The 208929-nt window shown below is 40.6% G+C and overlaps 3 protein-coding genes across 7 annotated transcripts; 2 read left to right on the forward strand and 1 right to left on the reverse strand.

The window, feature by feature from the left end:
• Nucleotides 1-9811: 9811 nt before the first annotated feature.
• Nucleotides 9812-116107, forward strand: LRRFIP2 (LRR binding FLII interacting protein 2). 3 transcript variants are annotated; one of them, XM_080807396.1, is made up of 29 exons: nt 10508-11000; nt 30598-30741; nt 49390-49476; nt 50688-50738; nt 56278-56334; nt 56433-56477; nt 59879-59947; nt 61691-61732; nt 63198-63263; nt 65022-65096; nt 66391-66438; nt 66520-66564; nt 67403-67450; nt 67915-67971; nt 70422-70490; nt 72739-72828; nt 79479-79523; nt 80853-80969; nt 83735-83806; nt 89768-89938; nt 97651-97743; nt 100192-100284; nt 105195-105296; nt 105575-105707; nt 107261-107310; nt 112193-112313; nt 114635-114714; nt 115298-115402; nt 115828-116107. In XM_080807396.1, exons 2-29 carry the CDS (start codon nt 30652-30654, stop codon nt 115936-115938), a joined length of 2232 nt encoding a protein of 743 aa, XP_080663522.1. In that variant the 5' UTR covers nt 10508-11000; nt 30598-30651; the 3' UTR covers nt 115939-116107. The 3 variants fall into 3 exon arrangements, with proteins under 3 accessions (XP_080663524.1, XP_080663523.1, XP_080663522.1); XM_080807397.1 differs by lacking the exons at nt 10508-11000; nt 50688-50738; nt 56278-56334; ... (10 more) ...; nt 100192-100284; nt 105195-105296 and adding an exon at nt 9839-10115; XM_080807398.1 differs by lacking the exons at nt 10508-11000; nt 50688-50738; nt 56278-56334; ... (11 more) ...; nt 100192-100284; nt 105195-105296 and adding an exon at nt 9812-10115.
• Nucleotides 116108-118135: 2028 nt separating this feature from the next.
• MLH1 (mutL homolog 1) lies at nt 118136-167643 on the reverse strand. Of its 3 annotated transcripts, none has more exons than XM_080807364.1 (19): nt 167391-167643; nt 165471-165561; nt 163102-163200; nt 159489-159562; nt 157572-157644; nt 156334-156425; nt 154895-154937; nt 154668-154756; nt 152598-152710; nt 150076-150169; nt 149023-149176; nt 141513-141889; nt 139773-139921; nt 126518-126626; nt 124636-124699; nt 120279-120443; nt 119621-119713; nt 119220-119333; nt 118136-118457 (listed from the first exon to the last, which is right to left on the reverse strand). In XM_080807364.1, exons 1-19 carry the CDS (start codon nt 167504-167506, stop codon nt 118290-118292), a joined length of 2277 nt encoding a protein of 758 aa, XP_080663490.1. In that variant the 5' UTR covers nt 167507-167643; the 3' UTR covers nt 118136-118289. The 3 variants fall into 3 exon arrangements, with proteins under 3 accessions (XP_080663490.1, XP_080663491.1, XP_080663492.1); XM_080807365.1 differs by having other exon boundaries at nt 167547-167572; XM_080807366.1 differs by lacking the exon at nt 167391-167643 and adding an exon at nt 166742-166850.
• A 353-nt stretch (nt 167644-167996) lies between these two features.
• Nucleotides 167997-169817, forward strand: EPM2AIP1 (EPM2A interacting protein 1; the record flags this gene model as incomplete). Its single annotated transcript, XM_080809885.1, has 1 exon — nt 167997-169817. The coding sequence occupies one exon, from the start codon at nt 167997-167999 to the stop codon at nt 169815-169817; it is 1821 nt and encodes a 606-aa protein (XP_080666011.1).
• Nucleotides 169818-208929: the final 39112 nt, after the last annotated feature.

The following is a 208929-nucleotide window of genomic DNA, read 5'->3' on the forward strand; positions in this document are numbered from 1 at the left end:
GCGATTCCATGGCCCATACAGCTCCAGGCTGTGAGGTTAACTCCAACAACTACTCATTTAGTTTGGTTTGACTTTCTGCCAGTCTTATGACCAACTTGAAGCAGGTCCTAGAACAGAGAATGTTATGTTTGGTGTCCAGGGAAGCAGCAAACTAGAGAAACCATCCCAAATTCCAGAATAATAGAGAGAGCCAACATTCTCTTTATACCTATTTATCCATTTTCCGCAGCAAAATTTGAACTAAAAGGATAAAAATGCCATAGAGGTTAGGTTAAACATCTCGTGGGGAAAGTAACCTATTAGTGTAGAAAGGAATGGAAGTGGTAAAACCAAAAAGAAGCCGAAAACAAGCCGGTTGATACATTTTTCTTTCAAGATTCTGCACCATAAATGTCCTTCAAGAAGATAAACTTAAGCTGATTCATTGTCACTTGCTTCTGTAGTGGTTTCTTGGGTCTCTTAGCTAGCAGCCACCCTGCCCGCAGGGTACTGAGGGCTAGTAAATATTTTTCAGGCAGACTGACAATAGGAAAGAATTGTAGGACAAGAAACTACCTGCAGTACTTAGGTAGGAGTATCCTGGAAAGTGACGTGCTGAAAAACTGACCCTTCCAGCTGGTTTACTTTTATACTCATGCATTTATTTATTTTTTGTGACATTCACTCATCAATGACAATTGAATTTATGACAGCCTAATGATACAGGGGAAATAATGCAGTATTGTGTAGAGAATTGGGAGGATGTAAAATGAATGCCATGGTATTTTTTCTTTATTTTTTATTTATTTATTTATTTTTTAAGTAATCTCTACACCCAAGGTGGATTTGAACTTGTGCCACTGAGATCAAGTCATGTGCTGTTCTGATTGAGCCAACCAGGCGCCGCCATGGGGTTGTCTGTTAGTTAAACACCTGTTGTCAGTTAGTTAAACACCTGTATTCAGCTGAGGTCATGATTCCAACTAAGATCCAGTACCAAGTCAGGCTCCCTGCCCCTCCCCCTGCTCCTCCTTTCTCAAAAAACAAATAAATAAATTAATTAATAAATTAATAAAAAAGCTTAAGGAAGAATGCTCTAGGTCTTTGTTATTTGGTATAGTATGTATGATTTTCTGACCATCAGTATCGTTTCCTTATTTTGGTGACAGCACCCCATTTCTTCTTCTGGGGAACCATTCTTCTCCTACAGTCCATGTTCTCTGGATGAAACACCAGTGAAACAGTGACTCTCATTTGGACAATCACAGCATAAAATTTTCTTACTTGAAGTAATTTGTTAAGGGACAGGCAGATAATCTGTGTTGACTTAATTAGTGAATCCAGGAACTTCTGGGAAGGCTCTTTTTCTTGCTGGACTTGGACCAGGATAGATGTAGACTTGAAATTGTTGGGAACCATCTTGCTACCACATAAAGCCTGATTATAAAGGCAATAAGGAGGAGAGCTGAGACTTTCTTATTGTTGCTTTTTGTTTTTCAGAAGGCTCTTTCTGATCTGATTTGAAATGGGCATGAGTGGCAGTAGGTTGAAAGTTCTAACTCTACCCTTATTTTCACAAGACAGGTAGAAGGGTCTAAATTATTTTTAAGAAAGTTGATGCTTTATGACAACAAAAGAAATGAAAAACTCTCTATTGGCATAGTTTATTATATAAGCATCATAGTTCTAAGGATATGGCATTGTGGAGTGTATAAAATAAAATATGTCTTTTCTCAGGAACTGTATAAACTGCTTAGAAAGATATGAACATTAAAAATGAAACCCTTTAGAACACAAATGAATTGCAAACAGTATGCATATAAATATTCTGCATGGCAATAGAAAGTGATAGCTAGAAACAAAACCAGCCTACAACAAAAGCATAGGTAAAAGGGTTTAGGCTAAACTCTGAGTATTTCCATTTAATTCTCAAGGCACTGGTCTTCATATCCCTAATCTTTAGGTAGATTCATACATTTGAATTTCCTTTTCTTTTTTTTTTTAATTTTAAAATTTTTTATTTCTTTTCAGCGTAACAGTATTCATTGTTTTTTCACCACACCCAGTGCTCCATGCAATCCGTGCCCTCCTTAATACCCACCACCTGGTTCCCCCAACCTCCCACCCCCCGCCCCTTTAAAACCCTTAGGTTGTTTTTCAGAGTCCATAGTCTCTCATGGTTCACCTCCCCTTCCAATTTCCCTCAACTCCCTTCTCCTCTCCATTTACCCTTGTCCTCCATATTATTTTGTTATGCTCCACAAATAAGTGAAACCATATGATACTTGACTCTCTCTGCTTGACTTATTTCACTCAGCATAATCTCTTCCAGTCCCGTCCATGTTGCTACAAAAGTTGGGTATTCGTCCTTTCTGATGGAGGCATAATACTCCAATCTATACTTTTAATGCCATTCCGATCAAAATTCCACCAGTATTTTTCAAAGAGCTGAAGCAAATAATCCTAAAATTTGTATGGAATCAGAAGAGACCCGAATTGCTAAGGAAGTGTTGAAAAACAAAAATAAAACTGGCGGCATCACGTTACCTGATTTCAAGCTTTACTACAAAGCTGTGATCACCAAGACAGCGTGGTACTGGCATAAGAACAGAGTAGAGAGCCCAGACATGGACCCTCAACTCTATGGTCAAATAATCTTTGACAAAACAGGAAAAAATATCCAGTGGAAAAAAGACAGTCTCTTCAAGAAATGGTGCTGGGAAAACTGGACAGCTGTATGTAGAAGAATGAAACTCGACCATACATTTGAACTTCCTATCTGAAGGTTTCCTCTGAATTACTTACTTGCATATTTAATTGCCTGTTTGATATCTCCACTTCGATGTCCAATAGGCATCTCAAACTTACCTTGTCCAAAAAAAGTCTTCTTCCAAACTTGGTGGAAGCTTGATCTAGATGGTTTTCTAAATTTCTTTTTTAAGATTATTTATTTATTTATTTATTTATTTATTTTATTTGACAGGGAGAGAGAGAGTGAGATTGTGAGAGAGGGAACACAAGCAGGGGGCGTGGGAGAGGGAGAAGCATGCTTCCCGCTGAGCAGGGAGCCCAATGCGGGGCTCGATTTCCAGGACCCTGGGATCATGACCTGAGGCAAAGGCAGATGCTTAAAGACTGAGCCACCCAGGCACCCTGTTTTCCAAATCTCAGATGGTAAGCCCAACCTGACAGTTGTTCAGGTCTAAAAGCTTATGGGTTGTCTTTAACTTTTCTCTCTTTCTAGAGATCTTATTTATTTTTTTGAGACAGAGAAAGAGAGAGGACACATGAGCTGGGGGAGGGGCAGATGGAGAGGGAGAAGCAGAGTCCCTGTTGAGCTCGGAGCCCATGTGGGGATGATCCCAGGATCCTGAGATCATGACCTGAGCTGGACACTTGACTGGGCCACCCAGGGGCCCCTACTTTTCTCTTTTTCTTGCATCTCGAATCCATTCCATCAGCAAATCTTAGTGTCTCTATCTTCAAAAGGTATTCAGAATCTAACCACTTCTTAATATCGCTATTGCTGCCTGAATTACTGCAATAGCCTAACTGGTCTTCTCGATCTCATCATTGTCCCCCTAAAGTCTTTCCTAATATAGCAGCCAAAACAGTCTCATAATGTTTATTAGGTAAATTTTCAAACATACAGCAAAGGTGAAAACATTTTACATTGCTCCATCTGTATATACTCTACCTAGATTCTACAATTAGCAGAACAGTCCTGCTTAAGGTGACAGATTGTGTAGCTCCTCTGTCCAAAACTCTCTGATAGCTTACATCATTCAAAAAGGAAAAGGCAATTTCTTACCATAGTCTTCGAGACTTCGCTTGATCTGGTCCCTAATTCCATTTTTCCATATTGTCTATTATACTTCAGCCACACTGGTCTTATTGCTACTCAAACGGGGCAAGCACATTCTTTCCTTAAGGTCTTCGCATTTGCTGTTCCTTTGCTTGGGATGCCCTTCTCCTAGGTATTTGAATGACTTGCCTCTTTCTTTGCATGACTTCGTCAGAGGTCTTCTCTGACTCTTCCAAGTAAATACTAGGTTGAACAATTTAATGTCATTCAACCATGTTGAATCACATGAACCTAATATTGTTATGAATTTAAAAAGAATGTAAGAAAGACCAGGAATTTCATACGGTTCAAGCTAATAAAACAGCACCACCACCCTATCCTTTTATTCTCGCCTGGCTTCCAATATTCTTTATAAGAGCTTCTCACCATCTTAGGTACTATCATTGTGTATTGTCTAGAAGATCCTCAAAGATAGGGGATCTTTCTGTTTTGTTCAGTGCTGTGTACTCAGTGTGCAGAATGGAACTTGGCCTATAGTTGGCACCCAGGACATACTTAAAGAATGAATTCTTCACATTGAAACCAGAGTGATCTTTTGGAAACACAAATCTGACGTCACTCCCACTAAAAATTCTTAAATTGGTTTGTATCACTTTTGAAACAAAGACAAGAATCTTTACCAGACCTATTAAGATCCTGCCTGATCCTTGATCTTTAATCCTGATCCTGATCCTTAATTCTCTAGACTCATCTCACATTGTCTCCCTCATTTATTTTCAGGCCCTGGGACTATGCTGGTTCCATTATGAAGTCTTTATGTTTTCCCTTTATGATACTTCTGTATCAAGTTCACTCTGAGCCATTTTTAAAAAAAAAGATATTTTATGTATTTATTTTAGAGAGAGAGTGTACAAGCCGGGGTGGGTGGGGGGGAGGTGAAGAGGGAGAGAGGGAGAGAGAATCGCAAGCTGACTCAAAGCTGAGCACAGAGCCTGATGTTAGGCTCGATCCTATGACCCTGAGATCATGATCTGAAGAGAAACCAAGAGTCAAGACACTCAACCAACTGAGCTACCCAGGTGCCCCACCCTGAGGCAGTTTTCAATCTTGGCTCAAAGCATCTCTTGCTTGAAGCCATTTTGGACACCCCAGAGTAGGTTGAGTTCCACTTCAATGCCCTCATGCACCACCCCCCTACCCTTAGTAATACTTATCTGGATTATAAAGTTCCTTTTGTGTGATAAATTGTCTCCCTATTCAGACAGTAATTTTCGTAAGAAAACACAGCTTTCTTTTTTCTTCCCTTTCGATCCCTATAATCTGTGAGGTATCTGGCACATAGTAATAGCTTAATAAAATCGATCCTGTTGTGTCCCTGTTACTAGTGTCTAACTGGGTACCTGGTACACAATAGGTGAATACCTCTGCTAAATGACCACAGTATGAAAGATGTTTGACTACTCATTTACAATAAATATATAATGCAGAAGAACCATCACTTGATTATCTGTGATCAGGCACTCATATATAATTGATACCTAGACCAAATTCCAAATTCTCTCCTCTTATCAACTTTTCCTCACCAATAAGACTGAAGAAAGTAAGTTATACTTCTTTTCTTTCCTTTGTTTACTCTCTAGTGGAGTAAAGGGTGAGCTGTCTGACCAGGAAAATCCAGAGTCAGAATTAGCCATAAGTGAGAACTGAACCAAAAGACCATGGCATTCTCACTTTTAAATATTTATTTATTTATTTTTTAAAAAAGATTTTGAGAGAGAGAAAGAGAGAGACAGAACACAAGCAGGTGGAGGGGCAGAAGGAGAGTGAGATGAAGACTTCCCACTGAGTAGCGAGCCAGACACAGAACTCAATCCCAGGACTCCAGGATCATGATCTGAGCCAAAGGCAGACACTTAACCAACTGAGCCACCCAGGTGCCCTGAAACTTTGTAAAAGATTTTATTTATTATTTAGAGAGATGGAGTGGGATAAAAGGCAGAGGCAGAGGTAGAGGGAGAAGCAAACTCCCCGCTGAGCAGAGAGCCTGACACGAGGCTCGGGGCTCAATCCCATGACCCTGGGATCATGACCTGAGCCAAAGGCAGATGCTTAACTGACTGAGCCACCCAGGTGCCCCTAGAAACATTTTTTTTCCCCAAATGAAAAAGCTTTGCATTATTTTTTATTTTTTTTAAGACTTTCTTTTATTTATTTATTTTTAAAAGATTTTATTTATTCATCTGACAGAGAGAGACACAGTGAGGGAGGGAACACAAATAGGGGGAGTGGGAGAGGGAGAATCAGGCTTCCCACCAAGCAGCGAGCCCGATGTGGGGCTCAAACCCAGGACCTACAGATCATGACCTGAACCAAAGGCAGACGCTTAATGACTGAGCCACCCAGGTGCCCCAAGACTTTATTTATTTAGAGACCCTGAGAGGGTGGGGGCAGGGCAGAGGGAGAGAGAGAATTCTAAGCAGACTCTGCTGAGCCTGATGTGAGGCTTCATCCCATGACCCTGCCATCATTACCAGAGCTGTAATCGAGTCAAGACACCCAAACAACTGAGCCACCCAGACGCCCCTATTTTTCTTTTAATTTTAACAGCAATCTCTTTGAAAACATTTCAGTGATCAGAGGATATATTAAAACACACATACACAGGTTATATACATTTACAGGTTTATTAGGGAAGAATGACATGGAACAGTAAAGCAGAAAAAAAGCAAAAATCTTACAAATGATTTCAAGTGCACTGAAACAGAAGTTTTTAGTAAACCTGTAATTCCAGATGAGCCCGTTGGTAAGCTTATTGACTTTGTCATTTGTTAATTTAGGAAAGGGAAAAGAGCCCAATCAAGTACAATAAAAATGAATTTACAAAATGGTAATTTTTGGATATCATGAAATGTAAAAAGAAGCTAAAAACCTAAAGACGTTGATTTTAGTAAGATGTTAATTTTCTAGTTTTAATAATGTATTACGGGTATGCAAGATGCTACCAGTAGGGGAACCTGGGTAAAGGCTACACAGAACCTCTCTGTATTATTTTTGCAATTTCTTGTGAGTCTATAATTATTTCCAAATAAAAAGTGAAATAAATAAGTTAAAAAATAAAAAAAAGAAGACCTCAGGAAAAATAGTAAAGGGAAAAAGGAATTTTTAGAAAGAGAATTTAAATATACATAGTTGAATACTTGTTTGCCAGATTTCCATAGGTTTGTAAGGAGTTAACCAAAATTTTTAAAAGTGTTTCCCAGACAGACAGACAGGCACACATATTACTAATAAAAATATTAGGCTCTGAAAAGTGGCATCCTAATTTTAGTGTGTGAACTAATGATATTTTCCAGAGCCACAGAGAGAGTGAAACAGTACTGTTTGCAAAAAAAACAACTTAATTTTGCAAAAACCGCAAAAATGAGTGTTTGCTCTTGAGAAAGGAAAACCTGTATTTCTTGACATCATTAAAGAAAAACGTGAAAGATCTGATATGAAAGGAAAAAAATGTACAAATCCTACCACTTCATTCCTCAAAACTGTATAAACATTTGCAAGATTTTCCTTCATCCATTAAATGTCCCTAGAGCAGCCAGCCTACACAGACCTGGGGGCATTCACATGTCACAATATTCCATAAAAATCTGGGAACACATATTTTTGGCAGAAAGAAATCACTTAATGTGCAAGGAAAGACTGCTTGCAAAAGAATTCAGAGTGACATTAAGGCAGGACTCCCTTGCAATGACAAAATGTCAGTGTCATAATTGATCACATTCTTGGGTGCATTCTAAAGACACACGGCATTATGAACTTTTATGAGTAGCTTTTTTGATGCCAGATAGATGGCAAATATCCTATAGCGGGAGAAGTAAAAACACAGAGAAGCTCTAAAATTGCTTCATCTCACTGTCCCTTAATGCTTATTAAAGCAACATAGAAATCTGCTTGGCTGGACACTTCACTTATATTCCCTTCTTAAATACTAGAGTTTAGCAACACAGTGCATAGTAGAAGGGGAATTAGGGCTAGAAAGACCCGAGTTAAAATTCTGACTCTTTCAGCAACTAGTTTTGTCACCTTAGGCTAGTCGGAGTCTCTGAATCTCAATGTATTTGTTACTAAAATGAGTATAATAATCCCCATATCTCAAGGTTGGTCCTAGAGCTGCAAGGAATGCTATATTTAAGTGCCTAGCACAATGCTGTGCAGACAGTAGGTAGCAGTAAGTGTGAGGCCCTTCCCAGTTTTCCCAGAAGCTCTAACAAAATATTTCTTTCTCTGCTAGTTTGGTGTCAAAACAAATGGCTAAGGGGTAAATAAACAGGACAAGAGAATCTAACCCTACTATTATCCAGACAATTGTTCTATTAATTATGCAGTTATATAAACTAATATTTAACAAATATTATTGGAGTTATTGGTATTATTTAGGTAATACATTAACACATGAATAGGTCTTCTCTTTTTCAAGTTGGCTTTTTATTTTTATTTTAACTGGTTTAGCAAAATAGGCCATTAATTATAACAGTATGATCTTTTGGGAAGATTAAGCTCCTCTTTTTTTTTAATTTTTAAAGATTTTATTTATTTGAGAGAAGGAGAGAGAACGACAAAGAGAGCACAAGTGGGCTGGAAGGGTAGAGGGAGAGAGAGGAGGAGATTCCTGGTTGAGCAGGGAGCCTTGGCGGGGTGGGGAGTGGAGACTGATCCCAGTACCCCAGGATCATGACCTGACTCTACGGCAAATACCGAACTGACTGAGCCACCCAGGTGCCCAAAACTCCTCTTGATCCCAGGTAAAAATCATATTTTTAGTGTTTACTCATGGGTCTGAGAAAAAGTGACATGGAAGAAAAAATGGTAAAAGGTTAAGGAATTTGTCTTTCAAGGCTGATAGTGTAATTCTCCCTATGATGAAGTGCCTGTTGATGTATGTCTGGGGACTAACGTTCCCTAACTCATGCCTTGAACCTCCGCTAAGAGTGCTGTATTCCCAGGCTCCATCTACTCGAAAGGGTGAGCAAGCCTTGTGAATTGCAAGAGTGGACAACCGAGACAGGCCTTAGAAGGCTTTCGACACAGGTTCTTCACATGGAATCCGGGGGCGTACTCAGCAAGTTTCGGAACCTGCATTCCCTGTCTGTAAAATTGTGTCTAAGCGTATTTCGTGCCTTTTCCCCAGGAAGATGCTCAACTGTCGCGTCCCTCTTGAGGATGGTTCTCTAGCCATCCTATCCTGAAAAAGGGGTCTCGCCCACACAATCTCTCACATCATCCTTATGTATTTCCTGCACAGCCTTACCACAATCTGTCATTACCTTGTTTGTCTGATTAAATCGCTCTAACCCCCCCCCACCCCCCCCCCCCCGCTCAGAAGGTAGGCTTCCCAAAGGGCTGGGCCCTGGCCTTTCTCCAGCGCCTTGAACCTGCTGAGTCTCGAGAGACACTTATGGAATGAATGACACGTCCGTGTCTAGCAGATATTTAAAGGCCTCTACATCCCTCCATCCGCCGCCTCTCCCCGCCCCCAGCCCCGCCGCATTCTTCTCCGGAAACCATCTTAAAATCACGCGTTTTCATTTTGGAAATAAGGCTTTTTGCGTTGCCATCACACCCACTCACTCTCGCACACTCGTTCCCTACAGTCGGAATTGCTGCCCAGGCCCACTTACCCAAGCCCACTAGGCCGGACTGTTTACGGGCGACCGGGGCAGGTGCAGCCTCGAGCGGGAGCCCGCCTCGATTCACCTTCCCGGCCTCCGGTCCTCCGCGGGATCCGAGGGGCCACCTCTAGGCCGCCCGGGCCTCCGCCCACCGGAGTCGCACCCCGCCACCCTCCCTCAAGCGCGGCGCCTGCAGCTCGCTGTGGCGGCGCACGGCAGTAGAAGCACCGCTACCGGGGCTGCGCGCAGCGGGCCGCAAAAGAGCCGACAGTCAGCCGCCACTCCAGGATCCTGCCCGTCCCGCAGCGCGCGCCGCCGGGGTCGCAACTGCTTCCGGGTAAGCGGGTCACCGACCCTGTGGCCCCGCCCCTCCTTCGCCTCCTTCGCCAGCCGCTCGGGCTGCGGCTCTTCCTTGGGGCGGGTTCCCGCTGTCTCTGTCTTAGCCGCCGCGCCACGGGGCCACTGGCGTGACTGACCCACGGGCCGCGGGCGCCGGGAGCCGCCGCGTCTAGCCCGGCCCGCCTGGCCGGGAGCCTGGGACCCAATTCGCCGTCCGCGCCCCTCGCCCTCCGCTCCTCGCTTTTCGCCCGGCTGGCTCCCGGCGGCCGACCCGCGCCCCGGCCCTTCCCGGGCGGCGCCGTAGCCACAGCCCGCGCCCAGGACAGGTAAGGTCCGTCCCTCCCTCCGTGCCGGGGGCCCCTTCCCGGCTTCTACAGCCCGTGAGACCCGCGCCGCCGCTGACCCCTGCTGGGGGCCCGGCTTCCCTGCGGGCTCTCGGGTCGGGGTCGCCCCCCGCCTACCGCGTTCGCCGGCAGCACGCCTAATTTCTAACGCGCGCCCTCGGTCTGTGCCAGGGGATGGGGTTACTCCCATTGTGGGAGAAATTGCATCGGGCCTCTGCCCCTTTGCCTCGGGTGCTCGAAGCTCCTTTTCCTCTTCCCTGGCGCGGCACTCCCTCGCTTCTGTCCCCGGACCGGCACCCCTGCGAACGGTGTCAGGCCGGTGGAGGGCGTAGCATTTTTATGGGATTTTTTTTTTTTTTTTCTTCTTCCTCCTTGACCCGAACTGGAGCGCGGGCATACCAGGCGCTTGCTAGGAGTGCCGGGGTTAATGCTTGACTAATACGGGGTGTTATTCACACCCAGATTGTTGAGTTACACAGCTGCGGTCGGGCCTGCTTCTCTTGTCTGTGGATATCCAGCAGGAAGCAGGCGGACCTAAGGAAACGCGCCTCTTTTTCTTTCTTAGAGGGGAAAAAAGTTCAAGTGTTTGCTCTACTTTTCCACTGTGGGAGATACAAATATTAGGCTGCGGAGACACGACTAGGGAAATGCTGTATCCTAAACTTTAAGCGTTTGTAGCTCATTTTCTATGAGTTTCCATTTAATGACTCAGCATTTCTGCCGTAAACAGAAAAACTGCAGACTAGGTTAGTTGACTAAAAGATGCTATGTAGGAATAACTGAGTAGCCATAACATAATTTTTTTATGTTATCACAATGGGAAGAGAACGTGGATGCAGTAAATGGAACCAGAGAGATGGTGAGCAGGTATGGGTGGGCGAGTTCATAGTATTTAAAATAACGTTTTTTTTTCAAGATAGCATTTTATATAGGGATGAATCTATACATAAAGGTTCAATTGTTGGAGAATGCAGTATTGCAGATAAGAGTTAGTTGGCAGAAACTTGAGGTTGGCTGTGGTTTGGAAGTCTTGCAGAATTAACCCTGTTTAACCAACATCATGCTCTGTTTAACAAATATAGAGATGATGACCTAGTGTAATATTCATGTTAGAGTAAGAATTTCAGAAAGTGTGATTCGTTTAGAAAGTTAGGTCACTCACTTTGTGAGTCATTGATATGGATCTTAAAATTGGAATAGAGGGAAGCAAGAAGTTTGTTATTGCCTCTTTAGATGCCTTCAGTCATTGTATATGGAGTGTTGTATTATGCTTTATTAGATTTGTTGCTGGATACTTATTGTCATGAAGTATGGTAAGGAAATAAAAATGGAACTTTTGCAGAATATCTGGCTATAGAATAGTTAGTTTCTAAGTGGATTGTTGTAATTAAACCCTTCCCCCACTTTTTTTTTTTTTTTTTGCCAGATGTGGGAAGATAAATGAAGGGGCCTAGGGACAAAGTAAATGTCAGTGAAAGGTATAAAAAAGTTTTCTGAAGAATCTGCAGTATACAAAATAGTCCTTTCAGTGAAAGGCCTCACCTATTTTGTGAATCCTTAAAAATGTGGAATGAGACTATATTGAGTTCTTATGTAAGTTCTGTTATAGAGGAAAGTCTGTATGGAAGTTGTGATTTATTATTGGAATGAATTCATTGTAAACTAGAAATAACTTTTTATTGCTGAAATGTAACTTGATCATTTTGGCTTTAAAAATATTGTTAAGCAAAATAACCTTGAATCACAGGGTGGGTACTTCATATTCTTAGCCTTGTTTTCTTTTGCTTTTTTGGAATTCATCTTATTTTACCTTGATTTTCAATTTTAGGGAACTTTATAGTTAGTTACCAACTATAAAGTAATGGTAAATTGGTCTTGCTTACCAGGTTCCTTTAATTATTTGACTAAATTTTGGCATCTTCTTTTCTTGGATATTCATTCTTATATAGAGAGTGTTCCTTAATGTTGCTTTTGATTTTTGTCCAGTACATAATGACTTAATTAAGAGTTTCAGTTCCCAGTAAACAGAGATTCCCTTTTGGAAAATCCCTTGTGGAAACCACCATAACTAACAGTCTTGATAAGGTAGATATGTAAGAGAAGCCTTCTTATGTCATGATTTAAGCATCTCCATAATGAAGGAAAAAAAGTGATAGGAGGGTATATTTGTCAAGTAGATTCTTTTTCTTTCAAAACAAAACCAAAAACATATTTTTACTAGAAATGAGAGCTATGTCTTGCTAAGCTCTTTGTGAATTGTTTTACTGTGCTCCTAGTATGAAAAGGAACAGAATTGAAGATGTATAGCTGCTGGGAATGTTGATGAGGATCATTTAAGAGGAAATACAGTTCTTCTGTCTTCACCATAGGTGCACCTACAAAATAGAGGCCATTTCATAGCCTTTTCCTTTTAAGTAGTTACTTCTTTCTGGAGACTCTGGGAGAGATGGACCTTTAACCAGGAAAATGTACCACTTTTTCCAGTTTGCAAACAATAGACTTTATGATGGTTGTTCAAAACTCAGCTTTTAAAACTTCAGAGGGAAGGGATTGAGCAGAATTTGCCCTGTGATTAAAATGACTTTACCTTTTTCTCCATTTCTCCTTTTAAGATACTAGCTAGACTATACCTTTGGAAATGATTTTGTGTGTGTGGTGAGAGTTGCATATTGCACTTTATTTTTCAAACTTTTTTGCCCTACAAGGAATCGAACATTGGACTAAAAACTGGGTTTGGATTAAGTTAAACTTTTTCATTTATTCTATTATTTCTTTCTTCTGGTGGGGGGAGGGAGAAAGGATTCTATTTCTTGGGGAAACTCTGAGATTTGCTGAAAGGGTCTGCTTTTGTTTTGGTCTAGTGGTACGGAGAGCAGTATATAAGAGTAAAAATTGTTGAGAAGACATGGCATACATACAGGGAAAGAATGCCCACTTCATGGGTACAGTAGATGTTTGTAGGACTTCTAAAAATTGATAAAATGTTTTAAAAAATGTTATATGGTGCAAAGGAAGCCTCCTCTCCACAACAGACTTCTAACCTTCTCTCACTCCCCCACTCCCTAATCCAAGCAACCACTTCGAATGGTTTCCTGTATGTTCTCTAAATTTTCTATTGCATATGTAATCTCCTGTGTTTAGGAGAACTTTCTTCTTTCATTCTTATCCTTGATATATCTTAGAGATTTTTCTGTTTTAGCACATGTGTCCATCTGATTTTTAGAAAAGACCGGATGTCTTGCCTAGTTTAGATGAACCATAATTTATTCATTTTCCATGATTTATTTTTCCATTCCCTATTAAGAGACATTTAGGTTGTTTTTAGTTTTCTACAAATGTTGCTATAGTGAACAATTAGTATATAAATCTTTGCACTAGTCCATAAATATGTATATAGAATAGATTTCTGAAAGAGTGATTGCAAAGTTGGACCTTAAGTTGTGAAGATTTATAAATTTGTTTCAACCTTACACTGGATTTTATTTTATAATGGAAGTTAACTTCTTTCTTAACCTTGTAGGAGAAAGGAGCTCTTACTTTGTATTCTATCTTCTCCACTTAAAAAAAAAGATTAAAATGTAGTTTATAAGGCGATCTTAAACATTTTAGAGTGACGGATGGTTAATTTTGTTTATACTGGTAAGGGTGAAAATACTGTAGCTTGAAGACTAGTGTTATAGACAAACCACTTCACTTATATTGGGTAATAGTTAAATGAATACTTTTGTAGTCAGTTGATTGTTTTAGGATTTTATGACCAATATCAATTAAAAATATTGTATGTAGTTTAACTTCTTGCCCTGGTGAAGTCTGCTACTATATTATTAGTCACAGAAAATAGTCCACCTTCTGTCTTCCTTTACCTTCCACATCCTAGTCTATTCATAATAAAAGAAACCTCTGTAGAGTTTGAGATTCAAAACACCTTTTGCAACCCAGAGTGCTATGGATGGATTAATTTCCCAAGACAGGGGGTAGGTACTGCTTCAGTTTTTATTCTGCAAAGTGTTTGTGAGCAAATTAAGAGTTTAAAAGTTCAATTTCTGTATTATACAACTCTCTCATGACCAGGAGGAGGGGGTGTTCAGGAACATTTTACCTTTGAAAATGAGAGATTCTAGAGAAAAATAAAAAGTACTGAGGGGCTAATGTATGATGATGAAGTTGGAACTTGTGAGTGGCAGTGTCTCTGGCTGGTGCCCAGGGTCTATTTTGAGGCCTTGTCAGAGCTCGTCCAACAGAACCTACCACATAACTGTAATCTGCCCTGGCCCTGCTGCCAGTCAGGAAGGCCTGTGGTTTTGGAAAAGTGGCAACCACAGAAGAGTGAGCTTATAAAGGACATTTGCCTCCAGAAGATTAAGGCTAAGTTTTGGGGTGAAAATCTGCTTAGTGTGCATATCCTAGGGTCATTTTTTTTTCTTTTCGTCTTTCTTTTTTAAGAAAAGAGCATGATTAAGGAAAACTAATGAGAAAAGTATTTCAGAAAAATGTGCTGAAGGAGGAGTACAGGATTGTACCAGTATTGATGTTATGTTCTGGGTCTAAGAGTGATTAGTCAAATGTTTTACAACAAGGGAAAACGATTACTGATACTGGCATAGGGAGGCCATGGCCCTAGTTGAACTTGTCTGGTTCAGAGACTTGTGCATGTCTTTGGATCAAAAGGACACTGGGAATGATGGGCTGTTTTATAGGATTATTTTGAGTTTGTACAGAGAACTTAGTTTCTTCCCAAATTCTCACTCTCTCCTTCCCACAGGACTGCTACAGTCTCCTGTACATTATCATGAAGTTATCTCTTTAAAAATAACTCTAGGCTGTTACCAGATGCTATCTCCCAGGGCAGCTGCCTCTGTGTATCATGTGCTTTCTCATGAAAACCTTGGTGTTTTTTATATACTTAGTGAATGAGGCACTTGAGTTTAAAAGTTCTTTAACTGATTTCACTAGTTAGGCTAGAAAACTGTTCAAAGGGCTTTAGTACTCCACCCATTTATTCAAGGTTCCTGTCACCATATTAAACTGCAGCCTTGTATTACAGTCAAGGTTGTTTGAAGAATTCTGCACTCAGTGCAAACTTAATTTACAGATGCAAAGCCTGCAGATAGTTTCCTTTCTCTTGCTTTAGATAGGTTGTAACTTCAAGAAATTTAATTTTTCCTTGTCCTCAGATATTTGGATTCTTTGCATTTGATAATAACGATGTATTTAGTACTGTATTGAGTATGAGGAGAAAATGTAAACTGGAGTATTTTTATTTTCCCCTCCCCCTCCATTCCTATTATCTGGTTTATTCCTAATTTCACCTCCCTGCTTCAGGTCTCAGCCTTCCTCTACCAAGAAAAGAAAAGGTGAAGATAGTACAGAGCAGAGAGTGGAAAAGAGGTTGGGAAAAGTGTTGAGGTACAAATGTGTATTGGGTCGTATTTCCTCAGAAACGTGAACTATTAAAACTCTTCTTAAAAAATTATAGTTCATCTTTTTCATTGTTTTCATTTTGAACCTTGTATGTCTTAGTTGGTTTTTCATTATGAGCACCAAAATCTTTTTTTTTTTTTTTTTTTTTAAGATTTTATGTATTTATTCATGAGAGACAGAGAGAGAGAGAGAGAGAGAGGCAGAGGCAGAGGGAGAAGCGGGCTCCCTCTGGCACTCGATCCCAGCACCCTGGGATCATGACCTGAGCCCAAGGCAGATGCTCAGTGGACTGAGCCACCCAGGCTCCCTGAACACCAAAATCTTAGCTAGTGTTTTTTTTTGTTTTTTTTTTTAAGCTAATTTTGATATAACGTAGCTTTATTGTTTTAGGAAACTAATTTTAAAGTTACTTGTTTTGATCACTTTGTTATTCTTTCTATATCCCCCACTTTCCTAAATTGAAACATTTTAACAGCCAGGAGCACTCTTTTGGCTGGCTGTTTTCTAAGTAAAATAGCATATACTATATGCAGAAGACTCAGATGTTAAAATATTTATTTCCCTGTTAAATGGTTTAAGTAATTTATAACAATAAACAATACAATTAGTAAACATACATGTTGCTATTAAAAAAAAAAGAAAAAAAAAAGGATTTCAGTAAAGTGACCCAAGGATTATAGGATTAAAGATAGAAAAAAAAAATTCAGTTTTAGATAAGGTATCTTTTTCCCTGCCATGGATATTGCCATATCTAAGTGGTTAGTCAAAGAAATGAGAGAATCATTGCCTGTCTTACCCAATTCACCCTTTGTTACCCATCCAAGTGGGGTTTTTAAAAAAATTGTGTTAAAATATACATAATATGAAGTTTACCATTTTAATTATCTTTAAGTGTACAATTCACTTTTTAAAAAAAAGATTTTATTTATTCATGTGACAGAGACACAGTGAGAGTGGGAACACAGGCAGGGGGAATGGGAGAGGGAGAAGCAGGCTTCCTGCTGAGCAGGGGTCCCCAACATGGGCTTGATCCCAGGACCCTGGAATCATGACCTGAACCGAAGGCAGATGCTTAATGACTGAGCCACCCAGGCACCCCTACAATTCAGTGGTGTTAAATACATTCACACTGTTGCACAACCTTCACCATCATCCATCTCCAGAACTTTCTCATCATCTCAAACTGAAACTCTGCGCCCATTGAAAAAAATAACTCCTAGTTCCCCACAGTGCCTGGCAACCACCACTCTACTTTCTGTCTCAGTGAATTTGATTTCTCTAAGTACTTCATATAAGTAGAATCATATATTTCTGTTTTGGGCCTGGCTTATTTCACTGAACACAATGTCCTCAAGGCTTATTCAAGTTGTAGCATGCATGAGAATATATATTTAAAGATTTATATTTATTTATGAGGGAGAGTGAGAACACAAGCGGGGACGAGGGGCAGGGGGAGAGGAAGAAGCAGAATCCCTGCTGAGCAGGGAGCCGGATGCGGACCCTTCCCAGGATGCCAGGATCAACACCAGAGCTGAAGGTAGACAGCTAACTGACTGAGCCACCCAGGTGCCCACATGCATGAGAATTTAAGTTCTTTTTAAGGCTGAATAATATTCCATTGTATGTATATTCCATGTTCTGTTTATCCCTTTGTCTGTTGATGGACACTGGATTAGCTTTTACCAAATTGTGAATAATGCTGTTGTGAATAATGCTGCTACCTGTGAACACAAGTGTATAAATATCTGTTTTGAGTCCCTGCTTTCGTTTCTTTTGGGCATATACCCTTAAGTAGAATTGTTAGATTATATAGTAATTCTGTGTTTAATTTTTTGAGGAATTGCCATACGCATTTTCCATAGTGGCTGATTATTTTACAGTCTTACTGGCAGTGTACAGGGGTTCCAGTTTCTCTGCATCTTTGACACACTTGTTATTATTTTTAACATAGGCATTCTAATGAGTGTGGGTTGGTGTCTCATTGTGGTTTTGATGTGTATTTCCCTCATAACTAGTGACGTGGAGCATCTTTTCATGTGCTCATTGGCCATTTATATGTCTTTGGAGAAATACTGTTCAAGTCCTTTGTCTGTATTTGAACTGGGTTGTTTTTTATTGTTGTTATTGAGTTTTTAGGGGTGCTCTATCTATTCCAGAGTTTAACCCCTTATTAGATGTATAATTTGTAAATATTTTCTCCCATCCTGTGGGTCACTTTTTTTCCCTCTTGATATGGTCCTTTGATGCACAAAGTTTTTAATTTGGTGAAGTCCAATTTATCTACTTTTTTTGTTGTTATTGTTGCCTGGGCTTTTGGCATTATATTCAAGAAATCCAAAGTCATAAAGCTTTTTGTGTGTGTTTTTTTCAAAAAGTTTTGTAGTTTTAGCTTACACTTACTTCTTTGATCTACCCTGAGAGTTATTTTTGTTTGTGGTGTATGCCAGTAAGGCACTGTTTTGGTTATGGTAACCAGCTTTCTGGTTCAGTTTTGAAATCAGGAAGTGTGATACCTCCAACTTGTTCTTTTTCAAGATTGTTTTGGCTGTTCATGATCCCTTGAGATTCCGTATGGATTTTATTTTAGGGAGGGGGTTTTTCTATTTCTACAAATAGAATAGGTTTACAAATAGGTTTTTCTATTTCTACAAAAAAATGTCATTAGGATTTGATAGAGAGTGTATTGAATCTGTAAATGGCTTTGGGTAGTATTGACATTTCAACAGTGTTAAGTCTTCCAATCCTTGAACAGGGGGTGGCTCTCCATTTATTTATATCTCCTTTAATTCCTTCAGCAATGTTTTGTAGTTTCCTTGGTTAAGTTTTTTCCTAAGTATTTTATTTTTGATCCTTATACATGGAATTGTTTTCTTAATTTCCTTTTTGGGTTATTCATAGTTAGTATATAGAAATGCAGCTGGTGTGTGTGTGTGTGTGTGTGTGTGTGTGTGTGTGTGTTGATTTTTTTTATCCCTGTACCTTTGCTGAATTTATTCATCCAAAAGTTTTTTTCATACAAAGTTTTAAAAGCTGTTGCATTTGTCTTCTGTGTTGTGTAACAAGTTACACAAATTTGGAGTTTAAAATAACACATTTATTATCCTGCAATTTCTGTGGGACAGGAGTCTTAGTATGGCTGAGCTGGGTCCTCTGCATAGGGTCTCATGAGGCTGTAATCAAGGTGTGTGTAGCTGGGTGGAATTCTCTTCTGGAGACTTATATGATAAAAATCCATCTCTGTGCTCACTGAGGTTTTTGGCAACATTAGTTTATTTGTGGTTTTAGGACTGAAGCTTCTTGCTCACTGAATGTAGCTTTAGGATAACTGAAGGTTATGTAGAGGCTGTCTTCAAACTCCTAAAGGCTGCTCTCAGCTCTTGGAGGCAACCTGAATTTCTTGGCCTTGTGGTATTTCCTGATATGGCCCTTTGGTCAAATCATTAAGGAGAGCCTAGAGCAAGTCTGCTGGCTGGCTAGTCTTATATAACGTAACATAATCATGGGAATGACATCTCATAACCTTTGTCATATTCTGTTGGTTAGAAGCAAGTCACAAGTCCTGGCCACAGTCTTTGGGAGGTGTTTACACAAAGGTAGGAACAGACAGGGGGAGCGGATAATGATACCTTAGAGTCTGTCTGCCATAGCTGATTACAAAATAGCACACACTTTATAAACCTATTTTTTCTTTAAAGAACATATATGTGCAGTTAAAAGAAGTATCTTACAAAATAGCACGTACTTTATAAACCTGTTTCTCTTTGAAAAACATGTATGTATAGTTAACTATGTATTACTCGTGGTTTTTATTGTTAATTTTCTGTTTCTTCATTATTCCCCCTTCTCCTCTCTGCAACATTCCAGTTTTGCAATTTTAAATCAATAGTTGGTGTTTTCATTATAACTAAATAAATATTATTTACTGCTCAGCCAAGTATTGTACCATGATTTTTTTTTTCTTGTTTAACTCAGTTTTTCCAGGGGGGCTGCCAGGGGGTTTCCTTTCTTTGCTTAGTTTTCTCTTCACCTTATTTTTTGAAACCAAATGCTCCAACATTTTTTTCAAGTCCTTCGTCCTATCTGTCTAATTTATTTAGTTTATTTGTGAAACGTATAAAACAAAAATACAGTTTGAGGAAGAACAATAAAATGAGCATCTATGTCTCACTACCTAGGTCAAGAAATGAACACTACAATTATCCTAGAAGTTCCTACACATACTCTATAATGCACCTCTTCCTCTCCAGGCAATCAATCCCATTTTACATGTTAATCACTCTTTTGGGACCATTCCTTGCCCAACTGTGCTGTCTCTCTCTCCGTACATGTATTTCTAATCAATATGTGGTTCAATTTTGAAAAGGGGAATAGTTCTTCCACCTTTTTGCATTTATTAGTTAGGATAGACTAACCTACTTTAACAAACAAACAACCCCCAAGTTTCAGTGGTTTAACACAGTTCAGGTATATGTCTCACATCTCTGTCGGTTGTGAGTTGGGAAGCAGTGGTAAAGGAGTAGTCACCAGATGAAAGGAGCCTGAGTCCCTGGATGCAACAAACTACTCCTTTAATTTTCTCTTTTATTTCGTGAAGCATATCCTCTAGTAGCTTATTGACAAAGGGCATAAAAGAGGTAAATTTTTGAGGCCTCAAATGTCTAAAAATGTCTTTAATCATCAAGTATGAGAAATAGAATGGTTTGACTGGGCATAGGCTGTTTATAGGTTGTCTGTAGTTTTCCTTTAAAAGTTTGAAGGCATCTATACAGTGATTGTCCAGAATTACCTTTTTTTTTTTTTAAATAAAGATTTTATTTATTTATTTGACAGAGATCCCAAGTAGGCAGAGAGGCAGGCAGAGAGAGGAGGGGGGAAGCAGGCTCCCCGCTTAGCAGAGAGCCCAATGCGGGGCTCGATCCCAGGTCCCTGAGATCATGACCTGAGCCGAAGGCAGAGGCCTTAACCCACTGAGCCACCCAGGCGCCCCTCCAGAATTACCTTTTTAAAAAAAGATTTTATTTGTTTGAGAGAGAAAGAACAGGATGGGAGGAGGGGCATAGGGAGAGAGAGACAGAAAGAGAGAGAGAGACAGAGAATGAATCTCAAGCAGACTCTGTGCTGAACGGGGAGCCCTATGTGGGACTCCAGCCCACTACCCCGAGATCATGACCTTAAGCCAAACTCAAGAGTTGGTCACTCAGCTGACTGAGCCACCCAGGTGCCTCATTATGATAATTACTTTTAAAAGTTTAAAACCATTCTATTTGTTAATTCTTTCTGTGTAACCCTATCTTCTCACCTATGGAAGTGTGTAAAGTCATCTTTGTCTTCAGTGTTTGAAATTCACTGTGGTAATTCACTATGAAATACTTTGGTGAGGACTCAGGACTTATGTTGAGCATTCTGTGGGCCCTTTGAGTCTGGAGAAACTTATGTCTTTAACTTCTGGAAAGTAATTAATAATACTGTTCTGTGTGTGTGTGTGTGTATGCGTGCACACGTGTGCGTGCAGTAGGCTGTGGTGGATGAGCAGGTTTGGGAGGAGGGATGGTCAGTTTGTCTTTATTTGTACAAAAAGGAGCCACCCAAATGTTGATGTTAGGTCTTTTATGAGCAGAAGTCATGTGTCTAAAGTGGAGCTCATTGCATGTGGCTTTAGATTGGATGGCACTTGGATTAGCTACTTTCAGAGCTGTGTTGTTAGTTTGTCTCTCCTCTCGAATTATTCCCTTGTGAACATTGTACTTGCATTGCATTATATCTTGTTGACTTCCTTTTGTGGGCCTTACTGGTATCTTGCTTACCATTTCAGATTATTACTTTGCCCTTTCTAAGACAGGTTTAAGCTGTCTTACCTGGCTAACGTGGCTCAAGAGAGGGGAAATGTTGGCCTCTCCCTTTATGCTATAAAAGTATCTCATGGCACTATTTTATTTTCCAGTGAGTGGAAGGATTCATAGAATAGAGGTCTTCAAGGAAAGCTGGTAATTTGAAAGGATTTCGCTTTGATTATAAAAAGCTGTAGACTCGGGCACCTGGGTGGCTCAGTGGGTTAAAGCCTCTGCCTTTAGCTCAGGTCATGATCCCAGGGTCCTGGGATCGAGTCCCACATCGGGCTCTCTGCTCAGCAGGGAGCCTGTTTCCCCTCTCTCTCTGCCTGCCTCTCTGCCTACTTGTGATCTCCGTCTGTCAAATAAAGAAATAAATAAATAAATCTTTAAAAATAAAAAAATAAAAAAATAAAAAGCTGTAGACTTAAAAATTGTTGTTTCCCCCCAGGAATTTAGAGGACATTAATGCTTGCTTCTTTGTTTTAATTTTGACCTGTTGACTCAAGTTAGATTTTTAATTTTAAAATTTAATCCAGGGGTGCTCATTCTATTTAAAATTAGTGATGTGTTTTTCACTTACTTCAAATGTCATTATGCCTGTAAAAGTGATGGTCACTATGAAATCTGTTAGGAAATTACAGCTTTACCAGAGATGGCCAACATAAATTTTTATAGTCCTACTTTGCAATTGCCCTGACAGACTAAATGAATCTTTCCCCTTTATCAGTTCATTAATAGTGTTTCAAAGTTGGTTTTTCTTGTTAAGTTTGTATTTTCATACTATGAAGTAACCTATAATTATAGATTTTAGTTTAAATAATTTTTTGGATAAAGTGATTATCAACAGTATATAAAGCTTAAGAAAAAGGACAATTCTTTTTATACAGATTGTCTTTGTTCTTTATTTGTATCTATGAAGTTTTACATATTTGCAATCATACTTTACATGGCATTTTGTTATCTTTTTGTACCTTATAGGCATATCAAATGTGTCCTTGTCTTTGTTTCCTTCCTATGAGTTTTTTCCTGTCACAATTTATTCTGTCATGTTGACTGGTCTTGACTTAAAGCTGTTGTTGTCAGTTTGGGTCATTTAAAGTTTTATCTTTGGTTTTACTATAGACTAACAAAAAATTAAAGTGATCATATTTATTAATATAATTTTTCCTCTTGTTGTATTGTATTTTGTTTTATTTTTGTTATTAGAATATAGTTAATATAAATATTGCCAGTAGAGTTCATTTTAATCAGAAGGAGAGCCTAAGGTTTAAGGCTAATTTAAGTTATTTTTTCCTTTGGGACTTAATTCTGGTTCCATCTATTTTATTATTAGTAACAGAGGTTAGTTACTTGCTTCTATCATGTTTTGATTTTCATTTCTTTCAGTGGAAGAAGTGTTTCAGTAATAATTCTGTATACCCCAGATAGAAAACACACCCTTGTATAATTCAGTAAAAGGGCTTCCAGTTCCTTTTATTGTTGCTATATACCTAATAAATTGGAAATAGTGAAAAATGCCTTCCCACTAAGTATATAGGTGTGGTGTTGGATTATATTTGTGTTTGAAAATATACAATTCCCATGCCCACCCATGGCTCAACTAAGATTAACCTTTACCATGGGATTTGCTTCTGAATTTTACTTTACTGCCTTCTCTTTTGCTTATTGTGATTTTAGATGTTTTGTTTTTTGGTGTTGGTGATAACAGTACATTTCCATAGCATTTTACACTTTATGGAAACTTTTTTTTTAAAAGATTTTATTTATTTATTTGTTAGAGAGAGAGCGCAAGTGTGCAAAAGCAGGGGGTAGTGGCAGGCGGTGGGAGAAGAGAGACTCAATTCCAGGACCCTGGGATCATGACCTGAGCAGAAGGCAGATGCTTAACCGAGTGAGCCACCCAGGCTTCCCTATAGAAACTTTTATATCCACTTGACCCAGGAATCAATTTACTAAAAGAAGTGTAAGAATTCATTGAAAGCCACAAAACACAGTGGAATGAAATTAAAGATCTGAATAAATGGAAAGACATCCTATGTTAATGGATTGGAATCAATATTGTTAAGATGGCTATATTTCCCAAAATTATGTATAGATTCAGTGTAATCTTAATCAAAATTCCTGCTACCTCTTTTTTTTTTAGTTGACATGCCAATCCTAAAATTTATATGGAAGTATAAGGGACTTAGAATAGCCAGTAAAATCTTAAAAAGAACAAAGTTGAAAGACACACTCTTCCCAATTTTAAAAAACTTGCTGCAAAGCTAGAGTAGTGATCAAGACAGTGTGATACTGACAGAAGGATTTCTGTATCTATTTATAGATTTATATAGATTTATGTAGATAGATCAATGGAATAGAATTGAGGGTCCACACATAAACCCTTATTTTTATGGTTGATTGGTTTTTGATTAGGCTGCCAAGGTCATTTAGTTGTAGAAAGAATAGTCTTTTCAACAAATGGTACTGGAGCAAGTGGATATCCACTGACAAAAGAATGATGTTGGTACCCTGCCTCACACCATATATAAAAATTAACTCAAAATGGATTATAGACTTGAAAGTAAGAGCTAAAATTGTAAAATTCTAAGAAGAAAGCATAATAAATTCTTGAGGTTTTGGGGTAGGCAGTGCTTTCTTAGAAATTACATCAAATGGGAGTGCCTGGGTGGCATAGTTGGTTGTATTGGACTCTTGGTTTCCACTTAGTTCTGATCTCAGGGTTGTGGGATTGAGCCCTGTGTTGGGCTCTGTGCTCAGCGTGGAATCTGCTTGGAATTCATTCTACGTCTCCTTCTGTCCCTCCCGCTTCTGTGCTCTTTCTCTTTTTCTTTTTAAAGAATAAGCAAATAAATCTTTAAAAAAAAAAAAGACATCAAATGAATCAACAAAAGAAAAAATAGGTAAATTGACTCCCTCACAATAAAAGCTTTCGTGCTTCAGAGAACACCATTAAGAAAGCACATGTAGAAATAGTGTAAGTACTTTTCTCTTTTTCTTTGCCATTTTAGTTTTCCCATTTACTCTTTTGTCCACTGATAAGGCAATGATTATTATGTACATAGTGCTTTGCAAATTCAAAGTACATATTTGTTGGAAAGAGAAAATTTAAAAATATGAATTTTATTTTATTTTATTTTATTTTTTTTTTTTTAAGATTTTATTTATTTATTTGCCAGAGAGAGAGAGAGAGAGCGAGCACAGGCAGAGAGAGTGGCAGAGGGAGAAGCAGGCTCCCTGCGGAGCAAGGAGCACCGATGTGGGACTCGATCCCAGGACGCTGGGATCATGACCCGAGCCGAAGGCAGCCGCTTAACCAACTGAGCCACCCAGGTGCCCCATGAATTTTATTTTATAACAGTTTTCTAATTTTAGAACCTTCTTCATAGTAATTACAGTAAAAAAAATCACAACTTTATTGGATGCTTCCTTATTTCTCCCTTGTCTTTGGCTTTATCTTTGTCCTTTGCTGCCTGAGCTTCTGTTTTTCTCCTTGGTACTTCTGTTCTTTTCCTGTTTTTTTGCTCTATTGCACACTTTTAAGTCTGACCTGTCCTTAGCATATGTAATTTTCTCTCTCCCTTCCTTTCATCCTCTGAATGTATGTCCATACACTCATTTTTGAGGTTCTTTTGTTCTTTCTCTCTTTGATTTTGAGTAGACACTGAGATACTTTTTAAAAAGCGTAGGGAAAAGAGGGAATTTGAATGGTACTAGAAAATGGTTTACTTCTCAGGGCATACTGAGAATGAAGTTATTGGGTAAGAGCACATCTTCCTAATTTGGGTTCTGCACCGTTGAGGAAAATAGTATTGTAAATCATGTCGAGCACACGCCCATTAGAGTTCATTTATTTAAACATGGTTAGCAAGGAAGTAAGTGCAACCACTGGCATGTCATCTTATGAAAGGAGGAAATGGAAAAATTATCAATTGTTTTGGGTGTATGAGAATAATATGCATTCAAAATATGAGACTTTAAAAGAAACTTCTTGTGAATTCTTAGGACGTATACCGAATGTGGAATTTGGAGAAGGGATTATACAGTTTCTCACTGACCCTTTATAGGCATTTTATTTTGTAAAATATGAGTTTAATTTAACCATTAAAATATGAGTTTAATTTATTTTGTAAAATATGAATTTAATATGAGGTTCTCATATTCTCCTGAGATATAATTTGCGTTTAGTATCTACCTTTCACCAGGTCTTCCAGTTTTGCCTCATATACACATATTTTCATTTTATACTTTGCCTTAATTTCTAGATGTACCTTTTATTCTTTCTGTAGGTTCTATTAATGATTTATTCATTTTGCATAATGTCCTCATTTAGCTATTTGCAGGAATTGATGTCTTTAAGTGTTCAGTCCTTTCTCCTGCAGGCCTGCCCTCTCTCCTTCCCTCTGCTACCACTTTGCTCTTGCCCCTGTCCTTCCCCCTTCATTTTTTTCTCTTCTAGTCAGCATTTGAAGCATTCTCTCCTTTGCCCATAGTCTTTCTAATGTATACATAACTATTGTTATTCTTCCATACTGTGATTACCTCTACCTTCCTTTCTGGTTTCAAATCAAGATTTTTTTAATTGAAATTACCAGTTCCCATGCCTTTCGTTCACTTACTCATCTGCCTTTCTCAACTAGTTATTTTTTCCCAACACTTTATTATACACATTTTGCAACTTAACAGAGAAGTTGAAAAGAGTTCTACTATAAACATTCATGTACTTAATACTTGGAGTCCACTGTTAATATTTTACTGCATTTGGGGGTGCCTGGGTGGCTCAGTTGGTTAAGTGTCTGCCTTCAGCTCAGGTCATGATCCCAGGATTCTGGCATCTAATCCTACATCAGGCTCCTTGCCCATTGGGGAATCTGCTTCTCCTCAGCTTGCCGCTCCCTCTGCTTGCTTGTGCTATCTGTCTGTCGAGGAAAAAAAAAAAAGAATCAATAATAAAAAGATATGCACAGATCTTAAGTGTACCGTTTAGTGATTTCTCTCTTCTAAGTCAGTTGTGTTCTCATGAGAGAACTAACTCCCATTATAAGGCCACACTTCTAAAACTTGTGTGTTCATTTGGAATTTCAAAAATAGACTTTGAATGCCAGAAGTACGTACCTTAAAAATTTCTTTTTAATTTTTTATTATGTAAATGTGCTACATAGTGTGATGATTATAGTTAAAGGTAATTTTTATCTTTTTCTAGATTTTTCCATGCTTCTGCAAATATTCTTAGCATTGCTAATGATATCACATAATGCATGCTGCAGGAAGTAACTTGAGGATGTTTTTGTTTAGTTAAAAGTGCAAGAATTTAAAGAAAGGCCAGGATTGTCCTTTTGTCTACTTCATAAACAATATGTAAAAGAGGTAGTTAATTCAAGACACTTCAAACATTTATGGAGTGCTTTCTAAGTACCTGAACTCACTTGAGCTCCGATTAACCATGTTGGACAGTTGTGTCTGCTCTGTAAGTGAAGAAACCAAGCCTCAGGTAGGGGAAATGGCAGTGCAGCAGTTGAACTCAGATCCTCTCACTTTAACTTTGGTCCAGTGGGAACAGCTGCAGTCCCATGGGGTCTTCAGTTCAAGTGCCATTCCAGATAGTGCGATTTGCTGATGAATAAAGACCAAACGTTTTATTGCATAGACTAATGTTAATTGTAGTGATGACTGATGCAGAGGCTTATACCAATATTTTGAGTTCCCCATGATGAAATACTCAGATATAGAGAACAGCAACTATTGGGATCCAGACAGAACTCTGTAAGTGTGCTGTATTTCGAATGTGACTTACTGATGCTACTTACCCATTCTATTCTCACAAAAGTGAACAATATCATGATTGAAGGGCCACTTAGTGTGGCAAAATGCCTATTTTTCAGAAATATATTAAGTGAGAAACTAATTGGAGAAAAGAAAGCCTTGTTGGTATATCTATTGTGGAAGGTTTCTATTTCACAACGTCCTTCAAGCTACTTCCCTTCTTTCCCTTAGGTAGATGGATCCTTATTGACAAAATCTTCTGGAGAAAATCAGCTTGCCATTGTCTGGGTAATGGGCCTGACAAAATGTGGGCAGTTTTGTTTTTGTCAGTGGATGTAAAGGTTTATTAGCTCTTAGTTTGGCCAATACCACCAAGGAAAAGCTCCAAGAGATGAATGCAGCTCCTGAATAAAAGTATTCATGAGGAATCCTCCTTGTGATACCAACTTACTGAAAGTCCTTTAGGATCAGAAACTGGAAATAATCTGTTTCAGATCAACTTGTGAGTCTATAGCCTTATTTTTGTCATTTTGAAGATAGATTGCATAGAAGCCGAAAACCTTATACTTTTTCTAATATTAGTAAGGATGTCTGCCTACAGAGTACAAATCATGTAATTCTTTCAAAAACATTAGATTGTTTTTTGACATAGGTAATCGTTGATTTGGCTCGTGTGCTCCTGAGAAAGGTGATGGGACCTGGCCAGTGACTCATGTAAACCTCTAGATATTCTCTGTAGATAGGACAAGAAGGACAAGGAAGACAGAAGTTTTTCCCATTTCCTGCTTATCCTGTGCCTCTATCTCTTTTCCTGTCATCTTTCTCTCAGGACTGGCTAGCCTGGAGCCTGTTGAAACAGTTTTACTTGTTTGTTTTTGAGAGGGAGAGAGAGAGTGAGAGAACAAGCAGGGAGGAGGGTCAGAGAGAGAAGGAGAAGCAGATTCTCTGCTGAGCAGGGAGCCCCATGGGGGGCTCCATCCTGGGACACTGAGATCACAACCCAAGCTGAAGGCAGACGCTTAACTGACTAAGCCACCCAGGAGCCCCAAAACAGTTTTGTTTTGAGGCGTTTTTAAGAAAAGATAATTCTTTGTAAGTCTGTGTACTAGAAGTATCCTGGCAGATCTGAGGTTTAAGGCAGTGTTCCTTGAGGAAGAAGGAAATGGATTATGGAAAAAGAGGAGACAGAAATCCATTAGAAAGAGTGCCACCAGCAGTGGCTTCAGATAGTGTGTCTCAGCCGCCTAATTTGGGTGTGATCCATTTTGGGGTCACTTTATTCTTTGAGCCTTGGATCTGATTGATTGGTTTATGCATCTCTCTTTCCCCGGTGTTATTGGAATGTTAGAAAATCAAAAAGAAGAAGAAAAAGTGCAGCCATAATCCTTTCCTCCTAACGAAACCACTGTTAAACTTTTGATACAATCTTTACTTCTTCTTCTATAATTATTCTTATGTTCCTGGCATTAGAAAACCCCTTTTTTTGTTTCCTGTTTCTGTGGAATGTCTTTGAATGTGTCCTTGGGAGGCTGGCTGAAGGACGAATATTGGGTAACATTACTGTGCATCAGTTAAATTGTCACTTTGAAAGAGGTACTTTGAAAAGTACTGCATGCTGCTTTTTTCTCAGTAGGTGACTAATACTTGTACATCGTTACTATTAAGTGTATGATCTTTAAAATGGTGCTGAGGGTGAGGATGAGGGAAGACTTCTGAAAAAAACAACACTGAGCTTTTCAGAAATTGTCCTGATTTGTGGCTGGGACTTCTCAGCTGCTGCTTTCAGACATAACATTCCTTCTCTTCATTTCCATTTGAAGGAGTCCTTTCTTATCATATCCAGATAGATTTTCTATGGCAGAGTGAGAAACTATCATCAGTCTTCATTCTGATTGACAAACAGCATGCCAGCTATGTGGGAATAAGAAGTGGTGTCAGATAAGAGGGGAATGGCCTGAATTTTCATTGAAGACTTTTTTTGGAAGAGTGAATTGATGAAGTGCTTCTGTTTTATTTTGCCTGGAACAAGTAAATTCCAACACATTAAAGTCACTTGGACTTTTGATACAGTTCATTCTACGGGGACGAACTTACTAGAGGATTCCTTTGTGATTCGCGTTTATTTTGTTAAAGCTGGGAAAAAAAGTTTTAAGTTAATGGGTATTTTGCTAAATGAGCTGTACTTCTCAGGAATGTATATCGGCAAGAGGAAGGTCATGCAAATTGGGATGGATTTTCTTATGGGAATCTTTAAGTTCAAATACCATGTGTTTGGGAGGCCAGAGCATCTTTACTACCCTATTATTTAATCCTGGCAGATGAATTCCGCCCCCTTTTTTGGTAAAAATGGGTCTATTTCATAATAACAGCAACAATAATAGATCCATAGATATATTCTTAATCATTGGCCTACATCAGTTTTGTTTGTCATCGTATCTTTGGCACTTTCCACAGTACCTGGTAGTAGCAGGCACGCAGTTGTTGTTGTATGGACAGTGTTGGTAATTGTTAATCGCAGAATAATTAATCATTTGTTATTTTATGTGGTAATAGTTTAATTGGAATTGTTTTTTAAATTACACTAAAAAGCCAATTTATCTTTGTAAGTTTAAGGTTCTGTATTAAAATTTCTTGACTATGTTGTTTCAAACTTTAGAATGAATGACTTTGCTGAAATGTTTTTTGCTCTGTGATGGCAATAAGTTTTAGAAATAGCTGTAGTAATTTTAAACTGTTAAGTAGAATTATTGCTGACTGCAGTTTTTCTGAGGCTAATGTTACAACACATTCTTTTTTTTTTTAGACTTATTTATTTATTAGAGAGAGAGTGTGTCGGTGTGAGCATGGGAGCAGGGGTGGGGAGGGTAAGCAGAGGGAAGGAATCTCCAGCAGACTCCTCCCCAAGCCTGTAGCCTGAGGCCAGGCTCAATCTCACAACCCTGAGCTGAAATCAAGATTCTGTGCTCAACTGACTGAACCCCAAGGCGCCCCTACAACATATTCTTACGGGTTGCTGTCTGTGGGTATAGCATGATAAGAAAGAATTGGGAGGTTTAATAATTAGTATAAATTTAAATATTCTAAAATTTGTTGGAATAATTTGATAGGAAAAAGTATTTGGTGACTAATTTATATGTAAGTACACAAATATAATTTTTCTAAAAGTGAATATATAAAGGAACTTTAAAATGGTACAAAGAGGGGCGCGTGGGTGGCTCAGTGGGTTAAGCCTCTGCCTTTGGCTCATGTCATGATCTCAGGGTCCTGGGATCGAGCCCCACATCGGGCGCTCTGCTGAGCAGGGAGCCTGTTTCCCTTTCTTCCTCTGCCTGCCACTCTGCCTACTTGTGATCTCTGTCGAAGAGATAAATAAAATCTTTTAAAAAATAAATAAATAAAATGGTACAAAGAGAAACATCCTAAGTAAATTCTGTTTCTGTTTATTTCAGGGCCAAACACGGTGAAATCACATTTCACAGTTAAAACACTATTAAGAAGACAATATGGGGACTCCTGGTTCTGGAAGGAAAAGGACGCCTGTAAAAGACCGATTTTCTGCAGAAGATGAAGCTTTGAGTAACATTGCCAGAGAGGTGTGTCTGGAAAACCCCCTCTCAGCATTGAGTTGCACAGTTGGGAATGTAAAAGTGCTGGGGGGAGGTATATATAGACTTTCATTTACTGAGCAGATTTTGGAATGCTTACTTGTGAATAAGATGTTGAATCTGACCTCTAAATACTGTATTAGAATAGAATATAGTTACCAGCTCTTTATTTGGATATCTGTTCCTCTTATCGAAAAATTAACTTTTCATTTTATTTTTTGTGGATCACTTTGAGGTACCTTTAATGTTTTGAAATTTATAATGAATCTTTAGTGTTAAAACTTACAGTAATTAGAATGTAGAAAATATGATAACTATATTATAGAAACACTCATGGGCTATACGGTTAGCATATTCCAGGAGGCACTGTATAAATGTTGATAGAAACAGGCCTTATTTGGTGTCTGCCCAGATTCAGTTATTTTAGCTGTTTTTTGAAATACTGCAGTGGAATTTTTATGTTTAACTTTCAGCTAGTACCAGAGCTTCTGGAGCATTTTTGTTTTGGTTTGTTGACAACTCAGAAGAAGGAAGAAAATGGAAAGGGTTGTCACCTATTGAATCATTGGCAACATTTCCTGTTGCATATTGGAAATTTAAGATAACTCCCAGCTGTGATTTCTTAGTGAGGTGCCAACTTTGTTTCAGACTCTGACTCTATCTGCAGCTGCAGACCTGACCATAAATTAATCTGGTACAAGAATTGGTTAGAGCATTATTAAATTATATTCTTTTTGTGAAGATTAGTCCCTCACCACTTCCTCTTTGTTATTCTTAGTAAATAGCTCATTTAGGACTGGTGCTATTTCCTTTTGACATATTATACAGTCTCTTTTTGATCCAGCTCATTGTTATATTTTTCCTCTGGTAAGCTACTCAGTTAGCTTTTGAATTAGAAGTCAAATTCTGTAGAGGGATGTTTGAAGCAAAGAAAAGTTGTCTAACAATTATTGACAAGCTTATGATACTTTAACAAAATCACTTTTAAAAAATCAAGTGAGATATTTTCAGATAAGAGGGTAAAAGATACTTTAAAATGAAGTGAAAATGAGATACAAGGATCTCATAAATATTTGCACAAATGAAGCATTTTGGAAGCCTATGTTTGGAAACATAGTTTTGTTTGAAAAGTGAAACTACTCAAAGTGTTCACTTCCCAAATTAGAGGGATTTACCCAGATTTCTATAAAGACAGAAAATGTTGGCACCTTCTCAGCTTTTTTGTACTAAGTATTTGAACTCTTTTTTGGATTTATGATGCTTTGTTTGCAAAAGTGGGTGCATTCTAAACATTTAACGCTTGAGTGCTTTCTGTGTGACAAACGCTTCTATGCATTTAAGCTGCATTAATTCATTTAATCTTCACAAAATTCCGAGATTGGTTTTATTATCTCCATTTTTACAAAGAAACCATTGCACGGAAAAGTTAAGCATCTTTCCTAAGGTCACACAGCCAGAAAATAGCAGAGCTTGGGTTTGATCACGTGAAGTCTAGCTCCAAGGTCTTAGCATTTAACTGCGTGCTGTGCTGTTTCTCAGTATTCTCCAACTCCCCCATTAATAGTTTGTTTTTTGGTAACTATTCATGACTTTGAAAGTACTTGCCCATCTTGATTCTCACAATAACCTTGTGAGTTAGGAAGGATAGGTATTACTATTAGCCTTATTTACAGGTAAGGAAACAGACAAAGCTGAGAGATAAAAGTCTAAAAGATACCACAGCTGGGGCTCTAATTCAGCTACTTAAAACCATTGTTTATTCTACTGTACCATACTGTTTCCAGAAGAGGCTGGCTTTGGAGAGTTGTAAGTATGGCTTTGAATCCTGCCTCAACTAGTTTCTTGTTGAGTAATTTTGTTAAGTAACTCTTACGGACTCCAGTTTCCTCATTTGTAAAATGGGAATAATATTGTCTTTATGTACTATAGGGCTGTTGTGATGATTAAAGGACACAAAGCGTGTAAACCTTTATCCTAGTGTTAGGCTTGCTGTGGGCTGTTTTGTTGCCTAGTAATAAGTTGGAATTGAAAGTGATACTAGAAATTTAAAACGATATTTATTAAGATAGGTGTTCTAAAACGTAGTTGATCACCAGACTCCCTCAGGGAGCTTTTTCAGTGTGCAGAGTCCCAGGCGTTACTTGTACTTGCTAAATCGGAATCTGTGGGAGTTGAGCTCAGAAACCTGTATTTAAGTGCATGTGTGCTTGTGCATGCACAATGACACACAGACACACAAGCAGTTTTCTTCCTGGGGGATCTTGATGGCCAGTCAGATTTGGGAACCATGAAACAAATGCAGAGAAGAAAAAACAACAACACAACAACAACAACAAAAACAAAACAGAAACAAAATACAGAAGAGATCTTATCTTGGATGGTCAGTTTTTTATACCTACAGGTTGTTTTCCTTCCTGTACATTATTATTTTGCTATGAAATAACTTAGTTTAATACAGTTATTAAATCACAAGTTACAGTATAATAATAAAAGTTATTATAAAAGGATTTAAAAGGAGAGTATTTTTAGTTTTTATTTCTATTTTCAGAGCTCTGAACATGAATATGCCAACTCTTCATAACCTGGTCAAAAGGCTCAGCTTAACCCTCAGTATGAAAGGGCCAATTTTTATTAAGATTCAAGTTATTTATTTGTGTGATGTAGTAGTTTCAAAACTAAAGTTTGAAGACTTTAGAGGAAATAGGTTTAGCAGTTTTAAAATAATTCCTTCATATATTTCTTGTGATTCTTTTTTTTTCTTTAAAGTTTTCATAACAATTCTCAATTGTTCATTCATACACTACATGGTTGACATTTGCACATCACCCCTAGATTTATTTTCTCCTATATGATCATCCCTTTCACAAAAAAACATGCCTGAAGAGGAAGAAACCAAACAGAACAGAACCCCCATAGTGATTAAAGAGGACAAATAGCTTAATCCCCCCTTTTAATTGTTAGATCTCAACAGTTTAGTTTGTCTTTTCTCACTTCACATTGTTTTTTTGAGGTAGACAGGGAATGCCATAAATAAAAATAACCTCTTTTTCCTCCTGCTTACTATTTGCTCAGGTTTCTTTGCTCCTCAGTTGGCCCCAAGTCAGGGAACTAGAGGGAATGAGAAGGAAAAGAAACAAAAGTCATAGGTATATTCTGCAAACTGGATAATTTACATGCTAAAATACGGAACTGAGTACATTATGGTAAAACATACATAACATAAAACTTACCCATGTTTATAAGTGTGGGCTTCTGTGGTCTTAAGTGCATTCATATTGTTGTGCAACCATTATCACCACCCATCTACAGAAGTCTTCATTTTTGATGACCTGTGTACAGTTTTAAAAGATGTTTGGGTGTTTGAAGACTGCTCTGTGAAGTCAGGAATGTGGATGGATTTAGAAGCCCTGTCCTATCTGTAATAGGCATGTTGCTGCTCTGTTGGGGGAGCATGGGCTATCACAGCTCGTGGAAGAGTTCAGAGGAGCTGTGTCAGAAGGGGTCACCAGCAAGTCCTCTTGGGTGTCAGAGGACCAATCTGCATGCTTTTTTTTTTTTTTTTTTTCCTTGCTTGTTTGGCTTTGATTGTTCCACAGGTTTGAGGGAAATGCAATTAGAGAGTTGACTTTAAGTGAAACTTACCTGAAAGCACAGAGTGTATCAAATTGGGAACCTTTAGGCAGCTAGCTTTCCAAAGGACAAAGATAAGGGTAGCATGGAAGCTGCTTATGCCGCCTTACTGCAGGTAGTTTGACAAATATCATGGTGAATGTTACCAGGAAAAGAAATTAAGCCCTTTGAAGGGATAGCGAACAGTCTTTTTAAGGCATCACACAAGCCTGGAATATTAATGATTTCCTTGTTTTAGATCTGTATATGTGAATGTACATCTCTCCAAATGGAAGTTATCAGAATGTTGCTTATTTTTGGACCTTATGGTCTGAAAATCCTTGTAGCTCTAAAATTTGGTGAGTTCCCTTGAGATCCAGGACCCAAAGAGATTCATGTTCATAATGTACAGTTCTCTCAAATCTAAAGGATCAATGACAAGCATAGAAATTGATCATCTTTTATAGGAATTGGAGTTTAGCAAATGGAGTGTTCAGAGACTTTTGTTGTTGAGCAGAATGTTCATATAGACATAGACATAGTAGGTGCATATACCTACTAGTAATAAAGAAGAAAGGAAGCTTTTGTGGCTTTTTGACATTTGTGGCTGCTAGGGCTTTCAGATTTCATTTAAAAATATTTATTTATTTATTGAGAAAGAGAGAGAGAGAGTGTGCATGAGATGGGGAGAGGGCAGAGTGGAGGGAGAGAAGGAGAATCCTCAAGTAGACTGGTATCATGGAGCCGGAGATCATGACCTGAGCCAAAATCAGGAGTCACTTAACTGACTGAGCCACCCAGGCACCCCCAGATTTCATTTTTCAAAATAGCTTTATTGAGATAAATTTTATCCATTTGAAATGTACAATTCAATGGTTTTTGGTATTTTACAATATTAATTTTTTAAAAGTTGTAATATGTATAATAAGATTTGCCATTTAAACTATGTTTTCAGACTACAGTTCAATGGCATTCATTGCATTTACAATGTTGTGCAACCATCACCACTGTCTATTTCTAAATAGTGATGAAAATCTGTTCTTTTCATCACCCCAGACAGAAACTCTGTAAACATTAAGTAATAACTCCCATTCCCCCCTCTTCCAGATCCTGGTGACTTTTAATCTGCTTTATGTCTCTGTGAATTTGTCTAATTCTGAATATTCCATATAAGCAGAATTACACAGTATTTTTCCTTTTGTATCTGGCATTTTTCTCTTAGTGTAATCACTTCAAGATTCATATATGTTGTAGCATGTATTAGAACTTGATTCCTTCCCCCCCACCTTAACTTCATTCCTTTTTTAAGGCTGAATAATTTCCCACTGTATGACTATATTACATTTTGTTTATCCATTTATCTGTTGATGGACACTTTGTTGGATTTCATTTTGCTGTCTGGAAGTAACAGCCATCCCAGGCATCTAGCAGTGAAAACCAGAAGTTTTTGCAGGCTTTGATTATGTATTAGCAGCCTGAGCAGAAGGATACAAAGACAAGAATTGGGCTTAGTTTAAAAGATACTGTCCAGGGCGCCTGGGTGGCTCAGTGGGTTAAGCCTCTGCCTTCGGCTCGGGTTATGATCTCAGGGTCCTGGGATCGAGTCCCGCATTGGGCTCTCTCCTCAGCGGGGAGCCTGCTTCCTCCTCTCGCTCTCCCTCTGCGCTCTCCCTCTGCGTGCCTCTCTGCCTACTTGTGATCTCTCTCTGTCAAATAAATAAATAAAATCTTTAAAAAAAATAAAATAAAAGATACTGTCCAGTGTTACTGTTCTGTGGGACGATAACAATGATAGTTTGGTAGAACTAATGATTTCATAGTTATCTCACTATTTTACTTGGTTATTTATTCATTTTTAGGGTATGGCAAATTAAGGATAAAAAACTTGGTACAGATAGCAGCTTTTGAAATGCAAAGAATTACCATAATCACAATATATATATGGGTGTTAATACCATCTTTCATTTAAGAATAGAGGTTAAATTTGCAACGATGTGGATGGAACTAGAGGGTATTATGCTTAGTGAAATAAGTCAATCAGAGAAAGACAACTATCATATGATCTCCCTGATATAAGGCAGTAGAGATGCAATGTGGGGAGTTTGGGGGGTAGGAAAAGAATAAATGAAACAAGATGGGAACGGGAGGGAGACAAACTATAAGAGACTCTTAATCTCACAAAACAAACTGAGGGTGCGGGGGGAAGGGAGAGGGTGATGGGGTTATGGACATTGGGGAGTGTATGTGCTATGGTGAGTGCTGTGAAGTGTGTAAACCTGGCGATTCACAGACCTGTACCCCTGGGGCTAATAATACATTATATATTTATTTAAAAAAAAAAAAAGAATAGAGGTTAAAAGGGTGCCTGGATTGCTCAGTTGGTTAAGCATTCAATCTTGGTCTCAGCTAAGGTCTTAATCTCAGGGTCATGAGTTTAAGTCCTGCACTGGGCTCATGCTGGGTGTGGAGCCCTAAAGAAAGAAAGAAAGAAAGAAAAAAGGAATAGAATTTTAAAAAACTGCACAAATTTTGAATGTCATTCATTCAGTAGATGCTTTTTGAGCATCTGTTCTTTGCAGATGTGAGCATCTGTTCTTTGCATCTGTTCTGTGTCAGATGTGAGGGATAGGTGGTGGACAGGTCTATCATAGTCCTTGCCCTCATGGAGCTTAGATTCTATAGGGAGAAATAGACATTAAATAAAGAAATGCAGAATAGGCTAGCTGTTCAGTTTTCAGTTCCCTTTTTTCTTCAAAATTAATGGCTACATTTAACACATTAATTTCTGTCTTGAAAGCTATGATTGTCAGTGTACGTCACAGTGGCATTCTTAGAATTGAGGAAGTATAGTAATCTATTTATTTACAACTGTGTTAAGTGCTTTGAATGGACAGTACATGATCTTATCAAAAAGTGTGTGATGGGGGACTTGACATGCTTGGGGTCTTTGGGAACTGAGTTCTGAAGGGTGAATGGAATTATTGAGGGGAAAGAGTTGTCAGATGTGGGAAAGAGCTTTCCAGTCAGAGGGAAGAATGTGTGACAAGCTTTTGAGCCTGAACGAGTATGGAGAATTTGAGGAATAATAACAACAGCTAACATGTACTGATTACTGAGCTCATATTAGGTACCAATTACTGTCCTAAGTTCTTTATTTTATTGATTATGAATGCCAGGCATGGAGGAGTGGAGTAATTTGCCCAAGGTCACATAGCTAGAAGGGTAAGGCTGAAATTTGCGTTTAGGCTCCTCTGCTTATAAACTGCTATGCCTCCTGTGAGATCACTGTTAACACTAACATGCACAGCAAGGAGGAGAGAAACCAGAGAGGTAGGCGGGAGGCAGATCATATAAGCCAGTGGTTCTCAACCCAGGGTGATTTTTGTCCCCCGCAGGCCATTTGGCAATGTGTGGAGATATTTTTGTCTGTCATAACAGGAGGAGAGGTGTGCTACTGGTGTTTGTGAGTAGAGACCAGAGATGCTCATACATATCTTACATTGCACAGGACAGCCCCCCACAACAAAGAATTATCTGGCCCAAATAGTCAATAGTTGAGAAGCCTGTTACAGGTTTTTATAGACTGTATTTAGGATTTGGGTCTGTGTCCTAATAACAATGGAAAAACATTGAAGGGTTTTATGTAGGGGTATGACATGATCAGATCTGTGCCTTAAAAGGATGACTTTAGTACAGATTAGAGATTATAACAGAAAGGACGTTAGTGGATGCAGGGAGATGAGTTGTAAGACTTGTGGAGGCAGTGGGGGTGTGGCCCAGAGGGATGGCAGTGGGGAAGGTGAGAGATAGTTGGGATGGAGAAGTAGTCAATGCTCAGTGAGTGGCTGTGTTTGGGTTGTACAGAGGGGAAAGTTTGGATTGTGCCTCTGGGTGGTGATAGGGAACATTTGAATGGGCAGAAGTCTTGGAGAGGGAGGACCATGGATTTATGTTGTATGTGTTGTATTTAAGGTGCCTATGAAGCATCTAAGTGGAGACTGAAGAGACAGTTTGTGGATATGGATCAAGAACTCTAAGAAGTCTGGACTGTAAATAAACATTGAGACCCGTGAGCCTGTAGAAGAAGGTGATTAAAATCATTAGTGTGGATGAAATTTATCTAGGGGGGAAGTGTAGAGTTGAAAATAGTCACTCCTCAGGCTGAGTCCTACAGCACTCCAGGATTTCAGGGTCGAGTCTTAAGTCCTTCTTAATTCTGACACTTTTTTGGTCCTCCTTTTGTGCTTGGTTCAGATTGTTCTATGCAAATCGGACTTGTCTGGAAAGCTAACTCCACAGGAGGCATAATTACTCTTATTTAAAATGCCTTTGAGTGTTCTCAGTGGTGATACACAAAAATTTATAAAAAATTATGAAATGTAAATCAATTTCTTAGAGTTATGAAGAGTTTTTATTTCTCCCCAGTTAAAATTCAAAGTACAAATTAGAGTCTTTGAAAGAGTAAATATGTTGTTGTTTTAGTCATTTAGAATTCCTTCCAGTGGCATTAGGTCATGAATTCAGCCAATTCCCATGTGTGCAGACCTTTCTCCATTTTTTTTCCCTATTCACTCCTAGAACTAAGTCAGAGCTCTGACTCTTTGCTGGCCAGCATCACTCTGAATATCCTGCTTTTCCTTGATTTGTCCTCTAACCAGAATTAACAAGACTGAGTTTTGTGTCAGTGTGATTGAAGAACACTGGGTATAGCATTTAGTTCTTATAATCTTTACCATTCCTGTGACTTAGAGGAATTTAGAGAAAAACATTCAAATAGCACATCAGTAACCTAAATGTGAAGACATTTTTGGCAACACCCTTTTTGTTCCCCCAAGTATTTCTGTGAGAACTATGATTCATATTTTCCCTTTTGGTTAGATATGTCACTGCAGATCTAGAATTTCAATTCTCCTGAGTTGTGTATTTATTAGGTTGTGTTCAAGTCTATAATCTTAAATTTCCTCTCTCATTCCAAAAGACTATTTTGCTATCAAAAGGTCTCTGAGTAAAAGGAAGATTTAGTTGTTTGACATCAAAAGAAAATGGCTTAGGGGGGGCGTGGGTGGCTCAGTGGGTTGGGCCTCTGCCTTAGGCTCTGGTCATGGTCTCCGGGTCCTGGGATCGAGCCCCGAAGATGGGCTCTCTGCTCGGCAGAGAGCCTGCTTCCCCCTCTCTCTCTGCCTGCCTCTCTGCCTCCTTGTGACCTCTCTTTCTCTCTGTCAAATGAATAAATAAAATCTTAAAAAAAAAAAGAAAATGGCTTAAAATACCTAGATTTTTATCTAATTCATATAGGTGTTTGTACTAAAAAAAATTTACATAGTTGGCTTTTGACTACCAGAAGCTTTTTAAAAAGTAGTTAACCATAATTATAATGTAAGATCTAATTAAGAAAAATGGTACCTGAGATTTTCTACTAAAGGGAAGTTGCTAAGAAATTGAGTAATTACTTTGTTAGTCTGGAAACCATAGCAACACAATAAATATTATGTCTCTTAATTTGTGTTTCAGGGTTCTTTTGGCATGAGTGTCATGGAAAAATAAACAAAATTAAACACAGTAAACTCTTGAGTCTTAGCTACCTGAATTAGTCATTTTCCTTGAATGTTTCACTTTCTAGAATTTTGTATTATACATTTCTTGAAATTAAAGCATAGTCTGTAAAGATACAGATTATTTTTTGTATTTCTTACTTACACCAGTTGCATGGGTTTTATATTATGGGTATACATGCAAGCTGGCAGCTCTGTACTTGGCTTGATTAAGTGTGTTTCTGTCAAATTATGAAATTAAAAAAATTTTTTAAACATTTATTTATTTATTTTAGAGAGAGGGAGAGTGAGCACGCATATGGAGGGGCAGAGGGAGAGGGAGAGAAATCCTCAAGCAGACTTCCCACTGGGCATGGAGCTGACACTGGGCTAGATCCCAGGACCCTGAGATCATGACCTGAGCCTAAATCAAGAGTTGGCAGCTTAACCTACTGAGCCACCCAGGAGCCCCTCAAATTATGACATTTTAATTTGCCTCTCTTGAAAAGTGTTAAAAGATCACAGTAGGACAGAATTTTAAAGCTAGAGGTTTCCATTCTTTTAAAGGGATTTGAGTGTGTGTTTTCATGTACTTCTCATTGAAAATATTAAAGGCAGGAATGTTTTGATAATAGTTTAACTACCCAAGAGTCTCCCACTCAACATTAACTGATACCAGTGTTTTGTGATAATAGCTTCAGGTTAAAAAAGATAAGAAAGGGAGAAAGACAACATTATAAACAAAGTTTAGGACTCCTTTTTTTATTCCTAGGCCTCGCTTTCCACCCCCCTTTACCCAACAGTGAACCACTATAATAAAATCATAAGATTTCCTTCCTGTCTGTGTTATAAAAGTTCGACTGCGTATCTCCATAAACAGTGTTGTTTTATGCGTTTTTGTGTATTGTTTTCTAAGTGCTCAATAGGCATGTGGGTGTGAAACAAGTAGAACCATGTGAGAAGCGGCCAGAATAAGCTTAATATGGCTGGAGAGAGGTTGGGGAATGGGAGGAGATGATGCTGGAGAGATGGTTGTAGGGCCAGTCATGAAGGAGTTTGTGTGCTGAGGAGTTTAAATCTGATCTTGAAAGCTGTGGAGGAGCTATTGAAGAGTAAAAGATTTTTCAGATTTGATTTGTAGCACAGTTGCTTTAGCCACCATATGAAGAATGACTGGTAGGAGGCAGAGAACTAGCTAGGAAGCTGCTGTGGTCATCTTGGCAAGAGGTGCTGAGAGCCTGAATTAAGGCAGTAATAGTGAGAAGGGAGAGGAAAGTTTGGGTGGCAAGAATAGTAAAGAGAATCTTGAAGAGAGCTATGTAGTTGAGGTTTGGTGAGTAAATGTTGGGGGAGGGTAAAAAAGAAGGAGGAGACTTATCATGATTCTTCATCTCAGTTTTTGGGTAACTGGACAGTTACCAAGGAATATAAAGAGGAAGAGGAAGTTGAAGGGAAAGATTATAAATCCAATTTGTGATACATTGAGTCTTAGGTTCCAGTGGGACCTCAAATAGCCAGTTGGATCAGGACTGTGGGAGAGAAGTCTGAGTTGGACATAAAGATTTGCAGATAATCAGTATCAAGGCAGAGGGTGGGTGGGGGGAGGTGGAGCATGGAGTGAAAAGCGAGATCAAGCCAGAAACTTTGGAGCTTTGGACCTCATGATAAATTCAGAGGAAGAGAGGTTGGAGAGTCAGGGGTAAGAGTGGGCGATTAGTATTGCAGATAGTCAAGAAATGAAAATTTTAAAAAGGAATTGAGTGGTTAGGGATTTTGTAAGTCCAGGAAAGACAAGTGAGGTGTAAGAATAGAAAAGTCCTATTGGGTTTGGTAGTTAGAGGTCATTAGTGACTTGCAGGAGCAATTTCAGTAAAATGATTTGGGCAGAAGCCAGAATGCAGTCACGTGGAGAAAGTGGGAAGCAAGGAAGAGGTGCAAGAAAATTTGACTATGAAGAGAAGACAAGGCAGAATAGAACCAGGATGGGATTGTTTGTTTTTATTTGTTTTTGAAAGGTGAGAGGGAGTTTTAACCTATATAATGAGAAGAACAAGCCAATAGAGGTGAGAGTGAAGATGGAGAACAGAAATCACATAGTTGAGGCAAGATGCTTGGGGAAGATGGATTTCACATCATTGCATGGAATGTGTGTATGTGTGTGTGTATGTGGGGGTCTCAGGAGGGATATGTTTATATATGTTTTATATTTATGTTAAGTTGCATGGCTTATAATTCTCTTGCCTTTAAATCTTAAGATGAGGGATTCAAAATACTTTTTTTTTTTTTAAAAGATTTTATTTATTTATTGGACAGAGAGAGAGAGATCACAAGTAGGCAGAAAGGCAGGCAGAGAGACAGGAGGAAGTAGGCTCCCAGCTGAGCAGAGAGCCCCATGTGGGGCTCCATCCCAGGACCCTGAGATCATGACCTGAGCTGAAGGCAGCGGCTTAACCCACTGAGCCACCCAGGCGCCCCTCAAAATACTTTTTTTAAAAAAAGATTTTATTTATTTATTTATTTGTCAGAGAGAGAGAGAGAGAGAGCGCGCGTGTGCGCGTGTGAGCGCACAAGCAGGCAGAGTGGCAGGCAGAGGTGGAGAGAGAAGCATGCTCCTTGCCGAGCAAGGAGTCTGATACGGGACTTGATCCCAGGACCCTGGAATTATGACCTGAGCTGAAGACAGCGGCTTAACCGACTGAGCCACCTAGGCGCTCCTCTTTTTTTCTTTTTTTGCAACCCAGCGTGGGACTTGAATTTATAATCCTGAGCTGAGATTGAGTTGGATGCTTAACTGACTGGCCGCCTTGGCACCCATGTTTGTTTGTTTGTTTGTTTTAATTTATTTGAAAGAGAGAGAGCATAAGCTGGGGGGGCGGGGCAGAGGGAGAGGGAGAAGTAGACTCCCCACTGAGTGGGGTGCCCAATGTAGGGCTTGATCCCAGGACCCTGGAATGATGACCTTAGCCAAAGGCAGACACTCAATGGACTGAGCCACCCAGGCACCCAACAGGATTGGTTTCAGTTGAGTTTCTTATTTAGAATGCCACTGGGAGCCACAGTGAGTTTTTTTTTTTTTAGCTTGTTCTCCTAGGTTTATTTTACCAAAAGAGTAACAGAATCCAAATTTGTGTAAGGATACTTTTGGGCATTGGACACCACAAAATACATTATGGCTAATTGTATTTTATTTTGGGATGTTTTACTTGTTCCTTGGCGTTTCAGGCAGAGTAATTCAACAGTATGTAGTATGGAATAGCAAGGGTAGGGGGAGAGTGGGAATGGAGAAAGTGAAGTTAGAATTAGGAAATGAAGTATTCTAGCTGGAAGTGGTAAGAACCTGAGAGGGGGTGTCTCTCGAAATGGAAATCAAAGGTGGTTGGAAATGGAAAATTAATAGATACTGTAAAGGAAGATTTGGTTAGGAAATATGAGTCCCTGAGACCTTGGATCTTGAACAAGTGTGACAAGAGTTCCATTTCTGGAGATTGAAAAATAGGGAAGAAGAGGTCTGTGCAATCTATGTTTGATTTTTTTTAAAAAAGATTTTATTTATTTACTTGACAGACAGAGATCACAAGTAGGCAGAGAGGCAGGCAGAGAGAGAGGGGGAAACAGGCTCCCTGCTGAGCAGAGAGCCCCGATGTGGGGCTCGATCCCAGGACCCTGGGATCATGACCTGAGCTGAAGGCAGAGGCTTTAACCCACTGAGCCACCCAGGTGCCCCTATGTTTGATGTTTTAAAGAACTGCTAAACTGTTGAGAATAGTGGCTGTACCATTTTACCTTTCCAGTGGATAGGGTTCTGATTTCTCCACATCTTTGCCAACACTAGTTATTTTCTGTTTAAATTTTTTAAAAAAATTTCAGCCATCCTAATGGGTGTGAAGTATCTCACTGTGGTTTTGATTTGCCTTTCCCTAATGGCTAATGATGTTGAGTATCTTTTTATGTGCTTGTTGGCCATTTGTACATCGTCTTTACAGATGTCTATTCAGATCCTATGTCCATTTTAAAATGGAGTGATTTTTATTTTTTATTGCATCTCATCCTTTTTTCTTTTCTTTTTTATCTCCCTAAGTATGTATGTATGTATGTATGTATGTATTTATTTATTTTCAAGACCTGATCCATCACCCACCTGTATCGGAGTCATCAGCAGGGCTTTTTTTTTTTTTTTTTTAAAGATTTTATTTGTTTATTGAATAGAGAGAGAGAGAGAGAGATCACAAGTAGGCAGAGCAACAGGCAGAGAGAGAGGGGGAAGCAAGTTCCCTGCAGAACAGAGAGCCCGATGTGGGGCTCCATCCCAGGACCCTGAGATCATGACCTGAGCCGAAGGCAGAGGCTTAACCCACTGAGCCGCCCAGGCGCCCCCTCCCCCCAAGTTTTTATTTAAATTACAGCTTCCTTGATGTGGCTTCTTCTTTCCCTCTAGTTGTGCAGTTTGTTCTGTCAGTTCTCAGGTCCATTTTATGGGTATTCAGAATGATTTGATAGTTACCCAGTTGTGTTCTAGGGATAGGCAAGCCTGGGGTCCATATACTGCCATCTTAGCTTGCAAATCCACTTTGTTTTCTTAAATTCCAGAAGAGCATAACACAAAATCCTGACATAAAGGAAAAGCCCTTAAGGTACAAGTACTCAAACCATAGTATGTGGTTAGTTCTTAGCTTTCCTAGAAGTTCTTCCTAGAGAATTTTTTTTATTTTTTTATTTGAGAGAGCGATAGAGAGTGCAAGCATGAGGAGGGGAGGTGCAGAGGGAGAGGAAGAGGAAATCTAAAGCAGAAAAAAAAAAAAAAAAAAGTCTAAAGCAGGCTCCAAGCTCAGTGTGAAGCTGGTTGCGGGGCTCGATCTCATGACCCTGAGATTGTGACCTTAGCCAAAAATCTAGAGTTGTATGCTTAACCAACTGAGCCATCCTGCCCTCCTTTTGAAGTTCTTTTTCTTTTCTTTTCTATTTTTATTTTAATATTTATTTATTTGAGAGTGAGAGGAAGAGAGAGAGTATGTGTGCACAGGTGAACATGCAAGTGGAGGGAGGGATAGAGGGACAGAATCTTCAAGCAGACTACACTGTGAGTGGGGAGCCCAGTGTGGGGGCTTAATCCTGGGACCCTGAGATCATGACCTGAGCTGAAACTAAGAATCCAATGCCCAACCGACTGGCCACCCAGGTGCCCTTAGAAGTTGTTTCTTACTGATGATTGTACGATTGCTAATTATTAGTTATAAAGCAAACAGCCTACAAATTTAGGTTTCTGAATTAACACAACCTAAAGCAATTTGTTCCAGGGGTGATCAAGTCCCATGATTTTTGCTATTATTTTATTTTTCCATTTGCCCCAAGGATTTAATGGAAAATGGATTTAAGTCTATCCAAATATATCTTTACTTTGGTGTTATCATTTTCACTGTTTTAAGAAGAATACATTTCTCTACTTATATGATTGCATATTTCCTTTAATCAGTCTTAATATGCCTAATATTTGAAAGCATAATGATGAGAAAAAATTTTTAGAAACAGTCCATTGACCTACTTGATTTCACAGGTAACTTCTGAACCTGAATTTCCAGTTCCTAAATTTTCCTATTAACTTTATTTCAAAAGTTTGAGTTATATCAGCTTAAAGACTCTACAAGTACTTAAATGAATTAGGCTCCTCAATAATTCTGATTTCATGCCTTATACAAACTTTAACTTTTTTTGTATGGGAAAATACATAACATAATTTACCATTTTAGGGGCGCCTGAGTAGCTCAGTGGGTTAAGCCTCTGCCATCGGCTCAGGTCATGATCTCATGATCTCTTGGTTTTGAGCCCCACATCAGGCTCTCTGCTCGGGCGGGGAGCCTGCTTCCCGCCACCCCCCCCCCCCCCGCCTGCTTCTCTGCCTGCTTGTGATCTCTGTCTGTCAAATAAATAAATAAAATCTTAAAAACATAATTTACCATTTTAATCATCTTTAAGCATACAATTCAGTGGCATTGATTATATTTACATTGTTGTGCCACCGGCACTGTTCTCCATCCTCAGAACTTTATCATCATCCTATCTGAAACTGTATACCCATTAGATGAAAATTCCCCATTTCTCCCTTCCCTCCAGCCCCTTGGAACCACTGTTCAACTTTCTGTGCCCATGCCATTTGATTATTCTAGGTGCTTCAAATACGTAGAATTTGAATTATATGTAATATTTGTACTTTCACATTTGACTTGTTTCACATAACATAATGTCTTCAATATTCATCCATGTTTTAACATGTGTCAGAATTTCCTTCCCTCCTGGAATTATATTCCACTGTATAGATATAACACATTTTGTTTATCTATTCATCCATTGATGGACATTGGATTGTTTGTACTTTTTGGCCATTATGGATAAGGCTGCTTTGAACATTGGCATACAGATACCTGTTTGAGTCTCTACTTTCAGTTCTTTTGTGTATGTACCCAGAAATGGACTTATCAGATAAAATGGTGATTCTATGTTTAACTTTTTTTTTTGCCAACTTTGTTTTAAACTTAATTTTTTGCGATCCTTTATTCTTATGTACCATTTATTTTTTATCTGTGAGTGTGTGTAAAATGAATGTGTAGAAATCACGCAGTTGTATCTGGGGAAAATGCTAGTATTACTACCTAGAAGTATACTTTGTGTATCTATTATTTATTTTAAAATGCATTGGTAGGGGTGCCTGGGTGGTTCAGTCGTTAAACGTCTGCCTTTGGCTCAGGTCATGATCCCAGGGTTCTGGGATCGAGCCCCACACTGAGCTCCCTGCTGGGTAGGGAAGCCTGCTTCTTCCTCTCCCACTCTCCCTGCTTGTGTTCCCTCTCTCGCTGTGTCTCTCTCTGTCAAAGAAATGAAAATCTTTAAAAAAATGCATTGGTACAAGTATAGAGTACATGTTTTGTCTGCTGGATTGGAATCACTTTTTGCTTTTTGCTGTCCTACTCTCAGTACTGCTTCAGATATCTGGCAATATGTAGAAAAATACTAAGATAAAGTACTTTTAAATCCTGTTTACCTTTTTAAAGCTTGTTTAGTGGCCTTCTTCAGTACCATCTCCAAGGAAGGCATATCTGAGTTTGGATAAAGTTGGCTAAGGAACAAAGGGAAGGGTATTTTTGTGGCTCTGAAGCCCATGTTCTTTCTGTTACACAGCAGCCAGGTTCCCTTTCCTTTTGTTGTGAAAGAAATCTTATCAGAGAGTAGATTTCAATTATCATCATTTAGGTTAGGTGAGAGAAAACTGGTGAGCTGTTTTAGCATGGAATGTCCGGAATTGGTCATCTATCTTGGAAGGATGAAATGGGCATTCTCGGTACATTTTAAAAGAAGGCTACAAGTACAAAGCTAGTAACATGGAAATGACAGCCCTACACATTGCTATGGCTTTACTGAAATTACAAAAGAGTTTAAAGTTTTTCCCCAGAAAAATGATACTTTGTAATTTAAAAATGTGTTTGCTGTCTGCTGAATTTAGCCTTGAAGTATTTTTCTGTAAAATGAGAACTCTAGTAAGAAAGTTTTGTCTACCTGTAGTCAGAGGGGTAAAGAAGGTAGGAACAGCTTTTTAAGATAGAAGCCCGTGAAAAATTCATGTGAGAAGATTCATTGCTCTGGTCATGTTATTGTTTAGAGTTTGAAGTTGGCAGATATGTGTTTAGGGCTTTTGCTATGAAAAGGCCAGCTAGGCAGACTGGGAAAGTGCCAAAATTGGGGTGGTTGAATAAGTGTTAACCCTTAAGCTGTCTCCTCTTCTTAGAAACCTGCTGGGACCTTGTCAGGGAAATCAGATTGCTCTCTCCCGCATGCTCCTTCCCTTAGTGTTGTGGGTCCGTATCTCTCAACTAGATTGAGGACTTCTCTGGGGCAGAGATGTCATCTTACCCTGTATTTTCAGCACTGAACATAACTGCTTCTGCACAGTAGACCCTTTCAAACATTGGCTGAGTCTCTTAACATGAGACTTGGGCACAAATATAACACCATGGGAGAAGCAGCTATTGTAGTTATCAGGGGGAGATCTGAATCAGAGTTAGGATGTGGCTGAGAACAGAGGAAACCACTGTAAGAAATCACTGAGATTTTTAAATTTCATGTGGTACATCAGGCTGTTTCCTTGTTTCATTTCCTCGATGCTTTAGTCCATGGCCTGAAATTCGTTTGTTTATTTAGCAGACATCGATTGAGACTTGGACGTTGTGGAGGTGACAGAAGCATGTAATTTTGTTTTGTATTTTTAATTTTTTTTTTTTTTTTTTTGAGAGAGAGAGTGAGCACTTGAGTGGGCACAGGGAGGGGCAGAGCGAGAGGGAAAGAGAGAATCTTAAGCAGACTCTGCTGAGTGTGGACCCCGATGCCGGGCTCCATCTCATGACCCTGAGATCATTACCTGAATTGAAGAGAGGCTTAACGGAGCACAGTGAAGTCCTGGATGGAGGTAGGTGGTCTGCAGCTGTTTATGTGGACCAAGTCCTGGGAAATTAGGGGGAGATCTGACTGGGAGGAACCTTATTTCTGTTTGAGCTTTTCTTCTCTCTTCTCTTTGTGCTAGTCTGTGGAATTTTGCTTTAACTGCAAGTAATGGGGAGCCAGTGGAGGGTTTTACACTGTTTAATGGTAAAAATCAGAAACATGTTTTGAAAGGCAGAATGGCAATCCTGTAACATGTAGAAGGGAATTATAGGGCAGCTTCTGGAGGCAGGTAGGTGGATTTGAAGGCAGTTTAAGTAGTGTTCAATCAAGCAAGAGATGAAGAGCTCCTATTGTATAATTTCACTGATAAGAAATTTCCAGAATGGGCAAATTCGTAGAGACAGAAAGTAGGATTAGTGGTTTCCACGAGGTGTGAGGAAGGGGAATGAGGAGTGCCTATTAATGGGCATGGGCTTTCTTTTTGGGGGGAGGAACATATCCTGGAATTAGGTGGTAGTGGTAGTTGTGCAACCTTGTGACCATAGTGCTGAAAACCACCAAACTATCTAGTTATAAGTGGTGAATTTGGTAGTATGTGATTTGCATACAAGTTTAGAAGGAGAAAGATATGAAGAGTTCCTGGAACAGAAACAGCATAACAGCCATGGGGGTGAGAGAAACCCAGCGGTAGAGAATTGGCAGTACTCTGAGACTGGATATTGGCAATGTCCAAAATGAAATAGAGGCTGGTTCTGAAGTTTCTAATTTGTGTGATTGAATTGATAGAGAAAGAAATTTTGGAAGAAGCGAGTTTGCAGAGACATAATGAATTATGTGAAATGTTTTGCATGTGGAATCAAGGCAAGCAGTTAGAAATAAAGGCCCAGATTTTAGGAGAGACTCTGGGCTAGAACAAAGAAAGGAGTATACAAGAGCTGACTGAGCAAGAGGGTATCTTGTCCTCCCACCTGCTATGGACAGTTATGTCCCATCTGCTCCTTACCCTCACAGCTGGTGTGCAGGTTGTTGTTGTTCGTAAATAAAGCTGAATCTTTACATTACATTTCAGGCAGAGGCGAGACTGGCAGCAAAACGAGCTGCCCGGGCAGAAGCGAGAGATATACGCATGAGAGAACTGGAGCGACAACAAAAAGAGGTAATCAGGGGGTATGGGGGTGGGGGTATGATCCTAATTTTGTGTTAGTCTCAAATAAATTAATACTTGGCTAGTTTCCTTCTGAAATAAATCTGGTTCCCCTTGAAAAACTGGGAATAGTATAACCTGATGTGTATTTTTTAATAAGCCATTCTATGTCAGCAAATTAAGCACAATAGTGCAAACACATAAACAGCTCTTACTATACATGGTAGCAAGTTGTTATGGTGTGATAAGTGCTTTACTTATATTAGCTAAAGTCAGCTTAGAGATGACACATTTATTTACTATAGTCCTAACTGTCTTAGAGTTTAGGTTAATTATATTATGATATCTACATAGTAAAACACTGTGAAGTCATTTAGCCTTATAGTTTTTAAGTATATTTAATAATGGAAGAAGACATTTATGCAAGAAAATTAAAAAAAAACCTCAACAATTTTAAGACTGGTAGGACTCCCACTGTATGTTACGAAAACTAGCATCATATATAGGGTCAAAAACTACTTAGAAAGAAATGATTACTGTCAATGTTTTGGTTTGTCAGTGGTGGAATTAATTAGTTTTGTTTCTTTCTTAATGCTTTTCTGTAGTTCGTAAATTTCAGTACATTTTTATCATAAGAAGAGTAAAAAATAAAATAGGTGTATAGAAATTGGGCTGCTTTAAAATGAAACAAATAATCTTTTTAACTCTTTCCTTCTGACATCAACCTGACTCCGAAAATTCACAGAAAAAAAATATTTCTGATGCCATATTGGCATGAAGGGGGGAGAGCCTGCAGGATATTATTAATAGTATTAAACACTATTTTCATGTTGGTGGTGGACTTCTGCTAATGGGTTAAAGAGAAGTGTATATAGATTTTATTCACAGCTCAAAAACTAAACCAAAAAACAGTTTATACCTATGTTGCTATTTTTGTTTTTGACATCATATATGGTTTCAAATACTGAATGCAGTTCTTACACTCCTAAAATTATAAGGAGATTGTTGCTAAGTAAAAGTTCCATTTCCTCTAAACTGCAGAGAGCCATATATTTCTTCATTGTTGAACATATTTAGCTTAGTAATTTTCTGTCTCTTGAGTGTGCAACTTACATTAAGCTAAAGATCACTGGTCTTCAGGGCAAATTTATAGGATTCATTTAAGGCTTTTCAGACATGCAGTATGTTGGAAACTTCAGCTGATGAAACTTTTGCATTTGTAGCACTCTCATTATTCCTTTGATCGGAAATGGGGACAGATTCAGAAGTGGCTGGTAGGCCAGGATTGCCTGCCCTGCATGTTGTGATCAGTTGCTGCAATAATGCAATCATGAAGTAAAACATTGACTAATAGTTTGCCAAGTAGGAGTGTTTGGCATGTTTGAACCTAAAGGTCAGAGAGTGTCTCTTCTGTCTGTAGTGGACCAAATGTGTACTTGGAGTCCATCCATTTTCTGCTGTAGTCTACAGCCTCACGCTTCTGTCATGAATGCTCTTGACCACGAAAGATTGTGTAAATGGATGTGTTTTCTTTCTTTGAGTTTGTTCTTGACTCCCTCAAATTTGTCCCCCTCTCCTTTCCTTCTCCCCTTCCCTCCCTCTTCCCCTCTTCCCTCTCCCCTCTTCCTTTCTCTCCTTTAAAAAAAAAAAAAAAATCTAGGCAGAAATGCCCTCATTGAAAGGTGACCCAAGTCATTCTTTAATTTCGTATGAAAATTACTCTTATGTTTTCACTTCTCCCAGTTCCTTTTCGAATCTTCTACCACCACTACCAGATTTTTAGCTACAAGAGCAAATCGTGAACCAGTAAAATACTAGTTATTGGGAATCCTTCCTAAATTCGAACTTTTTTCTACGTTGGTAATTTCCCCAGTTGTCTCCTATTACAGAGGTTCTTCATCCATGTGAATAGGCTTGGGAGGTGGAGCAGGAAGCCCCATAAAATCTCACGCAGACTTTTGAATATATGTATATTTTTAAGTGAACACTAGATTCTTAAGGGAGTCTGTGATCCCTAAAGGGCTAGGAACCACTAATGGCTGTTAAACAAATTTTTATAACCAAATTCTTTCTACAGCAGCATTTTGAAGGACAACCAGAATTAAAATATTTATGACTATAAAAAAAATATTTATGACCGTATTGACCTACAGATTTAAAACTTTATCATACTTCTCATTGTGATATTTTAGAAAGGAGAGAAAGACAATGTTTGGTTACTTACAATTAAGTGATTCCTCATGAATGTGTTTGTTACTTTAGAGTAGAGTCTGTCCTTTCTTGTTACTAAAGCTAGCCTAATTGGTTTTATTTCAAGTGTCTTCTGCATGAAACTGGTTTATCTTACTGTTGATTCATTAAGAACATTTTTTGTGAATAAAAGAAATCACTTTTGCTTGTCAAGTTTCCATGGAAATATTAGTTTAATTTTTAAAAATTATGTATCATAGTTCTAAAATTAAATTGCCTGAGATTTTATTATCTTAGGACACACCAAAACACTAAGAAGAAAAGCCTATATTGAAAGTCTCATGTTTGATTCTTCTATTCCAAGGCCATGAAGATAAAAACATAGTTTTTATCTCTGTGAAATATGTGCAGTTCAAGAAGTGAATGCACTAGATTTTCATGAAGGGGGAGCATTTTCGGTTTGGAGGCTTAGAATGCAGATGGTACTAACTCAAGTCCTGAGTGATAACTTGGACTCACAGAGAATATGGACGGGGTTTAGTTTCAGATGGCAATAATTATCACTTAACCCCTTCTGACACTTGCTTTTACTCTTTTCAAACTAATTTTTCCTTTCACTTCTCAGCTTATCTGTCTCTCTGGCTGCATTCTATGAGCCTTAGTAGAAGTTGGCATGTTATAATCACAATATAAGATACAAAGAACAGTAAATTTATAATAAAATAACTCATATACAAATAATAGGATTGTCAGTTAGTAGAAGGAAAAATATACCTGTGTTAAAAATTTCTCCTAATTTTCGCACTTTCTGGGTGTAGAGGTGGGATGTTGGGGGGTGTGAAGAGGAAAAGCCATGGCATGAGACTCAGGAATGAAGTAACAATGAGGGTCTGTATGCCAGCACTGTGCCAGGGCTTTTTACATATGTCTCCATTTTATAAGATAGGGACCACCATCTCCGTTTTACAGATAAGGTGATAAAGGATGGGTGGAGTCAACAACTTGCTCAGTCATTGGCAGAGCCAGAATTCAAAGGTCAGAGAGCACGCCATACCTGCTAGTGGGTTGGAAGGTGAGAGGACCAAGATGAAAGGGCCCAAGTCTTTGTAGGCCTCCAAATAGTCCCAGTGAGGCCAGTGTTTCTGTTTTTAAACTGAGCGTCTCCGCTAGCAGCGTGTTGGTGACCTGGAGGAGAATGTGCTATTTCTGAGGTTTCTGAATTTGAAACTGAGGGAATGGCTCCAGCCTTGACTTAAATCTTACTTGTTGACAGAGAACAGGGCCAGTTGCCTTCAGTGGGCTGTGGTCTTCTTTCTTTCAATAAAATCGATTCATCTCCGCATGGAGTGAATTTTTAAAAGCAGATTACGTTTCATTGCCATGAATTTAAAAGTATCAAAACAATTTTCCAGAAAACCTTGAACAAATATACATCCATTTTTTAAAATGATTTTATTTATTTATTTGGCAGACAAAAGAGAACATAAGCAGAAGAAGTGGGAGAAGGAGAAGCAGGCTCCCCACTGAGCTGGGAGCCCCATGTGGGGCTTGATCCCAGGACCCTGGGATCATGACCTGAGTCGAAGGCAGATGCTTAACCGACTGAGCCACCCAGGCGCCCCTATACATCCATTTTTTAAGGCATTATCCTTTTTTTTTTTTTTTCCTGCTTTGGATCCTTTATACTACTGCTGACTTCCAGGACAATGAAAATGGATTGTTTCCCAGACTGTGGAAGAGAAGGATAGTCAGCCTTGTATTTGGTACCTGGAAACACAGTTGCCGAATTTTTTCCTTTTCTTGGCCCCTGGTGCTGTTAATTCAGGAAAAGCCAATTGGCAATTTAAAATACTATTCTAGAATACCTGGGAAATGAAGTTGCTTGTTCTTCCAGCGAAGGAGGAATCTTTGAGTAAAACCCAGACTACCTGGCCGTTGTCTTCATGCTCTTGTTATGTCACAGTGTGGATTTAGCCAGTGTAGGATAGTCTCTTTATGGTTTGGTAGCCTAGTGAGTCAGAGGATTTGAATGCTGGTCCCAGCTTTTATGTCTTTGTGGATTCCTACTTAATCTTTTTGTGCTGCAATTTTCTTTACTTTAAAATGAAGGGATCAGACTGTATAATCTCTAGGGACCTTTCTAGCTCTTAAAAATAATTCTAGGGTCTTTTTCCTTCTCTTTCTCTCATGTTTGTCACTGTGAAGAAGTAGTCAAGGTAGGGGCAGTAATTCACAAGTACCTAAATGCCTGCCTTTTTATATAAGAGTGGTACAACATGGCAGCCTCTTAGTAAAATATGTGCTTTGTGGTTTTTTGGTATAATGTGGTTTTTTGGTATAATGAAAATTTGCTTTGAGCTCACCTTACTGTTTGTATAGTAGCCACCAGGGGCGCCTGGGTGGCTCAGTGGTTAAAGCCGCTGCCTTCGGCTCAGGTCATGATCCCAGCGTCCTGGGATTGAGCCCTGCATCGGGCTCTCTGCTCAGTGGGGAGCCTGCTTCCTCCCTTTTCTCTCTGCCTGCCTCTCTGCCTACTTGTGACCTCTGCCTGTCACAAATAAATAAACAAATAAACAAATAAAATAAATAAATAAACAAATAAAATAAACAAACAAATAAACAAATAAATAAAATCTTTAAAAAAATAAAAAAAAATTAAAAAAATGTATAGTAGCCACCAGCCATATGTGGATAATTACATTTAGATTTAAATAGATTAAAATTAAAAATTTAAGTCCTCATTTGCACTTCTAGCTTTTCAGGTGGTCAATAGCCACATGGGACCATTGGTTACCGTATTAGACAGCACAAACAGAACATTTCTACTTTGTCACAGAAAGTTGTGGACAGTGCTGGTTTAAGGTGTAGTTTATAACCGGAATAAACTGTATTCTTGCAGTTCACGTTAAGTGGCCTCTATGGAGTTTTCTAAGGTCTTTTTTGGCCAGTTTTTCCAAATGGGGCGAAAAAAATAAGTTATTTAAGCTATTTTTATTAAGAATTATTTTTATGAGTAACATAATTGAAAATAAATATGAATTCATCTGTCTTTGCTGCATCTTTAATGGACTTTGGTTTTTAGAGGTCGATTTTTAAAAAGTGCCCTTGCGTGGTAGGTGGAATGAAAAAAAAAGGGTAAAGGGAAGATTGAACATTAAACAATCTATGTTGCCCTACTACCCCAAATAAGACTGGGAAGGGGCGTGTAGAATTAGGCTGTGTGAATAGCACAGGGCTCTGTAAAGCTAATTAGCCTAGAACTGGTTATGACTCAGTAAACTGAACATACTCGGCTGGGTTTATGCACACGTTCCCAAAACTTTTGTGGTATATAACCTGATGGGGAAAGGAAGAAATTTGCTTGGCTTCTTGTAGATTACCTGTGTTTGTTATATAACAAAATTGTAAATCACTGATGAGCTCCTAAAGTTCAGAACACTCTGTTGGATATTGTATCACTGAATCATATTGGTGCTTATAAACAGACTTCTGAACAGATTTGATCACGTGCATCAGTGCACACAGCAGATGACAACCAGGAGTGTTTTTGAAGGATGCCGAAAGATCATGACCAAAATAAGGCATTAGGTTATAGTGTTTCTGTGGAATTACTCTTTCTGTAATTTAAATGGATGATTGGACATGACCACATCTGTTTCCTCCACCTGTGTAGTGATCATGCTGTAGTGCCACGTGGTGTTTAGGTATTGATTCCTTTTGGAAAAGACAGCATTGATTAGCTAGGAACCCAGCTGGACAGTTGGGTGTAGATTCTTAGTCAGTGCAAATTACTTTAACACTTTGGACTTTGAAATTCTGAAAGATCAGAAGTTCCTTACTGTTGCAGTTGATTAGACTCTAGGAACTAGTCATTTGATCCCACAGACAGAACTTAATGCTCCATTGCTAATAGCTGACTGTGGAAAAGTTTACAGTTGCATTTAATTTGGTCAGCTGTTAGGCTGTGATCATCAATGGTTTTTGTTTTTGTCCCCCCCCCCCCTTTTTTTTACCTTCTTCATAAGGCATAGCTCTTGAAATAACTTTACCAACTCTAAATTATTTACATAGTTTCTTCTATTTATAAGTAGTTTTTCATATTAACAACACAGGGCGGGTATTTTATTTAGTTATTCTTTTATTTTCCAGGTAGAGGGGTGCAAGAAAACAAAAAAATTCTTTTGCAGTGAGCACAAAGTTATGACCCAAATTTTTTTAAGTCCTGAAACTATCTTTGTAATAAATGTTTCTTCTTGCCTTGCATAAATGCACATTCACAGTGGAAAAAAAAAAAAGATAAAGCTTTACTTTTAATGCTGAACTCAATTTCTGTTTGTTAAGTATACTTGCTTATTTTTATCTTGGTATATTGAGCTTTCCTGGTCGTTTATAGATTACAATTTAGAAGTGGTCAGGCACACATACACAAGATTATAATTATTACTACTTTCTTTCCACCTGAAGCATGTGGCTGCCCCAGACCCAGCTTTAGAAGCTGAGTTGTCCATACCTGCTTGCTATAAGGAAGGTGCTGCTGTGCTCCTAACCGATTGCTGTTTGCACAGTTGTTCTGATAGCCCTGTGTTCAGTGATTAACTCTCCATGTATTTTCTCCTTTCCCAGGAAGATTCAGAAAGGGCCAGGTATTCCCACCGGTCCAGTCATCATCGACCTTATCTGGTTTGTAATAACCAATGAACTTGCCCCTATACTTGCCCCTCATTAACTTAATGCAGTTACCTGCAAACTTATGCCATGTTTGTTTTTGTTCTTATCAGGGAGTTGAGGATGCATTGTCCATTCGAAGTCTTGGCAGTCACAGGGTTGGTATTTTAAGTTGTTTGCACCATGATAGCAAAGCTTATATGTGTGAGCTTTCTGCAGCATTATTGCCTGAGCAATCTGACAGTGTTCATATTCCTTTGCCTTTAAAAAAAAATAGAGGAAATATTGGCAAAGTCCTTTCATTGGAAAGTGATCTTTCTCTTAAATCATTGCTATAATCAATATAAATCAATTCTAAAATCGTGAATATTTTAAAATATTAACATATGTATTTCTATTTTTGTGGAAAAGGACCTTTGATTTTGGAAAATTATCGCAAAATAGTAAGATTGATTCCTATGGAATGACATCTGTGTAGTTCGACTTTCAGATTTTCCCACTTCCATATTTTTAAAAATAACTTTATTAAATGGGTAATAGCTTTGGCGCTTGGTTGACTAATTATAGTTTTATTACATGGAAAACTTGAGCTACTGATTTGAAAAATTCCCTGCTTATCATATTTACAGTAATTACCATACTTCAACATTTTGATTAACATTTTGTAGTATGTCTTACCTTTTTAGCATTCATTGCTATAAATCAAGGTAAATGAGAGTTCGTTCATTGAAGTCTTGTATATTGTGCCAAGACACTGATCTCCTTTTAAAGAATTGTGTTTGAAACCTTAAAGCAATGATTTTAATTTGTGCATTGACAATATTGATATGCATATATCTAGATTTTTCATCAGTAAAATGATCTTTCATGTTGAGGTCTCTATTGGTTAACTTTCCATAAGTTTAGTTTTCTTCCTAGCTTGCGGTAATATATAAAAGTACTCTAAAATAAACCAAGTGTGGTCTGGTATATCAGTTACAGATGTGTTTATAGTCTTAAATAGTCCTTTGCTCTAGTCATATTTCTTATTGGTGAATGTAATCTACTTTCTCTTTTTACAATAAGTTAGCACACTTGCATTTGAATCATAAATATTTTAGTTAATTGCAAAAGTTTAGATTTATAAGAATATTAACAAGTCTCAGTAACCTAATCAGCAACTTGAATGATTTTACAGGAGAAACATTTCTTGAGATAATAAATTCATGCTTCTTCTACCTGGAGATTTTTTTTTCTCTTTAAACACTTTGAAAAGAATCTTACAGGGAGTTAGTCAATAAAAGCTTTAAAGTTGAGCGTTGAGAGTTTGAAAACAATCTCTCCCCATTTAAAAAAAAAATTATGGCTTTTTCCTTTGCTTTCCATTATAATGTTCATAGTGTGAGGTTTTACACAGTTATCATCAAGCTGGTTATTTATAATTTTCTATGTGGTGTCAGGGAAACTTGATTATATATTGGTTCTATTAGTTTAACTGAACAGTAAAACCATCTAAGTTTGACCTAATTTAAGAATCTTTATTTTTTTAATCATTTAAAAAATATTTATTTGAGAGAGAGAGGGCGTGCACGCACGAGAGAGAGAGAGAGAGAGAGAGAGAGAGAGGCGCACAAGCAGCGGTGAGGAGGGGAGCAGAGGAAGAAGGAGAAGCAGACTCCCCACTGAGCAGGCAGCCCAACACAGAGCTCAATCCTGGTATTCTGGCCAGGATCATGACCTGAAACAAAGGCAGATGCTTAATCAACTGAGCTACCCAGGCGCCCCTAATTTAGGAGGCTTTAAAACAAATCTGTAAACAAGCACAAGAGAAATTAAACCTGCAATTAAGCTAATGAAGAATTGGTTACCATGAGTGTCTATAAAGTAATGATGATGATTTTCTTTTTATGGAAATTATATCATTAAATTTCAGATAAAAGTAGAACTCTCACAGCATTTTATTTCACTGTGGTAGAGTGAAAATTTGCTGCTATGGTAAAGAGTAAAGCTCCCAGTATTTTAAAAAAATCTGAGCGTGAACATGAATATTAATAAAAATTTTACACTCTAGAGGAGACTCCAGTACGTTGTTGTGTGTGAGTATATATCCAGCACATTTTAAATAGTTAGATTTCCTGGAAATAAGTCTGAAAGCTCACTAATAACATTGTTTAAAAGAAATATAATTGAGGGGGGCACCTGGGTGGCTCAGTTGGTTAAGGGTCTGCCTTTGGCTCAGGTTATGATCCCCGGGTCTTGTGATAGAGATCGGCATTGGGCTCCCTGCTCAGCGGGGAGTCTGCTTCTTCTGTCTCTCCGCCATCCCCCTCCCGCTCCTCGTTTCCCCCCTCTCTCTCACATAAGTAAATAAAATCTTTAAAAATAAAGTATAATTGAGGTAAGTTTTTTTTTGTTTGTTTTAAGTAGATAATATTGGGAGTTGTAATTTTCACCCGATTATGTCCTTTTTCTTTTTAAAATTTTAAGTAATCTCTACACCCAGCATGGGTTTTGGGCTTACAAGAGTTGCACGCTCTACTGACTGAGCCAGCTAGGAACCCCCAGATTATTTACTTTTTAAAAAAATAACTGCCACAGATGCCTGGATGGCTCAATTGGTTAAGTGTCTGCCTTCAGCTCAGGTCATGATTCTTGAGTCCTGGGATTGAGTCCCGCATCAGGCTCCCTGCTTAGTGGAGAGCCTGCTTCTCCTCAGCCTCCTGCTCCCCCTGCTTGTGCTCTCTCTGTCTCTCTCTCACTGACAAATAAAATCTTTAAATAAGAGCTTAAAAGAACAAAAAATAAAAAAATAACTACCACATACATTAAGCTATATTATGTAGACAGCTTTTGTTCTCTTTTAAAAATAAATGTGATGGCCTAAAACCCTGACCTACACTCTGTTGGGATTTGCTCTGTAATTTGGGAGTTTTGGTATTTCTTTGCCAGTTATCTTTTAAAATGTATGAACTATATATCAAAAAAGTCTAACACTTTTGGACCTTGTATTGGATGTATGGTCATAGTAGTACCTGGATGTGAGGCAGATGTATTTAAGGTTTTCTACCATATTCATAGGACTTCAATCTTTTTTTTATCCAATTAACTTCAGTTAATACTTTCTTGAAAGATGCCCTTCAGAAGGTTGGGCTGGAAATGGTGTCCACGGTATAAACATTCTATAAAAAATAAAAAGAGCAAAGATAGTTCAAGACTGTGAATGAAAGGTTTGGGGGCAGGAGGATGAAATCAAAGCCCTGAGCTTAGAATTTAAACAGTTTGTTTCTTCAAAAAACAGTCTGCCTGTAAAAAGCATCTTACAAATGCTTTGTCACTGCTTTTTATATTGAAATATGAGAGGACTGTAAGGTAGAGGTCCAAAATTAGGAAATTGAGGCCATCTTGAACCAGAGCAGTAGGAATACATTATAGTTTCTTACTGGTGCAGATTTTTACTGTTGTATATATTAGCTCCCCTTAAGTTATTAATACCCTTAGTGTAATTTTAATGAATTTAATTTTAATATGCTTGTAATTTGTGTTTTGTCATTTACTACTACACTGTTTAATTCCATGGAAGAACCCGTCGAAGGCCATAACTGGGACACACTGGAGCAGAGCCAGTACACCCAAAAGGAAAGACATCATGGTGTGTAGTTCAGAAAAATGTGCAGTGTTAATATTATGCACTTTGACTGTCAGAGTTCTGCGGGCTTGAGTAATAGGTATATTCTAACGGAAATTGACACTTGCTGAACTTTGTTTCTACAAACAAAAAGTTGCTCCATTTCTTTTAATTTTATTTCAAATGAAGACTTTCAGGTAACTTTCTGTGAGAGTTAAATTCTTTTTGATAGACTGTCATAGAAGATTTGGAAATGTTTTAGCAAGAGCCCTTAATATTTTCAGTTCTCCCTTATTTGATGAATTATTTGTTTTTAAACAACATAGATACCAATTGGTGTGTACTGGAGGGATTCTTTATATTTACCCAGTTGTTCTAGCAGCAGTTGGGATGTCCAAGTTATAGATTTCTTATCAGATTCAGCAGTTTTTTAAAAACCAGCTGAACTCTGCATTATGTTTTCGGAAGAGAAAATTGAAATAGGTCAATTTCAATTCCCTTGTTAAATTCTGTGCCTTTGAAAAATGCCGTTGGAGCTACAGAGAGGATCAGAAAACATAAGACATGGCTGTTTTCTTCAATGAACTTGTCTGGTTGGGAGGGCAGAATAGTTTAGTTGCAAGAACGTGTGTGGCTTGAGTAATACATATTTTAGTGATTATATATATATATATATTTTTTTTTAACAAAAAATGTAATTTGTTAATGGAGAAGAGACCTAAGTGAAATTTCTATACAGAAGGAACTTTACTTTCAGGGAAATGTCACTCACTGTACAGTGACATTTTACCATTGCACATAATTTACTAAATGCATAACTTTAGGCATTTTAAAAAATTTTAGATAAATAAGATTTTTGTTACACATGTAATAATACTATTGTTTGCCTCTTCTGGGTAAGATTGCTTAAAAGGTGTAAGCTAGAATGCTTCAGAAACAAAATTAGGAAATCACAAATCTAAGTAGTTACTAATTTAATTCAGTTTCTTTGATTTAAAATGTGGTATTATGCTTATTTTCTTAAAGACCCTATATGAAATAGGTTTTTCTGATCTTATCATAAATTTTATGTGTTTTTCTTTGATTGATATTTAATGCCACACTTGAATGTATACGGTGCATATTCCACACTTTGCCTAGACTAAGTTTCCAGTTTTGTTCAGTATTTTTAATAGGGAAAGTTTTTGATAAGGGGAGTTTTTCAGCTGTGTGTCCACTGGCAGATTCAAGGGAACTTCCACATTTTGGTGCTGCAATTATTTTTTTATAAGCCTGATTATATTAGTTATGTGCTCTCGCTTCATTGTCTATGCCTTGCTTTGGCCATGTTTCACACAATGGGAGATGATGGTAACAGTCACAATAATAAAAAGTAAAACGTCTTTTTTGATTTCAGAATGCTTTATTCCTGCATGTAAAGGCTCCCTGCGGGTGTTTTGTGCTACAGCATACTGAGGTTCAATCATCTCGCCATTATTGACTAGGAATTCTGTGTTTGAAAGAGAACATGCAGCTTTACATGTACATAGAGTTTAGCAATCACTTATACTAGGAAAGTGTGGTTGTGGGGAAGAAGATTCTTTTAATCAAATGTAACATCCTTTGTATATAATAATTTTTGACTTTTAAAGTAGTGCTGGATTTTTAAAAAATTGTTCTTAAATTCTGGTTAGTTTGGAGTTTTAGTAACTTCAAATGTTGCTTTTTTCCTCTTTATATTTCTGATTTTGGGGATACAATCAACTCTCAACTTTTTCTGAAATCCAGTATGATGCTCTCAAGGATAGATCATCAAGACTTTCATCATTAGTATGTAGTGCATGACTTTGTGTTAAATGTAGAGTTTTACTTTATAAATACCTAATCATGATAATCATAGATTATGACTAGCTTTCACAGTTTTGTTATTATGTTTTGGGGAAAGCATGTGGCCAATAATGCAAAAACTGTTGTTTTGCAATTGTGGTATAATCGAACATTTGAATAATTTTTTCCTTTAGAATTTCAGTATCAGATAAACATGATTTGCTTCCTTATTCAGGATTAAGATTGGTAGTAATATCTTTTCTTAAAGTGATGAGCTCCTTAAATGACACATGTGCATTGCCTGGAAGACATGTTTCTGGCAGTGTTTGATACCCAGTGAACTATAGGCCCTGCTCTGTTCCTTGTTATGTGTCACAAGCCAGCAGGTGTGAAGTTGCTAAACAGGAAACAGCCAGCAGTGACAGGTGTTACCTGAAACATCAGTTATGTCTGCTCATTTTTGCTTGATTTGGTTGTTTTTTTATGTATGTCATTTTAGCCAAGGAAGTTTAGTTATAGCATGTTTTCCTTGGGTTAATATTATGTTGGTAGATTGCCTGAGTTTCTAGACAATATAGTCATCTCTTAAAATGTTCAGGGTAATTTATAAAAGGAAGGATATGCATATTTAAAAAAGAACAGTGAGTGGATGGATTTAGGATCTAGCTGCACATTTGTCAAATGATTTGCCTAGAGCAAATGCTGATAAGTAGGACATTTCTAGCTATACCTCCTCATTTCAGGTGAGCAGCACATAGCTAGATTGGGTTTCTTATCTACCTAAAGACCTATATAGTAGTATTTCTGTCCTTTATTCCCTCATCTATACCTGGCTTTGTGGTGCTGGGAGAAGTTATGTACTGAGACAGTGCTTTCTTCAGAGGACCTATGTGTAAGTTCCTTTGTCTGATAATGCTATTGCTACAAGGAGCAGTCCATACCATCTGGGCTGTTTTCCTCCTGAGCAGCATGTGCTTTTCTTGGGCAAAGCAATGCCATATTCTTTCTCTCTCAGTCTTGTTTTGGTTGATCCCAAAGGATTGCCTTTTGGCCTTTTGCTCTTTTGCTAAGAAAGGCCTAGAAGGAGATGGAACCTATTGTCCTGCATACCTTTATAAAGAAGGTAGAAGGTAGAAAGGACTCAAATAAGATGTGTGGTGAACATCCTCACAAACGCCCTGCCTGGCTCTAAGTCCTAATCACATCTTTTTTAGCTGTCTGTACGTGGAGTTTGGTGGCATGGGGGCAGAGTCAGGGGGACTGCAGATGTGTAGAGGTGCTATGTATCTTCGGTAGTCAGCCAAGTGCCGTGATTCGTTTACTAACAGTTGGGAAATAGATTCCATGGGGATTACTCAGTATCTCGTATGCATCTTTCTGTGTATAATTTTAAGATGAAGTTTGTTAAGTTATTTTTTTAAACTTCACTCTGTGATTGTGAAAGTTAACTTCAGATGTTTACTTCCAGAATCATTCTTACAGTCACTCTTATGGAATGAAGAAGAGGTCTTCTGGTTCTCATAAAGACCCACTGGTTAGTTGTGTTCTGTCTCATGTCCTCCTGTCTTGTGCTGCTATAAAATTCACTGATTACTTTTAGGGTACTTAAGAATTATGATTGCTTTCATGTATGCCTTAGGTGTTATTGAAATTTGATAACATACTGAAACATGATTTATCAGAATCTATTTAAAATTAATTTTATTTTCACTTACAGGATTTAATAGCAAGTTAATACAAGAAGTTCATTAATCATGTATTTTCAGTTATGAACTGTACTTTGGAATATACTTCAAGAATAGGTTTAGTGAGATTCTTTTTTTAAAGATTGATTTATTTATTTTTTTGAGAAAGAGAGAGAGAGAGAGCACTAGCAGGGGGAGGGGCAGAGGGAGAAGCAGACTCCCCACTGAGCAGGGAGCCTGATGCAGGACTTGTGACCCGAGCTAAAGGCAGACAGTTAACTGACTGAGCCACCCAGGCACCCAGGTTTAGTGAGATCTGTATCCTTATTTTAGAAATTTGATTTAGTTGTGGTAATATAGGTAGTGCCAAACTCACAGACAGGTTTCATTCTGAGTTTGTTTGTAGGTCAAATTTTGGGAATGTTGAATGAATTTTCTGGTAGAAAGAATGAGGTATGTGTTAGCAGAATTCCATGTTGTCTTGCAGAAAACTCTTTAACCTAGAATGCCATTAAACTGCAGAACTAATAGTACCCTATTCTAGCCACCTTGCTAAACATTTCTGTGGGGGAAAAATGTGGCCAGAATGCCCATTTGGGGTATTAGGAACACCTCTTCCTGTCAGGCTGCCACAGTTCCAAGCTTCCTGTTAACTGGTTCTGGTGGGAGTTAACAGTTCTGTGGGAGAATCAGTTCCAAGCTTCCTGTTAACTGGTTCCTCTGGAGGGGGCTCTGACTTTTGGTGGGGTGAGGGAGGATCAACAAACTTCGGCAGGTAGGAGGGAAAATAATGGAGAGGACATTAGTGAGAAGCTGTGGAGGGTGAAGCCTTGGAAGCTCTGGGGAGAGGTTAGTCCTGATGCCTTGTTGAGTGCGTGGTGTGCGGAGGCCAGGCTGGGAGTGGCAGGGGTCAGTGGTAGTGATCCCCCCCACCCCTATTACAGTGTCAGCAGTACAGGAGGAGTCTGTCAGTCAGGGATTGCTTACATTTCCTTAACTCTGAGTGAAGAAAGTGGTTAGAAAGGCAATTTTATAGATGATGTTCTCTTTGCCAGGTAACCATAATCTTTATAATGGCTTGTTTTTTATGGTGTATTGAAAATGAACCTGCCATAGATGTTTTAGGCCAAACCTCTTTAGGACACACTTGTACTGTGTCTTTGGTAACTTAATCCAATCAGTTTATTTCGTCAAATGATGGGACTAGGAGAAATTTGAAGAAAAAGACTTTGCTCTTTTCTGTGGTATTGCCAAGTGGATTATAAAAGTGGTAATTACTCAGTTGTCTTGGCTTTTCCAAGGATGTTACTAAGTATGACATGAGAATAAATCACTTACTATTTCCATTCCATTTTGACGGAGGTTTATGCTCATGTTTTTAAAGTAAAAAAATTAGTAATGACTTGGTTTGAATACAGTTAACCTTTAATACTAGTCTTTTTTTTGGAGATTTGAGATAATTATTATTTTGACTTTTACTTAATGCGAGTCAATGCTTTAAAGTCATTGTTTTGGAGGAAAGAGGGTAGGTAGTATCTGAATTTGCCTTCGTGTATTGTCACCAATGTTTAACCTAAGAAAAATGTGTTTAATTTTACTTTTTGCAGAGCGGCCTCTACTTTGACCAGAGAAGCTATAGCAGTCTTAGGCATAGCAAACCCACCTCTGCCTACTACACTCGGGTTTGTCTCAAGCTTTTTGGCTTTGTGTGTTTTATCCAACTTTAACACACTTCTAACCCCCGGTTTTGCATTTTGACTAGTTAGAACTAATCTGTGAATGGCTGTGTGTGCACTAGTTTGTGGTAACTGAATTCATAGAGTCTGTATATCTTTACATGATGTGAATTATTGAACCACCACATTTGTAAATGAGTACCAGTTTCCCCAGTTTTTTTAAATGAAAAATACTTAACATACAAAAATGTTAAAAGAATGATATATTAACCACCCACGTGCCTACTACTTAGATTCTACAATTAATATTTTATTATATTTCCTTTATTATATTATTGTCTTTCCATCTATCCATCCATTGATTCATCTTTTTTGGAGGGATGCATTTCAGAATAAGTCGTAGGCATCACTGCACATCGGTGGATGGCCTTTTAATAAAAGCTTATATGTAAAAATTTAAAGTGTAATTGGGATGAGAAGAATATAATTATTTGTTTAATGTTAGAATCCTTGTTTTTTCAAGATGTTTGACACATCATACATTTGAAACAGAAATATGTGTGGCATGTAGTACATAGAAAAGAATTCAGTTGTCAAAACCTGCACATACAACCTAGATATTCTTATTTGCCCTGTCTGATGGGCTTGGAAAAAAGAGTTGAAAATTATTTTCAAATGACAGCAGAAAAAGAAAGGTTTAAGTCCATTTTTAAAAATGCTGTGCCTTGTTAGTGCCTTGGATTCATTGTGACAAGTATATTTTTTCTGGTTAAACTAAGACACTTTGTCTACGGCCTGTTTTGAAATAGAGGGTTTCTAATCTATTTGGAAAAGAGTACTTGTAGTGATAACTTGGAGGTCATTTACCTGCTTCCTCAGCAACCAGGCCAAGCTCATTAGGAGTATGCCGTGAGGTCTCAAACGTGTCCCAGGAGCTGCTGGTGACCCGGGTGTGGCCGCTGACCTCCGTACTCCCCGTGCCACGGCCTCTTTTCTTGAGTATTTTCTTAGGTTGCCACCTTATCTCCTAGCATTATTATTGAAAACCCAGTAGGACTTAAAACACATTTATAGAAAACTTTTCCAGATGTTTCTTTCATCCCTTAAAATGGGTATTCAAAAAGATTTCTAATGGCTAAGTTTTTCTCACCTTTCATGTTACTTAACTACATTTAGCACTCAGGAAATGCTAATGAATTATGATGGAGTATAGAATAAATAGCTTCTGCTCTCATGATGGAGAGACCAAGTCTCCTTTTGCTGAATTATCTGGTTCTGTTTTGTTTTTGTTTCTTAACAGTCTTCCTCTCTGTGTAGTGACCCTCTGGCGACATCAAAGAGTACCAGGGTTAGTACTTTCTGAGAAGCATGTTGCCGTCAGAGCTACCGGTTGCTTTTCTTTGGGTTAAATCATGCGCTTTTTTCATAGGCCTCTTCTACTGCAAATTCTGGTCTGCTGAGAAGTACCAGTCTGGTTTGTATTTTTCTCTTCCAACGTGTGTACTCCTGGTGGAGCCACTGTCATGGTGCTGACCCTGGCTTGACAGCTTTCCTACAAAATAGTCAAGGACACATGGCTTTAATGCTGTGTACACTGCAGAATGTGCTGCCAGTGCTTAAAATGCGAACCTTTAGGGTAGTAAGAAAAAAAAAACAGCCTTATTTTCCAGATACTGCTGGCCGTTGGTAGGCCCTTGCTTACAGTTGGTTTCCTATAGAGAAGACAAACTTGCATGGGCCCCACTACGCTTTATACTTTGTGAAATGGTTGCCCGTGCACAGATGTCATATTTTTCTTTGGGACAACTGTGGTTTGGCCATGTTAATACTAGGCTCTGTCTAATAAAGCAAGCTGACTAGAAAGCAAAAGCCGTTATCTCTGTGTAATGTGCGAGTTGTGAGCTGGTTGCTTTCAGGCTGTTGCTTTGTTGTGCTGTGGCCTGTTCTAGTAGACTGGCAATATGAGGCTTTATAGTTTCATTTTATTGTGCCAGTGGCAAAATGCTTTGTGTCCCTCACTTTCCATTTTTGTTCATTTCGCTCTTTTGAGAGAATAAATTTGTAAATGTTCCTTCTCCTAGTTTCATAACATGATGATGAAAAGAAATACTGTAATGGTGCTTTTTAAATGAAGTATGAGTTTGAAGTTTTGGGACTGATGTAGGACTTTATGCAATCAGTGAGTGTCCTCACCTGACACACCATTCTACAATGCTTTTTTGGAACTGAGTACTGTGAAGAAGTTGTGACATTTTCCAAAACAACTTTGATGCCTGAATAAATAGATGAGTGGTATTTCCTCTGTTCTTTAGGTGTCATTGTATGATGGTGGATTATATAACCCTTATGGGTCTCGAACTGTAAGTCCAAACAGGGGGAGGTGATGGGAGTTGCGTGTGTAGGTGGGCACAGTTTACTTACAAAGAAAAAGTCATTTAATCTGACCTGCAATTGCTCTATAAGCTGTGACCCATGAGCTAACCAGTTGTGACTCTCACCTAGTTGTGAGGAACTGCCTGCTGGAAATCATGGCTCACAGTATGAAGGGAATATAGGTGGAAAACCTCTTTTTGGGTTCATTAGTCCCTGAGGAAGAGGATGGGAGCAGTGCTCCTCAGGGCGTCCCCTTCCCCTCCTCACCCTCCAGCCGAGGGCCGCTGGATCTGGAGGGTTGGGACTGAGGTAGAGTTCCAGACCTGGGAGTAACAGTCAGCTTCTCCCCGGGAGCCAGTGGCCACTTAGATCCAGGGTCACAAATGTATTCCCCCAGCAGGAAAAGGAGCTGGCCATTATTGTAAAACCTTTCTTCTTGGAAACTTTATAGCCATCTGAATACAGTTATTACTCATCAAGAACAAGTTCGGCCCAAAGCAGTCCCGTGGTGAGCTGTCTGGTCTCTTTGCATGCTTTTTAGATACTTCGGGTTGTTTCCTTAATCTGTGTTCACAATTTGGAATATTAAGAATGTGTGTTCACTCTCTTGGCATGGATTATCATTTTCCTCAAGTATACTAATTTTTCCTAAATGGTGTTTACTGTGTGAATGTGACTTAGCACATAATTTCTGAAATGAAATTTCAGTGCCTTTAGAAGTTTTAAAAAATGTGTATTGTTTTTTATGTGAACTTCTTATCTTTTCAGTGGTGATAACTCACTATACGGGTTGATTGTCCTATGTTTCTCCTTTCCGTCTTGGCTTCCTGCATTGAGCCATTTCACTTGCCAGCACTTCAGTCAATGGAGTGAAAGGAGAAGTAATAAAACAAGCCAGCTTTAAAAAACTATTTACGTAAAAGACAAAACTGGGACAATTCTAATCACCTAATCTTTCTGGAACGTTAAAACATTTTTTTAAGTTATAAAAGTAATATTAGCTTAAGAAAAGTCCAAAGTAAAAGTCTCCTGACCCTTTCCATATGTCTCCTTTTCTACTGAATGCGTTTTGGAGATAGTTTTGTGTCAGCACATTCTTTTTAGTGGCAGTATATTATCCCACTAGTATATGGGATGTACATTTCTTTTTCAGGATTTCTCAGATATATTAATTTTTTGGTAGGTATTATTTTGATTTTTTGTTTTTATTTTTATTTTTTTTTAAAGATTTTATTTATTTATTTGACAGACAGATCACAAGTAGGCAGAGAGGCAGGCAGAGAGAGAAGGGAGAAAGCAGGCTCCCCACTGAGCAGAGAGCCCGATGCGGGGCTCGATCCCAGGACGCTGGGATCATAACCTGAGCCGAAGGCAGCGGCTTTAACCCACTGAGCCACCCAGGCGCCCCTTGATTTTTTGTTTTTAAATTGAAGTATAGTTGACACACAAGGTGGTTACATTAGTTTCAGGTGTACAACATAGTGATTTGACAACTCTGTATTATGCTGTGCTCCCCACAAGCGTAGCTTCCATCTGTCGCCATACAATGTGATTACAGTGCCATTGACTAGATTCTCTATGCTGTAGCTTTTGTCCTCGTCACTTGATCATTATATAACTGGAAGCTTGTATTTTCCACTCCCTGTTGATGGATATTTAGGTTGCTAGATTTTTGCTACAGCAAACACTTGCATAGTGGACTTTCATATATAAGTATATTTTTGTGTACTTATGAGTAGATCTTATATAAAGTAAATTGCTAATCATTAAATGATGGGGGTCAAAAAATAAATAAATGATGTATATATGTTTAAATTATGATGGCATATTGCCATATTGCCCACCAAGAAGACTGTACTAATTTACATTTCCAATGGCAAATGTTGACTTTAGGAACTACTTTGTTATTCTTGACAGTGTCAAAATAGGAGAAATTATTAAAGCATATTCTTAGTGGTCAATACAGATTGCTTTGTGGAGTGGAATAGGTGAGCCAAAATGGGTTTTCTTTTATATACATATTGGGCTCAGTTCTTCTGCCATTTCCAAGAGGCACTTCTCAAGAATTCCACTCCTATTCTTAACGAAAATGTACACAGGAATGTTTAGGAGATAAAGGCTTTTTGATATAAGTAGGAAGTTTACTTTTACCTCACTCTGTAATAAAATTCCACTTGGCGATCCTTGGACCCGGTAGCATTTTTAATAGACCAATGTTATGGCCCCTTGCCAATAAAATCGTGGTAATACATTTTCAGTCAAGTGTAGAACCTTGTCCTTGTGTGCTGGCTACATGTTATTTCATTTGCAAGTTGGGTTAAAAGTTATATCTTGGTGATGCCAGAATGGTTCCTCAGTGATGTCAGAATGGAGGTAACCTATACACATGGAAGATGAGCCTCCTGCTGCTCATGAAATAGGAAGAAAACTCTAGGGTGATGTTAGAAATATCTCCACCCGTTGCATAGGAATGAATAAAGGAAAATAAGAATCATCATTTCAGTCCTTGCTGGTAGGAAATTCTGTGTTTGACGTACTTCACTTGAAGATATTCTTATATTTTTCTCTCCCAAACTTAAGCACTAAGTATACTTGTTGACCCCCTGATGGGCTTCCCAGAGGGCCTAGTGGTTAAAAAGCATGAAATCCCTAGCTGTTTTTTGTTGGTCTATTTATGCCCTAGCCCTCCAGTCCTGTCCTCTTTTTTCTGTGACTTAAATAAAAGATAAAGTAGTATTTTATTCTGTGTGCTTTTTGGAAATACCATATGGTTTTCAATGATGGTTTATTACACTTCGAAGCCACTTTTCTGTCTGACGGTGCACAATAGCTGGTGCCAGCGATAGGCTCATGGAGAGTAATTGCATGCTTCCCCAAACCTTGCCTAATGTGCTTACAGCCAGGTAAGACCTGTAGTGACATCACATGTTTTTCATTATCTGCTTTTAATATCTGTAGTTTCCCGACGATGACACTGCAAGCATTGCGTCTTCTGGTCGCGCCAGTCGTGGGCGAAGGGACAGTGTGGTGAGCGTGGTTTGTATGCAAACTCATACACTTATAAGTTTTTAAATTGCCCCCCTATATGTGATCCCATGAACTCTACTGGAAAGTGAAATTTGCATTTGACAAAAATGAGCAGTTTCCTCAAATTTAGCTTATATGAATAATTTGCCTTCAAAAATGTGTCCCTGTGAATATGTATTCTCTGTGGGCTATGGAAGCTTTCATCAGTAACTTGCCTCTTTACACCTCTTAGGTGCTGGTCTTTGTGTATTTGAAAGATTTTTCACTTTTTATTCTTTGTTGCCGTTTTATGTGCATGCACTTATGTGCACAGTTCACCAGAAACAAAATCGTTTCTCCAGCAAAATGAATGCTCTGCTTTGCATAAAACTTGTAACTATGGATTACAGATCATGTTACCATCAGTTGCTTTCTTCACTGTGAATTTGAGATGTATTATTTATAGTTTATACATCTTTTAGGACCTGAGAACTTTTTAAGCGTCATTGATGGCAAAATTTAGAAATCCTGGTAAAAAATTCTGGTTAAAAATGCAACTATCATCATAATTGTAGAAGCAATAAATAGCTACATCAAAATACAAATTATGTAATTTCAGATTATTCTTTTGATGATGTTGGAAGTTTTTCAAAGAGCTGATGACGTTTTTGCTATATTTGAGAATTGCCTTGAAAATTACATTGATAAGGATGATATGTCAGCTTAGAGCTAGAAAAGAGCCATGTTTTGTGAACGACTGTAAACCTGAAGATTTCCTAGGAAAGGGGAACACCAAGTGTTTGTGAGATTTGTTGCCAAAAATGCAGTGATCTAATTAAGGCAGTTGTGGTCCATTGGTGAGCCAGTTAATGCTCATCCTCAGAGCTGAAGGAGAAAAAACAAGCCAGAACACCTGAAAGCCCTTTGGAGAGTGATGGAGTGGAAAGGGCAGGCAGGGACTTTAAAGAAATGATGCCTGGGTTTGAGCCACTTCTATAACCTGTTAGTTGCATTAGTGGCAGTTTATTTGTAATGGGGATCTTAATAATTGTCCTTGTAGGTAAACTTAATATATATGCATTAAATGAATTACTATATGGAGAATAACTACAAAATTCTTGAGACAGTAGGAACCAGTAAAATGGTAGGTTATCTAAATCTAAGTTGTATTATAATTACTATAAATAAAAATACTGTTGCTTGACTGCACTAGCCCTTAGCAAAACTTCACACTTGTAAGCCTTCTTTGTCTCTGGATGGACTTCCAGATTCCCTTCCTGGAAGGGAAAAGTTTTTAAATAAGGTAATCAGACAGAGCTGAGGTAAGGAAGTCTGATGAGTGAGGTAAAAAATACTCCTTATTAATTTGACAAATGTTTATGGAGTACCTGTTACATGTGAGGCACTGTATTAAGTGCTGGGAATAATATGGTAGGCTAGACATACTGGATTTCTGACTTCATGGAGCTTATATCCTAGTGAAAGAAATAGAAAATAAACAAGTAAACAAAGGAAGAAAAGTGAAGTAACCCCAGGGAGTGTGAAGAGAAAAACAGGTGATAGGATGGGGCACATTGAGGGATGCATGTGCAGGTGTGCCTCCCTTTGGATGGGATGGCCAGAGAAGGCTTCCCCAAGGGAAGTGACCTTTGAGCTGGACTTGAAATGGGAGGAGCCAGCTGCTTGAAGAGCCAGAGAAGAGCTTTCTAGGCCAGTGACAAAGTCTCAGGTGGGAAAAGACTGATTAGGGGAACTAGAAAGGGGCTAGTGTAGTTCTTCCATTATTTTGCCCCACAGATCCTGGTCTTGAGGAATATGAAAAAGAGGGAAGTGTAGAAATTGGGCAAAAGGTGCTGTAAATAACCTGCGAAGAACGCTGTGTTGAGCATATATATGCTTAACAGAGTTGAGAGCTATGGTGCACTGTACGTTTTTGAAATATGGTAGAGGCTTTAGGTCAGTACTGTCTTAGTGAGGATGATGCAAGTGCTCAACATGGGAGCCTTGGCTGGCCCTCAGCCATTACATGATCTCTGTGAGCTACAGCTTGAGTTAAGTGCACAAAGGCTTGTTTTAGGGAGCTGTGATTTCCTTTAGGACCCCCTTTACATTTCTTTTCTACTTTTTTGAGTAGGTTCATTGCAGCGGTTTCCTCATCGCGTGATTCAAGCACCAAAACAGTATTTTTTCCCCTTGCATGCCATTGTTCTTATCCTTTTCCTCTCTCGTTTCTTAACCTTTAAAGCATGTCATTTTTTCTGATTGAAAGGTTTCTACCGCCGATTATTTTAGTCGCTCCAATCGTAGGGGGAGTGTAGTCTCTGAGGTGGATGACGTCAGTATCCCCGATTTGACCAATGTGAGTGTCTTGCATGGGAGTGGTTGTGGTGTCTCTGCCTTGTGACTAATGGCTAATACATTAGCTATTTGAAAGTTAGGATCTTAATTTGCTGCTTTAATTTTTATTGGAATACAGTAACCTAAAATATAGTTATTTGTTTTGTTTTGGAATGTATATACTGATATGCTCCGATTTAAAAAAAAAACACAAAACTTTTCTGTGAAAATTTTCCCCTGTAGAACCCATCAGCAGCTCCAACAACTGCCAGTGTTCTGCCAGTTTTGCTTCATCTCTTTCTTTTCCTCTTTCTTTTCTTTTGAATTATTTTAAAGCAGATCCATGGTATTTCCCAGTAGTTCAGTATACATCTCTAATTGAGAATTTCTTTTTCATGTTCACTCTACCATTATCATACCTAATAAAAATAAAAATGATTCCTTAAAACCTAATACCTAGCCCATATATAGATATTCCTGATCTGCCTTAAAATTTTTCTTCCCTTTTTATTTCGGTGAGTATATAAAGTACTAGGCAGATTTTGAAGGTTGAACAATAGAAGATACTATTTAGTAAAGTATCACTAATTTACGGTAACTGGGAAGAATCTGAATAGATTTTAAACATTTGGGCTATGACATTATCTTGAAGAAATGCCTGTCCATTGCTTTCACATTTATTGGGAACTAAATTTAGGAAAGATTGTCCAGTAGAGATGCCTCGAGGCATTTCTCTTAATGAAGGAACTCCAACCAGCAGATACCCCTCTGCCTGATCTAATAGCCTCTTTTTCTCTTTGACACCTCCTATCCTTTGCTGGGATTAGTTCTGTTTTGCCCATAGACCAGTGCTGTCTGATTTTCAAGCACTTTGAAGCAGGTGAGAGACAATGTTTCCTAGCCAAAAAGTTAGTTTTTGAATGAAGAGATATTATTTATATTTAGCACATTGCTGGTTATATTTAAATAGCTAGTTTTGAATGACTTTGATCTGGAAAATAATTTTAATTGTGGTCCTTAAGTATTCCAGATTGTTGGGTCCCAAACCTGGCTGTATAGCAGCCCTGTCTTGCCCTCTGTCAGATCAGGGAATCTGCATACTGAGTTGGAAGATTGGCTCCTAAGTCTTTCCCCTGAAATATTGCTCATTTTAATGATTTGCTTAGCAACCTTTTTTTGGGTAGATATAAACAATTTAATTTATTTTATATACCTCATTTTTCTTAAAAACTTTGAATTCTGTTACCCTTTAATTTGTGATGGTGGTTCTGTCCTCCTTACATGTATTTCTTGGCAATTTATTTTAGTAACTACACAGCAGTGAGAAGCTTGATAGTTTAAAAAAAAGTCTCCCTGCTTCTGCTAATTTAATATAACTCTTTTCTTTACCCAGATAGTTATTTTGGTTTATTTACATATCTTTAAATAAAAAGTATACATATTTAAGGTGTATAACTTGACGATTTGATATATATGCATCATTATATCAAAGCATCACGCTGTACACCTTATAACCTAAAAGACTCTCTAGAGCAGTGGTTGGCAAATCTGGCCAGCACCCTCTTATTTTATAGCCTGTGAGCTAATGGTTTATATATATATATTTTTCATGATTATCTAAGTACCTATATGATATCCTTAATTTTGTCCTATGGCAAAGCCTAAATATTTGCTGTTCCCCTCTCTAGAGCAAGAATTTTTTCTAATATTTCTTTTAAAGGGTAACCATGCAGCTCATTGTAGATAAATGGAAAGTGGACTTGATGTTGGTAAGATCACCCCCACACCACTTTTTGATATGATAAGCTAGGGAATTTGCATTTTTATGTGAAATATCCTGATTTTAAAATGCTGACAATGAATTCAAAATTTTAAAAGACACTTTTAGGCTTCCCCATTGTGGATCAGACGTATGTATACATTCTGCTGCATTTATAACTTCTGAACTAGGAGTGCTGTAAAAGGGTGCCCGGCCCAGATTTGGCAAAACTCATTATACAGTTTTTATGATTGCTCTAGCCTCTGGTCTTTTCTTGTGCACTGTTCCTTTGTCCCATCCATCAGGCTGGGGAAAAGGATGTAAATGTGCTTTCATTTTACTGATTGTTAATAGACCATTTCTGAATGGAATCCTCAGCCATTTTTGCTTTAGGAGATTATTAAAATTAATTGCTCCCTTCCCTTCTGTGGTTAGAGAATCAGTCTTCACTTTTCTGGTTGTTTTTCTTTTTTAACCATCAGATAGAATTTTTGATCATATTATCACATCCATATGTAACATTAGAAGTTAGAGGATTAGACTCCAATAACTATATTAAATGAAACTATAAATACATTAAGTTAATTCAAATGCCTTAATATGAATACCTTTATCTTCTGATCATATATATTACATTAGATTTACTGTTACAGTTGGCAGAATGGGTGCTGCATGCTGAAAGTTATATACATCAGATATGCATAGCTCAATTATATCAGGTCTCTGATATTCTTTTTTAATTTTTTAAAGATTTTATTTATTTGAGAGAGCGAGAGATAGTGAGAGAGAGACACACACACACACACACACCACGAACAAGGGGGAGGGGTAGAGGGAGAGGGAGAAGCAGACTCCCTGCTGAGCAGGAAGCCAGATGTGGAACTCAATCCCAGGACTCTGGGATGATGACTTGAGCAGAAGGCAGATGCTTAACCGACTGAGCCACCCAGGGGCCCTCAAATCTCTGATATCCTTTTAAGAAAAAAAAGTATAATGAGAACAAGATACAAGTCTTTATTTCTAAACAACTCTTTTTAAAAAGGGGAGGGGAGAGGGGTAAAGAGAATTTTAAGCCAGCTCCATACTCTTCCACTGTAGAGCCTGACCTGAGGCTTGATCTCATGATCCCGAGATCATGACCTGAGCCAAAATCAAGAGGCAGATGCTTACTCAGCTGAGCCACTGAGGCACCCCTCTAAACAACTCTTTTAAATCACATATTCAAAATGTATTTACAACTAGAATTTTCTATTTCAATATAAAAGGTTCAATTGTGTTTTACCATTTTAGTAACGTAAAGTTATCTGTCAAACTAAGTAGCCGTATGCTGAAATGAAGTTCAAAGGGCCTTTTAACCAGAGAATAAATAAACATCTTTCTTTTAAGAAGAAACAAGGAGTTTCAAGGATTTGACAAGTTATGTATTCTAAGAAATACTTCTCACATGTACTAATTTCAACAAATATTTAAGGAGTTTAGATTTAAAGAGAAACAATTCATAATCTCTAATGTCAAGAGCAAAGCATTTTCAGATGTCCCAGACATAAATAAGGCAAAAGCATTTATCACTGAAATGTGGGAAAGATTATATTTAAGGTTTTGTTTACTAGTATTATAATTTGAAATCCTTTAGGAAAATACTACTTTTGAACTCTTAAGCATTCAAATTGGAATATAAAGTCTGCTACCATGTGCTCTTCTTTTCTTTTAATTTGTTTATTAGAGAGACAGTGTGCATACAGGAGTGTGTGCCAGCAGGGGGGACAGGGAGGGAGGGGGAGGAAGAAGGAGATAGCATCTCCAGCAGACTCCCTACTAAGCAGGAAGCTGGATATGGGGCTCTGTCTCAAGACCCTGAGATCATGACATGAGCCGGAATTAAGAGTCCAGCATTTAACCAGCTGAGCCACCCAGATTCCCTTGCTCTTCTTTTCACATTAATACTGATATGAAATACTGCAAGCTTGTTAGCTGACTTCCAAGTTCCAGCTATCAAAGAAGCCCTTTTCTTGATTGGAAAATTACCTATTTAATTATTTAAGGATACAATGACATGATATTTACTTGAAACTTTTTGAGGATAGTAAGCTATAGTTAACATTAATGACTAAGTCCCGAGGGCCATATTTGCGGGGGACAGAGGAGGGGAAGCTTTGCTTAGTATTTTTTTGTTTTGAGGGTTTTTTTTTTTTTACTTTTTTTTTTTTTTTTAGCAACTTGATTTACTTTTAGTATTGTTTCTATCTCAGTTTAATTTGCATGTTTTACAGAATTGTGACCATATCGTAAATGCAGCCTTTGTTTTCTGATTTCTCACTTACTAATCTTAGAAATGTTTTATATATTAGTACATAATCATATTTTCCACTGTTATTTATACAGTTTTTTATTTATCAGCTGTAGTCACCGTGTTTTGCATTAGATCCTCTTGCTCATCCTATAGCTGAAAACCAACCTTTCCCTATTTTATACCTTAATATATTAAGCATGATTAAATGTTATTCCATTGAAAAGCCTTTTCAGGATCTGGCAGACTTTGGGTCATCATTATGAACACTAGTGTGTCATTGCAGAGCCGTTGTGCAGAGCTCCTGGCTGCTAGAGAGAGCACTGGGGCTTTTAGAACAGCAGGTTTCAAGTAGCTTTTTGTCTAAATGGAAGACAGCACATAGTATAACACAATCTAAGAAGTGAGAACTGGAGTCTCTGGCCAAGTCACTGCAGCCCAAATGACTGGACTGCGGCATGGCTGCTCTTGGCATTTTTTGCTGCCTTAACAATCCCTGAGGTTTGGCGCATGATCAGTTTGGGTTGCGACAGTTGGGATCTGTCTGTCAGAAGACAGTGAAAGCAATAGAGTCAACATTGCGATGGACTAGTTCAGTGATGCAGCTTCTGAAATGTAAGATCATTCCAAGTTGACTGTTAAGAAAAATAGGTGGATTTGGGGGGTCGTTTTCTGAGCCAGGATTTCAGATAGACCTAGAAGAGTGTTTCTGAATGTTTCTTTTCTCTTTAACTCATTAGTAGAAGAGGGGTGGGATATACTCTGAGGAATACATGGCTGTTTTATTCAGATACAGTATTTCTTTGATTCTGAAGAATAACACTCCTAAGTATCAGGCATTGTGTTTACTAGTACAAATGTGATGGAAGGTTATTCCTTTTTGCGACAATAATTGCCAGTATTAAAAACTACTGTAATGGTTGTTCTCAAAAACATTTTATATGTGATTTTTTAAAAAATCAAAGTTAACTAAAATCAATTCCTTTTTAAAATTATTACAATAAAAAGTAGCAAAAAGATCGAAGTCTAAGATAGTATTTATATTACTGAATAAAGTAAATACCTTTTATATAAACACTGAGAGGAAAAAAATGAACATGATAAATGTGGGCAATGAAAAAGAACAGAAAAACTTTCAAATATGAGGAAGTTAGAATGAAGTGATCTGAATAGAGCCAGAAATAATGACATCTTGTGTTTTAATAATTAACTGAGGAAAGTTTTTAAATCTTTTTTCTAGATTGGGCTGGGAGGGTTGATCTAGGAGTTGGAGTCTTGGTATATTTTCATTTAATTAAATCTCTCTGTGACTTTTTCCCCCTAATGGTAATTGGGGCAGTATATACAGGTAAATTATATGAACACAGGGTTAAAGATTCACAAACCCGAGATCTGGACTCAGCCCTGACATTTAGAAGTCGTTCAATTTTGAGGAAAATCTTTCACCTCTTGAATTTCTCTTTCCTCAGCTGTAAGGTCAGGGTTTGGAATTAGACCTCTAAGTTACCTCTCTTTATGAAAGAAACACTAATCCTATCTGCAGAAGATAGGATAACTCCTTTATGGTGTGCCCAGACGTGTCCAGACGATAGGACACTATGCTGTTGTTAAAGTAAATGAAGTAAGTCTGTAAATACGGATGGGGTATGATTCATTTACTCATTTGCCCAGCAAATTGTGAGTCCTTCTGTATGCTAGGTGCTATTTTTGATGTTAGGAATGCAGAAATGATCATAGAGACATAGAGCATACGATAAAGAGAAAGAGATCAAATGATAAATAAGTGAATAAATATCATGGGATTAGGGAGTAATAAATGCCAAGAAGAAAAATGAGGTAGTTTCTTTAATCTCTGAAACTTGGTAAGGAGAAAAAGAAGATATAGAATATATTTGGGACATAACTTTAGCGTTTGTTAAAGACATGGGGGCTGGTTGCCCTTGGATGAAGAATTGGAAGGTTTGGGTGTGGTATATTAGGGAGAGAGGTTTATACTTCACATACCCTTTTGTGCTGTTTTTTTGTTTGTTTGTTTTTTTATTTTTGACACATGTGCATGTATTGCTTAAAAAAGTAAAAAAAAACCCAAAAAAACAAAAAAAGCCAAAGAACTGAATCCTTAAGAGCTGTGGGGGAAATCTTTTTTGATGATATATTTAACTTGCTTTAATCAAATTTGAACTTTTTTGGCCAAGTGTACTCGTCTTAATCTATGTGTTCTGTGCCCTAATAATGTTTAGATAATAAAGCTTTTGGCTTTTGATTTTATCAGTCTTTTCCTTTTGATGTGTACGAGGGTTTTTTTTGGTGTTAATATTTGTATTGCCAAAGCTCAAGTTTACATGTTTTTCTTTAACATGTTTCAAATACCATGAAAAGAAAATCTGCAAATTCTAAACTGCATAAGGACAGCTTGCTTATCGCATGTCATCCTTAGGATAAGAATTAAAATTCTTGACATTTTGTCTTATGTGTCTCAACTTTTATTTCAGTTTCAATATGTTTACTTTTAGGTCCCAAACATCAGTTGAGCTTGGAGAACTCAAATGAGGTCACTTCTTTTTTTCCTCAAAACCCCCCAGCATGCTAAGTATTTTTACTGATTTTTATTTCTGTTCTTTTCTAGTTGGATGAAAAATCTGACAAACAGTATGCTGAAAATTACACAAGGGTGAGTACATAAATTCCTAAGGGAATTAGATTCTCAAGGTCAATTAAACTTAATTTCTATTGCTATTTCATTATTTTACTACATTTGAACTGGTGGAGCTACTCTTCCTTTCTTCATCTATTTCCTGTCCTTGACCCCCCAAATTCCTCTGAGGTTGAATCATGTGAAGCACTGGGAAGAGAAAAGACACTGCATTTTATTTCCTTGAATGTCACTTCTTAAGCTTTTGGCTGCTCTTTCGATTTTCATTCCTTAGAATTTGATCCTGAGAAGAAGCCATTAAACACTGAAAATGAAGGGTCTTTAGGAATGGTGGTGACAAACTCTGAAGGTCCCCCCCCCACTTAATTTTTTTTTGAGGTAAAATAACCCTTTTCTAAGAGTTGTTTTGTGTTAAAGTCTCTAACTTCTAGAATATTTTTAGAAAGTCATCTTTGGGAAATTATCAGGATTAATTTCATGCTATACCCAAAAAAGATACACCAGCTCTGTCTGATAGAGATATAGTGCAAGCCACAAATGTACCCCACATATATGTTGAGTTTAAATTTTCTAGTAGCCTTATTAAAACAGTTAAATAGGTAAAATTTATTTAAATAGTATATTTTATTTAACCCAAATATGTCAGTGTAATCTATGTGAAAAAGTATTAATGAGATATTTTACATTCTTTTTTTCCATGCAAAGCCTTTGAAATCTGGTTATGTATTTTACAATTAAAAATAAAATCTCAGTTTGCACTAGCCGTATGTCAGATGCTAAGTAGCCTCACATGGCTAATGGCTGCTGTATTGGACAGCATAGGTCCATGTCATTTATTAATCCAGTAGCATAATCTCACATTTAAACTAACTGTGGGACTAGCAGTCTAAATTCATAGTGATGCACAGTTTGCTCGAGCTGCCAATTTTGTTTCCAGCTCTATCCAAGTATTAGAAAAAGAAAAGATTCTAAAGGAGCAGCTTCAGGAACTCAGTAGGACTGCTAATCAGCATACCAGTTATAAGTCCTGAACTGTTTTAAATTAATCTGATGTGCTCACCCCCCCCCCCCGTGTTGTTTATGATATAGCAAAGATAAACTTAGAAAACAACTTGCACACAAACTATTTCCTTTGTTATTATGAATTCCAGATTCCAGTAAAGTGTTGAAGTGAACAAAATTATGCGTAGTATGCCTGGGCCCTTCTCTGGATACCTTCTTCCCACAGCAGTCTACACTGTCTGCACATTCTCATCCACATCGCACCCCAAGCCCATTTTTAGTTTTCACGGCAAACGTATTTGGACAGAAAGAAGACTTAGATGTGTCCTCTTCCTCTTTCTCCAGCCTTCATCTCGGAATTCTGCTTCAGCAACAACCCCTCTAAGTGGAAACTCATCCAGACGAGGGAGTGGAGACACCAGCAGCTTAGTAGATCCAGACACCTCATTAAGTGAATTGCGGGTAAACTGCAGTCTTCGGTTTGCTTTTTCAAAACTGTTTTTTGGCTTCTTTGTGGTATAGTATACTGGAACTATTTAACATTTAATGTGACTTAGTAAAAAGAAAAGGACTATGAGTTCTTTAAAAAAAATCATTAAAGACAGTTCAGGACTGTGACTCAGGTCTGAAAGGAAGGAGATTAGTTAATTCATTTTTCTGTTCTCTTTCCTGAACATTTGATGATATTGGAATGAGTTCTGCTAATTTACAGATGCCAAAAAACTTGTTAACGTATGTAAAGTAATTCTCTCAGAAATAATTGGCCATATTTTAAATGGAAAATATATGGATATGCAAGGAATCAGACTCTAGAAATTGTTAGTCTTTTGAGCCATTATGGTATTATTTGGCTGCTTGAATATAGTTATCTCTCAATTTTCCATGATCAGTGTAGTGATATTTGGGATAAGAGAAATACCGGAGTTGAGTCCCTTGGGTTGAGTCCCCGTCTTATTAACCTTTTTATTTAAAAAGTGAGGACTTTCAAAATGTATTTGAATGTCTATTTGCTGAACCTGCTATTTTTGAGCAATGGGGGAAGTGTAGTAATAAAAACTGCATTCATTCATTCGTTCATTCACTCAACATTTATTGAGCCCTTGGCCCCAGAGATTCAGGCTGTAAAACACACTGTGAACTTCAGGAGTTCACTGTTTCATAGGGAAGACAAACTGATAGAAACCAGGAAAACCAAGTTGTGTGATACTAGGTCATAGCCAGAATAGGGCTATTAAGGCAATTCAGAAATGGGTCAGCTATGTTGGACTAGGAAAAGAGATAGCAAAAGGCTTTTCAGAGGAGACACACTCTGAGCTAAGGTATGAAGGAAGAATACAAATGAACCAGGCATAGTTGAAGGGCAAAGCCTTTCTCAGAACTTCAGAGAACCAGAAGGTTCTCTGTACAGTACAGTTGCCCAAGGGTAGGATGAGAAGTGAGGAGGAGAGGTGGGTGAGGGGGCAGACCGGGAAGTAGTCATGGCCCAGTCCACAGAGCCTCAGGTATGGGAGCCTAGAATGCATTTGGTTTTCCCCTGGCAACTGTGGGATATTAAAAAGGGGAGTTGAGAGTATCTGATTTGCATTCGTAAAGAGTGATCCCAGATTGGAGGAAGCACTGGAGGTGAGGGGAGCAGTACCCTGTGGCTGAATAGTGAAGTCAAAACTGTGATGGAAGAAGGTGCAGGAAACTTGCTCTGAAGAGAATACTGGAATTGATTGGTCAATGGAGATAGGCTAAGAGGTTGTGTTTTCTTTCAAAGGTGGGCTTGAATATTATTTTCATTGCTTGACTCGAGCCAGTAGAGAACAGGAAGGCAAAGGAAGGGGAGGGTGACTGAGGAGCAGAGTGCCTGAGTGGGCGAGAGGAATGCCTAGGGTGCAGATGGAGGAGGGCCGAATGTGGAGGTTCCGTGGTGCTGACACAGTGAGGAGGAGATGGGGACTGGGGTACTGAGTCAGATAGTCGGTGGGTTGGAGCAGGAGTCCGGCTTATGAGGTGGGCAGCCTATAAAAGCAGGCCAGTGGTTAGAGGGTGGCGAGGTTTGTAGCAGTGGCAGTCAGGAGGAAGGAGAGCTGCGCCTGGCCGATATGGCATGACTTTGCAAATATCAGTATTTACCAAGCTCTTACTAAGTACCAGGCATAGGTGCTGGGGGTGCAGAGTTGAGTAAGATAAACTCTTGCCTTCAGTGGGATAGAACACAGGAGGACAAGGCTCTCCAGCCTCACAGCTTAGCTTGTGCTTGCTGTTTCCTTTTATTGCTTCTTTAAGAGAATGACTTGACTTCTTTAAAGAAAGTGAGAGTTTTGTATCCTCACACTCAGCTCCTTGTAGCCCTTTGATGTGTGTCTGTTGAATGAATCCATGAGCAGAAGACAGACAAACCTACTAAGGAGGGAATGAAGAGGGTCAGGGGAAGTGTATGTCACTGTCCTTGGAGAATTGGTCCTATCTCTATTGCAGAATGGTACTTAGGGAAAATAACCACAGCAGTTATTTTCTCCTTAAATCAAGTATCTGAGTAGATTGTATGTAGCAGGGTCAGGTATAAGGAAAACTGTATTTTCCATTTAAAATTTGACCTGTTTTACTTTTAAGGATTATGGTAACATTTGGAGCAGGTGCTCTTTTCTCATCATTTAAATGGCATCCTCAGCACAGACTCTCATTTGACATAATGTTTAAAATGTTGGTGTTGAACTTCCTTCCCTTTACTTTCTCCCAAATTAATTGTGGTTGGTAAGCATGTCATTAAAAGACAACTTTGGTCGTATCCATTTATTACAGTTTTAAAAACTTTTGCATGAGTCATTAAAATTTCCTGCTTATAATTAATTTACTGCATTTTACTAGTTCTAGGTGAAGCATTATGTTAAAAATGATTTGAATGATTTATAAAATTTTTAATATTACATGTTAAAATATTATAATTTATACATTTTTTTCCATATACACCCCCCTTTGCTAAAGCTGTTTCAACACATGTTAATGCCAAGAAAATATTGAACACTTTAGCTGATTACTCCCGACCTTCTCCAGCCCCACAGACCCTGACCTGTTTGCCCTCTTCCATGGTTTGGAGTGGCAGTTATGCTTGTGTACTTTGATTTCTCTGCTTTTAGTCTGGAATATGCAAAAGTAGTTCACATTTTCATCTGGATCTTTGAGACTTGAGATATGTTTGTGCATGGTTTTATGCAATGGTTCATTCCTATGTCCTGCAGGATATCTATGACCTTAAGGACCAGATACAGGATGTAGAAGGGAGATACATGCAAGGGCTTAAAGAACTAAAGGTATCAGGGCCCATTCTGCAGCCCAAGCATGCTATATCTGTACGTAGAAGGGTTGGGTAATGTTGGTTTCACAAGTCCTGTTAACCTCAGTGCACAGAGCTTTACTAACAGTGTTTGTCTTTCAAGCATGTGCTTAACCTGCAATGCATAGGAAAGGTGAACTTCAGTCTCTGCTTATGTCTAAATGTTTAGTATGGTTTTTGGAATATTCAGTAAAAGATAATAATTATATCTTCGAGTTTTTAAATCTTGTAAAATTCTTGCATGTCCCTTATGTCTTAGCCATACAAAATCCAATTGGGCAAACTCTTAAAAATTATTCTGAATGTGTGTGTGTGTGTGTGTGTGTATGTGTGTGTGTGTATGTTGTGTATACCCACACATTTTTTTAAAATTGAAAATTAAACCTTAAAATTCTTCCATGCTAAATGAGAGAGTATTGCCTATTTCTGTCACCAAATTCAGTCAGTATTAAAAGCAGGAGGAAGAAAACATCTACAAGTGTTATCATAAATACTCCTTTTGGAGGAAGGACCCTGAGGTAGGAGGCCTGTGTTTTTGTTTTGTTTCTTCTTTTCCCTTTTTAAACTATAGGTCAAAAAGAATTAAACAGATTTAGTGCTTTAAAGAATTTGGAGGTAAATTTAAATGGGCCTAAATCTTTTCTAAGAAAGGAAGGGTACCCAGTTTTCAATATTTAAGTGTCCAAGTGAGGCAGACAGTTTGGTTGTCCTGGGTTATCCATGCTCTTCCCCATGTTTAATTATGAAGTTCAAACCTAATATGAGGAAACTAAAAGTTTTCCTGAACACGTTCATGTCCCTATTTGAAATAGAAAAATACACATCAGGCCTCTAAAATCATGTAAGTAAGGCATTCAGGAAGGTGATTCAGGATATGCCCAAAGGACGAAGCATAGGCCTAATGGGCAAGGCTTTCATCAGCTTCCCTGGCATGATGTGAAGTAGCCCAGTTACCAGTCAGAAGCTTCATGTGGTTGATTATTGTCCGTAAGGAACTTACAGTTAAGACTCAGGACCAAAAAGGGTAGGAAGTCCTATGGAGAGTGTCTGAACGTAGTGTGGACGCCGCTGATACAGCAGCGTTAGGCTATCAGTAAACATAGGAGAATTAGTAAGGAGAGGAGAATTAGTAAGGAGAGGTAGTAAGCAGATGTGCTCAGTTAGTTTTAATGTCTCTAAACTTCAGGATTTAATCCCCTTTAAAGGTTTTAGAGATAAGACTTTTGGAAATATCTTGGATCAAGGGAACAAATACTATATATTAAGTAAATACACTCATAATGAAAATATGTATCAGGAAAGCAAGCAAGTGATTCAGAGGCATTCTTACTTGCTTTTTATTTTACTTAAAATATTTGTTCTTATATTTTAGATCTACCATTTATTACATTCTTTGAAAGATACAGAAGAACAGATTAAATTTATTTGAGACCAAACAGATACAAGATCCCCTTTTTTTAAGAGAAAAAAGGCAAGACCCAATGTTCCTCATATAAATGATACCATGCTAAGAAAAACTTTAAGAAACACATTAAATATATCCATGTTCAGTGCAAGTTTTAAGCATATCCAGAGTAAAGGAAAAATTACATTGTGATATACAGTGGTGTATCCTGCTTTATTTTTTTCATTTAGAAGAGATGCATTTTATTTATTTTTATGTTTATTTATTTTATTGAAATATAACATATGGTGCTGTATCAGTTTTAGGTACACAACATGATATAAGAATTCTCTACATTATCCAGTGCTCATCATGATACGTGTACTCTTAATCTCCTTGTCTGTTTCATCCATCCTACCCACACCTCCGTTTTTTTCCCCAACCCCCCACCTTTTCAAAATTCCTGGTCACCATATAATTGAGCTTGACTTCAGGTTATATTTATCCTTGAAATGACTTTTAAGTGGAAGAAAAATTGTTTAAAAAATGGTCTGATCGGTGATCAAACGCAATGGTGTGAATGTATCCTATTAAAAAAGGATACTGGGTCATGGCTTGTGACATTGTTCTTGATTAAGTGAGGCAGTCTTTGGGGTGCTTTTCCTCATTTTAGCCTTCATGCGGAACCACTGGGGTTTTGTTAAATCACAGGGTGCCAGACCCTACTCCAGGATTTTCTCATTCAGTGGGTCTGGGATGTGGTTGAAAATTTGCATGTTTACCCTAATGCTGTTGCTTCTAGTCTAGAGTCTACGTTGCAAAATCACTGCCTTAGACACATTTAAGTAAAACTAATTCCTAATAGATACCACTATGTAAGCTAGATTGAAATAATTAAAACTACCTTGACATAAATTTAAAACCATCTTCCACGGTCTGTTGTTCAAAGAAGGTACATGCCATAACTGCTATGTCAAATGTATTGTTAAATATTGTGTTTTTGCATCTATTGTGAAACTATCTAAGATTCTGATGTTCATGCAGTTATGTCTCATCTTCTGTGGGACTGAGCTGTGAGGAAGACTTTTTTTTTTTTAATGCTACTAGCCCCTCTCAGGGGATCAGAATCATTCTAAATTCTGTATTATATTAGGATCCCACTATATTTAAACCATTATACAGTGACTTTGCTTCTATTTTTTATTTGGGTTATATTTGTTCCCAATCATGGTATAAATGTTGCCTATTAATACAGCCCTGGTTTGTGAAGCATTCTTACCGTGTGTGTATCCTTACGGAGATATACTTCACATATTGTAAAATTTACCCATTTAAAGTGTACACCATTCAAGTGGTTTTTCGCATAGTCACAGTGTTGCACAATCATCACCGCAACCCTGTTTTAGAATGCTTTCATTACCCTAGAAAGAAACCCTGTACTAATTAGCAGTCATTCCTCACCCTTCCTCTTCCTCTTCCACACCCAGCCCTGGGTAACCACTAATCTACTTTCTGTCCCTGTGGATTTGCCTATTCTGGACATTTCATATAAATGGAATCATATAATATGTAGTCTTTTGTGATTTGCTTCAGTTGGTATAATGTTTTCAAGATTCATCCACATTGTAACAACCTTCCTTCCTTTTTTCCTTCCTTCCTTCCTTCCTTTCTTCTGTCCTTTCTGTCTCTCTGTCTATCTATCTGTCACAACTGGTTACTATTGCAATGTATGGATTTACCGCATTTTGCTTATGTGTCAGTGGATGGACATTTAGGCTGTTTCCAGTTTTTGGCTGTTATGAAGAATGTTGCTATGAACATTTGTGTACACATTTTTGTATGGACATACCTTTTCATTTCTCCTAGATAGATACCTAGGAAGACAATCACTGGGTCATAGGGTAACAATATATTTAACATTTTGAGGAATTGTCAAACTGTTTTCCAAAGCAGCTGCAGTATTTTGCATTCTCCCCAACAATGTATGAGGCTTCTAGTTTTTCCACATCCTCACCAACACTTGTTAATATTGTTTCTGTTTTTTTTTTAATTATTGCCATCAAAGTAAGTCTGACATTGCATCTCATTTGGTTTTTATTTTTTTTTAAGATTTTTTAAGATTTTTTTTTTTAAGATTTTATTTATTTGACAGAGAGAGATCACAAGTAGGCAGAGAGGCAGGCGGGGGGGGGGGCAGGCTGCCCTCTGAGCAGAGCCTGATGTGGGACTTGATCCCAGGACCCTGAGATCACAATCCGAGCTGAAGGCAGAGGCCCAACCCACTGAGCCGCCCAGGCACCCCTCTCATTGTGGTTCTGATGTGCATTTCTAATTATTAACAATGTTGTGACCATCTTCATGCACATATTGGCCATTTGCATATCCTGTTTGGAGAAATTTCTATTCAGATCCTCACCCATTTTTAAATTGAATTCTTGTCTTTTTATTATGTTGTTATGAGTTCTTTATATATTTTGGGTACAAGTCCCTAATCAGATACAAGATTTACAAATATTCTCCCCCATTGTGTGGGTTGTCCTTTTTTTTTTTTTTTTTTTAAATGCTTTCTTGATGGTACTGTTTGTGCCACAAAGGTTTTAATTTTTTTAAGATTTTTTTTTTTTATTTATTTATTTGACAGACAGAGATCACAAGTAGGCAGAGAGGCAGGCAGAGAGAGAGAGAGGGAAGCAGGCTCCCCGCTGAGCAGAGAGCCCGATGCGGGACTCGATCCCAGGACCCTGAGATCATGACCCGAGCCGAAGGCAGCGGCTTAACCCACTGAGCCACTCAGGCGCCCCAAAGGTTTTAATTTTGATGAAGTCTTCCATTGATAGTAGTTTTGGTACTGTATCTAGGAAACCTACCTTCTCCTGTCTTCTCCAGGCTCATGAAGATTTAGTGCTGTTTTCTTTGAAGAATTTTAGAATTTTAGCTCCTGCATTTAGGTCTCTGATCCATTTTGAGTTATTTTTGTGTACAGTGTGATATAGGAATCCACTTTATTCTTTTGCATGTGGATATCCTGTCCCAACACCATTTGTTGAAAAACTATTCCTTTCCCATTGAGTTGTTTGGGTATCTTTGTCAAGAGTCAGTTGATCACAGATGTAAGGGTTTTGGACTGTCAGTTCTATATCTTTGATCTTGGTTTGTTGAACATTTACATTAGTATTTTTTTAATTTAATTTTATTTTTTCAGTGTTCTAAGATTCATTGTTTGTCCACCACACACAGTGTTCTGTGCAATACGTGTCCTCCATAATACCCACCACCAGGCTCACCCATCCTCCCAGCACCCCCTCCAAAACCCTCAGTTTGTTTCTCAGAGTCCACAGTCTCTTCATGGTTCATCTCCCCCTCCGATTTCACCTAACTCACTTCTCCTCTCTATCTCCCCATGTCCTCCGTGTTATTCCTTATGCTCCACAAATAAGCAAAACCATATGATAATCGACTCTCTGCTTGACTTACTTCACTCAGCATAATCTCCCCCAGTCCTGTCCCATCCATGCTGATACAAACATTAGTATTTTTAAAATTTATTTCTAAAAGTAATGAGTTTTTTTTAACGTGAAATGCTTTTTCTTTTAAGATTTTATTCATTTGAGTTAGAGTGAGAGAGAGCAAGAGCGAGAGAGAGCATAAGCAGGAGGTAGGGGCAGAAGGAGAGGGAGAAGCAGGCTCTCCACTGAGCAGGGACCCCGATGTGGGGCTCGATCCCAAGACCCTGGGATCACAACCTGAGCCGAAGGCAGATGCACACAGGTGCTCCAAAATGTTTTTCTTTTTAGCCTTAAAAACTGTTAGTAGGTAGTAATAATCTACCAAATTAGATAGTAGTAATCAAACCAAATTAGATAGTTATTAAAAAATAGACTTGTCAAAAAATAGATGTGTAAGCTGTTTTAAGCAGAAAAGTCTGAATTAGATAAAAGTTCAGGCATTTTGTTATTGCTCTTTTTGTTGTTTTTGCTCTTTTTAAAATCATTTTTGTATTGCTTGCTTATGTAAGAATGACCAGAATTTGAATAATTGTTAGATAAAATGCTTATGCCTTTACATTAGCATTATTATACAGAATAAGAAAGTACTGAAAACAGATGTCTGGAAAGTAGCAAAATTCAAATGAGAATAAAGTTTACTTGTGTGAAGAGAGGTTGTATTTTGTTCTATCATTGCATTCTGAATATCAAACAGCTTGTTGTTAAAAACAAGAGTAACATTTCTGAAAACACTGATGCTTTTTCATTTAATGACTCTTCACAAATATATGTGGTCTGCATACCTTTTCTTCTTTCAGAGGCTGCACTGCTGCTTGATTTTGTTTTCTTGGATTGCAGAGAGCATATAAAGTTTTTATCCTGGCATAATTGGCTTATGATCATCCTCTGTTTCATGTGCATGTTACTAAACCAGGTGTTCACCCAGCCGCTTGCATTTTGCAAAAATGCATTTTCATGTGTTTGTGCCAGTGCTATATTTCTTGTTGTACTGCATATAAACAATGAACATATTTTAGATATCAGGCTGATGGCTGTGACTTTCATTTAGGAGTCTTTGTCCGAAGTGGAAGAAAAATACAAGAAAGCCATGGTTTCCAACGCACAGTTAGACAATGAGAAGAACAATTTGATCTACCAGGTAGACACCCTCAAAGATGTTATTGAAGAACAGGAGGAACAGATGGCAGAATTTTATAGAGAAAATGAAGAAAAATCAAAGGTAATTGTGCGTCTTGTATCATCCTTTTCTCTGGGTCAGAAAATTAGAACCTGCCATTTCGGGGATGCTGGGCTTAATGGACGAGTGCGTCATACCTAGAACTGAAACTTCAGTTGAAATGGATTGATCCATGGAAGTTGACAAACATGAGCTCTCAGGTCTTAAAATATTTTCCTTTTTAAATTTTTATAAAATCTACTTAATTCTCTTAAGGAAAATCTTATGGCCTCCTTCATTTTCTGAAGATAGAATACAACTCAAGTTTTATCTTTATTTGCTATCTCTTAATTGGGATAATTACAATGAATTATTTATTTCTTCCTGTTTTAACTGGCTGGAATGCCACAAAGCTCTGAAGACTTTCAGTGAGATGGTTCACTTTTTTCTTTTCTATCATTTTTCAAGATAATCTGTTTTCTAAATGATGGGAGAAAAGTTATTAATCAGTTATTTAAAAACAGCAGGATGGAGACATAGGTCAGAAGTCAACAGATGTTTTCTTTAGAGGTTTGTATGTTACATTGTTAAAATGTGCAGATGGAAAATAAAAGGCACTGTGCAAGGTTCAGATTTGCCCTTTGACAACTGCAGAAAACAAATTGGGTTCTCTTATTGGATTTGGACTTTTTAAAGTGTTGATGTCATTCCAAGCAGAGGACAAAAGGATAGTACTGCCAGAAAAATGAATTGTGACTACGTTGCAGAAATAAAAAGCCCAGAAAACAATTTAGGAAGTATGCATTGGTGAATTGTTAGAAACATCAGTAATCTGAAGGGAGAAAAACCTTAAAGGGATTGGTATTAATACTGTAGACTCTAATGGGGATTTTTTTCCTTGAGGACTGAAAGTGCTCATTCCAGTCTGTTTTGATCAGATTTAAAAAGTGTTTGGAAGTGTTTGTCAAGGGCTTCGGGGAAGAAAGGATGAATAGACAGAATATAGAGGGTTTTTAGGGCAGTGATAGTATTCTGAATGATACTATATGAGTGGATACATTATTTTTGTCAAAACCCATAGAATATATAATACCAAGAGCAAGCCTTAATGTAAACTGGACTTTGGGTGATAATGGTATGTCAGTGTGGGCTCAGCACTTGTAACAAGTCAGCCAAGACTTGGCTGCTCAACTGGCTGAGCCACCCAGGTACCCCTATGGATACTGCCTCATGCAGTAGAATATTCACTTTCAGAGACCTACAGAGAGGTCAGGCACTCAGGTATGTTTTATTATAGCTCAGAAGGAAAGGGTAGAGAAGGACCATTCAATTATAACAACAATGGTATTAATACAATTTTTCAAAATGTCTTCAGTGCTTCCTGCTGGGATTATAATAACCACATCTTAAATATTGTCTCTGTACCTACTCTGGGGACGAATGAATGCCTGGTTAGGGGTGTCTCAAGTATAGTATTTTCTTAATAGCTATTTATTTTAGTAGTGGATTCTTTTTCTTTTCCTTTTTTTAAAGCTTATCTGAGATCTTAAAGACATGTTTTATTAGAGTTTTTATTTTATTATTTATTTTAGAGATTTTATTTATTTATTTGACAGAGATCACAAGTAGGTAGAGAGGCAGGCAGAGAGAGAGGGGTAAGCAGGCTCCCTGCTAAGCAGAGAGCCGATGCGGGGCTTGATCCCAGGACCCCGAGATCATGACCTGAGCCGAAGGTAGAGGGCTTAACCCACTGAGCCACCCAGGCGCCCCTAGAGTTTTTAAAAATACAGAAAATAGCAGACTATTCTGAACCCTCCTAAAGCCATCATCTACCCCCAGCCATCAACCCATGGCCAATTTTGTCCATCTACTTCCCCCACTCCTGTTCTTTGAGGTAAGACCTCAGTAACTCATATTTTTTAAAGAAGATTTTTGTTTATTTATTTGAGAGAGTGAGAATGAGTGAGCACGAGCCAGGAAGGAGCAGAGGGAGAGGGAGAAGCAGACTGCTGCTGAGCAGGGAGCCCGATGTAGGGCTCAATCCTGGGACGCCAGGATCATGACCTGAGCCGAAGGCAGATGCTTAACCAACAGAGCCACCCAGGCACCCCTGAGTACCTCATATTTAAAAAGAGTTTAGGTAAGACTCTCTAAACGATAGAAAAAAATCTAAAAAATTAAGAATAATTCCTTCATACTACATATCTAACCATTGTTAAAATTTCAGTTGTCTCAAATGTCCTAAGTGGTTTTCTTTTTTACACTTAGAATCAAAAACAACAACACAAAAAAACAAACCAAACCAAAACAAAACAAAAAAACCAGAAAAAACCCCTGAGGATCCAGATAAGTTTCATAAGTTGAAATTAGTTGTCGTGTCTTTTAAATTTCTTTGTGTTTATAGCTTTCCCTTCATGTCTCTTTTTTTTTTTTCCCTCCCTTGCAATTTGTATGTCAAAGACACCGGATTGCTTGTCTTAACAGTTTCCGACAGCCTTAGGGAATTTGCTATTTCATCCCTGTGGTGTCTTTACTGTGTTCCCTTTTCCTCTGTCTTTTCTGTAAACAGGTAATGAGGTTTAGAGGCTTAACCAAACAAAGGTGCAGCATTTTTGGCAATTCTACTTCACGGGTTATGGGTTATCATCTGGCAGGAGGCCTTGATGTGTGGCTCTTTCTTTTTACAGTGCTGTTGCTAGATGCTTCGATCTGTTAGTTGATCAGGAGTTGCAAAATGGGATATACTAATTTTATCATTACTGTTTTATATTTCTTGTATTATTTTAAAATGGATTGAAGATAAAATTTACATACCATCTACTTCATCTGTTTAAAAGTACAATTCAGGGGCTTTTATATATTCACATTATGTGCAGCCATCCCAGTTAGTTTTAGAGTACTGTGGTTGTGCCAGAAAGAGGCCCTGTATCCTTTAGCTGTCATTGCTCTGTCTCCTGCCCCCTTAGCCCTCAGTAACTCGTCTGCTTTCTGTCTCTGTAGTAATTTCCCCATTCTAAACTTACAGTCGGTGGAGTCACAGAATATGAGGTTGGCTTTTTAGACTGGCTTCTTTTATTTAGCTTAACTATTTTGGATGTTCATCTGTATTGTAGTGTGGGTCACTACCTCATTACTTTTTATGGCCCAATACTCTCCCATTCGGTGGGTATACCACATTTTGTTTTTCATTCGTGTGCTGATGCACATGCTGTGATGAATAACGCTTCTGTAAACATTGGTGTATAAATCTTTGTGTGGACGTATGTTGTCCTTTCTGTTAAGTGTGTACCTGGGAAGGGAGTTAGTTGCTGGATCATATGGCAGCTCTATATTGAACCATTTGAGGAATGCCAGGCCATTTTCCACAGTGGCTGCACCATTTCACGTTCCCACTAGCAGTGTATGTGAGTTCTGATTTCACCACACCCTCACCAACACTTACTATTGTCTGACTTTTTTTCTTTTTACAACCTTCTTAGCAGCTGTGGTTTTGATTTGCATTTTCCTGAATACTAATAATTATGGGTATATTTTCATATGCTTCATATATCTCCCTTGGAGAAATAGCTATTCAGATCTTTTGCCTATTTTTATTTTTTATTGCTATTTTAAAAAATTTTATTTTATTTTATTATTTTTTTGAGAGAAAGAGAGTGAGAGAGAGAGCACTAGCAGGGGGAGGAACAGAGGGAAAGGGAGAAGCAGACTCCCTACTGAGCAGGGAGCCTGATATGGGACTCCATCCCAGGATCCTGAGATCATGCTCTGAGCTGAAGGCAGACACTTAACTGACTGAACCATCCAGGTGGCTCTTTTTTTTGCCTATTTTAAAATTAGATTTTTAAAATTATTATTGGTTGTAAGAGTTTATATATTCTAGATACAAGTCCCTTATCAGATACAACTTAAAAATTTTTTTAAAAATACCATTATGAAGTCAAGAATACCAGCATTTGATGATTTGAATTCATGTTTGCTTTTATTTTTTTAAATTTTTATTTTATTTTATTTTTTTAAAGATTTTATTTATTTATTTGACAGAGAGAAATATAGTGAGATAGGGAACACAAGCAGGGAAAGTGGGAGAGGGAGAAACAGGCTACCTGCTGAGCAAGGAGCCCCATGTGGAGCTCTATCCCAGGACCCTGAGATCGTGACCTGAGCTGAAGGCAGACGCTTAATGACTGAGCCACCCAGGCGCCCCTAGCTTTTATTCTTTTGATTTTCAGATTGTTCAACCTTTAAGTAATATGAACGTGTTCAGGTTGATTTCCAAGTAATTTTGACATGATTTTTTTGTGTTTCTTTGTTTGTTTGTTTTTGGATGAATTCTGTCTAGCACAAGAAAGTGTTCCAGGCTCATCTGGTACATTTCCTGCTCCAGACCTGGAGTTGTTCGTCCAAGGAGCCTTGGTTCTTTTAGTGGGGCGGTATGGGTGCTGGAGAGCTCTTGCCACCGAGATCATCACTGTTTATAAAGAGTTTCTTAGTGGGTGTATCAGGGAAATATTTATGTGGGGTACTTTTTTGTTTTTAAAGTCAAAATATATTATGAGTTTATTCTGGTAGTTCACGTTCACGTTCAGGACTCTGGCATTTTTCCTTATGCTGTTTTACATATCTATATCTCCGTTTTCCCACTGCTAGTTCTCAAAGTCACTGGGGATGATAGTAATTATGTTATATTCTGTTCTCTTTGCTCTATCCCACAGTGCTCAGAATAGCAATACCAATGTCTCCACAAATGATATAATTACTGAAAATAGTTAAAAGTTTTTTGTTTTGTTCTGGTTGGTTGTTATTTTGCTGCTATACTATGTATAGTCCAACCATTGTTTTTAAAAGTTACTCAAAATAGTTTCTGTGTGCTTATGCTGCTAACTGGATATATAATTAGACTCAGTGCATTTTATTTTCAATACTTAGGAATTGCTTTAAATTTTTTTGTTTATTTATTTTAAAAAAGATCTTATTTATTTATTTGACAGAAAGAGTGAGAGACAAAAGCAGGTAGAGCAGCGGAGGGAGAGGGAGAAGCAGGCTCCCCACTAAGCAGGGGGCCCAATGCACGGCTTGAACCCAGGACTCTGGGATCATGACCTGAGCCGAAGGCAGTTGCTTAACCAACTGAGCCACCCAGGCGCCCTGCTTTAAGAATGTTTATCTTTAGATTATTTTTGCTTTTAATTATGATAAAAAGTATAACAGAATTTACCATCTTACCCGTTTTAAGGTGTTACAGCAGACAGTTCAGTGGTATCAAGTATATTCACATTGTTGTGCAATGGGAACTTTCTCATCTTGCAGAACTCTGTACTCATTAAATAACAATTCCTGCCCTCCCACCCAACTCTTGGCAAACACCATTCTACTTTCTCTCTCTCTTGAGTTTGGCTACTCTAGGGATCTCATAGAAGTGAAATCATACAGTTTTTGACTTTTTGTGACTGTCTTATTACACTTCATATAATGCTTTCAAGGTTTATCCATATTGTGTTGTAGTGTGTGTCAGAATTTCCTTCCTGAATAATATTCCGGTGTATGTATATACCACATTTTGTATATCTGATCATCTGTCTGTGGACACTTGGTTGCTTCCGTCAGGAATTGCTTTTTGAATTTAATTGTGTTTTATAATTACATAAGATACTTAACATATATCTGAAGTCAAATGAACAAAGAAAATATATCAAAGAAGTCAATCTTCCATCTCTGTTCATCTCTCTTTCTTGAGGGGATTTTTTAATTAAATGCTTTAGCCTTCTATTTTTTAACTTAAGATAGATATATTTTGCTATTTGAAAAAAAGTATATACAAATACATCTTTTTATCCCCCCTTTCTTAGAAGACAGTAGCACACAATAAATACTAGTCCACACCTTGCTCTTTATCGCCTTGTGACTGTGGGTCTTCTTCATTCTTTGGCATTACTACATCGGGATCCCGTGGTGTGCATGTGTGCATGTGCATGTTCTACCAGCTCCCGATTAATAGGCATCAGAATTGTTCACAGTCTTTTGCTGTTAAAAATAGTCCTGCAAAAATGATGCACCACATAAGTCTTTCTGCTTTTTTGCCGGGAGAGCTAGGTGAGTCATCGAAGTGGGTTCATTGGGTCAAAAGGCATGGTCATTCTGCTGGATACTGTGATTCCCCTTTGTAGTAGTTATACCATTTTGGATTCCTACTAAAATATATGAGAGGGCCTATTTCCTTCCCGATAGTATTTTCCTGAATACGTTGTCAAGTTTTTGGACTTCGACTAGTGTTTAAGTGAGACATACGGTTTTAATTTATTGTTCTTTTACTATGATCATCTTTTTTTTTTTTTTTTAAAGAATTTATTTATTTATCTGACAGACAGAGAGATCACAGGTAGGCAGAGAGGCAGGGAGAGAGAGAGAGGAGGAAGCAGGCTCCCCACTGAGCAGAGAACCCGATGCGGGGCTCAATCCCAGGACCCTGAGATCATGACCCGAGCCGAAGGCAGAGGCTTAACCCCCTGAGCCCACCCAGGTGCCCCTATGATCATCTTTTTATATTTAGAGTGATTTCTGTTTCTTTTTCTGTGAACTGTCCATTTCTTTAGACTATTTTTCTATATAGTATTATTTTTTCTTTTTGAAAAAAAGGCTTACTTTGCTTAGAGTGCCTTTTGCCATTCAAGAGTTTCTATATAGTCTAACTTATTACCCCTTTCCCTTCCTTGCTGGTGGATTTTTAGGTCACTTTTTAGTAACATTTTTTCCTACTCTTTGGTTATCATTTTTTTCTCTAGTAACTGTACCCTTCTTTCCTTTTCTCTTTTTTTCCCCCCTTCTTTCCATATACTGCTAATCCATTTGAAATTTGTCCTGGTGTATACTGTGAGGTGTGCTTCCAATTTCCTTTTTCCATTTGGATATCCAGTTATTCCAGCCTCACTAACATAAAACTATTATTTTTTCTGATTGATTGGAGATGATCATTTTGCTTTGTTTTTGCTTAAAATATTTGCACATGTAACTGGGTGTATTTCTGGGTTTTCTCTTCTGCACCTTTCATCTGTATTCATAAGCCCTTACAAACATTGTTTTAATTATATAGGCCTTATGTCTAGTAAGGCTAGCTTTCTTCTTTACGGGTATTTTTTTTTTCTGGCTGTTTTTTCTTGTGTTTTTCTTCCAAATAAACTTTATAATCAATTTTTCAAGTTCTGATGAGAAAAAAAAGCCTAGTGGTATTTTTATTTGGACAGCATTAAATGTATAGATTAATTTGGGGGAGAACTGACATTTTTATGATACTAAGTCTTCTTATCCAAGATAATATGCCTTTCTATTTAGTCCTACTTCTCTGTCCCTCAGGAATATTTTATATGATTTTCCTCATATTAATTTTGGGTATTTCTTATAAGTTTACACATGTATTTTTTAAATTTTTATTTTTTGATATTGTGTTTATTATATTTTCTCTCTGTATTTTATTTATATTTATGAAGATTATTGGATTTTATATATTAATTTTATAACATGTTACTTTATTAAGTCTTCTCATTGTTCTTAGTAATTTTGCCATTAATTAGTCTGGGTTTTCTAGATATATATTCCTAGGAGATGAAAAATGTTAATTTTCTGAACCTTTCCATAGAAACAATTTTTCTAAGTTTACTATGCATGGGAAGTCCAAGTGTGTTTCTGGAGGTCAGTCTTAGCCTCAGTATTAGTGTATTGTAGACGTGCCAGTTTGTTGTGTGCTTTTAGCTGTATAAGCTGTATCATTTGTTTATTAACAGGAGTTAGAAAGGCAGAAACATATGTGTAGTGTGCTGCAGCACAAGATGGATGAACTTAAAGAAGGCCTTCGACAGAGAGACGAGCTCATTGAGGTATGTGCGTGAACCGTGGAAAACTTAATTTTGAACAAAATGCACTGAATGGGACTGTGAGGTGTGTGTTGGGAGGGAAGGGAGTTACAATGCCACAGAGTTTCCTTGTCTCTTCATCTTAGCTGTACCATAAAATTTCACACACATGAAACATAAAGTCAGGCTTAAAAAATTAATGCTACCAACTTTATAAACATTTCCCCTTGTAATAGCAAAAGCTTTTGTAATTATCTTTTATTCCTAAGCACTTTCTTTGCTAAAGATATCTTAGGGAATGGGCAAAAGGAAAAAATTATGAGTACCATTAGTCTTTGGAATATAGTGAATGCTGTCTGCTGGGGCAGGATTCTTAGGGAGTAAGACGTTTGATCTTCTCTGAGGTAGATCTCTTTCTGAGGTGGCTAAAGGAAAAGCACTAGTCAAGATAGACAGCTTCTATATGAAAAGCTGGAGGTGGGCAGATTGTGCTGGTGGAGGAACCCCTGAGCGCCTCAGTGTTGGCAGCATCCTGAGGAATGTGAAGCAGTGGGATCCACCAAGAAATCTTTGAAAGCATTTATTGTACTTTTGTTCCTGTTACCTTGTGAGTAACAAGGTAACTCACTTTAAATGTGGCTTTTCCTCTTGAGGTTTTTCCTCGTGGTTTTTAAGTATTCTGGGAAGGGATCCTGTCCACTGGCATGGTGTGATTATCAAAGGTTTCTTTTTTTTTTTTAAAAGATTTTATTTATTTATTTGACAGACAGAGATCACAAGTAAATGGAGAGGCAGGCAGAGAGAGAGAGAGAGGAGGAGGCAGGCTGGGATCATGACCTGAGCCGAAGGCAGAGGCTTTAACCCACTAAGCCACCCAGGTGCCCCTCAAAGGTTTCTTATCTTACCTTAATGTTGATGACAGGGGAGTGCTTTTAGGAAGGCCAGCTCTTAGGGATCCCAGGGATCCCTGGAAGATGTCTCCCGCACCACACTCATCCACATTCCTGTTGCTCAGGCCCCTCCCTGCCCCCACTCATCCCCACTTGGTTCCCCTCCCTCCTCCTCTCTTTTGCCATGGACCTGCCCCACTTAAATCTCTCACCCTGTAAATAACTTTTAAAAAACCATTTAATAGAGGAAAAGAAATGACTACTTTTCTATTTGTGGATTTGTGTTAACTTTTCTTCATTCTTGAGAATGAATTGAATTGAATGTAGCCTGGCAGATTGAGTTTGTGAATGTTAAATGCGGACACAGATAACCCTTTGAAAATATCAGATTACATGTGAAGTTAGTTGTCCTCGTTTTTCCATTTTTGTCATGAAGCATATTATCTAAGTTTTGTGTCCTCTTGGTATTTAAAAATAATGTGAATTCCTCTCCTTTTTTGTCCTTTTGTGTTTTTTGTGTCTATATTCCAACCGCTTGCGATTTCTTTTTCTAGTTAAGAGATATACTTTTCCCCACTTTTGATTTCAGAAGAATAATAAAGCTGCTTTGCCAGCTGCTTCTCAAATTCAGTACCTTAAATTAGAATTGGTTAAGTGTTTTAGCTTTTAATTTGATGATAGTGCTTAAGAGGAATTGCAATGCTTGATTCCTATAACTTGTCACTGTGGTTTCTTTAAAGAAAGCCGAGGGTGCTGTATGTACGAACTTTAAAGACGTTAGTTTTAGGAGTTTCTGTGTTTAGAAGTAACGTCTCTTAGATGTTAATACCCCTGTGTATGTATAACTGGAAAACATTGAATATGAGAAAATAATGCTTTTTGGTCTTTCATGGTAAAGTAGATAAGAAATGTGTATGTAGGAAACGTAGGAGATGGTAATTTACCAATAATTCTTAAAAGAAAATCTGTTAATATTCAAGTGTATAAATTGAATCTCGTTGCCTAAGGAGAATAGTTGCTTAAGAATGGCTACATGCTGAATTCTAGTTTTTCTAAAAAACTGAACTGAACTAAAAATACGACTGTTCCTTCGAATTCATGATATTCTTGCTGTGGTAGGTTCTACTAACAAATTTGAAATGATTAAGTTGAGATGTTTTTTATTTTTTAGTTCTACTTAAGAAAATAAAGTTTAAAACTATAGCTTGCTCTCTCATAAGCAAAATTTCCCTCTCTAGAAATGTAAGTTGCTCCATCTTTGGAAAAAAGGCAGTTATCAGAGGAAGAGCACATACGTGGAGTTGCTTGTACACAGAAGCCCTAACTGGCTTGCTGCCACAGGGCTGTGCTCCCAGTAGTTCTTCCCACTTCCCTTGTGGCAAGCCAGCAGGAGTCCTGTCGCCAAGACACTGGATGTCATCTTCTCCTTTGCAAGCAGCTCTTTTCCTGTTCAGCACAGCTTTCTTTCTCCCTTTGTTAAGTTTCTTTATCAGCTTTACTTTTTGTTCTGTTTTCCTCCCTCTGACCCCCTCTGTTTTTTCTTTCTGTTCTTTTATTACTTCTCTCCCCACTTCCTCTGCAGGAGAATCAACGAATGCAGCAGAAAATAGACACCGTGACAAAAGAGGTGTTTGACCTCCAGGAGACACTCCTTTGGAAAGATAAAAATATTAGGGTATGAAATGAAATTGGGCTTTGGTCTGAAGCTCATTGATGAGGAATAGACCAATATAATTTAACTTAGAGATTCCTAAAAATCTGTCCTTTTGGTTATTTTTGAGCATTTATACACTGAAATGGGAATAAGCAGAAGACAGAAAAAAACTTCTAGGGAAAAACGTGGTAGTATTTCTGCAAATAACTCTTCTTGCTAGCAGGACTCTGGGCTTGTGAAACCTACAAAGTAGGAACTTTCTAGGGAAGTTTATTTCCCCAGGATTCTCATCCAGAAGCAGCCACAGGCATTTAATTCAAACTCTGTGGGTAACCTGATATCCTTACATTGCAAGAATTTTGGATGAGAAGCAAGAGAACAGTGAGTGGGGGGTGGAGGACAAGTAATTAGCATCCCATAAATCCTTGGTGAATAAAATAGGAAGAGATTAACATCAATTTAGTTACGGAAGTGGATAGGAATGTAAGATTTGCCACAGTTGCCAAACCATGACGTCATCTCTAATTATAACCCATGACTCCCCAAAGCAAGGGGGGGTGGTACCCAGAGAAGGAAAGTCTTCAGTGGTTTTTTGCTAAGCCCTTTAGATAGATTCCAAGCGTATGGAGGCTGGAAAAATTCCCACCAGTTCATCCCTTGTCACCCTTGACATGTGCCCCATCTCATGCTGTGAGCTCTGTTCTGCACTGGGGGTGCCACACAGCCATAGCTGCCAGACGCTTACCTTGTCAGGGAAGGGCTATGGTGGAGGAAGCAGAGAGAAGGAAGAAAGCCCTTGTCTTGAGAACACAGAAAGTTTTGTTTTGCTTGAGGTCAGGTGGCATAGGGAAAAGTTGGCAAAGATCCCCAAGAACACCTATGATAGACATGCCTGGATGAACAGCCCTCTGGGTCATAACCTTCATTGTTGATGGGGGAGTTCTTGTATCCAGTTCTTTTCATACATCCAAGGACATAGCCTCCCCCCCCCTTTTTTTTTTAAATTAAGATTTTCTTTTTTTATTTGAGAGAACAAGAGTGTGCGAGCTTGGGTGGGGGTTGGTAGAGGGAGAGGGAGAAACAGAGTCCCCGCTGAGCAGGGAGCCCTACTCACTGCATCCCAGGAACCCCAGATGATGACCTGAGTGGAAGACAGATGTTTAACTGACTGAGCCACCCAGGCGCCCACCTCCCCCATCCTCTTATTAATAAACACATGGAAAACAAAATTATTTCTTAAGAGTTTTTAATATTTAAGTACTGAGTTTCTAAAATTGTAAAAGCTAGAAGAGCCTTCTGGAATATAACTATTAAGAGTTTTGAAATTCTGATTGTGAGCTACTAAACTTATTTACATTTTTACTTGGGGAATTTAAAATGAGATGTGAAAAAATGTATGGCACGAAGTAGGTAATTTGTAAAGGTTAGTAAGTCTGGTCACTATCTAGAATGGTCTTCTTTTAGGACCTTCACATAATTTTCTGTAGCACAGATCTGTAGGTCCATGATTTCTATTTTGTATAATTATCTTAGTATTTAAACCGATTATTTTGGATCAGCTGTAGGAAAACTCCAAACCACTCAGTCCAATAAAATAGCTATTCAAAATAAAACAAAAATTCATTTTCTACCAAAAAGATGTGCTCATAGTTAAGACAGATTATTTGACTTTTAAATATTCATGGCATTATTGAATGAGTAAGTGGCTATCTTCTTTCTGTATGATATATAATAATGTGTTCCTTTGGCTTTTTTAAAAAACTAAACTTAAAAAAAATTTTTTTTAATCTGTGGTGGGGCATGTGTCAGAATGGCCTTCCTTTTTAAGGCCGAATGATAGTTCATTGTATGTATGTACCACATTTTGTTTATCCATTCATTGGGTGATGGATAGACACTTAGTTTGCTTCCACCTTTTGGCTCTTGTGGATAATGCTGCTGTGCACATGAGTTTGCAGATACCTCTTTGTGGCCCTGCTTTCTTTACTTTGGGTTGATAGCCAGGAGTAGAATTGCTGTGTAATATGGTAATGGTATGTTTAAGTTTTTTAAGGAGTAGTGAGACTGTCTTCCACAGCAACCGTACCATTTTCCATTCTCATCAGCACTGTACAAGGGTTCTATTACTGACACTTGTTTCCGGTTTTTCTAATAATCATCCTAATGTGGTCCTCCCACGACTTGCACAAGATACATTTTCAATGTAGTTAGTGACTACCTCATGTATCACTTGTCTCTAGCTTCATTTTCAAGATTTAAAGTTAGTGACTTAATAAAGGAACATGGCTGTTATTCTCATGTTAGAGTTTGGTTTTCTTTGTTTTCCTCCATCGATCCTTGTGGTCATGCTTGTAGCCCTAAGGCGGTTCCGAGTTCCAGGTGGCTATGTGTGGAATAAGCACATACATGGGACTGGTGTATCTGGATAGCCCTGTGTGAGGCTCCATCCCATTCTAAGATATTTCTGGCCCCATGCAATTATATGGAGAAATATGTGGTCCCCACAGTTCATCTTGTTATACATATCTTTCAGGCTTCTTGACACTAGAATTTGAGGTTAGGTCAGGGGTAAAGAATTATTTAGATCTCCACAGGCATGTAGTTTTTATCCTAAGTGGGGGAAAAAAGTCTACTGTGAGAGCTATTACTGAATGCAAATTCAGGGTAGCAGTTTTATGCTCAGGTGCTACAGAGGATTTCAGATCAGCGAGAATACATTTGCTCCAATTAGAAGGTATTTCAGTAGCCTTCAAACTTTGTGGTGAAATGGGAGAACTTAAAGGATGTATTTTATTTTCCCATCCATAATTATGGGAAAATAAAGTTAAGTCCCGAAGTAAAGATAAAATCCATTGCTGTAACACGTAGGAAGAGAAACCAATGGCATGTACTAGCATTTGCTAGAATTTCTAGTTTAAGATTGGTCTGTTCCTAAGAGCATCTAGTGGTGGTGGTTATATAGAGCATGTTGTGGCAGTGGTCACTGACCTGGTTGTATGCGGTGATGCATGGCGTAACTATGCACGCAGATACCAATAACCCACAAATATCCAAGCCCTGGATATCGAGTGTCTGCCAACAGTTGGGAAAGTATTGCTTGTGCTTTTTTGTCCTGAGGTTAACATTTGTTATTAATGCAATGGAGTGGTAATAGTAGCTTGAAGTATTAGGATAAATACCTAAATGATTAATATGAAGGCAGACTCAAGACATGCCATATGGTGTGAATGTAAATTGCTGAAAGGAAATTAGATATTGTTGTTGCAGTTTGGGTACGTATGGGGTAGGGCTACTTAGAGGCTTCTTTTCCAGCAGCATCTGGGATGACAGTAAGGAAACATAATTGTGGCCTTCTTGGGACTGTGAAAGAGAAAAAGTATGCAAAGGCTTTGAAACCAAAAAGAACTAGATTTACTTTATGGCTTTGGCACTTACTGCGACTTTGGGCCAAAAAAAAAATGTATATATATAAAACCTCTGAGGTTCAATTTTCTGATCTGTGAAATGGGGATAAGACAAGTGCAGGATATAGAAGGGAGAAATTATATATATATCAATATATTAGGGCAAAATTACATGTCTCTGTAGCAGTGCCTGTTGTACAGTTGGAGCCGCACGGTTGGTGGCTGCCAACATCTCTTGTCATAAGATTAGAATGATTTAGAACACTGTCCACCTACTCAGCAGTCAGTAATGAAGCCATTGGCTCATTTCTAACCCCATAAACTGAGAGGAAAGGTACCTGCTGTAGTTTAACTTCTTGGCCTGTTGGGGCTATTGGCAGAAAATATTAAATACAGGAACGCTGATGTAGTGAAAGGTTTTTTCAGAATAGACCAGCTGTCAGGTATCTGCATGGGCTGCTTGCCTGGGGTATGTTTTGAATTCTGGGTTATTGTCTTACATAGAACAGATTCGTTCTGTCACTGATGACCTGGGCGTGTGCCTGCTTCTACACTGTTGGCCTCAGCTCTGACAGTTGTGATTCAGGCAGTGGTGGGGGTGATCCAAGTGGAAAGAAAGTGCTGGGCTTTTCCTCGGCCTTCCTGGGAGTCATGCATGGCAGCAGTGCTTATACTGTGTACGTGTTGTCCCTTCTGTTTTCAGATGAGAAATCTGAGGCCTAGGTAAGTTAGTACGTGCTGGGACTCAAAAGCCTGACCCCCAAACCCATATTCTGCTGCACTCCATAGGTGGGCTGTATTTATTTGTCAGTGTTTTCTTTTTCCCATTTAGAAAGGTGTATCAGAAACCAGATTCTTAATTGTATTTAACTAAATTAACAAAAAAACAGGTCCTTGGGAATCCCTTTGGAGATGAGCTATTTTGAATTAAGTGGTATTTGAGGAATATTTTGCCACACTGTTTGCAGAACAATCATTACAGACAATATTTAATTAAAATACCTTGTATATATTGGTTATTTTTTCTTCTAGGGCCATTAAAACTTTTTTAACTAAAAAATTTTTAATTTTCTTAATTAAAAAAATTTCACTGTATCCTTGATGAACAGTTTTAGTTAAACATAAAATGTAGTCGTTTGTTTTGGTCACCATATGAGAATGTAGTAAGATCAGTAAGGAACACTTTATTTTAATATGACTGCTGTCTTCATCTTCCTTTTCCTGTTTGTTTTTTTTTTTTTTCCCATCGACTGGAAAAGAAAGATCAGTTCTCCTGCCTGATGTGATAAGCATGTTTTGGCGAATTGACGCACGACTAACCAGTTTTTGTTGAAACCCTCCTGTGCAGATGTGTGTCCATATGACTTTGTATTTCCGCCCCTATCTAACTGCTGGTTTCCAAGCTTTACTGCTCCCTTGTCTTTTATGGCCTTAACTTTGTTTATTTGAATTAGGTACTCTCTGCTGCCTCTTTCACTTGCTCTTTTTCTGTGCCATTCTTTCCCTTGCTACCCTGTCTAAAACCAGGCCCTAGAGAAACAGAAAGAATACATTGCCTGCCTTAGGAATGAGCGCGATACGCTCAGAGAGGAGCTGACTGACCTGAAGGAGACAGTGAAGACAGGAGAGGTACGTTAGCTTTAGCCGGGAGTTCAAGTCCCTCACTGCTTTATTCTTCCTTCCTTTCATCCTGTTATCTTTCCCAGCCCGAAGACAACCCAGTGTTCACTCTTCAGTGCAGATTTGGTAGGTTTCAGTCATTTCTTCTACGGACCTATACTCCGTGTAACTAGTTCTAACCCAGTGTTACCTGTTGCAGACATATTGACGCAGGGTCACCTCACAGAGTATACAATGCTTCCGTGTGGGCCATGTTTTGTGACGGTGGCTTTTTTCCTTTTCCACAGAAACGTGGCTTAGTTATAATCCCTGATGGCACTCCCAATGGGGATGTCAATCATGAACCAGTGGTGGGAGCCATCACCGTGGTGTCTCAGGAGGCTGCTCAGGTCTTGGAGTCTGCAGGAGAGGGTCCACTAGGTAAGACACTGGCTGCTGCTCTGTCGGCTTGGATTTACTGTCCTCTTAGACTTACTCATATCCCATCTTGGAAAACAAAAACAACACAAGGGCTATCTGAGGTTTATCTAAATTCTTAACAGGAAGAAATCTGGGCACAGAATCTTAGGCATCCTTGAACTTGGGAAACCAGCATTTGGGTCATTGTACAGCCTCTGGGTGGAAGCACTGTTGGTGTAAACACATTGCTTTTTTACTTAAATACAAACCTTCCGGGAAGAGATAATCCAGCATATGCATCCCAAGGAACCAGTGGGCTGGTAGGGGACTTCCCAAGTGTGTTTTAAGTTTCTTTTTCCTGGAGAATCTGGTTTTATGCTTTGTTACTTATCCCAGGGTGCGGTGGCAAAAACCGCATTTCTTAAGGCAAGAAACAGGTGACCAAGAAGTCAGATCTTAGAGGAGTGTTTTTTCTAGAGCAAGGCTTCTTGAGCCTCTTAACATCTAAGCGTCTTAAATTTAAGCCTTTGAGACTTTAATAACACCTCTCCCAGGAAACCACGCAGATGCCCATCCATTGGCTCTACTAAGAATTCAGCTCTAGAGGAAGGAAAGTGGCACAGATACTCTAACACCAGCTCACTTTTTTTTCCTTTTGTTTTCATAATGTGTAGGTTTTCTAGAGGACTGGAACCTTTTCAGAGTTAGTAAACACATTCTCTGATGCACAGAATTGCAGAGACAGATCACTTTGATATGGCAGAGGCTGTGGGTGGGGCAGTGGGAGCTGCTGTAGAGAATGCAGAGTGTGTGGCTGGGGGCAGCCCAGGGCTTCATCTGCTTGTTGGGAAGGTACTGGGAAGCCAGCACTTAACATTCGGCCGGCCGTGACCCTAGTTGATTGGGGGAGGCTCTTGCTCAGCGCTGACTGCTGCTTTTACTCATCTCTGGCCCCTCTCAGTCCCAGGGCCTTGTTTTAATGGCATGCTTGGGAAGCAGCAGCCCAACCCCCAGGCCAGGAGTGAGCCCTAGCAATCCTGCCGCCGCCTCAGATTAGCCCTTGACTGCCTGCAACTCGGAGTTTCCCCATTTCCCCTCACTAGTCTCTGTGGGCCTTTGCTTCTTCAGCATTGCCCTCCCATTTTCCCTGTTCCAGCCTCCCCACCCAGGCCCTCTTGTATCCCTTGTCTTCTCTCCCAGATTTTATTTGCTCCTGTGAGGCTTAAACCTGGGAGTACCCAGCATTCGAGTTGTCTGTCTGCTGGTGAAAGCTTGCACATTTTTGAAACAAGGAAGTGATCTTTGTACTTTGGTTTGTCTTTCAGTGGAAAGTCACTGCCCTTGGGAGCAAATGTTGTATTTAGTGCCTTGATAGCCATTTTTTGTATGGAAATATGTGTTGAATAATTAAGTATTTTTCCTTAGCACTGAACTTAAGCCTTCATTTCTTTTGATATTGAGAGCTATAAGTTATCAGATAATGTTTGCTGTTTCTGAATTTCAAGAATGATTTTTAATTGTTTCTGTACTATATCCTCACAAATTTAGTTTACAACCTTTTCCATTTGTTTTAGATGTCAGGCTACGAAAACTTGCTGGAGAAAAGGAAGAGCTACTATCACAGGTAAAGGCATTCTTCTCACTGGAAGATAATGTTAATTTAAGGACTAAATAAATCACATGGCAAAGCATTAGCAAATTAAAATGTATACAAGAAAAAGATGCGCTTATTTCAAACATCAGTACTCAAGATTTGAAGGACAAAAAGATAAATTCATATTTTACCTTTTTGTTGTTTCCTGTTCTTTTAAAAAAATTACCAGATGTGGAGTTTAAGGAGTTAAATAGCTCTGCGAAGCTTCTTGTAAAGACAGAAGTTTCCTACTCTGCCTCCTCACCTTTACCCTGACCATGCTAATTGGTTCAGCAGATTCTTTCCATGTGTACTGTTCTTGTGTATTTCTCTCCCACACGCTCATGTTGCTTCTTGATGGTTCTGTTTTGGGCACTGTCTGTTGACATCCCTCTGTGCAAGAGGACCATCTAGCCTTCTGTCCCCAGCAGCATGCACACCCTTCCCATCCCCTGTCCCAGCAAAGGCACAGTGTGCATCCCGTCGGCGCGTGTTACTGGGACTCGTAAGCAGTTGTCATGGAGCCCCGCAACGTTCCAGAGCTGCCTTCCCTCTTTGTCACAGCTCCAGCTCTCCCAGAGTAAATACTGCGGCTTTTCTTTTCCTCTGCTTGGTTTCCTGTGTATTTATGACTTGCGTCGCTGCTGCGCCTGCAGCAGTAGTTGAATCTGCTCTTAAGAGTTTGCAGTGCACCAAGTATTCTCTCCGTTCCGCTTGCTGGTTCTTGGAACGTCTGACCTGGCCCCCTCGGAACTTCATGGCCTGTTCCCTCCACGCCCAGCGGGGCTGCCCTTTGTCCCCGCCTAGGGTTTCCTCTGCCTATGGTTGAGGTTGGCGTCCCTTTTAGCAATGCTGTAGGCCTTCCTCCTTTTTCATTCATTCTGTTTTTGGTACATCCCCCAGTAACTTCCTGAGAAAAGGATATATAGGCTGTAAATTTTTCATAACTTAGGAGACCTCAAAATATCTTCATTTTACCCTATTACTTGATTACAGTTTGGTTAGAGAATTCTTGGAATTTTTCCTTCTTCTTCTTCTTCTTCTTCTTTTTTTTTTTTTTTTTTAAAGAAATTGCTTCATTGTCTTCTGGCTTCCAGTATGGAAGCCAACATGTTGAAGATTTCAAGGGCATTCTGATTTTTCATCTTTTGTATGTGACTTCTTCCCTTCTTTAGTGGCTTATATCATACTTTCTTCCTGTTTGGAGTTTTCATAGTGATGTGGTTTGGAGTTGTCTGCATGTTTTGGGCCCCTGTCAATTCTCAGAATTTCTATCCTTCAATCCTGGGAAAATTTTTTGACTGTTTTTCTCCCTTCCCATTATCTGTTATTTCTTTTTGAAACTCCTATTCAGTCATTCGAATGTTGAATGAGATGCCACTCTTTAACAGGCTCCATTCCCGGCATTTGGCATATTTCCATGAACTACTCAGTTAAATAATCCCTGCACTAGGAGACAGATCTTACATTCTAGTAGGAGGAAACCAGACAATAAACAATAGACGGAATGAATATGTAAGTTATATGGTATGTTCGAAGTTTGTGTGACCGCACTTACTGTATGTGTTTCTCTAGCCACATTTAGTGGCCATAGGTGCAGGCGTGGGTGGGCGGAGTTGGATTTTACCCAGGAGTGTAATTGAGCAGAGGAGGTGAGGGCATGTGGAGGAGAGTATTGATAATGATGACCCCAGAGATGAAGTGGGTAATGAGGCTAATGGGTAATCCAGGAAGATGTCAAGACCCAGTGGAAAGATGGGAAATATCAGTGGGATTGAAGGACTGGGATTTGGGTTCCTGAGAGAGGGAGCAGGAAAGACCAGGAGTAGAGGTTGGAGAAAAGATAATGGGACTGACTCATGCAGGGACTGCACTTAATCAAGTGGGAGAATCCAGTATATGACTATGGGAGAGTACTGATGGCAAGATCCTCGGAGAGGAGGTGTTCCAGAAACTGCCATCGGTCATAGGAGAAATTCTCTATGTAGGTGGATTTTTAAATTGCTCAGACTATACTTAAGGGAGCATAAATCAGGAGCTAAATGGTGAAGGAGTAGGGCGATGGCAGTGATGAGGGGTGGTTGGTATGTGGAATCAGAGGGGAGGAGGTAAGGAAGTAGGGATTTTAGGGAGCACCGATGGAGAATAGTTGGGCAGCAGCACAAAAAGCAGGTCATGTGTTCTGTTCTCAGGCCCAGTGGTAGGAGGGCTCTGGGAGAAATCACCAGGCCAGAGGTCTGCAGAATGAACAGGCTTCTCAGGGGAGATTGGGTTTCTGCTAACGCACTAGATAAAGGGACCACTCAGAGAAGAGACTGAGGATGAGGGGAAATGGTAATCCAGACTCTTAGGCATTGGGAAGGGTTAGAAGGTGCAGATGGGGGTGACAGCTGTACAGAGCTCTTCGGGGAAGAGTGTAGGAGTATGACTGTTTTTGCGATGGACATAATGACATTGGGGATAATGAAAAACCAGTCCTGGTTCACTCAAGGGAAATGTTGAAAGGGTGGAGGTGTCTGGGAAGCATGGGTTTCCTCCCAGTGCAGAGCTCACCCTTTCCCCACTGGGGATGTGGCCCACTTAGTCCTAGTGCCCAGGCTTCCCTTTGACCACTGTTGATGGGGTACCAGCTAGGGAAGCCCCCTTAACTCTGAGCATCACACTCACCCTTGACCCTTGATGATGAAGGGCAAAGGTGGCCTGGGGAGGCTCTGTCTTGGTCACAGAGGCAGTCCCCCCTTGTAGTTCTGAGCTGTAGTGCTCCCCAAACTCTGCTGGTAAGAGTTGTAGGCATTCGGGGAAAAAATGGCTCTGATTTCTGAAGGAAGGGGCAGTAGACCTCTGGGATCAGCACTTTAATTTTTTTGTTTCTCTCCTGTTTGTCCATCCCTTTTGATCTCTTTTGCTCTACTTTAAAAAGATTTTCTCAGCTTCATCTTTGAAAACTTCCATTGGCTTTATGTTTCTGTAGTCATTTCCAGATGTAGATATTTTTACTTACCTCAGAGGATATTGACAGTTTGTCACTGTTCTCTGTTGTTTCCTTCCATCTGCATAGTTTAGTTCCTGACTAATGCTATTTGGCCCTAAATTTCAGGGCCGGCGGGGACTAAAACCCTGATAGGCGGCTTTGAGCATATGTAAGGCTGATGTGTGGGTGTTTTGTTGGGAAATTTTGATGTGGGTATGTTGGTCTTTACCTTAGACTAGGCAGACAGTTCTACAGGGAGACATCCCCCAGGCCTCTGCGTCCAGGGAGCAGTGTTGCTGGCAGGATCCTGGGGATTGAGGCCGGACCGGGGGCCTTAGCATCAGTACGTGTCTGTTCACCTGATCTTGTTTTCCGTGTGTGCAGGCTCCTGTCTCCACTGGGCCTTGTCTGTTCCCAAACCTGAATCCCTTCGCATTTGATTCATTTTCAGTTTCTTCAGTTTATAAATTAAAACCCCTGTAGCTTTATTAAGGTATAACTGGTATAGAATAAGCTGCTCATACCTAAGGTGTACAAATGTCCTACCGTATTTGTTTCTGAGGGCGGCCCCTACAAAGTACCCCAGACTGGGTGGCTTAGAGGAATGGAGGTGTCCTGTCTGCACAGTTTTGGAGATTTAGCAAGTGCCCACGGTCGGGTGACAGCAGTGGCCGTGCCTTCTGAGGCCTGTGAAGGGCTGTCTGTCCCACACTTCTCTCTGGTTCCTGGTACTTTGCTGGCAGTTTGTGGCATTCCTTGGCTTGTGGATAGCGTTCTGTGTCTTCACATCGTCGTCCCTCTCTACGTGCCTGTCTCTCTGTATGGCACCAGTCATACTGGATCAGGGGCCTACCCTATTCTAGCATGGTTTCATCTCAGCTCAACTAAATGCATCTTCAGTGACTCCGTTTACAAATGAGTTTACATCCTGAGGTACTGGGAGTTAGAACCTCAAGATATGAATTTTGTAAGGACACAAGTCAACCCATAACAATACTCATGAAACCATGACCACAATCAAAATGGTGAAAATATTCATAACCCCTCCAAAGTTTCAGTGTCCCTTGGTAAGCCTTCTTTCCTCAGCCTTCCTCTCTCCCCCTGTCCAGGCAACCACTGATCTGCTTTCTGTCACTGTGGATTAGTTTCCATTTTGTGAGGTTTATATAACTGGAATTACATAGTATGTCCTCTTCCTTTGTCTGGCATCTTCTACACAGTGTACTTATTTTGAGACTCAGCTGTGTTGCACCTATCGGTAGTGCTTTCCCCTTTCTTGCTGGGTAGATGTGCCATAGTTTGTTCAGCCACCTGTTGATAGACATTTGGATCATTTCCAGTTTGGAGCTACTATGAATAAGCTACTATAAATATCCTTTATTTTGGGTAAAATAAGGTAGATCAACTGTGAAGCCAAACTAAAAAATACGTTTCCAACTGTTTCTGTATACAGAAGGTTTTTTAAATACTTAACCTAATATTTAAGTGTTCATATTTAATACTTAATATCTTAATTAAATTTAATTTTAATATTTAATTGAATTCAATGTTTAACATTTAAGTTTCCTAAGTATTTAGCCTAGGATATTTACCCCAATTTTAAGACAAAACACAAACACCTAAATGCCTGTGGAATTTTATTAAAAACGGAATTGAATAAAAGTAGTGAAAAACGCTGAAAAGATCTGCTGTTCCACCAGCCTACACACAACATCAAATAGGGCTGTTTTGATTGGGACACCTGGTCCTGGAGCTAACTCCTTCTGATGTTTCCAGTTTGTCGCTAGCGCATCTGGCCCCGTGGCCCCGTGGTAGGCACTCAGGTTCTGGGTGGATGACTTGTGTGGCCGAGGACCCGCTGTGTCCTGTGGATCTTGTGACGGCCCTCTCTTTCCGCTTCAGATCCGAAGGCTGAAGCTGCAGCTGGAGGAGGAGCGGCAGAAGTGCTCTCGGAGTGAGGGCTCGGCAGCGGACATGGCGGGGCTGCACAATGGTTCTGACCTGCAGTTCATCGAGATGCAGAGTAGGTACCATGGCCAGGCCAGCACCGCTCTGTGGGGAGGCTGCCCGTCTCACACGTGCATCTCTTGGGGAGCCATGTTACAAAGATGGCTTAATCCTCAGCAAGTCCAGAGTTTAGTCCTGATCTCAGTGGTCAGGCTGGGGAGAGCCTTCTGGCAGCCTCTGCACTTCAGGGAATGGAGTAAGAGAGGACTGGGTTAGTGCTCTTACCCCTCTGTGCAGTGATTTCTAGAGACATTTTGGAAATAGTGTCCTCCTGGCGCTGTCCTCTTCCACACCTGGGTCAACTGTCAGCTCCCATGCAGCACCTTTCCCAATGATATTTTTCTTGTGGAATCTCTCTTGGATAGTGGGAGGATATATTTGGAACTAACTCATACTAATGTTGAACAGTTTTAGAACTTTGCTGGAAGTTTTCTTATTAACCAAATGAATCCTTATAGATAGAATTTAAGGCCAGAGTAAGCCTGTTCAGTTTACCTCATGCAGTTTTTCTCCTTTCTACTTTTGACCCCATGCCGTTTTAAAATGCCTCCTGTGTCCACAGTAATGTAATCTCCATGGTGGGGGGAGGTCAGCAGCCATTCCTAGATAGTTCGATAATGTATCATTTGTGGAGAGGGGAGACTTTTTCAATTTGAATTGTGGCTTTTCTGATAACTTATTTTAAAATATTGGTTATTCCATGGCCTTTTCATCTAAATATTTTTGCATTAGGCTAAATAGAAAAGGCTTCTTGGATTAAAGCTTATTAATACTGTTAATACTGCCTTTTGAGGTTAGTATCATGTCCTTAATTAGAGATCAGTTGGGACCCTTGTGACACTTCTTATTGAATATTCTAGAAATGTTTTGGCATGGAGGATAGATGAAGATGGGCATGAGGAAAGGCAGGCTGACTAGCTGGGAGGCTGTGAGGATCAGCTAGACCAGTACAGTGGCTGCCAACAGTCTTAAAGAAGGGCAAGGAGTAGATTTGAAAGAGATTGGCCTAAAGCAGCAAATTCAAAAGAAGTCACACTGAGGGAGAACAGGCACGCCTTACCTGTGAATGCTCCTAGGGCGGGTGGGCATTATGGAGCTGGTGTCTGTGAAGGACCCAGAGTGAACTGTAGAACGAGGTGGGCTCAGTGGGACCTGATAGACTGGGTCTGGCCAGCGAAGGAAGCCCAGGGATGTAAGCATGGTGTGGTCGAATGGAATTTCATGGCAAGCACGAAATGGCAAAGATGAAGGACTTACACTCTTGAAAACAGGAAGGAAAGGGAGGTTTGCCATGAGAAGGAAGCAGCACATTGTGATAGTAAGTGGCTGGGATGAAACCAGATCCTGAAGCTTCTGTTTTAGAGCCCAGCAGTAGGAACCCTTGTCTGTCACTGTCAGAGGGGCCTTTGGGGAGACAGTTTTATAGCCCCATTACTTTCCAGGTGACAGTAACTACCTGTGAGAAGAACCTCTGCCTGAAGATTATATTAGTTATAACCTCAGTGATGTGGAAAAGCAGAAAGGTTCTTAAGTTAGATAGCTTAGATTTGGTTTATCTCCTATAGGCCTTATGATTCCTACCCTTTAATCATTTCAGGTGATTTTTGTGAAATTTGGTTTGCTGGAGTGAATTTTCAAACTTATTTTAAATGACTTCTTAGGTCAGAAATACAACTAATGATTTAGAAGTCTACCCATCACATTATCACAACGTTACTGAAAAGCATTTCTTTGAGCAAATGTTTATTAAGCACATGCCCAAAGCCCTTGGCAAGATACAGAGGTAGACTGAGGGTGGCAGAGCCAGGGCCCCTCTCCTCATGTACACAGTGTTTAGAAGGCATGATCATGTTAGAAAAGCCATTAAAAACATGACAGGGGAGGTGAAGTTACAGGAGACTAAGTAGAGGCATGCTGAGGACATGAGTCAGAGGCGGGGAAGGAAGGGTCCTTGAGGTATGGCAGCAGAAGGGAGCCTGGGAGGCAGGAAGGTGAGGGAAACTGGAGGCTCCTGGGGGAAGGGCAGCACGTAAAGTTGGCGAGGGCCACCGATGCACTGACAGGGCTCTGCTCAGTGGTCAGCCTCCCCCCACCATGGCATAAAGAGTCACATTTTCTTCCAACTCCCTGGTCCAAGGGATGCTGGGATCAGGTGTTAGAGCTTCTGGCCGGAGAGCCGTTCTGGAGCCCAGGCTGCGGAGGTGCTGTGGCCGCCCTGTGGGCATTTGTGCTTCGTTTCCTTCCACTGTACTGTCCCCTCCTGGGCTGCAGAGGTTGTCACTGCCTGAGGTCACAGCTGCTCTCTGACAGGTGATTCACTATTCTCTTCTTTTCTAGGAGATGCCAATAGACAAATTAGTGAATATAAATTTAAGCTTTCAAAGGCAGAACAGGATATAACTACATTGGAGCAGAGTGTAAGTACTTGTTCAGCACACTACCAAGTGATTCACACTCCCTTTGCAACTTCCTGCATCTGAGTGGCCAATTCCAGGGGTACCCAGCCTTCCTTGGGCTGTCTCTGTAGTGGGGTCTCTATAAAAGCTCTCTCTTAAAGTAGAAGAGCCAGCAGAGAAAACCTGGCAGGACACTTCAGCCTTCTGTTAGTTGTAAAAATGCACAAGACTGTAGTATAATTGTTTTTTCCAGATTATTTCAAGAGACTTTAGGAAGACTGTAGTTTGAAAATCCCTTATTGCACATTTCAGAAAGTCCAAATGCTTTTCCATTTAGTGAATCTTGTCTGCAATGTTAATTTGGCACTTAAATAATATGTTCATCATAAACTTAACATGGGAAATTGACTCTGTAATGACTCTCCAGCTGTAATCCTCTCCGGGGACATTTCTTGATCTATAAATAGCTGTTGGGTTCTGAGAGGCCCTATGACTCACCGTGAGGGGATGACTTGGGATTTGTAATGACACTGTGTTTCCGTGCGGCTTCGAGAAAGGGGCTCCCAGTGCTCACTAGCAGAGGCTCGCGTTCTCTTGTTGACAGATCAGCCGGCTCGAGGGCCAGGTGCTGAGGTATAAGACTGCCGCGGAGAATGCCGAGAAGGTGGAGGATGAACTGAAGGCAGAGAAGAGGAAGCTACAGCGAGAGGTACCTGCTGTTGCGTACTCAAAGAAAAGATCCTTCGCTGCCTGAGGAACTGAATCCTGGGTCCAAGTCTTAAGGGAATAGCAATGGAGGCTCTTCCTCTTCGGTGTTGGTTTTTGACCTGCACAGTGACTGCCATTTACTTTTAGGCTTTGGTCAATTAGAAACTAAGAGAAAGGACACGTCTCCCTTCTGTTGTAGAGCTGGTCTGTCTCCCCACCTGCTGGCTGCCCTTCCTGGGATTGAGGCTCAGTGTCCCTGCTGGGCACCACCAGCTGGCAGAAGAGAGCTGAGGTCACGGGGTGCTGTGCAAGGCCGAGCTGGCAGCACTTCTGTTCTTGGGTCGGGGGGCACGGTGGGGGGGTCCTCAGGTGGCACTGGGGTTCACGTGTGACCATGTGAAGTGACCCGGCTCTCCCTGTCTGCAGTTACGAACAGCACTGGACAAGATTGAGGAGATGGAGATGACCAACAGCCACCTGGCCAAGCGGCTGGAGAAGATGAAGGCCAACAGGACAGCACTTCTGGCCCAGCAGTAGGAGGCCACCTTCCGGCCCGGGTGCTGCTCCTGGGGCCCCTCCCAGAGGGACTGACTTTTTGTCCATTGACACAGACCCCCTTCAGTACTGTTTGAGTTTTGTCATTAAAATAGCCACCTTTGTATTTTATAATTTATGAGAGAATGAAACAGGTTTGAATCTTCATGAATGAACACTTTGGATTTCATTTGTAGTTTGATTCTAGACTAAGAACTGGTCCATCCTGTTTTTATTTTTTATTTCCATAATTTTAGAATCAAGTTTACTCACCATTTTTCCCCAACTGCCTCAGTGACTGGGCACTCGGAGGCCTTGGCACGGGTTCCGGAGGACAGCGACTCTGTGAGTGCCCAATGAGATAACTCGGCTGGAGACCTCGGAAAACACAAGTGCCTTCTCCACGGTGCAATTCAGACTTCAGTCATCTCCAGCGGTCAAAAGACACTTACCCTTGATTTCAGATAGCATTTATATTTTAGTGAAGAACCAAGTTCACAGGTGGGGAATATATGTTTCACTCAAATTTCTATGTTTGGAGGAAAAAGCCTTTTTTTGTAAAATATTTAAATTTATATAAGAAAATGTTAGAAAAAGATCTGGGGAGTGTATATAAAACTCGCTTTATTGCATGTGGCCGGGCAAGTCCAAAGCCTAACACTCTTAAAGTAAGAGCAGGGCCCTTTGTCTTCAACATCAGCTGTGCTGTATCTCATGTAAAGTATCTCATCTGCTGCTGCTTTGTGGAATGGAACCTCAGACAAGCCTGGCGGGGTGGGGGGAGCAGGCAGGCGGGAGGTCGGCCTGAAGACTCTATTAAAACGCACCCTCTTACTGACCACAGCTGGCTACTGACACATTCATTTTTGTTAGAGGAGCTTTTAAAACACCTCAGGGCAGCCACAGCCACCCCTCTGATCTTGCCCCTCTGCTTTTGTCTCCTCCCCAAGGAGAACAATCTGGATACAGCTTTTTAAGAAGCCAGTCAGTTTCATCTTTAAAGGCACCCAGTTCAAGGGGCTTTTATCATTGAGTGTGGCCACTCTGCAGGATTTGTGATTCGCTTTTGCCCTCAGAATCAAGGTGGTTTTATGGAGATGGTGGCTGTATCTTCAGAACCAAGGCTGGGAGAAGTCTAGTGAATTAAAGGCACATGAGATAAATAAAGCTGACTTGAAACTAGATGCTACAGCTAACCTGAATGTGAAGAAAATCTCTACAAATTACCCCCTTCTTTAGAGCAATGAGTCTTTTAATTTTAAAATATGGAAACCACTGTCCTGAATGGAGGGGATTTCCTATAAATTCTCTCCAGTCCTAGCAGCAATCACCCATGTGGGAGATGGGGGAGAGGGAGAGAGGGTGAAGTCCTGGAGTCAGGCTGGGGGCTGCTCAGCCTGTGCCCCACTGGGCTCACCGAGCCCCACTACTGAGCCGCCCTTTGACTTTTTGGAAGTTCTATGTGGTAGAACCTGACCTTGCCCCTTTTGTGGTACAACAAATTTGTCTTCTGTTGTCCTGTTCTCTTCCAAAGGGAATGGCTCCATGTCTTCACTAGGTAGAGTTCCCTGTTCTTTCTCATGGAACATTCTTCAGTGAGTCCTGTAATCTGGATTGTACCTCAGTACTGTGGGCGTTCTTCCTCCCCGTGCTCACTGCACATTTCTGTTAATGCAGGCTAGTGTTAAGGCAACTTATTGTAATGGCACCTACAGCTTAAGTTTGTGATTTTATGTCATACTTCAGACAAGAATAACTAGAACTTTATCTTAAGGTGGTAGGATTCAGATCCATTAACAAAGGGGGCTCACTTAAGGTGCATACCAGTTACAAACTCCGTAAGGACTGCTGTCTTCTCGCAAGTGTTTTTTCATTACAAATTAATTAGCTTTGGTTAGGTACGTAGTAACAGATTATCAATTCAGCTTTCTCCATACTGTCATCAGAGCCTCTTATATGTTCGGCACTTCTCTCCAAAGGCATATGAACCAATGTAATTCATATCTGCTGATATCAGAAATTAGAATATTCAAAGACTCAAACCAGAGCAAGATCTATAAAATCTCCAAGGCCTTTTTAGAATTCAGATGCCCAGAGGGCTTTCAAACTACTTTTGGATTCTTCAACACAATCAGGTATACTGTAGGTGAAAATGGATCTAGAAAACCTTTCAAGTGTAGTGAAGTTAAATCAATCATGTTAGGACACATTTTACAATTTATTTCTGGTCACTCCACCAAGCGTGAAAGAGTGCTACTAGTTAGAGGGCCAATGGGAATCGTCAGCTGTAAGACGTACCCTCATCAGGACACAATGCAAGAACCGCACAGCCCAGAGTCCACAAGTGAGTGTGGTTAGCACCTCTCGAAGACTTTGTACAGATCGGGCAGGTTAGCAAGCTGTAGGATATTTCCATCTTCTGTGAAATGTCTAGGAGGCAGAAGGTGTGAGCGGAAGGCTTTATAGACAACGTGTTCCACAGTCCGCTTCCAGGGGTTTGCAGAGGAGCCGGACACTTCCCCCTGGAAAAGATGTGTTAGAGGTCACAAGCCTCCCTATTTGGCCCACGCACATCCCAGCATTTGTGGTTTCCTGGCTGACCTGTACCGGACCTGGAAGCCTTGCTCATTACAATCTGCTGTTTTCCTAATGCTGGTGAAACATCTCTCTCCTCAATCTCTCAGGGATCCTACAGCCCCCAACGTGAGAGGTGACAACAGGTAGAGAAGGCAGAGACTTTCTCCCATGGAACTTTGTTTCCATTCGGGAGGAACTGTGGATTGTAGCAGGATCTAATGTAACATCTGATCCGGACTATGATGGACTAGGATGTTCAGTAGGAAGTGCAGTCACCCAAGCCCTTTCTGTGTCCAGAAAGGTCTGTAAGAAAAGCTAGGGATCTGACCTTAGTACTGCCCTGTTCTCCTGGCAGAGCAGTGGTCAGATTAAATGAGCCAAAGCTAAACAAGCGTGGGGAGACTGGGGCTGTGTGCTGGAGGGCTAACGACAGGAGACAAGGGCTCACTAGCCCTGGGTCATCCAGCTCGGCCTCCCAGCTCTCACTGTGACAGCTTGTGCTTTCATGTTTGACAGGTACTGGGATCATTCTAGAGGGACCTTCCAAACCAGCAGAAGGAAGCACAATTCATGAATAAAAGCTGACCATTATGTTTAAACCTATGTGCAGTGAAATCCTAGGAATTCAGAGGCAGCAAGTTTCATTTCCTAAACATTGTATGAGAGCCCAGCCCCTTCTCGGGTGCTACTGTGCGTCACTACAGTACCTGCTGGCCCGAGAGGGTCGACTCCTCGGATACGTACTGCTTCCGAATGGAGTAAAACATAGCACATTCTTTACTGAGGCTTTCAAAACATTCCTTCTCTTCATCCCAGTTCACCTGGTCCAAAGAGAGAATTTAATACCTCAGCATAGGTACTTGCTTTAGTAAACACATTTCATTTCCAAGTCAAGGTCACAGAATACTTAAAGCTTTTTACAATGTAACATTTTAGGCATTAAATCTGTAAAGTGGAACTGCTGAATACTGCTGGGGTAGGTGGGGTAAGGGGGGGCCGTCAAGCTGTTTTACCCTTTCCATTATGCCATGTGAAGGTGTGGCCCCATGCCCTCTCCCCCAAGCCCACACGCAGGTACCCCCATATTAAAAACAGCTTGACCACTTGCCTCCGTGGCAAGTCGAAGAATGAAGATAGGCAGACCCTCCAAAGGAGGCACATAGTTGTCGATCAGCAGGGGTAATCCAGTCAGGTTCCCTTCCTGGTTGTGAAGAAAAGGCCACAACAAGGAGACAAGAAATAAATTGTTACAGTTTAATCAAGTTCCATTTCCCCAGTGCTCCCTCCAGGTCTTATCTGCATGCCCACACTTCGGGCGATCAGGTGCTTGACTTGGCTGGGCACCAGGGGTGGGAGAGCAAAGCATTTAAAAAGCTTTTTGTACTGACATGAAGCAGAACAACTTCTTTTTTCAATATGCTCACCAACTAAAGAATACAGAGAGATGGAAAGCCCCAAAGGTTAAGCATAAGAGGAAGAAACAAAGCAAGTGGCCTGGCATCATCTCATTCACTGTGGCCCGTAGGGACTATGGGATTCAGCTCTCTCGTCGGGGTCCTTCACCCCGGGAACAGGAATGGGCATGAATGGATGAGAAAAAGGTGGTGTAACCTAGACATGAAAATAGGGGGTGAGGATGTGAATGGATGTCTCGTGCTGCTTCTCACAGGGGTGGGTGGCCTTCTCACCCTGACTTGAGGACCAACTACAGAACTTGGCTCTTACCTGAGGAATACAATAGGGGAATACAAATGGCTGTTACACACCTCATCAATTTCCAAAGAGAAATAGTCTGTGAGCATCTCAGCCTTCTTCTTCAGAAACTCAACAATGTACTCGGCAAGTCCTTCTTTGGGACCATCTTCCTCCGTCCAGCCACTCTCAGGACTATCCAAGGCTAGCATGGCCAGGTCAAAGAGCGGTGCTGGCTCCTAGAACAGAGACCACGTTAACAGTGCCTCCAAGTGAAGCCTGAATTCCTTCCCACAAAACTACCACAGGCACACCTTGGAGGTACTGGTTTGGTTCCAGACTGCTATAGTAAAGGAGTTATCACTGTATAGCAAGTCAAATGAATTTTCTGGTTTCCCAGTGCACATAAAAGTTAAGTTTACACACACATATCCTATTTATGAAATACGAAATAGATTATATCTAAAAAAACAATGCACATACCTTAACTAAAACTTTTCAGCTGCAATCATCAAGACAGTATGGTACTGGCACATAAACAGACACATAGACCAATGGAACAGAACAGATAGCCCAGAAATGGACCCTCAACTCTATGGTCAACTAATCTTCGACAAAGCAGGAAAGAATGTTCAATGAAAAAAAAAGTCTCTTCAATAAATGGTGCTGGGAAAATTGGGCAGCCACATGCAGAAGAATGAAACTGGACCATTTTCTTACACCACGCACAAAAATAGACCCAAATGGATGAAAGACCTAGATGTGAGACAGGATTCCATCAAAATCCTCAAGGAGAACACAGGCAACCTTTTCAACCTCGGCCACAGCAACTACTTGCTAGACCTGTCTCCAAAGGCAATGGAAACAAAGGCAAAAATGAACTATTGGAACTTCATTAAGATAAAAAGCTTTTGCACAGCAAAGGAAACCATCGACAAAACCAAAAGACAACTGACAGAATTGGGAGAAGATATTTGCAAAAGACATATCAGATAAAGGGCTAGTATCCAAAATCTATAAAGAATTTACCAAACTCAACACCCAAAAAACAAATAATCCAATCAAGAAATGGGCAGAGGACATGAACAGACATTTCTGCAAAGAAGACATCCAGATGGCCAACACACACATGAAAAAGTGCTCCACATCACTCGGCATCAGGGAAATCAAAACCGCAATGAGATACCACCTCACACAAGTCAGAATGGCTAAAATTAACAAGTCAGGAAATGACAGATGTTGGCGAGGATGTGGAGAAAGGGGAACCCTTCTACACTGATGGTGGGAATGCAAGCTGGTGCAGCCCCTCTGGAAAACAGTATGAAGGTTCCTCAAGAAGTTGAAAACAGAGCTACCCTATGACCCAGCAATTTCATTGCTCAGTATTTAGCCCAAAGATACAAATGAAATGGTCCAAAGGGGCACCTGCACCCCAATGTTGATAGCAGCAAGGTCCATAATAGCCAAACTCTGGAAAAAGCCCAGATGTCCACTAACAGATGAATGGCTAAAGAAGATGTGGTGTATATATATATATATATATAAATGGAACAAGATGAAATCAGAGAGGGAGACAAATGTAGGAAACATGAAACAGAGGGTTGCTGGAGGGAGGTGGGTAGAGATGGGGTAACTGGATGATGGATACTGGGGAGGGTACGTGTTGTAATGAGCACTGGGTGTTAAGTAAGACTGATAATTCACAGACCTGTGCCCCTGAAACAAACAATACATTAATGTTAATTAATTGAACTTAAATACAAAAAGTGAAGGAAAAAAAAAGAAAATGTGTGCTTCTGGAAAAAAATTACTGCTAAAAAATGCTAACCATCTGAGCTTCCAGTGAATTATTATCACTGATCACAGTTTGTAATTATACACAAATACAATAATAAAAAAAAGTTTGAAATATTGCCAGAATTACCAAAATGTAACACAGAGACATGAAGTGAGCAAATGCTGTCAGAAAGATGGTGCCAAAAGACTTGCTCACTGTAGTGTTGCCACAGACCTTGAATTTGTAGAAATGCAAGGTCTGTGACGTGCAATGAAGCACAGAATAAAATGAGATGTGCCTGTGTGAAAACCACAAAGCCATGGTCATGACAGCAGCTGAGAAACCCCAAATCTAACATCGCTCCCCATCTCCCACAAAGAAAACACCTGAAAATCCACAAGGAAACCTCTTCCTTCTCACTAGTGGCTGTTTCAGCAGAGAGGATATGCCAGCCTGCCAAACAGGTGGGAAGGGGGAGGCCATGTGGAGGCACTGCACTCCCGTGCACTGATAACGAACGCAAGGGGTGGGGAGAACCAGTTCAGTGACATCTCAGGTAAGTCATCTGTTTAGGAAGAAGACTGAAATATACAGTTAAAAATAAGATGTCTAAATTTTCTTCCATGTCTCCCCATCTGATGTTACTATGGTCATACATTTTAACATATAATGTTATACATGTTATACATACAACATGTATGTTACATTATAACATACATGTTATAAACCCACAGAACACTGTTCCTATTTTCTCATAATAATAGAGAAGTCAATGAAAGGACCCGACAGTTTATTAGCACTTAACACCTATATTAGAAAAGAATGATGTCAAATCAGTAACCTAAGTTTCTACCTTAAGAAATTTGAAACAGGAGAGCAAATTAAACCCAAAATAAGTAGAAAGGAAGTAAGTATCAATGGACTAGAAAACAGAAAATCAAGAAAAAAAATCAATGATACAAAAAGTTCTTTGAGACCAATAAAAATTGGTAAGCTTCTAACCAGACTGATCAAGTTAAAAAGAGGGCACACATCGCCAATATTAAGAATGAGAGAGGATCTAGACATTAAAAGAATTATGAAAAATACTATGAACAACTTCCTGCCAATAAATTCAAAAACTTCAATGGACAAATTCCTTGAAAGAAACCAAAAGCAAAGCTCTGTCAAGAAGAAAAAAGATAACCTGAATAGTTATCTATGAAAGAAACTGAATTTGAAGTTAAAAACCTTCCCATGAGGAAATCTCCAGGCCCAGATGGCTTCACTCACTGATCAATTCTACCAGACATTTAAAGAATAAATTCTATACAATTCTATACAAACTCTTTCAGATGATGGATAAGGAGAGGATAGATAGCTCCCAACTCATTCTATGAAGCCAGCATTAATGCTGATACCAAAATCAAAGACTATAGGAAAAATAAAAACCAGTATCATTCATGAACATATATGTAGCAACTATAAACAAAATTCTGACAAATCAATTTCAATAATATGTAAAAAAAGTGATACATCATGTACAAGCAGTGTTCATTCTAGGAATGCAAGATTGGATTTTAAAATGAAAATCAATGTAATTCATTATATTAGGAAATTTAAAAAAGAATATCACGCAATTATCTCTTGACAGATGCAGAAAAGGCATTTGAAAAAACTCAGTATCCATTCCTGAATAAAAGTAACTGTAAGCAAATAAGGAACAGAAGGAAACTTCCTCAACGTCATAAAGGACATCTCATCTCACCTACAGCAAAAAACATACTTACTTTGGAAAGACTAAATGTGTTTCCCCATAAGATCAGCAATTAAGAGAAGGATTTCCATTCTCACCACTTCTATTCAACATTGTACTAAGGGTCTAGCCAGTGCAATTAGGCAAGAAAAAGAAAAGCCATCCAGATTGGACAGGAAAAATAAACCTGCCTTTAGACACAGAGGGTGTGATCATCCATGTAGAAACTGACGGAAATCTGTAAGAAAACTACCAGCACTACTAAATGAGTTTGGCAAGGTTGCAAGGTACAAGATCAATGTACATAAACACTTAGTTTCTATATACTAGCAACAAACAACTGGACATTATTTAAAATGCCATTTATAATAGCATCAAAAATGTGGGATGTTAAGGGATAAATCTAACAAAAGATTTCCTCTCCAATTGTTCTACATTCAAGATAATCCCAATGAAAATACCAGTTGGCTTTTTTGTAGAGTTACATCAGCTGTACAACGATGATATGAAGCTATATAAATAGTCCGATTTTAATTCTAAATTAAAATTAAGCAATGAAAAGGCCTCGGAAGAAATGACCTAATTCTGTCAGCTGGGGTTGGTTGTATTTCGGTCATAGGCTTTAGGAAATGTTTATTTCTCTTTTTATCTCTTTATAAGTTTTCTTAAGTAGGTATGTATTAACCAACATAATAATAAACGTTTGTTTAAGCTGTCTACCAAACAACTGTTCAGCTTCGTATAAAACTGTGTTATAACTAAAGATCCTTCCATATACAAATCATATAATACAGACACTATCTTTGGCATATTTAGAAAAACCCAATATACTACAAATCAGATACGGGGTAGAGCTATTATTTTCAGAAATGACCAGGTGTTGGAAGTTTCAGAAGGGAGAAGCAGGAAGTAAACTTACCGAGAGCCTGAGGACACCAAAATTGGCAAAATCATAAATGAGTATCTGGTAGAACAATTCTTCACTGAAAATAAAAATGAAGTGACTTTAAGGAAATGCTGAATCCATGCTTGACAGCTGAGCAGTCAGGACAAACGGGAGAAAGAACCCCTGCAACACGGATGGGAGGTGCTGTGGAGCCTTCCTGACCATCTACAAGATGTCCTTCTCCTCTAAGGAGCCGGACCTGCTGTGTGCTCCAGTCAGGGCTCTGGCTGGTGGGCCTCCACATGCGGCTGAGAGCACTAAGTCTCTAAGTCACCCAAGCTCTGTCCCCACCCCCTGGTGCTGTAAAAGGCTGCCCAACACCCTGTAGGTGAAATGAATGAAATTTTAGTTTGCTTACTTCTTCTCCACTTACAAAGAATCCTATAAATCTTTTTTTTTTTTTTTTTAACAACTCACCATTAAAAATGGTATGGAGTGCACAGGGACGGCAGGAGACTTGCTAAATAATCCTAAGCGGACACAAGGCCGAATCAGACCACCCGGGTGTTTGGTGTAGGGTGATGCACTGGCTGGCAGCACTGCAGAGCCAGCTGGGAGGTATCCAGCACACTGACCTCCTTACCCAACACGGAGCTCAAATAAATGGTCCTTTAGAGTTCTTAAGCAGTCGGAACCATATAGGTCTGTTTAAAGACTTCTCGTTATCAGACAAGGCTACACCTGCGTTACGAGGGTGGGAAGTGAGGCACCCAGTGAGTACCTGACTTGTCCCGGGTCAGAGTTAATAAGGTGGAAAAGGAAGGTGTTGAATCCAGATTCTGTACTCTGAACCTGGTTTTCAATCTGTTTCTTTTACCTTCTCACTGGGAAACCATTCACATTTATTAATAGCTGAAATTCTCGGACTAACCTGGCTTTCTGTTTGTAAAATGAAAGAATCTAAACACAATGTGTTTGGAGCCTTGGAAATGTACTTACATGTGATGGAAAAGAAGGAACAAGGGCAGCAGAATTCCCAAAACATTAATAAGAGACAGTCCCATGCACAAGTCAAAGGATTCTCAAAGCAAAGACAAAGGATCTTGAACAGAGCTGCACCAAAACAGCCACAAAGGCGTGAGTTCTGAATATCCATAGAGGTGTGTGTGCCAGCAGTCAGCTCTGGGCTGGGCAGTTTTTTTGTAAGGGAGGAAATTAGTTCTTATCTTGTGTGTACCCCCAAGCAATGTATGGCAGCTGCCTTGCTCACGGGCTTGTGGGAAAGGGCCCCGCAGTGGCCAGGCAACATCTAGTAGGTGCAGGGCGGCAGCGCCCTCCCATCTGTACCTAACTGAGAACACATCTGATACAGCTTCTAGACTCTTTAGGAGCTCATCCACCAAGGTCTCTGGGAACAATCAATAGGTCACTGGCTACGTACTGGGCAAATGGCACGGCTTGTCAATCCTGCTGGCTTGTGTGGTGGTGAGAGTAAGCCTTGGCGACACTCCCTACTGGTCTTTCTCACAGTACCCCGCTGCACACAGCAGGTGCTAGAATTCTCTACCGGCACTAAGCCCTCGACCCGTGGTTCCACCACAGTGGTCAACACATACTGAGGACCAAGAACTTGCCAAACATCAGGCTTCTCGTGTCATTTCTTAACCTCACAAAACCCTGCAAGTTAACCAGTGATTTCCAAATTTGCAGATGAGAAATCTGAGACACAGTTCAGGAAAGTACCTTGCCCACGGTATACAAACGGTAAATGGTAGAGCCTGGATTGGAAACCATCTCTGTCTCCATAGCCTGGGACCTTTCCAAACAGCTCAGGTCCCTGTCCCTGGCTTTTCGTGCCTGCGCCCCCAGACTGTTGTTGGGGCAGCCCTACCGTGTCAGGCGCTCACCAGTTTACCTCAGTTTGGTGGTGTTGAGAAGGTATAACTTGGTCTGATGCTGTGCCAAGGCCCACTGCGGATTCACGCAGCCCACAAAGGAGTGGTTCTGCAGCATCTCTCGGAGTGCTGGAAGAGAAAGAGCCGGTCAGGAACGGCACCCCACCAACACCCCTTCACAGCCTGAAGCACCGAACCCCAGAGCTAGAGACAAAAGATGAGCCACGATGCCTGTAGTGTACCTCCTGCTGAAAACACACACAAATGAGGACTAAATTACAACTGATCTTTCGAAATGCCACAAAAACATTGCCCAAAGGTAAAGGAAAACTTCGCCCAAAGATCACACCCTGAGGCAAAGCAGGAAGCTGGAGAAGTACGGCAAGCCCTGAAGTCAGCGTCATGCAAAGGCCCAGAGGAACCTCAGTGATCACGAACCCTATTTTTGCAGCCCCTGAGGTGTGGGGAATGAAAAACAAAAATGTAGGAATGGTTTGAAACGCGGAGTCTAATAGTAAACCACTTCCCCAGGACGTGTAGCTGAGACGCCAGGGGCTGTACCCACAGGCAAAAAGAGAGGAAATCCCCAGGGAAGGGGGCCGAACTGCCCACCCACCTCCAGCCTGGGTGTTGGGGGTAAGGAAAAAAAAAAAATCACAGCCCTGAGAACCTGCAAACACAAGCCGGTCCTCACATGCTTTTGCAGCCAGGATTCCGGCTAAGCGCTGCCTAAAACCTTGTATGGAGATTTCAGTTTAACCCTGATTCCAGGACTGACTGTTCCTCCAGGTCCCTGATAGAATCAAATGCAAATCCTCTGTGGAGAAGTTCAGTTTCAGTCCAGGCTTCAAATTATCCCCCACAGATAAAATACCAGGAGCCAGCAGTCAAAAAATTACAAAACACACAAAGAATGCGCCAAGAATTAGAATCCAGAAGAAACCACATGACCTCTGCAAAGGTTCAGAGACTGGAAAATAAGTATGTTCAGTATGCTTAAGAGGGATTAAACAATGAATAAGCAGCAGGAGACTATCAGAAATGATCAAGATCTCCAAAAGAAACCAAATTTCTAAAAATGAAAAATGTAATAATTGAAATTAAAAATCAAGACCGACTTTACAACAGATGAGACAAAGTTGCCAAGATAATAACTGGTAGGTAGATCTGAAGAAATTATCCAGAATGCAGTGCAGAGACAAAGAGAGGAAAACTACAGAAGCGACTTATGCAACATGGAGGATAATAAATATGTAACTCAAGTTCCAGAAGGGAGAGAGGGTAGGGGGAGATGATATTTACAGACTTCAAAGACAAAAATATGAGACTATTCCAGAAGTGATGGAAGACACCAAACCTCAGTTCTAGGAAGCCCAACAAAACCCACACTTGGCACACAGAGATACGGCAGGACGCTAAAGAAAGATCTTAAAAGCATGCAGAGACAAAAGAGAGATTCCCCACCAAGTAATAACATATAAGACTGATAGCTGGGTTTTCAGCAGTAACACTGAAGGCAAAAATGATAGAACAACACCTTTGAAGCATTAAGAAAAAGTAACTGTCAATCTGGAATTTTAAACCCAGCAAAAACCACTTTTCAATATGAGGATGAATTAGACAAAATAAAATGCAGCTGGCCACTCAAGATCTTAGTAAATATTGTTCTTTAGGAGACCACGAATGATCCAAGGGAAAGAACTATGAGCAAATAATACTTGTTAAGTCCAAATGTGCTAACAGTAACAATGAATTGTGGCACAATCTGATATCCACATGAAAACCACGAATCTAATACATGCACCAAAGATGAATTTCAGGAGGACTAGGGATTTATGCGTGAACATTTTAGGAGACAATATAAGACTATGTCTTCAATTATCCCAGAGTTAGGAAGCACTTCCTAAATAATATTTTAAAAGCCAATCTGTAAAGAACAATTCATAAAATCTGCCTATGTTAAATCTAAGAATTTCTGTTCATGAAACAAGTATTTGTTTAAAAAGAAGAAGAAGAAGAAGAAAATGGGTAAGTCCTAAACTGGGGGAAGATGTTTTCATGTAGCTGATTATTATCTGGAATATATGAAGAACTCCTCAAATCAGTTCAAAAAGACCAAGAACCCAAGAGAAAAATGGGCAAAAAACTAGAAGAGGCACTTAACGGAAGAGGAAATAAATTTAGGGTGATCAGGGGATGCAAATAAAACCACCATTAGCTACCATTTCACAAACACCAAACTGGTATAAAGTCCCACAAGTTCAAATGTTGGAGAGGAAGCGAACAAATGTGACTTCTATACACTATTGGAGGGACCAACAATGGCTACATTTATCCAACCCCATTGAAAAACAATTCATCATCTTAAGACCCAGCAGCAGCTCTGCTGAGTATATACCCACAGCCAAGCTTCCCAACCAGTGTTCCAAGCTCTTGAATCTCTCATGGCCAAGAGCATCCTCAGATGGCGTATGAAGAGAGCATGGATGAGGCCCTATTAGTCCAAATGTCCTTCAATGGCAGAATGAATGAACAAATGTGCAGTAATGGTCACCAAGTGGAATCTACTACACAGGGAGAGGAAACCAGAGCTATATGTAGTAAGATGGATGAATCCTAGGAACAGAATGTGTGTGTATGTGATATATCTATCTATCTATCTATATATATATGTGTATATATATATATTTACATATATATCTACATGCATACATACACCCCCCCCCAAAAAAAAACCCTTACAGTATGATTCCATTTATGTAAAATTTAAAACTTGCAAACTGAACAATTTTTTTTAGGGCTACAAATACAGGTGGTAAAGCTATATTAAAAAGAAATAACAATCATAAAATCTAAGATAGTGGTTGCCTCTAAGGGAGAAGGGAAATGGATAGTTTAGGGAAAAAGTACCTAAGAGCTTCAAAGGTGATAAACCCCACAATGCTCTATTTCTTAAGCAGGTGTTCACGTGTTTTCTTGTGTAGATCCTATGCATGTATTTCAAAAATATGATTTTTTATTTACCAATATATCTGTGTGTGTGTGTGTGTGTGTCTGTCTGTAAGTAAAAATACCACCACCATAAAGGAGGGTGGAGGAAGAGGGTCTGGAGACCACAGGGAACGGTCTGGGGACAGCAATAAGCCTGTATACCACAGTTTCATTATCCTTTTTTAGCTTAGGCACCACAAATGAATTCTCATATTGTTACATAAGTTCTGTAACACTGTCTGTCCCCCCAACCCCCAATAAAAAGAGGCTTATTTTCTTCATTTTTAGAATGAAGTGTTCCCCTCTGTTCCCACTGGAAACTCAATGTCTCTACAGGATGTACTGCGTAGGCGGGAAATGATTATTTTAAAAGCTGGAGAACATCGAATAATCTTGAATAATGAGGCACTGGAGGAAAGAGAAAGCAGCGTAATCCACTAAAAAAAGGGCCAGAGATTTTTCCACACAGATCTTTCACGGAACCCTCTGCCGCAGCCTAGCTACCGAGGAGCAGCCCTGCCAGCTTGGGCAGGGGAGGGAGGAGGTGGCTGCTGGCTCAGAGTGGGGCTGCCACAGTCGTTCCTTCATCCAGGCGGGCCTCTTCTTCCCTGGGCTTCGGGAGGCTACTTGGACCTCTTCACAACTTCTCATCAGGACCTCAAGGACCTTTCTTGCATCCGTCCTCTACTTCCACAGCATCAGAAGTCTATGGGCACATCCCTGCCATTTTGCCAGCAACAGAATGGGACAAGATCCTTCTGTGCTTCAAAGCCACACCATGGAGCAGAGTTCTCGATGGAGGCCCTGGGTCTCACTCAGGAGCAAGTAAAGCTAAACCCGAAGGAAGTGCGACAGGTCCTCTAGTTCTTCATGGCCTCATGCGGAGTAGGAGCTCGGTGCCAAGCCAGACTGCCTTACAGAAACCCCCATGTGCACGGCCTCTGGCTGTCGTCGGAGATGATCCAGAACCCGTCCCCGGCAGGTCTCACCCTGTGCTCAGCTGATGTGGCCTTCTACCTCTGTTATAGAATATCTTCCATTTTACCTGATGTTATCACCAGTTACTAAACACTCCCCACACTTCCACGGTATCCTGTATAGCAGCCGTCCAGGCTCATTCACCTCCCACCTCTGCCTCAGGGCCTGGCACCAGGCATTTTGTGCAGAGAACATACTCGACAAATGTCTGCCAAGCTGATCTCATGCACCAGAAGAAACGATGACCTGGGGACAAGCCATATAAAAATATGAACACTGATACCCAGGACTGTTCCTCAAATAAAATAAAATAAAATAGTGGGTAAAATGTTATATACATTCACATTCAAATGATAGCAAAAAAATTACAACATTCCTTGTCCTCATTAATTAATAGATCAAAATGATGGGAGTCACAAGTCATTGCTAGTGACTTCATTCATTTTGTGAGTAAATTCAGTCATTACTAATCTGAGATGAGCCTAATTCTGTGGAACACCTGAGTGGATACTGGACAAAAATTACCCTCATTTGTTGACCAAACGTGCACCCACCAGAGCTGCTGACTCAAGAGAGTTGCCTGACCAAGTGTTCGACTTTCACATCCTTTAGAAGAAGGAGTCACCTTCCTAGTTTCTTCTAAGAGACCAAAATACTCCCAAAATTAAGTGGGTGACCCTGTTCTATTCACCAGTCTCATATATATATTTTCATTTTTATATATTTTTTTTATTTAAAAAAATTTTTTTTTCTGAACTTCTTTTTACCTCCTTTCTTCCTCCCATGATTTGGGGTCTCTTCTGATTTGGTCAAAGCACATTTTCCTGGGGTCTTTGCCACCGTTTTAGTATTTTATTTGCTCCTTCATATATTCTTATGTGGACAAAATGACAAGGCGGAAAAACTCACCACAAAAAAAAGAACAAGAGGCAGTACCGAAGGCCAGGGACCTAATCAATATGGACATTGGTAATATGTCAGATCTAGAGTTCAGAATGATTATTCTCAAGGTGCTAGCTGGGCTTGAAAAAGGCATGGAAGATATTAGAGAAACCCTGTCTGGAGAAAGAAAAGCCCTTTCTGGAGAAATAAAAGAACTAAAATCTAACCAAGTTGAAATAAAAAAAGCTATTAATGAGGTGCAATAAAAAATGGAGGCTCTTACTGCTAGGATAAATGAGGCAGGAGAGAGAATTAGTGATATAGAAGACCAAATGATGGAGAATAAAGCAGCTGAGCAAAAGAGAGGCAAACAACTACTGAACCACAAGGGGAGAATTCGAGAGATAAGTGATACCATAAGACGAAACAACATTTGAATAATAGGGATTCCAGAATAAGAAGAAAGAGAGAGGGGAGCAGAAGATATATTAAAGACAATTATTGGAGAGAATTTCCCTAATATGGCAAAGGGAACAAGCATCAAAATCCAGGAGGCACAGAGAACCCCCCTCAAAATCAGTAAGAATAGGTCCACACCCCATCATCTAATAGGAAAATTTACAAGTCTTAGTGACAAGGAGAAAATCCTGAAAGCAGCCCGGGACAAGAAGTCTGTAACGTACAATGGTAAAAATACTAGACTGGCAGCAGACTTATCCACAGAGACCCGGCAGGCCAGAAAGAACTGGCATGATATATTCAGAGCACTAAACGAGAAAAACATCAGCCAAGAATACTATATCTGGCTAGGCTATCATTGAAAATAGAAGGAGAGATAAAAAGCTTCCAGGACAAACAAAAACTAAAAGAATTTGTAAACACCAAACCAGCTCTACAGGAAATATTGAAAGGGGTCCTCTAAGCAAAGAGAGAACCTAAAAGTAACAGACCAGAAAGGAACAGAGACAATATACAGTAATAGTCACCTTACAGGCAGTACAGTGGCACTAAATTCATACCTCTCAATAGTTACCCTGAATGTAAATGGGCTAAGTGCCCCAATCAAAAGACATAGGGTATCAGAATGGATCAAAAAACAAAACCCAGGGTACCTGGGTGGCTCAGTTGTTGGGTGTCTGCCTTTGACTCAAGTCATGATCCCAGGGTCCTGGGATCGAGCCCCATATCGGGCTCCCTGGACTAAGGGGAAGCCTACTTCTCCCTCTCTCGCTCCCCCTGCCTGTGTTCCCTCTCTCACTGTCTCTGTCAAGTAAATAAAGTCTTTAAAAAACAAACAAAACAAACAAAACACCAAAACCCATCAATATGCTGTCTACAAGAAACTCATTTTAGACCCAAAGACACCTCCAGATTTAAAGTGAGGGGGTAGAAAACAATGTACCATGCTAATGGACATCAAAAGAAAGCTGGGGTAGCAATCCTTATATCAGATCAATTAGATTTTAAGCCAAAGACTACAATAAGAGATGAGGAAGGACACCATGTCATACTCAAGAAGATCTAACAATTTTAAATATCTATGCCCCTAACACGGGAGCAGCCAATTATATAAACCAATTAATAACAAAAATCAAAGAAACACATCAACAATAATACGATAATAGTAGGGGACTTTAACAGTCCTCTCACTGAAATGGACAGATCATCTAAGCAAAAGATCAACAAGGAAATAAAGGCCTTAAATAACACACTGGACCAGATGGACATCACAGATATATTCAGAACATTGCATCCCAAAGCAACAGAATACACATTCTTCTCTAGTGCACATGGAACATTCTCCAGAATAGATGACATCCTGGATCTTATATCAGGTCTCAACTGGTATCAAAAGATTGGGATCATTCCCTGCATATTTTCAGACCACAAGAACTTAATCACAAGAGGAAATTTGGAAAGAATCCAAGTACATGGAGACTAAAGAGCATCCTTCTAAAGAATAAATGGGTCAACCAGGAAATTAAAGAACTGAAAAAATTCATGGAAACAAATGATAATGAAAACACAATGGTTCAAAATCTGTGGGACACAGCAAAGGCAGTCCTGAGAGGAAAATATATAGCGATACAAGCCTTTCTCAAGAAAAAAGAAAGGTCTCAAATATACAACCTAACCCTACACCTAAAGGAGCTGGAGAAAGAACAACAAAGAAAGCCTAAACCCAGCAGGAGAAGAGAAATCATAAAGATTAGAGCAGAAATCAATGAAATAGAAACCCCAAAAATATAACAGAACAAGTCAACGAAACTAGGAACTGGTTCTTTGAAAGAATTAATAAGACTGATAAACCCCCGGCCAGACTTATCAAAAAGAAAAGAGAAAGGACCCAAATAAATAAAATCATGAATGAAAGAGGAGAGATCACAACCAACACCAAAGAAATACAAACAATTATAAGAACATACTATGAGCAACTATACATCAGCAAATTTGACAATCTGGAAGAAATGGATGCATTCCTAGAGACATATAAACTACCACAACTGAACCAGGAAGAAACAGAAAACCTGCACAGACCCATAACCAGTAAGGAGATTTAATCTCCCAACAAACAAGAGCCCAGGGCCAGAGGGCTTCCCAGGGGAATTTGACCAAACATTTAAAGAAGAATTAATTCCTATTCTCCTGAAATTGTTCCAAAAAATAGAAATGGAAGGAAAACTTCCAAACTCATTTTATGAGGCCAGCATTACCTTGATCCCCAAACCAGACAAGGATCCCATCAAAAAAGAGAATTACAGGGCGCCTGGGTGGCTCAGTGGGTTAAGCTGCTGCCTTCAGCTCAGATCATGATCTCAGGGTCCTGAGATCGAGTCCTGCATCGGGCTCTCTGCTCAGCAGGGAGCCTGCTTCCCTCTCTCTCTCTCTGCCTGCCTCTCTGCCTACTTGTGATCTCTTTCTGTCAAATAAATAAAATCTTAAAAAAAAAAAAATTACAGACCAATATCCTTGATGAACACAGATGTGAAAATTCTCACCAAAACACTAGTCAATAGGATCCAACAGTACATTAAAAGGATTATTCACCATGACCAAGTGGGGTTTATTTGAGGGCTGCAAGGTTGGTTCAACATCCGCAAATCAATCAATCTGATACAATACATTAATAAAAGAAAGAACAAGAACCATATGATACTCTCAATAGATGCTGAAAAAGCAACTGACAAAGTACAGCATCCTTTCCTGATCAAAACTCTTCAAAGTGTAGGGATAGAGGGTACATACCTCAATATCATCAAAGCCATCTATGAAAAACCCGCTGTGAATATCATTCTCAATGGTGGAAAAACTGAGAGCTTTTCTGCTAAGGTCAGGAACATGGCAGGGCTATCCACTATCACCATTGCTATTCAGCATAGTACTAGATGTCCTAGCCTCAACAATCAGACGACAAAAAAAAAATAAAAAAAAAAAAAAAAAAATTAAAGGCATCCAAATCGGCAAAGAAGAAGTCAAACTATCACTCTTTGCAGATGATATGATACTATATGTGGAAAACCCAAAAGACTCCACTCCAAATCTGCTAGAACTTGTACAGGAATTCAGTAAAATGTCAGGATATGAAGTCAATGCACAGAAATCAGTTGCATTTCTTTACACCAACAACAAGACATAAGAAAGAGAAATTAAGGAGTCAATCCCATTTACAATTGCACCCAAAACCATAAGATACCTAGGAATAAACCTAACCAAAGAGGCAAAGAATCTATACTCAGAAAACTATAAAGTATTCATGAAAGAAATTGAGGAAGACACAAAGAAATGGAAAAATGTTCCATGCTCATGGATTGGAAGAACAAATATTGTGAAAATGTCTATGCTACCTAAAACAATCTCCACATTTAATGCAATCCCTAACAAAATCCCATCCATTTTTTCAAAGAAATGTATCAAATAATCCTAAAATTTATATGGAACCAGAAAAGACCTTGAATAGCTAGATGAATATTAAAAAAGAAAGCCAAAGTTGGTGGCATCACAATTCCAGACTTCAAGCTCTATTATACTGTCATTATCAAGACAGTATGGTACCGGCACAAAGACAGACACAGAAATCAATGGAACAGAATAGAGAGCCCAGAAATGGACCCTCAACTCTATGGTCAACTAATCTTCGACAAAGCAGGAAAGAATGTCCAATGGAAAAAAGACAGTCTCTTCAACAAATGGTGTTGGGAAAATTGGACAGCCACATGCAGAAAAATGAAACTGGACCACTTCCTTACACCACACACAAAAATAGACCCAAAATGGATGAAGGACCTTAATGTGAGAAAGGAATCCATCAAAATCCTTGAGGAGAACACAGGCAACAACCTCCTCGACCTCAGCCACAGCAACTTCTTCCTAGGAAGATCACCAAAGCCGAGGGAAGCAAGGGCAAAAATGAACTATTGGGACTTCTTCAACAAAACCTTTTGCACAGCAAAGGAAACAGTTAACAAAACCAAAAGACAACTGACAGAATGGGAGAAGATATTTGCAAACAACATATCAGATAAAGGGCTAGTATCCAAAATCTATAAAGAGCTAATCAAACTCAACACCCAAAGAACAAATAATCCAATCAAGAAATGGGCAGAGGACATGAACAGACATTTCTGCAAAGACGACATCCAAATGGCCAACACACACATGAAAAAGTGCTCCACATCACTCGGCATCAGGGAAATACAAATCAAAACCGCAATGAGATACCACCTCACACCAGTCAGAATGGCTAAAATTAACAAGTCAGGAAATGACAGATGCTGGCGAGGATGCGGAGAAAGGGGAACCCTCCTACACTGTTGGTGGGAATGCAAGCTGGTGCAACCACTCTGGAGAACAGCATGGAGGTTCCTCAAAAAGTTGAAAACAGAGCTACCCTACGACCCAGCAATTGCACTACTGGGTGTTTACCCTAAAGATACAAATGTAGTGATCCAAAGAGGCACGTGCACCTGAATGCTTATAGCAGCAATGTCCACAATAACCAAACTATGGAAAGAACCTATATGTCCATCAACAGATGAATGGATAAAGAAGAAGTGGTATATATACACAATGGAATACTATGCAGCCATCAAAAGAAATGAAATCTTGCCATTTGCGATGACGTGATGAACTAGAGAGTATTATGCTTAGTGAAATAAGTCAATCAGAGAAAGACAATTATATGATCTCCCTGATATGAGGAAGTTGAGAGGCAACATGAGGGGTTTGGGGGGTAGGAAAAAGGAATAAATGAAACAAGATGGGATTGGGAGGGAGACAAACCATAAGAGACTCTAAATCTCACAAAATAAACTGAGGCCAGGGGGAAGGGGTAGGGAGAGGGTGGTGGGGTTATGGACATTGGGGAAGGTATGTGCTATGGTGAGTGCTGTGAAGTATGTAAACGTGGCGATTCACAGACCTGTACCCCTGGGGCTAATAATACATTATATGTTAATTAAAAAATATAAAAATAGGGGCGCCTGGGTGGCTCCGTGGGTTAAAGCCTCTGCTTTCGGCTCAGGTCATGGTCCCAGGGTCCTGGGATCGAGCCCCGCATCGGGCTCTCTGCTCAGCGGGGAGCCTGCTTCCTCCTCTCTCTCTCTCTGCCTGCTTCTCTGCCTACTTGTGATCTCCCTCTGTCAAATAAATAAAAAAAAATCTTAAAAAAAAAATATATATATATATAAAATTAAAAAAAAAAAAAGGAGTCACCTCCCAGGTGACTCCTCTCAGTCATGTACACACTGCCTCAGCAAATATACCTGCTGAGTCCACCTGCCAGGCCCTCTGCGGACAGCGAGGGCGACGCAGTGCCAGAAACGATCCCTGCACGGACAACACACTGATCGAAGTCACAGAAACAAGCACGACAAGGACCTTTGGTACCAGAAGAGCTTCCCTTACTTCTCTCCTGGGCTGGGGGCACAGTGAGCCCCTGTGGGGAGCAGCTGGGCTGTTGGTATGTTAAGGCAAGTGGCCCACCTCACCAAATCGGGGCCTCAGGGCACTCCCTGCACAGCCTTCACTCGGAAGACAAGCAGCCTCCTCCACCTGGGGCCACGGACATGGGGTACATGGCAGCGGGCAGGAGCCCCAGCCCACTGACATGGAGGCCTGGGCTTCCGAAGCACACGATCGCTCTCAGATGCTCAGCACAAGGGCCCAGTGAAGCCTCCAGCAGTGCTATTGTGCCACAGGCCAGGCCCCAAAACAGTGAACAAAGTCCCACTAGGGAGGGAATGGGGTAGCTGGCAGGAGCTGCCGCACAGCCCGTCTTGCTCACTCTGTTCCCATGTCACAGACACTATGCCTTCTGTGAGACCCGATACCGGCACGTCTAAAACACCAGCCTCGGGGCGGGGATCCTATCCCAAGGGGCACCTGCCCACGCAGGCAGCCAGTTTGTTTAGCCTGAATCCTGGGCCAGCCACCTCGTGTGCAAGCCGTGCCAGTCACCACCTGCCTTTGGCGACATGTGTCCCGGGCCTGTTTCTGATTGCTGGGATGTTCCAACTCATCTGTCCTCTCCCATCCTCTCCATCTTCCACTCTATGTCCTCAACTTCAAAACAGGTAACAGAGCTGCCCTGCCTCCCTCACAAGGCAATTCTAGAATTAAATGGGACAACGTGTACAAACACACAGTTTGGGAACATTTAGAGTCATCACCTGGGCCTCAGCAATGGACGCTGATCCAACCTGACGCAGGTGTGCTTGACACTGCACTGGAAATAGTGCACAACTAGAGAGAAATTTCTCCAAACTCTAAGTAGCCTGTTTTACATAAGGGATACAAACCCTTAAGGAAGACTCAGTAAATTCCAAATCTGAGGGAGACTGTGAACTGAAACTACCGTGAACAAGCCTGCTAAATAAATCAAGGAATAGCCCACCTCATTTACATTGTTTCAAATGCTTTTAAAAGCTCCCAGCTTGAAAGCCAATAAACGGAAGTAAAGACCAACTGGACCAAATCTTTGTGGAAACCAAAATCAGAGGCCAACTGGCAGCTACTTCTACGACTGGCAAGACCTCAGTTACAGAAAGCTTTTACTCCTCCCACGTAGAGATACCTACAGCTTTGCCCACGTGCGGACAAAGGCCCAGAGTGCCGAGAAAAGAGAGAAGGAACAAGGAAAGGCAAACTGAGGCCTTCCTAAATTCGTTCAAACAAGGGGTGATTGGGACAGAGAAAACTGTAAGGGGCCAGCCACTGAGTCGTAACAGATTGGGGCGCCTGGGAGGCTCACGGTTGGTTAAGCACCTGCCTTCGGCTCAGGTCACGGTCTCTGGGTGCTGGGACAGAGCCCCACATGGAGCCCCACATGGAGCCCCGCACTGGGCTCCCTGCTCAGTGGAGAGTTGTCGTCTCCCTCACCCATCGCCCCTCTCCCAGCTTGCGCACACACACTCTCTCTCTCTCTATAAAATCTTAAAAAAAAAAAAAAAAAAAGAAGGTGGAGGATTAGTGTGAAAAGTGCTAACCTGCTCCGTGGCTGCTCAGGACTTTATAGGCTAATCTAGGTTGTTGTAGTTCAAGACACGGTGCTGGAACATAACTATTTTAATCAGGAAATGTGTTAGAGCTGAAACGTGGAAAGGCCGTGACTAAACCGTGTAGACTCAAGTGCAGAGCTGCTGTCTGGAGCCTGAAGCTGCGCCGGCTACACTTGGAGCATGACTGTCTGACTCCTCTGGTGCGGATGGCTCTTTGGGCCAAGCCACTGTTCTACTTACTCCTCAATCCCTGCTCAGCTGGGGCCACGACTAACTCCCTTTAATTCCTAAAACCATGTTAGCTGGTTTTGAAGTGACAGGGACCAACGCGGAGCTCTATATGCAAGTATTCTGAAAAGCTCTTTCTGAGGAAAGTGATATTGATTTATGGCTTTGTCTTCGGCATATAAAAATATCTACTGCCTCCTCACTCTGTAAACAAGTGTTTTGTGTTTTATCTCTAATCAGCACAATCATTTTCAAGGGTAAAATTAATCCCATTTTAGAGATGAGGAAGAAATGAGGCACAGCCAGCATTAAGTCACAAATCCAAGGTCACACAGCGGAAGTGGTAGTGCCAGGATATCCACTCGGGGCCCTGTGCCCCACTCAGGCCACAGATTAGAATCTTGTATCATAGCACTTTCAGCTAAGAAACAAACTCAAGATTATGTAGATGACTCTTTTACTCTGGCTGTTAGGGTTCAGTGAGAATATCGATCAATTATAATTAGAACCAGAGAATACTTTTTCCCCTTCCCTCCCAGTTGAAAATGGTCTTTCAACAGCTGCTGCTGCAGGTGAGGGAAGGGAGGTGTGCTTGGCATGCCGGAGGAGCCACCCTACCATCAACACTTTCTGCATTTGCTAAAACTTGACCTTAGCAGTTCTGGCCCATAGGCCCCAAAAGACGTTGGCACTTACGTACTCTCATGTCCCCGTGCGTTAATTTCTTCCTGGAGGCTCAGCACACTGGTGAGGTTGATGATCCTCCGCCGAGGGGTACACGCTGCTGTCATTTCCTTTCGGGAATCATCTTCCGCCATTTCCACATCAGAGCTTTCCCGGGGCCTCTTTCTGCAATGAGGGAGCCGCAGATCATGACTACCCTTGAAAACTGGTTTTAAGTCAGCCAAATTTTGTGTATTGCATTTTGGAAAGGGGAGCAGCATCTTGTGCTGGCTCTGCACATCTGGGGTGGGGTACTTGTGCGGGCAGCAGACTAGTAAGATCAGTCTGTTCTCTGGCACCCCACAGATCGGATGACCCTGAGGCCCCAGCAGCCAGCCCCTGTGCACAGCAGGACTCTGGAGTCACCTGCCCTGTGCAGCTGCAGGGCCCTGCACATGTACGCCCACCATGTCCTGCTCGTTCAGTCCTCCATCAGTTACAGTGCCAGCTGCACGTGACCACGCACCAGACAGACAAAGTGCTGGCCACCGCCATGCTTACTTTCCAGCTGGGGAGTCAGAAAGCCACAGAAGAAGGATCATTTGAAGCAGCAGAAAATGCTAAGAAGAAAATAAACAAGGTAACAGCTTGAAGGGGCAGTGAGAGGGCCTCTGGAAAGAGGGGATGTGTGAGGCAGTCTTCCCAGGCCCTGAGCACAGGGAGAACAAAGTGGGGGAGCTCAGGCAGTTCAGGCCAGCCACAACGCAGTGTGGATGAGCACCCTACAGGAGAGGGAAAGTGGGGGGCTAAAGGGGGGGCACGGCAGGTATACCCAAGTGCAAGGAGGAAGCACTGGTTTTCAGCTGAGGAGTGATACAATCTCATTTCTGGTGTCAGAGATTTCTTTCGACTGCTATATGGTGAAGAGCTAGTGGTGTTACCTCCCCTGGTGACAAAGAGACATGTAACCCTGCCCTGCATGAAATGAGATCATGTACGTGAAGCATCTGACACAGACTGGGCTCCCTCACAGGTTGTAGCACCCTTGAGGATTCCCTGGAGACAACCCTACACGTCATCTTGCTAGACTGACTTGGTGATGACCAAACCGGAGTCAAGTAACTCATCCAAAACCCGATGGCCACTCAGCCCTGGGGTTTTGGGGGCCAGCTGCCATGCAGAAGCGAAGCCCTGGGCGAGCGCTTTCACCCCAAGCCTGCTGGGGAAGGAGCATCAGCCTGGGCTCCCTGGCTCAGCGCCGGGCCCCTGATAGCCTGTGGAGCGTGTCCGGGGGAAGGCAGGGAAAGGACAGGCACTGCTGCCATCCACCTTCTTCCACTCTCATGGCCAGCCCTTGGGCCTCAGGGCCTTCATAAGTTGAACCAAGAAAACGTGTTGTTTCTGAGAGGAGTGGAAGCAGCTTTGAGTGGGATGAGGGAGAATCCTCTGGATATTTTAGGATTCTCTCTAGCCACCTCTGCTATTGAGGCATTATCAAAATCCTCTACTAAAAATAAAAGATAAATCTTACTTTTTTCCTGATGTGTGTTTAACTCACACTTGGAACCATGGACTTTTAAGATATCTCAAAGGCCACTAAGTGGGGGACTCTCAAGCCATGGTCAAAGGCAGAGGGCGCATAAGGCAGAGCAATGTCCCACTGGAGGCAGGGCAGGTCAGGCAGAGAGAAGCAGCAGGTGGTTCATGCCAAGTCAAGCCAGAGGTGGTTTCAGGAAAGAAAAGCAGAGGCAGGCTGCACTCCTCCCCAAGTCCATACCTGGGGTTGCCCGGGCTGGAAGGGGGACCTCTCTTCTCTGACATTTCTGAAGTCCCCTCTGTTGCATCTCCCTCTGTGCCCTGATTTGTGGCAGACGCTTGAGCAGGCTCTGGGAGTTCAAGCATTTCCTCATCTTGCTGTCCAGGCCTGCCACTGGAAGCATCGGTCCTGTCTTCTGGAACAATGGCCTGAGGCTGACTGGATAGAGCCTTGCTCATGGGTTGCAGAAAGGCATCAAGCTTCTGTTCCCGTGAATCTGTGCGGACCATCTGGTGGGCATAGACCTTGTCGCCACTTCCAGAAGCTGATGAGGGGGTCACACCTGTTGTGGATTTAACCACCTCCCCAGAGGGGCCAGCAAGACCTGGTAGTAAAGTCTATGTCAAAAAAGAAGGTAATGGGTTAAAAAATTTTTTTAAAATAAGATTCCTAGCCACTGTGATTTTTTAAGCTCAATGGCATTTATATGATATATGATTCACTTTACGTTTTTGCTGAACCCTTCCTATATGTTTCAATAAAGTAGAATCCATCTGGGAAGAAGAAAAAAAAGAAGGCAGCAGTGGGACAATTCAGAATATGAAACCAGTAAGTCCAGGTCCCAGGGGCGCCTGGCTGGCTCAGTGTGCAGAGCAAGCAACTCTCAATCTTGGGGTTGTTAAGTCTGAGCCCCAAACTGATTGTAGAGAATAGTTAAGAAAATAAAATCTTTAAATGGTGGTGAGGGGGGAGTGCACAGAAAGTCCAGATTGCAAAGTGGAGCAACACTGGAGAAAGAAACTAGAACCAGGTTTAATCATCATCACCGAAGTATTAATATAGAAGCAATACTGACCAAAACTGGAAGTTTAAAAGATACACCAGTAAAAATACAAAAATTCAGAAAAATCCTTATAATTTTAAAATTGTTTTGAAATGGGGAATATTAGCGCAAAGTTCTCATATTTTTGTCTTTTTTTTTTTGCTGCCATAAGAGGATTTCATTTTTTTATTGAAGTAAAATATACATAAAAGTTATCACTTAACCATTTTCAAGCATACAGCTCTGTGGCATTAAGTACATCACATCATTAGACAACCATCACCACTATCTATCTCTAGAACTTTTTCAATGTCCCAAACTGAAACTTTGTACCTATGAAACGGTAACTCACCATTCTCCCCTCCCCACCAGCTTGTGGCAGCCACTGTTTTGTCTGTTTTTAGATATACACATTTCCTAACTCTGTCCACTGGAAAGGCCTGAAGCCAGTGACCACTCACCAGGAATAAGGAACCCCCGACCCCAGATTTTAGTCTCTAAATACCATCCACACTAAAATAAACCAGAGTTCCTTGGAGAAATGGCCAATTCCAGTGCCTGGGCTGGGAAAGTAGAGATTGAGCCTACAACATCTTTTCTTGCCAGAAACAAGGAAACCATCAAAGACTAATGGAATTGAGTCAAAAGGACAAGAGCACCAGTTTGAAGGGGTTTGTTGGTCTAAGATGGGGTAATTTGAGGATCCAAAAGAAAAATGACTGTAATTAACTAAATTATATTGCTTTGTTAACAGCTATCATAAAATATTAAGAGAAAAAGAAAAAGATGGGGAGGGAAAGAGAAAGACAGAGAGGACAAAGTCATTAAACATCACTGGAGATTGCTAGGACACAAACACATTCCTTTGCAAACTGGTAAGTAAAGTGACAGAACTCAGCATTTACCCTTACTTTCTAGTGTGAACTGTATTTCAGGATAACCAAAAAGCTCTAACAAATGAGGGAAAGTTATTGTATACAGAAAAATTATAATGAATTAACAGAAAAAATGACAGAATCAGAAAATCATAATCTTGCAATCTTAGTGAAATAACTGATTCAGGTAATGGTCGTCAATGAATGGTGAAACCATTAAGCTAAATATTCCTGGGGAACTTGACAATGAAGAAAACAGGCTGTTACCAGCTAAACCCACAGATGAGCCTTATCACCAAAATGACACAAGTCAGTATGCGCCTCCTGCTGGGGTGTGACAGAAAGTACATGGCATCATCTATCAAGAATTCTCACACAGGGGCGCCTGGGTGGCTCAGTGGGTTAAAGCCTCTGCCTTCGGCTCGGGGCAATAATCCCAAGGTCCTGGGATCAAGCCCCACATCGGGCTCTCCACTCAGCAGGGAGCCTGCCTCCTCCTCTCTCTCTGCCTGCCTCTCTGCCTACTTGTGATCTCTGTCAAATAAATAAATAAAACCTTTAAAAAAAAAAAAGAATTCTCACACAGAAATCTCATTCACAAATCTGAACGTAATCATACCAGTTCATAGGAATTCCCAGTTTACAGGAAATGTGGAGGATTAGAACAAGTTAAATGATACTAAGAAGAAACAATCAGCCAAACAGAAATGTGCATTTTTCCACAGGAAGCCTTCAGAATAAGCCAATAGGAACAACAAAAAAGAATACAGATTTAAAAGAGATTTAAAAGACAACATCTAAACTTGGGGAGTGGAACTTAACCTAATACATACTTGAATGAAGCTACTTTATAAAAGGATCTTTTTTGGACAGTTGGGACATTTGAATATGGACTAGATATTAAATGATAATATCATTAATTTTGTTATGTATAAAAAAAGACACTGTAATTATATAAGGAAAAAATATTTTAAAACGCATAAAATACTAGGGACAAAAGTAAATGCCTGAAATGCAATTTAAAATATTCTCTTCCCTTCAGGTGCCTGGGTGGCTGAGTCAGTTAAGCATCTGACTTTTGGCTTCAGCTCAGGTCATGATCTCAGGTTCGTGGGATCGAGCCCCCATCCCGCTCCGTGCTCAGTGTAGAGTCTGCTTGAGATTCTCTCTCCCTCTCACTGCTCCTCCCGTTTGTGCACGCTCTCTCTCTAAAATAAATAAATCTTTTGAAAAGCAAGCATACTTCACATCACTTGCCATCAGGGAAATACAAATCAAAACCACAAGGAGATACCACTTCACACCATTAGAATGGCTAAAATGAAGACAGGGAACAACAAATGTTGGCGAGGATGCGGAGAAAGGGGAACCCTCTTACACTGTTGGTGGGAATGCAAGCTGGTACAGCCACTCCAAAAACCAGTATGGATGTTCCTCAAAAAGTTAAAAAGAGGGGCGCCTGGGTGGCTCAGTGGGTTAAAGCCTCTGCCTTTGGCTCAGGTCATGATCCCAGGGTCCTGGGATCGAGTCCCACATCGGGCTCTGCTCAGCAGGGAGCCTGCTTCCTCCTCTCTCTGCCTGCTTCTCTGTCTACTTGTGATCTCTATCTGTCAAATAAATAAATAAAATCTTTAAAAAAAAAAAAGAAGTTAAAAAGATAACTTCCCTAAGATCCAGCAACTACACTACTGGGTATCTACCCCAAAGATACATATGCAGTGAAAAAATGGGGCACATGCATCCCAATGTTCATAGCAGCAACGTCTATAACAACCAAACTGTGGAAGGAGCTGAGATGCCCTTCAACAGATGAATGGATAAAGAAGATGTGGTTCATATACACAATGGAATATTACTCAGCCATCAGAAAGGATGAATACCTACCATTTACATCAACATGGATGGAGATTATGCTCAGTGAAATGAATTGATCAGAGAAAGGCAATTATCACATGGTTTCACTCATATGTGGACTGTAAGGAATAGTGCAGAGGACCACAAGAGAAGGGAAGGAAAACTGAATGGGAAGAAATCAGAGAGGGAGACAAACCATGAGAGACCATGGACTCTGGGAAACAAACCAAGGGTTGCGGAAAGGGAAGTGGGAGGGGGGATGGGGTAACGTGATGGAATTAAGGGGGGCACGGGATGTGATGAGCACTGGGTGTTCTATGCAACTAATGAATCAATGATCATTACATCAAAAAATGAATGATGCATCGTATGTTGGATAATTGGATTTAAATTTAAAAAAAAGTAAAAAACAAAAATAAACTAAAAAACCACCACTCTTTTCCCTACCACCAAGTGAGAAAGGGAAAGAGAAAACAAATATGGCAAAATGATGATGGTTGTTGAAGCTGGGTGACAGGTACATGGATTATTGGTGTAATATCTATTTTCATGTGTACTTAGAAATATTCAATAATGAGCTAAATAATAAAAAGTTAAACAGAGTAGCAAAACTGCTCAAAAAGGAGAAACCTCCCTTTGTGGAAAATGTAAAATCCTTCCAGTGTACACAGGCAAATGAAGTGAATATAGTTGACCCTTGAACAAAGCAGATTTGAATGCTGTGGGTCCACTTACATGCAGAATTTTGATAATACAGCACTGTAAATGTATTTTCTCTTCCTTATGATTTTCTTAGTCAACAGTTTTTCCTAGATTACTTTATTATAAAAATGCAGTATATAACACATTCACAAAATACATGTTAGTCAACTGTTTATGTTATCGGTAAGGCTTCTGATCAACCGTAGGCTAATAGACGTCAAAGTTTTGTAGAGTTCAGATTTTTGACTGTCCAGAGGGTCAGTGCCCCAAGCCCTGCAGTATGTACAGGTCAACTGTATTTGCTTCATTTACCTGTGCCATAGCCACAGGAGCAGAAACTAACAGAACTACTTTGCAGATAGTCATTTTAAAGTCCAGAAAAGTGAAACACCTTGTCCAACAGGACGGAGTAGCAACAAACCCCAGGAGGCCCTGGGCTTCCCGATTTCCATACTAAATGGCTTCACCGCAAACCAGGGCTTGTGCCATAGGCCCTGGGCTGTGTGGTGCAAGCACAGCTGGGGAGTGGGAAAGAAGGTATTCTGATGCCCCCAGAGGAGTGGGGACAGCTCTGAGTTTGGACCCCGCCACCCAAAGCAATGCTCCAAGGTCTGTGCCACTACACCGACTAGGGTGGGGGGCGGGAGGGGAGCGCCTGATCCAGAAACCCATTTTCCTTCTGAAGACACACGGGTCAGGACTATGCAGAATTCTATGGGGAAAGACAATGTAAGCTAACTAGATGAATCTGACTTGTGCAAAATAAGACAAGGAGGAAGGCAAGAAGTTCTTTCCCCAGTACGGCACTCCAGGACCTCTGGCAAAGCTCTTTCTTTCGATCTCAATTAGGGCAGAGCAAGGGATAACCACTCTGGCCCAGACAATGTGCTCCTCGTTTTCACCTCATACTTTCAGCCTGTCCCCCCACCCCGCCCCAGCCCCGCTCCCCACCAGCCACACCTTTTCCAGGTCCGGGCAGTTCCAGATCTTTAACGGTCTGTGAGTAGAGTTACCTCCTCTGCCCAGACCCGTCCCTGTTTCTCCTAGATAGCTTTGGGGCCTCCACCATACGCCTCGGCCATCCTTGCCCCACTGTGACCACAGGATTCTTCATAAAGGGCACACTGGATCTTGTGGATTCCTGTCACGCCAAAGTGTAAACTCCTTAACATGCTGACAGAAGTGTCATTGGGGCTGGGACCCCTGCAGCCTCCTCTCTCCAGGGCCAGCTCCCCCCCAGGGCCCACACACAGGCCTCCCCCCAGATGCACATGAAAGCACCTGGGAAAACTCTAAAACTACTGATGCCACCCCCCATCCCCCCCAACTGAGACTGATTTCTTGGTTTGCAGAAGGCCCAGGCAAGGGTGCTTTCTGTTTCCCCGGTGATCCTGAGGGCAGCCAGGGTAAACACCGGACCCACCACATGGAACTTTCAGACCCTCAAGCACACGTCTTCCTGTCCCCCTCACCCCACAGGCCTTCTCCTCACTGCTTCCTCTGCCAGAAACACTCTTCATGCCTTGTTCCCTTTGCCCATCTCATTCGTACTCAGCCCTGGGGTCCCAGCCTCCGCATCCCTTCCCTTTCTTTCTTGATTGCCTAAGTCCAGGATAGGAGCCTTCTCCTGATCCCCCCAGGTCCCTCTTTCCCTCTCTCTCATGGGATGTATTCCCCAGGGGACCAGGAGCGCCTCCGTGAAGGCAGGCACCCAACAGGGGCTCGCCCACAGCGGGGGGTCTCAGTGCACATCTGCGGGGAGGCAGAGGACGAGGAGCAGCAACAGATAGGAACCGAACTCCCAGTGACTGAGCACTTCCTGGGTATCACACACTGCTCTGAGAGCCGGGCCCACCAGCCCTACAGCACCTGTGTCCTCATCTCAACCACCGGCACTGCACGGGTCTGTGCACCCATCACCTCTGCTGACTCGAGCCTCCTGTGGTACCAGGGGCCCAGCAAAACTAGCAGAAGACTGAGGGCTGGCTCCCAGAGAGCACTTCCTTCTGCCCACCTGCCACATACAAGTGGCTTCAGCAGCGACCCGCGTGCACTCACTGCCCAGCCTCTGCCCGGGCTCCAGAGGTGGCAGGGCTGCCCCTAGGGCATCCACTCTCACTGCTTCGTGCCCATGCCACTCCCAGCGAGGGGCTTTCTGTGAAGGTTCCTGGGGGAAGCATAAACTGCCTCGTGAACTTAAAAAGTTTTCTTTTTAAAGTAGGCTCCCAGAAGCCCACTCTCTGCTTGCAGGACCCAGTGCTTCCATTTCTTTTCTTCTTCTTCCTTTTTTTTTTAAGGGAGGAGGAGGGGCAGGGGGAGACAGAGAGAGAGAATCTCCAGCAGGCTTCAGGCCCAGTGTAGAACCTGATGCGGGGCTCAACCCCACAACCTTGAGACCATGACCTGAGCTGAAATCCAGAGTCAGATGCTTAACCAACTGAGCCACCCAGGTACCCACCTACGTGCCACCCCCGCCCCCGCCAGCTTTTGTTTTCAAGAGGGAAAGAGGCTGGGGGAAGGGGGGATGTTTCCTTCTCCACAGTTCTGGGATCTGGTATGCTTCTGAGCACACCTGCACCATGTGCTGCTGAGAATCACGTCATGTCAGAACTGGGATGGGACCCTGCAGATCGCATTATCTGCCCATTTATTTTACAGATGGGCAAGGTGAGGCCCTGGAGAGCTGGGAGTAGCTTAGAATCATAAGCACTTAGAACCTGGGTAATTCTGATAAGGTGGATGGTGGCAGGCCCTGCATCAAACACTTCTGCCTCCTGCTTGTCCCCACCCTCAGAGGTGAGGATGACCACTTCAGCCCTCACTGAGGAAGACATGGAGACCGGGGAAGGTGGGTCACATGGTGGTAACCCAGGCCTGTCTGACACGCAAGGCCCTGCTCCTCCCACTGTCCCGCTGCCTCCCTCTGCCCTGTGAATGTGGGCTCAGCCTCCTCCTGAACATCCCCAGCGAAGAGAGATGCACGGAAGAGGTGCCCTATTCTGTTTCAGACAGCTTGTTTTCCTGAGAAGCCAGTCTATGGTCCTAGATGGAGGCAGAGTGAGACCGCAAGCCTCCTGACTCCAGACCCAGGGATAACAAGATGATTTCACGGTTAGCTTCAAAAAAGGAGATAGTACTAAAGGAAAACTTTCAGGTAATCCTTGGAAAGTCAGTCCTAAACCAACAAGCAGAACTCTGGGCTCTTGAATCTGACGGGCCACATTTTTAGGTGAAGGCGAAAGCACCAGAGCCAGAGCTGGACGGACAGCGCCCTCACCTGGGTGAAGTACATTCTGGAGGAGTTGGAGCCCAGGAGCTTACTCTCAATGTGCTGCTGCACCCGCTCCAGTATGCTGTCCTCATGCAGGAAGTGAACTTCGTGCTTTGTGGGGTGCACGTTGACGTCCACGTTCTGGGGGCTGATCTCTAAACTGGCAGGAAGAAAAGCAAACAACTATGTTGGGTGGTGGGGAACAGGGAAAACAATTCTCACCAGCAGGCTTGCGGGGGTTCAAAAGACACAGCGGTCAAAACTTCAGGGTCAAGTCTGAGCGACCTGGATTCTGAAGCTGTGCAGCCTGGGGTCAGTGACATCATCTTCCTTTGCTTCAGTCTCCCCCTCTATAATGTGGATAAAGCATGTGGTGGGGCTTAAATTCATGCAAAGCACACTGTGCGTACCTGGCAAGTTTATTCCATGTCAGCTATTACCATCATTCCAGATCTAGTGGAATTTCTTACTGCGTGACCTGGGGTAAGCTACTTAACCCCTCTGGATGGGTTTTCTCATCTGTAACCATGAACCTGTTCTCTACTTACTTTCAGTGTTATAAGGATCAAAATAAGAATACACGTGAGAGAAGGTTCTATCATCAAAATGTAATGTAAAAGTCAGCCTAGAGGCCGTGCCAGCCATCACCTGACTGCCTCAGCTCCACATTCACCCTTCACTGCCTGCTCCATGACCACATGGTGAATCTGTGGCAGGAGGGGGCGATGGAGGGACGGTGGAGGGGCAAGGGGCTTCTCTGCCAGGGAAGGGGGCAGCTTCTGGCTGGTTCAGGGGCAAGAGCTGTTATTCACCGTTGTTTCACCAGCAAGGTGGCTGGTACATGGGAGGCCCTCAGGGAGACTGCTGCATGAGTGAGTAAGTGAAGGGAAACTGTGCCCTTCACCTGCGAGAAAGGACAGAACATCCTTCTGCCAGTGGTGATGGGATTCACTCTACTGGAGCTATGAGCAAGTCCATCTCTTTCAAAGAGGACAGCTGGACAGAATTCTTTCCTTGTGGGTCTCTGAGTCTTGGCTGAGGAGTCCTGTGCAGCCTTACCTGAGGTACAGGAATGGGTGTGTGTTTTTGGGCAAATATGCGGCATACACTGTTTCAATGGCTTTTCTTAAAGAAGTTGACTCTACCAGACGATCTAGAAAATAGAAGGAAAGTAACCAGCTCAAAACTGTCCTGAAGGGAGAGGTAACAGGCGCACATTCATACCATGCCTGAAATCACTCAGCAGAAACACTTCTGGAGCAAGACCATAGCAGACCCTAGGAAAGAGAGGTCTCTGTTAACATGTCGCTATCCATGAGCATCTGGCTCTGGGCTTTGGGCTCTCTCCTCTCAGCCCAGTCACAGGAACACGGGAGCACACTAAGTTCTGCCTCCCTGCTTCCCTGCCCTCAGTCAGCCCGGGAGGACTACCTTTGCCCTTGCAGGGCACGGTGGGCAACACACCGTCAGCTCAGACTTTTCATGCAGCACATACACCCTGGCTGCCTATCACATATGCCATAGGCTGGGGGACAATACGCCGGTGACTACACGCACTCCAGTTCCAGCTCTGGTAAGCACCCCAGAGATGTGTGTGCTGAATGGTGGGAGGATGGAGCAACTAACTCTGCCCAGGGTGGGGGTGGGTCCAACAGCGGGGTATCCCAGCTGAGCAATGAGAGTAAGAAAGAGTTTTCCAGAGGCTCCTGGGTGGCTCAGTTGGGCGTCTGCCTTTGGTTCAGGTCATGATCCTAGGGTTCTGGGATCGAGTCCTGCATTGGGCTCCCTGCTTGGTGGGAAGCCTGCTTCTCCCTCTCCCTCTGTCTCCTGCTCCCCATACTTGTACACACTCTCTCTCTGTCAAATAAATAAATAAAATCTTCAAAAAGAAGAAAAAAAGGAAAGCGTTTTCCAGGCACTTCATATTTAAGGTAACTTAGGAACGGGACAGGGCTAAGGGGATGGGAAAACACTCAAAGCTGGGGGAGATAAGACAAAAATCAGAGGAAAATCTGTTTTCAGAAAATTGAGCCCTCCCTTCTCCCTGGACAGATGACCTGCCGGTGGTCTGTTCTCCGGGGTTGGTTGGTGTAGCCAAGGGTATATGCCCCATGGTTTTAGCTCCTCCGTGGGTCCCCCACAACAAGGGTGCTGTGCTTGGTGACACATGCCCGAAGCACACAGGCCTGGAGCAGGTGTGGGCACCTGACAAGGGGACAGCCAGAGCCCCTCTACAGTGATTTCTGGGCTGGAGACACACCGAAGGAGTGTTCCTTTTCCCACCACCTGAGCGAGAGCGCACGCCATGGAGAGAGCCAGATGACACACTCCAGAGTCTGGTCTCCGTGCTGCTGGGAACTTGGTGCAGTGAGCAGACTCGAGAATGCTGATGCTGAGCCCGTGGGGTAAGGAGCTCGCCAGCAGCACACACAAGGGCTCTGCATGCAGCACTTACACTGATTTCTGCTCACTTATTCTATCGCCAACACATGTGTCACAAAGCGGTATTCTTCAAGGTTAGAAAAACAAGGGAAAAACATCTCTGAGCCTTGATTAAAGCCAGCTTTATTAGAGATGAGGCTTAAGTCCCTCTTAACGAGGTAGTTAAAAAACCCTACTAATATAATATACATCAGTTTAACAGGATGTGTCTATAAAATATTAACTCCCTCTTCCCTGTTTCTATATGGGCTGGAAACAGCTGTAAAAAAGGATAACCTGGGACACTTCTGGCTGGCTGTCACTATAAATGCAACAGGGGAATCTACCATTTTCAACAGCAAGCCAAAAAACTATAAAATAATTACGAAGTGCTTTGAACAACAAAGGTAATGGATTTATATGATGAAAATGTAAGTACTGGACAAATGGCAAGATGCATGATGCATTTCTGGCTGGAAAATTAAAACGAAATCAGACCCATTGTGGCTCCCTGTCACACTCTTTCTAAACGATACTATAAGCAATTAAGTAAAAAGAAACAGAAGGCAAAATAGTATTTACTCAACAAGCAGCAATCATGTAAACAATATGCCTGCAGAGAGATAAAGACCAGAGAGGAATCTGACAAAAATCCAAATTCCTTTAGTTAATTTCCTCCCTGATTTCTAGTACTGTTCATTATATCATAAATAACTCTTTCTTTAAAAAGAAGAATCCCAAGGGGCTTAACATTCCATTTCTTTACTAATGACACCGCCTATACCCAAGGGACCCCCTCCCTGTGTCCTGCTGGGCAATTCAAACAGCTGACTCTTGATCTAATATGAGAAGAAACATCTGCCTGGGGCCTGCTTGGAAGGCTCTGAGGCCAGCAGGGAAGGAAGCTGTTCAGGCTCACAAGGGTCTGTGATGCCCTCTCCCAGAGGCAACAACCACACTCTGCCAGTGGCCCCCCAGCAATGAGCATATTTCAGAGGGCTGAGTAGACTTAGCCTAGAAATTATGAAGGCTTCCTAGTCAAACCACACTTCAGCCTGAGGGTGCCCTGTGTGGAATCAAGCCTGTGGATTCAGAATTTTTCCACGGTCCCACAAACTTCCCTGTGGACAGACTTCCCCGCATGGTTCTTTCTCACTTACGGTTGATGAAGAGTAAGAAGATGCACTTCTTCACCGAGTAATTTGCATTGGATATGTAGCCATTCATTTTGAAGGCCAGGGTTTTATCCTCACACCCAACTTCTATCAGTTCTCTGGTTGAAAAAGAGAAATTTTGAGGGTCTTGAAAATAATGGAAAATTCAAACAGTATAAAGATTCAGAGTTGGAAAACTCAGAGCTCCTTCATAAACTAATCCTGCCAAATAAGGACTCCTGAGACTTGGTTTGATGAGGTCCTCTGGGCCCACCCATCCATCCATCTGGCTGTTCCTCCACCTATCCACCTACTCACCCTATCACTGTTTTCAAGCACTTCTGTTCTACGCCAAGCACTGCTCGGACTGCTGGGACATAATGACACATCCAAGCTCTGAGACCTTACTTCACTGAAACTTTTGTGTACCTTAGTAACTCAACCCCAAAGATGAAATTCCAAAAGGACTCATTTCTACTGAATCCCTTACTGTCTGAACAGTGCCAAAATGGGGCTCCAGTGTGGTGTCCTCAGGGCTGTACTTATGGGTGAAAGGTGGTTCTCACATAAGCCACACTTGTCTCTGCCTGAGGATCTTCCTAAGCGTGGGTCCCCCTGCCTGGAAAGCTCCTACTGACAGCTAGTTAATTCCTCCTTATCCCTCCTAGGTCTGGGCTTACTCCTTCGAAGAGCTTTCTCTGACTATCCCTCCCCCTGACTCTCAGAGATTCTCCTGCTGTGCTCTGTATTTTTCCTTTGAGACATCTAGCACAACCACTAATGAGTGGCATAATTATTTCATGTCTTTTTCCAACTGAATAGGCGTCCTCTGAGGGCAAGAGCACTTCTGCTTTACGTCCTACTACATTTGTCAGCACAGTACCAAGCAAACAGTAAGCATTCATTAAGCATCTGCTGAACATGCGGTGGAAAACTGTTAAGCAGTTAATGTGTACAGAGTCTCTGAGCAGAAAATACAGCTTGCAGTGTTTCTCACATAAACCAGCAAACCCTTTCTTCCCAAAAATGTCTCAAGAGGCTGGTTTTCTGGAAACACCCTTTGGGAACAGCTGCTCTGTGTGATTTCTAATCTCTTATCGTCCCTAGGAAATTCATAATGACTAATTCTGAGTCCTTAAGTAATAAAGAAGCTCTTACAAGTTTCCTTGTACAATAGTGTTCTCTCTCTGCTCTGGGAACACAGTTGAAAAAACTTAATTCATTAACAATTAGTAAAGAGGGTAATTAAAAGCAAATTGACTGTTACCTAGTTAGGAACTTGGTTTTCCTCAAAGAAATGAGTAATTTGTCCTTTGAAGTAGAAAACTGGGCTCTGGGACTACCACTACTTGAAGGATTTTTGCAAAAAAGGAAGCCAGGGGCTGTCTTTTCCATCTGCATATGCCCTGCATCCAGGCCATGCCTGGCAGGTAGAGGGGCCCTAGTATTCTTCCCCTCAGATTATAGCATGGGCACTTTGGGCTTTGCAGAGTCCTGAGACTTAGCTAGGACTCTGTGATGGAAGTGGTGGGTTTTGCCTTGTAAGGAATGCTGTGAGCAATCTATACCACAGGTTCCCTCTGAGGCTTTTCCTGACAATGAAGGTTTGGTAACTTAGAAATCTGCTTGCCACCAGACGGGTAAGTCTTTAAGGATAGGGAGTATTTTATTTGTCTTTACATCCTTAACTTCCGGCACAAAGCCTAGAATGTGAGAGGCAATTAATAAATATTGAGCCATAATGAGTGAAATCTCAAAGTGATGATATGGGAAGTATTAGGAAAAGACAAAGCACTGGAAGATGAAAGAATTCTACTACCTTGTGACTATTTTGAAGACAGAGGCTAGAGAGAACACACTGATTTACAGCCAGAGCATCTGGGTGATAACATGCACCCAAGAAGTCATGAAATCATGACTCCATGAACAATTCTGGAGCATGGAAATAAAGCCTACTTATTTCATTAAAGCAAACTCTTAAGGCAGGTGTTACTTTGACAGATTCCAAAATAATGTGATAAATGGTAAACCAAGATGTGGAATGCAGATTTTTCAAAAAATGAATTATCAACATACCGGCTAACAGCATTTCCAAAGACGGAGCGAATATTGTCCACCGTTGTGGCATTGGGCAGTGTCCTAACATCAGCCACGGTCTCACCTTGCTGATAAACAGAGCGGAAAATGCAACTTACTGTCTCACAGTTGTGAATAAAACATCCTAATCTTATCTCCTCAGGTGAGCTATTAAAAAAAAATCCCTTTTTTAAATACAAACCATCTCTTATAAACCAACCACTTACTTTTTTAACCGAGAAACTAATGCCTGAATTGTGTATTGAATACCTGTCAAAGAAAAGACAACAAAACAGTAAGCAGAGTGGCCAAAAGCACAATATAACACAGAACTCTCTATTGGTTAAATAAATTGTTGGGGTGACATGATTTAAACAAAGATAGACAGTGAGGAGTATCTCCATATATCATATTTTATCCACAGGAAAATAAGCCAACACAGACTTAATGGAGATAGCAATGCTAAATGTGGCAGAATCAAACAAAAACAGTTTTTTGCTTTTTAGTTCTGACTAGACTCAATGATATTTCAATACAATCTCTTCCTTGCCTACTGTTTTACTTTCACAAACCCACTAGGTGCAGCTTGCATCTCGAGAACCTACGCTTTACAACTCCTGAACTCTTCTATTCTCTCTCAGAGCCCCTCAAGACACCCCCTCCTTACCCACTTCTTTTTTGGCCCCAGGCCCTGTTTCAGCATCTCCCAGTCTCTTCTCAGTTGACTATTATTTATTTATTACTCCTCCCTCATGGGCCCCATGAACTGAAGGACTGTGTCTAGCAAAATGCATTCACTCAGCTAACAATTATGAATTCACTTGACTACACCTAGAACCAAAAGAGCCAACTAGAACTCCTTTATTTCAAGAAATAATTAATATGCTGATGCTGCTTTATATAACTCCAAGGAAAAGCAAAGAAACTTAATGTAGAAGTCTGTTCCACTTTATAAGGAACAAAATGTTTTATTCATTTTGGAGTTTTCAGAAATACTGAAAAATAATTAATAGATCTCTGCTACCACTCCAGGATGTGCAGGCTTAGAGAGCCCATGCTGGATCCACTGAACAGTGGACATAATGTTATTTTCACTGGCCCTGAACCCTTTCTCCTTTTAACAGGCCCTAGTCTTCCTGTGGGAAACTACCTCTTTGCCATTCCACCTGATTTACCCGAGACTGCCAATCAGGGAATCTCCCCATAGAAAAGAGGCACATGACGGGGGGACCCAAGCCATGCCAATTAGATGCACTCTCCCAGGAAACAGACTCTTGAGTAGAGTCAGGAAAGAATGAAAACTGTAGCAGGGCTACTATCTAATCCCCAAAGCCAGCCTGGTTTCCATCCTCTCCACGGAGCAGGTGCTGACATTTCTTGCCACTCTTAGCCTTCCAATAAATTTCTTTTGGGCTCAAGTTAGTTGGGAGTCCATCTGTTTTGCTTTCCACCACAGAACACTTGCCAATGGGGAGACCAACTGCTCTCCCAGGGAGATGAGAGGAAGCCCAGAACTGGCGACTAAAGCTTGACCAGAAACAATCCATACGCTAGAATACAATGTGCTGTTTTCCACCTAGCTCACCAACTGTTCCCAGTTTAAGCACCAGCACACATTCCTTCAGTGAGAAATGGCAAAGAACCCCTCTCAGATTTTGGATTGTACCTGCCAACAACTTCCAAAATTTTCCCATACTCTTCACTTGCATTTTTTAAAGCTTTCCTCCTCGTGGATATGTTGTAAAAAAGGTCCTCCACCTGAAATGAAATTTATTTTCTCTTGTAAATTCACAGAAATACATGGAAATAAAGACCCAAGCTGTCTACCTAAAGCTGGCTAGCAGAGAATCCAACTATACTTACCAAGAGTACAGTTCAAAGCACTGATTGGGGGAGAGGACAAGAGATAAGTTAGCCTTAACAAAGGAAATAAAGGATATTTTTCCTGCTTCCCATATTCATTCACTGATTTCTCAAATAGGTACTGAGGGCTACCTCTAGGTCAGGCTCTTTGCTCTGTGCTGGGAATACAAAGACCAATAAAGCACAGTCTTATCCAGGATAGTACGTGATTCAGCAGGGGCGAACATGTAAATTTACCAATAATTATATTATCACGTGGCATCCAAGAATGTTTTCCAAACTAAAAGTTCTTATAAAAATGTCTGAGATCATTTGGGCTTCTTGGAAATCACACCCTGGTCACCCTGTGTACTGGATCTGTCTTAACATGCACTTAACATTCACTTCTGCCTCCTGCCCGTCTTTATCCTGTCTTATCAAGGCAAGGGTTTACAGCCTTCAGGGAAATGTGTTCTAGCTGGGGCTGGAGATATGAGGGGTGCGATGCATATCATGACAGTGGGATGCTTTGTAGTATCACACAATGGGAGGAGACCAAACACGGCACCATAGAAATAAGGCAGCATACTAGATTTTTTCTGATTAATGATACAACCATATTATCAAACACTCCCTAAGTGGGCAGATATTCTTTATTCCATTTGAGAGACGGGAAAAGTGAGATAAAGGGAAACTAAACAACTTGCCTCTGGACACATAACCACTGAATGACCAGGCTGAGACTCTAACTCACGTCTTCTGGAGCCACGTTTAAAGGCCATTTCAATGCCAACTACCTTGCACTGATTTCTGCCATCCCAGTGAAAGAATCTCCCAGTCTCTAAAAAAGATGGAGTGAGTGCACACAGGCTGCCACGCCATTAAAGCCAATAATCAGTCCTCTTTAGAGAGAAATGTCTTTGTTTCTATTAACTAGCAAAGATTCATTTTATTATTACTTTGAAAACTCAGAGACAATTTTTTTGAGACAATTTTATTCTTTATGTCAGAATTTCTACAAAGCTCTTTTTCAACAATTCATACTCCTTGTGCCATACTTACTGTGATCTGGGTCCCCTGATTGCCTGCACATGGTTTAGGAGGAGCTTTCAGCTTTCCATCTGAGTAATTTGCTCTTAAGAGAAAATATGAGACATTATTAATATCCAAGAGGCACAGAATATCTATCCAAAGGGTATAAAAAGAAATTATATCAAACAATAAGGTACAGCCATGCTCTCTATTGTTTTAATTACCATTTTCCTCTTTTTCTACGATTCCATTATCATTCCAATTGGATACCCCCCCCCCAAAAAAATCCCTATTCTTCTAGCAAATGTTGCTTTTTAGTTCCTGAGTCTTGAGCTACAAAGCAATAGTTTTGGCATTGCCTACCATGACAACAAATTTTTTTTATAATTATGTAATCATTTATGGAGGGGTTACCAATTGATAGGCCCGCAGAGGCCTTGGTAAAAAAGAAAGGCCCCGGAGAGCTCTCAATCTAGGGGACACACTTTTTCCTAAAGTGCAGGACGTTGTGCTAAGTGATCTAGAGAAGCAAACGTTCAGCTGGGGGCCGGGGAGGGGAGTGAAAGCATCACAGAAAAGATGACAAGGCTCTAGGGAGGAAGAGTTTCAGGGAGAAAACACAGAAGACCATTGAGGCAGAGAAACACAGAAAAGTGCAGAAGCTTTGGAACACCTGGCAGCTGGGAATTTGTGGAGAGAAGAGGCTGGAAAGATGGATGGAGAGCACAGTGCATGTGGGGGTGGTCTGTTTAGGGATGGCTCTGGATTTCATACCACCATGGAAGGGGAGCCACTGGAGGTACCAAACAGGAGCATAATATAACCTTGGTGATGAAGGAACAGAATTTGTGTCCCAGGCCATTTAGGGAGACATTAATTCTCCCCGTTTTGCAAGAAGGAATTCTGATCCAACCAGCACACCCAGATCCTAGGGCAAGTAAAATTCACACAGCATCAAACTCCCCCAGCAACAGCGCTGTATATTCTGGAATGCTCCCTGTTCTATTACATTACAGGTGTGTCTGCTGAGGACTGATAAACAGGCAGCCCGCCACTGTTGGAGCTATTTTCCATATTAATTTATGGACAGTCCGCATGATTTAAAAAAATTCTTTTTTAAGGTACTTCTAAATAAGGTACTCCTACCTATCTTCCACTAGTAAATGGCCAGAGCTTATAAAAACAGAGGTTTTGGGGGCACCTGGGTGGCTCAGTAGTTAAGCATCTGCCTTCAGCTCAAGTCATGATCCCAAGGTCCTGGGATCGAGCCCTGCATTGGGCTCCCTGCTCAGCGGGAAGCCTGCTTCTCCCTCTCCCACTCCCCGTTTGTGTTCCCTCTCTCGCTGTCTGTCAAATAAAGACGTAAAATCTTAAAAAGCAAAACAAAAAAACAAACAAAAACAACAGAGATATAATTCTGATTCCTCAAATGCTATTTTTATTCTGTTCCAAGACTGGCTGTCAGCCTCTGAATACTTTGGCAGCACAAGAGAAAGCCGGCACAGCATTGCCCCCTGCCTGCCCCCAATGGAAGGGCAAGCCAGCTTAGATAAGCATGTAGGGTAGGGAACCGAGGGCTCTCGAGCCAGCTAAGGAACTGTGAGCCTCCAGCACCCCAGCCACAGCCCTGTCATCAGACAAAGTAACATCCTACTAAAGGGCACAGGGCCAGAATAATACCCGCATCTACCACCTACTTAGAATACATCTGTGTAACAGAGCTTGCAAGCACTTACACGTCACATCTAATCTGTTAAGAATCCATGAGTAAGATTATTACCTAATAATCATCCCTGTGGATTATCAACTAGTCCGTAGAGAAGGAAGAAAACTTAACCAAGATCTTGGTCAAAAAAGATGACATTGGTGTTTAGATAGGGTCACTTTGAGATCTGGGCATAAAGCATGCTTCAGGATGAATACGAGTAAAAACAGACTGTGCCATACCTGTACGCGCACTTTGCATCAGCTGTTTTGGTTGTAATGGTAACATGAGCCACGTGGCTGATGCTGGCCAAAGCCTAAGGAAGAAAACAAAATGGAATGAAAGACAAACATTGCTGTCACCCACTGTCACCTCATTAAAGAGAAAGGTGATCTAAATTACCCCTTCCGCTTTGTATTAGCAAATGGCAACAATGGGCATTTCGCTCACTTACTTTCATGACATGTTAAAAAAAAAGGATATCAAATTGAATTTGTAAAAAAAAAAAAGAAAAAATTGAATTTGTAGCATATTATCAGAACAAGGGGAAAATACATATGAAAAAAAGTCCAAAAGGAAACACAACAGAGTATTTTTTAAAATTTATTTTAAATCCAGTATAGTTGGGGTGTCTGGGTGGCTCAGTCAGTTAAGTGTCCTACTCTTGATAATTGGCTCAGATCATTATCTCAAGGGTTGTGAGCCTCACATTGGGCTCCGAGTTCAGCAGGGAGTCTGCTCGAGATTATCTCTCTCCCTCTGCTCCTCCTCTGCTCCTGTGTGTACATGTGTGCACACTTTCTCAAATAACTAAATTAAAAAAAAAATCCAGTATAGTTAACATACACTGTTACATAAGTTAATTTCAGGTGTATAATACAGTGATTCAATAATTCTACACATTACTCAGTGCTCATCACAGTAAGTGTACTCTTAATGTCCTTCACCTGTTCCACCCATTGCCCTCTACCGCCTCACCTCTGACAACCATCAATTTGTTTTCTATAGTTAAGAGTCTGCTGTTTGGTTTGTCTTTTCCCCCCCTTTGCTTGTTTTTTTTTAAGATTTTATTTATTTATTTGATAGACAGAGATCACAAGTAGGCAAAGAGGCACACAGAGAGAGAGAGGAAGGGAAGCAGGCTCCCTGCCGAGCAAAGAGCCCGATGCAGGGCTCCATCCCAGGACCTTGGGATCATGACCTGAACTGAAGGCAGAGGCTTTAACCCACTGAGCCACCCAGGCACCCCCTTTTGCTTGTTTTGTTCCTTAAATTTCACATATAAGTGAAATCATATAGTATCTGTCTTTCTCTGACTGACTTACTTTACTTAGCATAATACCCTCTAGCAACATCCACGTTGTTGGAAACACACCAGATTATTAATGTGTTAGCAGCAAGTGCATTCAGGCAGCAGAATTACAGGCATTCTCAATGATCTGCCTCCCAATAATTTTGAAAACTTACCTTCAGGAATGGGGGCACTCCAAATACATAATGTTGCACACATACACAAAACTGTTTTCTGTAAGCTCTTATAGGTTTAGAAACGTAAATTTAGAAATATAAATTTAAAATGATCTAATTAAGACCAAAAAAAGTTTTAAAAAATGAACATTTTTCACCACTTGTAACTAAGACTGGTTTCCTAGCCCACTGGAACCTGTTTCTCCTTCCACAAGGACATCACAGAATATAAAAATGCAACCAGGCACTGTGATGGGAGTCTTGGAAGATAGTGAACTCTGCCTGTGGCGGGTTCAGTTCATTAATAAGGAACGTGGCCTAGGCTCAGAGATTACCAGGTCCTAGCTGGATTTCCCTAGTTTATGTGACCGAGCTAATGTTCATAATTAAAAGTGTAAAATGATTTTGAGACCTGTATAAGAAGGACATTAAATATATACAGTACATACTCAATTCCAGAGCCCCAAGATCATGGCCTAAGCCGAAAAGAAGAGTCTCAGATACTTAACCAACTGAGCCATCCAGGCTCCCCATGAATGTTATTTCTATAAATTGACCCTGAGACAGTAATTGAACAAAATACTCTGTATATGAACATATGCATATTCACCAAGAAAATGACAAAATGCATAAATGTTCAATAGGAAATCATTTAAATAAACATAGTATATTCACACGATAGGGTAAGATAGTACTATTAAAAATTACATAGGAATATATATATATATATCTTTTTTTCCAATGAAAAGATATCCACAGCGTAGTCATCCTGTTTTAGTCTTAAAATGTTTTTAACCACTTTTTATATTGTATATTCCTCCCATGCATCACATAATTTTATTCACAAATATTCCCACATATATTTTAAAAGATAAGGACTCCTCCAAAAAACACGATACTATTTTTTATACAAGAAAATACACAATTTTTTAAAAAAATTATGTATTTATTTATTTGAGAAAGCGTATGCTCAAGAGAGAGCACAAGTGGTAGAGGGAGAAGCAGCAGAGATCCCAGGACCCGAGGACTGTGACCTGAGTTGAAGGCAGCTACTTAACCCACTGAGCCACCCAGGCATCCCAACAATTTCCTTTTTTTTTTTTTTTTTTTTTAAAGATTTTATTTATTGGGGCGCCTGGGTGGCTCAGTGGGTTAAAGCCGCTGCCTTCGGCTCAGGTCATGATCCCGGCGTCCTGGGATCGAGCCCCGCATCGGGCTCTCTGCTCAGCAGGGAGTCTGCTTCCTCCCTTCTCTCTCTGCCTGCCTCTCTGCCTACTTGTGATCTGTCTGTCAAATAAATAAATAAAATCTTTAAAAAAAAAAAAAAAAAAAAGCTTAAAAAAAAAAAAAAAAGATTTTATTTATTTATTTGACAGAGAGAGAGAGAGAGAGAGAGCGCGCACACAAGCAGAGGGAGCAGCAGGCAGAGGTAGAGAGAGAAGCAGGCTCCCAGCTGAGCAAGGAGCCCGATGCAGGACCCGATCCCAGGACACTGGGATCATGACCTGAGCCAAAGGTAGCCGCCTAACCAACTGAGCCACCGAGGTGTCCCCCAACAATTTCTTCTTAATACTATCAAATAACCCATGTGTTCAAGTATCTGTCCCAAAAAAATTTTCTTTACAGTCTGCTCAAATCAGGATCCAAGTAAGAGGTATACATTGGAGCTGATTCATATGCATTTTAAGCCTCTTTTTTTTTTTCTTTAGAGAGAGAGCAAGAGAGAGTGTGACAGGGGTGGGGTGGAGGGAGACAGAAGGAGAACGGAGAGGGACTCTTAAGCAGACCCACCATGCCCAGTGCAGAGCCCAAGATGGGACTCGATCTCACAAACTTGAGATCATGACCTGAACTGCAATCAAGAGTCAGACACTTAACCAACTGAGCCATTCAGGCGCCCCACACCTCTTATAACCTACAGGTTTTTGTTCCCTCCTCCACTTTTCTTCCTTGCAGTTTATCTGTTGAAGGAAACAAATAAGACTTTTATCATGTCGTTTCCTAATCTCTGTATTATTTACCATGCTCCCTCGCCTCCTATATTTTCCCACCACTTGCACTTAGTAAGTATTAATCAGATTCATATTTGATAATTTGACAAAAATACTTTGGGGGTGGTGTTTCATTCTCCATCAGAAGATACCTACCTAAGATCTGGGCAGGAGGGAGGGGGATTGTATCTGTAAATAAAATAGTTTTCAGTGTATTAAGTATTTATGAACAATCCTTGGTTTTGGAAAATGAAATTTAATTTTGTTTGATTTACACATACTTAACGAGTAAAAAGAATCAGATCTTATTTACCTCTGTTGAGAAACAAAAGTTGACAAATGGCAGAAATGTCATCATAAAAGGATATTTTACACACTTCTTTGATCTTTAGCTTACCTCACCCCGAAAGCCATAGGTAGAAATACTAGCTAAATCCTCAAAGGACTGCAGTTTACTTGTAGTGAACCTCTCACACACGATGTCCAGATCTTCCTTCTAGAAGATACCAAAAAATAAGTAAATAATTATGCTACTCATTTTTTCCAATTTTTAAATTTCCCTTTTCTTGACCGAATCCAAGAAGAAATCCCTTTCAGGAGAGGAGTTTTGAAATCAGCGATAACTTCCTCATGTGGCATCAGAAATGCCACACTGTCCCGGTGTCCCTTCTCTCTCACGAGTCACATTTCTCTGCATTTGCTGGTTCTGCCTCATCTCTGTCAGCGGAGCAACCCAGGACTCCAGCCTTGGACCTCTTTACTGTCTACACTCACTCTCTTTTTTATTTATTTTTTTAAATAAAGATTTTATTTATTTATTTATTTGACAGACAGAGATCACAAGTAGGCAGAGAGGCAGGCAGAGAGAGAGAGGGAGAAGCAGGCTCCCTGCTGAGCAGAGAGCCCAATGTGGGGCTCGATCCCAGGACCCTGAGATCATGACCCGATCCGAAGGCAGTGGCTTTAGCCCACTGAGCCACCCAGGTGCCCCTACACTCACTCTCTTGGATGAGTTAGGTCTTCCAGCCACATGAATTTATAAAAATCATTATTATTAGAAAACTTCTTTATTAAAAATCTATAGAGGCATTTAATTATAGTGAAGTATACATAACAAACTTTACCACTTTAACCACTTTTAATGTATAGTTCTGTGGCCATAAATACATTTGCACAGTGTGCAACCATCACCACTATCCATCTCCAGAACTCTTTCATCCTTCCAAACTGAAACTCGGTCCCCATTAAATGATAATTCTCCATCCACCCCTTCCCCAAACCCCTTGCAACCACCATTCTACCTTCTATGAATGGGACTACTCTAGGAACCTCCTAGGCGGGAATCATACAATATTTGTCTTTTTGTGAATGGTATACTTAACGTAATGTCTTCAAGGTTCATGCATATTGCAGCCTGTGTCTGAATTTCAATCCTCTTTAGGCTGAATAATATTCCATTATGTGTATACGTCACATTTTTAAATCTACTCATCTACAGAACCCTGGGTTGCTTCCAGCTTTTGACTATTGTAAATATGCTGCTATGAACATGGGGGGACAAATGTCTTCAAGACCTTGCTTTCAATTCTTTAGAGTATATACTCACAAGTTCTGCTGAACTGCATGGTAATTCGGTTTAATTTTTTCAAGAATCACCATACTATTTTCCACATTGGCTACACAATTTACATTCCCACCAGCAAATGCACAAGGGTTCTAATTTTTCTGTATCCTTTATAACACTTGTTATTTTATTTTACTGTTTTTGTAATAGCCATCCTAATAGGTGTCAAATGGTAGGTCATTGCTTTTATTCATATTTCCTTAATGACCTGTGACATTCAGCACCTTTTCATGGGAGTCTCATGGTTTTTACTACCATCAAAATGCAATACACTAAATTTTTATCTCCAGCCCAAACCTCTATGCTGCCCTCCAGACTCACAGGCTAATTCAACTAAGAGCCGTCTCAAGGTTACCATGCCCCCAAATGATTTTCTGATATGCCCCCAACTGTGTTTCTTCCATAGGCTTTCCCATCACTAAGTGGCAACTCTTCCATTTGCACGGGCCAAAACCTTGAAATCATTCTGGACTCCTCTTTCTCTTACACCACACATCAGCAAATTCTGAGAGCTCTGTCTTTGTAATCAATGCAGAATCTCACTGTTTCTTGCTTCTCTACTGCAACTAAACTAGTCCAAGGCATGGTCACCCCTCTCCTGGATTGCTCCAAGAGCCCTCTCACTGCCTCTGTCCTGTCCTGCTCCAGTCTGTTTTCCATATTCTAGACAAATGGGTTCCTATAAACCTCACAAACCATGTCACCTCTTTGCTCAAAACCCTTTAATAGTATCCTACCCTACTCAGAGTAAAAGCCAAAGATTTTAGAATGGCCCATAAGGTCCTACGTAACTCATCTTCTGTTATTTTTCTATTCCCTCACTCTGTTAGAGACACATTGGCTCCCTGCTGGTCCTTAAAGAAGTCAAGCGGGCTTCCATTTCATGGTCTTTGCATGTTCTGTCTGCCCAGAACTTTCAGCTTTTAAGCACCTTTAGGCAACTCTCTCCTTGACCTTATTTTCCTGAACAAGTGTCCAGCTTAGAATAGTACTCAACATATATTTATGCTGGTATTGAATATTTCAGTTAAAAATCCCATCCACAAATGCTCAGTTTCCCAAACAGGGAAAGCCTCTGTCACTCCCTGTAGGTATACACCACAAAGCACACAAACAGCCTGCCCCTCTGAGGTTTTACTTACCCTGATCCCAGTGCCATTGTCTTGGATCTGAATTAACTTGAGGCCTCCGTCTTTAACAACCACTTGGATACTGGTGGATTTTGCATCTAAACTGGCAAATTAAAAAGAAAAAATTTTATTAATCTGCAACTATTCTAATGTACATATTTTAATATGAGCCTAAGTATAAGAACAAATTCCAGAGAAATACAAGACTGTCTGATTAGTGTGTTTTTCCTCTGTTCTACGGGCTCTGTGACTACACTGTAACAAGTTCACATGCTGTGTGAGAGAGGGGAAAGAGAGAGGCAGGAGGGGTCAATCATCATTTCCAATAAGACATTCAACACTTTATTTCTGTTCCTCTGGGAAAGAAAGTGAAGTTAAAAGTAGGATCCTTTTACTACATGCCTATTTCTTACTCTCTTCTCAACTAATTTTGCCATTTATTCAATTTTATTCAGTCTCGGGTTCCCAAGTGATCCTAGTAAGATGCGTTTCAAAAAAATTATAAATGTGTTTTTCTACTATTTACTCCCTTTTAAGAAAATACATTTTGCTGGGGAAAACAAAGAAAGAAAGAAAAAGGACAACGCAGAAAATTCTTTGAAAAGCCAAGAAATCTTTTGTCCGTTCAAAGAGTAGCCAACCATCACAGAGAGCAGGGGCTAAAGAAAACAAATTCTGCCGGTGGCTGCAGGAGAAAGAAAAGTAATCGGCCCCTCACACAGAAAATTATTACTTCAAAAATAAGACAGTAAGTTACTCAATACTAAAGACCTTTTTCAGAAGCCCTTGAAGTTGTATTAGCCATCTTGATTTACATATTAAAAAGACCATAACTGGACTCCACACAAAATCCCTGCTCTTAGAACTTACTATAAACCACTTAGCTAACATGTTCAGTTTGGTTGTGCAGTAGTCTGGCCCATTACCGTAACAGGCCCAGGTTGTTCTGTCGGTGAAGTCTAACATCCTAGAAACAAAAGCCAGTCTTTACAATAGGCGAAAGGAGAAACCGTTCCCAGGTTCCCCGCTCCTGCTTTTGTCCTTCTCCTAGTTCTGTTCCTGTTCCTCAGTGGTCCTTCCCGCACCGTTTCTTTAGTCCCATTACCCGGAGTGGTTGTTTATTATGTTTTCACAATCAACCTCCTTACCAACCCACCACTCTTCGCTGGGTCATTTTGTTCTTTTCGCGAATTTATTTTATGAACAACAATTGATTTAAACTCGAAGGTAATGCTTAGGTACATCATGAGCATGTCTTTCTTAAGTTTACGGTTTACACCCACCTTTCTTTCCAGGTTTTTAAGTCTTCCTTCCACACTGTGTGACACTTCTAAACTTCAGCATCCACGGGATACCCTCATGAAATCAGGTATCCTCAATGTGACTGACACCCCCGCCCACCAAAAAAAGGCAAAGGGGAGGAAAACCCTACGTTGGCAAGAGGGCAATCATAAGTTAAACCCAAAGTCCATCGGCCTGTCTAAAATCTCGACAATCTGGAATAAAAATCAAAGTGTACTCTTGAATGTGCATGGGTTATTTTTGGAATATGCAAGATACGCTAACACGCATAACACGGTACCCTCTGAAGCATGAATGGAGACGGTCCCCCCGAAAATGTTTATGCACTTAAAATTGTGTACGTTCTGTACATACAATTTTAAAAGCAATTCCCTTAACTAATGGCGCCGCTCAACAATACAATGCAGCCCTCCACTTGGACTCCCCACAACAACCCTATTAAAGTCTCGCGAGAGCGCTCAAAAACTGGCAGTACCCGGGCAGAGTAGAAAAGACCCCGAGTCCTTCCCCGCCGTGAGCATGCGCTGTACCGCCTCCGCCAGGGGCAGGGAGGCGTGTCCGCGCGCCATCCTGAAGAGGGGCCTGTTAAATCGTGGCAGATAAGGAAGCCCGGCTCCACTCCCTCCCTACCAGTTCTCAATCATCTCCTTGATGGCATTAGCCGGCCGCTGGATAACTTCCCCTGCCGCGATGCGGTTCACCACTGTCTCGTCCAACCGCCGAATAACCCCCGCTACGAGCGACATTTTGGCGCCACAGGAGCCTAAATCACGTCGAGAGGCTCACCGGAAGTGCCTTCAGCCAATCACCTCAGGGCATTGTGCCCACGTCTTTCCACCCTCTCTGTTTACGTGGTCTTGTCCCACCTTCTCGCGGCAGCCGCTTCGGAACCAGGGAGCTATTGATTGGGCAGCTGGATGCCAGTCAAGTTTCTTAAGTCCGCGGGTTCCTGGGTCTCTTGGTCCCTCCCTAGCGCACGGCTTCAGGCCACTGGTTAGTAGGGTATGCGCCTGCGCACTGCTCGCGCTTCCCATTGGCTCTTCCTTGAGCTAGGGAATACGAAATCTCCAGCCAATAGGAACGCAGGTGGCGTAGCCGGAGGTTGGTGTCCCCCTGCTGGGGTGATTTGGCGCAGAGCGGAGGAGGTGCTTGCTCCTGCTCCTGCTCCTGCTCCTCCCCTCTCCTTGCGGCCTCCCGGAGGTCGGCCGTGTTCTTGTGGCCTGAAGTAGGATGTGGATGACGCCCAAGAGGAGCAAAATGGAAGTCGACGAATCTCGGGTTTTCCGGGCCGAGTGGACCCAGCGTTACTTGGTGGTGGAGCCTCCGGAGGGCGAAGGGGCCCTGTGCCTGGTCTGTCGCCGCCTCGTCGTAGCCACCCGCGAACGCGACGTCAGGCGCCACTACGAGGCCGAGCACGACTACTACGAGCGGTATGTGGCCGAGGGCGAGCGCGCGGCCCTAGTGGAGCGTCTGCGGCAGGGCGACTTGCCCGTGGTCGCCCCGCTCACTCCCGAGGAGAGAGCTGCTCGTGCAGGCCTCGGGCTCGCCCGCCTCTTGGCCTTGAAGGGTCGCGGCTGGGGTGAGGGGGACTTTGTGTACCAGTGCATGGAGGTGATGCTGAGGGATGTCCTGCCTGAACACGTAAGCGTTCTGGATGGCATTGATTTATCGCCAGAGGTCACGCGGCAGAGGGTCCTGGACATTAACAAGAATCTACGCAGTCAGCTCTTTGACAGAGCCAAGGACTTTAAAGCCTATTCCCTTGCCTTGGACGACCAGGCCTTTGTGGCCTATGAGAACTATCTCCTGGTCTTTGTCCGCGGCGTGGGCCAGGACTTGGAGGTGCAGGAAGAGCTTCTGACCATTATCAACCTGACTCGTCACTTCAGTGTTGGTGCCCTTATGGCGGCAATCCTTGAGGCCCTGCAGACAGCAGGGCTTAGCTTGCAGCGAATGGTTGGCCTAACCACGACCCACACTCTGAGGATGATTGGTGAGAACTCAGGGCTAGTGTCCTACATGAGGGAAAAGGCTGTAAGCCCCAACTGTTGGAATGTTATCCATTATTCAGGATTTCTGCACTTGGAACTCTTGAGCTCCTACGATGTAGACGTTAATCAGATCATAAATACTATATCAGAATGGATAGTTTTAATTAAGACCAGAGGCGTTAGGCGCCCGGAATTTCAGGCCTTACTAACTGAATCTGAATCAGAGCATGGCGAAAGGGTTAATGGACGATGTCTGAACAATTGGCTTAGAAGAGGGAAAACTTTAAAATTAATATTTTCCCTGAGAAAAGAGATAGAAGCGTTCTTAGTTTCGATAGGGGCGACAACGGTCCATTTCACAGACAAGCAATGGCTGTGTGACTTTGGCTTCTTGGTGGATATTATGGACCACCTTCGAGAACTCAGTGAACTATTGAGAGTCAGTAAAGTCTTTGCTGCTGCTGCCTTTGACCATATCTGTACCTTTGAAGTGAAGCTGAATTTACTGCAGAGACATATTGAGGAAAAAAATCTAACACACTTTGCTGCCTTCAGAGAAGTTGTTGATGAGCTTAAACAGCATCTTAAAGAAGATCAAAAAATATTTGATCCTGATAGGTATCAAGTGGTGATCTGTCGCCTGCAGAAAGAATTTGAGAGACATTTCAAGGACCTCAGGTTCATTAAAAAGGACTTAGAACTTTTCGCAAATCCTTTTAACTTTAAACCTGAATATGCGCCTATTTCAGTAAGAGTGGAGCTAACAAAACTTCAGGCGAATACTAACCTTTGGAACGAATACAGAGTCAAAGACTTGGGGCAGTTCTATGCTGGATTGTCTGCTGAATCTTACCCAATTATCAAAGGGGTTGCATGTAAGGTGGCATCCTTGTTTGATAGTAACGAAATCTGCGAAAAGGCTTTTTCATATTTGACTCGAAACCAACACACTTTGAGCCAGCCATTGACAGATGAGCATCTCCACGCCCTGTTTAGGATTGCCACAACTGAAATAGAGCCGCACTGGGATGACCTTGTGAGAGGAAGAAATGAATCCAATCCATAAGCCTTGGTAGTACAACATCGAGACACTCAAAAGGGAATCTCATTCTGAAAGCAAACATTTGTCCGATTTTTCAAGTTAACTGATTTGGATTGTGTCAAAGCACCAAGTTTATTCATCCAAATTGATCACGATTCAGATTCTTCTGATAGATGTTTTTATCATCTCAAGAGGCAGCATGGGACTGAGACATGCAAACACCTTTTTAAAAATTTAATTTAATGACAGAGTCATTGTCTTTTGCTTTTATGATATAATTGTTTTTAAAGAAGTTCAGTACTGATAATGTGAGTTGAATTAGAAGTCTGTTTTTCAGATGTTTTAAAGAAATTTTAGGTTTTATTTTAACAAAGTGTTTAAATTCTGATACATATGGTCTGAAGTTATCAACTCCTTAAATGTATGTTTGAGCCAGTTTGCAGAAACTCTCATAGGAAGTTCAGAAGTTTCTGAGAAGGAAGAACGAATGTACAGTGGAGGTATTTTGTCTATCAAAATGTTGAAGACTATTTTTTTTAAACTTTTCTGAGTCTGAAATCAATACTGACAGATCTCCTTTCACCCCCCCCAACCTGCCCTAGCGATATTATTACTAGTAGAAAAAATAATCATACAAAATTTTAGTCAAAGGAGTAAGAATTATTTTTAAATTGCTGGTTTAGGAGGCTTCCTGCATTTTGGAGATCAGACTATCCAGCTATTGGGGGTCTCCCCTGAATTTTTTCACAGTTGGGTGCTGTTTTATCAGATTGCCTATTAAAGGACTGCGGTAAGTATAGAATCTTAATGGTTTCCCATTAGTAATTCTTTATTCTACTCCAGACAGAAGTTTAGCCCTGTCAAAAAAAAGGATGACAGAATAACATTATTGCCCTCCAGGATCAGGAGGTGTGAGATATTTTAGCTTATGCACGGGTGTTCCTGCTTTATAAAGAAATCCTGTTTAAAGGAATCCCTTTATTTTAAAGTGATATGATGTCGGGTTGTGTTAGCTGCTGGAAGTGGCTTTATTATAGAATTTAAAACTGTCCCACACATTCTATATGTAAGATAGCGCACAAGTAGAAATATTTAATTCTCAAGAAGCAGCTTTATTAACAGATTGTAGCAATTCCATATTTCTAGTGAGACATCAGCTTTGTGCAAAAACAGTACTTTTCAAACTTAGGTTAACCATGAAAAGGAAATCATACAGTAAAGTCAAATATATAAAATGATTTAAAAGCAGGGCCCAACTTAGAGGTCCTCTTAAGTACAGTTTGCAAACTTGTGCTAAAGTCCTGTCTTAACATTGTAGCACGTTATTCTTGGTCACTAATCCAGCAAATTCATGGAACCAGGATATAACCAACAATTTAGAAGGAACTGATGCCCTAGCAATCAAAAGAGATGCCATGAGAGCTCAGGAACCATAGTGGTGTCAGTGGTTCTCGACCAGAAGCAGTAACCTCTCTTTCCAGAGGTTGTTAGAAAACGGGACATTTTTGGTCGTTAGACTTACCTGGGGGGATTCTTCTGGCATTTAAGCATGAAGAACATCTCCCCCTCCCCTGCCTCCCCCCGTTCCCCCGCAGTGCATAGGACAGCCGGGCACAATGGAATATTAGCCTTCCTAAAGTGCCAGTAGATCCCCTGTTGTAGATTATTTTATTCTGAGGGACAGGGCAAATTACCGGTAGAAGCAGAATGAGAAAGGCCAAGTCAGGCAGACTGACACTACTCCATAGGGTGGACTCATTCCAGTGTTGCAGGTTTGGCTGATAAGGTGAGGTAAAGAAAGGCCTTGATAGATTCTGGTAGCTCAGTAGCATTTTAAGTCAGTAGCTTATATTAAACCAGACTAAAGGACTCTATTCTGTTAAATGGAATTAGAGCAGAAAAGCAAGTATTAACAAGCTAGTAATTGAGAATGGTCAAGTTGAGATTTTCAGTGAACAGGGAGTAAGCTTAAATATCTGGAAAAACAACAATGAACCCCCCCCCCCCAATCTACCGGTAATTTGCCAGCAGTTGGAGTTTTCTCTTTCATGGCAAGTGCTTTTTTGAAAGAATGTTTGGAGGACCTGCTTCTGCTTTCCTACCCTAGTTCCTAAAAATACTGAAGTCTTGTACATTTTGTGAAGTTCCACTATATATTTTGCTTAAGGTAATAAAACTAGTTTGCCTCGTGTAGTCTCTGAGTTGGGAGGAGATAAAAGCTAAGGATTTAAAACTGACCCTAAATAATAGAGAATTTGCTATAAACTAGTCTTGTTTGTAAAAAAGAAAAATGTGTGTATATTACTGTTTTCTGTATTAAGTAATTCTGTAACTGCATGGCAGTCTTTAAATTTTTTTTTTTTTAATTTACAAAATAGTTGTTACTGGTCCTGTCGTATTAGTGAATATAGTTAAAATAAGTACTATTTTTTAAAAACCCTGTGTCCCTATATCTCCCTTTCCTAGTAGTTTTCTTAAAAGATTTGTCTGTATTCCCAGTCTCTCAGTGCCACCCCAACTGCTCTACCCAGCTAGATCCTTGTCAGCATTCTTACCCTCTCTGACACCACTGACTGCTCTTCCTTGAAGTGCTTACATATGTTGGCTTCAGGGGTAGATTCTCTCTGCAGGTATGCTTTCTCAGTCTGCTTCGTAGGTGCACCCCTTTCCCTTACATGTTTGTGTTCTTGTGATTTCAAAATTTTGTTGTAGAGCTGTTTTCTACATCGTCATAGCTGCTCTCATCCCTGTCCATGGCTTCATTTACCATCTGTATGCAAATGACCCCCACAATCTGTCTCCTTTCTAGGCCTTTCCTAATACATGTATCTATCTAACTGCCAACTTAAGTCACTCTGCTGTCTCGTGGACATCATAGCATGTCATTGATCTTGCTGCCAAACCTGCTCTTCTGTTGCCTCTTTCAGTAGATAGCACTGCTTCTACCAGTTGCCGTAGCCCAAGCCAAAAACTGATCTATCCATGACCTTCATCATATCCACTTGTGAAAACCTTTGTGTTAGGTCTGCTGTCTCAAGTTTTTCTCACTTTCCAGTGCTACCATCCTAATTCAGGCCATCAGCCAACCTAAATTGTAGCAACAGCATCCTTGTTAGTCTCTTTTTCTCTGGTTTTGAACATTTTTCTTACGCTGCAGCCAGGTGGTTCCAAAAGACATACCTGGTCGTCTCTCTCCACTGCTTTCACCATGACATAGGATAAGATACAATTTTTGTTTATCTTTGAGGTCTCAGTTTAAATACCACTTCCTCTAGGAAGTCTTCACTGATGCCCTCTAGACTAGCTGTCCCCACTGTGCACTCTCTAGATACCCTTTCCTTTCCCAGCCATACACTTGGCACATTTTGTTGCTACTTCTTACCGATCACTGCTAGACTGTAAGCTTTACCAGGGCAGGGACTGTGCCTTGCTAGTTATTCTGTCTGTAGTGCTTAGCACAATGCCTGGCATTCCAATAAATGTTTGGATGAATAAATATGTGTGTAGTGTTTTATGATCTTTGAAACCCATTCATAGTCTCATTTGACCTTCACCGAGGTCTTCCTGCCTTAGCCTGCTTGTTGGGTAATTGTTATTCACATATTATGAATTAAGAAATGAAACTAAGTTCTTTGTGACTAGGGAACTGTATTCCCAGAATTTAGCTCAGTGCTTGGCATGTGGCTCAAATATTTATTATGTGAATGTTGTTGCGGAAACGAACTTAGATTGCAATTTGCCCTAGTAAATGTAAGTAGTAAAGCCAGGATTCAAACCCAGGTGTACTTACATGAATCTATGGAATAGTAAGTCTTTACCTCCTTTACTTGGAAGTCTTAATTTCATTTCTTTGTGTTTTTTTTTCTTTTTCTTTTTTTTTCCTAACTTCCAAAGGTAGACTTCCAAAAGAACCTAGAAGAAAAACAGTGGTCAACTATTTAGTGGACTAAAACAATACTTTGGTAATTAAAAAGTTACACTCAGTATCAGAAAAAGATAATGCCATTTAAAATACTCATTTTCCTTTTGTAAAATATTAATCCTAGAAGAAAATGGCATACTATTTACTTGCTACTTTCCTTTACAGATGATTTCTGGCTCTTCTGGGATTTAAAAGTAAGTAAATTTAATAAAATATTAGGGGAATGGCTCTGTCTTCCTGATTCCTAGATACCCAGTTCTCTTGCTTTTCTTGCCTAAAGATGTTCTTATCACTTTTCTAAGGAAGATGACCCAAAAATGACATGTAGTCAAGGTGTACTTCTTAGATGTGCTATATTTCTTTGCTGGCTTGTTCACGTGCCTCTGAAGTTAATTTCTGGGTAACCAGCTTTTGGGATTCGTGGAAGAACTATACCCATAGTCTTTTTCCTTGAGCCATTTTGTCCAATTTGAGGGATTAACCAGTGTTATACTAAATTGGACTTTTAGTCTGAGGCACATTAACTTATCCAGAAATCTTAACAGTTGGTGCGATAGTCATCCAGTGATCCTTGCTGCAAAACTGGGTTTTAATGGGTTTCTTTAATCCTCTAGATTAAAGAATTTCTCATTTTTATCTTTTCATAATTAAGAAGTGGTTTCATCCTGTCCAATAAGTACTCGAATTTGTGAATTCTATCCCTTTCATTTCTGCTTGCAAATTGATGAATTCTGAGATCATCTCTTTCTTCACATTTCGTCAAATGCAGCCACAGCAACCATAAGACATTTTGTTTTACTTCTCCCCACCCCTGCTTTAGTAAAGGATAGATTCTGTGCCTTCCAGGCTTTCCCAAGAGATAGTTTCACCGCTCCATAACATGAGTTGTCCCCATAAGTTATTTCTTCCATCCTCCAATAGCAATTTCCTGAATGCCTACCAACTAAGCCAGTGTGTGGTATGTTGAGTTTTTAAAAAATGGAGCCAATTTCTGTATCAGGATAGGCGAGGTTGTCATACAGTAACAACAGCAAAATCTCAATGCCTCGGGAACTCTTCTCTTGCAACTTGGTTAGGGACTTTGCTCGAGAGGGGTCAGGGGTCAACAAACTACAGTCCACAGGCAAAATCCATCCTGCTGCCTGTTTCTGTAAATAAAGTTTTATTGGAAGATAGCCTTGCCCACTTAATTTATGTCTGTGGCTGCTTTTGCTCTATAATGGCAGAATGGAATAGCTGTGAGAAAGAGTGTGTACGATGCACAGAGTCTAAAATAATTTGCTGTGTGACCCCACAGAAAATGCTCATTGATCCCCTGCTCAAAGTTGTTCTCATTTTGGGACTCAAGTTAATGAGATACCATGTACGGTGTGGGTGCTCATTTTGGGAAATGAAAAAAAAGTGCAGCAAATCACTTACAGGCCTGTAAAGCACTTTCACTGCCCGAAACAAATCCCATGACCACACCAAAGTTCCAGGAAGACTGTAATCCTTCCATGTGCCTCAGAAGAAAACCAGGAATACTTGGAAGACGACACTAGATCAACACATGGTTATATCTCTCCATTTATCTGATTTCTTTAAAAATATTTTTTATTGAGGTAACATATTCAGTAAAGTGTGTAAATATTAAATGTATGCCTCAGTGGATTTTTATATACACCCTGGAACCCATCACCCAGATCAAGATAGCATTTCTAGCACCCAGCAGATACCTTCATGTCCCTCCTGCACACAGATACACTCTTCGGATCCTTACACCAGAGCTTACTTTTGTCTTTTTAAAGCTTCATGTAAATGTGATGATTCTCTGTGCTCTTGTGTCTATTGTTCCGTACTGTGTGACTCAACCACGTTGCATGTAGAAGCATTTTTTACGTCTGTGCAGTATTCCATTGTACGACTGTACTGCGATTGATAAATCCATTCTACCATTGATGGAGATTTTGGTTGTTTCCAGTTTGTGGTTATTATGAATAAAGTTGCTATAAACATTTCTGTATCTGTCTGTCAGTGAACATGTGCACCCGTTTCTCTCAGTGTACTCTGGCATACACCCAGCTTCCATAGTTTACTGTAATTACTCAGCGATCAGACTGATCCCTAGTGTAAAAATATAAATCAGGCCATGCCAGTCCTCTGCTCAAAATCCTCCAATGGCTTAGTATTATAATTAGAATAAAATCCGGCGTGATCTACAAAGCCCTGTGTGATCGATCTACACCCCCACATAACCCTTTTTCTTCCTACCCTGTCTTCTGTCGTATCTTTCAGTCCTTTTCCCTATCCCTAGTCACTGTACTGGACCCTGCTGGTGAGTTGGGGTATCAACATAAATGATTTGACCTTGTCCTTAAAGTGGTTGTTATCTACGTAGATAATTTTAACAAACCATAACACTGGTTTGTGTTAAATCGATTACTGTAGGGAATAAGAGGCAAATTTGCCCTATGATTAGTGTAAAAAGAATTTACAATCATAAGAGTGTAAAGTAAATTGCAACCCCTGGAAGGGATTTAGAGAATAAGATTAAAATGTAAAGGTTCCCTGAAAAATTAAAATAATGTGTAAAGTCTTGCATTTTAGTTCCGTTGATTATGAATTAGAGTTCACCAACCTGACTCTGCTTATAACTTACTATTTGCTGTTTCATGTTCACTTCTTTGAGGGGTAGGAGGGAGCTGGTTGGTGGGGGGGGGGTAGCGGTGAGAAGGCCCTGGAATAAATAAAGAAGTGCTGATATGGGGTGCCTGAGTGGCTCAGTGGGTTAAAGCCTCTGCCTTCAGCTCAGGTCATGATCCCAGGGGTCCTGGGATCGAGTCCTACATCAGGCTCTCCGCTCAGTGGGGAGCCTGCTTCCTCCTCTCCCTTTCTGCCTGCCTCTCTGCCTACTTGTGATCTCTGTCTGTCAAATAAATAAATAAAAATATTTTTAAAAATGTGCTGATATTCAGCACATTCCAAAATAGCACCCTTGTGACAAAGGGCCTCCTTAAACATTGTGCCATTATTGATATATTACTGATTATTGTAAAATAACGGAAAGATTTGACTTGAGCTCTTTCCACGTTTTTTACTTTATCGATATGTAATTAAAGTACAATAAACTGCACAGTTTAAAGACACATGCATGAAAGTCACCACAATCAAGATAATGAACATTTCATCATCCCATAGAGGTTGCCGTTTGGTTTTGACTAGTGGGAGGAGAAATTTAATTTAAGCGGGGGTGGAGGAGAAATTTAACTTAAGCAGGGGTGGGGAGAAAGGACTTTAAAGAATATGAGGTTCTCTCAGAGCCACTATTGTTAACTTCTCTCTCTGAACTTTTTAAAAGTTTTTATTTATTTATTGCAGAGAGAGAGTGGAGCACAAGCAGGGGGAGCAGAGAGGGAGAAGCAGGCTCCCTGCTGAGCAGGAAGCCTGACAGGGCTCTATCCCAGGATGCTGGGATCCTGACCTGAGCTGAAGGCAGACTCTTAACTGCCTGAGCTGTCTTAACAATTTTGCCAGCCAGCCTTTGTACATCTCCCTGGCTGTCTATCACCACCCCACTCCAGCGCCACTGACCCCTGACCCAGTCTCCTAATATGTCAATTCCACATTCTTGGGCAGGACTTGTGACAGTGCAGGCTGGTGATGTCTTCCCTGAGGCCAGGTGTGCACCCATAGTGAAGTGAGTGGTGACTGTGAAGGGGAGGGGCCCCTAATAAATTTGGCGGGGCTTTCTGGTTATAAGAAACCAACTTGTACTAGCTTACTGGGAAACAAATAAGAGAATGATTAGAGAAATACATGAGTATCTCATGGAAACCAAGTGGGGAAATTAGATTCGGGGTCATTTGAAACTCACTAAATGAAAGCCTACTAGTGCCAGGCACTGGTCTGGGCATCAGAGACTCAGATTCCTAAACCAAATAAATTTCCTACCTTTGTGGGTCCTGTCTATGCCCTCCTTGCACACCTGCTTTGTTGTCTCTGAACACCAGTTTCCACTGCATGTATGTGTGTGTGTGTATGTATAAATTTTTATAATGGGGGAATATGTTTGTTGTGATTGTAGAGATGTTTTTCTCTAAAGAGGTCTATAATATGTGACTCTAGGCCCAGTCCTGAGGTGGGTTGAAGAGGGAGCCTCTACAGGGGGATTTGGGCGGGGCAAAATGCACCAAAAGTTGCCCATTTTTTCTCTCAGTAGTTAGCAGCCACTGATATTTAAAGTCATTCCAATAGTTTATTGCCTCCTGTCACCAGCACATTGACTCTTCTGAATGAGAATTTATAGAACTGAATATTCAAGAGTCCATAGAGAGATCATTTACTCCAGCTCCTTTACAGGTCAAGAAATTGGGTCCCAGAGAGGTGGCTAAGGTTGTTCTGAATTACACAGCAGGTCCATGGTGGAGTCTATTTCCTGTTCCTGTGCTTTTCCCATTCTACTATTCTGTCATTGCCAGATTGGCTCTTTGCCTCCATTCCTTTCAAGGAACTGCCTGTTTGCCAGGTGGGGGACCCCAGAGTCCTCACAGTCTTGGCCTTTGGCTCTGGCTAGCAATGGCTGAGACAGTGTATCATCTTAGCACTTACACAGAAATCCTTTGGGAATCTAGAATTCTTTAAGATATTGTTACATTGGATATACAACAAAAATTATTAAAATTTTTGTATTTTGATGAGTATTCTGAAACAGTTTAAGTAGTGTACCGTACTTGTTTCTAGAGGGTTTGAAAAAAATTGAAAAGAATGGGACTGGTGCCCCTTAGGTAGTTTTAAAAAATGCTTTAAATTCAATTAACATATAGTGTACTATTAGTTTCAGGGGTAGAATTTAGTGATTCATCAGATGCGTATGACATCACGTGCCCTCCTTAATGCCCATCACCCAGTTACCCCATCCCCCCACCCACCTCCCCTCCAGTAACCCTCAGTTTATTTCCTAGAGTCAGTGTCTCTTATGGTTTGCCGCCCGCTCTATTTTCATCTTATTTTATTTTCCCTTCTCTTACCCTGTGTTCATCTGTTTTGATTCTTAAGTTCCACCTATGAGTGAAATCATGTAGTATTTTTCTTTTTCTGGATGATTTATTGGGCCTAGTATTCCATCCACGTCATTTCAAATGACAAGATTTTGGTTTTCTTGATGGCTGAGTAATACTCCATTACATATATATATATATATATATATATATGTATATATATATGTATATGTATATATGTATATATACATATATATGCATATATATACACCACATCTTCTTTATCCGTTCATCTATCAATGGACATCTGGGCTCTTTCCATAGTATGGCTGTTGTGGACATAGCTGCTATAAATGTTGGGGTGGGTGCATGTGCCCCTTTGGGTAAGTAGCCACTTAGGGTAAGTAGCCACTTAGGTAGGGTTTTTGTATCCTTTGGGTAAGTAGCCACTTAGGTAGGGTTTTTGTTTTTGCTTTTTGTTTTGTTTTGTTTTGTTTTTTACAATTTTCCAATTTCCTCTTATGTCTCTTGCATACTGAATTAATTTCCAGTTTTTTTTATTTTCTTAGGAAATTTTCCATTAAATTAAGGTTTTCAAATCTATTGTGTTGTTCATAACATTTTAATTTTATCTCCTCTGTACTTCTGTTATATTCCCTGTCTCATTCCTAAATTTTGGGCTTTCTTTTTTTCTTAATTAGCCTCATTACAGATTTTTATTTTCTTGTCCTTTTCAATGAATTTCAATGAATTTGTGTTTTATCAGTGCTATTCTATTAAGTATCCCATAAAATGATTCTATTTTCTAATTCATTGATTTCTGCCTTTACTTTCTTTAATTCGTTCTTCCTATTTTCTTATTCTTTTTCTCCCTTTGATTATTTTTCCCATATCCTTGAGTTGAATATTTTTACACTTTGTTTAATAGTTAGCCTTCTTCATCGTACATCAAACCTATTATCAATATAAAGTCAATTTCTAAAGCCTCTATTATGCCTTTATCGACTTGAATTCTTTTTTTTAAAGAGATTTTATTTATTTATTTGAGAGAGAGAGAGAATGAGCATGAGAGGCGGGAGGTCAGAGAGAGAAACAGACCCCTGCTGAGCAGGGAGCCCAATGTGGGACTCTATCCCAGGACTCGGGGATCGTGACTGATATGGTTGCTGTACCACACCACCTAGATACCTCAGTTAGCACTGAGGTTCTTATTTCATCTCTGAAAAACAAGAACATTGTCATATATAATTATAATACTATCATCATAGCAAATTAATTCTTTGAAAAAAACTAATGCCTAGTCCATATTCAGCTTTCCCCAATTTTTCTCAAAATGGACTTTTTACAGACAGTTTCTTCAACTCAGGATCCAAGCAAAGTCCACACACTGTATTTGGTTGTTGTGTCTCTTAAATTTCATTTAATCCAGAGGAGTCCCTCTGCTCCGCATTTCCTCATGCACTTGTCTTGTTGAAGAAGCTAGGTCTGCTGCTATACAGACTGTCCCACAGGATGCATTGATCTGTCTTCTCTCTTGTTGTATGTAATGTGTTCTTCTATCTCCCATATTTTATTTAGTCTTGAAGTTCATGCTAAAGGCTTGATTTTCTAAATTTTTTTTGAAGATTTTGTTTATTTATTTATTTACTAACAAAAAGCTCACACACACAAGCAGGGGGATCAGCGGGCAGAGGGAGAGGGAGAAGCGGGCTCCCCAATATGAAGGGAGCCTGGCATGGGGCTCCATCACAGGACTCTGGGACCATGACCTGAGCTGAAGGCAGGTGCTTAACTGACTGAGCCACCCTGGTGCCCCAAAGGCTTGATTTGATTCAGGTTGGAATGTTGTGGCTAGAATGCTGGAAATAGGGTAGTGTGAGCTTTCTGCTGCCTCACAGCACGATCACAACCTGTGGTTTGCCCATTTCTAGTAATGCTAGGACTGGTCTAGTAATGCTAGTAATGCTGGGGCCTCATCCTGTCTCTGTCAGGCTCCCTTCCAGTCTCTTAGCTGATGGCTTTGGTCCGCTAGTCACTGTCTCCTGGCCCCATTCATTCATTAGGACTTACAGTATAGTTGTCTTTCTAACTCTATCACTTCTTCTACACTAATGAGCTGAGTTCTTCTGGAAAGTAGAACTTTTCCTTAATAACAGGACTATTTAGTTACCTTGAAATATAGGTGCATGCCAAGGGGTCACAGACAAGATCCACAAGGGTCAGAATTTATTTTGATTAGCTGACAAAACTTCAGTACTGAGGCCAGTGCCTGGCACAAGTAGGCCTCTACTAAACCGTTGCTGAAGGGAGAATAAATGCAGAATTCTTTCTTTTTAATTACTAATTTTCAGGGTTAGGAGTTGTGTCTCCATTTTTGTTAGTTTGGGTTTTTTTTTTTTTTTAAGATTTTATTTGTCAGAGAGAGAGAGAGAGAGAGCGAGCACAGGCAGAGTGGCAGGCAGAGGCAGAGGGAGAAGCAGAACTCCCTGCTGAGCAAGGAGCCTGATGTGGGACTTGATCCCAGGACACTGGGATCATGACCTGAGCCGAAGGCAGCTGCTTAACCAACTGAGCCACCCAGGTGTCCCTTGTTTGGGTTTTTTGTTTTGTTTTTAACTTGTGGACTTTTACCATTTCAATAAAAGCTTTTATTTATAAACTTGAAGACTTATTTTTTAATTGTTTCAATCAGTTTGCCATCACTACTGTTCTTCATGCTCATGTGGCCTCATCTTTGCCCAGGCAGCTTCTTTGTATTGGTTCCTATATTCTTTGCCACAAAGAATAGTCTTTGGTAGCTTCCATGCTTTTCTGCATCAGATGTTCCAGGCTTACTTCTATATTCCTATCCATACTTGCTTGTGGGAGTCCCAGTTCCTTGAAGTAGAGAGTGGTTGGTAGTCGGAGATCACCATTAGGATGTTGGTATTGCTCGTTCATTAGCTGTCATTGCTTCTAGGTCTTTCCAGTGCACAGAGTTAAGAAAGGCAAAGGCCAGACCTCTTTTTGGATAAGGTAAATTTATTTTATTTTATTTTTTATTTTTATTAACATATAATGTATTATTTGCCCCAGAAGTACAGGCTTGTGAATTATCAGGCTTACACATTTCACAGCACTCACCACAGCACATACCCTCCCCAGTGTCCATCACCCAGCCACCCTCTCCCTACCCCCTACCCTCCAGCAACCCTCAGTTTGTTTTGTGAGATCAAGGGTCTCTTATGGTTTGTCTCCTTCCCGATCTCATCTTGTTTCATTTTTTCCTTCCCTTCTCCCCACAACCCCACGCCCTGCCCCTCAAATTCCTCATATGGGAGAGATCATATGATAATTGTCTTTCTCTGATTAACTTATTTTGCTCAGCATAATACCGTCTAGAAGGTAAATTTTTTTTTAGTTGAGATATAATTAACGCAGAACCACATAGCACCTAAGCTCAGCTTCTCATGGTATCAGTAGAGTCCCTCCTGCCTAAAGGATTTGCAAAATGCCACAGGTTTCAAGGTCCCTAAGTACAGGATAAGTGACTGTCCCAGACAACTGTGTGAATAACTGGCACCTCCAATCCCAGATGGCCTGGCATCAAACAGCCTGTTCGCTCCCCCACTGATAAGGTCACTTTGCCACTTGTCTCACAGTAGGGAGGAGATCCTCTGATGGAATTGAACACACACTGGGTCCCGCAGATACCCCGGCCCTGGAGCAACTGTCCATGGGATTATGGAGAGACTGCGTGATCTTATACATCTTTGTTTTGCTGAGTCTGGTCTTAAGGGTTTTCCCCAGTAGAGCCGATTCCTCACTTAACGCTCTGTGAGGGCACAGACTTGATCTTGACCCCCAGTACAAACAATGGCAGCCCCAAAGGGACCAGACACATGAAGCACATTCTATAAACCTTCTTTGGCACTTTTAAAACGAACAATACAGACAACATTATCTTGGAGATGACTTCAAAGTGATACAAAGAGATCTTGCTCATTCTTTTTAAAGCTACACAGTATTCTTTTGTGTGAATGTATCTAATTTATTCATCTGCCCCTGTAGATTGTTTCTAGTCTTCCAGTTTTTACAAATAATGTGCTTATGACTTTCTTTATGCATAGGTCATTTCATAGTTTTGTCAGTGAAAGTTTGAAATAGATTTCTAGACCTAGAATTTCTAGGTTAAAGCATAAATACATTCATTATTTTCCTAGATATTGCCATATTTTTCTATAGGGCACCTGGGTGGCTCAGTTGGTTGGATGACTGCCTTCAGCTCAGGTCATGATCCTGGAGTCCTGGGATCGAGTCCTGCATCGGGCTCCCAGCTCCACGGGGAGTCTGCTTCTCTCTCTGACCTTCTCCCCTCTTCATGCTCTCTCTCACTTTTTCTCTCTCTCTCAAATAAGTAAAGACATAAAATCTTTTTAAAAATAAACAAATAAATAATAAAAAATAAATATATATGTTTAAAGATTATTTGTATTTTTTTGTATTTTTTTTCTGTGAACCATCTGTTCAAATCTTCTGCCTATTTTTCTATTGGTCCGTTGGCCTTTTACAATTTTTAGTAGATCCTTATATATTAGGGATATTAGTCCTTTGTGATATGAGTTACAGATATTTACTCAGTGTGTCTTTTTTTCCTTACATATTTTTTTCCTCTGGGAAGGTTGATTTTTTTTTTTTTTTTTTTTTTTTACAAACCTCTAACTAGATTGACTAAGGAGACAAGAGAAGACTCAAATTACTAAAATAAGAAATGAAAGAAGGGGACATTACTTACAGAAATAAAAGGCATTATAAAGAAACACTGTAACAACTGTATGCCAATAACCTAGATAAATTAGATGAAATGGACAAATTCCTAGAAAGACAGAAATTACCAAAATTTGGCAATTGAGAACTTGAGGAGAAAAAGACAATCTGAGTAGGCCAATAATAACCAAGGAGATTGAATTAGTCACCAAAAACTTACCCAAAAGAAAAGCTCAGGCCCAAATAGCTTCACTACTGAATTCTACCAAACATTTAAAGAAGAATTAATACCAATTCTTCACAAACTCTTCCAGAAAATCGATGAAAAGGAAATACTTTCCAACTCATTCTGTGAGGTCAGGATTACCCTGATGCCATCACAAGAAATCTACAAATATTTATTATGAATATAGATGCAAAAATCCTCAACTGAATCCAATACTGAATCCATCAACAAATGAAAAGAATTATCCACTATGAACAGTGAGATTTGTCCCAGGAATACACGGTTGGTTTACCATCTGAAAACCGATTAACGTAATATATCATTAATAAGATAAAAAATAAAGACCTCACGATGCAGAAAAAGCTTTTGACAAAGTCCAACACCTTTCATGATAAAAACATTCAGCAAACTTCATCAACATGATAAAGGACGTCTATGAAAGAACCCACAGCTAACATCACACTTAGTGGTGAAAGATTGGATGCTTTCCCCCTAACATCAGGAACAAGATAAGTTTGTCCACTCTCACCACTTCTATTAAACATAGTGGTGGTTTCTGCCAGGGCAATTAGGCAAGAAAATAAATACAGGTCGTGTTATTGGAAAGGAAGAAGTAAAGCTATTTATAATTCTAAGATAACACAATCTCATATATAGAAAATCTCATATATAGAAAAATCTACGATAACACAATCTCATATGTAGAAAATACAGTAAATACAATTCCAACTAATAAACAGATTCATCATGGTGGCAGGATACAAGATCGCTATACAAAAATTAATTGTATTTCTATGCAGTAGCTTAGAGAAGACCAAAATGAAATTAAGAAAACAATTCCATCTACAATAGCATCAAAAAGAATAAAATATTTAGGGATAAATACAACAAAAGTAGTGCAAAACTTACATTTTGGAAACTACAAAATATTGTTGAAATACTAAAACTGAAAAATCTTTGTTTATTCTCTCATTTGGGATAAATCTTCAAGTAACTTTTTCTAAAAGTATAGTTTTTAAACTCTGCATTTTAAAATCTATACTTCACAACAGGTTCTGAGATATATCTAGGTGTGGGTCTTTTCACTGACTTTTTTTTTCTACGGAGGAGCTAACTTGAAATGAAATATCTGTCTAGTTTGTTGGCCTTCTGGTGAGAAGTTAGGGGTGAAGAAGGGATGTTTTAAAATGCAAGTTTTGTTATTATTCAGATATGATGAGACCAACAGTTCAGGAGATGACCGCCACTGAAAAGATAATTTATTACTCAACAGTTCCCAAGAAGAGGGGGCATTCCACAGCATGCAGACCAACATGGGGGAGCACCAGGGTAGGTCAGGATTCATAAAGAACGAGGGGAAAGCATACTCAAGAACCCTTATTGTGGTTTCCATGGGAAAGACAAAAGAGGGCAGGGTAAGCATGTTTAGGATTGGCTAGTTTGAATAGTTTCAGCTGGTTATGGGACATCCCTGGCCATGGGATCATTAAGACAGAAGAATATGGCCTCTTGGGGTGTAAGCAGCAAATGGTGGTCCAGAGTATAGGCTCTGGATTTGTTGGTTTACATAGGACAGACATGCTCAAAGGGAAGTCGTTTGCTAAGTCTAAGAATTAGCTAGCCCTGGGAGGGGCACTCTCCTGGGTCAGGGAGGACAAAGACACCAGAACATCAGGAAAACAGAAAATGAGAAAATACAGTTAATATGATGGGTAACTGCCATTCTCGATCCCATAATTTTCTGGCAGGGAAAAGGCAAATCCCAGCTCAGGGACAGCTAACTTCTTCTTGCAACTGTTCAAGGGACTCATTTCAGGAGTTTCCTATTCAAAAGGATACTGGCTCTTTCATCAAGCATGAATGTGTCAGTCAATCAAGGGCCAACCAGTGGCTTGATGGAGTTTCGGCTTTTGTGCTTGGCTTGGGTTCCTCCAGTTTCCAGGCAACTAGGCATGAACTGACTAGTGCTATCGGATTGCCACGTACCTACAGCATCTTGTTTAGTCTCCCCCGGTGGATGACATGGGTCACTGAGGCAAATCAGAGCCTCCGTCTCCTGTAAAAAGGAAATCATTTGTTACTTGGAATATGAAGGATGATGGTGAGGGTTTCTTTATGGCCCCTTGTAGCCTCTTTCTACAGCTCCTTTACGAAGTATGCTTGACTATTAACCCATCTCTCTCTCTCTTTTTTAAGATTTTAACTATTTATTTGAGAGAAAGAGGGGGAGAGAGAAAGACATTGAGTATCACCAGGGGAAGGGAGAAAGAGAAGCAGACTCCCGGCTGAGCAGGGAGCCCGACAAGGAACTTGATCCCAGGACCCGGGATCATGACCTGCACTGAAGGCAGTCCCTTAACCGACTGAGCCTCCCAGGTGCCCTCAACCCATCTTTTGAACACAGGCAGAGAGACTAGACACTAGTAATCCAGACTTTATTGGCCAACAACCTGCAAAACACTGTCCTGAGTTGGTGGTTCCAAAGAGATCTTCACTTGCCTCTACTCTCTCACCTGCTTTCGAGAATGTATGCCCTTTGTGGCTGCCATCAAATGACGGTAAGTCTTAAAACTTGTGTGTGGGCCCCTCGAGGTCTCTCATCCTTTGTGTGTGTTTGAAAATTCCATAATAAAAAGATTTTTAAAAGTGAATTACAATTTATACCCACTAGGGGGGCTACTCTAATAAGAAACAGAAGATAAGTGTCGGCAAGGATGTGGAGAAATTGGAATCTTTGCGTGCTTTTGGTGAGAATGTAAAATGGTCCAATCCCTACATAAGAAAGTATGGCGGTCCTTCAGCCAATTAGAAATAGAAATGCGGGACGCCTGGGTGGCTCAGTTGGTTGAGCTGCTGCCTTCGGCTCAGGTCATAATCCCAGGGTCCTGGGATCGAGTCCCGCATCGGGTTTCTTGCTTGGCAGGGAGCCTGCTTCTCTCCCTGCCTCTGCCTGCCTCTCTGCCTGCTTGTGTGTGTTCTCTCTCTCTCTCTCTCTCTCTCTGGCAAATAAATAAAATCTTAAAAAAAAAAAAGCTAATGGTTAAAAAAAAAAAGAAAGAAAGAAAGAAATAGAAATGCGATACAATCCAACAATTCTGCTTCTGAGTGTATACTCCAGAGAAGCAGAAGCTGGGACTTGGAGAGTTATTTGTACGTTCAAGTTCATAACAGCGCTATTCACAGTATCCCAAAGGGGGAAATGATGGATGAATGCATAAGCAAAATGTGCAATATACATATAGCAGAATGTTATTCAGTTTTAAAAAGGAAGGAAATTTGGACATATGCTCCAGCATCGGTGAACCCCGAGAACATCATGCTAAGTGAAATAAGCTGATCACAAGAGGCCAGATAATGTTCGATTCTACTAGAGTGTCAAATTTTGATACTTTGTGTGTCAAACTCATGGAGACAGGAAGTGGAAAGGTGGTGGTCAGAGGCTGAGGGGATATTTAATGGGTCCAGGGTTCCAGTTTTGCCACATGAAAGGAGCTCTGGAGATGGACAGTGGTGATGGCCACACAAAAAGGTGAACGTACTTAATACCGCTGAACTGTATACTTAAAAAACAGTTAAGATGGTAACTTTTGCTTTATCTTTAAATTCTTTTTTTTTTAAAGATTTTATTTATGTATTTGACACAGAGAGAGAGAGATAGATCACAAGTAGGCAGAGAGGCAGGCAGAGAGACAGAGGGAAGCAGGCTCCCCACTGAGCATAGATCCTGATGCGGGGCTTGATCCCAGGACCCCCAGACCATGACCCGAGCTGAAGGCAGAGGCTCAACCCACTGAGTCACCCAGGTGCCCTGATTCTACCACAATTTTAAAAAAGAGTCAAGTTTCACTACTCTATAAACATAAGCCTAACCCATGACTCAGCAATTATACTCCTAAGTATTTACTCAAGAGAGGAAAACTCTGTGAATTGCTAAGGAATATTTATAGTAGTCTGAGTCATAATAATGAAAATCCGGCAATAAACCAAATGTCCATCAATAAGAAAGAGATAAGCAAATTGGGTTCTATTCATACAATGAAATAGTGACCTGGAACAAATACCCATACGCATAACAACATGGATGAATGTCAAAACACTATTCTGAGCAAAAGATACCAGATGCCAAAGGAAACATAATTTCTTATATGAAGGTTAAGAATGGAAGAATCCAAATGATGGTGATACTACGGTGATAGAAATCAGAGCTTTGAGGGGGTGAGTGGGATGCAGAGAGGGTAGGAGGTGGAAGTGAGGCGTGTGTGTGTGTGTGTGTGTGTGTGTGTTAGTTATTGACTAAAACAGTCCAAAATGGAACTTCGCAGGTTGATGGAAGTATCCTATATCTTGACTGGGGTGGTGGTTCTACAGGTATATGCATTCATCAAAACTCATAGGGCACCTGGGTGCCTCAGTTGTTTAAGCAACTGCTGTGGGCTCAGGTCATGATCCCGGAGTCGCAGGATCGAGTCCCACGTGGGCTCCCAGCTCCATAGGGAGTCTGTTTCTCCCTCTGACCTTCTCCCCTCTCATGCACTTTCTCACTGTCTCTCTCTCAACTAAATAAATGAAATCTTTTTAAAAACCCTCATAAAACAGTATACTTAAGATCAGTGCATTACTGTCTGTTCTTTATACCTCAGCATAATTAGTATCAGAAAAATGTCCTCACTCTGCCCTCCCCCTCTGCCCCTGGGGTCAGTGAAGCCAGCTGGAAAAAAAAAAAAAAGTAATGTGGTTTTACACTATTCTCTGTGTGTATATCATTTAAAAAATAATGTAAAATGTATGTCATTTAAAAAACAACCGCTAGTCATTCCAAATGAGGTTTGCTTGTAACAAAACAAAGGCAGCTGGTCAAGTTCATGCTGACTGGTGCAGCCCCCTAGCCAGTGTTGCTGGCCACAAAGAGGGAAGTGAGAGAGAGCAGGTGTGAGCTTCCTACAGCTGGACAGCATCACACAGAGGAAAGAGATAGTCCAGGAAGGTAGCGTGGCTCAAGAGGAAGGTTGGTTGGTGAATAGCAGGCTTCCGCATTATCTCTGGTATCAGTAAAAGGCTGGTTTCCCTGGCAACAGGGGCCTCCTTAATGAGCAGTGCTGCGCAGCAGGCATGAACACGTCCGTGGCAAGCGTGCGGAGAGAGAGAACACCTCCTCACCAAATACTCCCTTTTGCTCTGCATACTCAGCCCTAGCGATGGTTAAGAACAAACCAGAAAATGCCAAAAGGCATGATAAAAAGCTTTGGTGCCCCAGCCACTTCTCTCCCCCTTCATTGCTATGATCTAGTAATTACCACTTGTAGACTTTTCTTAGATTGGGTCTTTTGGTTTCATATGAATCTCTGTATATTATGAACTCAACTGTTCCGCTGTCGACATTGTCTCCTTATTGCCTGTTATGATAAAGAAGGACATGGAGAATCCGTATCACCCCATTTCTCCTTTCTTTCCTCTTGCCTCACTTTCCCCCTTGTATTATTGGTTTTCATTCCAGTGGTTACTCTTGCAAATTCATATGCTACTCTAAAACTATTTGTTTTTCCTCTGTCAGTTTCCACCAGTTTCTCTTGGCTCTGCCCCATCCGGGCTTCCATCCCTCCTCCCACCTCTACCTCCTAGTGCCTCTGGCCATCCAGACTGGGGTTAGAATTAGGGGACCCCACTTTGGTATTTACATGGTCAAGGTTGAGACATTTTACATTCTGTTTAGGAATCAGAACAATTCCCCACGCCTGGCCCCTAGGTGATGATATAAGCTTTAAATTAGTAAATAGTCTATTGCTATGATATATGATTAGTTACATTTTCTCTTATCCTTATAATGTCACAACCCTGGGCTCCTCAAAGGACAATGTTCCTAGCAAATCATCAAATGGAGTCACAGTTGCTCAAATTCATACCATATTTTAGTTTGCTTCAAATATGGATCATAACTTTCTCATTTTCTTGGGCTTTTTTGTTGCCTTTCCCTCTCTCTGGGAGAAGGAAAAGACTTTTTCATCACAGCACTGATAGTTTCTTTTTCATTCTAAATAGTGCAGGGCCTATTGTAGAATTCTTCTTAAGGACATCTCTTTGGAGATGACTGACCTGTTTTAATTTGGACAGATTTCTTTCAAAATCTGCTGCAAGCTATCATCCCAGGATTTATTTTCATTAAATTAGCAAGGTTAGTTCTGTCATTTCTTGTTTTCTACATATAGCTTACATTTGATTTCTTGGCCAACATCTTTGATTATCTCCTTTACAAAGGCGAAATAGTAGACAAACTATTTTATCTCTGAATGTTTACAGGTATAAAAATGGTTTTTGTTCTCAATCTTTCTTTTAAAGATTTATTTATTTATTTGAGAGAGAGAGAGAGAGAGAGAGCACGAGTGGGGTGAGAGGGCAGAGAGAGAGGGAGGCTTAAGCAGACTCCCCACTGAGTGTGGAGCCTGATGTGGAACTCGATCTTACCCCCCTGAGATCATGACCTGAACTGGAGCCAAGAATCAGAAGCTGAACTGACTGCACCACCCAGGTACCCCTAGTTCTCAGTCTTTTTTTTTTTTTTTAAGATTTTATTTATTTGACATAAAGCACAAGTAGACAGAGAGACAGGCAGAGAGAGAGAAGGAAGCATGCTCCCCGCTGAGCAGAGACCCCCGATGTGGGGCTCGATTCCTGGACCCTGGGATCATGACCTGAGCCGAAGGCAGAGGCTTTAACCCACTGAGCCACCCAGACGCCCCACTCGTTCTCAATCTTGATAGCTAATGCAGCTAGGTATAGATTTCTAGGTGTGAAATTATTTTCCCACAGTACTTTGAAGGGGTGCTTCATTAATTCATTAAAAAATTTAAAAATTGTGAAATAGAATCCATATACAGAAAGGTGCATAAACACAAATATATATCTTAATGAATTGCTATAAAGTAAATACCCGTCCAGGCCATACAACGACATTTTGTCAAAACCCTAAAGGTCTACGCCAACATCTCCATCCCCAACTCACATGTTCATTTCCAATTATAGTGCTGGCCTTCCCTCTTAGACACAGCCACAATTCTGATTTTTGTAGAAGTAACACTTGCTTTTAAAAAATAATGTTGGGGCACCTGGGTGGCTCAGTGGGTTAAAGCCTCTGCCTTCGGCTCAGGTCATGATCCCAGGGTCCTGGGATCGAGCCCCACATCGTGCTCTCTGCTCCACAAGCAGCCTGTTTCCTCCTCTCTCTCTGCCTGCCTCTCTGCCTACTTGTGATCTCTGTCTTTCAAATAAATAAATAAAATCTTAAAAAAAAAATAATGTTACCACATGAGTATGAATCTTTAAACACATAGTCTAGTTTTGCTTATTTTTGAGCTTCACATAAACAGAATACTGTGGTATGTACTATCTTATATCTGACCTCATACACACAACATTGTATTTTGAAATTCATCCACGTTGTTGCATATAGGGACAGTTCATTCATTTACATTGCTGTGTAGTATTCCATTGGATGAATCCAACACAATTCAACTAATGGTGGATAGTTAGGTTGTTTCCAGTTTGTGGCTATGGTAAATAATGCCGCTATAAACATTCCCGTAAATGTCTTTCGGAGCTGACGTATACAAGAGTTTTTGATGGTTTGTTCTACCAGCTAGTGATGTAACGTGATTAAGATCTCCCACCAGCACCATGAATTTCTCTTTGTGGGTCTGACGCCTCTTGCTTTACACATATGAGGGCCGTTATTTACACATTTAATATATGATATTAATATTAATATTAACATGTGATATATAATATTAATATTATTAATATCAATATTAATATTAATATACACATTTAATATTGCTAATTTGTCCTGATGACCTGAACATTTTGTCATAGTGAAGTGGCCTTCTCTAATGCTTTTTTTTTGTTTTTAAAGATTTTATTTATTTATTTGACAGAGAGAGAGATCACGAGTAGGCAGAGTCAGGTAGAGAGAGAGGGGGAAGCAGGCTCCCTGCTGAGCAGAGAGCCCAATGCGGGGCATAATCCCAGGACCCTGGGATCATGACCTGAGCCGAAGGCAGAGGCTTTAACCCACTGAGCCACCTAGGCGCCCCTCTCTAATGCTTTTTTGATCTAAATTCTGTTTCTTTTGATATTGATAGAGCTAGAGGAGATTTCTCTCATTTCTTTATTGTGGTAAATTACACATAATACATAATTTTCCATTTTAGCCATTTCAAAATATATAATATATTAATAATTAATAAAATACACCAACTTTTTCATCATTTCAAACAGAAAGTCTAGACCCATTAAACAATAACTACCCTTCCCCCTTTCCCCTCAGCCCCTTTCAGCCAGTACTGTACTTTGTGTCCTTACAAATTTGAGTATTCTAGGGACCTCTCTAAGTGGAATGATATAATATTTGTCCCTTTGTGTCTGGCTTATTTCACTTGTTTTTGGAGCTTTAAACAAACATGTTATATTATCTGCATATAGATGCGCTAAGGAGAGGGGTTTTTTCCCCCTTAAAATACCTGCAGTGTGTAAGGTTCTGTGGGGAAGCAAAGGTAGGTAAACCTCTGTCCCTAAATCCTTTGGGACAGACTGGGTGGGAGGCAAACACAAGACAAGGAATAAGCATCAGGAAGGGGCATGATGGATTGTGAAATGAGTATGTGCGGCCTTCCTTTTGCTTGATCTCAGCGGATGTAAAGAGAAATCTGTTTGATATTTAAATGTTATTGAAGTTACCGGATCTATAAACGTGCCGGGCCTGAGCAGGGTTCCACCCGCCTGGCGGTGAAGCCGAAGCCCGCCGCCGGGTTGATGTAACTGCACGCTCCTGCCGCGCGGGGGCGGCATACCGAAATGACAGGAGGGCTGCCGGCTCGCCTAACCCCTGCAGGAAGGAAGCTGGAGAAACCAGTCAGCGAGGAGCCTCGCACCCCAGGAAAGGAAACCCTTTCCGAGTGTGGCACTCTCACGGTGGCTGTCAGAGGGGTGCTGCAGGCACTTTCTAATTCTTATCGCCCACCGCCTCATTTGCCCCGCACCCTACAGCTCCCTTTTAAGGCCCCTCCACCACAGCTGCTTTATTTCATCTGTCTCCTTACTGCCCCCACATTCTCACCGTGAGAGCCCGCCAGGCTTTTCTGCCCTTCGAGCCTTTAGTTTCATTACAGGGATTGTGGGTCTTTTTTTTTTTTTTTTCTTTCCCCGGCTCCTTCTCTTCCTCCTCTCCAATGAAAATCAGTTTCCCAGTCCTTGGCCCTTATGCTGCGCATTATTATTATTATTATTTTAAAGATTTTATTTATTTATTTGACAGAGATCACAAGTAGGCAGAGAGGCAGGCAGAGAGAGAGAGGAGGAAGCAGGCTCCCTGCTGAGCACAGAGCCCCATGTGGGGCTCGATCCCAGGATCCTGGGATCATGACCTGAGCGGAAGGCAGAGGTTTTAACCCACTGAGCCACCCAGGTGCCCCTCTGCTGAGCATTATTTTGCCTCTTTCTTAAGCTCTGATGATGGTGATGAACTGATAGTCGCAAATACCACTTTGGAACTGCTGTCGACCCTTGAACAATGCAGAGGTTAGGGGTACCCACTTTTCCCAGTTGAAAATCTGCCTTTAAATTTTGACTCCCCCAAACTTGACTACTAATAGCCTACTGTTGGCCTTACCGGTAACACCAACAGTCCATTAACGCATATTTGTATGTTATATGGATTACATCCTCTGTTCCTACGGTAAAGTAAGGCAGAGAAAAGAAAATGCTGTTAAGAAAATCCTGAGAAGGGGGCCTGGGTGGCTCAGTCAGTTAAACGTCTGCCTTCGGCTCAGGTTGTGATCCCAGGACTTTGGGATGGCACCCCATTCCCAGCCACCCCCCCAACACCTTGTGCCCCTGGCTCAGCAAGGAGTCTGCTTCTCCTTCCCCTCCCCCACACCCCCGCTGCCAATCCCCCTGCTTGTTCTCTCTCGCTCTCTCAAATAAATAAATAAAATATTTTTTTCAGAAAAGAAAATCATAAGGAAGAGAAAATATATCTATAGTGCTGTACTGTATTTATCAAAAATGATCTACATAGGGGCACCTGGGTGGCGCAGTAGATTAAAGCCTCTGCCTTCAGCTCGGGTCATGATCCCAGGATTCTGGGATCGAGTCCCGCATCAGGCTCTCTGCTCAACAGGGAGCCTGCTTCCCCCCCCTCTCTGCCTGCCTCTCTGCCTACTTGTGATCTCTGTCTGTCAAATAGATAAATAAATAATCTTAAATAAAATAAAATAAAATCTTCCCAAAAAGAAATGTCCTTGCACATACAGATTCCCTGGTGAATTAAAAAAAAAAATGATCTACATAAAAGTGGACCAACACAATTCAGATGGTGCCGTTCAAGGGTCAACTTGTATACCCAGCAGCTTCACGACACCGCTCTCATTACTGATACGTATTGTTTACTCATTCACTCTTCAGGCGAGTCAGCTAAGTGCCAGGGCGCTGGGAACACAGAATAAACAAGATAAAACTGTAGACTTGGAGGCGCTTATGGTCTAGTGGTAGATGACAAGTAAACAGTTACAAAGCCAAGTGGTATGGGCTGAAACGGAGACAGGAGTGTGGAGCAGGGGCAGGAAGTGCTGCAAATGGAGAGGCTGGGCTGGGGGGATGGGTCAGTCCAGGCGTTCACATGGGAGGTGATGACAGAGATGAGTCATCTAGGGACTCTGGGGGTTTAACCAGATGGAAGAGGGTGGATACCAAGGCTGGATCAGGCTGCCAAAATAACAACACGTGAAAGCATCATTAGTTCCTCAAACCACTTGGAGTTCAGGGAGGGCAGGGCAAACCACACGTGGGGGAACTCCCAGCTAGCCTCAGCCTGATAACTAGTTGTGGTGTGGGTGTTGAGTTGTATTAGTGGCAATAAACTGGGTTGTCCTATCTGGCTTGTCTGTGGTTGGGTTTTATTTGGTGGAAACTTCTTCATACAATAAAATCAAGATTTCTGGTTTCCACCACAAAACAAAACAAAACAAAACAAAACCAAGAGATTTTTCACATCAGACCCACCTTCTCTATGGCAACCACCAGCTGAAGCCACTTCAGTAGAAGGAGGCTGGCTGTCCTGGTTTGTGGCAGACCTTACCTCCCCCCTGGTAATTACACCTGGCCAGGTACACTCACTTTTGATTCTTGCCTGGTCTCTGTAGGCAGCCAAATTTAGGACCTCTGCTTTGACATTCTGCCCTGCTACAGGTGTGGGCCAAGGTTCTTAGGAAGACTGGTGCAGATCCCCTTCCTCGAGGTAGTGAGGCAAAGGAGTGAGGGATGGGGGCGGGAGTGACTCAGCCACCAAGATTGTGCATATAGAGGGTTACCCAGAGGTCGTACCCTCTGCAGAGAGATGAGTCAGAGCAAAGGAGGAGGAAGAAGGTGGCAGTTCATTCCTGGGCCTATGTAAGAGACAGAGAGTGGTGAAGAAAGTGCCCATTCCTCGGACAGTATTCCTGGCCTGGGAATGTGAGAGCAGTAAGTCCACCCCAACTACTGTGGGGAGCAGGGCAATGGTACAAACAGAGATGCACAGCCCACAGCCTGCTCTCTTCCTCCTCCTGTTTTCATCTCTGACCCGTGGGATGAAATGCACATGTGGGTGGACACCCCAGCCCACAAGCTCAGTTCTGTTGGCAGCTCTGCATGCTCCTGCCCAACAGCCACTCCTTGACCATCCCCTTGGGTGGACACTGGAAGCTTGGTATACTCTTGGAAGGACAGACTCAAGAACCAGGCCTAGGCAGACCCTGTAAGCAGGCTTGGAGCATTTGGGTCAGGAATTATGGCCCGGATCACGGTCTCGAAGGAAGGGCACGTCGTTTTGGGCCAGTGGCCTCCTCATACCCAAGGGGGTCAGAGGAGAGCCTGAATCCTGCAGTCATCTAAAGCCATTGGCCAGGGTGAAGTGTTAGGGTCAGAGAAGTACTCGGGGTACCTCAGGTAATGAAGCCTGTATTCATTCATAGGCTGCGTCTGCTTAACAAAGGGCCACCAGTTGGGTGAGTTAGAACAACAGAAACTTATGCTATCATAGTTCTGTGGGCTAGAGGTCCGACCAAATCAATGTGTCAACAGGATTGCTTCCTTTTGAGGGTTCTGAGGGAGAATCTGTCCCATGTCTCTCTCTAGCTTCTGGTGACAGCTGGCCGTCCTTGGCTTGACACACATCATTCTGATCTCTGCTTTCACCCCATGCAGCGTTCTCCCCATCTCTGTGCCTTCATATGGCCATCTTCTCATAAGGACCCCAGTCCTATTGGATCAGGGTTGACTCCCGTGTGACTTCCTCTCACCCAATTCCATCTGCAACAGCCTCATTTCCAACTAAGATCATGTTCTGAGCTACTGGGGTGAACTCTTGAACATTTGTCGGGGTAGGGGGTGTGTTATAATTCAACCCACAGCAGGACATCTCATCAGGTCACAGGCGGTGACCAGGAAGGGAAGACAGGTTTGCAGAAACCACTATTCAGCCAGGCCTCCTGCAGTTGGGGCACGAGGTGGATGTTTCCTTGGGCTAGTTTTGTTCTTGCTTACTCTAGCTAGATTTTACTGAAAATCTAATAAATACCCTGGTCTGTGCATCTGCTCCCACTACTCCTGCTGCATTGACAACCAGCCCCTTTCTCTCTACCCATCTCTTTCTCTGCCTGATGCCTTTGGCTGACTCTGGCCTTTATGACCCAGATGGCTTTTCTCCCTCAATATTTTTCATCTTTTCCTTCTGCTACCAGGCACTCTGACTCTGACCTCCAATTTATTTATTTATTTTTTTAAAGATTTTGTTTATTTATTTGTCAGGGGGAGAGAGAGAGCGCACAAGCAGGGGGAGCAGCAGGCAGAGGGAGAAGCAGGCTGCCCGCTGAAAGCAAGGAGCTCGATGTGGGACTCTATCCCAGGACCCTGAGATCATGACCAGAGCCGAAGGCAGACGCTTAACTGACTGAGCCACGTGGGCATCCCTGACCTCCAGTTTAAACTGCTGAGTCTGGAAAATTCAGGTCCAGAAAATCACTGTAGCCCCTTTTAGAACAGCTATCTCATCACCTTGCCTCAGTGAAAACCAGCTAGTCTGCGTTAGACAGTAGACACCTGCCCATCCTGGTCTAAGTAGCTGTGGCCAGGGTTTGAGTCTTGTGAGACAAACCATAGCTGGTTATCACAGAGGAAATGGCCCAAGTTGGTTTACTAGCAAGCTGTTAGGGACAGGACAATTGCCCCCTGCTTCCTCCAGGGCGAGCTTTCCCAATCTTGGCACTAATGGCATTTGGGGCTGGGTAATTTTTTTCTGTGGGAGACTGACCTGTGCCTTGTAGGATGTTCAGCCTCATTTCTGGCCTCCTCCAAGTCAGTGCCAGCAGCCCCCTTTCCCCACTTACACTAAGTTACAATAATCAGAAATATCTCCAGATATTGCCAAGTGTCCCCTGAGAGGAAAATCACCCCTGGTTGAGAACCACAGTTCCAAGAGAATGGGAGGCTCCAGGATTAGCCCATCGATGCCTGGAGAGTCAGTAGTCAACAGTGTGAGTATGAAGAATACTCATAGGTAATTGGTATACCCACCCTTGTCAGGGCTCGCTTAGAGGGTGAGAGGGGCAGCTCCTGCTGTGGGCAGGGGGTTGGATGGAACATTGATTGGTTCAGACGTGAATAGTTGTGTTGAATCAAAGTGCGGGAACCAAAGGGCGCTTGGGTGGCTCAGTCTGTTAGGGGTCTGACTCTTGCTTTCATCTCAGGTCATGATCTCAGGGTGGTGAGATCGAGTACCACGTTGGGCTCTGTGCTGGGTGTGGAGCCTGCTTAAGATTCTCTCTCTCCTTCTCCCTCTGCCCCTCTCTCCTTGCTGTCCCCCTTCCCTTCTTAAAAAAGAAGTGGGAAACCAAAGTATCATATGTTTGCGTTAAAATGAGCATGTTCACTGGTTTATTCTTGGTGCGTGTGAGATTGTGCAATTCTCTATGTGGGTGTGGGCATCTGAGTGCGGGTGTATATATCTGTTTATCTCGAGATTGGATGGTCCATAGTCCACACTGCCCTCCTCCTATGTTACCAGGATAGATTAGTGTCATACGTGACACACTTGATTGATATTCTCAGAATGTTACAGAGAGTGGGAATTAGCTCTGCTGACATTGAGATGGAAAACAGAATTTACTTCTGAGTGGTTTTTCTTGTGTAGACCTGTCTGACTCTAGTCATATACAATGGGCAGTGAATGGGTAACGACCCCAGTGATCTCAATGATGTCTTGCTTCAGCACTAGAATCCAGGGCTGACCAAGCTCAGCATCCAAGAAGCACAGCCAAGCCCAGTCCAAGCTCGTCTGTTTTCTAGTCTTAGCCCCTGACCAACTAGTTGTACAACAAACTGCTTGACCTTTCTTTTTTTTAGTTTTCCTTCCTGTAAAATGAAGATTATTAATCCCCCTCTTAGAGGACTCTTTTGAGAACAACTTACATTATCATACTTTAAAAAATAGTACTACATAAATGTTGAATGAAAATTTGGCATAAAGTGAGTTTTTCCTTAAAAAAAATAACTCAGCTGATACTTACTTATACACTCTATGTCTCTGATCATTTATCTAAATATTTGTCCTTCTTAGGTGTTTAGCTCTCTGGGCACAAAGGCTTGGGTCCATACCTTCCCTTGACATAATTGTCATTGGGGCCACTAAAGACTCAATAGTCATTTGTTCACATCGATGTTTTTTGACATTGATGATTCTGGTCAGCCCAAGTTCCCAGATTGCAGTTTTCAGTTCTTTAAGGCCATCGAATGGGTTCTTGGATACTTTCAAAGGAGAAGAGATTATCATTCTTTCAACAACCAGCCCACCTGCGAGAAACAGAAAGCCCTATGGGAAAAGAGTCTGACCTTCAAGGCATGATAGTAAGGGCAAGCCGTAGACTGGGGGGAGAGACCCACGGACACTCTTGCCAAGTCATTTTCCTGCTCTTTCAGGTTAATATTCTTTTCATTTCTCCAGTTTTATTGAGGTACACTTGAAATTTAAAATTATATACATTTAAGGGTACAAGTTAATAATTTGATGATGTACGTATTCTTTGTGAATTGATTACCACAATTAATACATCCATCTCCTTACATGGTTACCTTGTGTGTGTGTGTGTGTGGTGTGAGAATGTTTAAGATCTATATTCTTAGCAAATTTCAAGTGTACAATACAGTATTGTTACCTATGGTCACCATGCTGCATGTCCAATGTGTCTCTAGAACATATTTGTCTCATAACTGAAGGCTTACGCTCTTTGACCAGCATCTCCCCATCTCCCCAACCCTCACACTGGTAATCACCTTTCCATTTTCTCCTTCTATGAGTTCAGCTTTTCTTTCCTATTTTCTTTTACTTTCTTTCCTTCTTTTTTTGGTTCCACATAAGTGAGATCATACAGTTTTTATCTTTTTCTGTGTGGCTTATTTCATTTAGCATAATGTCGTCTGGTTCACCCATGTTGTTGCAAATGGCAAGATTTCCTTCTTTCTCGTGCCTGCCTGAGTAATGGTCCATTGTCTGTATTTCTTGGTATATATTGCATTTTCTTCCCCGTTCATCCATCATTAGACACACAGGTGGTTTCTATATCTTGGCTACTATGAATAATGCAGTAAACATGGGAGTGCCCTTAGTTATTTATTTATTTAGGGAGTGCCCATTTTTCAATCAGATGATTTGCTTTTTGTTATTTAGTTTCTTAAAGTCTATTTTGTCTGATACAAGTATAGCTATCCCTACTCTCTTTCGGTTTCCATTTGTAGGGAATATCTTTTTCCATTTCTTCACTTTGAGGCTATGCATGTCTTTAAAGCTGAAGTGAGTCTCCTCTAGGCAGTGTCTTGGAGCCAGGATCTTGTTTTTTAATCCATTCAGCCACTCTATGTGTTTTGCTTGGAGAATTTAATCAATTAATATTTAAAATGATTATTGATAAGTAAGAACTTGCCATCTTATTTAATGTTTTCTGGCTGTGAAGTTCCTTTTTCTTTTCTTCCTCTCCTACTGTCTTTTTTGGGGGGGGAATTCATTATTTTTCATAGTGGTATATCTTGATTCCCTTCTCTTTATCTTTTGTGTATCTACTGTGGGGTTTTGCTTTGTGGTTATCATGAGGCTTACACAGAGTGGTCTGAGCTGATAACAATTAAACCTGGATTGCATACAAAAATGAAACCCTTTTACTCCCCTCATCTCATTTGATGTTTTTCATGTCACAATTTACATCTCTTTATATCATGTATCCATTCACAAATTATTGTAGCTATATTTATTTTATTTTATTTATTTATTTTTGAAATATTTTATATATTATTTATTTTTAAGTCAGAGTGAGCACAAGCAGAGAGGGAGTGAGCACAAGCAGGGGTAGTGGCAGGGGGAGAGAGAAGCAGGCTCCCAGCTGAGCAAGGAGACTGATGTGGGACTCAATCCCAGAACCCTGGGATCATGACCTGAGCCAAAGACCGCAGCTTAACCGGCTGAGCCACCCAGGCATCCCGAGCTATATTTATTTTAAATACCTTTGTTCCTTTGTCCTTATACTAGAATTAAATGATTAACACACCGCCATATTACATCATTAGGGTATTCTGAATTTGATTACACGCTTACTTTATTTTATATATATGTGTGTATATATATATATATATATGATTTTATTTATTTATTTGACAGACAGAGATCACAAGTAGGCAGAGAGGCAATCAGAGAGAGAGGGGGGAGGAAGCAGGCTCCCTGCCGAGCAGAGAGCCTGATGCGGGACTCGATCCCAGGATCCCGGGATCATGACCTGAGCTGAAGGCAGAGGCTCAACCCATTGAGCCACCCAGGTGCCCCACTTTATTTTATATTTTTATATGTTTTCATATTACTATTTTAAAATATTTTATTTATTTATTTGAGAGAGAGATAGAGAGAGCATGAGCAGGAAGGGGGAGAAGCAGATTCCCTACTGAGCAGGGAGCCTGACGCAGAGCTTGATCCCAGGACCACGGGATCATGACCTGAGCTGAAGGCAGACACTTAACTGAGCCACCTGGGTGCCCCTGTTTTCATATTAGTATTTAGCATCCTTGAAAAGCTCTTATCAGCCTTTGTTAGAAGGCAGGTCTAGTGGTGGTGAACTCCCTCAGTTTTTGTTTTTTCTGGGAAAGGCTTTATCGCTCCTCTGTTGCTAAGCAAGCTTTGCCAGATAAAAGTATTCTTGGTTTGCAGTCTTTTCTTTCAGCACCTTCATTCAGTATATTGTCCCACTCTCCCCTGGTCTGCCAGGTTTCTGCTCAGAAATCTGTCAGTGATAGCCTTATGGGGGTTCCCTAGTGTGTGAGGATTTTTTTTTTCTCTTTAAAAATTATCTTTCTGACTTTGAACAGTTTCGTTGTAATGGGTCTGGAGAAGATCTCTTTGGGCTGAATCTATTTGGGATTGAGAACTTCCCAAACCAAGGGAGACATTTGAACATTCAAGCTCATGTTAAATCCATGTTCAACCTATCCACAGAGGGCAGACCGGAGAGTGCAAGGACAAAGGCAGAGGAGGAAGACCCTGCTGGAATGTCAGCCTCCCTCTGTGGGCTGGAGAATTTATCTCTGACTGGACCCTTCACATACTCGGCTCAGTACAAGCTGAGTCCTGTACTTATCAGGATCTGCCGTCCTTGGAAAAACAGTTCAGTGACCATCTACTGTTCATGAACTTGTCCTTGGGGTCATTCTCCACCCTTCTTGCCCCCAAACCACAAACCAAATGGTGTTTCCAAATACTCATTAAAATTCCATATAAAACTCTCCCCAGAGTTTGGGTAGATATAACCTTTCCCATCTTTGGGACTCTAGTGTTTTGGGGCTCCTTAGAGGTGAAACGAACAGTTGTGCAGATGACTCATCCTTTGATCTGGCTTTACAATCTAAGACCATAAAGAAGGGATATACAGTGTCACAGAGCAAAAGCACAGCCATGCTTGAGAGCAGGGGTGTGGGATGGGAGAAGCAGTGCTATGCAGCCCGTTCTTCAAAAGGCAGAACTTTCAACCATTTAGAAAGAATATTAGAGGACAATGGTGAACAGAGCACAAATATATGGTCTTATTGTCTCCCGAAGCCCTACTAAAACTATAGTAAAGAGATTTTTAAAGGGCATATGGAGAGAGAGAACAGGAGAGAATACAACAGCAGTAGAAGCTTGGTGCTGAAAATGTACCAGAAAAAATGGGAAATGACAGAAGACACAAGAGAAATGATGGTGAGCTGGCAGAGGGGAAACCAAGGCCCAGCTCATTTTACACAACAGAATCACCAAAAGTCTCAGAAACTACTGGCACCAGATATTTTTGGAAGTAGGACCAATGAATGGGATAAGGAAGTCTGGCTGAATGTCTATTTAAGAAGTACAGGATCCTGAGATCCCACCCCAACTCAGCATAGCTGCCCATTACCCCTTCCTCACCTGACCACAGGAGCTTTGTTCCTGTGGAGGAGGCAGAAAGGCAGGTCTCAGGACTGGGGGACATAGACAAATTTGAAGATAAAGATACCACAACATCGCAAGCAGTCGACGCGTGTATACTGGACACTGAGGATCCTAACTCCCATACCTCCCTTAGGTGCCCATAACACAGACAGCCAGACCTTCACCTTCTGGAAAGAAGCTTGCATAATCTGACCAGGCCCAGAGGGAAAACCCAAAGACACTGATGTCAGAGATTCTTTATCCCAGAGGCCGCCGCTGACTGCTTGCAACCTAATAATCACACTCACGTGATCTGAATTCCAATCAGCTTTTAATCCATCTCTCTCTCTTTTTAAACTCTTCTATATGGAAAAACTTCCAACTTCACAACAGTAGAGAGAATAACATAACAAACTCCCATAAAACCCATGACCCAGCTTCAGTAATTATCAATATTTTGCTAATCTTGTTTCATTTATACCTCCAGTTTTTTTTTGTTGTTTTACTTGAATATACTTTTTAAAGATTTAATTTATTTATTTGACAGAGAGAGACACAGCGAGAGAGGGAACACAAACAGGGGGAGTGGGAGAAGAAGAAGCAGGCTTCCCGCTGAGCAGGGAGCTCGATGTGGGACTCAATCCCAGGCTCCTGGGATCATGACCTGAGCTGAGTCATTAAGCAGTTGCTTAACAACTGAGCCACCCAGGAAACACTGTTTTACTTGAATATTTTAAACCAAATACCAGACAGCATATTAGTTCACTGATTAAAAAAGAGAGATGAATAAAAAAAAGAGAGAGATACTTAGCGTATATCTCTAATAGAGAAAGGTGTTTAAAAAACAACCACAATATCATTATCATACTCAGAAAAATTAATAATAAATAATTCCTTAATGTTATCATAACACACAGTCTGTGTCATATTTCCCAGATTGATTCAAAAATTTACTTTTCAATTGGTTTGTTAGAATCAGGACTCAAACCAGGCTAACATGTTGCATTTGGTCAATATGTCCCTAAGTCCCTTACACTCTGTTATAATTACTGTTTCTTCATTCTCTCTCTGTGTTGTTATACCATCATTTTTGATTGAAGAGAAGTCATTTTCCCTGTAGAATTTTCCACATGGTAGATTTGGTTGATTGCATCCTCAATGTGTCCTTGTAACATGTTTCTCTATCCTCTGTGCATCCCATTAACTGGTTGAGAGATCCAGAGCAGAGATTCTTTATCTTTTATTGGTCACAACCCCTTTGGGAATTTGACAATGTCCATCGATCTACTCTTAGGGTAATATATTGTTTTTAAGATTTTATTTATTTATTTGAGACAGAAGAGAGAGAAAGAGGGAGGGAGAGAGAGAGAGAAAACACGAACTGGGGGAGAGGGGCAGAGGGAGAGGAAGAGCAAGAAGCAGACTCCCCAAGAGAGAAGAGAGCCCAAGTCAGGGGTCATGGCCCAAGCTGAAGGCAGATGCTTAACCAACTGAGCCACCCAGGCATCCCTCTCAGGATAATATTTTTAAATACATAAAATAAAGTGCATAAGATTACAAAGAAAACCATTTACATTGCACTATAATTCTCAAAATATTAACAAAAGTAATTTGTGATATAATATCTTCTTGATTAATACATTAAATAGCAAGACCTTGCCGCAGGTATACTAATTAGCATAAATTATGAAGTAGGTATAAACAAAACAATATTTTGAGGTGTACACAACAATGGTAATGGGATAGGAAAGAATTTTTTACTTTACTGTCAACAAAGCCTTATGTACTGGTTTTATTGTACTTTTAATTTTTTTTGCATTTGCCTGTATTCATAATTGAAGACAATGCTTAGTTTCAGTTAAAGGTTAATGAAAATCAAGATGATAATTTGGTTCTTCTTCAGATTCACAGACCCAAACTTTACCCACAGATCCTTGGTTTAACACTTCTAATTTACAGACTATCTTAGGTTCAGATTCAATTTTGGGAGACAAAATTTTTGGGAGTTGTTGTGTTCTTCCTTTTGCAACACAGCAGGAGGCATATAATGTCTTGCTGTCCCAGTTTTAGTGATGTTAGGACTGACAAGTGGGGTTAAGAAGAAATAGCCAAGTTCATCGTTTCTCCAGTGGTTTTACTACCACTGGTGATCACTGGTAGATGGGCTCCTACTGTTCAAATATGGGAACATAGAGCCTTAAGAAGAAAGATGATTGTAATGATTAAAGTACATGAAATCTTTTTAGAAATTCTTGAGAGTTCATGAAAAAAAAATTTGTTGGTTACTAGTGTACCAACTCTTTATTCTGAAAGCTGGTCAATAAAGGGGGAGAATAAGCATTTACTCTGCTTTTTCTATATGAAGGTTTTACAGGGCAACCAAATGATTATATATGGAAAGTTCTTTTTTTAAAAAAAATTTAAATTAACATATAATGTATCATTAGCCCCAGGGGTACAGGTCTGTGAATCGCCACGTTTACATGCTTCACAGCACTCACCATAGCACATACCTTCCCCAATGTACATAACCCAAGCACCCTCTCCCTACCCACCTCCCCCTGGCAACCCTCGGTTTGTTTTGTGAGATTAAGAGTCTCTTACGGTTTGTCTCCCTCCCAATTCCATCTTGTTTCATTTATTCCTTTCCTACCCCCCAACCCCTTCATGTTGCCTCTCAACTTCCTCATATCAGGGAGATCATATGAAAATTGTCCTTCTCTGATTGACTTATTTCACTAAGCATAATACCCTCTAGTTCCATCCACGTTGTCGCAAATGGCAAGATTTCATTTCTTTTGATGGCTGCATAGTATTCCATTGTATATATATACCACATCTTCTTTATCTATTCATCTGTTGATGGACATCTGGGTTCTTTCCATAGTTTGGCTATCGTGGACATTGCTGCTATAAACATTCAGGTGCACGTGCCCCTTTGGATCACTACATTTGTATCTTTAGGGTAAATACCCAGTAGTGCGATTGCTAGGTCATAGGGTAGCTCTATTTTCTTTCTTTTTTTTTTTTTTTAAGATTTTATTTATTCATTTGACAGACAGAGATCACAAGTAGGTAGAGAGGCAGGCAGAGAGAGAGGAGGAAGCAGGCTCCCTGCTGAGCAGAGAGCCTGATGCGGGGCTCAATCCCAGGACCCTGGGATCATGACCTGAGCTGAAGGCAGAGGCCCCAACCCACTGAGCCACCCAGGCGCCCCAGGGTAGCTCTATTTTCAAGTTTTTGAGGAACCTCCATGCTGTTCTCCAGAGTGGTTGCACCAGCTTGCATTCCCACCAACAGTGTAGGAAGGTTCCCCTTTCTCCGCATCCTCTCCAGCATCTGTCATTCCCTGACTTGTTAATTTTAGCCATTCTGACTGATGTGAGGTGGTATCTCATTGTGGTTTTGATTTGTATTTCCCTAATGCCAAGTGATGTGGAGCACTTTTTCGTGTGTCTGTTGGCCATCTGGATGTTGTCTTTGCAGAAATGTCTGTTCGTGTCCTCTGCCCATTTCTTGATTGGATTATTTGTTCTTTGGGTGTTGAGTTTGGTAGGTTCTTTATAGATTTTGGATACTAGCCCTGATATGTCGTTTGCAAATATCTTCTCCCATTCTATCAGTTGTCTTTTGGTTTTGATGACTGTTTCCTTTACCGTGTGGAAGCTTTTGATCTTGATGAAGTCCCAATAGTTCATTTTTGTCCTTGCTTCCCTTGCCTTTGGCGATGTTCCCAGGAAGAAGTTGCTGCAGCTGAGGTCAAAGAGGTTGCTGCCTATCTTCTCCTAAAGGATTTTGATGGATTCCTTTCTCACATTGAGGTCTTTCATCCATTTTGAGTCTATTTTCATGTGTGGTGTAAGGAAATGGTCCAGTTTCATTTTTCTGCATGTGGCTGTCCAATTTTCTCAACACCATTTGTTGAAGAGACTCTCTTTTTTCCATTGGACATTCTGTAAAGTTCTTTTTTTTTTTTTTAAAGATTTTATTTATTTATTTGACAGACAGAGATCACAAGTAGGCAGAGAGGCAGGCAGAGACAGAGAGAGGAGGAAGCAGGCTCTCCCCTGAGCAGAGAGCCTGATACGGGGCTCGATCCCAGGACCCTGGGATCATGACCTGAGCTGAAGGCAGAGGCGTTAACCCACTGAGTCACCCAGGCACCCCTGTAAAGTTCTTTTTCACTGAAAAACTCTAGCTAATAAATGCAGAAAGAAGGATAGATTTTAAAAAATGACTGAAATTAAATGACTTTAAATTTCCCATGTGTGAACAATGGAACCATCTAGAAGTCAGTTTCTGGATTGTTTGACATACCACCCTCTGGTAGCTTCTTTGCTTTTTGGAATAACAAAATTTCCCTGTCTCAACTTGTACTTCTCTGCCCCCAACATGGAATTAGTGATTTTTTTTTTTTTTAATGAGTCCTTGTTCCTTATGGAGAGGAAGGGTATTTAGAGATCACCTCATTGGTGCTGGAGTGCACACTATTATTCAATCCAGCAATACTGCATCACATCAAGGATGGATAGAATGAACAGAGTAAGGCAATAAATCACAAGTTCATAGTGATATTTCCAGTTCAGTTCTCAGATCACAGAAATTTTCCTTAGGTTTTTTGATTTTGTATTTGTATTTCTTTGCTCTTACACTGGAAGTCTTGGTTCTGGAGAACATTTCATAATTAATTATTTGCTTATTCTAATTTATACACAGCCTGAGTAATAAAAATATCACCCAGTAACATTTTTAGATAAATGTTTTAAAAACGTATCAATATTGGAACTTGAAATAATTTCTATGTGGTTGTGCTACCCACTTGATATACAGTAAAGTTCAGTTGTTCCAGTATGTTTTCAATTTTAAGAACTACTTTTTTTAAAAAAAGATTTTATTTATTTATTTGAGAGAGAGAGAGAGAACATAAGAGGGGAGAAGGTCAGAGGGAGAAACAGACTCCCCGTGGAGCTGGGAGCCCGATGTGGGACTTGATCCTGGGACTCCAGGATCATGACCTGAGCTGAAGGCAATCGCTTAACCAACTGAGCCACCCAGGTGCCCCAGAACTACTTTTTAAAAAAATCAGATATAAGTTGGGGCACTTGAGTGGCTTAGTCAGTTAAGCATCCAACTCTTGATCTCAGTTCAGGTCTTGTTCTCAGGGTGATGAGTTCAAGCCCTACTTTGGGCTCCACATGGGGGTGTGGTGCCTACTTAAAAAATTAGATGTAAGTTTTCAATTATGTTAAATATTCACATGGCTCCTATGTCAAAACTGTAAGACAAGGAATATATGTTTTTATTTTAATTCCAGTTAGTTAATATACAATGTTATATCAGTATAACAAAGTGTGCTATCAGAAATTAAAAAAAAAAAACTCACTAAGAAGAATCAGAAGACAAAAAAGAAAAAGAAAACCAACTAAGTGATCTGAACATCACGGAAACACACAGGAGCCAATCCTGGAAATTTGATTTTTGAAAAACAGGATTTCCAAAAAAGAGAATGGGGGAAAATGGAGCAGAAGAAACAATCAACAAAATTATTCAAGATCATTTCTCAGAACTACATAGCTTGAGTGTCAAGAATGAAAGATCTCACCCAGTATATAGTGGAATAGATGAATAGACCCACATCAAAGTATATCATTGTGTAATTTCAGAACACTGGGGAGAAAAGGAAGATTTTTCAGATTGCCAGAAATTTAAAAGCAGTCACATAAAGTGGATAATTGGATATGTTCAGATTTTGAACAGCGGTACTGGAAGACACTGGTCACTAGAGTAATAGCTTCAAAATCCTAAAATAATTTCCAACCTAGAATTTTATACCCAGCCAAACTACATCAAGGATGAATTTTTTTTTTAGACAAGCACAATCTAAAAAAGAATTACCTGATGATCCATAAGACTGGGGGCGGGGGCAGAACTACCCAACAAGAAGTAGCAGTGTTATTTAGAGGGTGGGAACAGAGCCAACAGAATCATTAGCCAACAGGAGTAAAATTGGTTGCCTCTGGAGAATAAATCAGGTGGGAGGGGAGACTGCTCTTTTAATTGTAAGAATGTATAATTTTGATAAAAATATTAAAAAATCAGAAAGAGAAGAAATGATTTTAAAAAGAAAGGTGATTGTTTGGAGGACTGTTTTGAGATGATGTGATTGTTTCGAGAACAATGATGAAAGATACAGAGGAAGAAGTAGGACAAAAAGATTCTAAGGTGCTTGAGAACACTGGTCAAAGAGTGGAAAGTTTAGAGGCACCTTCTTAACCTACTGCACCCTCACCAACTTCTTGACTTGCTCTCCTTCATGGAACGACCTGGAAGTCTTCTGGAAACAGAGACTCCTTGAAGTTGGATAAAAAGAAGAGCCATGTCAGAAGAGGTGGCATGGGCCTTTCCTAAATATAGAACTGGGAGATACTGAGAAAAAAATTAGAGAAAGGGTGGGTCAAGTTTCAAAGTGAAAGGACCAATGATGTCTGGGAAATGGGAAGTAGCTCCAAGTATTTGGAGACTAGAAGTATTTCCCCAACTTTGCTTTATCTTATCATCACCTGAGGAGCTTTCAAAGACCTGAGTGCCCATGTCACACCCCATATCAATTATATCAGACTATCTTGGAGTAGGAATCAGACATCAGGCTTTTTAAAAGACCCTATGTGATGCCTATGTGATTCCTATGTGCAGCCAGGTTTGGGAAGCACCGGAGTAGTTTTTTATGTAAGGAAGCTAAGAGGGGAGGGGTAGGGCAAAATTGT

Source organism: Martes martes (assembly GCF_963455335.1).
Source record: "Martes martes genome assembly, chromosome: 1".
Lineage (NCBI taxonomy): Eukaryota > Metazoa > Chordata > Mammalia > Carnivora > Mustelidae > Martes > Martes martes.

Bases quoted from the DNA above. Each gene is read 5' to 3' on its own strand.
- LRRFIP2 (XM_080807396.1), top strand. From the start codon at position 30,652: ATGGGGACTCCTGGTTCTGGAAGGAAAAGGACGCCTGTAAAAGACCGA. The intron at 66,565-67,402 runs GTTTGTATTTTT...TCTGTTCTTTAG, and splicing joins TGCTGAGAAGTACCAGTCTG to GTGTCATTGTATGATGGTGG. The intron at 97,744-100,191 runs GTATGTGCGTGA...CTTCCTCTGCAG, and splicing joins AGAGAGACGAGCTCATTGAG to GAGAATCAACGAATGCAGCA.
- MLH1 (XM_080807364.1), bottom strand. From the start codon at position 167,506: ATGTCGCTCGTAGCGGGGGTTATTCGGCGGTTGGACGAGACAGTGGTG. The intron at 156,426-157,571 runs GTAAGTATGGCA...ATTTCATTTCAG, and splicing joins ATCAGGGGACCCAGATCACA to GTGGAGGACCTTTTTTACAA. The intron at 149,177-150,075 runs GTAAGGCTGCAC...TCTTCCTGCCAG, and splicing joins CACCCATTCCTGTACCTCAG to TTTAGAGATCAGCCCCCAGA.